At 46.5% G+C, this 225,249-nt stretch overlaps 5 protein-coding genes across 17 annotated transcripts; all 5 read left to right on the top strand.

The window, feature by feature from the left end:
* Nucleotides 1–4,451: 4,451 nt before the first annotated feature.
* TRAP1 (TNF receptor associated protein 1) lies at nt 4,452–69,288 on the top strand. The gene is made up of 18 exons (XM_050968197.1): nt 4,452–4,554; nt 15,458–15,625; nt 17,371–17,453; nt 18,398–18,538; nt 39,545–39,616; nt 40,520–40,680; nt 42,250–42,359; nt 46,641–46,714; nt 48,270–48,425; nt 48,885–49,005; nt 49,229–49,298; nt 58,958–59,105; nt 62,688–62,873; nt 64,377–64,515; nt 65,439–65,524; nt 67,156–67,301; nt 67,719–67,791; nt 68,410–69,288. Exons 1-18 carry the CDS (start codon nt 4,467–4,469, stop codon nt 68,509–68,511), a joined length of 2,124 nt encoding a protein of 707 aa, XP_050824154.1. The 5' UTR covers nt 4,452–4,466; the 3' UTR covers nt 68,512–69,288.
* Nucleotides 69,289–79,619: 10,331 nt separating this feature from the next.
* Nucleotides 79,620–121,430, top strand: SLX4 (SLX4 structure-specific endonuclease subunit). 8 transcript variants are annotated; one of them, XM_050968032.1, is made up of 16 exons: nt 79,682–79,767; nt 90,738–90,867; nt 92,015–92,754; nt 93,648–93,896; nt 95,732–95,909; nt 97,566–97,781; nt 100,224–100,441; nt 101,518–101,831; nt 104,194–104,413; nt 105,814–105,902; nt 109,653–109,799; nt 111,662–111,831; nt 113,479–115,988; nt 117,482–117,584; nt 117,881–118,381; nt 119,011–121,430. In XM_050968032.1, the coding sequence occupies exons 3-16, from the start codon at nt 92,385–92,387 to the stop codon at nt 119,342–119,344; spliced, it is 5,619 nt and encodes a 1,872-aa protein (XP_050823989.1). In that variant the 5' UTR covers nt 79,682–79,767; nt 90,738–90,867; nt 92,015–92,384; the 3' UTR covers nt 119,345–121,430. The 8 variants fall into 8 exon arrangements, with proteins under 8 accessions (XP_050823992.1, XP_050823989.1, XP_050823988.1 ...); XM_050968031.1 differs by having other exon boundaries at nt 104,191–104,413; XM_050968028.1 differs by having other exon boundaries at nt 104,140–104,413.
* Nucleotides 121,431–123,669: 2,239 nt separating this feature from the next.
* Nucleotides 123,670–154,920, top strand: LOC127058373 (zinc finger protein 883-like). 4 transcript variants are annotated; one of them, XM_050968361.1, is made up of 4 exons: nt 126,434–126,622; nt 129,015–129,240; nt 137,443–138,599; nt 153,132–154,920. In XM_050968361.1, the coding sequence occupies exons 2-4, from the start codon at nt 129,159–129,161 to the stop codon at nt 153,987–153,989; spliced, it is 2,097 nt and encodes a 698-aa protein (XP_050824318.1). In that variant the 5' UTR covers nt 126,434–126,622; nt 129,015–129,158; the 3' UTR covers nt 153,990–154,920. The 4 variants fall into 4 exon arrangements, with proteins under 4 accessions (XP_050824316.1, XP_050824315.1, XP_050824317.1 ...); XM_050968359.1 differs by lacking the exons at nt 126,434–126,622; nt 153,132–154,920 and adding an exon at nt 123,670–123,729 and having other exon boundaries at nt 137,443–141,466; XM_050968358.1 differs by lacking the exon at nt 153,132–154,920 and having other exon boundaries at nt 126,425–126,622; nt 129,136–129,240; nt 137,443–141,466.
* A 9,155-nt stretch (nt 154,921–164,075) lies between these two features.
* LOC127058377 (zinc finger protein 501-like) lies at nt 164,076–172,064 on the top strand. 3 transcript variants are annotated; one of them, XM_050968375.1, is made up of 3 exons: nt 164,076–164,176; nt 166,177–166,383; nt 167,128–172,064. In XM_050968375.1, the coding sequence occupies exons 2-3, from the start codon at nt 166,362–166,364 to the stop codon at nt 168,321–168,323; spliced, it is 1,218 nt and encodes a 405-aa protein (XP_050824332.1). In that variant the 5' UTR covers nt 164,076–164,176; nt 166,177–166,361; the 3' UTR covers nt 168,324–172,064. The 3 variants fall into 3 exon arrangements, with proteins under 3 accessions (XP_050824332.1, XP_050824335.1, XP_050824334.1); XM_050968378.1 differs by having other exon boundaries at nt 164,084–164,176; nt 166,265–166,383; XM_050968377.1 differs by lacking the exon at nt 164,076–164,176 and adding an exon at nt 165,123–165,404.
* Nucleotides 172,065–185,973: 13,909 nt separating this feature from the next.
* Nucleotides 185,974–217,324, top strand: HMOX2 (heme oxygenase 2). Its single transcript, XM_050968427.1, has 6 exons — nt 185,974–186,068; nt 204,960–205,095; nt 209,687–209,804; nt 211,342–211,833; nt 216,193–216,313; nt 216,398–217,324. Exons 2-6 carry the CDS (start codon nt 205,007–205,009, stop codon nt 216,520–216,522), a joined length of 945 nt encoding a protein of 314 aa, XP_050824384.1. The 5' UTR covers nt 185,974–186,068; nt 204,960–205,006; the 3' UTR covers nt 216,523–217,324.
* Nucleotides 217,325–225,249: the final 7,925 nt, after the last annotated feature.

The following is a 225,249-nucleotide window of genomic DNA, read 5'->3' as shown; positions in this document are numbered from 1 at the left end:
CTGCATATAAACGTCAAGGAACTCAGGGCAGTCTGGCTGGCGTGCATGGCCTTCCGCTCGCACCTGGAAGGCAGAGTCAGGGGCGGCTCCAGGCCCCAGCACACCAAGCACATGCTTGGGGTGGCATGCCGCGGGGGGCGCTCTGCCGGTGCCACAAGGGCGGCAGGCAGGCTGCCTTCGGCGGCTTGCCTGTAGAGTGTCCGCTGGTCCCGCGGCTTCAGTGGACCTCCCGCAGGCACACCTGTAGGAGGTCTGCCGAAGCCGCGGGACCAGCGGACCCTCCACAGGCAAACCGCTGGAGGCAGCCTGCCTGCCGTGCTTGGGGCGGCAAAATCCCTAGAGCCGCCCTTGGGCAGAGTGGTCAGGGTTCTCTCAGACAACATGGCCTCAATGTTTTACATCAACAGGCAAGGCGGGGCCCACTCTTCTGCCAGGAAGGCCTCAGGCTGTGGGACTTCTGTATAGCTCATGACATTTGTCTACAGGCCTACCACCTACCTGGCGCCTGGAATTCACGGGCGGATCGCTTGAGCCAAGACTTCTCCTCTCAGCATGAGTGGTCTCTACACCTAGATGTGGTGCACGGACTTTTCCAAGAGTGGGGAACTCCCCAGGTGGACCTGTTCACAATTCGGAAGAACTGCTGGTGTCCCCAGTTCTGCTCTGGGGGGCTGGGCAGGGGCGCTATCTCCGATGCCTTCCTCCTATCCTGGTCAGGCCAGTTTCTCTATGCCTTCCGCTCTATCCCACTGATCGGCAATGTCCTGGAAAAGATAAAGACAGACAGGGCCCAGGTCCTGCTGATTGCCCCAGGCAACATTGATATGGGACCCTCACGATCCTAGCGGTCTCCCCCGCATGGCCGTTGCCATCCCACCCAGACCTGCTCTCCCAGGACCAGGGCCACCTCCCCCACACTTTCCACAGGATTTCATCATTATGGAAGATATCTGGCTGCTGAGGGTGAGCATGGAATCAAGGGTCTTCTCCAAGACTGCGGCTTCTGCCCTGGCCCCTATGCAGCTCGCCTGTGTGCAGCAATGGTCCCCCCTAGTCCCTCGTGACAGCACAGTGGCATGGGAAAGTTACCATTAATGGGGCAAGAAACAAAGCAGGTCTGCCGAAGACCCTGTGGCAGCAGATTGCCCAGTATCTCCATGAGAGTTTCCTAGAGATCTCTGAGGGAGATTCCAGTGAAGTGAGAGAGTCAATCAAACCCTGTTCTGCCTCTCAGACTAGGCGTAAGGTGGGAGACAAGCCTGCTTTCTGCAACCCTCCTGCCCCCAACAGCTAGCTTCAGCGATTCCCAAAATCATATCCACTTACCAGGGGCCTCCTCTTCTGTTTGCATTTCACCAACATTCGACAGCTGCGACTGGCTAGGCTCCTCTGGGATAGAAAAGATCTCCTGGCTGCATGCATCCTCTGAGCCTGTGCGGTCCAGCCCTGAGCGAAGCTTTCACCCTTTCCATCACAAATATTATGGAGTGTACAGCACATGGCTATAAGCATAGGAATATTGTCATTGGCCAGGTCCAGCTTCCCAGACAGGCAGCACCAGTGGGCCGTTAAACGGCCAAAAGCACATTCAACAGTCATTCTGCACTTGTTTAGCCTGTTGTTGAACTGCTCCTTGCTGTTGTCAAGTTGCCCCATGTATGGTTTCATAAGCCATGACATTAAGGGGTTGACAGGGTCTCCCAGGATCACAATAGGCATTTTGACTTCCCCTACAATGATCTTCTGGTCCGGGAAGAAAGTCCCTGCTTGCAGCTTCCTGAACAGGCCAGTGTTCCAAAAGATGCGTGCATCATGCACCTTTCTGGCCCAGCCTGCATTAATGTCTGTGAAATGCCCATGATGATCCACAAGTACCTGGAGAACCATTGAGAAATACCCTTGTGATTAATGTACTTGGTGGCTAAGTGGTTTGGTGCCAGAATTGGAATATGTGTGCCATCTATTGCCCCTCCGCACTTAGGGAAGCCCATTTCATAGAAGGTCAGGATTGGAAGAGATCTCAGGAGGTCATCTAATCCAACCCCCTGCTCAAAGTCATCCACATTGTCACATACATTGCCCGGAATCACAGGTCTTTTGGAGCAGGATGCAATTAATGGCCCTGTACACTTCTGTCAACACAAGTCCAACAGTAGATTTTTCCCACTCCACTCTGGTTAATGACCAATTGGTAGCAGTCTGGAGTAGCCAGCTTCCACAGTGCAATTGCCACATGCTTCTCCAATGTCAGGGCAGCTCTCATTCTCGTGTCCTTGCACTGCAGGGCTGGGGCGAGCTCATCACACGGTCCCATGAATGTGGCTTTTCTCATGCGAAAAGTTCTGAAGCCACTGCTCATCATCCCAGACGTGTATCACGATGTGATCCCACCACTCACTGCTTGTTTCGTGGCATCAGGAGGTGCTGGAAGGAGGAGCGAGGGCACAGCATGCTCAGGGGAGGAGGCGGAACTGGGTGGGGAAGGGGAAGGGCAGGAAGAGGCAGGGTGGGAAGAAGCAGGGCGGGGTGGGGCCTTAGGGGAAGGGGTGGAATGGAGTGGGGGTCAGGCCTGTGGGGAGCACCCTCCCCCCCAGTAGATTAGAAACTTGGTGCCTATGGTTCCTGTACTCTCAAAAAGGCTTATTTAAAATACAGATGGCTCTCCTGGACTACTTTCCCCCTCATATTAGCCTCCCAGGGGATCCTGCCCATCAGTTCCCTGAGGGAGTCAAAGTCCGTTTTTCTGAAGTGCAGGGTCCGTATTCTGCTACTCTCCTTTCTTCCTTTTGTCAGGATCCTGAACTTGACCATCTCATGATCACTGCTGCCCAGGTTGCCACCCACTTCTACTTTCCCTACCAATTCTTCCCTGTTTGTGAGCAGTAGGTCAAGAGGAGCATGGGCCCTGATTGGTTCATCCAGCACTTGCACCAGGAAGTTGTCCTCAACGCTCTCAAAAACTTCCTGTAAATCATCAGCATTGTTACCTTTATCAACCAATCCTGTAATCTCATAAAAAAATCTATCAAGTTACTTTGAGAGGTTCTGTTTTCCATAAACCCCTATTGATTGGTATTAATTATATTACCATCCTTCACTTATTAGTTCCGTATCAGCTGTTCCATTATCTTGCCCAGGATCGATGTCAGACTCACAGGCCTATAATTAGCCAAGTTATCCTGTTAACTCTTTTAAAATACCCATCCAATATGAAGTTTCTTCCAGTCTTCTAGAACTTCCCTGATGTTCCAAGATTTATTGAAAATCAGCATTACCAGTCCAGTGAACTCCTCATCCAGCCCTTTTAAAAATATTGGAGGTAAGTTATCTGGACCTGCTGATTTAAGTGTTTAACTTTAGTAGGTGCTGTTAAACATCCTCTGAAATACTAGTATATGCTATATGATATGACTGCTTCATTGGTTTCCTTCCCAAATATAGAACAGAAATATTTATTGAATGCTTCTGCCTTTTCTGTATTATTATTAATTCTACCGTTTCCATCTAGTAATGGAGAACTATCGTTTCAAATATTTTTCTCAATATGCTAAAAAAACTTGTAACTTTGCCAACCATAGATTTTTGTCCCCTTGTATCTCTTTGGTGCTCTGATCAGCTTTCTATAATTTATAGCTTCTGATTTATATTAATCACTATCAACTTCTTCTTTCTTCCATTTGTTTTTGATTTATATAAAATATTGTTTAATGCTCGCTGCAGACTCAGGCAGACACCTCTACATCAGTTACACGTGATTCACGGTATGAAAGTTTTCTTTGCAACTTTGACAGAAAATTAATTCTTATATCGAAAGCTGAGGTTCTAGATTACGAGAGGGCAGCTTCAGTCACAGAACTGGATTTTTGACCGGGCATGACCCAGACCAATCTGAGTCCTGCCTCCTGCTCTGTCTTCTAATGAACAAGCAGGAGCGTGATGACAGGGGCTCAAGCTCCTGCTTGGCAGGCTGGTGTGCAGTGTGAATTGTCTGGTTAGGTGGAGCGGCACACGACCTGGGGTCAGTGCAAGGCACCTCAGGACAAGGGGCTCTGATGTCCCCGCATCCCCTTGGCCTGCTGCTGTGGGACTTGAAGCAGGAAGACGGGGCAATAGGGCGTGTGCGGTGGATAAACATCTGCTAAGTGGGAGGGCACCAGGGCGCGGGGGGATGAGCACCCGCGGGGGGGAAAGGGGCAACCAGGCCGGGGGGTGGGCACCCGCTGGGGGAAGGGGGCTTTGTAAGCTGCGGGCGCTGCCCTTGAAACCCGTCTCGAAAGCAGCGAGCCGAGACCCTCCCGCAAGCCTGGGCCGCCTCTCCGCGCCTTCCCGGGGAGGGGGGCGGTTCCTGTCAGGCGCGCCTGGGTCGCCCAGGCAACGTGACATCATCAGTTTGCGCCGTGTCAGACGGCGAGAGTCCCGCTCCCCTCACACTCGCCGCGTGCGCCCCGCGGAGCGATCGGCCCGGCATGGCTCGGGAGATGCTGTTGCGCGGAAGCCGCCTGGGGGCCCTGCTGCGAGCGGGGAGCCCCGCGCGGCTGCGGGCGCCGGCGGCAGGTGAGGGCGGGGCCGTCCCGGCGCCGCGCGGCTCGGGGGCTGGTTGGTGGGGGAGCCGGGAGGATCGAGGCCTGGCGGGCCGGGCTCGGACCTGCCGGGGGCCGCTGCCGCCTTGGCCTGGCGCCCAGGGCTAGCGCGCGCGGGCTACGGCTGTAGGGCCTCAGCCCGCCGCTCGAGCCCGAGGGTCACGCCGGGCTAGCAGAGGAGCTGGGCGGCCCTTGCCGGGAGCACGTGGGAGCAGGACCTGTGGGCTGCAGCCGGCGCTGCGAATCTGCGTTAACTGCCTTAACTCAGTGGTTTGAGCATTGGCCTGTTAAACCCAGGGTTGTGAGTTCAATCCTGGAGGGGGCCGCTTAGGGATCTGGGGCAAAAATCAGTACTTGGTCCTGCTAGTGAAGGCAGGGGGCTGGACTTGATGACCTTTCAAGGTCACTTCCAGTTCTAGGAGATAGGTACAGCTCCAATTATTATTTAATCCGCTGCCTGCTGCTGGGGCAGTTGTGTGGCTCTCATGCTGTGTCTGGCTGTGGTAGAAGACATAGGCGTGTCCAGGTGCAGCCTGTCAGCCAGGGTAGCGATTGGAACAGCCAAAAGCAGAGGAACAAACCTGAATGAACTCAGTGATACAAGCAGGAGGGGAAACTTTTCTGTTTCTTAGGAGTTCTAAAGTGTAGCTTGACCTAAACCTGGTTTACATTCTGGTATAAGTCATTGCAGTAGAAATAAGAGAACAGAATCCAAACTTATCTTCAGCCTTTTCTGTTTGAAAATGGTTATACTGGAATGTCCCTAATTCACATCTACCTGGAGACCCGTCGCACATTCCTCCCATATACTGTGAGTAAGAAAGTGAACAAACACAATTTGAAAATAAAGTTGTGTCATGGAGTGTACCCGAGTTCATTTATTTTGAGAAGGGTAACTTAGGGTACCATGAAGTATTCTACATAATTTAAACTAATAAATATCCTGTGGTATATTTTCTGAAGTTAATTATGTCTTGGTGATTTATACAATTTCATTATAGCTCTTGGCTATTTAATCTTTGCTGGGACATGGAGAAAATAGCTGAAATTCTTGTGAGGATGTATGTATCTGGTGAAGTGAGATGGTCTCTACATGTAGAAGGTAGTTTGACACTTAATTCTAAAGAACAGGAGACATGAAAAGGGAGCTAGGGGAATGACCAATCTTCTTGTTAAAATAATAAATAAAAATGAACCTTCTTTGGACAAATGACCTTTAGAGGCCTTCCTTCCTCTGATTTGACTCCTTTTTAAAAAATGCCTTTGAGGAAACCAAGAACTTAGATACAGTCTGCTTAGCTGAGTAGGATTCAGTCTTTTTACTGGCAAGGTTCCAGCATTTAAACACAGGCTGAACAATCAGGTGTGTTAGAAAAAACAACTTTATGATTTCACTTGAGGTCACTGTTTGGAACTGCATTGGAAGAAATTTGCAGTACAGGTACCCGACCAGTGGCTCCATTGCTGCATGCCAGTCCCTTAATCTTCAGAAGCATAAATATTCTCATTAAACTGAAAGGAACGAACTCTGAGCCAGTCAACACACAGTGTCTGTCAAGTGGCAGGGTATTGTGGGACCTGCCCATCACGATGCATCAGAGCTTAATTTGTAGTCTAAAAATTGCCTCTTGCCAACCCTGTAGAATGAAAGACTATAACAGGGTTCAAAAAAGAGCTAGATAAGTTCATGGAGGATAGGTCCATCAATGACTATTAGCCAGGATGGACAGGGGTGGTGTCCCTAGCCTCTGTTTGTTAGAAGCTGGGAATGGGTTTCAGGGGATGGATCACTGGGTAATTACCTGTTCTGTTCATTCTCTCTTGGGCACTGTTGGAAGACAGGGTACTGGGCTAAATGGATCTTGGTCTGACCTAGTGTGGACATAGGAAATCAACCTTTTGGTATGAAGGCCTTTCTTTCCTTCAAGCTCTTAGTACTGAACTCGCCAGCATGGGGAATTTTTAACTTTCTTTAGAGAAATGATTTTTAAAAGTTTTCATACAGGCATGTTCTCCTTCACTGCATAGCTCTGAACTCTTGCCTTTTCTGCTGTCCCTGCTGGACTGCTTGCTGAACACACAGAAAAGGTGTCTCAGAACTTTAATCCTGTCACTCAGGGATCATGTATTCATGAGTATTTGTACTGTGCCTAGTACAATCATAGAAAAGTAGGGCTGGAAGGAACCTCAGGAGTACATCTAGTCCAGCACCCTGTGCCAAGAGAGGGCTAATCCATAGACCATCCCTGCCAGGTATTTGTCTACTTGTTTTTAAATACCTCCAGTGGCTCCACAACCTCCCTAGGTAAGCTAGTGCTTATTAATCCTTATCGTTAGACAGTTTTTCCTAATATCCAATCTAAACCTCCTTTGCTGTAAACTAAGTTGAGTACTTCTTGTCCTAGGCTACTTTTTATCCTACCCTCAGTGGACATGGACAGTAATTGATCACTGTCCTCTTCATCACAATCTTTTTGTTACTATTGTGCCCTTTCAGCCTTCATGTCCAATTCTTTCAACATTTCCTTTAAACCTCTTCATTTTTATTACTGTCCTCTGGACTCCATTTGGTCCACAACTTTCTTGGAGTGTTCTGTCCAAGATTGGACACAGTGCTCCAGCTGATGCCTCACCAGTGTCAAGTAGAATGGAACAATTACTTCCCGTGTCTTAAGTGTGACACTCCCATTAATACATCCCAGAATTACATTTGCCTTATTCTCAACAGCATCACATTGTTGACTCATTCAGTGGGGCCCCAATTCTGAGTGGGAACTTTGGGTGGCCCTTGCAATAGAAATAAAGTTTGTGTGATCTAATTTAAATTAGACTGGTGTAGAGATCCTTCTTATATATTAAGAGTAAGTGATTTCTCTTCTGTGAACATTTATTCTCACTTGGGAGGTGAGAGTCCTGGATGACTCTGGGCTGTTTTGGTGCTCTGAAGACAATGACTCAGCTGGCCCAGTGCTCTGACAGCAGTGCCTCACCCTGGCATCTCTCAGTCCCTGGTTTTGCAAAGTTTGAGCACTGCAGGGGAAGTGTGCTGAGTCCCATGCAGGAGAAGGAGTGGCATTCATTGGCTCCAGAGGCATCTATGTCTCTCCCCTATCTGGAGGGCAGTCGCAATGGCGTAGGGCATAGGAGGGCAAATTACGGCCTGTGGGCCAGATCTGGCCCATCAGGGCTTTCAATCAATTGTTACAATTTACTTGTTGCTATGTGTTTACGTTAGAGAAGGCAACGCTAAAGAAATGCATGTTGCACTGGGAGCAGCAAGTGATGGGGAGGTTTGTGGTGGTCCTTAATTCTTGGTAGAGTTCATTCTGTATTTCTGGACCATCTCCCCATAGAAAGTTCTGTGTCCAGCGCAGACAAGCTTTACTCTTATTGTAGAAAGTTTGGTTGTGCCAGAGCAGTGTAGGCGACAACAATGATCTTCGTCCTAGGCTTTAGACAATCTTTTAGATATGTTGGGTCCAGGCCATGGAACATTTTGAAGATAAGGGCTGAGACCTTGACTTGATTTGAAATTCTGTGGGAAGCCAGTGTAGACAGCAGAGGACAGGTGTGCTGTGCTCATGTTAGTTTTTGTTGGTGAGGAGTTGTGATTAGCTTTTTTATTTTTTTTTTTATCTTTAAAGCCATGTGTATGAGGTGTTGGGATATTTGTGTGAATTTGCTGGCCTGCACTGCTCTGGAATAGGAGAGAGATCCTCGTTCTGGTCAGCTGAGAGCCTTTATTTGGTAGCTGTCCCTATACAGCAAAGCACTTGAACACATTTTTAACGTTGGGCAAATGTTAATCCTTTAGACTACAACCTGCTTGCTTGCATATATATATATATATATATATATATCTTTTCTTATAATTTAAGTGTTTGGTTTATTGCAATAGGTTTATATAGATTAATATAAAAGTAAGGTTGCCTGTAATGCAAGGAACCTACAGGCCATATCTTGTATGTTAAGCTAAGGCAAAGTTAGTATATCTATATCTGGGACCTTTCACCCAGATAGCAAAGTTGGCCTATATTGAGACCTTTTTCCTAGACAGATAGATGATGGAAGAATGATAGGTTTTTTTTCAAGTTTTTACCCACAGACTTAAAAGGTACATCACAAGGAAAGAATTGAAATAACTAAAAAGAACAAAAATAACATATGTGCATAGGTACATGTCATCAATACACACATACATACTAGCCTATGAAGTAAGGGTACCCTAACATTTTTGTGGGTGCAGAATGAAATTTGGGCATAGAAGGAAGGATTTCTGGCACTTGTACCCTATAAAAGAGGTGACCCACCTGGCTAGACTATCTATCCTTCTCTAGCCACGACACTACTAACTATTAGTTGGCTGTACTCATTCTTTTCAAACTTTAAGTTCCAAGGGGAGTAGGCTAAGCTTGGTTTTCCCAAAGCTTTTGTTCTTAATTTTGTTTGTTTGTTAGTTAAGTAAACTCTAAGTTAGCTTTGGTAGCTCTTAGCATTAGCTTCTTTTAAGCTCTGCATCTCTCACTCAAGAATTGAGAAACCTAAACCGCCAGAGGGTCCTGTGTCTCTTACCACCAGGTTATCAAGAAAGAGTGTGAGTATTTTAACCAAAGCTTTGTAGCATATAATACCGTAATACCATATGTACCTTTTGAATAGAAGTAAAGCAATTGTAACTTTGTAACTCTGATTATTTTACCATTTACTTACTATTTCATTGATTTTAATAAAAAGTCTTTATGGCTATATCTGTCTCAGTGTGGGCTTCCTGTCATACCCCCGAGGGTCCTTTGTAAATTCTGTGGAGCCTGATTCAGGACAAGAACTTTTATCTTCTGATCAAACAGGTTGGCGAGCCTAAAACCCATACTATCCAAATTAATATTAACACCCTAAATCAGGCAACAATGTTAAGTCAGATTAACTTCAATAGACTTGACGCACATGCTTAATCTTAAGAAAGTGCACAGATGTTTTGCTGAACTGGGGCTTGTTAGAGCAGGCGGGGGCTGTGAAAGTTTGCCTCTGCTAATGCACCCCATCTCCCATCTGCAGCATCCCCTGGGATGTGAATTTTGGGTCTTCTAGAGTCGTGACAAAGCCCTTGCAAGCTCTTTTGTTTCTCTCAAGGGCTGCTGGTTATGTTAGTCTCTCTTAACATATGGTGACAATTACTAGGTTCTATACTTACACCAACAAATGTATTTCACTTTTAACTTGACTCTAGTATACTCAGTTCTCCAGAGTTAAAAGGCTGTAGTAATACATTCTTTCCAATCAGAAGAACTGGACTCCAAGTTGCTTTACAGTCTGTACGTATTACTCATTGGCCAGTTACCAGAAACTACACAGCCGTAGCTGACTAGATTACTCTTTGGGAGTGAGGCTGTGTTGTGGCTTTTACAGGTTTGAGCACATTGTCAATGATTAACAAATAGTAATACATAAAGAGCTGGGAAAGGAAATAGAACAGGGAGGTCATAGTCCCTCCATATGTCCATGAAACCATTGCACCTAGGCCATTGCACTCTCTGTCTGGGCACTTCTGTTCCAGGTAGATTACAGATTATGGCAGACTGTAGAGCATTCAGAGAACAACATAAATGTTTAGGGCCTGAAGGAGCTGACTGAGACATTTAGCTCTTACTGGATGTAGCTTGGCTCAGCAGCACATATGTGAAGAGTGTAAATGCCAAGGAGGAAAAGTATTTATTTAGTGTGGTACACAAGAGTAACTGAGGCACACAGTTTAGGAATACAGTATACTCCCATATATCCAAAACCCTATTATTTGAACCTCCACATTATTCAAATCCCTCCCTTGCCTCCCAGCAGGAATCTCGTGCTGGGGGACAAGGAAAAGAATCGGATAATGTTGAGGTTCACATAACAGAGCAGAGACACCCCCTCACCCCTCCAAGCCCATACTGTGAGGAGGAGGAGCCACTGGCTGTGCAGGAGGTCACCCTGCTACTGAATAGCTCCTATGGGAGCCCTCTGCAGGCCTCCTGTGACAGGAGTGAACAAGTGGGCCTATGACAGCGGAGTTGCAGAGGGCTCCCTGTGCTGCCGCTGGGCTGATGACATCTGATCCCTGCAGGCACTGGGTGGGGGCGAGGCTGTGGTTCTGGTGGGGCAGAGCAGAGACCCTTGGCCAGGACTCTGAGGATGATGAGCATCTGGCCATAGGCAAGGCCACCCCGTTGCTGAATAGCTCCTGCCCTCTTCATTATTCAAACTCTCAATTATCCAAATAAAATCTGTGTCTCCCTTGCTAGTCTGATAATCAGGACTATACTATAATGGGATGGCCAGAACTGGGATAATGGAGAAGCAGACAACCCACCTGAAAATTTGTAGTATGAAATGGGATTGGGGGCAGGGTGATAGAATGGATTACCGACTGTTTTTTTCCATGTATAATTCGTGTCACTTTGTGGAAGAATAAACTATGCCATTGAAACTTCAAGGCGATCTTAGTTAGGTTAGAAAGTAACCCAGTTTAACTTGAGCATGAAGTTGGAGTTACCGCTCCTGTGCTTTCAAAAATGCCACAGTTTTTTTTTAAATAACTAGAGATGATCAGGATTTGAATTTCACATCTCATCCAAAATACAGCACTGCTGGCAAGCACCATGCTGTGGCAGTGACCACTGTGAGGGGAACTTCCAAGGAACTGTCTTTGGTCCTAAAGGCCTTGGAAATTTCCTAGGCGAATACTGACCATGCTTAAGAGATCTGACAAGATGACAGGCTAAGGGAATCTGAAAGCTCATATACTGTGAGACCAGTTGCTGCTTCCCTTGCTTTCTTACAGCTGCATTGTCAAACCTACGAATGGTATCAGAGTTCATGAGAATGTGCTGGTGAGTTTCAAGTGCAGTAAAATGCAAGGAGTAGTGGGTTTTGGCAGCTTCCTCCCTAAATCTCCCTGTATGCTGGGCTCTTAGCAGCATCTGCTCATCATGGTTTCCTTGGAGTTTGGCTCCTAATCACCAAATGGCTTGATGCTGCTGCTTTGTAAGCTGTCCCTGTGGTCTGTGGATTCCCTTTGTGGTATGAGGAAGAGATGTGACACAGGAAACCCTAGTACAGATAAGGCCAATATCAGACTAAAGTCATTAGATTTATTGCACTGCTGAGTGGCTTCAACATTTCTGGGCAGTTTATCTCAAGATGGCTTGTTTGCAGTCATATCTGAGGAGAAAGCTGTGTGTCTGGGATTGGGTAGTTTGGTCTTCATCCCGCTCAAGCACTATCTGTATGTCATCTTTTAAAAATATCCTTGAGGTCTGTTGGAAAGAGCCAGGAGTGTGCCCTGTTCTGTGAGGTAGGAAATGAGGACAGAGATTTTGGCCTCATCTACACTAGAATATTAGGTCAGCATAGCTATGTTGCTCAGGCAAGTGAAAAATCCACCCCCCTGAGCAGCGTAGTTAAGCTTCCCTAAGTCCCTATGTAGACCATGTTCTTCAACTGACCTAGCTACCACCTCAAGGATGTGGATTACCTATGCTGACAGGAGAACCCTTCCAGTCAGTGTGGGTAGTGTCCACACTGAAGTGCTGCAGTGGTACCACTGTGCCACTGCAGTGTTTTAAGTATACACAAGCTTATAGGCTGAATTAAAACGATGCAAGAGAGACGACTGCCCTGCTTAGAAAAGCTGTCACCTCTTCTCTTCATCCACACCAGGCTCGGCTGCAGTCTTGTCAGATCTCGTCAGTTAAGCAGGTTGAGGCCTGCGCAGTACTTGAATGGGAGACTTCTCAGGATTGCTTTAGAGCAGTGCTTTTCAAACTGAGGTATGTGTCCCTTAAGAGTATGTGAGCTCTCGTCAGGGGGTATTCAAGAAAAATCCTGTAATGGCGGACAATACATTTTATTTAGTAAGAGTTGGCAGTCTAATCATAGGTATATTATGAGCTTATCTCAGAAGGGGATACATAGTAGACTATGTAAAAGCAGCAAAGAATCCTGTGGCACCTTATAGACTAACTATACTAGTCTGTTAGTCTATAAGGTGCCACAGGATTCTTTGCTGCTTTTACAGATCCAGACTAACACGGCTACCCTCTGATAGTAGACTACATTATATGGAAAGGGGTACACAGCCTAAAAAGTTTGAAAACCACTGCTTTAGGGCTTGTCTACACTTAAAATGCTACAGCAGCACAGCTGCGGAGCTGTAGTTCTTCTGTGTAGATGCTTCCTATGCTGACTGGAAGGGTTTTTCTTTTAGCCTAGATAATCCACTTCCTTGAGAGGCAATAGCTAAATTGAGAGAACAATTCTTCCATTGACCAAGTGCTGTCTACATGGGACTTTTATCAGCTTAACAGCATTGCTTGGTGGCGTGGGGGTGGATTTTTCCCCCAGTAATTAAACCAACCTAATTTTTAAATGTGGACCAGTCCTTAGTATTGGCAATTAAGTAGGTGGCACTTTTCTCTCAGCATGGCAGGAGACCCTGTCCTATTGGAGACCCCTTTCTTCAGATGAGATGCAAACGGATTTCTTGAGTACTCATCAGGAAAGATCCTGTGGGACTTCCTTAAAAAAAAAAAAAAAAAAAAAGTCTCAGGAGGGTAGCCTGGCCATGTTGCAGTAGAGTCATTGTGGCAACTTCTGCTGATTTAAACTCCCTTCATTTTCAGTTGTACACTGTATCACTCTATTTCCTGTCCTGACCTTCTGGATAGTGTTGCTGTGCACCGCTAAACAGCTGCCATGTTTTACTTCCATGGAGGCTGCAATCCAGAAATGGGGGAAGTGATTCTTTTGAGTTTGCAAAGTGCTGTGGGCTCCTGCACAGTTTGGGATGAAAGATGCTGTGTGAGTGTGAGAGATGTGTTTGTTTCAGTTTTGGGTTTATGAGCCTAGACATTCCCTTTGGTGTATTCCCCATCTAAGTGGAGAGCCTATGCACCTGGGATCATAGGTGAAGGTGACTTGGAAGTCACTGAAAAATACCGGTTTGAAAGCGATGCATCTGTTTCCCCTTCAAGTGTAGTGGAAGTGGGGTAGTGGTGACACCCCTTGGAAGCTTCCTGACCACCCAAAAGCCCCATCCCTAATACATCATGATCTAATATGGCACAGCTTGGGGCTGATCTCCAAAGCTAGACAAGGCATGTGAGTTAATTCCACTTTGTCTCTGGGTGTTAGAAGCTTTGCTTCCCAAGCTGTTTTTGTGTGTGTGGCTTTTCCTTGCTAGTTCAGAAAGCACTTTCTCACTTACTCTGCATATATAAATGGCCATGGTTCTGTGTCTTGAAATTGCCAGGAGTCTCTCCTCTGCTGGCCAAGTAGGGCATTCACAGGAGGCAAATAATCTGAAAAAGCTGCAGCTTGAATTTAACAATTTTCATCTTTGGCTGACACAATGCCAGCTATTAATTAATGCTGTTAAGACCAAATGTTATACAGATCCAAACATAATCTTGGAACTGATTGATGATTTATTCATTGTGCTTTGGAGAGACAGAGGCAGAAGATGTGACTAGGCCAAGAATTATAAGTATTTGGGGTTTCCAGAGAGATCCAGTACTGGTGGGGAGGGTGGTCAGCATTCTGTTCGTGTATATTGGGTGAATAGACTCTCAGGACTTGCTGTTTGTAAACCTGATGACAGAAGCTGACTTGAGAATGGGAGGGAAATGCCAGTGGATTGTTTTTCCTTTTGGGTCACTGGAGGCAGTGACTGGGCAAAGCTCCTCTCATATCCCCTGATTCCTGAGTGTGGTGTATTTGCAGATTTTTCTTTTTGTTCTGCACCACAGGGTTAAAGTGTCAGATTGTAAAGCCCAGGCTGGCTCAGGCATTGCCCGTGTCCGAGCTGACTCTTCTCTTAGTGTGATGCTGTTTCACTCTCCAGTTCTTAGATCCTCATTTATGTGGGCTTTTTCTTCATTTTCTTGGATCAGTCCAGCAAATGCATTGGAATGAAGGCTACAGACTTTTGCTTGAACAATGAGGCAGAACTGTGATATACAGCAGAACAGTTAGAGGTGTAGGAGGCATTCAAATGCATAAGAGCTATTCACAGGCTCTTTAAGGACAGAACTATTGAGAAATAATTGGAGGTTCTGGCTGGAAAAGTGGAGCAGGACTTGGAACTGTTTTTTGAATGGGAGACATGGCAAGGGACTATTTGGGGTTGATAACCTGCTCAGCCTAGGGTCTGAGGGGTAAAGGGTGGTAAGTTGTGTCAGGTACTGTGACAAGTTAAAAGCAACACCCTGGAAAGGGTTAAGAGATCTCTGCCTATCACATAGATGGAAGAGGAAGCTGGATCCAGAGGAGTACCAGGTTAGGGGGATGTGGTGGCCACATGTGTGCACTGGCTGGTAGAGGCAGCAAGGTTCTTGGGATTCTAATCAGTATTTTTGGTTGGATATTTTTATTTTGTTTGTATCGGTTGTTGTAAACAATAAATAATGAATGGGGCCCAGAGGTAAAGGCCTTTATAACAGACTTGGGCCTGGAGTTTGCTTCCCTTCCTCGGCTGACGAAACAGCCTACGGGGAAAAAAATTTTTTTTGTAAAAGCCCAGTATTGCCAGCTGCGGCCTGCTCCTGGCTTTTGTGGCTTGACCAGGTTCTCTCCCTCTCCCCACCTGGCCCCAAGGAGGCTCTGCCCCTCACAATGTGGGGCAAGCTGCAGCTTAATGCTGGGCTAGAGTGGTGAAGGGTGGAAAACCACCCATCCACTTGCCAGAGCATTCCTGTTCCATTTTATATCCATTGCATAGGACAATGTACCTTAGGGAGCAATCCTGCATTAGCCCTTGAGAAAGGGAATTGTGACCTTGATAGAATTTTACCATCTCTAATATGTGTGATTTAGATGAAAACCGCTTGAATTGCATCTTCTAGGAAGAGGAACTGCATGTCTTCAGAGAGCAGCCTTCCATTTCCCAGTCCCGCGGCACAACTTAGCTGCCTTCAGTGTTCTTGCTGGGCAGAAGTACAGTACTCAGGCAGCTGAGAACAAGGAAGAGGAGCCCCTGCACACCATCATCAGCAATACAGAGAATGTGAAAGGTGAGCAGAGGCCGGGGATATCACAGGAAGGAAGTCTCTTGGGGTGCGTTGAAAACCCAGCGTTGGCAAAATAATGCCTAACTGGGAGGGCAGGAGTGTGGGTACCTTCCCCACCTTTGGAGGGGGAGAGGTGCAGGTGTTTGTCATCCCATCAGTTAGAATGGCTTTTGGGATGGACTTTCAAGACTTGTGGAAGGAAGTTGTCATTGATTCTTCAGTAACAGTAAATTCTTGAAGTCTCATAGTCAAGGACTTGTAGGTATCCTAGCAAAAATAAAATCACCAGAATGAACAGAACAAGGCAAACATCCCTCTACCAAAGTAGTAAATACAGAGTGAAAAATAAAACAGGAGGAACAGGTTCACCCCTGTACCCTCTCAATATCTCTCAGGAAGCATGAACCTGTTGAGAAATAAAATTACTTAAGAGTGAAAGAGAGACACCTGTCCAGTTGCAACCTGGCAGAAGCCTGCAGTGTCCTCTGGTAGATGTAACTTCTGTGTGTGTCGTTAGGGGGTTCCAAAGGACCTGTCTTTTGCCTGCAGTTACATTTATTGTTACATAAATGAACTGTGTCTGCCCGGCTCATTACTTTTGGTGATGGAGATCTCTGATTAAAATCATGCTGTCATCTCTTTAGTTAGAACTAATTGCTTTGCCTACCTCCAAGCAGCGCTGCTTTGAAACAAACTCGTGAGTTATCTGAACACAGAAATAGCATTTTAAACTCAATATTCGAAGGCCTTTTTCATACACCTTGTATTTTTGAAGATCCAGGGCTATGAGGCCCTTAAATGAACTTGGTCCCCCTGAACCCATTGCTTGTCCACTGCCCCTTGCACCCATCATATTGCCCTCTGGAATCAGAGAATCTGGTGTTTTGTCCACAAGCAGCTGTACACGTGACAGGTCACGGGTAACTTTGACTGTACTTCTTAGGGTCTTAAGTGTGTCTAGCATAGGAAATGACAAAGATCGGGCCTTTTAAAAAGAGCGTGAAAGGGAGCCTCTTGAGAGAAGCATTTTGTAAAGTGTTATTCTCTTTGAGATGCTGTTGTCATTCAGTAGGATTAAGCATATTAATTAGCGGGGTGTGTGCAGTGTCGAGGGTGCTTCAGCAGAGAGGTGCCAGATTAACACAATGGTTTCTTCTGTTTTACTCAGAGTATGCTTTTTATGTTGGGAGCTTAGAGTGCTTGTTGAAGCTCCATGAGTGCGGTGTTTGCAGATACCTCCTTCACATGTAGGAGCTCCCTTTCCCCACCAGCCTCTTTTGGAACAACAGTGATGGATCACGTCTGGCAGTGCGTGGTGCTCTAACAGTGAGACGGTGGAGGTTTGGCTATGAAGCAGGGAAGGGCATTTTTAGAGATGAAGATTTGGGGACTGGATGGCTCCATGGATTGGGAATGGAGTGTAATTTTTCACTTCTGGTCACTGGTTCAGCTTGAGCCCAGACATGTAGTGACCTAAACTCACATATAATATCATCTAATGGCCCTTCTGCAGTCTGTGTGTTGTCTCAGCTGACAGGGTGCCCACATGGTAAGAAACATTCTCACATTTGGAAATAATAGCGCCTTTGTTGGCAGTCTCTGTGGAGGCCATAGATGCCCATATCCCCTGCCACTCCTAGCCAGGGCCCTGAGAGGCTGAGGCACGTTGATGAGGCTGTGTGTGCTTTTCCAGTATGAGAGAACTGTGTGAAATGCCCTTGGGGGTGTGTGTGTGTGGTTAATTCTAGGAGAAGCCTCCAAACATGAGTTCCAGGCAGAGACGAAGAAGCTGTTGGACATAGTTGCACGTTCCTTATACTCGGAGAAGGAGGTAGGTCACCTACTAATCATACCAATGCTGATGAAGTTTCTGTTGGCAGAGCCATGTATATATGTCTGTGGCAAAGCCAGACACTGCCCTTGCCCTGGGAATGCCTGCTTGACTTCCCAGTAGACCTTGGGCTGGTCATGCTCCAAGCTTCCATTGAAACCTTTAGAGTATGTTTTTATTTCATGTGTAAATACATCCAGATGACTCAATGGGCCTGTTCTGGCTCTGGCAGTTGGCTGTGTTTTAGCATCAAATTTAAACAAACCAGCCCCCACACCACTAAATGGAGAAATACAGTCGGCTCTGTGCTGCACTGCATGTAGAGTTCCAGTATAATGGAGCTAACGGAGTCAAGACAGTGCTGTGCTAACATGCTGCCTCACTGGAACTATCCCCTTCCTTTTACTAGCCATTTTTCTCCCTTAGCTGTTTAGTGCAGCATTTTAAATGCAGGGATTGATGGAAGGCTGCCCTGTTCTCGCTGGCAGATATATGTCTTTGTGCCCTGGCGAGAATGGGGTGTGCTCCAGATTTTTGACTAAAGCCTTGCCTATAAACACCATCCAGCCATGTTTGGGAAAGGAAGCTTCACTCTGGGACTTCTGGCTCCATTGGCAAGGATGCACTCTGGGGTTCTGGCATCAGTATCGCTCAAAAGTGCCAAAAACCCACATGTTCTTTCCATAGGAGTCAACAGTGCCAGCATAAAGAATGCTGTAGTCAAACCCCTCCTCTTCTGGTACCCCATTTAGGGGCTGTGACATGGCCGCACCTAGAGTGTTGCAGTCTGTGTATCTGTGTCTCCTGACAAGTCCCTCTGTTGGGATAAAAACCTGCATACGAGCCAGCAGCGTCCTCTGACCACTGTGAGGGTGCCATGCAGCTGTCTGGGAGTAGCGCTGGCTAGACAGAGGCTGCAGTACGTAACAATGTTCCTTCCCCAGGTGTTTATCCGGGAGCTGATCTCCAATGGCAGCGATGCCCTGGAAAAGCTGCGTCATAAGTTGATGTCTGAAGGGAAGGTCTTACCGGAGATGGAGATTCACCTGCAGACAGACAGCGAGAAGGGAACCATCACCATCCAGGTATCTCCCTTTGCTGGCACGAGCAATAGGAAGTCACTTTGCTGCACGGCTTGTCCTAGCTGAAATCCAGTAGAAGCTGAGCTGGAGTGTAGCCCCCATCAGTGTCCACAGCCTTCCTGTGCCCCTGGCCTGTCACAGCTGGGTGTCTGCAAGGCTGGTCAGTGCTCGATAGTGATGCTAGATTGTGTCTGTAACTCAAAGCTTTGATGAAAAGCCAGCAAGTTTGTGCCCCCACCCCCTACTCATACCATGCCCGTGTGAGGAAGTTCTCTGCTCCAGCCCTTTCCTGGAAACAACCTGTGGCTTCTCCCATAGTGCCTGTTACCGTGTTGGGACTAAAGCACTTTCCACGTTCTGTGCGTGTATCCCCACTAAAAAGCAGCCACCTGTGTGGGAGGAGGGCAGCCAGGTGCACAGCATGCTGCCATACAGTGTGTGAATGCCCGGGTCTTCTTCACTGAGACCCTGCCCTTCTCTAGGTCTGAGACCTCATGTGCTGACAGCAGGCAGAGCTCCCCTCCTAACTCGCTCTGCAGGAGGTGCTGGTGCGGTGAGGGCAACCCTTCCCTGGTTTGTTGTGCCCCTCTCCCAGTCACACCTGCTCTGTCAGGATGAGAGAGTTCCCTAACTCTGGTCCCTGGTATTGAGCTATAAAATATTTCACCATAAAGCTGCACTTCAGGGATGACTAAAACTCTCTGGCAGGCAGATCTCTGGTGCCTTGTCTTTCAAATGCTCTTGCTTCCTGCTGCCTGAGTCGAGGTTGAAGTTTGAGGGGTTCTTACTGCTGGCAGGGGGTCGTGGAATTTACTCAGTATCCAAATTTATGTGACATTTCTTTCTTATACAGCATGCTCCAGAGGAAAGGGGGTGCATCTCTGGCCTCATCTCTCTTGTGGCAGGGGGCAAACACGCTGTTCCTCCTGCAGAGGCAGAGAAAGGATGACAGAGATGCTTTCACTTTTCCTAGGAGCAAAAGAGAGGCAGTTTTTAGGGTAGGGCGAACACTCCCAAGCTGTGGCCCGCAGAGCACTAGCTAGGCACATGGAGCTCGCTCTTCTCCCTGTTTCTAGTTGCTTCTATTGTTGGCTGGACTCTTCCTTATAAAAGAACAACAACTTGGAATGAGCTTAGGTGCCTATACTGGGGTCACTGCTATATAAGTGGAGATGGAGAGGAAGCAGGAACTTTCCTCATTGGCCAGAGTGACCAGTGAGACTAGAGCTTTGGGCCACCAGCAGGCCCTTGAGAAGTGCCAAGGGGACCAGGGAATGAGGTAGCTGGGCAGCATGCTGAGGGGAGAAGGGGGACAGGGATAGGAATGCCTAGGGAGAGGGGAGCAGAATGGAGGGGACAGGGAGATGAGATGAAGTCCAAAGGACACAGCGTAAGTTATCTTCGTCACAAAGGACAAAGCACTTATGTCTTTGGAAACTGTTAAAATATACTAGATACTTTCACTTTTCCATGTAAGGGCCTGCTTTAGTTGCCATAGGGATGATAAATGATCATGAGTGGGGAGACGGGGGCGGGGCAATACAATGTGTGTTGTGTTCCACAGTAGGGATTGTTTCAGAATCCTTGGGTTAGTGAATTGTGTTTGTTACTTTCTGAGTTTCACAGTGCTGTTATAGTTCCTTGGCCATTGTCTATGCAAGTGATTTCTCCATTAGAGACCTAGACACAGCTGTAATCCCAGCACTGGGATGCAGTTCCTGTCTAGCCCATATCTGCTCTTCCTGGGATTTGCAGGGCATGCCCTGGGTTTTGGGTATGGCATTGGGTTCCCCACCCCAGAGCCCGCACCCCCAGCCGGAGCCCTGACCCCCTCTCACACCCCAACCCCAAATTTCATGAGCATTCATGGCCCGTCATACAATTTCCATACCCAGATGTGGCCCTTGGGCCAAAAAGTTTGCCTACCCCCTAGTTAGACCCTGAGCGTGTGGGAAAGACACACCAAGATACCTGGGATAGAATTATCTCTAGTAACTCAGAGCCCTCCCCATCTAGTGTCCTGTTTCTGCAGTTTCATATTTGAGTTCCTTCAGAACTCTTGGGTGATACCATCTGGTTCTGATGACTAATTACTGTTTAATTTATCAGTTTGTTCCAAAACCTCCTCTAATGACACCTCAATCTGAGACAGTACCTCAGATTTGTCACCTAAAAAAAATTACTTAGGTGGTGGAATTTCCTCACATCCTCTGCAGTGAGGACCAATTCAGAGAATTCATTTAGCTTCTCTATAACAGCCTTTTCTTCTTTGAGTGCTCCTTTAGCACCTTGGTTGTCCAGTAGCCCCATTGATTGTTTAGCAGGCTTTCTGCTTCTGATGTACTTACAAAAAAATTACTGTTAGTTTTTGTGTCTTTTGGTATTGCTCTTCAAAGTCTTTTTAGGCCTACCTGATTATACTTTTACGCTTGCCAGAGTCTATGCTCCTTTGTATTTTCCTCAGTAGGATTTAACCTCTACTTTTTAGAAAATGTCTTTTTGTCTCTAGCTGCCTCTTTTGCTCTGTTGTTTAGCCATGGTGGCATTTTTTTGACCCTCTTACTACTTTTGTTTATGTGAAGTATACATATAATTTAAGACTCTATTATGGTGTTTTTTAAAATTTTCCATGAAGCTTACAGGAATTTCACTCTTGTAACTGTTGCTTTTGATTTCTGTTTAACTAGCCTCCTCATTTTTGTTTAGTTCCCCTTTTTGAAGTTAAATGCTGCTGTGGTGGGTTTCTTTGGTATTTTCCCTCCTGCAAGGATGTTAAATTTAATTACATTATTGTTGCTGTTACTGAGCGGTTCAGCTATATTCGTCTCTTAAACCAGATCCTGTGCTCCACTTAGCACTAAATCCAGAATGCCTTCAAGAAGCAGTCATTAATGGTGTCTTGAAATTTTATGTCTGCATCATATCTTGAGGTAACATGTTCCCTGTCAATATGGGGATAGTTGAAATCCCCCATTATTATTGGGTTCTTCTTTGAGTGCTTGCTCATATCAATTCCAGTTAGGTGAGCGTACGCGCAGATGTCAGAAACTTTTCCCTAGCAGCTACCCGTCGGCCTGGCTGTGGAGCCCCCTGGAGTGGCGCCGATATGGTGCTCAATATATAACCCTGCCGGCCCGACCCTCCTTCAGTTCCTTGTTACCGCCAGTGACGGTTGTTTGAACAGTGGTCTCTTGTTCTCAAGTGCTCCACTACTCCCTACCTATTCTACTTATCTTTGTATATCATTACCCATTGTTAGTTAATTGTTAAGTATAGTTGTTAAGTATAGTCTTTAGCAATTGGCTTTTTTTCCCCTTCAACGAGTGCCCTGCGGGGCTCCAGGGCATGCCGTCCCAGGACTTCAAACCTTGTAGCTCCTGCGGCAAGCCTATGCCCACGGGCGACCCCCATTACTCCTGTGTTCAGTATCTGAGTGAGGCCCGTCAGGTGGATAAGTGCAAAATTTGCAAGGCGTTTAAACCTCGCACTAGAAAGGAGAGGGACATTAGACTAAAACAACTCCTCAAGGAGTCTGCTCTCCGTCCGCCACAAGACTTGGCCCTGAGTGCCTCGGTGCTGAGCGCTCCTCCAGTGGTGCCATTTACGGCACCGAAAAAGGACTCGGCACATCCTCCTAGGGGCTGGCAGTCTCCCGGGGCCCCAAAGTGCTCTCTCCAGCATCACTCCCACTCCCTGGCCACCCATAAAAAGCAGGCCATGGAAAAGCCTCCACAAAGGCCTGAGATTGTCACCGCAACCCCGGCAGGGCACGGTGCAGACCAGGGACATAAGGCCGACAGACCCTCCAGTAGACCTCAACCCGGATGGGGTCCCCCCTCCCCGGGAAGCCCCACACCGCCAGACTCCTTGCAACTGCAGGTGGAGGAGGTCACGCTACCCTCCACGCCAGATACTTTTGAGGCCGCTAGTGGGCTCATTGAAATGACAGCGCCCAAGGCCCCATCTTGAGCCCTGGTACTGTCAAGAGGCAAACTGGCAATCTTTGGGTTGTCTGCCCCCAGACCAGCATCCCTGTGCAGTTCCGAGTCCCAGCACCGCACGTATGCTCTGTGCCGGTCTGACTCGTGGCACCGATCCTCGGAGCCACTCCCGCTTGAGGTGGTCATTGGCTGATAGGTCGTGGTCCCCCTCGCGGTCTAGGTCACAATCTGAGACCTCGCAGCATCACTCAGACCAACTCCATTCCGCGCAGCGGCACCGCCCCTTTCCGTGACACCGATCACAGCACCACTCCCCATTGTGGAACTGCTCTCCGTTCTCTGGCACATCACCCATTGCATTCGCACTCCACACTGTGGCAAAGCCCAACTTCTCGGTGCTGGTTGATTTCCCGGTACCCCTCTCCACAACGGCACTGCTGATCACTGTCTGGATCTCGCCATTTCTCGCGGTACCCATTCTGCCTGTAGAGGGATGCGGAACCTTCCATGGCACCATGCGCTGCCCCTCTTTGGCCATCCCGCTCTCAGTCACCCTCCCTTAGGTCGGGTAAGGCATTGGGTCCATCGGAGGTACCCTGCTCAGGCCTGGGCAGTTTCGGGCAGGACTCTTCAGTGCCCCACTGGCAGCCCCAGTGGCAGTTTTGGACCCCCTGGGTGAACCACCAGCCCCAGGGCGCCACTCCCAGCGTTCCTCCACCATCATGTTTGGGGTCCTGTATCCCCAAGGCAACCTTCAGTCATCGTCCTCTGGACCCTGCACAAACTCTGGACCCAACCCCACCCCTAGTGAGGCTACACCCGGTGCTTAGGAGGAACCAGTCCCAGTAGACCAAGGGGCTGTCTCAGACCCGGTTCTGCCTGTAATGTCCTCCTCATCTTCTCCTGATGAGGCGGTGTCGGGTACGTCCTCATCCGGCCCATCACCCATGGACTACAGGGCTGTGCAGGAACTCCTATGGCGGGTGGCCCTGAACATGAACCTCCAGGTGGAGGAGGTGGTAGAAGAAGAGGATCCCATAGTGGACATTCTGACACCAGAAGGGCCCTCTAGGGTGGCCCTGCCTATTATAAAGACCATCCAGTCAAATGCCAAGACAGTCTGGCAAACTCCGACCTCCATTCCCTCCACGGCCAAAGGAGCAGAGAGAAAGTACTTTGTCCCCACTAAGGGGTCCGAATATCTTTGCCCATCCCCTCCTCCATGCTCTCTGGTGGTGGAGGTGGTAAATGAAAAAGAACGACGGGGTCAGCAAGGGCCTGCCCCTAAATCAAGAGATGAGAAAAACCTGGATCTCTTTGGGAGAAAGGCCACCCGTAGAATAACCCTTTCTTTCCGTATCGCTAATCAGCTCGCGATCCTTAGAAGATATGGCTATAATTCATGGTCTGCTATTCAGAAGTTCAAGGAGCTCCTCCCATCTGATTCTCGGCTGGAGCTGGGAGCCATTGCTGAGAAGGGCAGACTAGTGGCCTGGACTTCTCTTCAAGGTTCCTGGATGCTGCAGACGCGGCAGCGCATACACTGGCATCTGGCATTGCATGCGGCGTAATGCCTGGCTTCAGTCCTCATATCTCCCGCTGGAAGTTCAGCAAACAATCCAGGACCTCCTGTTCGACGGTCAGGGCCTGTTCGCTGAACAAACCAACTCTAGGTTGCATATTCTGAAAGAGTCATGAAACACCGTTAAGTGTCTCGGCATGCTTACCCCGGCGACTCAAAGAAAGCTGTTTAAGCCCCAGCCTACCCAGCAACGGTCTTTTCCTACTAGACCCAGGCAGGACTTCTCCCACAAGAGGAGCAGATACGCTAGGCGTAGGCCACCGCATCCTCCTCCTGGGCAGTGCCAAGGACAGTCCAAGCCCCCTCAGGGTCCTAAGCGCCCATTTTGAAGATGCGCACAAGGACGGATTATCAGTCCACATCCCAGCCGGCTATCCTCCCTTTCTGAACCGTCTATCCCGCTTCTACCATGCATGGTCCCTTATTACATCGGACCGGTGGGTCCTCTGCATGGTAGAGGCTGGCTATTCTATCTACTTGTGCCCTTTCCCGCCCTCCCACCCCCCTTGCCTGTCCCTCTTCAGGGACCCTTCTCACGAGCAACTTCTTATCCAGGAGGTCCAGTCCCTCCTCACTCTAGGAGCCGTGGAAGGAGTACCTCGGGAGCTCAGAGGCAAAAGCTTCTACTCGCGCTACTTCCTCGTCCCCAAGGCGAAAGGGGGCCTACAGCCCATTCTGGACCTCAAGGAACTCAACAAGTACATCGTCAACTTGAAGTTCCACATGATCTCCTTGAGCACAATCATCCCCTCCTTGGATCTGGGAGACTGGTACGCTGCCCTCGATATGAAGGATGCTTATTTTCACATTTCAGTCACCCTGTCTCACAGACGTTTTCACTGTTTTGTGGTGAACAAGATGCACTATCAGTTCATGGCTCTCCCATTCAGCCTATGCACGGCTCCCCACATCCTCCCTAAATGCATGGCAGTCATGGCAGCTTTTCTTCGTCACCATCACATGCATGTCTACCCATACGTAGATGACTGGCTCATATGAGGCCGGTCTCGCCAGCAGGTAGAATCACAGGTATGAATGATCAGACACATGTTCAAGCACTTGGGCATCATTCTGAATGTCAGCAAGTCTGTTCTCACCCCAACCCAAACAATAGAGGTTATTGTGGCAGTTCTGGATGCAAACCAAGCGAGAGCCTTCCTCCCAGAGGCCCGACGTTTAGCCCTCGCACACATAATCACCGGCCTTTGCAGCTTTACCACCACCATGGTGAGGCACTGCCTCAAGCTGCTGGGCCACATGGCGTCCTGCACTTATGTGGTGCAGCATGCCAGGTTACGGCTCAGGCCCCTGCAGGCGTGGCTTGTGTCAGTGTACTGTCCAGGCAGCGACAGTCTGGCCATGGTGCTGACTGTTCCGGGGCATACCCTCGATTCCCTGCGTTGGTGGCTGGACCCCCATGTGGTGAGCGCCGGGGTCCCGTTCCACCCTCCCCAGCCCACTCTGACCCTTGTAACGGATGCATCTGTGCTCGTCTGGGGAGCACATCTTGGGAGCCTGACGTCTCGGGGCCTATGGCAAGTAGAGGAACTGGCTCTGTATATCAACATCAAAGAGCTCAGGACGATCTGCCCCGCATGCCAAGTATTCCTGTCCCGCTTGCAGAGCCACTGCGTAGCAGTGCTGATGGACAGTACCACAGCCATGTGGTATTGTCGTCACCTCTCTGTCAGGAAGCACTCCTTCTATGGGAATTCTGTCTAGCCCACTCCATCCTTCTCCAAGCTTCATACCTACTGGGCGTTCAGAACATACTGGTGGACAGCTTGAGCAGATGGTTCCTTACACATGAATGGCCGATTCAGCCAGACGTTATCCACTCCATCTTCCATAGCTGGGGGTTACCCTGACTCAATCTGTTCACCATGTGGGCCGACAGGAAGTGCCCAACCTTCTGCTCCTTCTGGGGGTCACAGCCTGGGCTCAATTGAAGATGTCTTCCTGATTCCACGGTCAATTGTTATATGCCTTCCCACCATTCCCACTCATAAACAAGGTGCTTCTCAAGGTTCGCAGGGACAAGGCGGACGTCATCCTGGTGGTCCCAGCTTGGCCTCACCCGTGCTGGTACCCCACCCTCATGTACCTGTTGATCTGGTCACCGATCCACCTACCTCTCACTTCCGACCTCATCTTGCAGAATCATGGTTGTCTCCTTCACCCGGACCTCCAGTCACTCCACCTCATAGCCTGGAGGATCCGTGGTTGAACCAAGCAGAACTAGCCTTTTCAGACCTGGTGAGGCAGGTGCTCCTGGAAAGCCGCAAGCCTTCTGCCAGAACTGCTTACAAAGCAAAGTGGAAAAGCTTTTCTATCTGGTGTGCCCAATGGCAGGTGCTCCCACTCCAGGCTTCAATCCTGTGCATCCTGGGCTATCTGGTGCACCTGAAAGGTCAGCGCCTGTCATTTGGTTCTGTTAAGGTCCACCTCGTAACTATCTCGGCATTTCACTCAGTGTTTCCAGGCACTCAGTGTTTGCACATCCCATAGTGAGACGCTTCTAAAAGGACTGGAAAAGATCCATCCCCCGATGAAGCCCCCTGTCCTGGCCTGGGACCTCCATTTAGTCCTATCTCATCTCATGATTCCTCCCTTTGAGCCGCTAGCTTGCTGCTTGCTTCTCTACCTCTCCTGGAAGGTTGCCTTCCTAGTGTTCATCACCTCGGCACGACGTGTTTCTGGACTGCGGGCCCTCACATGTGAGCCCCCATATACCATTTTTCATAAGGACAAGGTGCAGCTTAGGCTTCACCCAGCATTACTACCAAAAGTCATGTCCCGCTTCCATGTCAGCCAGGATATTTTCCTGCAGTTTTTTTATCCAAAGCCGCACACCACCCTCCACAAGCAACAGCTACATTCTTTGGATGTTAGAAGGGCACTCGCTTTCTACATAGACCGAACGAAGCTGTTCCACAAAACAACCTAGTTGTTGGTCGCTCTAGCAGAACGAATGAAAGGTTTGCCGGTCTCTTTCCAGCGGATATCCTCCTGGATCACGGCGTGTATTCCCGCTTGTTATGACTTAGCCAAGGTCTGTCGGCCTGTTGTCAAGGTTCACTCCATGAGGGCTTTCTGGCACATATACCCCTCCAGGAAATCTGCAGAGCTGCCACATGGGCTTCAGTGCACACCTTCACGTCACACTACACCATTGTTCACCAATCATGTGATAATGCGGCCTTCGGCAGGGTGATTCTTAAGTCTGCAATACTTTAACTCCAACCCCACCTCCGAGGTAAGCCTGGGGAGTCACCTAGCTGGAATTAATATGAGCAAGCACTCAAAAAAGAAAAAACGGTTGCTCACCTTTTTTGTAACTGTTGTTCTTTGAGATGTGTTGCTCATATCTATTCCATTCCCCCCACCACCTTCCCCTCTATCAGAGTAGCCAGCAAGAAGGAACTGAAGGGGAGTCGGTCCGGCAGGGTCATATATTGAGCACCATATCGGCACCGCTCCAGGGGGCTCCACAGCTGGCCCAACGGGTAGCTGCTAGGGAAAAGTTTCTGACATCCGTACACACGGCACATGTGCACATCTAACTGGAATAGATATGAGCAAGGGTGAAGGAGTTGGGGACGCAGGTTGTATTCTTGTGAATCCTCTTAGTTGAGGGTAAGGTCCCAGGCAGGCACATGTGCATCCTGCAGATGAATGCATGGCTGTATAGATCGTGTTGACAGGAAGGCTTCAGCTTCCTCAACCATAGAATGCTGTTCCGGGAACAACTTTATTGGGAACAGATGGTGTCCACTTCACCAAGAAGGGGAAGAGAATCGTCTTGCACCATCTTGCCAACCTAATGAGAAAGGCTTTAAATTATTTTCAAAGAGGACAAATGACAAAAGCACACAGGAAAGCATAAAAAAATGCAATGTTAACAGAGGGGTAGAAGTTGTTACGGGAGACATGGAAAATGACAAAAGGTCATAGCAACGAGGGAAATCAGTGAGGGAATCAATTCAACGTCTTAGATGTCTATATACAAATCCAAAGAGTATGGGGAATGAGCTGTAAGAACTGGATGTATTAGTACATAAGCTAAACTGTAACTTAATTAGTGTTACAAAGACTTGATGAGAAGTCTCACAACTGGAATATTGGTACAGAAGGGTATAGCTTGTTCAGAAAGGATAAAAAGGGAGGAGGGTTGCATAATAGATCAAGGTTCTGAGGTCCAGAAGGAGGTGAGAGGCAAACTAGTTGAAAGTCTCCAGCTAGGGTTCTACTGCTGACCCCCAAATCAGGAAGAGAAGGTGAATGAGGCATTTCCGGAACAAATAGCTGAAATATCCAAAACACAAAACCTGGTAGTAATGAGGGACTTGAACTACCCAGGCATCTGTTGGAAAAGTAATACAGTAACTCCGCACTTAACGACATCCCGGTTAATGTTGTTTCATTGTTACGTCGCTGATGAGTTAGAGAACATGCTTGTTTAAAGTTGCACAATGCTCCCTTGCAGTGTTGTTTGGGAGCCTCCTGCTTCATCCACTGCTCGCAGAAAGAGCAGCCCGTTGGTGGGGCCTTGGAACCAGGGTGGGCCGGGCAATTCAGGTGTCCTTCTCCCCAGTGCCGTGTGCTGCTCCTGCCCTCTGCCTTGGAGCTGCTCCAGGGAGCCTCCGACTTGCTATGCAGGGGGTGTGGGGAAAGAGGGATGCTGATGTCAGAGTGTCCCCCTTCTCCAGCTCCTGTACCCCAGCTCTACAGAGCCAGGGGAGGGCACGCATTGATCAGGATGTAGGAAATTTGCTGGCAGAAGCTGCTTTCTCAACTTGCTGATCTATTTAAAAAGGCAATGTACTTAGAGTGGGGTCAGTGTACTTACAGGGGCACTGCTCATCTGTCTCTCTCTCTCTCTCTCTCACTCACTCACTCTCACACACACACACACACACACACACACACACACACACACACACATCCCTCTGGCACTTTGGAAAGTGGAGAGAGTGGTGTGCTTCAGTGAGATAGCGTAGGTTCATCATCACATTCAGTTTCCGCAGGAAATGTTTGCACCCCCTGCCATGCGTCTATTGTCTCCTCCCTCCATTTGTGCTGCCTTGTAGAGTGTGAGGCTACATAACAACAATGTGTTAACCCTTGAGGCGTGTAAACTCATCATTTAGCAGCAAGGCATTCCCTGGGAAATAGCCTACCCTCTTCTACCCTCTGACTCCACCACCTCAACCAAGCTTCACAGTCTTCACTGCTGTGTACGGTATTTAATTGTTTGTTTAAAACTTATGCGCTGTGTGTGTGTGTAATCTTTTGTCTGGTGAAAAAAATTTCCCTGGAACCTAACCACCCCTATTTGCATTAATTCTTATGGGGAAATTCGATTTACTTAACATCATTTTGCTTAAATTAGCATTTTTCAGGAACATAATTACAATGTTAAGGGAGGAGTTACTGTACAGTAAAACAGAAAATTTCCAGTACATTCTTGGAATGTACCAAGGATTTTCAGACAGTGGGAAGTAGGAAGTAGGAGGAAGTAACCGCAGGATAGCCATTTTAGACTTCATTTGGATCAACAGAAAGGAATTGGTAGTGAATCTGAAGGTGAAAGTGCAATTTGAGTGAAAATGATCATGAAATGACAGATTTCATGATTCTAAAGAAAGGAAGGCATGAGAACAGCAGAATAAGGACAATGAACTTCAAAAAAGCAGCCTTTAACAAACTTGGAGAACTGATAGGTAAGGTCCCATGGGAAGAAAATCTAAAGAAAAAGCAGCTCAAGAGAGCTGGCAGTTTCCCAAGTAGCCCATATTAAAGGCACAACTGCGAACTATCCTGATGCGAAGGAAAGAGGGAGAATAGTAAGAGGCCAATATAGCTCCGTCAGGAGATCTTTAACAACCTGAAAGTAAAAAAGGAATCTTACAAAAAGTGGAAACATGGATGAATTGTTAAGGATGAGTACAAAAGAGTAACACAAGCATCTGGGGTCAAAATGAGTTACACCTGGCAAGGTACATAAAAGGCAATAAGAAGAGATTCTTCAAAGACATAAGGAGCAAGAGAAGGATGAAGGAAAGTGTAGGTCTTCTGCTTAGCAGGGCAGGAGTGCTAATAACTGATGACATCAAGAGAAGCCTGAGAAATTTCATCCTATTTTGCTTCAGTCTTCTGTCAAAAGGTTAATGGTGACCAGATATTCAACACAATTAATATTAACAACAAGGAGGAAGGACCTCAAGCCAAAATAGGGAAAGAACAGGATAAAGAAAATATTAAGATGTACTCAAATCAGCAGGACTTGATGAAATTCATCATTAAGGAACGAGCTGGAGCAGTCTCAGGACCATTAGTGATTGTCCTGGAGAACTCATGGAAGACAAGAGAGGTCCCAGAGGATTGGTGAAAAGCAAACATAGTACTATTTTCAGAAAGAGAACAAAGAGGACCCAGGGAATTATAGAACACTCAGCCTAAAGTCAATACCTGGAAAAATACTGGACTAAATTACTAAAAAATATATTTGTAAGCACTTGAAGGTTACTAGGGTCAAGAACAAATCTTTCCAAACCAACCTGATTTCCTTCCTTGAGAGGGTTACTGGTCTAGTAGATGGGGGGCAGTAAACATGATATATCTTGATTTTAATAGAACTTTTGACACAGTCCCACATGACATTCTCATAAGCAAGCTAGAGAAATGTGGTCTAGATGAAATTGCCATATGGTGGATGCACAACTGGTTGAAGGGACATACTCAAGGAATAGTTTGCAATAACTGTCAAACTGGGAGGGCGTAATCTATAGTGGAGTCCCACAGGGGTGGGTCCTGTACTGTTCAATATTTTCAATAGTGACTTGGATAATGAAGTGGAGATTATGCATATAAACTTTGAAGATGACACCAAACTGGAAGTTGTTGAAGGCACATTGGAGGACAGGATTAGAATTTAAAATGACCTTGACAACTTAGAATTTTGGTCTGAACTCAACAAGATGAACTTCAATAAAGTTAACTGTGAAATACTTCACTTAGGAAGGACAAACAAAATGCATAACTACTAAATGGAGAATAACTGACTAGGTGGTAGTACTGCTTCAAAGGATCCTGGGGGTTCACAGGTTGAATATGAGTTAAGAATGTGTTGCAGTTGTGGAAAAGGCTAATATCATTCTGGGGTGTTGAATGTGAGACATGGGAGTATAAGTATCTCACTCTACTCGACTTCTAGAAACCCCGATCCTCTACCCCATTGTGCTAGGCTCTGTCCCTCTCCTCAGTCAAGTCTGTCCTAAAGACGCATTTCTGTGAGGCCTCCAAATGGAAAAATTGTGAAGAGGGAGAATAAGAACAGTTAACTAAAGGAATTCCTTTGTCTGGATCTCCTAGTGCATCCTTCCTGTCCGGTGGATTGTGAGCTCTTTGTTGCAGGGACAGGATGGACCGGAGGCTAATATTTTGAGCAGGACTGAACGCCTTGTTAGCTCTTAACAGTTAATAAATGCTTTCAGAAATCTTCCAGGAAAAGTCCAGGTTACAGGCGTGCAACAGTGGCTGGAGGGTGTGTTACCATTCAAAAGTATTACAGCTTCTCACAAACAAGTTAGAAACCCAAGGAGTATAAAAATATATAAAATAATACATGGTATGCAGAAGGTGGTTTGGGAGCTTCTGGGCTCAGTCTCGTAATAGAAGAACAAGGGGTCATTCAATGAAGTTTAAAAGGTGGGAGATTCAGGACTGATAAAAAGAAATACTTTTTCACACAACATGTAGATAGATTGTAGAACTCACTCGCACAAGAAGTTGTTGAGGCCAAGAACTTAGTAAGATTCAGAATTGTTATGGTTAATAATGCCAAAAAGAGTTTTGGGAGGGAGATAAAACATCAGGGTACAGGGTTTAAGCCAATCTCTAAATATTAGGATGAGACCTTCCTGGGGGGAAATCACCTCACATCTTCCCCCTGCAGTGTCTCATGCACCGTCCTCTGAAGCATCGGACACAGGTCACTGCTGGAGGCGGGGCACAAGACTAGATGGACCACAAGTCTGATCCAGCCTGGTAATGCCTGTGTTCCTGTGGATTTCATTTACCCTCCTTAAGCAGAGCGCCCAAACTACCTTAAATCTGACCCCATTGAGAGAATGAGAAAGTGAGCCTTCCTGCTGCTATACCTCATTGATCCATAACAAATAGCTTCATTTTGGCAGTGGCCACAAAAACTAGATTGTAATTCTATAGTGGTTGGGCTGCTTTACATTCAAGAATAGTACACATACAAGAATTTTACGAAGTCCTGATTAGCAAGCTATTAGCAAATTCAATATTAGCACAGAGCAAGCTGAAGGCATTGATTGACTTTTCATCATTAAGTGGTCCAGGGTCCTGAGTCATGGAGAAGGTGCTTAGTACCTCCTGGTGCTAACCCCAAGATTCCAGCCAGTTATCCAAGTTACGAGACATACAATGTAGGCAAATTTCCTGTGCCTGGATCACAATGTTAGGGCTTGTCTATGTGGTGGGGTAATGTGCTCTCTGGAGGTGTTTGCCAGAAGCTGGGAATGGACCATATGGGAAGGATCATTTAATGATTACCTATTCTGTTCCTTCCCTCTGAAGCTTCTGGCATTAGCCACTGTTGGCAGACAGGATACTGGGCTAGATGGACCTTTGGTCTGACCCAGTATGGCCATTCTTATGTTCTAAAGCAGTGGTTCTCAAACTTTTGTACTGGTGACCCCTTTCACACAGCAAGCCTCTGAGTGTGACCCGCCCCCCCCCATTAAAAACACATGTTTTTATATTTAACATCCTTATAAATTCTGGAGGTGAAGCAGGATTTGCGAGTGGAGGCTGATGGCCCACGACCCGCCATGTAATAACCTTGCGACCTCCTGAGAGGTCACGATTCCCAGTTTGAGACCCCCTGTTATAAAGTGTGCCAGTGTGTTGTGTAATAACTGGTCCGTATAGACCAGTGGTTCTCAACCGGAGATCTGTGGCCCACTGGGGGTCCCCAAGCCCTTTCAGGGGGGCCATGGAGCCCCATGGCTAGCCCCGAGCCCCAGGGCTGATGCCGGGAGCAGCACAGAGCTAAAGGCAGCAGCCCTCCACCCCGAAGCTTGGAGCGGTGCAGGGCTAAAGCTGGCAGCCCTGAAGTCAGGAGTCCCCTCACCCAACCAGAGCAGCACAGGGCTCCTCCACCCCAGCTGGGAGCGGTGCAGAACTAAAGCCAGCGCTCTGCCACTCCCAGCTGGAAGCAGTGTGGGGCTGAAGCTGGTGGTCCCCCGCCCCAGCCAGATGCAGCATGGGGCTAAAGGTGGCAGCCCCCTCCCTTTCAAACCAGGAGCAGTGCAAGGGCTGAAGATGGGAACCTTTGCACCCCCTGCCCCAAAGCTGGGAGCAGCACTGGGAGCCCCCACCACCACCTGTACACAGCCCTAGCTACTCCCCTGCCTGCACCCTGGGCTAATCATCTCACTTCACATAGCCCCTAGCTATCTCCTCCCTGCACCCTGAGTAGTTTTCAAATTTTTTGAACTGAGTCCCTCCCTGGACCCCACTGTGCAGAACTGGCTTGAGCCCCACCAGCTCTTGCCCACCCTAAATAGAAGTAAAACTATGCCTTGGCTCAAGTGTCCCCCTCGGCCCCAAGTGGTCCCCCGCTGCCACTCCCTCTGTGCCCTGGCATTTTTATAGCATGTTGAGGGGGGCCACTGCAAGAAAAAGGTTGAGAACCCCGATATAGACCATGTTGGTGCATATTGAAAGTTCCCGAGTGCGCTTCTATGTTAAAGCACACTAGAGAGTTATCCTTGGGGACCCAGCCTACCCCTTAATGCCATAGTTCATGAAGCCGTACACAGGCACCCTGGACAGTAGTAAGGAGCAGTTCAACTATAGGCTGAGCAAGTACGGAATGGTGGTAGAATGTGCTTTTGGATGTTTGAAAGCGCACTGGCGCAGTTTACTGACTCGGTTAGATCTCAGCACAACCAATATTCCAATTGTAGTTGCTGCTTGTTGTGTGTTCCACAATATCTGTGAGAGTAAGGAGGAGACATTTATGGTGGGATGAGAGGTTGAGGCAACTCACCTGATGGCCAATTTCACACAGCCAGACAATAGGGTGATTAGAAGAGCGCAGCAGGGTGCGCTGCGCATCAGAGAAGCTTTGAAAGCCAGTTTCATGACTGACCAGGGTACAGTGTAACAGTTGTTTTGTTTCTCTTGAAGTTACCTGCCCCCTATATATATGAACGGAAATAAAGTCACAGTTTAAAAACTGTTCTTTATTATTTGTTGCACAACACCTTGAGAGAAATCGGAAAGTAGACCTGAGGTTGGGGGTGTATTGGGTTGGGGGGTGGAGGAGGAGGAGGGAGGACAAGTCTGGAAACCAAATCAAAAGTTTGCCTATGCCAACTTTCTGCTGCTTGGGCGATCTTCTGGGGTTGAGTGTGTGGGTCCCCGTAGCCTCCCCCCTCGTGTTCTTGGGCGTCTGGGTGAGGAGGCTATGGAACTTGGGGAGGAGGGATGGCTGTTATACAGGGGCTGCAGCAGCCTTTCCCGCATTAGATCAGTGGTCTTGCGGTCTTTCCCACATTAGATCCACCATACAGCGGAGCATGTCAGTTTATTCCCCCATGAGCTTGACCATAGCATCCTGCCTGCTTTCATCGCACGCGTTCTTTCTCTCTTTGTATTCCTATAATGCTTTACAGGATTCCGCAATTGTTTGCCTCCATGCATTCAGCCGGACCCTATCAGTGCGGGATCCTCTGGGGTTGAGTGTGTGGGTCCCCGTAGTCTCCTCACTCGTGTTCTTGGGCGTCTGGGTGAGGAGGCTATGGAACTTGGGGAGGAGGGAGGGCGTTTATACAGGGGCTGCAGCGGCCTTTCTCATATTAGATCTGTGGTCTTGGGGCCTTTCCCGCATTAGATCGACCATACAGTGGAGCATGTCAGTTTGTTCCCCCATGAGTTTGACCATAGCATCCTGCCTGCTCTCATCGCGCGCGTTCCTTCTCTCTTCGTGTTCCTGTAATGCTTTACAGGACTCCACAATTGTTTGCCTCCTCGCATTCAGCTGGGCCCTGTCAGTGCAGGAGGACTGCATGAGCTCGGTGAACATGTCGTCCCGAGTTCATTTTTTCTGCCTTCTAATCTGGACCAGCCTCTGGAACGGAGTAGATGGGTGCCGCGTTGAAACATTTGCTCCTGCGGGAGGAGAAAAAGGGAGGGTAGTATTTTAGAAGATACATTTCAGAGAACAAAGGGGACACTCTTTCTCAGTGAAACAGGCAATTCATAGTACACAGCACATGTTCTTTCTGTACAAGTTAGCATTTTGCCTCTTATACTGAAGTGCCTGCCACTTTGGTGTGAGTAAGCCATCACAAACGGCGTGCAACAGAACTCAGCTTGCAGGCAGCCATGGTAAGCCCTAGGGGCACAGGGGGTTCTGCTTATTCAGCATTCATTTCAATGCTTTCAAACACTGGGCCCCCTTTCCCATAGCAAGCAATGCCTGGTGAGTTTGCCATATAAAAGGAGGGCCTGTGGGCTCTCTGGGATAATTGCTTCATACAACATCCCCCTCTGCCCCCCACACCTTGTGGCTCTGATGAGGCTCTGAACAGGGATGAGCCCTTTAAACTAAATGCAAACAGCCCAGCATGGCTGGGTTTCCCCTCCCCGCCCCCCACCACATGGCTCCGATCAGGCTTTCACTCACCAAAAGTACCTTCTCCAGGGTCATGGTCCGGGAGCTCACCTTGGGAGTAGGGGAGGCTATTGGCTCCACCATTAAGCATAGTTCCTGGCTAGGGGGGGAAATGGATTCCCCACTTGCAGCCTGTGCACTGTCCTCCTCCTCCTCCTCTTCGTCCTCCAATAACTCATCCTCCTCACTCCGTGCTACTCCCCCTTTGCAGGTGTCCACGGACAGTGGTGGGGTAGTGGTAGCATCACACCCCATAACTGTATGCAGCTCATGGTAGAAGTGTAATGTATGGGGCTGTGACCCAGAGCGCCTGTTCACCTTGCTGGCTTTTTGGTACGCTTGCCTGAGCTCCCTGATTTTTGTATGACACTGCTCTGTGTCCCTGGAGTAGCCTCTTTCCGTCATGGCCCTGGAGACTTTAGCATACGTATTTGTGTTCCTTTTTTTGGAATGTAGTTCTGCTATAACAGATTTGTCTCCCCAACATGCGATGAGATCCAGTACCTCCTGCTCGGACCATGCTGGAGCTCGTCTGCGAATCCGGGACTGTGTGATCTCTTATGATGGTTGACTCTGCATGGTCGCCTGTGATGGTAGACCGTGCTGATGGTCACCTGTGCTGATGGTGACCAAACAGGAAATGAAATTCAAAAGTTCCTGGGGCTTTTCATGCCCACCTGGCTATGCATCGGAGTTGAGAGTATTGTCCAGAGCGGTCACAAGGGAGCATTTTGGGATCGCTCCCGGAGGCCAAGGTCAAATTGCGTCCGCAATACCTTTAACCTGGGATTGCAATCTCGATTTAAATGCTACTCCACTTGCCGAGATGGAGTACAGAAATCGGATTAAAGAGCTCTTTAAATCAAAAAAAGACGGTTTGGTCATGTGGACGGAATCTTTTTTTTTTTTTTCGAATTAACTTGGCTAATTCCAAAATAACCGACTAGTGTAGACCAGGCCAAAGACTTTCCTAGAAATGCACACTGCTGACTTGTTGAAGAATGCAGACTTCACTGTAAACTGCTGGGTGATGAGAATAGAAACTCCAGTAGTTCTTGTCTTTGGTTTTAGTGGAGCCTGCATTGTTGGCTCTTTGCCCTTTCTGCGCTCCTCCCTCCTCCCCCTATCTCTCCATTCCTTGGAGTTTTATTTACCTTCCAAACCAGTAGAGGGCCTGCTTTGCATAAGTATGACTGTGGTCTTTGCTGCAGGACATCATTCCCCAGAATGCTGCTTATTGATTAGAGAGCTTGCTGGCTGGCTGGGAGCAGTGTCATCTGGTCACAAAAGCGCTGCAGCTGTCAGAGAGCCTGTGCACTGAAAGAGAGAAGTTTGTAAGCTGATCACTTTTATCTCGGACAGTCCAGGTATTTTCCTGCAACATGGCACGTCGTTTTGCTGGGATTCTTGGCCAGCCATGTACAAGTATCGTTCCCATTTCCCTATAGCAGCTGGGTTCAGAACTGTTTTGGGAGCAGTCAGTTTGAACTATAAACTGTCTTCACTGCAGTTGTGTTTCATTCCATTCAAACCAGTTTCCAGAAATTTTCCTTAAGCATTTTGCAGTACGTTTGGCAAAGGTTCGATAATGGCCAATTACATTCAGAGAGCAGGGATTATTTTTTTTAAGGTACAGAAATTTGGGAATGACGTGCTATGCTATAAATAGGAGTGGATCAGAGGAGCTCAGAGCTTTGCTCAGGGGTCTGGAATGAACAAAACTTGAACCAGATGCTGAAAACTTTTCTTTCTGGCCTGGGGGCAGGGACGTTCTTGTCAGATTCCTGAGGTTTTGCCATTCACTGTTTGTTTTTTCTGGCTGTACAAACCCCACTATTGAGACCGTACCTGGCAGTCTCAATTCACTTCACATCCTTAAGGTGACTGATTGGGCTGCCATCTTTAATCAGATGAAAGGTGTCACTTTTCTGTGTCAAAAGGGACACAGAGGAAACACCTCACCAGTAACCAAGACATATACTTGAGCCAATATCTTGCACGCGCTTGAAGATATTTTGATCATCCATTGGAAATAAGCACTGATCTAAAAGAAGTAATTGTGCATTGTTGGCATTAATTATGACATTTTGTTTTACTAGTTAAGAAGAAGCCCACATGGTGAGGAAATACTCCCCTCCCCGCCCACTTCGCTAGCAGACATCAAAGGGGCTGGATTTCAGTGAGATCCCTGCTCATACAATTCGGTTCCACTCAGATTCATTCTGCTGAAATTTGGGGGCCTGCACCCCAACTCCCCAGAAGATGTGCTCCAAGCATGTGAAATCAGACCCTATTCCGCTTCTGGTTTTGCAAGGCATGTAGTGATTTGTTCTCGGTGATAGTAGATGACTCAAAACCCTCCTTTGGATGAAAATGCCACAGTAAAATGAGGCATTGGTTACAGTTCATGTGCCATCATGCATAATCAGAGAGACTCAGAGACTTCTGTTGGAGTGACTTCACTTGACCCTTTGTAATGCAGCTGGTGATGCTGTGCTGTGGGAAGTTTGAGTTTGAAAAGTGACACCAAGCCCATTTTCTCACCGTTCTGATGTGATTAGTTTGTGCTTTGTTTCTGTGGAAGGTATGAAGGGAACAGAGTTCAAAAGCAGCAACTTAAAAGAGAAGCCCAACGTAGGAGAGTTCAGGGAAGCTCTTGCAAGGCAGGAAGTAAGAACTGGTGTATTCGCAGTGGACTGGACCCCTATGTTATGGGTTGGCCATTTCTGAGTTGTGATTTTTGCCATGCTGCCACAGAATTGTCCAAAGGAGCAGCAGGGAAAACTAAAGCTGAATCAAAGCAAACCAGAGCCCATTCTTACTGCTAATGTCCAAGGATCGGAGAGATGGATATGCAAGGACGGCCAGGAGTCAGTTATTTATTGTGATAAATGGGAGTGTAAATTCAGACTGAAATGGATTAAAATAACTCACAATAAACCAACAAACTTCATGCTACCAGAGGCCAGTGTTCAAAGCCTGGGCTACATGGCAGGTAACAGTCAGTGTAATAGCCAATTCCTGGCCCACCCAACACAAATGGCAGCCTCTTTGGGAGAAGCCAGGATGAGAGTACTCTCACACACATTCGTGCCCAGTTCTCCAGCCTGGATGCCAGAGTTCTGCCAGCATACTCAGCAGTGGAGTTTTGCAGAGGGTAGCATTGGGCTAGTGAAGGTGACAAGGAGAATAAAGAAGAGTTTGTTCACGGTAGCACCCACAATGAGGATGGACGGTCTTATGGTCAAGGTACTGAACTGACTGAGGCTTGGGAGATCTGGGTTCGATTCACTGCCCTGTCACAGACTCCCTGCGGGACCTTGAGGATTAGCCTTCCTTTCTCCCACACTTGGTCTGTCTGATCTCTTTAGGGACAGGGACTGTTTTTCACTAAATGTCTGTACAGCATCTACCACAGTAGGGCCCTCTTGGTTGGGGCCAGTGGGCACTGCTGTGATGAGAGTATTCTGTTATGAGGGTATAGAGGTCAGTTGGTCTCTTAGTGCGTTTTTGTGTCTGCCCTGCATTCTGCTAACATCTGGTTTGTAGCCACTGGGAAGTCATTTCTGCACCTTATAACTGTGCATTTCCCTGATTCCTATGTCCTGGCCTGGGGAAGGGGAACCAAAATCTACTCTTTCATTTTATTAGCTAAAGGTCCCCGATGATAGTGGTGTCTGATTTTAGGAATTTACTGGGACGCTCTGTGTCCTGTCTGCTGCAGAAGTGCACGTGCCCTGGTACATCAAGTTCTATCATTGTATTCCCTGCAGGATACTGGCATTGGAATGACCCAGGAGGAGCTTGTTTCTAATCTCGGCACCATTGCCCGATCTGGCTCGAAGGTAAGAGAGATGCCTCCTTTATGTTGTGTCCTCGTGACCATTTTCATCCCCGAGGCTCCTCCATCCTGCATCTCCTGAGGCCCTATCGTGAAGGGGACCCCTGTTGGAAGGTGAAACCAGCCCAAGGCTCCATTGTCGTTCCTGACCCCTGAAGTGTGTGGTCATTGGTACCAGGACAACACTAAAGAACCATTTTCCTCTCATTGGGGAGCAGGGTCCCATTAGCTGGGTGTCCCTTATGTGTCCTGTATTTTGTAGATCCAGGCTCTTTATATAGTCATGGTGCACTTAGCTGTGCCACTTTGTAAAAGCAAACTTCTTTCCCCCAAGGCATCGTGATCCAGATCCACAAGGTCTCTACCTACCTTCCTGTTCTCTAAGTGCTGACTGGGCCGCAAGTGGCAACATAGTTACTGGCAGGCCAGGGTGGACACAGTGTTTGCTGGTGCATGTGTCAGCTGGGTTTTTCCATCTCTGAGATCCCCATTCAGTTCCTGCAACTGAGCAATCACACCCCATTTTCTTTCCTCTCTCCCACCTGTGCAGCAGGTACTGCCCTAGGCAATGCTTTCCTGTTCCAGAGCTGCAGTCTCTGCTCCTTCCGTGCTATGCTGCTCTGTAGGAGCAAGTCACTGGAGCTCCTTCTGCTTGTGCTGTCCCCAGGAGGGTGAGCTCAGCCCCACAGAGTGTTGACTGCTACACAGCAGTTGAAGGGGAGGGATCCCCTTGGAGAGGAATGTTCTGGGGTGCCAGGCTCACACGGAGCAAACATAGCAACAGGCTGAGTCAGGGAGCATGGGGAGAGCAGCTATGGGGGTTTGGGAGGAGGTTGCAGCCTCCCAGCTGTAGCCTAGGGTCAGTGGACCTGCAGTCCAGTATACCTGCTACTCATTGTCCCTACAGGCATTTCTGGATGCACTGCAGAGCCAGGCGGAAGCCAGTAGTAAGATCATTGGCCAGTTTGGAGTGGGCTTCTACTCTGCCTTCATGGTGGCTGATAAAGTGGAGGTGTACTCGCAATCTGCAGAATCCGGGAGCCCAGGCTACCACTGGTCTTCAGATGGGTAAGAGTCTGCAAAACTGGAATTATTGGAGGCCAGCGTCTTAGAGAGAATGAGTGAGTGTTGTGACATTGTCTGTAGCTCCACTTGGGTGGGGACTGGAAGCGGTGCAGGGAGGCACAAGGTGAGGCAGGGCACTGGTCTTTTGCAGCTAGACACCTCGGTTAAAATCCTGCTTAGGTTACAAATGAAAGTCTTCATTACAGAACCACCACCGCATGTAACTCAGTAGCTTGGCCGTGCTGGCACAGAGCTCAGGTTTGAATAGCCAAGGCTACTATAAGGCAAGAGAATGGTGCATTAGGAGAGCTATGTGGTGCCCCTCACTGCAGCCTGAGCTGTCAGCTCCTCGCTGCTATGGGCTTGTTAAACAAGAAGACCACACGTTAATTCAGTCCTGCTAAGGGTGCCAGATTGACAGCCCTAGAAACTGACTGCAGTTTGCCCACAGAGCAGGCATGGCACAGGAAGCATAAACTTCCCCTTCTCCAACCCACCAATGGGCCTCAGTCCTGTCTTGAAGGGATACTGAAGGCGTGAGAAGGAAGTCCAGTCTCTGTGGGCTGGTCGTTTTGCTGAGAATGCTACCGAGGAGGCCTGTTGTGGTGTGGGTTATAACAAGGGCACACTTCTTCTGTGAGCTGGGCTTCCATATAGATCATCCACTCATTTCACACAGACCGCAGAATGTCCATCAGATGGCAGAAGCTTTGAGCTACTGTAGACTTGGGCCAGATTTGGACCAGAGCCCTGTATGTGAAAAGCACCACCTCCTATTAAAAGCCAGTGGGTGAAAGAATTTGCTGAATTTATAAATCCCTGAAAACTTTTTTACAATTGAAACTTCAGATCCTGTTGTGTTCCAGATAGTAATCTGCTTTATTGTGCTAAATGTTACAGTCCTCCTGCTTGCAACCTGTCAGGGTCACTGGAGGATCACCTGTCATTCCTGCACCTTTCACAGTATGGGTTTTCCACCCTTGCATCGGTGCTGCTCCCTAGGGTGTTTGACCCTCAGACAGATGGGGCAGTTACTCTGAACTAGAAAGAGTGGAGATGACCACTGGTAGCAAAGGGGACCCTTTAGCTCAGTGCAGCAGCCTTTCATCAGAGGATGTCGCTGCACTCCAGTGGAAATAATCATAGACTAGGACACACGTGCCGGACCAACAAAGAGCCATGCAGTCTGCTTGTCTGGAGCCTGGAGGGCTGCAAGTATCTGTATAAAGGTAGAAGATTTCAGTTGCTACCATGCAGTTTTAGCCCAGGCAGATAACATCAACCAGTGTGCAGTGCTGTTGTCAGTAGAGGCTGCTGGTATTGTGAAACATTGTCTGCTGGGACCTGTAGTCTCCACAGGCTGCATCACCATATTATATATCTGGGTGACAACATGTAAAACTCCACAGTGCCTGACTTCCATTGACTTCAGTGGGAGCTGGGTGCTGTAGTGTCATTTGTGCTTTGAAAATCGTCTCCTTAGTTAATGAAATGTTCCCTTTTTATTCTACCTTGTTAATAAACATCCCCCAAGGAAAAGGTTTCTATGCGATGCTGTGCTTCTGTTCCTAGCTCGGGAATGTTTGAGATCGCCGAAGCCTCTGGCGTCAGACCTGGGACCAAAATAATTATCCATCTCAAAGAGGAGTGCAAAGAATTTGCGAATGAGGACCGTGTCAAAAGTGAGCGGAGTGGGGAAATGAAATGGTATTCTTTGGACTCCTGTAGCCCCCTCCCCTTGAGGTTTGCTGTCCCCATCTTACAGAGGCCTGGAGAGTGGTGACATGATGGCAGAGCTTAGATTAGACCCCAGCGTCCTGACTCCTAGGGTGTGTCTACACTACGGGATTATTCCGATTTTACATAAACCGGTTTTGTAAAACAGATTGTATAAAGTCGAGTGCACGTGGCCACACTAAGCACATTAATTCGGCAGTGTGTGTCCATGTACCGAGGCTAGCATCAATTTCCGGAGCGTTGCACTGTGGGTAGCTATCTCGTAGCTGTCCCATAGTTCCTGCAGTCTCCCCCGCCCATTGGAATTCTGGGTTGAGATCCCAATGCAAAAACAGTGTCGTGGGTGGTTCTGGGTAAATGTCATCACTCAATCCTTCCTCCGTGAAAGCAACAGCAGACAATCATTTCGCGCCCTTTTTCCCTGGACTGCCCTGGCAGACGCCATAGCATGGCAACCATGGAGCCCGTTTTGCCTTGTCACTGTCACCGTATGTGTACTGGATGCAGCTGACAGAGGCGGTACTGCAGTGCTACACAGCAGCATTCATTTGCCTTTGCAAGGTAGCCAGAGACGGTTACCATCCGTATTGCACTGTCTGCCATTGTAAATTGGTGATGAGATGACGGTTATCAGTCGTTTTGTACTGTGGCTGCTGTCATGGGTGCTCCTGGCTGGCCTCGCTGAGGTCGGCAGGGGGTGCATGGACAAAATGGGAATGACTCCCGAGTCAGTTCTGCCTAGAATATGGGACAAGTGTACTAGAGAACCAGAGAGCACAGCCGCTCCATGTCAGAGCCCCAGAGATCCCACAGAAATGATGAGCTGCATGTCATTCTAGGGGGTGCCCCTGCTCCTTGCTTTCCTCCTCCCCCAACCCTTCTGGGCTACCGTGGCAGTGTCCCCCCATTTGTATGATTCAGTAATAAAGAATGCAGGAATAAGAAACACTGACTTTTTAGTGAGAGAAAATGAGAGGGAGGAAGCCTCCAGCTGCTATGATAGTCCGAAACACTGACTTTTTAGTGAGAGAAAATGAGAGGGAGGAAGCCTCCAGCTGCTATGATAGTCCAGGCAGGACATTAAAGGGTTGGGGGCGGGAGGAGCACAGGCTCCCATTGCTATGATAGTCCAGGCAGTACAGAATCTTTTCTTTAGACATGAAAGGGAGAGGTGGAGGGGTTGATGGAGCTCAGCCTCCAGTTGCTATGATGAGGATGGTTACCAGCCGTTTTGTACCATCTGCTGGGAATGACCGGGAGTCATTCCGATTTTTACCCAGGCGCCCCCAGCCGACCTCACCGAGGCCAGCCAGGAGCACTCACGGGCTGATGATGACGATGGATATCAGTCATATTGCACCATCTGCCTCCGGGAAGGGGATACTGGTGTTCAGCGCTGCAGCACCCCGTCTACCAGCAGCATGCAGTAGACATAGGGTGACGTTGAAAAAAGGCCCCTCCCTCCCTCCATGAGCGTCTATTTGATTCTTTGGCTTTCCATTACGCTTGTCACACAGCACTGTGCTGTGGACTCTGTATCATAGCCTGGAGATTTTTTCAAATGCTTTGGCATTTCGTCTTCTGTAACAGGGCTCTGATAAAACAGATTTGTCTCCCCCTACAGCGATCAGATCCAGTATCTCCCATACAGTCCATGCTGGAGCTCTTTTTGGATTTGGGACTGCATCGCCACCTGTGCTGATCAGAGCTCCACGCTGGGCAAACAGAAAATGAAATTCAAAAGTTCACGGGGCTTTTCCTGTCTACCTGGCCAGTGCATCCGAGTTCAGATTGCTTTCCAGAGCGGTCACAATGGTGCACTGCGGGATACCACCCAGAGGCCAATACCGTCAATTTGTAGCCACACTAACTCTAATCCGACATGACAATACTGATTTTAGCGCTACTCCCCTAGTCGGGGAGGAGTACAGAAATCGATTTAAAGAGCCTTTTATATCAATATAAAGGGTTTCGTTGTGTGGAAGCGTGCAGTGTTAAATAAGTTTAACGCTGCTAAATTCGGTTTAAACGCGTAGTGTAGACCAGACCTAAGTCTCCTGCACGGGCTGGACACCCAGCCTTTGATGCTTAAACACTTGTAAATTGCCTGTCAGTTGATACTGTTTCCCCTCGCTGCCCCACACAGAGAGGATTGACATTTCATTGCCAGAGCCCCATGGGTCTACCCACTTTATATTCCTGCCCTTGTGGGGCTCTACATCAATGCTTATTCTCTTGTGAAGATCGACTGGGCTTCTGGAGCCCTGTGGATCAGTGTAAGGGTTGCAGTGATGGGGTGAGGCACTGTGGGCTGGTCCCTTCTGTAGCTCTTCTACCACTGTGCTTTCTCTTTCTTTGAGCAATCCCAGGCAAACCCTAATCCTCCTAGGTTAGCCTGGAGCTGTGGAAAGTGTCATGGCCAGTATTAGAAAGCTGGAAGGATCCCACACCTCAGAAGTTCTCTCTTACTTGGGTGTTCTTCCAATGGGGTTGCTAATGTTTGTAAGGTGTTCTGAGCTCCTCTGCTGAAGGGGCCTGGGAAGAGCAAAGGATGATGAGTTTCTAAGAGTGAGCTTGGGCAGATGGGGTGAATGCAGAGAATGCCTGTCCTTTGCTCACCACAGGTGCTGCTCACCAAAGTAGAACGTGTCTCATATTTATATAATCCAGAAGCAGCTTGCCAGCCCCAAAGGCCATTACTCCACCGCCTTCTACCTCTGTTCTAATTGAGGAATGTACCGGGTGCTGCTAGTTTAACTCATTGACTTCTCCCAAAGAAATGGGAAAATCTGATTGAATTGGCATGCCTGCTTTTTGTATAGACATGTCTGGGAGCTTAGACCCCTTGTCTTTTAACCCTGACTTAATTCCTTGTATTTCACAGGGCAGAGGAAAAACTGTTAAAAGAAACAGTGAGATTTCAAAATGTAGTTAACAAATGAGAAGGTTATGGCAGGCTGCTAACCTTAACTTTGCCCACTTCCACATAGGCATTGCAATTCAGTGTCTAATTACATGATCTCCTGCTGCTATTTCCATGGACCCCTGTCTGTTTTGTGTGCACAGTGAATGGTGTATTGTTTAAAATATTTTACCACACATGCACTTGTGTGAATTGCATTTTAAAATGGTTCTAACATGGCCAAATTTAAACCAGTTTTTCTTAGGATCCTGAAAGTCACCTCTCTTCCCTAGGAATCATATTCCTGCCAGTTTCCAACTCTCCACTTCACACTGCATAGATGCTAGAGCTGGGTTGTTTTTTGTTTTGTTTTGTTTTTTAAAGCAAGAATTCCATATCTAATGGGAAAATGTCACCTTCCCTCTCTGCTCTCACATAGCTGAATAATTTTTGCTCAAACTTTTCAAAGAAACTCATTTACCTCTGGACAGAAACCAAGCCTCTTTAATTCCATCCTGACAAGTGAAAGATTCAGAAGATTGTGAGCCACGGTAAAAGCTGGGTAACCATGGAAACACTTGAACCCCCCCACCCTTTAACTGTGGATGTCCCTGTGTTCTCCTTGTACCATAATGTTTTGAGATCCTGTATTGAGGAGTGTTAAGTATATGGTCACTGTAGAATCAGCTGTGACATACCAAAGTTGTAACTGTTGAAGTAATAGAGAGAAAAGTCCTTTCACATCGTCCCCACCTCTCCCTGGGGCCAGTACAGGATTATTTGCTAGAGGGTTTTTTTCCGGCATTTTGATGAGTCTAGTTTTATATGCCCTGACCAATCCACCGCTTCCTTCAAGAGACGATTCTACAGTTTGATGGCTCTCACTGATATTCAGCCAAAATGTTCCCTTCCTTCTGTCCCATTACTCCTACTTGTACCTCAGAGTGCTACATTAAATACTCCTCTCCCACTTTGGTATTCACGCAGTTCAAATGTCTGTAAACTGTTCTCACCGCCACTACCTCCAGTCACCATCCTTTTGCTAAGCTAAACATTCAGTCTCTCTAGACCTCCAAAGTTCTTTGTTGCTCTTTTCTGAGCTCCTCCAGTCCATGAATTTTTTGTGATTACCTGATGGGCTGTGGTAAAATGCTGTGGGGGGCAGGAACAGTCTGCAGTGGAGAGCAGGGACACTTCAAAGGGGCTAATCTGTGCTGATATGACAGGTTCTCACAGCTCACCTTGGTCACAACAATATGGTGGTTGAAACTGATAAGACCAGGGTTCTGGGTTTTTTTGTTGAAAATGTTTCTCTCTGTTCCAGATGTGGTAACAAAATACAGTAACTTCATCAGCTTTCCCCTCTTCCTCAACGGAAGACGCCTCAACACGTTACAGGTTAGACTGAGAGCCATGGGCAGGGCAGTGATTGAGGGGGAAACTTATAACCCTGCAGTGGGCTCAGGAAATGAGTGAATGGGTCCAAAAAGGACCAAAGACTGCGAATGGATGAGGTGGTGGCGATTGTCCAGGGCAGGGGATCACAGAGCCTTTCTGAGGTGAGGAGTTATTCAAGATGAACATTCTTTCCGAAACCATTGACCTAGTGAGTTGAAATGTCTGGTTGCGGTGAAGCTGGTTGGTTAGCTTCAGCTGTACACTCTTGTGCCTCACAGGGTCATAGTCTGATAAGTTGATAAAAAGCTGCGGCTGTTTTAAGCTTCTGCTGGAGCTTGTGTATGTGTAGACAGTGAAAGCAACTTTTCCCTGCACTGAAAAATGCCTGTTCTGGGGGATTGTGGTCTCCAGGATGGGGATCAGCCTCGCCAGGATCACCCACTCCAGTAATTTGTATCTTGTTCAGAGGAGAGATAGGGCAGTAGCTGTGGAGGTTGTTGGGCAGCTTTCCAGGTTATAAAATCGCAATAACTTCTGATCCTTTCCAAGTTATTGGGAGTTTGCTGGTGGTGATGACTTTCATCAATAGTGCTGCAATCCAATCGCACCCTCTTGGCCCAGTATAGTTAAGGAAATCTGGATGGATGCTGCCTGTGCCAGCTTCTTTGGTAGCAGAGAAGAGAGCTTCGATCTCCGCTCTTGTGAAGGTTTGACAGTGACTTGATGGAGGGGCACTTAGTGCACAGCCCCGCAGAGTCCCGGGCTTGGTGGGGCTGCAGTTGGGGTCGTGTGCCCCCCTTGTGGCTTCCAAGGGTCGTTTGCCCCCTCCCACTGCCGCCGAGGCTTGGCGGGGGCTGCAGTCAGGCCAAGAGCTCCTGTCCTGCAGGTGGGCCATCTCTGGAACAAGGGCTGTGTCGTATCGTTCGCCCCTGGCGCCCCCCCTGGAGTTAAGGCTGTGTCCCCTGCCATGGTGAGGGGCTTCGCCTGTCAGTGTCTTGTCCCCCCCATGGGACTCCATTCCTCCCCCCTACGTAGCTCTGCCCCCGGTTATTTTTAGTAAGGTAATGGACAAGTCACAGGAATTTTTGTTTATTGCCCGTGATCTGTTTGTGACTTTTACTAAAAATAACCATAAAAAAATCTTAGCCTTTAGTATGATATGCTGTTTGGGCACAAGTGAAGACCTGCTGACTTTTTAATGGACTGCAGTCTGAACTCTGGGGAGCAGCACAAAACTCTGGTCCTAGCAACAGGTGCTGTAAAGCATCTGAACTGCCCACTGAATCCCAGTTACACCTTGGATCCTGGAAACCCTCCAGTACCTTTGTAACTTCTGGTCTTATTAAGGGGCTGTTTAGGAATGACCCTTTTAAAAAAGGAAACTTGCTCAGCATGTTGCCTGAGCTGCAAGAACAGTGGGCCTATTGGACTTGCTATTAAAAGGCAGAAGATATGACTTGGGGGCCTGTCTTAGTATGTGGCTGTGGGAGGTGTGTGTGTGTGTGTGACTGTTACCAGATGGGTGGGGATTTTAAGCCTCCCTCCTCCCCCACAGGCACTCTGGATGATGGACTCCAAGGAAATTGGTGAATGGCAGCACGAGGAGTTCTACCGTTTCATAGCCCAGGCTTACGACAAGCCTCGCTACACCCTGCACTACAAGACAGATGCCCCCCTCAATATCCGCAGTATCTTTTATGTGCCTGAGATGGTGAGACTCTGGCATTCTCTTGGGGGTGTGGGAAATCCTCAGTGAAGGGAAGGATCACAGAATAGACATCCTTTCCAACTTGAAGAGCTGCAGCCTTATGTGCACAGCACTTCAAATTGCTTTTGGAGTAGCCAAAAGGGAATTCCCAGTACCTAAAAGAGATGGAAGCATCTCTCCAATGAGGGTAGTGTGTCACAGGATAATTGGGGTGCATTGAACTGTGTCTATTTGTCATGAGCAGAATCTGGCTTAGGTGGGAGAAACCCTCACAGATTCACATGCTCCTGTAGTTCCGTTCTGGTGAGGAGGATAAAAATGTGATTTGCTCTGATCTCCTCAGACCTGTGAAACCCATAGTGAACATCAGCAGAGTGTGGGGCTTTTGTATGAGCCACACTTGGGGCCCCAAGCAATGCCCCATGGGTTTTGATGGTATAACTTCTTCTCTTGCTTCTGCAGAAACCATCCATGTTTGACGTCAGCAGGGAGCTGGGCTCCAGTGTTGCCCTTTACAGCCGCAAAATCCTCATCCAAACCAAAGCCGCTGACATCCTGCCAAAATGGCTGCGGTTCGTCCGAGGTAGGCTGGTCAGGGAGCGAGCGGGAGAATGCAATGGTCTGCAGCAGTGCCTTCCTTGAGTGTCACTTAGGGCAGTTGACGCAGATTTCTGAAGGCAGCCAGGATGGTGACATGAGACATCTGCTGGAGATTTGTGGGAAGGGAAGATTTAGCAAAGGGCTTAGTCCTCTGAGTCCAGTTGTATCCTAGTCTTGAGCCACTTCATTGCCACTGTTTGTTCCAGGTGTTGTCGATAGTGAGGACATTCCCCTGAATCTCAGCAGGGAGCTGCTGCAGGAGAGCACCCTCATCAGGTGAGCAGACAGAGAGGCTGGTTCCCAGGGGATTGTGATGAGTGCTAACCCGTCTCTGGGTGGGTGGTGATAAGCTATAGGATGTCATTTCAGATCAAGACCTAGCAGGTGAGTCGTGCAGTTCCCATTAACAAGATTTTCTGTGTATAATCTGATACTATGTAGCCTGAGAAGCTCCAAACGCTCTCATCCACGAGATGTTTCTCAACTAGACATGGTAGACAGTGTGTTAACTTGCTCTGCGCCATCCAGCTTCTTCTTCGTGTAGTGTCCCTGTGAGTGCTTCACTTCTGGTGTGCCTGCGCCTTTGAGCGAAGATTTTGGTAGCAGTGCCTGTTCAGCCTATGCATGCACCCCGCTCATCCTCATGCCCTGCACTGAGGACATATAGGGCTGTGCAGACAAACCACCCTCAGTTCCTTGTCTACCACAAAGTTCCACAAGGGAAACTGAGTCAGAGTAGAAGGAAGGCAGGTAATGGAACACCCACAGGGTACATTATGAAGAGCTCCAGTTTTTTGAGTGGTTCTCATGTGTATTCCACTATGGGGTATGCATGTGCCCAGAGATGGAGAATTTTGCAAGCAACGTCTTTTGGTCTGCACATGCACCCTGGTTCACCTCATGCCCCTGACTGAGCAGTTAAAGGACGGTGCAGACTGACCACCTCTTCAGTTCCTTCTCACTGCCTCGTTGTATGTGTCAGAACCTCCAGTGTCCAAAACTTTGGCTTTCTCATTTCTCTGTGACTATATTTAGCTATCTGTAAAGAATTTTTATCATTCAGGTGTTTTCAAGTTTTTATCTTATAGTTATAGTGTTTTGTAATTAGTCTTCCTGGCCTGGAAAGCCACTCCTCTTTCACCCCTCATTCTATACCCTGTTTCGATACTAGACTATGCCCACTAGTCCAGGCTTCAAAATTTGTGCTTTCTTCCCACAAACCCTGCTGGTCAACTATGATCACCAATGCTGCTTGCACTCTCAGGGAAGCCCACATTGCAGCAAGTTGCAGTTTCTGCTGCACATTCTCCAGCCATACTCAGGAAGGGTGGGAACTTCACCTTCAGCTCCACCTAATGAAAAAGGGCATGATGCTGCAATCGAACCCTGGCCAGAGGACTTCCCTCCCTCCACTGTACACTGGCCTGACTCAACAAGGAGTGTGTCGCCCACCATGAGGTCCAACTTGGGAGCAAAGGAATTGAGCCCCACAGATCCCTCGTCGGAATCTTGTCAGGAGAGCAGAGAGCATTCTCATAAGTTTGAGACTAAGACTTGAAAAAGTTGGATTCAGCCCTGCCTAAACCGAACAAGTCTATAAGCTTAGCTGAAGAGAACCTAGGATGTCCCAAGTCCTCAGAAGCATGACAAGAAAGCCCACACAAGTTTGGTGGCACTAGTGCCTCTGGTACCTCACAAACAGAAACCCCAGGATCCACCAGCACTGACGAAGAGCGATCATTGAGAGCATCAATTACCCATGGTGCAGTCTTTGTCTTCAGTGGCTGTGGCACTGACTGTCTCTGCCACAGCTCTGGTGGACTGGACCCCTCTAGCTCTGGGAAGAGCCAAGACCTAGGCTCCTCTTGTGGACATCTTCACTGCCCCATACCCAAAGTCTCCCTCTCTTTTGGGTCCCTCCCTTTTCAGAAGGGTTATAACTCCATGAGGGGCGCCAGCCTTCGGGAGGAGTCTGTGTCTCATTCCATTTTCAGGCTATGACTTCCCTCCAACAGCTTCATTGGTACTGCCGTTGGAACTGGAATCCGCTTTCTTTCCATCAGGAGATTCTAAACCATTTGATGAATCATTATTCCCTACTCCAAGACCCAACTTCTTGGTCAGAAGACTTGGGCAAGATTGGGACCAACCTCCACCTCGTCACCAATCTCTGAGCCCATGCTACCCCTTGCCGTGGAGACTTCTGGAATCTCCTTTCAACCCATCCAGTTGTCCTTAGAGGGGCTGTTGGTCCAGCCTGCTAGGGAGTTGCCCTTTCCCTCCCCTGTGAGAGGACAACTGGAGCTGTAGAGGAGACCTTTGAAGAACAGGAGGCAAGGGCTGACAAGGTGGCACCTCACACAGATATGTCCTCATCATTGCCGGATGAGGCTGTAATGCCTCTACTACCTTCCATGGTGGATGACTTTAGACAGTTCCAAAAGCTGATGAACCGTGTCACAGATGTACTTCAAATTCCTCTTGTGCAAGTCCAGGACTCCTATAATAAACTCTTGGACCTTTTATGAAGGACATAAATCCACACCGTGTAGAAGTCAAGCATAGGAGTTTATTACACACAGCGGTAGTGGAGTGTCACCTTTCTAATTAGGCTCAGAGACACTGTCAATCAATTGATTACAATAGGATATATAGATTTTACATGGGTGGGAGAAAGTGATGGGACAGGCAGTTCCACACTCCAGGATAGCTTTTGCAGCAAAACAAGATAGCACATTAGTCAATGGTTAAAAGGTTACATAATGTCTCCGCCCATGGTCTTAAGTTAGCAAGTTAACATTTAATTAATACTTTGATAAAATGTTATTAGTATAAAATATATATGTTGAATTCTGATTTGGGGTCCATAGGAATAGAGCAACTCCTTTGATTGTCCAGCAGGTACATTTGTAGGGATTAAAGCAAAGAAACAGTGAAAGTATATGGCAATAAAGATTTTCCCCTTTATATCTTAAGGCAGGCATTGGTCCCTGGGAAGGGAGGTGGAAGGATGCCATATCTTATACTGACATGTGCCAACTTTTCATAAACTCGAGGTTGGATCTGTGGGAAAAACATTCCCTACAGAAGAGACTGACACAGTAGGAACAGGGATTCTTTGTTTAATTTGCAACTCTGAATAAGACACAATTATTTAGTTCTTAGCTCCAACACCTGGCAATTTGCTGACCAGGCCTATTTTAGCAAAAACAAGATTATCTGTTTACCCCAGCTTTCTTTTAGCTGATCACTATTTGCTAGGCCTCTGGTCTCTTGACCAGACTCAGGACTTTGGGTCTAAAAAAAGAGCTGGCACAATCCATATACCAGTGGAGTGGTTGTTACATAAAATGCACATGGATTTTAACCCTTCGTTTTACATACCTCTGCTGTAAAATGTGTGGCACTTCCAATTAATGAGACCCTTCTACAGCCAGCCAGGATGGTCTGTCAGACTCCTGCCCTGGCACCCGCTACATGCAGATAGGTCAACAAACAATACTACGTCCCATCCAAGGGTTCAGAATTTTTATTTTCACATTCAACACTGGATTCCTTGTTTGTAGATGCAGTTAGTGAATGTGGGAGGCAGCACAACACCGAGGCTACCCTATATAACAAGAAGCAGAAGCATCTTGATCTTTTCAGTCACAGAGTAGATTTTGTGACATTATAATTCAAGATAGTGAATCACCAGGTGCTCGTGTCAAACCGTGACTATCTGCCTTACAATAAATTGAATACCTTTAATGAATATTTCACCATCAATAATTTAAGGCCATCATAAATGGAGGTCAGCTCTTGGCAAAGATGCCATTACAGGCTGCATTAGGGTATGTCTATACTGCTCGCTGGATTGGTGGGCAGCGATCGATCCAGCGGGGATCAATTTATCTCGTCTAGTTTAGACACAATAAATCGACCCCCGAGCGCTCTCCCATCGACTCCAGTACTCCACTGCCACAAGAGGCACAGATGGAGTCGACGGGGGAGCGTCAGCAGTTGACTCATCACAGTGAAGATACCATCGTGAGTAGATCTAAGTGCATTGACTTCAGCTATGTTATTCGTGTAGCTGAAGTTGCATAACTTAGATCACTCCCCCCACCCCCCCGCCCAGTGTAGACCAGGCCTTAGATGCAGCCAGTACTGCAGCCAACTCCATTTCCAACACTATCATAATACAGTGAGCATCTGGGTCCAGCAATCTGGCTTCCCTAGTGAGTTACAAATCTACTATAGAAGACCTTCCTTTCATCGGTCACAAGTTGTCTTCTGAATCTAAGGACAACTCCCTCTTCTCTTCCCACTTTGAAGGACTTGAGGGACACACTTAGATCCCTTGGGATCTCTACCCTTGCAAATAATAATTTATGCAGGTCTCAGCGCAGAGGTCTCACTCAGCTCATTTTTCTAGCTTCTGTCAGCCACCCGAACCAGTGACCAAGAGGCCACAGCTACTTCACCCCAGCCATCTGGATTGTCCGAGTGCCAGTTGTGATGGCTTGGTCAAGAGTGTGAACCACTCACTCCACAGAGATTTACTTCTGCACCATTCTATCCACATCCCCCCACTTTTGGATACCGCATCTCCCAATTTCAACCTGCGCAGAAGAGCTTAACACCAACAAATGTGTTTTGGAGACCATAATATCTAATTATTCCATCCATTTCACTTCTATCCCTCCCTCCCCACCTACCCCATTTCCCTGTCCCTTTTCAGGGGCTCATCTTGCATTCAGTTGCTGAGACAGGAGGTTGCCTCGCTTCCATGCTTAGGAGATATAGAACCCGTCCCAGTTCAGCACAAGGGAAAGGGGTTTTATACCAAGTACTTTCTGGTTCCCAAAAAGAACGGAGGATGGAGACCAAGATTAGATCTCAGACATCTGAACAATGATGTGAACAGCAGAAAATCAGGGCAGTGACCCTTGCTGTTATAATTACCCCCTAAATTGCAGGGATTGGTTTGCAACTCTCGACCTTCAAGATGCTTATTTTTATGTTGTGATTCACCACTCTCATAAGAGATTTCTTTGCTTCATAGTCAACTTCGACCACTACCAGCCCCTCTTGCTCCCTTTTGGCCTCTCCTCTGCCCCAAAGGTATTCTCAAAGACCATGGCAGTCATACCCACCTACCTACTAGGGATGTAAAAGGTTAACTGGTAAGCATTAGGCTTATCGGTTAACCAAAGTTTACCATTAACCTCAGCAGCCCTGCATCAGGCTGCCAGGAGGGACCCCAGTCCTGCCATGCCAGCGAGGTCCCTGCTGCACCATGCCAGGTGAGCCGGTGGGACCCCAGTCCGGGCCGGAGTGGGCCCCAAGCCCTGGCTGCACTGGCTGGCTCATCCTCCCATGTGTCAATGATTGGTTGCTCAGCAGACTGATATTATCAAGTGGTGTGGTCAGCAGTACAAACAGCAAGATTGGTATTCCATGGTTTAGGCCTCTGACTCAATCTCAAGAAGTCTGCTTTTACACCAGCACGTCGGATAGATTTCGTAGGAGCTTCTCTGGATGTGGTGACAGCCAGGGTTTACCTACATATGAACAGATTTGTTGCCCTAAAGAATGACATAAAAACAGCCATACTGGATTAGACCGGTGGTTCACCTGAGCCCAGTATCCTATCTTCTAACAGCAACCAGTGTCGGATGCTTGAGAGATAATGAACAAAACAGAGCAATTTTGAGTGATCCATCCCTTGTCATCTTGTCCCAGCTTCTCAAGGATTCAGCTCAGTCCTCAAACCTTAGCAAGAAGTTGCCTCAAACTGTTAGGGCAGATGGCAGCTTGCATTTTTGTAACACAACACACCAGTTTACATCTTCGATGCCTCCAGGGATGGCTCAAGACAGTCTGTATGCCCAGCAAGCATATGTCTCTCCCTTGCTTGGTTCTACAGTCACTCAGCTGATTCAAGAGCCCTTCAAAGGTTTCTGCAAAAGTCCCATTTAGTCAAGATCCTCTTACCATCGTCATATCATCAGACACATCCCTCTTGGGATGGAGGATGCGCATCTGGAGTCACACACAATCCAAGGCAAATGGTCGTCCCAAAAGCAGCTTCTCCACATCAACCATCTACAGTTGAGAGCAGTCAGAAATTCTTGCATTCATTTCCTTCCTCTGATCAAGGCCCAGTCCATCAAGATCATGACAGACGACATGGTCTGCATGATCTACGTCAATCTCAGGGTGGGATGCATTCTTTCTCACTTTGTGCTGAAGTACTAAAACTCTGGAATTGGTGCATAGTCAACCAGGTAATCATCTGAGCTTCTTACCTCCCGAGTATGCAAAACACTAAGGCAGATCACCTCAGGAGGCATTTTCCTCAGAATTACTAATGGGAGTTGGACATGCAAGTCTTCAATGGCATATTTCTAACCTGGAGTTGGCAGAAGTGGGCCTCTTTGCAACCACCATCAGCACAAGAAATTTTGCAACACAAGTGCAAGAAATTTTGCTCGAGAGGGGGACTAGACCCTCAATCACTGGGGGATGTCTTCCTCCTCTCATGGACAAGAGGTCTTCTTCATGCGTGTCCACCACCACCATTAGTTTTGAAAGTATTCAACAAGATCAAGCAAGACAAGGCTAGATTCACTGTAATTGCACTCACCTGGCTGAGACAAGTTTGATATCATTACCTCATTCAACTTGCAAATTCTGCAACTTCAGGCATGGCTCCTAGATGGCTTTTGGGGATAGAGACCCCCTGTTCAACGGAAGTACAACAGATATTATTAAACAGCAGGACGACATTTTTGAGAATTGTTTACCTTCAGAAACAGAAGAGATTTCATCACTGGTGTATCCTTCAATAATTTTCTCCAGATCACTCTTCTCTATCCACTATCCTTAACTACCTGTTTGAGTTCAAAGATCTGGTCTTGATATGAGCTTGATCACTTGCAGCTGTCACAGCCTTTCACTCCTTGATAAAAGGTTTTTTCTTTTTTGTTTGTTTTTCTCACCTCACAATCGCAAGGTTTCTCAGAAGCCTAATGAACCCATTTCCACAGATTAGAGAACCTGCTCCTATATGGAACTTGATCTTTGTTCTTACAAAGGACCACTTTGAGCCATTAGCTACATGTTCATTGGTTCACTTATCAATGAAAACAACTTTCTTAGTAGCCATCACTTTTGCCTAGAGAGTTGGAGAATTAGGCGCTTTAATAACAGATCCTTCTTTCATTGTACTTTTAAGGATAAGGTATTATTGCAACCACATCCCTAGTTTTTACCCAGTGTGTCCTTTGAATTTTATATAGATGAGACTATTCACTTACCAGTTTTCCTCCTGAAACCACATCAGACTAGGCAGGATTCTGCCTTCGATAATTTAGATGTCAGAAAGACATTGCCCTTCTATCTGGACAGAACGAAACCTTTCTGAAAGTCTCCTAGATTGTTTGTTTCAGTTGTGACAAGATGCAAGGGATCCACAGTCTCCACCCAGAGAGTCTCAAGATGGATCTTGGGGTGTATTATTTCATATTATGTGTCTGCTGACATTTAACCTCTTTCTAGAGCAGTGGTTCTCAACCTTCCCAGACTACTGTACCCCTTTCAGAAGTCTGATTTGTTTTGCATATCCCAAGTTTCACCTCACTTAAAAAGTACTTGCTTACAAAATCAGACATAAAAATAAAGAAGTGTTACCGCACAGTATTACTGAAAAAGTGCTTACTTTCTCATTTTTGCCATATAATTATAAAAGATTGATTGGAATATAAATATTGTACTTACGTTTCAGTGTGATACTTGACCTGTTCTTCACTTGTGAGCATTGTCTGAAACCAGAGCCCCATCGTCCAGAGCTGAAGCATGTAACTTAGCTTTGTGGGGCTTCCTGTGGCGTGGGTTCCTGGGCTATTGTCCTGCTTGCCACCCCTAGTGCCGACCCCACATTTGCAACCCCTCAAAAGCCATCCAAAACCGCGACCCCCAGGTTGGGAAATTCTGATGTAGATGAATTGAGTACCCCTGCAAAACCTCTGTAGACCCGTAGGGGTACGTGTACCCCAGGTTGAGAACCACTGTTTTAGAGTGTTAGCTCATTCTGCAACATCACAGTCTACATCTGTGGCGTTACTCAAAGACGTTCCAGTGAGTGAAATCTGCAGAGCTGCAACGTGGAGCTCTGCGCGTACGTTCTCCAACTATTATACTCTGGTTCTTGCCTCTGGATCAGATGCTGCAGTTGGCAGTGCAGTTTTGTTCTCGGTATTGGATGTTGTTCTGATGCTCCCCCCTCCTTGTGAGGATACTGCTTTGGAGTCATCTGAAGTGGAACACCCATAGGAACATTACTTGAAGAAGAAGGATGGGTTGCTCACCTTGTGCAGTAACCGGCGTTCTTCCAGATATATTTTCCTGTGGGTGCTCCACTATTTGTCCTCCTTCCCCTCTGCTTTGAAGTTTTACCTTATGGTATGTTATGATAGAGAAGCAGTTGCAGGTGGTTCGCCTGCACAGACCTATATATCCTCAGTGCAGGGTGCAAAGATGTGAGGAGGCACATGCATGGGCCGAACAAGCACTGCTACCAAAAATCTCAGATCAAGGGTGCAGAGACACATGCACCGGAAATGGAGCTCTCACTGGGGGACACATCTCAAAGAACTCCAGTTAATGCACAAAGTGAGTAACGCTCCTTTCCTGTAGTGAGTTCACTCACTTTGAACAAGGAAGGGTGCTTAAAAGCAATTCTAGGAGCAAACTTTTCAGCAGTCACATTTCATGGTTGCTGGGGCAATGTTCCATATCAGAATCTGCTGGATGTTCTGAATACCTGCCGGGCTCCCTCTTGTGTCCTATATAATGAATGGTACAGACTGACTTGGCTGGAAATTGGGAGACTGAATTTAGTATTTAGGGCCCTCTGACTTTCCCAACAGGTCCATTGATTGGAAAGTAAAAGGTTATAAAACACATCCAAAAGTCAGCTACAGACACTGGGAGGCTGGGTCCATGCTAAAGTAACACCATTTATTATGCATACATCTTTGAAATAGGCCCTTCATAGCATCCTCCTAATAGTGGACAGTGTTCCGGGCCTCTTTTCAGACATGCTGCAATGTTAAGCTACACACAAAACACCCCTACCATTATCCCTTTATCAAAGGTCTGACCAAACAGATCAGCTTTTACACCATGCCCTAAGGGTCAAAAGAGCCAAGCACTGTAAGGCCAGCCTCCTCTGAAAGTGCCCTTGAATTTGGAATTCGCTCCTCCTTACAGTGTGTCCTGAAGGACAACAGACCAAGGCTCCTGTGCTGAGTGTTCAGAGAGAGAGGTCAGGGTGTTATTTTGTATTCTATTGCGTGAGGTGGGGTTGTTGCCTTTGGGGTTGCATCTGCATCATGTATTCTGCTGTTGTTGAAGTACTTTGAGATTTAGAATAGGTACTTTCTTACAATAATCAAAATAATTCTCCTTAATTGGAAAATAAAAAGCCTCCATCATTATATATGTTCTTAATTAGTCAAGAACACTGCACCCCCCAAAAATGACAGCATTATAGCCACCTCCTCACTGCATTTGATTTTGGCAGGTGTGGAGTGAGCTGCTTATCGGAAGAGTGCACTAAACCCCTTGTGCAGTGCAGAATGGTGGAGTCTCCTAAGTCAGGAGGAGCCAGGCTCCAGCAGTGGGTTTGGAATACTGCCTTACCCTGTCCCTAGCACCAAGAGCTGCCCCTGCCTGAGATGAGAGTAGAAACCAATTTCAGATCGCGTGTGAAGATGGGGTGAGGGCAAGAAGGCTGTGGGTTGGTGTTTCTCCTTTGTTCTTTCCAAGCTATCCCTTGTGTAGGAAATCTGTGACTGAAGCTGTATACAGGGAAAGGGACATTAACCTAAAACCATTGAACATCTTGGCCTATCAGCTGATTTTAACAATACTTGTTCTCACTGCAGGAAACTCCGGGATGTTTTGCAGAAGAGGCTGATCAAGTTTTTCATTGACCAAAGCAAGAAGGACCCAGAGAAATATGCCAGGTTCTTTGAAGACTATGGGCTGTTCATGAGAGAGGGGATTGTGACCATAGCAGAACAGGACGTCAAGGTATATCTCATACTAAGTGTCTGGCTGGTGTGAAAGAGCACAGACTGCTGCCCGGACTTGAGATAAGGCAGTGGTGCGGGAAGGTGATTCTCTTCTGGGGATCCTACCATTTGCTCATGTGGCCTTTTGTGCCTGGCCCTTTGGAGATTTACAGATCCTTCAAAATATTCTAACCTCCATAGTGTCCTACAAGCTTTCAGAAAGGGGGTTGTGGACAGGTGCCATTCCCCATCCCTTCTCAGACACAGCCCACACACTATACAGTGTAAACCTGCCCTCCCTTTGGCACTTGGTTTTATTAATACAAATATTAATACTCCCACTTCCCTAATTATAGGCCTGTCAGTCTAACATTGATCCTGGGCAAGATAACAGAGCAGCTGATACGGGACCCGATTAATCAAGAATTAAAGGAGAGTGATATAATCAATGCCAATCAACATGGGTTTATGGAAAATAGATCCTGTCAAACTAACTTGTTATCTTTTTTTTGGTGAGATTACAGGTTTGGCTGATAACAGTGATGATGTAATAGACTCCGTAAGGCATTTGACTTGGTGCTGAATGACATTTTGATTAAAAAACTAGAAAGATATAAAATTAATGTGGCACATGATTAAAAGCTGGCTGACAGGACTCAAAATGTAGTTGTAAATAGGAATCATCATCGAGTGGGTGTGTCCCTAATAGAGTTCCATAGAGATTGGTTCTTGGCCCTATGTTGTTTAACATTTTTACCAATGACTTGGAAGAAAACATGAATCATCACTGATAAAATTTGTAGATGACACAAAAATTGGGGGACTGGTAAATAATGAAGAGAACAGGTCACTGGCACAGAGCAATCTGGATGGGTTGGTAAACTGGGCTCAAGCAAACAATATGTGTAGAGCCTTGTGTGGATACAAAATTTGTATCTGCATCCAATCTGCAAAGATGGTCCATGGATGCGGATATCCATGAATATAAAGCAGATTTCCACCGATTTGCAGGGCTCTAAATATGTGTTGTTTATATGGTTAAATGTATACATCTAGGAACAAAGAATGGAGGCCCTACTTCCATCCTGGGAAGCAGCGACTCTGAAAAAGATTTGGGGGTCGTGGCGGATAATCAGTTGTATATGGGCTTCCAGTGCAAAGCTGTAGCCCAGGGTAGGCAACCTATGGCACGTGTGCCGAAGGCGGCACAGGAGCTGATTTTAAGTGGCACTCAGACTGCCCGAGTCCTGGCCACCGGTCCAGGGGCTCTGCATTTTAATTTAATTTTAAATGAAGTTTCTTAAACATTTTAAAAACCTTATTTATTTTACATACAATAGTTTAGTTATATAATATAGACTTAGAGAGAGCTTCTAAAAACGTTTAAATGTATTACTGGCACGCGAAACCTTAAATGAGAGTGAATAAATGAAGTCTCGGCACACCACTCCTGAAAGGCTGCCGACCCCTGCTGTAGCCTAAAGGGCTAATGCGATCTTTGGATTTATAAGCAGGAAAATCTTGAGTAAAACAGAGAGGTGATTTTACCCTTTATATTTGGCACTGGTGTGAATGCTGCTGGAATTCTGTGTCCAGTTCTGGTGTCCAGAATTCAAGAAGGATGTTGATAAATTGGAGCGAGTTCAGAGAAGAGCCACAAGAATGATTAAAAGATTAGAAAACCTGCCTTGCAGTGATAGAGTTGGAGTTCAATCTAGTTAGCTTAGCAAAGAGAAGGTTATGGCATAATTTGATTACAGTCGATAAGTACCTACATGGGGAACAAATATTTACTAATGGGCTCTTCAGTCTAGCATAGAAGGGTCTAAAACGGGTGGGAAAACTTTTTGTCCCTAGGGCCACATCTGGGTATGGAAATTGTATGATGGGCCATGAATGCTCACGAAATTGGGGGTTGGGGTGCAAGAGGGGGTGAGGGCTCCGACGGGGGGTGTGGGCTCTGGGGTGGGGTTGGGGGTGCAGGAGGGTGCTCTGGGCTGGGACTGAAGGGTTCCGAGGGCAGGAGGGGGATCAGGGCTGGGGCAGGGGGTTGGAGGGCAGGGGTGCCTGCAGCGCTTACCTCAAGCAGCTCCCAGAAGCAGTGGCATGTCCCTCCTTCAGCTCCTGCGCAGAGGCGCAGCCTCATCTGTGCACTGCCCCATCTGCAGGTGCTGCTCCTGCAGCTCCCATTGGCTGCAGTTCCCGACCAGTGGGAGCTGCAGGGCAGCACTTGGGGCGGGGGCACCATGCAGAGCCTCCTGGCTGCCCCTATGTGTAGGAGCTGGAGGGGACATGCCGCTGCTTCCAGGAGCCGCACGGAGCGGGGCAAGCCCCTGACCCTGCTCCCTGGCTGGAGCGCCAGAGTAGGGCAAGCTGCAGACCTGCTCCCTCATGGGAGCTCGAGGACCAGATTAAAACTTCTGGAGGGCCAGATCCAGCCCCCGGGCCATAGTTTGCCCACCCCTTGTCTAAGACGATCCAATACCTGGAAGTTGAAGCTAGACAAATATAGACTGGAAATGAAGCATACATTTTTAATAGTGAGAATAGAGAACCATTGGAACAGTTTACCAAGGGTCATGGTGGATTCTCCATCGGTGACAATTTTAAATCGAGGTTGGATGTTTTTCTAAAAGCTCTACTCTAGGAATTATTGTGGGGCAGGTTTCTGGCCTGTGTTACACAGGTGGTCAGACTTCATTATCACAGTGGTCCCTTCTTGCCTTGGAATCTATATGTAAACAAGAACAGAACATAATGTTCAGCTCAGCCTTTCTGCCCAGGCTTCGCTTCTCCCAGGATTCCTCTCTCAGGACTGCTTAGTCCACACTCTAGATCCAGTCTAGGGCCACTCCCACCTCCTTTGTATCTAGGAGGGAAAGTGAGTTAGCAGAACCCACTTAACCCTTTGGTAGCAGGATCAGTGCCTGCTAACATGGCTGGGTGTTTATGACAAATATTGCCAGTCCTTTGCTGACATATATATGCCATATTAGAAGCTATAGTTACCCACACACCCACCTGGTATAGTGACTAAGGCAGTTGCTCATGTTAGGCTTCTTTGGTCCCTGTGGGTTACAGTATGAGACGGCTGGGCGTAGCCTCCACCTGCAGTAATCACTTGGATTTGTAAAGTGCAGAGGAGAGTTTCCTCCTCGGTCCTTGGACTGAGCTCCCTTCTGTCTGCTCATGGGAGGGCTGAAAGCCCTATGGCATGGTGGATTATCTTGGTGTCCTGACCACCCCTCTCTCCCACATTGATAAAACAGCTACTGACAGCCTATGCTTGTTCTGAGTGCAGAGTGGCTGCACTGCCCTAGCCTGGCCTGCTGGCTAAGGTAGTTCAGAGATCTGTGCGGAACCCTGAGGTGCTCAGCTACCGCCAGGACAAGTGCCATAAAAATACCCTCTAAAGAAACCACATTCCCCTCTGTCTGTGCTGTGGGGGAGAAGCTCCTCCAGCTTCTCTGATGACCCTGCTGCCCCAGGGAGCTGTTCTGTACTGTCTGGCACTGCAGGAGACCTGAGCAGAAACCAGAGCAGGTTTCCAGCCTCTTGCAAGGGAGATCACACCTCTAACAAGGTGAATCTCCTCTCCCAGGAGGACATAGCGAAGCTGCTGCGTTACGAATCCTCGGCGCTGCCTGCAGGCCAGCTGACCAGCCTGACCGAGTACGCCAGCCGCATGCAGGCAGGGAGCCGAAATATCTACTACTTGTGTGCGCCCAATCGGCACCTGGCTGAGCATTCGCCATACTTCGAGGCCATGAAGAAAAAAGATATGGAGGTGGGTGAGCAATGCAGTGTCTCAGCAAGATGCAGCAGTGTGCTGCCCTCTGCTGCTGCCAGTCGGCTTCAGCACAACAGAGTTCTGTCTCTGCTGCCAGGCGGAGCTTCCTCTCTGTGGGGTCCCCTGTGTCTGGTATATTTTATGGGCTTGCGGGATACAGCAGAGATGCTGCAAAGGAGACACAACCTTTGAGACATATTGTTCCCTGCTCTCTGCATATGTTACTTCTTCAGTCATTCTGTAGGGCCAGTGCAGCCTCACAGCCCTCTGCCTCCTCTTGGGTTCGGATATTCACCTTGCAGGGGGGAGGGGATTATTAGCTCTGTCTCTTTATTCAGAAGCAAAGGGCAATGGGAGCCTCACAAACGTATGAGTTAGTATTAGTCTGTACAGGCGAAAATCCATGAGCTCTTGCACTTCTCTCGGCTTAACACTGCAGGAGTAAAGCCGCTCTGCCTCAGAGCCCAGCTGTTGGTTTGCAATGCTTGTACCAGGGTGATGAGTGAGGAGCAGGTCAGTGTCTGGGCTCATGGTCTTTTCCAGGGGTCCTCGGATGTTCCTCCTCACCTTTCATAGTTCCTCCCCAGGACAGCAAGATTTCTCTATCTCCAGGCTACTTTGGGATCCACCAAATTTGGGGCAGGAGGGAATTTCCCCTTGCGCGTATTAGCAGAGCCCTGTGGGATGTTCAGTTTCTCCTGGGCACTGAGCAGAGATTGGATAGGATCAGGTGGGCATATTCCACACAGTCCATTTCCTAGGACTGCTAGGAATCTGTGGTAGAGGGTAGGGATGAAATCTGGAGGACAATGAAGTACAAGAAGTTGTGTCTATAATCAGCAGTTTCTTGACTCAGCACTGCCCCTGCAAAGAGGAGATCTTTTCACAGAAGGCTGTGCATGCTGAGACATTGTACGTCGTGGCAGGGTGGATATTGCATGGCAGGGATTCCCATGTTTTTTGCTGGCATGACCCCATTTTAATGAACCATTTCCTCCGGGGGCCGCAGATAGCATGGAGGGTGCCGCTTTGTAAAGCAAAATGGCATCCTTTCTCTCCTTTCATAACTGCACACACACCGTACATGTGAGGTCTAACCACACAGAGGATGCCATTTTGTTTGCAAGCTCCATAGATGTGAGGTCACACTGTGCGGAGCAGAATGGTGCCCTCTGCACACTAGGGACAGCCATGGTCTGCTCGTGGCACAACCCCATTTGGGAACTGCTGCTGCAAGGGGAGGGGTTTGCACAGAGCTCAGCAATGTCAGTCAGCAAACCTGTTGGCCTGTTCAGTTGCTGTATGTGTCTGGGGAGCAGGGTGTTGAGGGGGGGCGGGCAGTGATGGATCTGCCAGCATTCACTTGTGATGCTCTTGCTGGCTAGCACTGCTCTGCTCCCTGGGAAAGGGAAGGGGCTATTGTCCCTGCAGCTTTGATGAGCTGCCCACAATCCTGTTCATCACTGGACACCACGTTGCTTACTGTCCTTTCCAATACAGGTGCTGTTCTGCTATGAGCAGTTTGATGAGCTGACACTCTTGCACCTTCGGGAGTTTGATAAGAAGAAGCTGATCTCAGTAGAGACTGACATCGTTGTTGACCACTATAAGGAAGAGAAGTTTGAGGAGAGTCGCCCAGGTAGAGCCTCTCTTCCCCCAGCATGTCCTGTGCATGGCCTTGGGCTCAGCATCTACATTCTCCACCTCAGCAGCCAGATAGTGCTGAGCCTCCCACATGGCAGCCAACTTGGTAGCCAGTGAGAATCCCTGATTTTCATGCCCTCCCTCAAGAAAGCATTGCCTTTGCCGGGCATGTGAGCAAACTCTCTCTAGTTAGCATCCTGCCTCTGCAGTGCTGAGAGGCACCCATCACCGTCCCTGAAGAAGAAGGGGTTGGGGATGCAGCCTCCCTTCCCCAACCAGTGCTGCAGGCCCAGTCTGGGAGGCTTTTAACCAGCCTGCCTGTCCTGTGGAGCTCACTGGGTCACTGAGGATTCACAAGGCCAGTGGCTGTAAAGGCCTACGAAGTGTTGATTATATTCTCAGTAATAACACCGAGAACCATGAAGCAGGAGCTGTATAGTATAGATGTAAATTCCTCTCTTTAAAATAAATCTAACATTGTCCTGTCTGTGCTGGGGTCAAAACCCTGTCTGGTAAGAGAGCAGGCCCTGCTGTGGACAGGACTCAAGCAGTTTCCTAGTTTAAAACAATGATTAAAATATTGCACAGCGAGTTCATGGGCATCTCTAGCCTATCTTGGTTTTAAAGCCAGCTTCATTTTAAAAGCAGACACTCTTGATCCCAAGGGTGATATTGCAGAGTGAGGGGATTGGGATGGAATAAGTTGGCCCTCTTTATGTATGATGTGGTCTCTGGACTGATGCGGGTTGAGCTTGTGCATTTGACATGGTGCCATATGTCTGCATCTCTGTTGGTAAGAGACCAGACGGATGGATATGTGGAATGGATAAAGCTGCTTTTCAGGAGCAAAGCACACATTCCCTAGTGCTCCCCAGTGACAGACAGTACTGCAATGTAACCCATCCTCCTCCCCCCAAGCTGCAGAACGCCTGACGGAGAAAGAGGCTGAGGAGCTGATGGCCTGGATGAGGAATGCATTGGGCTCTCGCGTCACCAATGTTAAGGTACATGTGCTATAGGATTCTAGTAGCTAAAGGTGGAAAAGACCTATATAGATCATAACCTCTGAAAAGAGGAAGGATGGTCTTGTGATCAAGGCACTGAACTAGGGCCCAGAAGATGTGGGTTCAGCCACAGATTTTCTGTGTGACCTTGGGCGAATCATTTAATCTCTTCGTGCCTTAATTCCCCACCTGTAACATGGGTGTAAGAACCCTTCCTTTGTCTGGCTTGTCTAGTTAGCCTGTAGGTGCCTCAGGGCAAAGACAGTCTCTTACTTTTATGTGTAGCCCCTGCCACAATGGGGCCCTGACCTCAGGTAGGCCCATAAATGCCATGGTAGTATAAATAATAAGTGTCCTCCCCACTTCCCTTCTGCCAGGGCAGGATGTAAATAGCGTATCTGATGGTCCCGTGCTTATCAAGGGATAGAGTTGGAACTACATGGCCCTTTCAGTAATATTCCTTTATAAATCCAGCTCTCGTCTTTCCCCCTGTATCTCAGTTTCAGTATTGCTTTCTTGGACTCTGTCTATACACCCCAGGCTGGTTTGGCATCCAAAGGGCTAACGCAGACTGTCTCTCTGCTCATCCTAAGCTGGCTGGCAGCCCCACGGCAGCTGGGAGTATTAAAGGGCTGTATGGCAGGAGGGCAGGGTGGCTGCTAGAGAGACAGAGAGACTGTGGAGAGAAGCTACTGACAGCAAACTAGTAAGAAGAGAAGCCAACACTCCAGAGAGAGAGAAGCAGAACAAGAGGCTGTAAAGCCCACAGAGGTAGGAAGCAGCTTAGGGAACAGCAGTGGTCTTCAGAAGGGTTAACTCTGCCTGCTCCGAACAAGGGCCCTGAGCTGGAGCCCAGTAGAGTGGGTCGGCCTGGGTCCTCCTACCTCTTACCCAGACTAAGAAGGGAGATGGAAAATGGTCAAGGACAGTGAGTGTTAGACATAGGCCAGAGGAGCGAGTCCGAGACTGCTGGGCTTAGAGTTTCTTATATTTGGACCTTTCTGCTAGCTACAAAAAGAGATAGACTGAGCAGTGACTTAGCTAGAGAACTAGGCTGCATAAGATGACAAACTCTTTTGACACCAGAAAGGCTGGAGGGTTTGTTAGATTGAAAGGACACCACTCCAGGACACAGGAAAGCGTTCTAGAGACCAGGGTGTGCTCCAGTTCTTTGGCTTGGCTCAGAGGCGTGATTGCAGTCGGATTGTTCAGGTACACTTGGCTTAATTGGTCTTCCACCTCTGTACAGTGTGGGTAGGTGACTGGCTTGAGGTCAGAGAAAGGAGTCAGTGGAGCACTTCCATACTGCGGGGACGGCCGCTGTAGCAAACTCTCAGGTAGGTAGATAATGGCAGAGGCAGGATTAGACCCATATCATCCAAGCTCCCTGCCCTGTGCTCAATGTCTATCTGTCTCACTCACTCACTCGCACACTCAAAAAGGTACTGGTCAGGCCATGGACTTTTACCCAATTGTAAGCAGTTTCTTGAGTGTGGGTGTTAGTTCTCTAGGAACTTTGTAGCTTCTGCACTGAGGGGACATCCTCCTCCTTGGCTGAAAACCAGCCTTTGAGCCCTTCATTCTCCCCCACCTCTGAGCCGCCTGCATGTTCCATCCTGTTCCTCTGACAGGTGACTCCACGACTGGACACCCACCCGGCCATGATCACTGTGCTTGAGATGGGGGCTGCCCGCCACTTTCTGCGCATGCAACAGCTGGCCAAAACCAACGAGGAGCGTGCCCAGATCCTGCAGCCCACACTGGAGATAAACACAGGGTGAGGTGGGACAGAGCCAGAGCACTTCAGCTTGGATGTTGTGCCAAGGCAGACACTGGCTAGCATGGCGAACTTGAACCTTCTTGGATCCTGCATTCTCTAAGTGCTGAGTTTGTGCTTTTGTGTCTTGGCCTGTGGAGCTGTGCACAGTGATGGATGCAAGCTCACCTGATGTCCAGCCTCATGGGGGTCTCCCAGCAGCAGCCATCTGCATTATCTACCCCACAGGTTATGGGGCTGGGATGTAGAAGGAGGGAGGGAGAAGCTCACAGGTAAAGAGGCAGAGAAGGGAACTTTTGGCCATTAGGGAGGCATTTCGCTGTTCCTCCATAGCTCATTGCTTCTCCTGGGACCAGTGGCTTTTTCATGTGTCCAAGGAGCACTGTGACGCTGTGCTGATCTCTCATTCCGTTGCAGGCATGCTCTGATCAAGAAACTCAATCAGCTGAGGGTCAGCCAGCCTGACCTGGCCCAGCTGCTGCTCGATCAGGTGAGAGCCATGTCTGCACCACTATGCTCCCTGGGCAGGCTGCCATATCTGTGAGCAGTAAGGAAGTGGGCCATGGCTGTCCTTGTGGCCAGCAGGAAGCATACACCCAGTGGTCCCCACTCTAGGTATTTTTAGTCCTGAATGGCCCAGGGTCCATTTCCCTAGAATGTTGTGATGCCGTCCAGGAACGGGGCTTGGTGTTACCCACTCTGACCCTGCTCATGTTTGGTGCAGAGCTAGGAGCTATGCTGTTCTCACAGGGGTGGACTGCACTTGGGAAAGAGGGGCAGGGAGGGAAAAAGCAGAGAGAATTCATAGACTTGTCCACTGGAAGCACCTGGTATTTAAGATGGCTCCTTTGAAGTGGGGAGGGGATGGTAAGGCTGTCTGAAACTGACCAAGGCTCCAAGTGGCACATCACACTCAAATGCACTCTGGAGCATGGGGTGCTAGAGAGAATCCCTGGGCAGCACCTCTTCCTATCATATGATCCCCCCCAGATGTGCCTTGATGTGTATCCCATGATCTTCTACAGAGGAGCAGCACTTCTCTATTTAATACCAAGGTGGCTTCTGCTGCTAATAACTCTCCTCTTCTCTGTGCCCTTGTCTTACTCAGATTTATGAGAACGCCATGATAGCAGCAGGACTGAATGATGATCCCAGACCTATGGTGAGCCGTCTGAATGAACTCCTTACCAAAGCCCTGGAAAAACACTGAGTCCAAACGTATTAAAAGGGCAAGCTCTGTGCCAGATGCCAGTCTCTGTTCTCTCCGGCACAACTGCTTCTGTTGTTGATTGTTGGAACATCCGTCTGTTCCAAGACTCTGCTGCATGGATAGAATATCTGCAGCTCTGCATCATACCTAAATGTGCTTCCAAGTTTCACTTTATAGGGAGGTTACAGCTGTAATTACTGGACTGTGTATTACCCACACAGAGTCCCATCGTCCTGCTGAGACAAAACCTGGAGATTACTGCTAAAATGATTTGCCAGGATTTCTAAGTTTGGCCCAAAAGTCCTAATTTCATATCGATTCTAGAAACAGCCTTTCCCAGCAGAGCAATTGACATCAGGAGTCCAGACTAGCTCCATGGACTAGAACTCCATATACCCACCCAAGAATTATCCCTTATACACCAGTGGGCTCAGAACACCAGCCTTCCACACTAGCAAAATTCATTAGCTTGTCAGGAAACCTCCACCTCTGCCTGGCACCTAGGGCTTAGCAGGCACAGGATAGATTTTTCCCATTAGCAAACACAGGTATTACTGATGGAACAATGATTTGTCAACAGAGTAGTGTGGCAGATAAGGTAGCTCAGCTGCTGGATAACTGAACTTATCCCTGTATCTGGGGAAATGTTTAACAAGCTCACTTGGCTTTTTGGACAGTTTCCAGGGTTTTTGCCTCTCTTGCAGTATAATTTGCATGCCCCAGGTAATCTCTGTTTTGTTTATTTATATTAAATAAATTCCTCTTCATTTCAAGATACCTTCATCATGGGATTTTGCCTTATTTTGTTTTGTGTTATGTCCCAGGTCTGCTAGCATGACAGTTCGCATCCTTCAGACAGTACCCAATTCTGAGAGATAGCAAGGTCCTAGAATGGTGGGGAGGCTTCCCTCTGCTGGCGGGAACATGAGAGGGCTGGGGGAGGAAGTATGGAAGGAAGATAGGAGGCAAGTCCCTCAACTATGTATCCTCATTCTTGTCCTTAAGGTTATAAGATCTGAACTCCAGGTTTCTAACATGTGCTTGCTACCCAACAGAAAGGGCCTGAGATAGATGAGTCATCATGGTCCTCCAAGTTTGTTTCTCAATTACACCTGGACAAATCAGTGTACAAATTTTTTTTTAATAACTGGCAACTCTGCAAATTCAGCATGGACTCTGAGAGTCAGGCCAGCCTCTTTCTGATTCATCCTTAAATCTCCAGTAATAAGATTCTGTAAGTAGAACTTGGGTAATGATTCTGGTGCTATGTGAGCCAGAATAGATATCCAGCTCTCTCCCAGAGCTATGTGAGCTTGGCAGGTGAACACAAATAAGTAGTAAAAACTTGTCACTAAATCAGCATTTCTGAGGCTGACCAGACAAGATCCAAGAGATATGTAGTGTCACTTTTGCATACCATAAACTTACCTTAGCCTTCAGTTTTACTCAGATGAGGAAGAGTAGTAACTAATGGCTGATTGGTCTGGGGGCCGATAATGAGAGTAGAACCTTTCCCCTCTACATTTCCAGGATTAACCCAGACCAGATAAATGATGACCAGTGTCATCACTGACTGAAGTCTGTTCAGTGGCTTATATGAAATGAGTGATGGGTCACGATCCAGCTCCCAGTAAGATACATGTGGCATCTTGTCGCTGTTTGTGCTGGAATTCCTTAGTCATTTAAATGAGAGGTACCCAGTAAACTGTTTTTACACCTAATCTGCGTTATATTGTGTATAACAGTAAGCGTGCAAATGAGCTGGCATATATAGGCCACTACATTTGCAGCCAGTAATTAATCTGTCATTAAACGCCTCCTTCCATGAAGTGAACCAAGACTGCACAGTTGTTTAAAATATATTCCTTAGAGAAGCGACCTTCTATGCAGAGTCCTTTAATAGATATATTGGATCATTCTGCCAACAAATCAGTGCAAGTATATAGGAATGACAAGTTATTACTAGATGCTACATGTATATCCGGGGCTTATTAGAACCCTGTATGATCACTGGAGAAATAGTATGCTGTCCTGTACTGCTGGAGAAATAGTATGCGTCCATGGAAGTAGACTGTATTGTAATGTGTTGCTATAGCTTTTTATGGAAACAGAGTAAAGAAATGGAAACTTCTGGTGAATTCCTGATAAGTATTCACCTGCACTCTGGCCATTCAGAGTTTGCTGACAGTGATGTCTGTTCACTGTCGGGGGAGATGTTGCATGGTGGAATGGAATCCTTTTGGCTGAGTTGAGGTTTAGTGTTGGTTTATAAAACCTGTGTGTTCTATTAGGAAGTAAATCCTCCCCTGGCAGGGGCATGAACTCTATCTAACAGGCTATGATCCCATGAATCCTGTGCACCAACCAACCCTTAGGGCCCTAACTTTGGGGTTGAGAGGTGACTGACTAAAAGATCAAACAAAGTAACACTTGTTCATGTGAAAACCTGCCCCCTAGCCTATTGTGTCAGTATGAAAAGGGGTAATAAACAGTGTATGAAGGAGGCAGCAGCATGCAGAGGGTCAAACTTAGGTCAAAAAGTCACATTTGTGCTCATGCTATATCAAAGCAGGAGAAGCATCACTGATTCCTTATTTTTGATCCATCCCATCCTTCTGTATTAATGATGGCTGATACCAGAGCCCTGATGAAGGGGAACAGTGACTGCACATGCAGCAAGAGAATGGAAACAATTGAGTCATGATGTGAGAGAATTAAAATGATCTGTTGGCATATCCTTTTGATGCAGGACCCATATATTCACAAAGGTAAAGCTGTGCATGACAGGAGAGGCAGTGACCAGCAGAGGTAGGCAGGCTGTGAACGTTTTACGCATCACTAGCACTACAGAGCACACATGGAAAAATGAGATGTAGCACCATTAGGGGATGAACAAAAACTACTGACACCTTGGCAGTGCCATGCTATGGATGCAAAGGATTTGCTTGACAGTCGGTCTGCACATGGCTTTGAGTCTGAGGGGAGCTCTTCATAGCGCACAATGGAGGCCCCTTCGTTAACAAAAATGGTGTAAACGATGAGCTGCTCCAAACATATAGGTAAAAAGGAGAACCTTGAGCTGGGAATAGGCAGCCTAGTTTCTCACTTCCACTCCATATGGGAGCACTTTGTGCAGAAAGAAGAGCACAGTATGGAACATGCACATCACTGCAGAATTTCAATACAGAGGGTGGCAGCAAACCAGTGTTGTCAATTGTAGTCTTCTGACCACATTTCTTTCATGCAGAGATACTAAATTACTCATCCTCATTTGCATTTGCACCAGCAAACTCTTTCCATCTCACCAGATACTTTTTCTGGACTTTTGCAAACAGAACAGAGCAGACTTTGTGATTCCTCTAGCAAGCAAAAATCAAACCTCTCAATAACATTTAACAGCCTGCAATGTTGGTGTGTTGTTTTGTTGGATGGGCCACTTATTCCTCCTCCCAGATGTATTCTGCTTTCAACCGTGATGCTTACTTCCATGCCCGATTTCACCAGGACCCAAGTTGGGACAACATAGGGGTCCTCTAAAGAACTCAGGCCCCATCCATGTTGCTTTGATTCATGGCTACAACGGTAGTAAGTCCGGGCCTACACACCGTTGTATCGATAAGATGTGATTTTATTCCGAGTTAGTTAAACCACTGCAACTTTTGTGTGTGGGCAATCTGTTGGTTCAAAACCGGTTAAGATTGTTAGGTTGTGCTTCAAGCTACACTGATCTAAGTACTGGTTTAACTAAATTGGAATAAGTTTAAACCAGTTTAAATTCTGTGTACAAACAAGCCCTAAGTGTTTATGTCGTTTGCAGGGGTAATAAATTGGGCTCTCAAGCCGCCTCCTTTTTCTGAGGCTGGTCAACTGACCCACAGGCGGTACTGCGGAGTCACATACATCTTCAACATAGGAGACGCAAAATGTTTATAGGCAGTAAAATCCAGTTTGGAAGGACGTGTCTGAGACCCTGTTCTTTGAGACTTGGACAGAATCCCTTGCAGGTCTGTCTGGGACCTTGAAATCGGACCAGCTCATAAAGTAGTTCACTGGGCCACATAACTGAGAACAGAGCTTTCTTCATCCAGACTTCCTGCTGAAACATTCAAGGGAGAGTCTTGGGTGGAGTCCAGTTTTGTGATTTACAGACAAACCACAAGCCAGGAATCTGCAGTCTAAGCTCCTCCACCATCAACTGTTTAAAACATTAAGGGAAGAAATGCCCATTGTTTCCAAAAGCAGAGAACTCAGGAGACATTAATAATACTTAGCACTTCTATCTTGCTTTACAAACACTAATTCTCCCAACCCCTTGTGAAGTAGGTCAGTATTGTCTGCAGCTTACAAGTGGCAAAGCTGGCACAGCGGGTAAGTGAGCTGTCCGAGGGCACACAGTGAATCTGAGTTGGGGATAGATCCCAGAAGTCCTAAATCCTAGTCCTCTGCAGCTTATAATTTCAACAAAAAGTGGAACCAAGCCATTTCAGAGATCTAAAACTATCCAGAGTTTCTGGCCTAGGTTGGGATAGACAGCAGCTCAGGAGCCTGTTTTCGAAGAGAATTCCTGCCCATTCTCCAGTTCAGTTTAACGTTCAAAAACTGTCTTTAGGGGCAATTCTGAGGTCTGCTATGCAATCGTCAACCCAGAGGGGCTGTGTGTGCTTTCTGAGGAAACAGGTTTTGTTTAATAGGAATGTCTTAAGGTTGCCAGAATGCCTGGCACTCTGAAGTGTTGTTGTAGCCATGATGGTACCAGGTTATGAGAGAGACAAGGTGGGTGAGGTAATAGTTTTTATTGGACCAACCTCTGTTGGTGAAAGAGACAAACTTTTGAGCTACACAGAGCTCTGTCTACTTCAGGTCTGAAAGGTAATCAGTGTGTCCCAGCTAAATACAAGAGATAACACATTGTTAAGCATAAGGAGTTAACATGTAAGACAAGAGACCATTCAAGATGAAGTGGGCAATTAACACCTCTGCAGTTGTTACCCGGGGTTTTCTGAATTGGAAACTTTGTTAACTAGTCTGTGTTTTCCAGGCGCTGTCAGGACATAAATCAGTAGGGACACGGCTCCTCTGTCTGATGAATGATTGGTATGCATGAATGCTTTTACCTCAAAATCCTTGTTTTTATTGAGTCTACAGCACACATCTAAAATAGCAATAATCTAGAACCCCCTATATACACTTACCCAAAGTCTGAGATGGTGTCAAATGCTCAGCATCAGGGTTCCAGCCTTCCTCCTAGCCGCCGGGGAGTTAGATGTCAGTCTAATAGCTTGTAGAAATCCTCTTCGAACTTCTCCCAACTATCTCCAAATTGCACACACTTAACTAATCTTTATAGGTTGCTCAAAACAAAGCCCACAACTCATAGTAACCCCTAATGGGCTAACAGTTTCCCTAGTAACAACAAAGAACTCAACATTTCTACTTATCAGCAAAAGCAACTCCCAGCAAGAAACTGTCTTAAATTTTTTCTAGTATTTTCTCCAGACTTGGGAAGTGCTGCTGCATCTTATCCTTTGACTGGGAGGACCACATGTGACATTACACTCCATATGTTTTATGGAAATATGCTTGTGAGTGTAAATATGATGTAACTGTAATATAGCTTATGCAAAAGGTCTCTTGTAAGATATCATAACAAAGATTATAACCTACTGAATATATTCCTCCTATTTGTATGTATATATCATTCTTGTATCTGAAGCTAGAAATAGGAAGTATAACTCTGAGGTCCTATTGTAATTACACATGTGGGCTATTAATGGTGGTTTAGAATCTTGATAGCTCCCATTAACAAGGACAACTGGTTGTAAATGGCTCTGTTCCTGTGTACTTCCTGTGTACTTGTGGGCCTGCCCAGAAAAGATGGAGTCTGGAGTCTCACAGGGCATGTGATCATGTCACCTGATACTGGAATCCATCTGAAATCTGGTTCTTTTCCATTTAGAAGGAGGGGGGGGCACACAGAGAGAGAAAAGATTCCCGTCTTGTGCCAAAGCTATAAAAGGGGGTGGAACAGAACAGAGAGGGTTCCAGTCATGAGAAAAACCCTGCTTTCCACCTAAGATGTCTGCTGGAACTAACAAAGACTGTACCAGGGGAAAGGATTGGGCCCAGACTAGGAAGGAGTCTAGTCTGTGAAAGAAGCTTATTGGAACATCTCTGAGGGTGAGATATTACCTGTAAACAGTTTCTTAATGTACTAGGCTTAGACTTGTGTGGTTTTGCTTTATTTTGCTTGGTGACTTACTTTGTTCTGTCTGTTACTTGAAATGACTTAAATCCTACTTTTTATAATTAATAAAATCACTTTTGTTTATTAACAAACCCAGAGTAAGTGATTAATACCTGGGGGAGCAAACAGCTGTGCATATCTCTCTATCAGTGTTATGGAGGGCGGCGTTTACCCTGTATAAACTTTATACAGAGTAAAACGGATTTATTTGGGGTCTGGATCCCATTGGGAGCTGGGTGTCTGGGTGCTGGAGACAGGTAAACCTGCTGAGCTGTTTTCAGTTTAGTCTGCAGATATGGGGACATGGCCAAGACCCTGGGTCTGTGTTGCAGGCTAGCATGTCTGGCTCAAAAAGACAGGGCTCTGGAGTCCCAAGCTGGCAGGGAAAATGGACTCAGAGGTAATCTAAGCATGTCAGGTGACAGTCCCAAGGGGTTTCTGTGACGGAACCCATCACACCACAGACCCAGTTTCAATTTGAATGCATTCACCATATTGATCATATGTGATAAGTCTCTGTCCTTTCCCAGCAGTTTGCTGTTCAGCTCATTCAATTTGGACATTATGTCAGTAAGGAGGAACCTGAAGTCTAGCAGCCATGCATTGTCTAACAGCTCATTGCACACTTCGTTCCTTGATTTTAGAAAAGTGATGATTTTTGGAATTAGATCCAAAAATCTTTGCAGGACTTTCTCCTTGCTTAACCAAGTCACATCCACGTGGGGGAGCAGCTCACCATAAGCAGAATCCACTTCATCAAGTAAAAACAACGAGAAGTCCAGTGGCACCTTAAAGACTAATTTAAGACTTATTTGGGCATAAGCTTTCATGGGTAAAAAACCCACTTCTTCAGATGCATGGAGTGAAAATTACAGATGCTGGCATAAATATACTGACACGGTCATCCCCTCTTTTAAATACTCCTCCATCTGTAAACGATTGCTTGTGTTTTGCCAGCAGATGGCAAACATGTAACGATGCTTCAGTAGAGACCCTCCCTTTTGCTGATGGTTTAGTAAAAAATGACTGTTGAGCTTTCAAAACGGCCTTCAATTCATTAACTTTCTTTGTATGGAGTGCGCTATTGAAGGGGAAACTGTCCTTGAATTTGCTATGCATTGTTTTGTGGTGTTTTTCTAAATTCCCCGTTTTACTTATTGATATACTTGTGTGACAGAACAGACATGCACACTTATCTTTCACTGTTGCAAATAGAAATTCACTTTCCTGTTCCGAATGGAAGTTGTAGGTTTTCGGTTTTTTTAGATGGCTCCGGTTCATCACCCTTTGTTAATGCCAGCTAGCTAGCTAGGTATGTATTTTTTATTATAAAAAGAGAAAATGGGAGAGCACTAGCTATGACTGAAGTCTATGGGAAATACTTCTGAGCGGTAGACATGCGTGCCACACACGATAAGCCTTTTTCCTTTTCTTTTTTTCAGTTCTGCATTTGCAACTAATAATAAGTACTGTTTTAAATGTAGTTATGAAGCTGTTTCAAATTTATAAGCTGTTACGTTGAGGGGGTCAACTCATCATAGAATCATAGAATATTAGGGTTGGAAGAGACCTCGAGAGGTCATATAGTCCAACCTCCTGCTTTGTCAAGCTGGGCCTTAAAAACCTCTAAGGATGGAGATGGAGATTCCACCACTTCCCGAGGTAACCCATTCCAGTGCTTCACCACCCTCCTAGTGAAATCGTTTTTCCTAATATCCAACCTAGACCTCCTCCCTTGCAACTTGAGACCATTGCTTCTTGTTCTGTCATCTGTCACCACTATCATGTCTAGCTAGCAACCATGGGCAGTAGGTAAAGCTTCCCAGGAGGGAATCTAGCTCCTTGTCCAACCTTTTCTGTGCATGGCCCGCCTACACTCAATCCTGGCCCCACCACTGGCCCCACTCACTGCATCCTGCCACAAGACCCCTCCACCCAGCCCCTCCTCATCCCCTGCCTGCCGCGAGATCCCCCCTCCCCGTGACCAGACCCCCCCCCACCAATGCTAGCCTGCTCACCCACAAGACACCTTCACCCCCATCTACTGCTTGCCTCCTCACCCCCCGGCCTGCTCCCAGATCCCTCTCACCTGCCTGCCATGAGAAACTTCCCCCCTGCCTGCCACTTGCCTCCTCACCTCCTCGGCCCACCGTGATCTGCTGCCACTGGCCTGCTGCTTGCCTCCTCGACTGCCAGCCACAGGACCCCCTGCCACCTGCTGCTTGCCTCTTTACACACACCCCCAGCCTGCCACCAGATCCCCCTCACCAGCTGGTCACCCATCTGCTGCTTGCCTCCTCACCCGCCCACCACAAGACACACACACCCCCTGCCTACCGCTTGCCTCCTCACCCCCCCCTGCCCACAGCCAGATCCCTGCCGCCTGCCACTTGCCTGCTCAGCCCCAGGCCTGCTGCCATATCCCCCACGGCCCCACCACCTGCCGCTCATCTCCTCTCCCCCCCAGCCCACCGCTAGAGCCTCCCCACCTGCTACTCACCTCCTCATCCCCTGGCCCACCACCAGATCCCCTCGCCTGCCACTTGCTTCTTCACGCACCCACTACAAAACACGTCCCCAAGCCGCTTATTGCATGCCTCCTTACCTGCCCACCACAAGACCCCTCCCCCACCTGCCTCTCGCCGCTTCCTCCCCTGGCCAGCCACCAGATCCCCACTGCCTGCCACTCATCTCCTCACCCATCTGCCCCAGGACCCCTCCCCCACCTGCCACTTGCCTCCTCACCTGTGGCCTGCCACCAGATCCTCCCCGCCTGCTGCTCACCTAGTCACCCACCTGCCGCTTGCCTCCTCACCTGCCTGCCATAAGACCCCCCGTCTGACGCTTGCCTCCCCACCCCTAGCCCACTGCCAGTCCCCTGTCTGCTGCTCGCCTCCTCACCCTCCGGCCCGCTGCCAGATCCCCCCTGCCTGCCACTCACCTGCCGCTTGCCTCCTTATCCGCCCACCACAAGACACCCCCACCTGCCACTCACCTCTTCACCAACCTCCCCCACGAGACCCTCACCCGCCCACGGCTTTCCTCCTGACCCCCCACTTGCTGTGTCTCTCGTCACCCTCACCAACCCTGCGGGGGTGGAGAAGAAGAGGGACCTGGTGAATGGCACGGACCTCTGGAGCGGGTGTGGAATGGAGGAGAAAAAAAACAAGATGGAGGACTGAGGCTGAAATCGACTGTCAGAGGTTCCACGATCAACCAGTCAATCACGATCTACGAGTTGGTGACCAGTTATAGCGAGTGAGACATGAAGCAAAGAACTGAAAAGCCGTCCTGCCTTTGGTATGAGATTCAGAGAATGAGTTTTGCACGCCGACATTCAGTATCTCTATTGAGTCCGTGGTTTTTAGTGTCTAACAAAGTTATGAATTTAAGACAGGCTCATCTTTTGAAGGTGTGCAGATTTTCTTTGAGAATAAGGACTCAAAGGTCAGATATGCAGTTATTGTTTTGTGAAAAGTGTTCACCCAGAGGAGATAGAATGTTCCTGTCTTTTATTATTTTTCTGTGTGAGTTCATTTGAGAGTGCAGTGATTGTCTAGTTTCAGCTTGAGGTTAGGGCATTTGATGCAGTGGATGAGCTACAGCATGTGTAGGACCTATGGATCATGAAAGGTGGAAACTTGGCTGCTTATTTGAATCCCAGGAACCATCACCCAATAAAGCCCCAACACAACACCAAGCTATGCATATGTGAAATAAGGGCCATTAGGGATTTTTATTTCAGATAGTCTTGCCAGAAGGCCCAACATAGAGTTTTCTCAATGCTTAAAATAAAAAATTGCAGGAGCCTGAAATACTGAGAAGCATTCAATGGCTACGTTTGGTATGAGATTTAGAGAATGAGTTTTGCAGGCTTACATTCAGCAAAGCCACTCAGGCCCAGATCTTCAAAGATATTTAGGCTCCTAACGTCCATTGAAAGATTACCCTTGTTTTAACATGCATAATTATCATTGGTTAAAATAATCCTCCTCTGTCCTCCTGTGGCAGTAAATTATCCAGCTGCTGAGAATACAAGGGGTATTCCTTTTCTTTTCATTGAAGTTATTGTGCTAGTACTGAGACTCCTTATTGTCATATCACAGGACTTGGCCAAGGAAGTGATTGATCCATTTTCAGTGCACTGGTAACTACAGGTAGGGCAAGGTTCTGATGGCTGCGTCTACACTATGTACCTGGTGTAACTGCTCTTTGCTGGCAAGAGACAGCTCTCCTGCTGACATAATTAAACCACCTCCAACCAGCAGCGCTTCCTGTCCACACCAGCACTTTCGTTGGAAAAACTTATGTCCATCAGGGGGCTGTTTTTTTCACACCCCGACCAAGAAAACTGGTAGCGCAGGCAAAGCCAAACTTCTCTCCTTTCCAGACCCAGGGCCAGCTCCTGCTGAGGCTGCTCCAGCTGCCCAGAGCACGAGGGACACATGCGCCGCCGGGCAGCTGATCGCTCGAGCACCAGCCGCACCCTCCAGCTGTCGGGCTGGCGATCTGACAGTGCCCGCTCCCGGGAGCGCCTCTGTCCCCCCCCCCCCCCCCAGGGAGTGACGAGCGTGGGGGCTGGCGAGGACCGAGCGCAGAGCGCAGCCTCTCCCGCGTAAATCGCGGCTCAGCGCCCCGCCCCTCAACCAGGCCCGCTCTCCCAACCGCGCTGCCCAGGCCGATCAACTTCCCACGTGACTGACGTGCGACACCCCCCCGCCCCCCGCCACCATTAGGGCCCCGCCCCTGCATGCCCAGCAGGGCACCCGGGCTGGTTTTGCGCATGCGTACAGAAACACGTTTGGGAAGTGGGCCTTGCACAGTGATGCTTTACGCATGCGCGAAGGGACAAGGCGACGGAAAGCGCTCTAGTGTTCACGGGCAACGGCCGCCGCTTGTTCTACGCATGCGCGCCAAATCATGCGCTCATGCGCCTCGAACGGAATTTGCTACCGCCTGGCTGTTAGCGCCCAGGGGCGCGGAGCGGATGGAGCGTGCCTCTCCCAGCAGAGGTCAGAGGGGCCCGGGAGAACCGGTGCATCGGGAGGGGGGTCCTGCCTGCCTGCAGCTTGGGGGTGGGGGTAGGTTCCGTGTTGCCCTGACCCCCTGACAGCCCTGGTGCCTCTGCTTGTTCCTATGGAGACGGGGCCGGGCAGCACTCCTGTCACCGTGACATCAGCAGCGCATCCATGAAATCAGCACATACAGGTGATGTCACTACTGTGCCGCTATCCATGGTCAGGTCAGGCTGCACTGCTCTGGTGTCATCGTACCATCATCACTGTGTCACAGAGCAGCATGATGTCTCCCAAACAACAGCAGCGGCTTGTGGCTTGCAGGGCCCTGCTGGGAAATGGGGCGAGCCCAGCGGCCACTCGACGGGCAGCCCCTGGCCACCAGCAGACTAGGGCTTGACACGGCACTGCGCTGGTTGAGATTTCCTAATGTGCGTTCCATGCCTACCAATATTACCTCCGTCCTCCTTGCTGTAGCTAGTAAGTGCAGGAAGTCGAGTTGGCCTTATCACCTTAAACCTTTCCAATCTCCCATGGCCTAGAAGGGGACAAACCTTGATTCAGGGGAGCATAAACAATACTAGATCATTTTTTTTTTAAGCATAGGTAAAAAGCTTTCTGTAACATGTCTAGGACAATGGGAAACATTGTTGCTATACAATTCAGTCTGATTAAAAAGTGGCAAAACATTTAACTGGAATTGTGGAGAAAACATATTACAGTATGGGATTTGCTGAATAAATGCCCTTTAAAAGGAAGAGTAAAGCCACAGTTAAATTATCCTCTTTTTATTATAACTTTTAAAATTATCGTCTTTTTTCTAAGTAGACTGTGATAGTACATGATAAAAATCTATGATATAGAGAATGTACATCAGGAGTTTCTGTTTTCCCTGCTTTACAACACAGGAACAAGGTGATATCAATGGAATTAAATTATGGCAAATTTTTAAAAAATTCACAGGTGTAATTATACTGTGGAACTCATTGCCACAGGAGGCCATAACATTAGCAAAATTCGAAGAGAGATTGAACATTTGTATGGATAACAAGAACATTCAAAGTTACAATAGAATGGGGGTAGGCAGCCTATGGCACGCATGCCAAAGGCAGCATGCAAGCTGATTTTCGGTGACACTCACACTGCCTGGGTCCTGGCCACCAGTTCAGGGGGCTCTGCATTTTAATTTAATTTTAAATGAAGTTTCTTAAACATTTTAAAAACCTTATTTACTTTACATACAACAATAGTTTAGTTATATATTATAGACTTATAGAAAGAGACCTTTTAAAAATGTTAAAATATATTACTGGCATGCAAAACCTTAAATTAGAGTGAATAAATGAAGACAGGGCACACCACTTCTGAAAGGTTGCCGACTCTTGCAATAGATAATGGTAACAAATTTTGAAAGAGAGGTTAAAACCTCATGTTTCAGTGCTCAAACCAACCTCTAACTATTAGGTATTATGATGAGGTCTTCATAGGGGCATATAATCCCATATCTTCATACTGAGGGGTTTCATGCATCTTCCTCTGAAGCATCTGGTACTAGCCATTGTTAGAGACAGCATATCAGACTAGATGGATCTCAGGTCCAATCCAGGTGGCAATTCTTATATTCTATAGTAATTGTTCTGTGAATTGAAGATTTCAGTATCCAGTGTGGCATCTATCCCTAGAATTAAATTCACTAAAAGTTAAATTTATATTAATAAAGTAAAGCCAAAACAATTGTCATGTCTAGGGCCTGCTTCTCCTCTCATGTCAACGTATATCAGAAATAACTCCGTTGACTTCAGTAGAATTAAATGGGCAAGAGAGGTGAATCAGTCACTTCATGCAAATTCTACACATAACCAAGCAGTGCGGAGATGAAATAATAAATGCCATTAGGAATTTGCAGTAAAAATCAAAATGTGGGCTATGTTTAAAAATTGCATAGATTTTCCGCTTGGACTATTGCAACGCTGTCTTATGGTTACAGATATTTGTAGTCATCAAATTCATGGTTAGCTGCTTCACTCACTTGTGCTGTTGCTTAAAAATAGCTAATGCATGTTCACTGAGGCCATGTTACCTGGGGATTCAGCAGTTGAGGACTCTCTCTGCAGCTTCTTCAAGGCAGCAAAGTGGGAATCTACCTTTCACTTTCAAGGTCAGACGGGACTGGGTACAGAAAGAGCTCATCCTGGGTGGAAAACCAGGGGGTGTAGTGGTTTAAGACAAAATGTTGGCCCTGAGCCTGCAAACATTCACATGCTTAGCTTTATTCCCAGCACTGCCACTGGTCTGTGCGTGACCTTGGGCAAGTCACCTTTATGCCTCAGTTTCCCCATCTGTAAAATGGGGTTAATGATACTGACATCTTTTGTAAAGTGCTTCAAGATCTATTGATGAAAAACGCTATATAAAAGCTAGGTCTTTTTATGATTTATTACTTATTACTATCACAGGTAGTTGAATTGATTTCAGTGAGCTACTCATAGTAGTAAAGTTAAGCACAAGTGTAAGTGTTTGATTAGATCCTTTATTATTATCATCAGTAAATACATATATTATGGTAATACTCAAAGGCCCCAGTCCTAATTGGGGCCCCATTGTGCTGGACATTGTACAGATGTTAGAAAATGTCATATCTCCAGGTGGGTGCAGTCATTGCTTTAGCACTGAAAAAGTCCCAAGTGGGATTGCAGTTCCCATCTCATTGAGATCCGTGGGATGGGGATCCTTTGCTGCCTGCTGCTGTTGCTATTTGGCTGGAGGTAGTTTTTTGCATGCTGTTTATTAGGAAACAGTGTATCACTTTACAGAGATGTATCTTTGTTATTGAAACAGCTAGAAACTTTCTAAATATCATCTTTAGAAAAGTAGACCATAGGTCCTTTTATATATGATTCCCCCCTACCCTGCCCTATCTGTATATGATCATAGGAATATCCAGTGAAAGTGCCTAGTGATATGGTACAGCTACATAAACAGGGTGCTGTGATTAAATACTTGGTTCTAGACCAGTCAATCTCAAACTACCAGTATGTTTCAGAAGTGTACAAAGCCCTTGTGTATGGTTTGTAGAATTAATCTTTTTGAGAAGTGGGCATCAGAGGATTTCAAATGTGGGTCTGTGAGATAGTCTCTTGTTCTTATGCAGTAATCTGCAGAATGGAAATAAGTGGGAATTCATGTTCTAAACTGAAATTGATGTCAAGTATCAGAGGGGAAGCCGTGTTAGTCTGGATCTGTAAAAGCAGCAAAGAATTGTGTGGCACCTTATAGACTAACAGACGTTTTGGAGCATGAGTATTCACCCACGAAAGCTCATGCTCCAAAACGTCCATTAGTCTATAAGGTGCCACAGGATTCTTTGCTGCTTAAACTGAAATTGTTTGTATGATAGCAGAGCTCAACAATAGCATTCAGATGGAGTGTATAACAGTGGTCAGTAACATTGCAACGGGATACTGAGTGGTCAGGAACTTAAACTTCTTTTTCTCTTACTAACTTACTGGACAGAATTGTAAAAATATGTTTTGGGAGCAATGAACCAAACCACAAAGTCTATTTTCAATAGACTTGGTCAGCTGGATGAGCAGGTGGGGTTATTAGGAAGACTTCTTAAAGCTATTTGCCTAGAATGTGGTATTGATGGTATTTTGTGGTTGCACTTGTACATGGATTCATAAGAATGGCTATGCTGGGTCAGACTAATGAATGGTCCATCTATCCCTGTATTCTGTCTTCCAACAGTGGCCAGTGCCAGATGTTTCAGAGGGAATGAACAGAACAGGGCAATTATCAAGTGATTCATTTCCTGTCATCCAGTCCCAGCTTCTAGCAGTCAGAGGTTAATGACACCTCTGACCCTCTGAGCTAGTAGCCTTTGATGGACCTATCCTCCATGATCTTTTTTGAAGCCATTTGTAGTTTTGGCCTTCACGATATCCCCTGGCAATGAGTTCCACATGTTGACTGTGCATTGTGTTAAAAAGTACTTACTGAAATTAAGGGACCCCTAATTCTTGTGTTATGAGAAGGGGTAAATAACCCTTCCCTATTTACTTTCTTCACACTATTAATTATTTTGTAGACCTTTATCATATCCTGCCTTAGTCATCTCTTTTCTAAGATGAACAGTCCTAATTTTTGTTGCTCTTCTTTGTACCTTTTCCAGTTCTAATATATCTTTTTGGGGGATGGGATGACAAATCTGCATGCTGTATCCAAGATGTGGGCATATTATGGATTTCTTTAGTGGCATTATGATATTTTCTTATCTATCCCTTTCCTAATGGTTCCTAACATTGGTTTAGGTTTTTTGATTGCCATTGCACATTGAGATGTTTTCTGCACACCCAGGGCCATAGAGAAGCCATACCTTGTGGACAGTCCAACAATATAGTGATTCTTCCATACTGTGCTTACAGATAAGTGCATGTGTTGGAGATACTACTGTGATGAGCATCGTATAAGAACCTGTGTAGAACTGAATAGAGAGAGACTGCATAAGGGAAGGTCTGTGAGAGGCATAGAGGTCTCTGCTCCTCAGGAAAGTCTGCTTTGTATCTGTGGATTTCTCTCCAACAGCAATGGGAGGTACTGAGAACTGTAGGAACATTTGTAGTTGCAAGAATCGGGTTGGAAATATTCCAGGGGGTCTCTTTCTGATGTGGTTTTCAGCACAAACACCAATTCTTTCCCCATACTGTGTTTTGACTGGCTTGATTGAAGACTCTGCTACCAACCTTCCAAATCTTTTGTAACTAGCCATCAGGGGAGGAGAAGTAATATTTATGGTGCCTGCACAGCAGCATTGAGCTATTCTCCATCGGGAACTTTCTGTAATTAGAAACCTAGGTGGATATGGAAAAAGAAACATTTCATTTAATTTTTGAAGAATGAGGCGCCTCCAACCTTCCTACTACTTTGACCCTATCCCTTGAGACCTCCTTAAGTTATGGCCATCCTTGAGGGACCATCAGTGCAGATACTTCACTGATCTGCTGTTGAGTGAGGTGATGTACTCCTCCAGACATGGGTGTGCTGCTTTTTTAGCAGTCCAAGCTATGGCTGGCATGCAGACTGTGATTTGAGTCCAGGTCTCCTGCTCTTCAGTGTCAGGCAGTGCAAATGTATCAGTTCCTTCCAGTTCTCTGCATCCCACATCAGAATACGCACTCTCCCTAAAGGCTGTGCCACTGATGGAGCGGTGGGAATATAGAACCAGCAGGGGTCTCTGTAGGATGGTGTAATCTGCACTGTCTCCTCAAGGAAACAACAAATAATGGTGTCAGAATCAGACCCTTAATTTTTAAAGGGTCTGATTTTGCCACTCTTACTGATGTTTAGTGCCTTATTCCTCAGGTAATCCTGTTCAAATTGAGGGAATAATCACAGAGTAAGATATTATTTATCAGTAAGGGTGGCAGAATCAGGATCTTTGAGAATGAGGCCTTCATAAATAATGGACATGGAAGTGTATTTCGCAGCAAGGTAGAAAATAGATGTCTACGTAATACAGAGGAGGTTTCAGGACGATATCTACCCCAGACCTGCACTTTTCAGGTGATAAAGATGAGATACTCTCTGAGATTGAGTGACAGAAGAAGAGATCCTGGAACAAATTGATGATTTAAAAACAGTAAGTCATCAGGCCCAGATGGTTCATCAAAGAGTCCTGAAGGAGCCGAGCTGCTAGCAAAAAATGTGCAGTCTCATTAAAAACAGCCACTGCACCAGAGGATTAGAGAGTAGGAAATGTTTTACATTATTTAAAAGATCATAGGGGTGAGCTGGGGAGTTACAGACCAGTAAGCCTTGCATTTGTACTTTGTAAATTGTTTGAAATGATATTTAAACTATAATGATAAAACATTTGGAAAATCATAATGTGAGAGGATCAGATCAGCATGCTTTCTGCAAGGGAAAGTCATATCTCACTAACCTATTGAATACTTTGAACATGTCAGGAAGTAGTGGATAAAGGAAAACCAGTCAACATAGTTTATTTAGACTTTCAAAGGGCTTTTGACAAGGTCTATCACAGGAAGCTGCTAAAGAAGCTAAGCAGGTGGATAAAAATATTTTTTGTATTTAAATTGGAATTTTAAAATTTAAGTTAAATACAAGTTTATTTATTTTTAAATAAACATATTTAAATTTGAAATTGATAACTTATATTAAGGCCTAAACTTATAAACTATTAAAATCAATTTAAAATAAAAAAATAATGGTAAGCAGTACATGTTTGCTTTTAAGTTTTAAAGAAAGTCAGACCCCTGAATTGGTGGTACTCACTGGTTGAGCATCTGGAACTAGAGTTTACTGAAGTGCTAAACCAATCTTTGACAGCAGTAGCCGCCTCTTCTGCAGGTGCAGTGATAATATTTTCTTCATATCAGTATATTCAGTTAGTTTAGGTCAATGACTAATTAATTCATAATTGAGAAACTGAATGGAAGTTGAAAAAGCAGGAAAGCTTATTTTCCTCTTCCAACCTATGAGCAAAAACTAGGTGGGAGAGGACCAGCTCTACTAGTTCTAAAATCTTGATGGATTGTGTGACTAGAAACAATCAGTTCAGTTCACAAACTACAAATAATACTTCTTTGCTTAGTAAATCAGTTAATTTTAAATGTAAAATATGTTAATTTTTTTCCTTATGTGTCTAGCACATTTAAAATAATTTTATTATTTTTTAAATACTGTTTTGGTGCATTTTTAATTGAATTTCAATTGCCATCCAAAGAGAACTTGACACAAATCACAAGTAAAAAATTAATCATCTAGTAAGTAAGAAATCCATCATTCACCATTTTCTAACGTAATAGGAAATATAAAACCTAAGGATCTGAATAAATGTGAATTGAGCTGTATAATTTAAATTAATGTGTATAGATATAGTGTATCCACCTGGTTATCAAAAAGAAGGACTAAATTTAGTGTAGAGGCTATATTTAGTTGCAAATCAACATGCAATAATGGTTACCAACCAGTGAGAATCAACCTTTCTTTAGGAAAATAACTAAAAAGTACAAAAGCAAAACAAGATTAAAAATCAATGAGTTAAATCAAGGTTTCCTGATCGCTGATTTAAATACTGATTAAAATTGGTGGTTTAGATCACTTTGATTTAAATCAATCCACTCTGAAATTAAGTAGTTACAGGGTGAGAAGTGAAGTATTGTCATAGATCAGATACTGACTAGGAGACTGGATACAAAGAGTAGAAATAAATTATCAATTTTCATCGTGGCAAAAAGTTAACAGTGGGACTCAGGGTTCAGTACTAGGTCCAGTGTATGTATATTAATGATCCAGACAAAGAGGTGAGCAGTGAGGTAATAAGATTTTCCAGATGACACAGCGTTATTCTATGATTCTGTATAGGTTAGTCAGGACCAGACAGGCCTGTAAGGAAATTCAGAAAGACCTAACCCAGCTGGGTTAATGGGCAACACAATGGCACATGAAGTTAAGGGATGATAAATGTAAAGGAATGCACATAGGAGGGGAAAATGTAAACTACTTGTACATAGACAGGCCATTTGTCTGATTTTTAAGCTTCTGGTTTTATGTTTTTGTGTGGTTTATTCTCTGTCTGGTACTAATATAAAACCTTTGTCCAGTATCACACGTGGAATAAGCAATTTTGAAGAAAGTGTCGCTCAACCCCCACTGACATGATCTCCTCATGCACCAGTACCAGAATACTAGGTATTCTTGGATGTGTTGGTGACCTAAGTTCCCTGTAAGCTGCGCAGCCGCACAGCAGCCTATTAAGCACCACGCAGGCGCTCAGGGAACCTGCCTGGCTGGGACCTGCCAGAGGAGGGACACCCCTCCCCCGACCCAAACCCAGCCTCTGCCTGGAAGAGCCAGGGTAGGGGCGCCCCTCCCTCAGCCTGAACCAGCCTCAGCCCGAACCTGCTGTTGACAGGGCACCCCTTCCCTGGCCCCAACTCAGCCCTGACCTGCCACGGCCAGGGGAAATGCACCGTCCTTCCCCCCACCCCCCGGTGCTGCTGCAGGGAGAGAGACCTAGGGGGAGTCCTCTCTCCCCACTGTGGCCCTGGGACAGCCTGTACCTCAAGTCCTTCATCCTCAGCGTCACCCCAGAGCCCTCACCCCCAACAAGAGCCCTCACCCCCCACCCCAACCTTCTGCTCCAGTCCTGAACCATTAATTCCCTGCCCCATCCCAGAGCCCGCACCCCAAGCCTCTGCCCAGCCTGAGCCCCTCATCCCAGGCCTCACCCCAGAGCCCACACCCCTAGCCAGAGGCCTCACAGCCCTGCACCTCTCCCCTGGCCCTGAGCCCCCTCCCACACTCTGAGCCCCTCAGCCCCACCCCCACCACACATCACCTCCGTATTGGTGCACATAAAAAAATTTATTCCGCACTGGTGTAGAAAAAATTAGACAGAACACTGTTGGTGACTACCCTACTTCAGCATCTTACAGGGTTTTAAATTAAAACCTGGTGAAGTCAGAACTGATAAAAAGAAATACTTTTTCACACAGCAGCTATTTAAACTGGGGAACTCATTGCCACAGGATGTCAGCGAGTCCAAAAATTTAGCAAGATTCAAGTTGGATATTATATAGATAACTAGAATATCCAGAGTTGTTATTACAGCTAACACATTTTGGAAGGGATATTAAATTTCACGGTTCTGGGTTTAAGATAATCATTAGGGATTAGGATGAGATTTAATGTGGGGTGCAGATTATTCCACATCTGCCTACTGCATGGTTTCATGTACCATCCTTTGAAGTGCCTGGCCCACTGTTGGAGACAGAATCCTGGACTAGATCCAATGTCACAATTGCTATGTTCCAATGAGACAAAAAGTCATCCATTTCAGGAGTAACTAGGGAAATAAAGTATTTTTATTAATAATAATAATAATTATTTTGTGGTGCTTAGTTTTCTTTCTCTTCCAGTAGATTTTCTCACTCACTTTTTCATGCTTTCCCTCTTGAGAAGGGCTCATGGTTCACTTTATTTTTGTAGTCATCATTTCCACAGAGTATGTCACTAATTGGAAAAAAAGAAAGCTGAACCTTGCAGTCCCTGAGACCCTTATAGTTGATCTCACAGCCAATTTTAAATAAGTTACACTATTTAAAGGAAATGGAAATTCCTTGAAAAATTTAGTACCTTGGGAGGAGGGATAGCTCAGTGGTTTGAGCATTGGCTTGCTAAACCCAGGGTTGTGAGCTCAATCCGGGGGTGGGGGGAGGGGTGCATTTAGGGATCTGGGGCAAAAATCTGTCAGGATTGGTCCTGCTTTGAGCAGGGGATTGGACTAGATAACCTCCTGAGGTCCCTTCCAACCCTGACATTCTATGATTTAGAGTTCCCTGTCTGTCAAATAACCTAGGTAAGAGAGGCACTCAGAACATAATTAACTCTTACCTTCCCCACCCTATTTTTCCAGGTCCCAACATCCATTTGTATTGGTCACATTCTGTGTGATATCCCAGCATGCACTACCCTAGCGATGGGAGATCAGTCACAGGCCCCACCTGGATTATGGAGTTGGCATTTAGGTGGTTTAAGTGCTGTTGTTTTTATTTTATTTTGCTCTTTTTGGTGGCTTTGAAAGATTTTTTGATCCCATAGGAGAAGAGCATATGAAATTTAAAAGAAGCACTTTGCAAACCCATGAAGTGTTGTGAAGAAGCAATACTTCCCTTCCCTTTTAAGCCAATGTCCAAGGATTTCTAAGGGTTTGTCTACATGGGAATACTCAGGAAAGGTAATCCGAATTATGTTTTAAAAGTGGATTAGTTAAACTGCATTGGATCCCTATGTGGACACTCTTATTTAGGTTTAAAGCAGCATTAATTTTATTTATCTTAATTCACTTTGGAAGTGAATCAAAAAACACGCAGGGATTTAATGTGGTTTAACTAATCCACTTTAAATTCACACCTTTAGTTTAATTTGGATTAATTTTCTTGTATGTTCTTGTGAAGACAAGCCCCAAGTTTCATGTGATACTGTCAGCACAGTGCATGACCAAGCGCCTGCAAATCCAGACTTTGATACCTGAAAAAGAAGGAATATAAGAAGTAAGTTCTATGTCAGTTTTGTGCTTTGTCCATCTCACCTACCCTGCTTGAGGCATTGAGCACATATAGTAAACAAAGAAGTGCTGGATTTGTTTCAAAGGACAGTACTTGGAAGTCACCATTAAGTAATGTGACACCACTAGTTTGTCTGTGAGGACTGTATAGAAACTCAGAGGCTGAAGATTCAGTTTCTCTCTCTATGCTGTCTTCTACTTAGAAGAACGTGGTCAGTTTGTAGGGATAATTGCCTCAAGACTCTGTCCTGGAAAATATATGTATGAACTAGCTACAAAAAAAAATCTGTTTCTCTCTAATAAGAAATTGCTCCAAGATTCACAGCAAAGTCTCTACAGGTTTGGGAGATTATGTTGAAAGAAAAATATCCATTAACATCTGTCATTGCTTATAGGAGAGGCTGACCCATAAAGTGTGTAACCAGCATTCCTTCGCCTTATGTGTCTGAAGCCAAGCCATTTGAAAAAACAATCCATCTTGTGTTTTTCCTGCATTTTGACTCTTTTGGTGCCTAGAGTTTTGCTGGAGAAACTGAACAGCGACTGCTGCCATTCTAAATGAAACGCTCAGTTTCAGGACTGAAAGCAATAGGAACTGGGAGCAATATATAACCTCTTGTAAATGAGTCATGACCATACCAAATTCTGGGACAAGGAAGAAGGCAGTCTAAGAATAGAGATCTAGTTGTAATATCACTTGGTGTTTGATCAGTTTCCATCTGGACATGTCTATCCAGGTAACACCTAAATAGTTTGTTATGTTTACTATAACTCAGAGAGATTAAAGATATTTTTTAAGTATCAGAGGAGTAGCCATGTTAGTCTGTATCCACAAAAACAACATATTTGTTGATATTTTTGTTCTCTGATTGTTTAGTCTCTGTACTTTGATAGAACTTTGTGTAGAGTGGCCAGTGTCCTGGTTTGCTGAGTGTCCTTCCTCGGGCCCTGCAAGGCAGTGTTTACCAGCAATGACAGCAGCAAACATTGAAAGTGATCAGGCAGCAGTAAGTATCTGTGTACAGAGACAGCGGGAAGGGAAGGGATGTGGGCTTGATTGTGTATAGTTGAGTTGCTCCCAGACACAGACCAGGAGCAGAAAAAGCCTTATACGTGTCAGGCCATCCTATTAAAAGGTGCTCTGACAAAAAACTGAATTTCACACTATGATGGCATAGGTGTTCAATCTGAAGTGTGTGTATGGTTTTAGTTCCACTGTTACCCGGGCTTCTTTCAACCCAAAGCTCTTGGTAACTTTTACTCTGTGCGGGAGAGTGAAATAGCGGCAGGCTTCCAGTGGCCAAATCTTCCGTCTGCCGGTGGGGACCGCAAGATATATCCAGAGGGAGAGTCCAAAAAGAGTCCCCAAACGAGTCCAAGTATCTCAAGCTTTTTTCCCCTTATTTATACATTAGTAATAGAATGACATGTCCCTTAAAGAAACCTTGTTAAGCAAGCAGTTCCAATGGGCAAGCAAGAGGCTCCTTCTGATTATTGATTAACCAGGTGTGGGTTTTTCCAGAGTTTGCAGCCTTGAGACCCCAATAGACATGCCTGAGGCACATCCTGCTCTTTTAAAATGCATGTATCAGCAACTTCAACACAGTTCTTATCAGGAAGGAAGCAGGGGCAAGCTGCCCTTTCTGTGGCACCCCAAGCCCCCTCCCCTCCTGTCTTGGTTAAGCTGAAACTGCTGAATGGCCAATTTACAGCTTGCTGACTAAGCTGCCTTTAACAATAAGCCATAGTGGTTTCAGGCACTTTACTGGTTTGCCAAAGTCTCCCCATACACCACTCCCTGACACTCACTTCCAGAACCTTTTTTTTTTTTTTTTTTAAAGTCACTCTTAAGTCCTGAGCGCCAGCCCATTCATAAATTAGGAAACATGCTTCTGTGTATGTGATAGTTGTGCCTAATGTCAGGAACCTATTTTGAAATGCTTGTGTCTCACCTCCTAACACGCTCTGTGTCTGTTGGTAGTTCAGTGATAGATAATACTTTGTGTCAATTATGTGCCTTATCTAGTCAGGATTTTCCTGCACTGATCCTCAAAGCTCCACCCTATTCCAGAATATGCCTATATAGACCGTCTTTCATTTTACACTCTTGTTTCTCTCTTTTGTTTAGATGCTATGATAAAGCTCCTCGCAAAGCCTTCTAGCACACCATGAAGATCCTGGGGCATCCTCTAAACAGAGTGCATTGTCCATCTGCTGTCGAACTCATCAAAGAGCAAGGAAGTCCCCTAAATATGAATGATATCAAATGGACTCCTTGAAGATTGTACTAGACTTGATGGCTAAGCTATAAATATAGAGAGTGATATATTGGACCAGCCAGAAAGGTGTCCACTGTTGATCTTGTTGGAATCCAGAGCGTGCAGATCTCCGGGATGGTGGAAGGCACAATGGGGACTAGGTCATCAAAGGAGGCAGAGCTGCACTGACCCTGCTATCCCAGTCCATTACTCCCACGCGCTCCATCGCACTGAAGCCAAGCTGAGTGTCTTGAGGCTGGTGGCTAATGGATGAGCTGGACAATGATTTTAAAGAACTCTGTGCTAACCTATTGAGCAGGGTCAAGAAAAAGGCTGGAGATGCCGAGGGAGGGAGGAAGGTTCAGAGCGGGACAAGGAGCACTGCAACAAAAAGCAAATTAAAAAAGAGCAAGTCAACTGCTAAGAGCAAAAGCCAGCATAACTCCTCTGTTGGAAAGAGAGTGGGCTGGCCAGGGTGCACGGACCCCAATGAGCAGGCTTTGGAGCATGAACTAGAAGGTGAAGCTACAGCCTGTGGAAATGATGGGCCTCCACTGGAAGATGAAAATGGAGACCCTCCTTCTGCCATTCAGTTGGATGCTATGGCACCAAACTGTAATCGGAACAGCCTGGCAGGTAATATCTCCAACCTCTGTCTCCTTCCCTCACTCTGAAATATTTCTAATGGAAAAAAGCCTGGGACTGGAAGGACTCTCACGTTCAGTGGAACTTTTCTAAACTTCACCCAGAGAGGGGTACGAGGCAGTTAGGATGGCACAGGGAGTGCATTTTGCTCACCCATACCATTAGACAGTGCATTATTAGACAGTATTCGACTTGTTAGACTGACACCTTTGACTGTCCCTAATAACTGTTCTTCAACAGTGCAGTCAGATAGGAGAGGTCTCCCTCGGTCAGGTGAAGCACAGAGAAGGGAGGGTTCCCCAAAGCAGCCAAGGCTGCAGTGAGGTATTGCCCTGGCAACTCCTTCTGCCTGCTCCTCCCGATTTCTCCTCTCCAGAAACCCTTCACTCCTACTGCTCAGCATCTCTCAGGCCCCATCATTGGTAGAGGTTGATAGTCAGATCCTAGAGTGCTGGTTGGGAATTGGTGTGGCCCAATGGATAGCTCATGGACTGGAATTCAGGAGATCTGGTCCTATTCCTGGCTCTGCAACTGACCTGCTGTATGGCTTGGGGCCAGACATGTCACTACTCAGTGCCTCAGTTTCCCCATTGGTAAAATGAGGTTGATGACACTGACCTCCTTTGTAAAGCACTTTGAGATCTACTGATAAGTGCTGTAGAAGAGCTAGTGTGATTATTATTTGGGGGTGAAACTCACTAGCTAAGCAAACTGTGTAACCAGTCCACTCAGAATCAGCGTACTCCAAAATCAAGAATGGCTTAGGCTGCTGTAGGAGGAGGCATCTCTGAAACTCTCATCTGGCCTGTTAGCTGGGTGTTTGATGCATATTCGCAAAGCCCCAGATGGGACAGTTACTAGAACTGGGCTTTTTTCCCCACCAGGCAGTGACAAGCACAGATCATCCTTTGCTGCTGCTGCAGAGCCAGCAACCTCCACCTCATCCCCTGCAAAGACGCTCCAGATCTCAGGAACCAGGCTGCGGGTGGCAGAGCTGGTGCTGGAGAGGATGCAGCAGTTTAAGAGAGTGGAACCGAAACAGCTGAAACACACCCGGCTCAGCAGCTTGCCAGAGACAGTAACAGATGGAAACATCCCTGAGGTGATTCTGGAGAAGAACCAGCAGGGGAATGGTATATGTCTCTTGCAAGTTATCCTAAGTATACAAGGAGTGCTGTCTAGTGCTTAGAGTGCCAGACTGGGAGTCAGCTTCAGGTTTCCATTCCTAGCTCTGCCACTGGCTCATTGTGTGGCCGTGGATAAATCCCTTCATCCCTCGTGTGTCTCACTTTTCTCATCTGTAAAATGAGGCTAACAATACCTGCCTCACAGGGCTGTTGTGTGGCTTAATTAATGTCTGTAACAGGCTTTTAAATCCTGGAGGGCATGGTGATCTAAGCATCCTGTTTGAAATAGATTTCTTGGAAGCCCCGGTTTAAATCCCAGCGGGGTCAGGTCACTCTTTCGTCCTTCTAGTGTAACAATAATGATAATAACTAACTCTTATATAGCGCTTTCATCGGTAGATCTCTAAGCACTTTATCAAGGAGGTCAGTATCATTGTAGATAAACTGAATCTTTAAAAACTAAAATCATTTTGGCTCTGTGTGGACATTAAAAATCTCTTTGGCCTTTATATAAGAGCCATAGTTTGCACTAGTGACCCTAGCCAAAGTTCCCTGTCTCCTCCTGTGGTGCGAATAGAATTCGTTTCTTACCAGTACGTTGCACCAGCTAAAGAGGGGGACATGTGACCTCTCCACATGACCCATCCCCAGCCCAGGGCCCCGGGCTCTCCGTCTCTCCTCTCCTCCCCATGATTCGTCCAATGTTACCTGGGGGAGGGGAGGGTGGAGCTCTGTCCTCCTCCTGCTGCACCACAGACTTCTGAACTGCAGAGCTCTCCAGAACCACAACACTGAAAGGAGCAGAACGTGGGGCCACTTGGCAGCCCCCCGCCAGCAGTTCCTCCACCATGGTTGAACCACCCCAAGCCCTTTTCCTAGCCCTTCCACACAGCAATTCCTCCTGAGCCTCTCTGGTGTCTGTACAGCAGCCCTGCCGGAGGATAAGGCTGTGGGGGTGAAGCTAGGGGCAGTACAGCCATGCCAGAGGAGCTGCTGGCATGGGGTTCTGCTCTTTTCGCCACTGCTGTTCCCAGGAGAGCCCTAAACCACTGGGCTGTCCTGGGAACCGCAGCGGCAAAAGGAGCCCTGGCAGCCCCAAGCCGGCAGCAATTCTGGTGTGGCTGTACGCCCCCAGCCCTGTCCTCCGGCAGGGCTGCTGTACAGATCCCGGACAGGAGACACAGGCCTGTAGTTACGTGGAAGGGCTGGGGGCGGTACAGCCATGCCAGAGGAGGTGCACGTTCTGCTCCTTTCATCACTGACCTTCCTGAGAGAACCTTGCAGTTCAGGGCTCTCCCGGGAACCGCAACGGCGAAAGAAACAGAGCGTGGGCCCCACTCTGGCAGGTCCTCCGGCATGGCTGTACCGGTACCACCCCAGCCCTGCCCTCTGGCAGGGTTGCCTACAGATCCCAGACAGGAGACGCTAGACAAAAGTGTGTGGAGTAGGGTGGTGTTACAGGTGGGGATGGTACAGCCACACTAGAGGAGCTGCCCCACTTTCTGCTCCTTCTCTTCCTTTCTGATACAGTGTACCAGGTATAAATATCTTACTTGCAGGCCGGACCGGACCACCTGACTTGCACCACTGCGCTTCTCTCCTGTATTGTATGGAGGTGTGCTGATTGCCACTGTCCACCCCAGAAATGGCTGCATTTCAGTGATGCTGTGTGTATAGTTTGCAATGCACTTCGAGACCGTTTCGAATGAAAGGTTCTAGAGAAATTTCACATTTTATTTTTAAGTATCCAGTTCAATAAAATAATAACTGAAGATAACAGGTTCAAGCCTTTTATAAAAGTGCTTAGCACTATCTCTGAGAAGATCTTTCCTTCACCCTAGTGACCACTCCGGATCTGCCTGCGAAAGAGCCAGATGTTGCTCTGGCCGTGGCCCTCCAGCAGGAGCTCAGAGAAGAAGTACCTGGAAGTCTGGAAGAGGCAGGCTTATTTTTTTGTCAGATCTGTCAGAAGGACCTCTCAGCCATGAATGCAACACGACGGGAGCAGCATGTTAACAGGTGAATTGCCTTTTCGCCCTGGCCTCCTAGACTAAAAACTCAGCCATCCTAGCTACTGTAGGAAAGGTAAAAGCTGAGGCTGTGTCATGGTAATTTTAACATTGAAGATGTAAGTAAATATAACCTGTTGTGGGGGGTCACAGCAGGGACTGGATTCTTTGTCCTGTGGCTCTCCCTGGAGTGTGTGGTGAGAGCGAGTTTTCTGCTCCTCTCCCAGCGTAAGCCTCACTGGGGTGCGTAAATGAAGACAGCATGGCTCGTAAGTAAGTGATGATCTATGAAAGCATGTGTTTGACAATCCAAGTTTGAGTGCTGCCAGTCCCAGCCCACAAAGTAGTCTTCGTCCTACAGCTTTCCAAGCTGTCACTCTCATAGGCCCTTGGACTCAGCAGGCTGGGTCGAACAGCACCTTCAAGCTGTCGCCCTCATATGCCATGGGCACCGCACCAGAGTAGAGTATGCCTGAGCGGGCTGGGTCAAGCAGCACTTCCAAGCTGCCACCCTCGTATGTCCCAGGGTCAGCACGTCCCTGTCCCCACTTTCAAATGACAGTTGTTCTGGTAGTAATCCACTTGATGAGCAAACCCCACAGGATTTTTGGGTGCTGCAGGGATCTTTAGCTTAGGTATGAGGAGCATTGCTGCAGAGCAAATGGGGAAGCCAAAAAACACCCACGAAGAGGGGGAGGGAGAAAAAGAGAGAGAGAGAGAAGCAACCAGTTTAACCATGAAGGTTATTTATTGCCAGGTAATAACTGTACAAGGGGAGCCAAACAAACAGAATAGTTATACTATTACTATTCAGTGTAACTTACGTTTGATTAGAAAAGGCAAGTTTGATAAGCTTTAACCTATCACACAAGTCAGGGTCAGAAGGCTTTATCGAGAGAGAGCTCACCACTCCGTGAAGCTTGAATCGATAGGGTCCCAGGTGGTGGTGGTAGCTGCGGGTCCGGAGTGCTGGGGACAGGAAGAGCCCCCAGCACAATCAGTCAGGAGAAGATGAAGTCCCAATGGAACTGATGCAGATTTTGAATCCTGGCATCAGAGCACTTATTTGAGTAGGGGTAGGGAGTTTTGTAGGGAAACAACGATGGTTCAAGGGAGAACACTGGATTTGTTTGTGGGTAAACTGATGGCTCAAGGGAGCATACCAAAGTTGTTTTGTTCGGGCTAGAGAATAGGAACTGATCATTCCTGGCTATGGACTGTGTTCCTTTGAGGGAGGTCACAATGCAGCTAGGCAGGTTCAGTATTTTGGATACCAATAAAGGATTCATTACTAGAATTGGTCTGATAACTACTGAGCTGGGTGTGTGCAGGCATGGGTTCATTAACACCTGGAGCAGAGATTCCCCATCATGCAGTGCTTCCTGCTTTCTTCTGATTGGCTTTGGTTCAAGCAGAGGCTGGAGGGCTGTGGGGGAGGTCTTTTGAGAGTCAGATAGGCTGGATACTGTGCCCTGGTTCCCCAAGAACACAGAGCTGATAGGTAACAGCATATAAAATGTAACACACACTTCTTTAGGGAAAGTTACTTTGGTTGTTTCAGGCATTAGAGCTGATCACTCCAGTTCTTCTTTAATGTGGGTTAAAAGTGTTAGTGTGAGCAGAGTTTAAAACACTTTTAAGAGCAAACCCTGCTGTTTTCCCGCAGGTGTCTGGATGAAATGGAGAAGTCACAGGCGTCCTCTTCCAGCAACCCACAGATCCCTGAGTGCCCCATCTGTGGGAAGCAGTTCCATACGCCAAAAAGCCGAGCCAGTCACTTGAAAAGCTGCGCAGTCAAGATGGAGGTCCCTCCGCAGTTGCTTCTCCAGGCAGTGCAATCGCAGGCATTGGCCCTGGGTGATGGGTTCCCTGTAGCACCCAGGTGAGCTGGACCAAATCAGCAATGTTAGTAGCATCCTTGGAGCCAGGGTAAGCGCACATACTGTCTGGGCTCTGAAACTAGGAGGAATCGAGTAGGAGCCAGCTTCAGCACCTTAGTTGAAGAAAGCTGCAGTTCAGTTGGAGAGAGCACAGTAGGGCAACCAAGATGATCAGTAGGGTGGAGGGGCTAATATCTGAGCAGAGAGGGGCAAAACAAGGATTAGTCTTGCATTGACTTGGCTGAGGTGTTTATACTAGCTGAGGTAATTATAAAAATTAATCTGAATGATCCATTGGAGTTTATTAGACAGATTGGAGCTAAGGAACTTTTTGTACCTGGACACGAAGAGGGAATACACATAAGAATCGGATGTATAAATATTTATTCTGAGAATGGGGTCTAGGTGGAATGGACTTTTAGCTGAGCTGGTGGCCTCAAGTGGTGTCTATATCAAGGGTGGGCAAAGTACAGCCCCCGTGGGCCACATCCGGCCCACGGGACCATCCTGCCCGGCTCTTGAGCTCCTGACCAGAGAGGCTAGCCCCTAGCCCCTCCCATGCTTTCCTCCCTCCCCCACAGCCTCAGCTCGCCATGCCGCCAGCGTTCTGGGTGGCGGTTTGTCTGGCTCCGGCCGGGTGGTGCAGCTGCCAGTCCTGGTGCTCTGAGCAGCATGGTATGGGGGTGGGGAGCGGGAGGGCTTGGATAAGGGGCAGAGGGTCCCGGGGAGCAGTCAGTGGACAGGGAGCAGTGGGCGGTTGGATAGGCATGGGAGTCCCAGGGGGTCTGTCGGGGGGAGGATCTGGATAGGAGTTGGGGCAGTCAGGGGACAGGGAGCAGGTGGGGTCCCAGGAGGGGACAGTCAGGGGACAAGGACCGGGGGGTTGGATGGGGCGGAGGTGTCATAAACAGATAGCTAAGGGTTAATGTCTCTTTCACCTATAAAAGGGTTAACAAACTGTAACCTGAAACACCTGACCAGAGGACCAATCAGGAAACAAGACTTTTTAAATCTGGGTGGAGGGAAGTTTTGGGTGTGGGTTTGTTGTTCTTTGTCTTGGGTCTGTGCCCTCTCGGCTCTGAGAGTGATTTTTCTATCTCCAGGTTTTCTAATCTTCTGTTTCCAAGTTGTAAGTACAAGGATAGTAAGACAATAGGTTTATATTGTTTTTTTTGTATTTACATGTGTATAGTTGCTGGAATGTGTTTAATGGTATTCTTTTTGGATAAGGCTGTTTATTCATTTTTCTTTTAAGCAATTGATCCTGTATTTTGTCACCTTAATACAGAGACCATTTTATGTCCTTTTTCTTTCTTTTTGTATAAAGCTTTCTTTTTAAGACCTGTTGGAGTTTTTCTTTAGTGGGGACTCCAGGGAATTGAGTCTGCAGCTCACCAGGGAATTGGTGGGAGGAAGAAGTCGGGGGAAACTCTCTTTGTGTTAGATTTACTAAGCCTGACTTTGCATACCCAGTGGGTGAGGGGAGAGGGAGATTTGATCTCTCAGTATTTGTGTTTCAAGGACTTGAAGCAGGGAATCTCCTAGGGTCGTCCAGGGAGGGGAGCCTGGGAGGAAGTAACAAGGAAACAAGGGGAGGGGGTTATTTCCCTTTGTTGTAAGACTCAAGGCATCTGAGTCTGGGGGTCCCCCAGGGAAGGTTTTGGGGAGACCACAGTGAGCTAGGCACTGTATAATTCCTGGCTGGTGGCAGCGATATCAGATCTAAGCTGTTAGTTAAGCTTGGAGGTTTTCATGCTAACACCCATATTTTGGACGCTAAGGTCCAGATCTGGGAAGAAATGTTATGACAGGAGGTTCTGAGGGCTGTTTGGGGAGGCACAGCCTTCCCTACCCAGCCCTCCATACAGTTTTGGAACCCTGATGTGGCCCTCGGGCCAAAAAGTTTGCCCACCCCTGGTCTATATAGTAAAGCAAACTCTGGCTGACTACTAAGTTCAATACATGGAAAGTCCGTTAGTTGGTGAGGAGCTGATTCCGTTCCCCCCAGCCACATGGGAAATGGCAGAATAGTTTTTGGTGTTCCGGCTTTTTGCCCTACATTGACTTGTTTTTTGCTGTTCTCCGGCACCAAGTTTTAAGGGACGTGGGACTGAAAAGGCAGAGTTGCAAACAAAAGATTCCAGAAGCAGCTGTGAAGCACTTACAGCCAGCTTCTGGTACTGTGTAACACACTTCTATGTTTTGCTTTGGTGACGTCCTTCCTGCCTTTCTGTTGACCTCCTAGATAGTGAAATTGATGAATCAATTAAAATAATTAATGCTTCCCTCTGTTCAGGAGTAGTTTACTGTGAATGGTTTCCCCTTATCGTGGAAATGGGAATCTACCTAAGTGATTAGAACCGCTGATGTGGAGGGTGAAGTGCTCCTCATCTCTGATCCGGTTGCAGTTAACTTGTGTGTCATGCTGCATTCTTACATTTCAGCAATCAGCTCAGTAGGTCAAAGCGAAAAGGCTCCTCCGAAGAGAAGGAGTCAAAGAAAAAGCGGAAGACATCCAAGGTGGAGACCAAAGATGAGGATCTTCTGGTTGCCATGGCAATGTCACGATCTCTGCTGGAGCAAATAAGGCAGGAGCAAGCAAAATCGGTAACAAGCATTAAACTGGAGAGTGCTTTGCCAATCAAGTGGAAGCCTGGAGCAGGTACATATTGAAGTGTCTTAGTGTCAGTGGCTGGCAGTGTTGTAGGAGCAATGTAACACAGTATATCCTGGATTAAAACCTGAGTGGTGTGTGTGTATGACAGCCCTGCCTGTATTTCGTGTCAGTTTCTAACACAATATATAATTCCTACACAAAATTTAGTTAAAAGGGATTTCTGGTCATCAGTGACTGTCAGTGGAGTCCCCTTGTAGTCTTACACTTTCTTTCTGTTGTTGGGAGTTTTGAAATTGTAGATTTTTTTTTTGTACAGTGTAGAAATGAACAGCTAAGGGGTCATTCCATTTTTCCACTGCCATGGACTCTGCATTACTCCTTATTATCCAACCTGATTCACACTGCTCCCCCAACCTTACCTGTACCCCATGTAACAGCTGTGATGGACATGTGGTGGAGAATGGATAGTGGTGGTTTCATGCCTTGCTTATGCAGTACTCAATGAAGATTTTGAAAGAAAGCCAGTTGGCTGTGAAATGTTACGGTGGGTGAACATACTCTTCAGGAGTGTGCTCAAATTCTCCTTAGCATCCTCCTGCCAAGGCTCCAGTTACTGAGCTCACAGCTGCATTGGGGAATGGAGAAGAGCCTTGCAGTGGCGAAAGTGAGCCAGTAAGGCACAGAGATTGCTGAATGGCATCTGTGTGGAGTTGGGGACCTACTGTTGGTTGGGCATCAGAAGTCACAAAGAGACAGTGATAATTGCTACAAGGTGCTGCGCTGCTTTCCTGTAGCAGGGACAGGCAACCAAAAGCTGCATTGCACTGCCATGAACTTGGGAGATGCCCGTAACTTCAGTAAAATAGAGAGATTGCATATGATGAAAGTGAAACTCAAAGTTTACAGCTCTCATCATGGAGCAGTGCATAGTGGGAGCTGTAGTTTCAGGGGGTTGTTTCACTGTATTAAAAATTATGGCAGCTGCAGGTGTTGTTGTGGAGCTCTGAGAGTCCTGTCTGGCCTATCAGCTGCACTTCAGGTACCTGTCTTCAGCTCTCAGAGGAGCTTGCATGTTGTGCTCCTGCACCCTATATGTTCTATTATATACTTTTTTTTAATAGAGAAAAAAAGGCGCAAGAACACCCCCCGCACACCTCCTCCATTGTTACTTCAAGATCCAGAGACAGCCCATAAACGGATTCAAAGCCGGATGGCCATGCTACTAACAGAGGAGGTGGAGTTCCCTAGCACCCCACCGCTTCCTGCCAGCAGGATTTTGGAGGAGGAGCCCAGGAAGGCAGCCTGGCTTCTATCTTTGCCCAAAGACCAGCACTGCATTTTGTGGGAGTATAGTACTTTGACAGGACCCTGTGTCCCAGAGTCCTTCTATGCAGCAGGATTAACCCCTCCTATTTTACCTTGGAAACCTGTGCAGGTGAGGAATCCTTCTGTTCTTTCCTCTACTACTTATTGTCACCAGTGGCTTGATCCCGCCACCTTCTTGCTTTCACGTTTTCAGTGGTGCTCCTTTGCTCTTTGGTCCTGCTGCCCTCCGGAGTCTTTACCCTTCCGGTTTCCACCACTGCCCTCATGTGGTCTGACTGTGTACATCTGCTTTTAGAACTGAAGGCAAAGGCACCTGCTGGTCTGTTTAGAGTTTTTTTTCTTTTACATTTCAGAAAAAGAAGCTGTGTAGCAACAGAGGGTAATTAAATAAGGAAATCTTACCCAGTCATTTTGACCCCAGTTTAGGTGTATACTTGCCTCTTGCATTGCCAAGGCCCAGAGAGTTCCTGGTTCTTTGATTGGCTTTGGCGTGCTCACCACCTTCTATATCTGTTTCCTAGTCCATATACAGTACTTGACTAGCTAGGAATTAAGTTGCACCTGTGTTTTGAGGACATTTTTTAGTATTCCATACAAAGAGTATGGTCCAAGTAAATTGAGGTTGCAAAGTGAAGCACTCAAACATCAGGCTTTGCCAAATCTGAGGTTGCTCATGCAACCTTAACTCTGCCCCCTCGTGCATATGCTTTATGGTACACTCTTTAATTACACAATCACAAACTATTTTTTTCACAGATCTCCCGCCTCTTTCATTGCACTTCATTCAGTTTAAACATTGATAGGACTCTTTCAGAGTTCTGTCTTTTTTCACACGTACCCTCCAAGAGGGAAAATTTCACTTTGCTTCCTTCCTTATCCATGGACACCGGAAGAATAGTTCTCTTTTAGAACAAGAAATGTGCATATGCAAGTACCTTGTTTAAACTCTTATAACTTGGTTAAATCCCAGTAGATTTTCAGTTGGTCACTCAAAGGCACACATCTGACCTAGGAGCTACTTGTGTGCCAGATTTCAAGTTTCTAATGATGAGGCACTAGAGCTGTTTAAAAACAGGTTGCAAAACATTTTAAATAATGGCAGGAGTGTATTTTTCCCTCATAATTTTCATTCTCAGAAATGGCTGAGCCATTTTTATTGAAATGGGGGGAACCCAAACACCATTAAAATCTAAAGGAGAGACCAAACCTGGAAAATTTCAGCCCAGAAGGTAAAAATTCTAAGTTATAAGTAACTGCAAAAAGACCCTTCAGAGTGGAACTGTTGGCTGCCTTAGCCATAGCTGTTGCAGTGAGCTCCAGCCATAATGAAATGTTCACCTGTTAGAGTCCATCCTCCCTGCTTGGCAGCTGCTGTCACACAAATACACTCCCAGGGAAACCCCTTGTCTCAAATTGTCTGTTGCAGTCAGCTTGCTTCCGATGGTGGTTTGAGCTCTCTTATCTCCATAGACCTCTCCATATACAAAGGAGATTTGTCTCAGCAGGTAGCAATGGCATCTGTTGACTGTTCTGGAGACCCTGTAACTTTCACGCTAGGACATTAAAGCTGTGAACTAGAGTGTAGTCCAGTGGTTCCCAAACGGGGGTTCGTGAACCCTGGGGGTTCATGAAATGTTACCGGGGGTTCTTGGGGAAAAAATTCCCTAATGGCAGACAGAGCTGTCCCTAGCGACCCTGGGCAGCACAAGGCCAGCAGCCTGGAGCCCCTGGACTTCCAAGAGTGAAGCAGATCAAAGCAAGCATATCTATCACACTGTGGAGATTTAAACTTCAAGACTCCTTATATGAAATGGAAAGGGAGGTAGATGCTTTTTGCTGTTTTTAAAATTAAATAGGCAGCTAGTATTGTTTTTAAAATTATTATGAAGAACAAGTTTAAGCTTTGTTGTAACATGCGTTGTTTGCTTGGACGGCTCAAGACCTGAATGCTTGTGTAGGAGGAACTCTTTGAGTTGGCTTCTTAAATACCTTCCTGCTGTTTCACATCTGGTACTCCTTGATGAAACGTAGGAGCCTTGTCTTATAACAGGCTTATTTAAAATGATACAAGCTACGAAAGTGAGATCTTGGAAAAGTTTTCATAATATAATAAAAATATTGTAATGATACATAATAATTAATCATAAATAATGTGTAATAAGCATGTCATAAAAACAAATTTTATATTTCTAAGATCACTGCTTTTTATAATTTATACTCAGATAAAGGAGAAAACAGCTGGAAATATTCATTTTTAGGAGGGGGTTCGTGAGACTTGACATTTTAGTGAAAGGGGTTCATGGTTTTTTAAAGTTTGGGAACCATTGGTGTAGTCCAACCACTGAGTGATTCCCAAGCTGCATGAACACACAAGACAGGAACCAATTCTTTCTGTCTGTCTGTCTTTCTGTCATAAGTCAGGGACTATTTTGCCATCAGCGAGATCTGACCAACCACAGCTATCTCAGCAGTTACAGACCAGCAGCAATCATCTTGATCACACTTCTGTGGGGCTTGGAAACAGAACTACTGATGATCCCCAGGCAGACCCTGATGGAGAGCAGCAGTTTCTATCTTGCAGCCAGAAGGATGTTCAGACTCTGCAGGACCTGGTGGAGCTGGCTGGGGAAGGACTTACTCTCACGCAGTGGAACATTGATGTTGACCACACCAGCGAAGTGAAGCCACTGAGTAAGTTCTGGTAGCCCTTTGAACTGATCCCATCAAATCACATCAGCTAAGCAGAACTGGGCCTGGCAATACTTGGATAGCAGAGGCTTGACCAGAGGCTGCAGGAAATAATAAAGGTGATTCAGTCGATGGCACTTTTTTCACAGAATCATGAATGTGCCAAGCATTGTGTATGGGGCACTGTTCTGCAGCAGTGCCAGCCTGGGAGACTGTCACCTTGACACTTTTAAAACTGACTAATTTTTCATACATCCTGGTTTGGACGGAGTCCTTTTTAAACAGCATGTCCTAAATTTTATTTTTACAGTTCCTTTAAAAACTCTATCAGCATTTTTCTGCTCTTCAGCTGATGCCCAGGAGAGTCTTTTGGACACATCCAAGAGCAATGCTAAAAATATCTGGCCCAGGCCAGTTCACTTTCCCCTTTTCTTTCCATGCACACCCCTCCTTGCTCCTTGTTCATGTCTGTTGGCGGTCACTGGTAGCACACTCTTCCAGAGTCCAGGGAAGGCCATGATGTGTGTAAGCTTCTCCCAAAACAGAGCACAATAGTAATGTCATGCTGGAAGATGAACCAGGAATTGCAACTAACCATCAGCAAAATAGAGAGACTGACCATGCACAAGAGTTGCCAAATGCACAAAGAACTCTGTGTAATCAGAAAACAGAATATTTATTTCTCTCTAATCACACAGTTATAGTCCCCTAAGGATTTACTTAGAACGACAACAGGTGCCAGATTTTTCAGAGGATGACGTGATTTTCAAGTTGACAGTGGCCCTTTAAAACTGAGGATCTGGCCACTTGTCAAGGGTGGGTATATTATGTATTTCCTGTGTCCTTATAAAGGAGAACTCAGTTCATAAATTGTGCCATCTCTCTGCCTTTTCAATTGGGTGTAGTATTCTTCACTTCCTGTTGTGTAGTGCTGCTGGGTGTGTTAAACTGCAGCCATGATCCATTTTGGAGGGGACTTCGCTTTGCTAGTGATTGAAGTAATTCTCATGAATATATGTATTTTGGTTTGAGCCCTCTGAGATGAAAGGCTCTAAGTAGATGCTAATGCAATTGTACCAGTTTCAGGTTTCTTCCGCCACTCCCCATTGAGTTGTTCTGCATACCACACTTTGAAACCCCAGTCTCAGATTCACTCAGGATCCGTGGTAGGAGGGTGCTGCCCTCAGCTGAATGGGATTCAGACATCAGCAGCGCAGCCCAGAGGATCACTGTTAAGTAAGAGAGAGGGAGGCTGACATGTCAGGATTAGTTCACATGTGAGTGGGGGGAGTCACAAGTTTGGGCTATCTGTCAAAACACAGGTGCCATTAGGATTGTTTACTTTGCAGCTTGTCTCGTACAGAGGTTGTGTTTGAGTTTCGATTTGTATTTTCTTCCTTGAGGAGGAGAATCAGTGGCCAGTGACATTCCACGTAGTGGCTTCGTCCCTCCATCCAAGGTGAAGATGTGCCAGAGCAGCAACCTTCACACAGTAAGGGCAGAGCCTTGTTTAGTTCTTATTTTTTTGCACTTTTATTGCCGTGTATCTCAGGGGTTGAAGGGGGCATATTGATTCATGTAAGAGCAGAAATACCTAGAAAGTGGCACAAAATACCTTCCATCCCTGTCTGTAGAAAAGGAAGAGGTGCCCTGAGGTCCCATCCTTCTGTGGTAGGGATCATCAGAAAAGGCAGCTGATGTCAACACACCCAGTGTCTCATTAATGCCCACAAAGAGACCTGTGTATGTGACGAAGAACTTTATCATACAGTGAAATGGATAGATCTAAACTAAGAGAACATTAGGCAAATACCCAGGTGATTTGTGTAAAGACAAGTGGCTTGTGTACAGGAGTAATGCTCTTAGTCCTGGTCTACACTGGAGGGGATCAATCTAAGTTACACAATTTCAGCTATGTGAATCCGTGAGATGTACTCACGATGGTGTCTTCACTGCAGTGAGTCGACTGCTGACGTTCCCCCGTCGCCTGCGCCTCTCAGCCTGGTGGAGTACAGAAGTCGACGGGAGAGCGCTTGGGGTCGATTTATCAAGTCTAGACTAGATGCAATAAATGGACCCCCACTGGATTGATCACTGCCTGCTGATCTGGCTGGTAGTATAGACATACCCTTAGTTTCTAAGCATTTCAGGGCAGGAAACCATGTTTTCCTATCTGTCTATCCAGTACCTAGTTATATAAATAAAAATAAAGAGATGGGTTCCTACAGAGTCAGGCTGATTTACACTGAACTCACGCCATCTGGGATAAGAAGCTTGCAGATGAGATGGAATGCTGGGACATCTATGGATGAGAAGCACTTTGTAAGAGCTCAGCACTATTATTACTCGCCAAGAAAATCTTTCCGTGGTACCCTCAGTCCATAGGTGAAATTTCGAAGAAGGTAGCTGGATAGGTCAAAGTGTCCTTTGAGAGCTGCAGCCTGCCAGATTCTGCACTCCCACATGGTGAGCAGTGCAATGCCATGTGGTATGCATCCCCAGAGGGTCTCCCATCAAGCCTGTAATACTTCATCAGTCACATTTAACCCCAGATGCAGGGACCTTGCCCTGCAGAATCATACTCCAGTTCCCACACTTGCAGTATATGTATAATTTTGTAGAGGTTTCTAATTCTTATCTTTGTTTTCAAGATCATCCACTTTATGTAGCAGAAATTTGTTATCCTCTATTTATCTGGTGCACATGTCATGGCGCCTTGTGGATTTTCAGGCTAGATATATTTTGAATACTTGAGAATGGAGACTGTTGTTTTTGACTGATAGTATTAAGAGACTTCTGAAAGGAATCCAATCTCTTAGGGGTCAGTGGTAAGCTCTGGCATGTAATCTGTTGGGATATGGGAGCCCCACTTTGCAGCCTGAGGTACTCTCTGGAGAAACTCCAGCAGAAGTTCCAGTCTCAGATTGTGACCCTTTGGGGCGATCAAAAAATCCTTGAAGATTCAGTTCTCTATGTGACCAGAACTAGAGCAAAGATAGAGGAGCGCAGGCTTCTTCACACTGCTCAGCCTTTGTGTCTCACACCGGAGCCTTGTCTGTTTTATGGGAAGTTCTGTGTCACATTGCAGAACTTGGCCTTGCTGCTGAAGTTGCCAGGAGCAGTGCTTGGATTCTGTGATGTGAACCGCTGTCCACTCAGAACTGGATTGAGACCCAGCCACTCACCTTTCCCAGGCTACTGTACAGCCAGAAGAAGGTTTCTAGCTTGAATTCATTTTCCTTTTCCTCATTCATGATTTTAGCTACAGCAGGAAAGCCGATCTTGGCTCCCTGCCTGGAATGTGGCGCCAGTGTGTTTGGTTCAATGGCATTGTAAGGGAATGTCTTGCCAAGAATAAGACAGCGAGAAGTATCTGATTGGTTTCCAGACTTAGCTTCCTGTCTTCCCCTTGGAGAATGACTCCACTTTGCTGCCCAGACCCATGAAGCCTTCTCCAGCCCATCTACCAAATCCAGGAAGACTGTTCAGATGTACACTGATAGTTCAGTACTACGTAGTGTCGGCCACCCATGAGCACGTACTGTGTAGAATCAAATGTTGATTTCCACAGTCCATTGCAGAATACAGAAACCTACTAAAATAAATTAGGACTGTGTTGTTCCAGATGGAGCTGTATTTTGCGCAGAGGAATAACATTGGCAGTTCCTCAAGCTACTGAAGGTTAAAAATGTACCAGGTCTGTGACCAGTGCTTCAAGTATAAGCTGCTTCCCAGCTGGATGGGGGAAGCCCCTCCAGTCTACAACTGGCAAGATGAGTATTTTCACTTTCCTTCAAATACTAGGTCATGTCTGGTGGCCAGATATCAGACTAGATGGATCCAGTTGTCTTAAAGATCGAACTATCTGGGGCAGCTCCAAAACTCCTAAAGAAGAAATGGACCGTACGCTGTTTTCTTTTCCTCTGAATTTCATGCTGGTGAAAAGCACTAGTTTGGTTTCAATTGGTACTGAAATTCTCTAGCCTCAGAACAGGTACAGACCAGGAGGTGGCAGGGCAAGTTTCCCTCGCATGATGCCCTGGCAATGTGCCCCAGTCCTGACCCAGGGGCACCATCACTAGCCATGTGAGGGAATTCAGTCTCCATGGCTCTCATCTTCAGCCTGCTGGCTAGGGACCCTATTTTTGCTAATAGTAGGGGAGGGGGTAAGACGAGTGAGTAAGATTTTCAAAAAGATTTTTTGAACGCCTAAGGTCACTTAAGCAAAATCCCACCCAGTGCACCTGTCCATGGGAAAATGGAATGAGAACACAAGCCATGGATCAGCCAGTTAGATGGTGACATTTCTCAGCTATTATCAGTGTGAGCCAGACTACAGTGAGCTGGAGAAGAAAAGGCTCTGTATCCCATGATGCAGTCCCTGAGTCTTCCACTGTCCTTTGCACCCTTTCCCATTATTATGCATTCAGTTAAAATAATTCCAGGTAGACATTGCAACCAGAGAGGTGCTATAGATTAGCATTCTGATGTCACTTTGGAGGGCCCTGTGTTGATGTGCTTGTTGCATTGCTTGGGGATAGGGTGCCCAGATGTCCCGATTTTATAGGGACAGTCCCAATTTTGGGGTCTTTTTCTTGTATAGGCTCCTATTACCCCCCCATCCCCGTCCCGATTTTTCACACTTGCTGTCTGATCATCCTAGCTGGGGATAGGTGCACCTCATGGCATGACTTTGCTCCTAACCTTGCAGTGTTTCTAGCTGCAGTACCAATCAGAACAATTTCAGAAGTCTGCTCCAGCCTCATCTCCCAAGTTTGGCTTAGATGCTGGGTACATCCCAGTGAGGACTGCTTACTCACACTGCAGTCAGCCTGTGGGTCTAATTCTCTGCTGGAGTAAGTGGAGCTGTTTGCAGCTACGCCTGCAAAGAATTTGGCCCAGTGTGTTTAAGGCCAGTTAAACTGAAGTCTCACTAAAACTGTCCTATCTGCCAGAACAGGCAGGGTAACAGAGCTCAGCAGAGAAGCATGACTCCAGCTGCAGGGTAGTAACTCCGAAGGGGAAACCTTGATACAAGTTGCTTCTCAAATTCATTATTGTTGGCTTAGAAGTGAAATTTAATCAAGGACATGAACCATCACAAAGGGGAAAGTTAAATCCATCCAAACCTGGGCCCAGAGTAGAGCAGCACTGACAAACTGGGTTATCCCCTCTGCCTTTGTCAGGGAAATGAATTACAGCTGCACCAGCGTTTTTCTCTCTCTTTCCTTCTTTGTTCTAGTCTTCACTCAGGTCACTGGCTGCCGATTTCAGTGGAATGGTCAACAACCCCCATCTAAGTGACGTCCAATTCCAGGTAGACAGTGGGGAAGTCCTTTATGCCCATATGTTTGTGCTTTATGCACGGTGCCCACAGCTGACTGAAGTCGTAAGTATGGTTGGATGTGTTTGCTTTTGTATTTGTTTGCTGTGCTGCCTTCCTCTTCCTTTTGGTAGTGCTGATGTCTCTGGGCACAGCTGCCATGCGGTACTCTCCTCCTAACTAGGAGATTGGTTCCAGTCTCTACAGGCAGTACTGCTTCAGAGTCAGGAGCATGTGCTAAAGCCTGGTGCAGAGGGCATGAAATCTAGGGACTAGGCTATGGAGAGTCTAGCTATGCCTGTGCGTGACCTTTATGAGGGTCTGTCTCCACCCCTTCCCCCAGAGTAGAAATCATTTTCCTGTACAAGGCCTCTCCTCCCACAGTTGCTGTTGAGCTGACAGTGCTGAACAGAGCTTCTCATGAAGGACAGTGAAATGCTCCTTACACTCCCCAGCAGGGTGTGCAGTCGAGCAGCCCACAGTACATCCTCAATAGTATCCCGCCAACACAACGCGACAGGCCCTGAATCTAGGATCTGATCCCTGGTCATAGCACAAAGAGTTGCCACCGGCATCTGAATACATTTTGAGTTTCCTTAAATGCTGTTAACTCAGAGGTACCTGTACACCCTGAGACCCTTTTGTAAATGGAGTTAGGAGGCTGAGGTCATGGTTTAGCCCCATGCACAGTAGTTTAGTTACACTCCTAGCATTACTGACACATAGCCCAACCCTACAACCCTTTCTTACCTGAGTAGTCCTCATTGACTACTTGCATGCATAGGAACTACCTGTATGTGTAATGGTTATCGGATCCGGTCCCTACATGATATGTTTAATCCCTTTTGTGTGGATCTTTTTTCTTTTCTGCAGTGTGGTGTTTTCCATTTAGTCTCTCTTTTGGCCAAGGGAGTGTTGTTAGAGCCAGGTCTTGCCATTTTCAGAGACCTTGAGCCACTAGAAGTTAACAGAGGAATCAGAAGCAACTGGGAGCCTGTGTTTTCTGTTTGGCTATGTCTACACTTGGAGTTGGGGGATTGATTCCCAGCTTGCGTAGGCATACTCATGCTAGCTATTGTGGAGCGGTGGTGAGTGGCAGCATGGCTAGCGACCAAGGGTACGTGCCTGTGGAGTCTAGGTGAGTTTGTACTCGGGCAGCTAGCCCATGCTGCCACTCTCTGCTGCCCTTGCTGCTTCAGCTACACCACTATTTTAGCATGCTAGCTCAATAAGAGCTAGCTTGAGTATTTCTACACAAGCTGGGAATCACAGCCCTAGCTCTCCAGAATTAGATGTAGCCTTTGTGTGACATTCAGTACCATAAGAGAGAATCTCAGATACTGCAGTGGATGCTGTGGGTGGATAGGGATGGAAGCATGCCAGCAAGAGACGGGAGCAGGGTCGATCCATGCGGGTGCAGCGGGTATGATTCAGGCTGCAACGGATATGGGAAAAGCTGATCAGTCCCTCCTTTCTATGCTGTCCCATAACAGAAGGCAAGAGGTCACTCAATACAATCCATTATTGGTAAATTCAGAACCAATCCAAGGAAACTTTTCTTTACCCAGCGTATAGTCAGCCTGTGCTGTTCACTGCTCTAGAAGGTACTGGATTTAGAAAGGGGCTGGATAAGGTTATGACTGATGTGTGGCAGTTATACAGAGGGATCAGACATCATACTTCCGGGTGTAAGGTGATGGCTGTAGAGGTCAGGAGGAACACTCCCCCACCCCCATAAAGAACATTGCATATTTGACCTTTTTAGCTTTCCCCTGAAGCCTTGGGTACTGGCTACTGCCAGAGTCCAAATGAGGATTTAGTGGATGAAAGGTCTCATCTGGTGTGGGCATTCTGGGCCTGATCCCCGTGCACCCCTCTCTTGCTGACAAATGACCCTGCTTTGGCTGTTTGTTTCTTTTCACTCTCAGGTTCACAATGAAGGTTTCTTAGTGGAAGAGGATGGAAATTTGCGGACCCGTCGAGTGTTGCTGAGTGAAGTGACGGTCGAGGCAGCCCGTGCGTTTCTGCAGTACCTCTATGCAGCTGATATCAGTATCCCTGCCCAGGTGCTCTCTGATGTGGGAGCTCTTGCAGTCAGGTGTGTACACTGCTGTCTAGTCACTTACACGGTGACATTTATTTGGGGTCCCAGCCTGGGAATTTACAGCCAAGTTTCTGCAGAGGTGACTCCCCCAGGCTGCACTGGTTTAGGTGAAGTCCTTTCAGTTCAGATGTCCAGTGGTGATCAGTGTTTTGCAGTTTTCCTGCGCATATCTAGCCTGACATCTTCATTCCTGGCCTGAGTGGCTACAGCAAACTTTTTAATTCTCAGTGTATGTTTCCAGTGTGACCATTGTCACAGAAGTGTCACTCCCCTCATCTTCTCACTGGGTGTATCTACCGAGTTACACCTATCAACACAGGCCCATTATAGCCTGAGGGAAAACAGGCCATTCCATTCTGCCCCTAGTGTCCTCAGCAGCATTTGATTCCATGGTCTCTGTTGTTGCTGCTGGCGGTGATGTAATAATAATTAGTATGTCTTTTATCTGAGGTTCTCTAAGCACTTCACTCACTATAGTCAGTTCATCCCCAGAAGACCTGCTGAGAGAAGATCAATACTGTGTATAACACTAACTTGCGGTATCAACTTTACTGTCATTTCGTGACTCTAAGTGCTCTTCATGAATAATCCTTAAAAAAATGGACAGATTCAAGGAATTCTGTCAACTTAAAAAATCACCCCTCCCTCTGAAAATGTGGACCTGTTAGTTTTACAAGTAACACCTAATAACTCAGAGTGAAAGAAAAACGTATTCTATATTTTCTGTGCATTCACAGTACTTTTGTCTGTACCAACAACCAGTCAGTTTCCCCTGATGTTTGTATATTCCTTCACAGTAGTGAGACAGAAACAGATTTTTAAAAACAGGGAAAAAAGTATGATTGTGAAACCACAAAAATGGACACAAGGACTCGGGGAAGGTGTAAAACTTGCCTTTTGACTGAGTAGATTTCAGATTGATTGTGTCGCTTTACGGAAACTGCATCTAATTTGTGAGGGCAATTCACAAACCAGGCCCTAGTTCTTATGCCTAGTGAGCGGCAGGAGAGTTAGGTAGAAACAGAACAGACTGTGGGTTGGAGTCACAATGTAGCTACAGCAAGGCTGATGAGTTTGCATGGATGTTGTATGTCTGATCGATGGTATGTATCATGTATATTTTCTAAGCCTATCAGTTTGACTGAGGCTCTGTCCTTGATACCTGACCTTCTGCCCCTTTTTGCAGTGTGGCAAATTTAGACTCTTGAGAGCATTAAATGTTCTCTGCTTTGGGAGGGTCTATATTGAGCCTACTAGCTTCATTTCAGGGAGAGGCTGCTCAGACATCAGAGCCGCCTTAGCAAAAGAATCCATGATGGAGGCAGAAACAGAAGAAGTGTAAACATGATCATCCTGCTCTTTGGGAGGGCTGTGATTTGCTCTTGATTTTGTCTGCGGTGCCAGGAATTTTAATTCCAGCCATGTAAAGTCTTTTACCTTAAAATATAAGCTTTAAGGAGTGGGACTAGTGCTTTTGGGTATTGGCTGAGAAAGGGGATTCTGAATAATAGAGTTAGATTTGAGCTGATGCACGTAATGGAAATGAAGCATGTGATTCTTGTAAGGAAATCGGCATGAGGATGCTGGTGGCCCAGCCAACTGGTGGAGGGAGAACAATAACCTTCCATTGTATCATTGCAGGTTTGGTGTGAATGAACTGATCTCTGTATGTGGAAACAGCTCTGGGGAGAAGGAGCAGCATGCTGTGGTTGACTCAGGAGATGAACTTTTCTCTGTGGGGGAAGAAGAGAATTGTGAGAACAGAGCTGAGAACTTCCAGGAGCTCTTGAGGTCAATGTGGGTAGATGAAGACGAGGAAGAAGTAGCTTTGCTGAAACCTGAAGACCAGGAAGAGGAAGACAATGAGAAAGTGGATGAGCAGGAACTGGAGGAAATTTATGAGTTTGTTGCCACTCAGCGAAAGATTGTTCAAGATGAAGCAGAGGTGGAAGAAGGCACAGGCAGCTGCACTTACAGTGAAACAGAGAAGGCCCAAAATGTGAACCGACTGACTGAGGATGAAGAGGTTGAGGTGTGTGAATCTCCCTCAACAAGCAGCAAGATTAAAGAATGGAAGGAAAACTTTTGTGTGGGAAAATCCAGCTGTGAATCGCCTGGGCAAGAAAAGAAAATCCCAGGTATAAGTAGGAGTGAGAGCATGAGTGTTACACGAATCGCTCCTGTGCACTTGCAGGATACGCCTTGTGAGTGCGGTGATGTTGCGGCTTCCCATGGTAGAGCCTCTGATGAAGGAGAGGGCTCTCAGAGAATGCCCAAAGTTGTGAAGGTTTCTAGATTCTCTCAGGATTCACAAGGTGAAGAAAAGAATGATGCCTGGGAAAAACTGTTCCCTAGTTGTCGACACAATGGTGCTGACCTCAGTAAAAGTTACGATCCCGTGTTTTCTGCAACCCAAGGGGAACATTGTGAGCCTTCTCCACTAAACGAAGACAACAAAGAGTCAGGAGAGATTTTCGGTGAAACACACGTTGAGGTTAATAAACCACCTGTTCACCATCACTCACAGAAAGACCTTCTGTCAGTTAGGAGTGATTTGTGTAGCAGTCCTCTTATCAACCCTTGCTCACCGGTTTTGCCAGCTGTTGGTTCATCACCTATGTCTCCAGAATCAAATAGGACATTTTCCAAAGTATCCACAGAAATGTCTCCCATATCAGCACCAAAGCAAAATAAAAATAAAGGACTCTTTCAGTCTGATGATGCATCCTTCCAAAAAGCCAGTGAACAGAATGAAGCTTCAGGACTTGAGAAGATCATAAAGAACACACTTTCTCCAGCAAAGTCTCCTCATGTTGATTTAAAAAAGCAAAAACATGTCCCAACTTGCTCATCGTTGGTCCTCACAACTCAAAATACTGCTTCTCATGTGAACCAAGAGGCTGAAGTTATTCTTTTGCTGGATTCTGATGAAGAAATGGAGTTAGAACAAATGAAGAAGAAATCAGATTCTGAATCTTCCCTGAGGGAAATGGAAATCTCCGAGCGATTGGATTGTAACTATAAGAAAGTGGAGCAAGAGCACGAGGTACCAAAATCTGGGCCTGTTTCAGTTGCTGACATTGAAATACACCAGAGACAATTTCAAGTGTCACTAGGAAGTCAAGACAAGATGCAGAGTGAGAATGCTGTAAAGCTGTCAGGAGAGATGCCTCTTAACAACCAGGTTGGGACCTGTATTGATAGCAGACTGAATCTGAGCCATGAGGAGAGCTCTAGCGTGGACACCTCATGGTTGGTGCCAGACACACCTCTTCTTACCAGAAGCAGGAACTGCTCCACACAGACCCAGGCAACAAGTATGTGTTGTTTGAGGAGTCAAGGATCTAAGCACAGGACTAAGGCTTTATCGGTAAATATTAGTGACCGCAGACAAGCTGGGGAAACTATGAAGATTCCAGAGATAACTTCAGATCTGTTACTTGCAACTTCCTCACAAAAACATTTGCTTACAGAGAACTCATCAGTCAGCAAAAAAACCTCTCCTGGCAGCCCTTTAGGTCAGTCTTGGAAGGATTCTCTGCAGGTTTCTCCAGCTTCACTCTCGCCTGCCTGTGTTCGTTTGAAAGAGAAGTCTTCAGAAAACCCGTCTTCACTCATACGAGGCCTTCCATGCTGTGAGCTGTCTCTGGAGAAGAAAACAGACATTAGTGTGGTTGAGGTAGAGGACAGTGAGGAGGAAAAGGAGATGGCTCCACTCCCTTCGAGTAGCAGCTTCCTGCTCGGTGATGAACCACCAATCCCAGTTGATGACGACTGCTGGAGTGTCGAACGTCTATCACCAATCAAAGATAACAACAGGGTGCTTGAGAGGTTGAACTGTGCAAATACCAGCAGTCCCATCCGCGGAAAAAGTGGCTCTCATCATGACCAATGGAAGAGTCCAATCAGAGCCCTGGAAATTGCAGGTAGCACTCCTCTTAGAGGAAATCCTGTTGACGGTAGAAAGACCTTGGTTTGTCATGAAGAGAGTCCTGTTGAGAAAAATTCTTCAGTGAGCAATAAGCTAAGTTTTCTGAACTCTAAAGTCTGGGATGATTGGGATGAAGATGAACTCCCAGAGATTCTTCCTCTCACACAGAGGGTGTCAGCTGCAGCAGCTGCCCAGAATACCCAGCCCCTAAAGACTCCTGGTAAGTACTTGTATGCATCCCAGAATCACTGCAAGGGATTGTGCTGTGTTCATTTGAACTGGTCACTCTGTCTGTAGTTCACCTTGTTGTGTTGGGGTGGTTCACCTGCTGGTCTGACATGATTTTCAAGACCAGGGGGCAGAGAGGTAGTGTTAGCTTCACAGTTCCTAGTTGCTAGGTAAAGGATTCCGCTTGGCACTCGGTGTTGTTGGAATACAGTGTTTTTGTGTTTCATTCACATTGTTTGTTTCATGAGTCCCATTCCCCAGGGAAGTTTCTGCAGTGAACAATATCAAGATCACAATACAAGTGTGGTTTTTTTTTTTAATCTAAATCCTACTGGATGCTTGGCTGCTGTGGGTATGGTTTGGTATCAGTATGATCCTTACTATTCAAACACTATGTGTGACCTTTCTGTTAACAGCACATGAGGCCTTCAGACCAGCTACTTTGTCAGAAGAACAGTTGCAGTTGTCTTTTTTTTTTTTACGTATATGAATGTGGCAAGCAAATTGGGAGACTTATAGCGCTGGAAAGCACTAGGCAGGCTGCAGATGGACGTCATGCAAGATTTCCTTTAAAGCTCAGACAGTGCCCCTCAGTCCTGACCTGCAGCCCCAGTTCTGGACCCCTTCCCAGAGGCTCTCGTAATACACTCAAATCTTGACCTATGAAGAGGGAAATAGTGTGACCTAGTGATATGAGTGGGAGGTTGGGCTCTTCTCATCTCTGACACTGACTCACTGTATGATTTGGGCAGTAACTTAACATCTCTGTGCTTCAGCTTAAATATCGATACATTTGACCTGACACTTACCTCTCTGCAGAGCTGGAGAGCTTATTTGATTACAGTTTTTAAATCTCTGTAGACTGATACAGCTCCTTCTATCCAAGATCTCGTAGTGTTAATTAATTACGCCACTTTGGGTGATAGTTTCACAGTAAGGGTTTTGGAAGTGGCCAACAAACTAATTTTGCTTTAGACCCAGCACAGTGTTCTAACGTGGCTCTCCAGAGAGTTAAGACCCATTCGTTTACCTCTGGAACAACAGCCCCGCTCCTCTGAATTTCACCCTCCTGTGCTACAGGCATGGCTCATGCCAGCAGTGGCCCCTTTACAAAGTTCAAGAACACAGCCTTTTTCTTCACTGGCAAAAGGTGCCTGTCCTTACAGCATAGGGACTTTGGGTCCAAAACTTGTCATTTCTTTTAAATTAAACTGTTTTCTTAGTTAAAGTGAGTAAAAACAAAACAATAAAAGGCTGACTTGAGTCCACCCAACCCCCCATCCAAAGTTTTCACAGCTCTGTCTAAAATGAACATGAGATAGTTGGTAAAGGGCTGTGAGATCCTTTGTGGGAAAATGATGCTCTAGATATTACTAGTATGTGTCCTTGTAGTATCTCTCACAAAGACTAGAAATCATCAGCCAGTCCCAGGTCCTTCCATGTCGATATATTTATTCTCATTGTAATAATTTCATTTTGCTGCAGACCCTAAGTGTCATGAGAGAAACCAGCCCCCTAGAGTTCCCATAACACCAGTACCAGCTTACTCCATCATGGAGACCCCAGAGCTGAAGAAGGAACTGAACAGGTTAGTGTTGCCTCCATGAGCACTTTGGAGAACGAGGCCAGTTTCTTAATGTGCAGGTATCTGCAGGGAAGTAGCTTGACAGAGAAACCCCTTTGCAGCAAGAGAGAAACATTTGATGGCATTCCAGTAAATGTTGCTTGAGACCCAGTTAGTAGTGATGGCTGGACTGCAGACTTCATGTGGGACTGGAGCCTTAAATTCCTCCACCCATGCTGCGACGCCACAAAGATGGGGCATCACCACATCAGCCTAAACTTACCATATTGCTTAACTGAAGTGCCACCTTTGTATTTTAGATTTGGAGTCCGTCCTCTCCCAAAACGGCAGATGGTGTTAAAGCTGAAGGAGATATTCCAGTATACTCATCAGATCATGTCCTCTGACTCGGAGGATGAGATCCCATCCTCCCAACCACCCCTACAGAAAGCCACTGCCAAGTACCCCAGCCAACCCCAAGCAGACTCGATTGAACTGAGAGAAGAGAGTTTCAAAGCCTCCAGGGTAGGGTGCAAGCAAAAGCTGGGGGTTTCAGTCCCTTCCCTGCCAGTTCTGGGCAGTGGTGATGCTGACAGCTCAGCGGGCCCCTCTACAACAGGCTGTCTGAGGACTAAGAAAACAGCTGAAACTAAAAGCCACCCAGGAGGAGCCAGAGGGCTAAAGGGAGATGTTTTGTCTCCAGCTACATCTCCAGTTAAAGGTTCTCTGGTGGGCAGTGCTGATGGAGAGGTGCTCTCAGCATCTCAAGAGTCTGCGGCTTCTTCAGTGGCTGGAAGTGACAACTCCTTTGGGTCACAGAGGTAAGGGACTGAAACAGCAGGGAAAACCTCATTTACTGGTGTGGGTCTGGTCAAGGAGGGGAGACACCTCCGCTCTCCCTCAAAGTAGAGAAGCCCTGCCCTTTGTCCCGGGCATAGCTCTCCCACATATCCTTTTTGGGGGGGTTTCAGTCTAATTCCTAGTGATCTCTTGTCAGATCACAAAACCGTAGTTTGGCATATCTGGTATTCTGAGCTTGGTAAATGCCCAGAACTGGAATAGCCGGGGTCTCTGCTGGTCACAGGAGGTGCAATAACAGAGCTGTACATAGGGAGTCCAAGAGTAGAATAGAAGCAGGCAGTGCTGGTCAGGATTGAGGCACACCAGCGCATGTATGAGGGGCCCAAGACTGGAATAGCGGGAGATGCTGCCAATAAAGTGGTTGGGGCATTGGCAGAGCTGAGAATGGAAGTTCACTCAACACATGCCAACGCTGTCTGTCCCGTCAGACAGTTATTTTCATGAGACCTAAAATGTCAGAGAATTCATAGCACTAGGGTGAGCCACACAAGGGTATTTAATCAATAACTCCACCATGTTCCCTGTCGGTCCATGATCATTTCCTTGGTAATAGGGCATTTCATTGATCTCTCCTCTCTCTCATTTTCAGCTCTTCTTCCAATGAGTTTGAGACAGGTGCCCTTACATCTGAAGAGGACGAGGGGATCCCAGCATCTCAGGCTGCAGCCCGGGAGGCAGATAAGCTGGAGGCAGTGAGACGCTACATCCATTCAAATCCAGTCCTGCACCGGAAGATCCTCCTTTACCAGCCCTTTGAGCTGACCGGGCTGCAGGCAGAGCTGAAGCAGAATGGCATTAAGATTGCACTGGGGAAATTGCTGGACTTTTTGGATGCTCACTGTATCACCTTTACCACGGCCGGGGCACGGAAAGAGAAGCAGCAGCAATGCAGGGGCAAGAAAAAGGGATGCAAACGATACTGACTGGAGCCTCCTCTCCCTTTCCTGCTGCCTTGGTGCATTCACACTTCCCCACTGCAGGCTATAAAACTCTCCCCATTGTTCCCATGTCAGAGCTTCTTCAAGAATTGCTCCTCAGTTTTGCTACTAAACATTCTCCCGGCCCCAGTAGAATCTGCTGTACGTGTGCTTATGCTGCTGACTTTTCAGTCAGTTAGAACATTGCTCCCCGGTGTGCTTGAATGGCTTGGAACTGTGAGAGACGCATCTGTTCCCAGTCACGCTGCTTTAGAGGTGCAGAGACCCCGCATGCTTTCAGTACCATCCACCCCACTCTCTGCTGAAACAGTGCCTGCTGGATCTCTAGGACACCAAGGCCAATACTAGTACTGCTGAAGCTTCAGCATACAGCTAATATGGTCCCTCTGTTTTCCTAGTTCTTTAGCCATCAGTTTCCTTTTGCCTTTTCTGTCATCTTTTCCCCTTCCACTCCACTTTCTTTTATCTGTCCTCTGCCTTTTCCTCTTCAGTTGTTTTCTGTCCTCTTGTCCTCCCCACTTGCCTTCCTCCTTTCTAATAGGTTTGATTTCAGCCTTGCTTCTGACTGCTGCTTCTAGAGGTAGAGCGTCTTCCAAGTGCCTGACAGAGGGTGCTACTTCCGAGTTCCTCACTGAGTGCATCAGTGTTGGAACATAAGGTCCTACCTGACTGGTAAGAGTGCCGTAGGCAGTGCTGGCCGTGGAAGGAAGCAGGTCAAATCCCCCTGAATTGTTCTCTCCTAGAATAGAAACACACCTGCCTAACCCACCACACTAGCAAGAAACAACTCGCTTTGCCCTGATGTATAAAGCAGTGAGAACAGCCAGATGTTCAGGTTTGTCTTTGGGACCCCAGCAGTTTTTCAGTCTGTTTATTCAGTTTGAGATTTTATAGATCGAAGGGTAGGGAATGTTGTGGTGGCAGCATTGTCTAGTGGGTAGTTCAGGAGACCTCGCTTCTGTTCCTGGCTCACTCTATGGTCTTTGGCAAGAGGACTCAAATTTTGGATGCTTCACTTGTTGTGTGCCTAACAGTGGACACTTAGGGCTTGATTTTCAGCAAGTACCGAGCACCTGCAGAGCCCAGTGACTTCAGTTGATGGTACTGGGTATTGAGCACCTCTGAAATTGTCCACAGGTGTTTGAGGTTGGGCACCCAAAATGAATGGCTGCTTTGAAAGTCTGAGCCTTAATTTCTCTGTGCTTCACCTGTAAAAGAGGGGAATGAGAGCTGCCCACCTTTGGAAAGGGTTTTGAATGGCTCAGACTGGAAGACGGTGTTATTGAAGTGCAGAATGTTACTTGCTGTATTGAAAGGGTAACTTATTGATAACAGCTGTGTTGTGGAGAATGCAGGGAAGCGATACTGTTTGCATACAATCTACAAGCACTCGTATTCTATAGATTTGTGACGGGTACCAGGAGTCCTTCAGCCTCTTATATTTAATACAGTGATAAGGACCTCAGAGGCTACAGGTCCCAAGATGCAATGGTGTGTTTTGACTGTTTGGACTGAGGTAGAGCATTGCATGCTGGGATCTGCAGGGCTAGACCTCTTTGTTAAAGATACTGTCAGCTCCATTTTCTGAGAACTGCAAATAGTACTAGAACTCCTGTCAAGTTGCCATGTGGCCTGGGCTTGGACAATTGTGTTTCCACTGCGCCTCCCCTCTCTTTTTTTAAAAAGGAGACACCATATTTATGTTGCAGTGACCATTGGACACCTTCAGCGCCTTGTACTCATTCCTCACCTAACCACACCTTGCTGCATAATCTAGTTTCCAAACTGGACTGCTTCCAGGTCCTTTGTAAGTCTGCAACAGGGAAGTCTTGGATCCTAGAGAATTGACTTCTATTTATTTAATCTTCAGAGATGTGCTGATTCTTTCCAGCCTTGGGAGTTGTGAATCGATGATGGCCTCACTTTGTAAAAAAAAAAAAAGAAGCCAAGCTCCTCAAAACCAATGTTTATATTTTTGTAGCATAAGAATGTCTGTTTTTTTAATTTTGATACAGTATAGTGTGGTTTTTATTGGATGTACATTATGTGCAAATAAAATTGTAAGAACCTTCAGCTGTAAACTTTGTTAACAGGCAGCATCAAGTAAAAGGCTTGTAGGCAATGTATTGTTTAAAATCTTGGGCCCAGCCTTGGAGCTGCAGAGGCATCCCAGCAACTAGTTGGCCTCTCATGCTGGCTAAAGACCCTGACAAGGAGTTGGAGGAGTCAGGTTACTGTGGGGAGCAGGAGGCTGGAGAGAGCTGCTGCAGCAACAAATGGGAGTCTGGCCGTGAGGAATGCTAGCTCTGTTATATGGAGAGGACTGAGGAAGGCAAGCAAATCCATGTGATACAGGGATCTAAGGCAGGGCTGGGGAAGGAGTCCCCATCTGCCAGGATCAGAGGCAATGTTAGGAAGAACTGCAGGAGGAATCTGATCTGCTGGGCCCTGGGAGTGGGTTGTTGTAGGTGGAACTGGAGGAGGGGAGGCTGGAGGTGGAGAGCCCAGCTGCTGGACGCTCATGAACCCCATGTGTTTCTGTGAGTCACGGTGGCTGTGCATCATGTTGGCTGCTGCAGCCAGTTAGAATTAGCCATTCAGATGTGCACATCATTGACTTAGCCCCCACATCAGCTGATTTATTACCCTTTGTTTTGGTCAGCTACTGGGACGGGCTGAGACGCTATTTCTTCATCATGTGAGGCTCACAGGGTCTCCTTCCCCACATGCCTGCTAACTGCTCAGCTCCATGCCAACAAGAAGGGAAAGGCAACTTACCCAGCCTGATGCCTGCCTGCCTTTCCCTTCCTATAGGGTTTGTGGGGAAGGGTGGATGCACATTAGGCCGCCATCCGTGCTGACAGGGGGTGTCGGACCAGTGTAACAACTCAGTAAAGCAAAGCAGTCTCTGTAAATGTTCCCAGAATAAACAACTACAAGAATTGTCCCTCAAGCAGTCACATTAGTATAGCAACTTTGAAGACTGTTCCAGTGACCTCCCTCTGTAAACCACCTCGACATGGCCCACTCTGTGCATAGGGACTTGCTTGCACGGAAGTGTTCACCTGCACACTATACGATGAACGCGAAGTATTTGCAGTCTTCCCACAGTTCTCAGCACTAGCTAATAACCATAGAGGTAGTTTGACTTCTATATTTTGGAGGGCATCTCCAGTCAGGCCAGTGGAGCTGCGCATGGCTGGGGGGACAACAAATTCCATGCCTGCAGGGGCACCATTTCAGATGGGGAGGGAGCCAAACTTTAACACTGTTTCCAGGGGCTACATAGGCAACTGAAAACTCTAGTGTTTTTGCAGATAATAACCTAGAACTACCTGGCAGGCACATTGTATATAATTTCTATATTAAGAAAGACAAATATTAGACCCTCTCAGCTCTAATACTATCATGTTCTAACATCTTGTGGCAAATCACTTAAGGGCCACTGTAGGTTTTAAATTGTATAGTCTTACTCAATACTCTTACTAAAATCAGATGGGACCATCGTGATCATCTTGTCTGACCTCCTGAACGTTGCAGGCCATGGAATCTCACCTGCTCACTCCTGTAATAGACCCTTAATCTCTCGGTAAGTTACTGAAGGCCTCAGATCATGATTTAAAGACTACAAGTTACAGAGAATTCACCATTTGCACTAGTTTAAACCTGCAAGTGACCTGGGCCCCATGCTGCAGAAGGCGGTAAACCTCCCCTCACCCTATAGTCTTTGCCAATCTGACTGGGGGGAAATTCCTTCCCAACTCCTAATATGGCGATCAGTTAGACCCTGAGCATATGGGCAAGACCCACCAGGCAGATACCTGCGAAAGAATTGTCTGTAGTAACTCAGAGCCTCCTCATCTAGTGTCCCGTCTCCAGCCATTGGGGATTTTTGCTACAGGCAGTTGCCAATATGCCACATAGGCAGCCCTGTCATACCATCCCCTCATAAACTTATCAAGCTCAGTCTTGAAGGGGTTTTTTTTGCCCACACTGCTCCAAACTTCACTCCTCTGATGGTTAGAAACCTTGACCTAATTTCAAGCCTAAGCTTGTTGATGGCCAGTTTATATGTATTTGTTCTGAGGGTCACGTTGATGCTTAACTTAAATAACTCCTCTCCCTCCCTAGTATTTAGCCCTCTGGTGTATTCATACAGAGTAATTGTATCTCCCCTTAGCCTTCTGTTGGTTAGACAAAACAAGCCAAGCTGTTGGCATATCTTCTAATAACACAGGTTTTCCTTTCCTCAGATCATCTTCGTAGCCCTTCTCTGCACTTATTGCAGTTTAATTCATCTTTCTTAAACATGGGAGACCAGAACTGCACACACTACTCCAGATGAAGTCTCACTAATGTCTTGTATAATGGTACTAACGCTTCACTGTCTCTACTGGAAATACCTTATCTGATGTATCATAGGACTGCATTAGCCTTTTTCACTACCACATCACATTGATGGCTCATAGTCATCTTGTGATCAACCAATACACCCAGCTCTTTCTCCTCCTCTGTCACTGCTAACTGATAAGTCTCCAGCTTATAGCAAAAATTCGTATTAGTCCCTAAATGCATGACCTTGCACTTTGCATTATTAAATATCCCATTTCTATTACTTCAGTTTAAAAGGTCATTCAGATCTTGTATGATATTCCAGTCCTCCTCAGTATTGTCAATATCCTCCAAGTTTGTGTCATCTGCAAATTTTATTAGCACACTTCCACTTTTTGTGCCACAGTCAGTCATGATTAAATAAGCTTAGTCCCAAGACTGATCCCTGAGGAACTCCACTAGTAATGTCCCTCTAGCCTGAGAGTTCACCTTTCAGTATGATCTCTTGTAGTCTCCTCTTTAACCAGTTCCTTATACACCTTTCTGTTCTCATATAAATCCCCATCTTTTCCAATTTAACAACGTCTCATATGGAACTGTATCAAATGCCTTACTGACATCCAGGTAGATTCATTCTACTGCATTTCGTTTGGCTAAAAAAATCATTCTATCATTTAGGTTATGTCTACACTGTCGCTACAGCCGTACAGCTCTCCCACCAACCAAATAAATCCATCCCCAACGAGCGGTGGTAACTTCTCCCACCAACAAAGTGCTGTCCACACCAGCACTTCTCACGGGTAAAACTTCTGTTGTTTGCAGGGGGTGTTTTTTCACACCCCTAAATAACAAAAGTTTTACCAGTGAAAGTGCAGTGTAGACAAAGCCTTAGGCTACTCACTTTTTGCAGTTCACCAAGCTTGGAACAGATCTTTAACTTTAGGAAAAATCCTATCAGCCCTTTCTTACCTTAATCACCTGTTAATCACTCTGTTTATAAACACAGTTCTGACTCCCTGCCTCAAGACGACAAGCTGGGAGCAGCACGTTGCCTTTCTTCACTGCAGAATTCATTACATTGTAGTTTGGGGGGAACAATGCCTCCCATGCTCCCCCGTCCCAAACTCCACCTATACTAATAATTTAGCGGTGAGGTCTGAAGATTGCTAAAATGTTATTTTTAGAAAAGCTGCATGTGTAAATTAAACAAGTGTCAAAACACTGACAATCTTTTTTTATTATGCAGCTTCATAAGCTGCATTGATTTGCAATGAGACTTCCTGTTCTGAGTGAGAATTAGTGAGTCTCTGATGCAATAAAATTCCAGATGAACCCAGAGAATTATTTACAGATGACAGTCATATGTAGAGGTGAGAATTAACCCCGATACCTATTTGTAACATTACATCATTATACAGCTAACACAGTTTGAAAGGTAGATCATCTGCATCTATAATCTTGTCATCTAAAAGTCCCTGGTCCTTACCAGTGTTCCTCTTGTTCTAATGCTGTGGCAGCATGGCACAACTTTTTCACTAGAGAACTTTCAGTGGGGACCAAAATACTATTATCTACCCAAGAGACTCAGCAATGCGGCCTTTCTGTTCCTGGTCTACACATACAGGTGAGTAGCATTCCGATTTCCCCAACGGATAGGCAGTCTTGGCAGAATTTGGGGGTTTTTTTAAATAATTTTTACTGGCGTTTATTTTTAAGCATTTTTATATTTTTATCAATTTAAATTTTCGCAGTTGTGCAAAATTATGTTAAGCATTTTTAAAACTTTTATCTATTTAAATATTCCCAGCTGTGGGAAATTCTGGGGGAAGGTCAGACAACAGTGGGGGTCTGACTAATTAATGACAGTAAATGTTGAGATTCAAAGAGTTAAAGCTTTATAACCATTAAAACACAAATGATCACCATCATATGCAAAATATATACCGTACCGATCCTTAACTCAAAGTTCTCAAGCAGCATTTTTCTTATTTTGCCTATCAGTAAATTTTGTGTATCAATCGAAATATTTTTTGGTGGATTTGTGTGTGTACGATGAAATTGACATTTACCAACAAAAATCTAATCCATCCAAGCCTATTCATAGGTTATGTATAGAAGGGCTGTTCTGTTGCATGATCTTAAGTGGCTCTCTAAACTTAGATTGTCCTTGTTATACAAATCGGGGCTTGGGAAGGCTGAGAAGAGCCTGGAGTTTGGGATGCTTAGCATCTGTGTACTGTTCCCTTTCATCTGCTTTTGGATTAGCTGTGTCTTGTACATTGTATTATGCTGCACTGTACTGTGACCTTGGCTGCAAACCAGTTTCCCTTGCTTGGGTGTCACATGCCTCTTGGGTTTTCATTCTGAACAAATATAGTTGCATGACCCAGTGTGTTGGCCCCATTGCAGATGTGACAGTAATGACAGGTTAAATAGTTAAGCCGCTGTGAGGATATGTATGCTGTGGCTTTAAATCTGTAACAGGAAGCTAGGCAAGGGAGCAGGGCTGGGAAAGATTCTAGGTAGAAGTTCAGCCGCAAAGCAGAGAGCGAGAATGGCTTTAGGGATAATACCGTTTTCCATGGTCTAATAAAGTTCCTTGTTCAGCACTGGGAGAAAGCAACTCTATCTCTGATTGGTTACCACGGTCACATGCCAGTTCCTTGTTCAGTGTTAGAAGAAAGGACTCTCTCTCTCTCTCTCTCTTCTTTACCACTGTCACATGATGAGGGCTGCTGCTGCAGCTGCCTGTTTTCTTCCCAGGAGCCCTGGCTGAGCAGCTGCTGCTTCCCTCCTCTCCTCTCTACAGTATCTGCCTTATTTAAAGACCCTTCTGTTACTAGCCAAGCTGGAGACTGCCTCAGGCTGTAACTAGCCTCCTGGGGAAGCCCCAGACTCTGCGAACGCTAACTCCTGAGCCGGAGACTCCAGGTAATTGAGAGAACTTGGGGAAAGTGATTCTGTAAAAACGCCCCACCTCTCCCATCTCTGCTCCATGTGTGTCTGTGAGTCCCAGAACTGCTGACTTTATTGACACACAAAAGCTCTTAGCTGATCCAGCTATTGGAGTGAGCATGCAGGCAGAAATGGAACAAAAACCAACTCTCCCAGCTGGAGGGGGAGGAGAAAGAAAGGAAGGAGACGGAAGGGGATAGGAAAAATAAAAAAAGAGGTGACGAGCTCCAAGAATAGTGCTGCCCAGACCTGTTACTGCATCATCACTGGGCAGAATTAGTCTAACAGGAGTGGGACTGAAAGGCAGTGCACTGTCTCTGCCTAATAACAATGCTGCTTCGGGGACACTCCCCACAGTTTTGCTGTTTATTCTTTTCTTTGACAGTGTTTTGTTCCAGGTCTGTTAAAGGGACATGACACACATCTGTGTGTTTAGTGCTGGTGCAAGGTGCTGGGTCTGCACCATAGTAAAGGCACCAAGTGATTCCCACGGCTGAGTGTAAATTTTTATACCCAAGCTGTAAAGCAGAACTCAGAAGTTTGAGTCTGCCACTGCCTTAAAAATTAATGGACCTGTTCCATGAGCTCAAGCAGTAGAAGCTCATGCCCTTAGCTTGAGAGGTCCTGGGCTTGATCTCCCAGCTGTGGTGGTGTTACAAGAAGCAGCCTCATAAATCCTGTGGAAGGGGACAAAGACACCTGGACATACCGGGGGCACAGGATGGAGCTATGAAGTGTGTTTTTCTGTAGCTGCTGCTTCCTTCTGAGTCATTATTGACAGGGAGAGAGCAGCAGTCTGAGTGGGGAGAGGGAATTGGGTCTGGAGTGTGGGCACCCTGGGTACAAAGGCCCAGCTGGAAGTGATGAGTCTAAGCCAGGGTTCATGGGAGCTGTTATTGTTCCAGGGTGCATAAGGTAACGGAATCTGGGCCAAACCTTGGGGCCCCTTCCCTGGCCAGTGGGGTTGAAGCAGGCAGGGAGCTGGGGATACTTACTGTTCCAGCTACCAGCATGTCTTTCTCCTAGGCAGAAAGGGGCCCTAAGCGTGAAACGCAGAGAGCCCTCTGCAGGGACGGTGCAGGAGAGTGACTGGTTTCCTCATGAGTGTTAAGAGCTTTGTGGTCTCTGAAGCTCCCAGGGTTGCTTCTCTGGCCCCTGGCCCTGGCTGCTGGAAACATCCTGTGCATTATCCTTCAAGCAACCCATAAATGCTCGAGTAGTTTCTGGTCTGGGAGGGGTGTCAGCCCCCCTGTGGGGAGTGGGGGCGATTGGGCTCAGAGGAATTCCCACTGCTGCCCCATTCTGAGCAGATGTTCTTCACATACTTGCTGTGCTCTAGTAAATACTGTGTTCACCAGGGAACTCCCTTTCGCTCCTAGTGCTCTCCTCCCATCCTCCCCTTTTCCTTTATTTTGCTCTTTTCCCTCTCTCATGCTGCTGCCTCTCTCCCTCTCCCTTTCCAGCCTCCCTTCCTTCCCTGACCCAGGCGCTTTTCCCCCTCTATTCTTTACTATCACCTTTGGCCCTGGCCAAGAGTTTCTCCACCTCCTTCCCCAGCCCAGTCTCTCACTCAGCCCCCCCAAAATCACCAGTCTCCACTCACAAACCCCCACGTCTGTCACCCCCCTGCAACTCCTATACCAGGCAGTCTGTCACTATAGACCGAGCCACTCACAGACTGGTCATCGGAGCTCTCTGCTCCACGTCTTCCACACAATATTCACCTCCCCATTCACATCCCCCAGTCACACTCCAGCCCAATTCCCTTCCTGGCCAGCAGCAGCTTCCTCTGAGGTTGTTCCCAGCCTCCCCACCACATGGAAGAACTGGAGTAGCAGAGATAGTCTACTATGTGGGGAGTGGGAGCTGGCCTCTCTCCCTTCCCATGTTGAAGGGGAACTCAGAGTCCCAGATCATTGTCTTTCTCCCTGTGGTGGGGTAAGGGTGGAGGCAGTCCTGCTGGACAGATAAGTGAGAGCAAGCCGTGCTAGCAGAGAGCAATCACTGCTCCTGCTCTGCTGCAGCCCCAGCCAAGGGACCACCTGTTGGGTTTCCAACCATGCTTTCAGCCTTGATGGCCCTAACACCTTTGTCACCTCCCATACCTTCCCTCTGGGAAGGAGGTTGAGAGACATTGCACTGCTGCTGATCTCCCTCTGTCCAGGGCTTCCAAGGGGGACAGAACTGTGATATTGTCCTGTCTGGAGTCCCCTCCACCCCAAGGGCTGGTTCTGGTCTCTAACTGATCTGGTTAGAGATGTGAAAGTGGCTTGTTTTTGCTTTTTGTCAAGTCCCACAGTGTGTGAAGATCCCTGAATTTCGTAAGCAGCACAACACATTTCCCAGGAGGTATTTCCTTTCTGTGCAGATGAAATGTCCCCTCAGCAAAGAGAGGGGCTGAGTTTTAAACCTTTGGAGAGATCTGCATAGCAAATCCTTGGTGAAGATGTGACAACCCCAGTCTTGCCCATTTCTCCTCCTCTGAGCAGGATTTCCCATTCCCAAACAAGACATGATCTCCAGCCAGGAACGAGAGGAAGAGCCTAATCTCCAGAGCTGCGATGAAAAGGAGATGCTGAGTGGCACCTGTGCAGGTGAGGAATAAATTAAACCAATTGAGAACTGTTAGTGAATGACGTGAAAATCTGGATTTGCCGAAGTGCTGCTGTGAGCCCCCACCATCCAGGTGAACAGGAATAGTAAACGGGTGATTCCCAGGGCGTAGCTATGGACTCTGTATTTGGGTGTAGCGCAGTGGCTCTCAAACTTTTTTACTGGTGATCCCTTTCACATAGCAAACCTCTGAGTGTGACCCCGCCCCTTATAAATTATATATTTAACACTATTATAAATGCTGGAGGCAAAGCGGGGTTTGAGGTAGAGGTTGACAGCTTGTGACCCCCCCATGTAATAAGCTCGCAACCCCCTGAGGGGTCCTGACCCCCCGTTTGAGAACCCCTGGTGTAGTGGGACTAGATGAATGGTGCATTGAGTCTGTTTCTGCAAGGATTGTGTGGCTGGGCCTTGAGGCGATGAATAGGCCAGATGAGTCTGGGATGCTTGTGCCTCAGTGAGAGCTATGTGGCTGGGACCTCTAGGTCTGTGATCAGCCTCAGTGGTTGAAGTCTCTGTGGGGTGAATATGTCACTGGTACTGACAGCTGGGCAGTGAGGCTTAGCCGATAAGTCAGATGCTGGGGGGTGTGGGAGGATGGGGTGGGACTTCTGAGCTGATGAACTGAAGCAGCAGACGGGTGTTTTGGAGGCACAAAAATAAAACAGTCAGGCAGCCCTCAGGCAGTTGTGCCCCCTTCTCTACAGGGCTGTCTTTATGAAAACATAGGGTGTCCAAACAGAGCAAAACCTGCTACAGCAAAACAAAGACAGAAACTGCAACCAGTGGTCTCCCCATGTAGACCCCAAGGTGGGACTCCAGTTCATACCCAGCTGTTCCCCCATCACCCAGGCAGCCCTTTATATTTCGCTTGCTCCCGCTAAGCAGCAGGGTTAATTGGCTGTTGCATTAACCTGTTAGGGTCTGGGCTAGGGAGTGCCTTTTTACCCTGTCATGCACCCCTGCGAGTGTGGCAAAGGGCACGCTCTGTGGAAACATCACCTGCCCCTTCCGGGGGAAAAAAATCGGTGTTTCCATGTGCTGTGATGCACCGAAAAGTAAATGGCTGCAGGGTGAGTCTGGGGTTGTCATCTTTCATAACCTGCAGGGTGAAGGATGCTTCCAGGACATAGTATCATAATGATTTCACTGCCCATTTCACTGCAAGACTTTCCTTTCCTATACTGGAATAGTTCTTCTGTGGGAGAAGCTTCCTACTGAGATGTAGGATGGGGTGTTTTCCATCCTCGACCACCTGCAATACAACCATCCCAGGTCTCACCTCAGAGGCATCACTTTGTAGTATGAATCCTTTTTGTAAAATCTGGACTCAGAAGCTCCAGTTTACTGCACAAGATGCGCTTGACTGCACCAAAGGCACCTGCATAAGCCGGCGTCCATTGGACGTTTTAAGGGGCTTGTTCTTTAGGGGGTCTGGGAGGGGTGCTGTTTGTGGAAAACCTGGAGACAGAGCACCTATGCTACCCTGATAACCCCAGGAATGTCTTCACCTGGCTTTTGGTGGGCAGGGATTGGACACTCTAGCAGGACTCTAGCAGAGGAGAGGGACAACTCAGTGGTTTGAGCATTGTTCTGCTAAAGCCAGCACTGAGCTCAATCCTTGAGGGGGCCATTTAGGGATCTGGGGAAAAAATCTGTCTGGGGATTGGTTCTGCTTTGAGCAGGGGGTTGGACTAGCTGACCTCCTGAGGTCCCTTCCGACCCTGATATTCTATGACTTTCACTTAGCTGGCCAAAGGTCAGATTAAGTCAGGGGCAGGCAAATTTTTGGCCTGAGCACCACATCGGATTTCTGAAATTGTATGAAGGGCCAGTTAGGGGAGACTGTGCCTCCCCAAACAGCCAGGCATGGCCCAACCTCACCCCCTGACAGCCACCAGGACCCCTTTCCCATCCACCCCTGACTGCCCCCGCCGCCCCATCCAACCCCTCCTCTCATTCCTGACTGCTGCCCCAGGACCCCTGCCCCCATTCAACCCCCGTTTCCCACCCTCTGACTGCCGCAACCACTATCCACATCCCCGCCCCCTGACCACCATCCCGAACTCCCCTGCCCCCTTGCCGCACTGCCTGGAGCACCTGTGGCTGGTGGCACTACAGCTGCGCCACCCAGAGCACCAGGACAGGCAGTCACGCCGCCCAGCTGGAGCCAGCCACGCCACCACACAGCACAGAGCACCAGGTCAGGCCGCAGCTCTGCAGCTGCATTACCCAGCAAGAGCTCGCAGCCCTGCCGCCCAGAGCATTGCGCTGCCAGCACAGTGAGCTGAGGCTGCGGGGGAGGGGGAACAGCGGGGGAGGAGCTGGGGGCTAGCTGCCAGGGGCTCGGGGGCTGGGCAGGAGGGTCCTGTGCGCCAGGTGTGGCCCATGGGCCATAGTTTGCCCACCTCTGGTCTAAGTGTTTCATTTTGGTACTACTCACCTTGCACTTAGGCCTGCTTCCCTTAGTAACTGCAACAATCCTCTGGAGATGCTCTCCCCAGGGGCTAGACTAGAGTACAGCATTGTTGAGATAGGTAGCAGCATACTGCCAATGGGGCTGAAATACCCTGTCCATTAGACACTGGAAGGTGTCAGGCACCTCCCAGAATCTAAATGGGAGGGTTTGAAACTGACATCGGCCAAAAGGGGTAGCAAAGGTCAGATTTTCTTTGGATTCTGGTGCCAGAGGAATTTGCCAGTAGCTTTAGTACAGTTGAATGTGGTCATAAACTGGGCGCTACCCAGCAACTTGTCTACTGCAGCCTGGAATTTGAAATGAACTTTGCCATGGCATTAGAACATGAGAATGTAAGAACGGCCATGCTGGGTCAGACCAATGGTCCATCTAGCTCAGTGTCCTGTCTACCAACAGTGGTCATGGCCAGGTGCTTCAGAGGCAATGAACAGAACAGGTAATCATCAAGTGATCCATCCCCTGTTGCCCGTTCCCAGCTTCTGGGAAACAGAGGCTAGGGACACCATCCCTGCCCATCCTGGCTAATAGTCATTGATGGACCTATCCTCCATAAATGTATCTAGTTCTTTTTTAAACTCTGTTATAATCTTGGCCTTCACAACATCCTCTGGCAAGCAGGGGCGGCTCCAGATCCGAGCACGCCACGCGCGTGCTTGGGGTGGCAAGCCGTGGGGGTCGCTCTGCCAGCGCCGCGAGGGCGGCAGGCAGGCTGCCTCCGGCGGTTTGCCTGTGGAGGGTCCGCTGAAGCCGCGGGACCAGTGGACCCTCTGCAGGCAAACCGGCGGAGGCAGCCTGCCTGCCGTGCTGGGGGCAGCAAAATCCCTAGAGCCGCCCCTGCTGGCAAGGAGTTACACAGGTTAACTCTGCATTGTTTGAAAAAATATTTCCTTTTATTTGTTTTAAACCTGCTACCTATTAATTTCATTTGGTGACCCCTAGTTCTTGTGTTATGAGAAGGAGTAAATACTTCTTGATTTACTTTCTCCACACCAGTCATAATTTTATAGATTTTATCATATCCCCCCTTAATCCTCTCTTTTCCAAGCTGAAAAGTCCAGTCTTAATATCTGCTCATACAGAAGCTGTTCAATACCCCTAATCATTTTTGCTGCCCTTTTCTGACCCTTTTCCAATTTCAATATATCTTTTTTGAGATGCGGCAACCACATCTGCATGCAGTATTCAAGATGTGGGCATATCATAGATTTATATGGAGGCAATATGATATTCTCTGTCTTATTTATCTATCCCTTTCTTAATGATCCCCAACATCCTGTTCGCTTTTTTGACTGCCATTGCACATTGACTGAATGTTTTCAGAGAACTATCCACAATGACTCCAAGATCTCTTTCCTGAGTGGTAACAGCTAATTTAGACCCCATCATTGTATATTAACAGTTCTAACATCAACACAAACATGAATGCTGTTGTCTGATTTGGGAACTAGAACAATTGGGCTGCACCATTCACTTTGCAACTTCTTGCTTCTACGGGCACAGCATATCCTGACGTCTGTCCAGGAAATCTTCATATTTTCTTATGCAATGCAGGGTTGATACTTGTTTCTCCAGACCTTGAACCTTCTCTTCCAATATGGAGACCAGCTTGCACTTTGTACAAAGTTGCTTCTGTCCTGTGGAAGAAAGACAAACATGGCACATCCTGTGCAAGTCACAGCAGTTGGTTGTTCACCATCCATATTACCTTCTTTCTAAGAGCTTCCTCAGCCGTTGGAACCTGCAAGTTGAAAGCCTCAGTGGGCTCTCCCCTGGCGAACTCCCAGTCAAACTCCCTCTGTTATCCTCTCCTCTAGTTGGCAGCTGGCTGCCTTTTCATAACAGTCAGGCCCACTCAAGGCCCACCTGGAACAAAGCACTCCCAATTCACACTTTTCAGACAATCAGGCACGCAGTCAAACTGACAAATTGTCCTCGCAACAGACACTCAGATACTCACCAACACAGCCCCCCAGTGCAGCATTTAGCATACCTTCTCTCGGACAGATCCCAGTCAAACTCCCTCTGTTAGCCTCTCCACTGTTCACTGCTCCCATTGGGTATGACAGTTCTTTTGTTACGGTCATCTGCAAACTTGCTGAGGGTGCAATTCATTAATAAAGATGTTGAACAAAACCGGCCCCAGGACCGACCCCTAGGGCACTCCGCTTGATACCAGCTACCAACTAGCCATTGAGCCATTGATCACGACCTGTTGAGCCTGACAATCTAGCCAGATTTCTATCCACCTTATAGTCCATTCATCCAGTCCATACTTTTTTAACTTGCTGGCAAGAATACTGTGGGAGACTGTATCAAAAGCTTTGCTAAAGTCAAGATATATCACGTCCACTGCTTTCCCCATATCCACAGAGCCAGTTATCTCATCATAGAAGGCAATCAGGTTGGTCAGGCATGACTTGCCCTTGGTGCACCCATGCTGATTGTTCCTGATCACTTTCCTCTCCTCCAAGTGCTTCAAAATGGATTTCTTGAGGACCTGCTCCATGATTTTGCCGGGGACTGAAGTGACGATGACCGGTCTGTAGTTCCCCAGGTTCTCTTTCTTTCCTTTTTTAGATATGGGCACTATAGTTGCCTTTTTCCAATCATCTGGGACCTCCCCTAGTCGCCACGAATTTTCAGAGATAATGGCCAATGGCTCTGCAATCACATCAGCCAACTCCCTCAGCACTGTTGGATGCATTAGATCTGGACCCATGGACTTGTGCATGTCCAGCTTTTCTAAATAGTCCTTAACCTGTTCTTTCACCACTGAGGGCTGTTCACCTACTTCCCATACTGTGTTGCCCAGTGCAGCAGTCTGGGAGCTGACTTTGTCTGTGAAGACTGAAGCAAAAAAAGCATTGAGTACTTCAGCTTTTTCCACATCCTCTGTCACTATGCTGCCTCCCCCATTCAGTAAGGGTCCCACTCTTTCCCTGACCACCTTCTTGTTGCTAACATACCTGTAGAAACCCTTCTGGTCAGAGTCATATTAGTTGGCAGCAGATTTTTTTGGGCCCATCTCCCTGGCCTTAACATGTCAGTAGAGCTTGTTTCCAGGCAAGGTGATGCTCTTCACTTGTTTTCTGGGTCAGAGTAGTAGGGCTGCAGAGTTCAGGGAAAGATCTTTCCCAGCAGTACATCCACCCTGTCCCTCTCCCCCAGGCAAGTTAGCATCTTGGCATGACTGGTTTGCCTTTTGTAGCAGGCCAGTTACCAGGCCCCAGTAGCGGCCCAGCACCATTAGGTCTGACAATTCTTTTGTCATGGTCACTATCAACTTTGTAGACCTCCTGTTTACAGATAGCTTAAGCCTGGTAATGGGAGAGGGTGGGAAATCCCTGTGGGTACACGCTATAAAAAACATTTCCTCAATCAGCGGGAAATTTGGGCCCAGTAGCTGCTCACATATGAACATCTAGAGTCAGCCAGTCCCTGGAAACTCCACCCCCTTGACTATAACGAGAACAACAAGAGCATTGGGATTCCCAAGGAGTGCTGAGGGCATGGGGGAGCAGGCTATGGCATAGTCACAGCCATAGTCACAGTCCCTTCCGGCCCCTTGGGTTGTACTAGTCCCTGCTAGTAAGATTTCTGCATCTCCTGTCAGCCTCCCTTCCAATCTGTTCACAGCAAGACAAAACAGAAAATGTCACTGCTTTTGTGCCAGGGAAAGTCTGAGTCATGGCTCAGTCAGGGGTGTGTTTCTGCTTCCTTTGATTTGAGCCTCTCTCTGCATTCTCCCCAGTCCTACTGCTACCCAGTTTCTTCAAGAAGCTGAGGAATGCACATGCCAGGCTGAGTCCTATAGTCCCAGCATGCTTGAGACAGCCCTGGCTGTCAGACCTCCAGATTCTCTCGATACAGCCTCCAATGGCGCTACCATTGTTCAGGCCCCACTAACATTGAACCATGACCAAAGTTCTCCCACTGACACTGAACAATGACCAACCCTCATGGTCTCCACCTCACAGCAAGGGAGTTGAGTGGCTGAACCCAGGGGAAAGAGCCTGTTCTCAAGAAGTTCAAAACATTCTTATCAGTAGCAGAAAGGTTTCCACCAGGACAACTAATCTTGCAAAGTGGAAGAGATTTTCCATCTGACCGCTAGATACTCTCTCTCGCCATCTAAAATGCAGGAATACCCACTGCAATTGAAGGAGTTGGACCTCTTGATGAGCTCAGTAAAAGTTCATTTAGCATACAACTCAGCAATCCACTCTCCCAATTAAGAACATTTGGTTTTCTCACATTCCATGGTTGGGAGATTTCTGAAGGAAAACTAATTAGGATTTGTCCTCCCATTCATGAACCCATCCCTCCCTAGGCCCTCGTTATGGTATTTTTGCCACTGGCCTCCTGCTCTTTTTCTCTTATGTCTAAAAAGACAGCCGCCTTGGTAGTGATCATGTCAGAGTGGAAAAGCTACCGTGTCTGATAGTGGGGTCTTTTATAAAGATAAAGCTTCTTTAAGACTTTACCCCAAATTCCTAAATAAAGTGGTATCAGACTTTCACCTGAATCAAATGATTCATCTTCTGATGTTCTTTCCAAAGCCTCATAGCCACAAAGACAAAGAGAGACTCCACACATTAGATGTGCTGTGAGTTCTCTCTTTCTATACTGACAGTAGCAAACAAATTAGATCCTTGCTGAGACTGATGTTCAGAAAGGATGGGAGATCAGCATCTTCTACACAGAGAATTTTGAACTGGATAGCTTTCTGCATCAGGGCTTAGACTCAGACTTTAAGACCAGAAGGGCCATCATGATCATCTAGTCTGACCTACTGCACATCACAGGTTGCAGAACCTCATGCCCCACTCTTGTAATAGCTCATAACCTCTGGCTGAGTTACTGAAGTCCTCAAGTTACAGAGAATCTGCCATTTACTTTAGTTTAGACCAACAAGTGACCCAGGTCCCACACGTCAGGCAAAGGCAAAAAATCCCCAGGTCTCTGCCAGTCTGATCTGGGGGGGGGGGAAATTCCTTTTCAACCCCAAATATGGTGATTAGTTAAACTCTGAGTATGTGGGCAAGACCCATCAGCCAGATACTTGGTAAAGAATTCACTGTAGTAACTCAGAACCCTCCCCATCTAGTGTCCCATCTTCACTGGTTTGAAATATTTACTAATTGCTGTTGCAGATTGGCCATATGCCATTGTAGGCAACCTCTTCATACCATCCCCTGCATAAATTTATCAAGCTCAGTCTTGAAACAAATTAGGATTTTTTTTGGTCCCCACTACTCCCCTTGGAAGGCTGTTCCAGAACTTCGTTCCTCTGAGGGTTAGATACGTTTGTCTAATATCAAGCCTAACCTTGTTGATGGCCAAAAATGTCTGCTCAGTGTGTAGCAGAAGCCAAAAAAAGCTAACAGAATGTTAGGAACCATTAGAGAGACATGGTGGGTAAGGTGATACCTTTCACTGGATTTCAAGGGACAGAATCAACTTGATTATTTTTATTGACTAATATAAATAAGTAAATCTCTGTCAGGGCTCCCTTTAAATAGTCTGCTCTGATTTTTTTTAAATGCCCTCTAAAATGTGTTGCTGGCATGTTTTTGCTCTGTTTGTTTAGAAGGCTGTTTTCGGTGAGTCTGAGAGCAGCAGCAGCAATTAGGGGTCACCTGTAATGATGGTAGGTATCATATGTTCGTATGGAAATAAGATTTTCAAATTGTATCCCTTTCAGATTCCCTTCCTAAGGTGTCCTTTCTCTCCAATGACTCATCTGTGGATTCTCATTTCAATGCACCAGGTGATGGGATTATGAGTGAGAATGAGGAGTATGCCTACCAGGAAGGTCCTGAGTTAATGGAACCATGTGGCACATTATCAGGAATATCCCAAAGGAATATTTCCCAGAGCCCTGAGCAGAGCAAAGCCTGTGAGGTTCAGCACAGATCAGAAAGGCATCAGACAACTGCTCCAGAGAAGAGACAAGGTAAATCAACTGCTTGTGAAAGAGGTTTCAGGAAACTGCCAAACATTGACCAGCTGGGAAACCCCACTATGGGGAGATCAGCAATATGTGATGACTGTGGGAAAAGCTTCAGGGTGAGCTCAAACCTCAGACAGCATCAGAGAATCCACACTGGAGAGAAACCCTTTGGATGTGCCGAGTGTGGGGAAAGCTTCCGGCAGCGCTCGCACCTTATTCAGCATCAGACAAAACACACAGGGGAGAGACCTTATGAATGTACCGAGTGTGGGAAAAGCTTCACAGTGAGCTCAAACCTTATTCGTCATCAGATAATCCACACTGGAGAAAAACCATATAAATGTGCCGAGTGTAGGAAGAGCTTTAGTGGGAACTCACAGCTTATCCAGCACCAGAGAATCCACACAGGTGAGAAACCCTATGAATGTGGTGACTGTGGGAAGAGCTTCAGTGTGAGCTCAGCCCTTACTCGTCATCAGCGAACCCACACTGGAGAGAAACCTTATGAATGCACCGTGTGTGGGAAAAGCTTCAGTCAGAGTTCAGACCTTATGAAACATCAGAGAATTCACACAGGAGAGAGGCCCTACGAATGCACTAACTGTGGGAAGAGCTTCTGTGTGAGCTCTCATCTTATTCAACACCAGAGAATCCACACAGGAGAACGCCCCTATGAGTGTGCCGATTGTGGGAAAAGCTTCAGTCAGAGCTCAGACCTTATGAAACATCAGAGGATCCACACAAGGGAGAGACCATATGAATGTGTTGAGTGTGGAAAGAGCTTTAGTTGGAGCTCAGCACTTATCAAACATAGCAGAATCCACACAGGGGAGAGACCCTATGAATGCGCAGGGTGTGGGAAAAGCTTCAGTCAGAGCTCGCACCTCGTTCAGCATCAGAGAATCCACATGGGAGGGAATCCCTGAGACTGGGATGAGAATGGGGAAGGCTTTGTGTCAGATATCCCTCCCAACGGATAGAAGCCAAGTGTGTTTCTTTGGGCCTGTAAGGCTCTGACCTGTTCATAGAGAACGAGAAGCGGATTGTTGAGGATGGAGTGTAGTTAGACAAAGAGGAAAGGTTGGTGCAGTGAGATGAGTCATATAGAGGAATGTGTGATGGGAGCCAGAGGAGTAACCAGGAGATGCTGGAGGGAGTGGATCATTTGGGGAGGGAGGGGGACCTGGTAGTGTAATTAGGTGGAAGTCACTTTGACAGGGTATTAATAAATGAATTTAGAAGGAAAGGTAAAATTACCCATTTCTCTGTGCACAGGGTGGGCTTCAGACAAGTTATAGTGGGAATTTCACAGTCAAGTGGGGACTTTATAGGGACTGCATGGCATATTGCTGTGGGATGGAATGAAACCTACTCCTGGCTCCAGTAGGGAGTTGTCTTCTGGAGGGAAGAGTGGGGTGCAAAGATTCTTTCCCAGCTCTGCCACTTACTTGTTCTACGACTTTAGGTAACTCACTCCACTTCTCCATGCCTTTGTTTTCCTATTTGTAAAACTGGGATAAGAATCCTCGCCTCACATACTATTTAATATAGACTTACAGAGTCATAAGAATTGGGGCCACATTAAATTCTGCACAAAAAGGAACAGAATTGTCCCTGCCCAGAGGAATTTATATAGTCTAAGAAACTAGATTCTTTTTCTAGGATTCTCTTCTCTTTGTTTATAGATGTTGGGGGGGAGGGGGAGGGTTGAGACCTTTTTCGCTTGTTTTTTTTTTAAACTTAGTTTGACCTCAGTCTTGTTACTTAGGTTTTCATACTTGCCGTACAGCAAACCTATGCTGAGTTCATTAGACTCAAGCAAATGGAGTGACTATAGGACATACCACACATTTAAAATTACACATCAAACCTCTTTTATATACAAGTACACATTACATTACATTTACTATACGTTGCATTACATGTTTTGAGATTGGCTTGGTTACTTTGTAGGAACCTATCCCTGTGCAGGGCCAGCTTTATGCTGATTCCACTGATTCCCTGGAATCGGGCTCCATGCTGAAGAGGGCCCTGCACCCATGCCTAAACGGGCCCCGTTCCGGGGGTCTTCGGCGGCATTTTGGTGGTGGGGAGTCCTTCAGTGCCGCGGAAGACTCGGAGTGGACCCCCCACCACCGAAATGCTGCTGAAGCCCCGGACTGCCGCCGAGTATTCCAGTCGAGCGCCGTGGGTCATAAAGCCGGACCTGCAGGGAAAGGCAAACTTTTTGGTCCGAGGGCCACATCTGGGTATAGAAATTGTATGGCGGGCCATGAACGCTCACAAAATTGGGGTTGGGGTGCGGGAAGGGGTCAGGGGCTCTGGCTGGGGGTGCGGGCTCCAGGGTGGGACCAGAAATAAAGAGTTCAGGATGCGGGAGGGGGCTCTGGGCTGGGGTAGATAGAGGGTTCAGAGGAGTGAGGGCTCTGGCTGGGGGTGCAGGGCTGAGGATGAGGAGTTTGGGGTGTAGGAGGGTGTTCTGGGCTGGGACCGAAGTGTTCAGAGGGTGGGAGGGGGATCGGGGCTGAGGCAGGGGGTTGGTGCACCTTAGGGGGGAGACAAGGGCTCTGGCTGGGGGTGCAGGCTCTGGGGTGGGTCTGGAGATGAGGGGTTTTGGGTGCAGGAGGGTTCTCCAGGCTTGGATCGAGGGGTTTGGAGGATGGGAGGGGGATCAGGGCTGAGGGGTGGCTCAGGGGTGCAGGCTCTTGTTGGCGCTTACCTCAAGCGGCTTCCTGAAGCAGTGGCATGTCCCCCCTCTGGCTACTACACAGAGGCAAGGCCAGGGTGCTCTGCCGCGCACTGTCCTGTCTGTAGGCGCTGCCCCTGCAGCTCCCATTGGCTTTGGGGGCGGTGCTTGGGCCAGTGGCAATGTGCAGAGCGGAGCCGCCTGGTTGCCCCTATGGGTAGGAGCCGGAGGGGGGACATGCCGCTGCTTCTGGGAGCTGCATGAAAGAAGGAAAACAAACTTTTTTCTTTTTCTCTTTTTTTTTTTTTTTTTTTTTTACACTGTATGGGTTGCAGTGCTTTTGCATTTAATTTTATGGTATTGGACTCTTGTTAATTTTTTTTATTTTGCACTAACTGGAGTTACCTTTTTGTACTACATGTTTAATTTTTTTGTGGTGATAAGAGGACAAGTGGGTTTTTTTGTTTTGTTTTTGCTTTGTATTACTTAAGGCTGCTTTTACTTTGTATATTATGTATTTTTTTAAAATAATACGTGTTATTATTAGAATATATTCACTTAATTTTATATTTTAAAGCAATTACAACATTAGTGAATGGTTCCCATGGGTGTTCCCCTTTATCTTTGCTAGTACATTCTGTTTCCAGCCTGTTAATTCATTCCTCCCTAATCCTGTCTTCCCAAAAATAAGACCCCATGAATGTCTAATTACTCATGTTAGGCCAGGCCTACAGTAAGGTGAGTCTCAGCTTCCTTATTACTGAGATTTTTCTTGGAGCTTTGAGATTGGGACTAGACTTCTTTTCCTTTTTCTCTAGGCTGAGGTGAACTTTCTGAAAATGTGGCTTTAGAGAGCATCAGAGTTTAACTCTAGCTTCATAAAACAGTATTTAACCTTTATTAAAATTCCTAATAAAAACTTGTTTTAAAAACTCCTTTGTGTCCTCCAGTTTCCTGGAAATGGTTTTCAGTACCTGAGATGTTTGCGACAGGTTCTTGAGGTGACAAATTTCCCCCATACTCATTTATCTCTCCACCATCAGGAATCAGGGGTATGTGTGCACTAAACAGCTTGCTCAGACCCTGGCTACTTGAAGGAAATTTGCACCAGTATAATGAATGTACACTGATGCCAACCCCTGATGCAGACATGCTGAATGGCACAAAGTGAGGCTTTGATTGGGTTGCTCAATTTGGTAACACTAATGTAGGGATACATGTATGAGTTTTCTTAATGTAGATAGGGCATTAGAGCTGGAAAGGCTACTTCCTGAGAGCCTGGACATATGAGCTCTTCCAGCTGGGGCATAACTTGTCTCCTCCCTGGCAGCAACATCTGCACCTGTCTCCCCTCTGTTGATTCCATTTCTCTTTAGGAATTTAATTAACTGTTTTTATTTAAACAGAAGAGCCAGAGCTCCTTTCAGAGGTTCTGGCCTGACACCCTCCCAGACTTCTGGTATTCATCAGCTATACACCTCCTGTCCCAATTTTCTGGTACTTTTTGGAATACTCAATTCCTTGGTGTGTTTCCCTGGTACTCCTCTGGCCCATCTTCTGTGTCAAAGTTGCACCTTGGAGGTTCTGGCTATGTAGATGGGACCACTGAATTTCAACAGCTGGTCTCTGATTGCACATCAGTCTACTTGTCTTTGCACAGGTCGGCAAACAACTGACATCACTGGACAAAACATGTGACTTGTTTACAATCTAAAATTATTAGTTAAATCATCTTAGTCTGGCATTTTAAAATAGGTTCATATGTCATCTAAAGAGGAGAGAAACAAAACCATTCTGACCAGGGAATTTCTCCAGGATCTCTTGGAGAAAAAGTGAGATCTCATTCCTGGACTAGGTAAATGAGGTTGGAAGGACTGTTGATGACAGAGAAATAATCCAAAGGAGCCTAGAGAGAATGGAAATGTGGGCAGGAAATTACAATATGGGAATGAATTTCAGGGGAAATTTGAAATCTTAATGATGAATTGGAAACACATAGTGGGAGGATGAAAACTGGAAAGCACTAATGGGAGAAAGGGAGGGGATGGAGGGAGCAGCAATCTTGCTATATTTGTGTTATGATACAAGGACCATGTACGCAGAGGCCTCATAGCATGAAACAAGGAAGGGAAATGAGGTACCCCTTTCTTCATCCTCATCAAGAGACTGGGAGGGGGCAGACAATAGCAGTGCGAGAGCTGGGGGATGGGGAGGGAACTCACCGCAGGAGGAATGGCTTTTCTTCTTTTTGAAATCAGTGCATGTGGGGAGGAGTTCCTGGGGCAGTCAGAGGTTGAAATTGGGGGGTAAGCAGGGTCTTTCCAGATGCTTAGCAGTGGGCCTATTTTAACTGCTTGCCTTGATGGCATAGGAGGAGGCATGTTGCCCTGAATCAAGCATCATAGTCCTTGACATCCCCAGCACAGATTATTTGTGGTGAGTGAGGAGAGGGATGGTCTGGAGGAGGTAAATGTAGCTTGAACCATGTGGAGAGCCAGTGAGCAAGCTGGCACATAGATAAAATCACCTGTTGGTGAAGCAGGATGTGTGCGCTTGCTTCTCTGTGCTCATCTGACTACAGCATATTTTACCAGCAGTCAGTCAAATGGGGTTCAGGCCTGGAGCAGGGTTAGAGGGAACAATGTGATGGGTCTGACCTTCCTGGTATGACGTATCTCCCCAAACAATGGTGTTGGCTCAGCAGTGTTGGTCCCATGGTCACCAAGGCGGGTGAGCTACTGGACCTGGAGCTAGGAGGGGTCAGTAAAATGGGAGTAAGGGCTGGAGCAGGATTGGAGGATGGAATCTATTCAGTCTGATGCCCCCATTGTCCTTCCTAACAAGAAATGTGTCACAAGTAACATTACAGTATCAAAAATTATTCAAAGCTTTAAGACCCAGCTTCTTTTATACTCCTCTCTGGAACAATTTAATTATCTTTACTAAAACATCCCTATCTTATGCTTCTTTGCTCTTTGCGGAGTGCTGTAGTCCTAGGTTTGTAAATGTTGTGAATCCTGCAGATCTGGGCAGTTTTATTTCTCCCCTCTCACGGAAATAAGGTTTCATTTGGAATGCGTCACTGAATATATAAATAAACACCTGCTGTCCACCCGTCTTCACTATAGAAAGTCTCATTTGTGTATGTTGGTAACAGAGACTATTGAAAGGGCTTTAACTTCTCTGCAAGAGAATCCCGTTGTTTAACTATGGATAGCAGTTCGTGTATTTTTCCCTGCTCAGTGACCACCCAGAGCTTCTCCTTCGTGTGCTCCGCAGCTGCTCTGCTGGGCTCGCTTGTGAGTTACAAGTCACGGGAGTGGAGCGTGTTTGTACTGTAACAGTCCCGGCCCCTTCTGCAGCCCTGGGAGCACTGTCCCTCTCTGTGATTGGTTAGCACGGTCACGTGACAGTCCCTGGCTCAGCAGGGGAGAACCTTGGTCTGTGATTCCTTAGCCATGTCACATGACCAGGGCTGGGGTCCGGGTCCTGCTGCTGCTTTCTTTGCAGGGCCCCAGCTGGTCCTGGCCGTCGGCTCTCCGCGGCTTCTGTCCCTAGCCCAGCCAGGCTGGATCTAGCTTCCTGGGACGCGCCCAACGCCAAGTCCTGAGCCGGAGACTAAAGGTAACTGAGGTCTCGGGTAAAGTGCGTCTGTAAAAACACCCCCCTGCTGCCCCATCGCCGCTCCCTGCGAGTCCCAGACCGGCTGGCTTTGCTGACATCCCCTTGGCGCTCACAGGGGCTGACCCAGTTCCAGGACAGCAAGTACACCCGGAAATGGGGCGCTGACCAAGTCCCCCAGCCGGAGAGGGAAGGGGGTAGAAGGAAAGAGAGGGGAAGGGAAAGGGAAAATAAGAAAAGGGGGCGATAAACTCCAAGAAAAGGGCTGCCCAGAGCTGGTACTGTGTCATCGAGAAGGATTAATCTAAAAGGAAGCAGACTGAAAGGCTGCACTCCCAGACACTGTCAGGGAAACCACCCAAAGTGTAGCCTGTTAGTCTGCTCTCTTGCAGGGTTTTGTTCAGGCTCTGTTAAAGGGAGGTTACACAAATGTCTTGGTTCATTTAGTGCTGTGGAAGATGCAGGGTAGCAGAGGGACCAAGCAAGTGGTATGTGTGCAGAAGAGCCTGAGGGGACTTCAGCTTCAAAATGGACTGAAACCCTTTATAAAAATCTCCCCAGTTGCCGTGATCTGAACAACATCCATGTGTTACTCTGCCCCATCTCCCCAGGGACCTGGCGGAAGTGAAACGACTGCAGGGGAGCTGGCGCAGGGAACTGTTAATGGAGATATCAGGAAAAGGATGAGAAAGCAGTAAATTGAGGAAGGCAGGAGGGATATATTAACCCAGTGTTGTCAACTCTTGTGATAATTGGTGTTTCTCTTAAAGCTCCAGCTTTGTGATTATGTGAGGATCTGTTGTCATTTAAAACATGACCCTGAAAGGCTCAAAAACCAGAAGGCAAATAAATTTGTTTTTAAAAATTACATGATATTTGAACACTTGGGGTAGCAGTGCTTTAATTAAGAGGGACAGGCAGCTCTTCAGGACAGGTGGGTGGGAGCAGACAGTGACAGGTGACTGCTTCTGCCCTGCAGCAGCCCAGCAAGGACACACAGCAAATGTCTGTGCCTGTGGGGAAAGATTGTCACCTTCTATTTCTTCCCTTTGGGAAGGAGGGTCAGAGATGCCACATCTCCTTCTGCTCAGGGCTTCCTAGGGGGAGAGAACAGTGACATTGACCTATCTGGTTACTCACACACATAGTCACTGTCCCCTCCACACCCCAGGCTTGTTCTGTTTTCTGATGGGCCCAGGTCTCTGCCAGTAAGATCTCTGCAAGTTGCTTAGTATTGTTCTCTTTCTAAATCCCCCCGTTTATAAAGAGTTGATTCTCCTGCTGGGGACACAACACACGTCCTAGCACACATCTGACTTTAGCACAAGGTATTTCCCTTCCATGCAACTGAAATGTCCCCTGGTAAAGAGAGTCCTGATCTTGCCCATTTCTCCTCCCTTGAGCAGGATTTCCAATTATCAAACCGGAGATGATCTCCCGCATGGAACAGAAGGAAGAGCCGTTGATCCCCTCTCTCCAGGGCTACGAGGAAACAATGATACCAAATGGCACAGGTGAGAATAGTCAGTGAGCGTAATGAAAATCTGGAATTCCCTCAGCCCTGTTGTGAGTTCCCACCACTTTGTCTTGTCTAACTCAGACCACTGCTGTAACCAGTCTTTGAGTCTTTGTACATGTGCCTCATGCATGTGAGATCAGAATTTTTCACCAGTCCATTGGGGCTGCCCCTGCATATCCTTGTGTCCTTCATCTGAGTTCATAAAGGGCAGAGTGGCCACAGCTGTTCCCAACTTCCCCCTTACTGCCCTTGGGAGCAAGATGGAACTCGGTGGTGTCCGCCTTCTACCATGCATCATTTTTTCTCTCTAACTCTTAATAATTGGTTAGTTCTTTTTGTTAATTAAAAAAGATTTCTTTGTTATCTCTTTCTTTGTGTCTTTGTCACTACCACCTTGAATAGGGGATTCAAAGCCCTTGGGCTTTAAGCCTTATCCATTTTGTAGTGAACTTATTCCCCTGGCTGATGGCCACTGCTGTTGCTTATTTGTTTGTGTGAGAACCGTGTGCCTGATAGGTGTTTGATCTGCTAGCCCTTCTCTTCAGGAACCTGTCAGTCGAGCGATACTCATCTGAAGCTGTTTCTCCTGGAACAGTCAAGGAGGGGAACATCTCATTCAGAAGAATGCACCTCTGACACTAAAAAAGGACCTGCAGCCTTGAAATCATATCCAGCCAGTGCTCCTGTGAGTGGAGACCCAACACCTAAGACCAATATCAATACTGGTCTTAGGTGTTGGGCCATTCCTGGATTCCTAATCCACACTTGGCATCACTGGGGGTGTCAAAGACCAACCCTGCCTCCTCCACACTATGGCAAGGCAGGTCAGAGCATCAGTCAAAGGACTTCCAGCACCTATCTGCCTCCCCGCAAAAGGAAAAATCTAATAGGCCTAAGAAGAGTCATATCCCTTCTGCCTCCTCCCAGGAGCCAAACATTAAGCCAACTCCTACAGCAGGGTCTAGTGAGGCAAGAATGCCTGCATGCTCAGTACCAAGCAAAGTCAAATCAACCCTGGTGTCAGAGTCCAAAACCAGGCAGTCTTACTAGACACTGAAGTCCTTGGTACCAGAACAAGCACTAGTGGTTGAGTCAATCACGGTGCCAGCAGACATCCTGTTGGCTGCAATCACCATATCACTGGTAGTTTCTGTCACCATCAAGATCACTACTTATAGCATATTCCTTCTCCTCTCTTGACCATGCTTTTTCTCCCTGCTCTAGCTAGAATCCATCTTCAGTTTCTTCTCCCTGTGCAACTGGGTTAGGTGGTGGGTCACCTACTCAATATATGGCCCCTCATCCTAGGGCCCCATCTCACCCTTCACATTCTGTTTGGCCCTCATCTTGGCGTACTCAACCCTATCAGTTTTTTCCATTTAATATTCCCTCTTGGCAACAATTTAGATATTGAAGCCCTCCCTCCAAAGCAGGGTGGATTTGATTTAAATCACTAGTCAGGAAGACTTGATTTAATCATGGATTTCTACATAAAAGTGCATTCTTGTTGGTTGTTATTACCTTAAACTATATTCTTCACAACTCAGAGTTAGATGTAGGTTTCATTTTTAGAAGGTACACACTATACATTTTAAAGTGATTTATTTTGAAAACTTTTCAGATTAGTTTTACAGCTATATCAGAAAATGAGTGATTGGTTGGTTGTTTCATTTACCAAAGGTAATTGAAGCAGATAGTTCACCTCCCAATGACTTCATAAATATCTCCAATTCAACAGGTTAATCATTAATATTTGGAGGAGAACGTCACGAGACAGACATTTAAATCGTTTTATTTAACTAAAACAACAACATTAATGTATTCTGGAATAGCTCAGTGGTTTGAGCATTGGCCTGCTAAACCCAGGGTTGTGAGTTCAATATTTGAGAGGGCCACTTAGGGATCTGGGACAAAAATCAGTACTTGGTCCTGCTAGTGAAGGCAGGGGGCTGGACTCAATGACCTTTCAAGGTCTCTTCCAGTTCTAGGAGATATATTATAATAATAATTGGAGATACAACTATAATATTTTAACAAAACAAGCATATGAATTTTTGAATTTAGCTAAACATTCAAGTTTTTTAAAATCAGGTTTGTTTTTGTTAAAATTGTTTTAAACTAAAATAGTTAAATGAAATATTTAAAAAAAAACAAAAATTAAATTGACTGTTAGCCAGGTCAACATGAGAAACTTAAAATATTGGCTTCTGCAGCTAAATCAGTCATCTTCACCTTCATTTTCCTGTTTGTTTTAATCTGGAAAAGAAAAACAAGCTTTCGTGCTTTTTCAGGTCCCACGTGATTTCTCAATTTGGAATGAATTAGTCCAAAGGAAGAAAATGTTCTTTCTACACCAGCAGAAGAATTTACTGCTGTTAAAAGTGAGACTGTCACTTCAACAGTCTCTGAATCCAAGTGCTTAAGTGACTTCCACCAGTTCACTGGTGTGACTTTCTTTAAATCATCATCAGCAAACATATATTTCTTGGAAGTTTCACCCTTAGCTCTGAAGTTTATTATCGTTGGCATTATGGAGGGATGATTGCTGGATGTCCATGTCATAGCCAACTCCTCTTCTTCAGCAGTTAAGGTTTGACCCTGGTACCGAGTATTGAGAATATTTGCAAGAAAACGAGCTGGAGATAATGCTTGTCCCATTTGTTTTTTTAATGCTTGTAATTTAACTCTGTCATTGCGTATTTCTCTTTTAAGATCTCACTCAGTTCCTTCCAAATTTCAACAGCATCAGCAATGAAACAGCTATTTCCCTGCATTTGTTGAAGGCTACAGAAATAGGCTTCAGGGTATTCAGCATGTGTTCAACATTTCTCTTAAGCTCAATGTTGAAAACTTTGGCTGTGACAATGCCATCTATTTCTTTCACGATTTTGTTCACAAACTGTCATCAGATTAGGCCAGTTCTTGATATAGGGTTCAAAACAATCCACTATTGAGTTTCATCGCATGTCTTGTGGGAGAGTTAGCTTGGTTCCTCCCACTTTTTTCAGAGCAGCTGCTGCAAAACGGTTGTTTTGGAAGTATTTTGCAATTTCAACAACATTAGCCTTTATTTCTGGAACACTGAAGTCTTTGGCTAGGAGGTGCATCAAATGAGCACTGCAGCCGTATGTTATTTGCTTGGGACTCTCTTCTAAATTTCTACTCATCTTGGATACATTTGCAGCATTGTCTGTGACCAATTTGCATACTAGACATTTTTTTTCACAGTTTGTTATAGCTTATACTGCTACTTCTTGTAAGTATTCTGCTGTGTGTGCATTTCCTGATGTATCAATTGTTTCGGTAAGGAAGACATTCCCTTCTTCTGTTGTCACACAAGCACATACAACAGGATCATTGTGGATATTGCTCCACCCATCAAGATTCAGGTTAACAATTTTACCCTCTAGACTTTTTGCACACTGCTCAATTTCTCTGTCATACATTTTATCCAGCAATTTGCCTGTGACATTTGCTCTGTTGGGTGGACTGTATCCTGGTCTAAATGGCTGAACCATGTTAATGAAATGTGGGTTCTTAATCATATGGAAAGGAGAGTTCATTGCATAAACAAACCGGGCAATTTTTTCATCAATTACCTCTTTTTGTAATCTGCTGGTTCTTATCACAAACTTATCTCTGGTTGTTTCTAGATGATGAAGATATTTTTTTTCTTTTTGCTACAGGTGATATACCGTGGCTATGTGACATACATGATGTGACTGAAACACTGTCATTGGCAGATAATTCCGAAACTATAGAAAATGATGGTGATCTTGAAGGTGGATAGTCTTCCAAATCTTGTATGTTGAGGATGGATTCTCCTAAACAAAATAACTCAATGCAGTTATTTAATTATTATTACCATACTGCTCATTTTACTCATTGCATTCACTGACACTCAGATCTACTTTAAAGGTGAAATTGTAAAAGGAAGATCTGCCTATTTCAGCTATTTATTTTTTATCACAACTAAAATGATAGTACCATAGAGTAACAACTATATTTTTTGTTCAAACATGAGAATTCAAGAATAGTCCAGAAGGAAGACAGGCAGTCCTTAAGAAAGAAATATGAAATAAAGTTTACCAATCTGAAGATCCTTCATGTTCAGACATGTTCCTTTCATAATCTTCAACACAGCTTCCTCCTGAGAAGGAACACTTCTCATGATGATGTTTCATTTGGGCAATCAGGCCTTGCATTTCTTTGTTGCACTGTTTGCATTTTGCACACATGCCTGTCTTACCCACAGGTAGAGGAACTTCATTAAAATATTCCCAAATTGGGTCTCTTTTATGGCTTGCTGTTATTAGAGGTTTTCCCTTCTAGTGAGAGAATGTTATGGTAGATCTCAAATCAATGAAGGCTACACTCAGAAAGACCTCAAGACTTCTGGAATATGCTGCTCAAACAGTTTCATTTTTGGTTCTACTGCCTGTCCCTCCCTTCTCACATTTATCTCCAGACGTCTCCTTGTCCAGTTCTATTCTGCCCCCAACAATCTTCTATTCACTGAACTTTTTGAAACTTTGCACTTTTAGAGAGAGGTACGGGATTGAGTCTGTGTACACAAATTTGCAGAGGGACAGTAGGGTTGAGATCTGTTATTTCTCACCTCTATGTATTATTTGTTGATTGATTTATTTTAAAACATTTTTGGTGTTAACAAGCATGTTATTTCTGGAGACACAAATCCACAGTTTGAGAACTACAAAACTAAGCATCTCTGATGGTATCTTCTAGACAGAGCACTGAGTTCCGTTGGGTAGATACAGTACAACCCGTTTACACACAAATCCGCTTAACGCATGGTAGCACCATGCCTCCCAGCGCTACCTATTTAACATGCAAGACTTGTTAACATGCGGTACAGGAACTTGCTATGTAGAGCTACAGATTTGCTCACTAACTCAGTGACCTAGAAATCGACAGGAAGTGCAGAGCAGAAACATGTTGTACGTCTTTATCGCTGCCGGGGGGGGCGGCGGGGAGGAGAAAGGGGCAGCAATGTTAAAGCACTGCCGCAGCAGCAGCACTTTAAGGATGGTCCTTTGCTGCAGCAGCGCTTTAAGGATCCTCAAAGTGCTGCCGCGGCAAAGGACCATCCTTAAAGTGCTGCTGCGGCAGTGCTTTAACGTTGCTGCCCCTTCCCCACCCTGCCGTCATTAGCCCTGCTGGTAGGGACTCTACCAGCAGGGCCGCCGATGGGGGAGGCAAAAAGAGCGGGGACATTAAGCGCTTTAAGAATGGTCCTTTGCTGCGGCAGCACTGGGCTGCTGACAGGGGCGGGGGGCACGCAGCAACGTTAAAGTGCTGCAGCAGCAAAGGACCCTGCTGTGCTTTACAGTCCCTACCCCTTTTCCCCCCCCTTGGCCACCGACGGTAGTGGGCAAAGTGAGCAGCTGCCCCAGGGTCAGCGATTTAAAAGGGCCCAAGGCTCTGGACACTGCTACCACAGCAGCGGCATCTGGAGCCCCAGGCCCTTTAAATCACCATGGGAATCCCAGATGGCCTGGCTCCCAGGCCTGGCGACCTGGAAGGGCTGGATGGGGGCGTGCTGACCCTAGCCCCGCCCCTTCCACCCGAGGCCCCTCCCCTTCCAGGGGCCAGAGCTGCCCCCACCCCGTACCTGTAAGTGTCCTGAGTTACAGATAGGCCTACAGTATTTAGGACGTTGTGAATACATATGTAATCCTAGATAATTATACATGTGTGTATATATAGATATCTTAAGATATTTCAGCATGGCCCTCTTAACCTGCAGTCTGTTAACACACGGTCGTGATGGCTTGACTCCAGACATCTCTGCGTAAACGGGTCTGTACTGTAGAAAGATTAACTTAAATAAATTTATACAGAAGCCCCTGGAACTCCATAAGATTGGGTCCCTAATCCATGAACTATTGGAACTCATTTACAAAACTTTTCTCAAACATTACATGACTATATTGTCTCATACTATAGAATTAGAATTTATAATTCCTATTTCATGATGAGATATCTTTGAGCTATAATGTGTCCTAATTAAAACTCTCTTTAGATATAGTTTTTTGGGAAAAATCCTTTTTTCAAAAAAATCTTTTTTTTTTAATTCGTTAATTTTTTTCCTCCTACTCCAAAACTTGCCCCTCTCATTCATCTGTGCCACAGTGAAGATCTTGTTCCCCTGCTGCTTCCATTTTGACTTCCCACACTGTGATGTGCCTACCTACACCTTCTTCAGTTGCTAGGGAACAGATAGAAGAATGCATGGATAAGGAAGACCATGATCAGCAGTCTCTAGATCCAGCCTCTACAGTGGACCTCTCATTTTCCTCTCCTGAGGCAGCAGTATCTTCAGCACGATTACTGGCCTCAGATGTCTTTAAAGCTTTTCAGGATCTGCTAGTCAGAATCACTGAGACACTGGAGATTGAGACTTCAGTGGTTTAACAGGAAGGCCCACAAATTATTTGATACCCTCTGTCTAGAAATGCCCATTAACAAAGGCATATTAAAACCAGCCGAAGACCTCTGGCAAACCCCAGCTAGCCAGCCCAAACTGATGAATATGCAGCACTGGCTGGATTGAGTTAAATCATTGGAAGAGATGTCAGGAGGTCATCCAGTCCAACCCCTTGCTCACAGCAGGACCAACCCCCAGCTAAATCATCCCAGCCAGGGCTTTTCAAAGTCATTTAAATCTCTGATTTAAATCATTTGTTAAATAAGCAAGCAGGAAACCTTGATTTAAATAGTTAATTTTAATTTTGTTTGCATTTGTACTTTTTAGTTGCTTTCCTAAGGAAATGTTAAATCTTGTGGTTGGTATAACTATTAAAAACATAGTGCTTTTCAACCAAATATAGCCTTTACACTAAATTTGGTACTTTTTACTAACCAGGAGTATACACTATGTATAGACATTTATTTAAACAAAAAATAAAATGTAGCCATGGTAGGACAAGTGACTAGAGAGAGCCACCTGGTGCGTTTGTCTGTCCAAGACCATAGACATGCACTCAGAGTGGCTAGTGGCAGCCCATCCTGCTGCTTGCACGGCTGGGGCAGTATTCTGTTTTTAGTGTGCTAAGTTAGATGAGAACTAGTATGAATATGGCTCCACAAGCTGGGAATCACACCCCCAGGCTCGAAGTGTAGACATATCCTGTCACATGTAACAAGTGCAGGTATCATATGTTCATATGTAAATAAGATTTTCAAGATGAGTCCTTGTTCTAAGGTTTCCTTTCTCTCCTGTGACTCATCTCTGGATTCTCATTTTATTGACTAGGTGATGGGATTGTGAGTGAGAATGAGGAGGAGAATCTGCACCAAGGAGGTCCTGAGTCAATGGAACCACAAGGCAAATTATCACGAATACCCCAAAGGAATATTTCCCAGAGACCTGAGCAGGGCAAAGCCTGTGAGGGTCAACGCAGATTGGAAAGGCATCTGCGAACTCCTCCAGGGAAGAGACAAAGTAAATCAACTGCATGTGAAAGAGCTTTCAGGAAACTGCCAGACATTGTCCAACAGGGAAATCCTATGAGGAGGAAATCAGTAATGTGTGATGACTGTGGGAAAAGCTTCAGGGTGAGCTCAAACCTCAGGCAGCATCAGAGAATCCACACTGGAGAGAAACCCTTTGGATGTGCCGAGTGTGGGGAAAATTTCCGGCAACGCTCGCACCTTATTCAGCATCAGAGAATCCACACAGGGGAGAGACCCTATGAATGTGCTGAATGTGGGAAAAGCTTCAGTATGAGCTCAAAACTCATTCGGCATCAGATAATCCACACAGGAGAAAAACCCTATAAATGTGCCGAGTGTGGCAAGAGCTTTAATGGGAACTGGCAGCTAATCCAGCATCAGAGAATCCACACAGGAGAGAGACCCTACGAATGTGGTGACTGTGGGAAGACTTTCAGTGTGAGCTCAGCCCTTACTCGTCATCAGCGAACGCACACTGGAGAGAAACCTTATGAATGTGCCGAGTGCAGGAAAACTTTCAGTCAGAGCTCAGAGCTTATGAAACATCAGAGAGTCCACACAGGTGAGAGGCCCTATGAGTGTGCTGAGTGTGGGAAGAGCTTCAGTGTGAGCTCTGCCCTCATTCAGCATCGGAGATTCCACATGGGGGAAAGACCTTATGAATGTGCCGAATGTGGGAAAAGCTTCACAGTGAGCTCACACCTCATTCAGCACCGGCGATTCCACACAGGGGAAAGGCCCTACGAATGTGCTGACTGTGGGAAAAGCTTCCTTTGGAGATCAGCCCTTCTTCGACATCAGAGAATCCACACAGGAGAGAGACCCTATGAATGCACTGAGTGTGGGGAAAGCTTTCGTCAGAGCGCGCATCTTATCCAGCATCGCCGAATCCACACTGGGGAGAAACCCTATGGATGTGTCAACTGTGGGAAAGGCTTCACTGTGAGCTCTGCCCTCATTCGACATCAGAGAATCCACATCGGGGGGGATCCCTAAGAGTGGTCTGAAAGCGGAGAAAGTTTCGTATCCAATATCCTTCCAGGGTCTCCCAGTCGTGTTTCCACTTTGGGATCACAGGGTTCTTCCCTGTTCATAGTGAATGAAAAATGCCTCGCTGAGGATGGAGTGTCGGTGGTCGAGTTAGAAAAAGAGACAGTGTTGGTGCTCGAAGAAGAGTCATGTAAGGCCTTGGGGTGTTGAGAGGAATGCATGGTGGGAGCCAAAGGAAGGGACCAGGAGGTATTGGGGCGTGGGTTATTTGGGTGATGGAAGGAGAGTAGGTAGTGTAATTAAGGGGAAATCATTTTAGTCATTTTTAATAAATATATTTAAGAGGAATGAAAAAATAAGCACAGGGAGGGCCTCAGAGAACTTATAGTGGGAAATAAATGGAGCATCTTCTAGCAGATAGAGGAGGTGGAAAGTCAGCATTCTTGGGTTCTATTCCCAATTCTGTCACAGACTTTGTTGGTAACTCTGGGCAGCTCACTTCACCTCACCTTCGTGAGGTGTCTTCATTCCCCCATCTGTAAAACAGAGACAATAATAATGATAATCACTCTTACAGGAGGATTTTACTATTAATGACTTTATTAAAGTAGTGCCCAGAGGTCTCATCAGGAATTGGGGCTGTATTATACTAGGTGGTGCCCAACAAGGTTTGCGCAATTCCTGTCTCGAACTGTTTACAATGTAAGAAACCAGTTTCCTTCTCTGGGATTCTGTAGCCCTTGTTACTGACAAGAATTTTTCTTGAAGTTATGAGCTTTGAGGATTCTTTTTGTGAGTGCAGGGAGCATGGTTGTGTGTTTCTGTTTGTGTGTGTGAGTGTTTGAAATATGGTTTTCAAAGGTATGAGTTTTATTTAGTTTCAAAAAACATGATCTTTATTTTTTTTAAAGTTCCAATAAAAAGTTGTTTAAAATGATCCGTGTCTCCTCCAGTTTCTTGGAAACTTTCTCACTGTCAAGTAGTGTGTCAAAAAGATCCACAGCTCCACTCAATGGAAATCACTTATTTCTGTGTCCAGCCCATTCGTGAATGCTTGTGATCAAGAATCGGGTACATGTGAGCTCACGAGATTATTCAGGCTCTGACTGCATTAAAGAAATATCATCAGTGTAATTAATGTAGTTACACCAGTGCCACCACTGGATATAGACATGTTGCACAGCATAATATGGGCTATCATCAGGGCAGTTCAATCCAGTACCAACTATGTAGTGACAACAGGGCAAATTTCCTTAAAGTAGATAAAGCCTTCCAGCTGGGATGGCTCCTTCCTGAGAAGCTGTTATCTGCCGGGAGAACCTGACAGTGTCTTCAGCACCTATCTTCTCTCTGTGGTTTCCACTTATATTTAAGAGTTCAGCAAACTTTTCTTTAAATAAGAGCTCCTTTAAGACATTCTGGCCGGACTCCACCTCAGGCTTGTGGTTTCCATTGGATGCCCAGCTCCTGCCCCAATTTTCTGGTGCTTTTTAGAATACCCTAGTTTCCTGCTGTGTCAAGAGTTCTACAGCCTCTTTCCTTGATACTCAGCTAGTCTATCTCAAAGACCCCCTTGGAGGTTCTGGCTCTATAGATGGAGCTTAAAGTTGCATCTCAACAGCTGGGCTCTGATTACATTCACCCACTTGTCTTTGTACAGGTCGGCAAACAACTGAGATTATTGGAGAAAAAGTCTTGACACTTGTGTTAAAATCATTAGACAAATCAGTTTAGATTTTTTTTTTTATACTAGCCTCATCCACTTAGTCTGAACAGGAGCAAATGGCATTGCCACCTTCTTCTACCCAAAAAAATGCGTTCATCCCCTGCCATCTGGCATCCCTCCCAGGAATATCAAAACAAAAAACCAAAACCTGAAACCAGTCAATCTAAAATGTGTTAATTAAAAAAAACACTCTCTAAGCTTATTTTCATTCTGAATAGGAGTAGTGACAGACTCCATAAAGGCTGTTAGGGACTAATGTTATTGATTTCACATAGAAGGTGCTTAGATAGTAGCATGATGGGTGGCAGTATAAACCCTTAAGGAGGTGTCTAAATGGAGGTGTTAGTCCTCAATAACTCAAGTTAGTCCAGAATGAAAATGTCTGTATATACATAATGCAATTCATCACAGCGCATGAATGCCACATTTATCGCAAGCTCTGGAATTCTCTTTCAAAGTGTATTGTTTGATGTAAATCGAGTTAGTTAGGTCCATTGTTTGTCTACATGCAATGCTGCGATGCACTGTATTGGCAGTCCTCCAACTTCTATCCCACACTGCTTTGCAGGTGTCCAGTACTGACCTGTCTGCTTACCTGTGTGCCCTCCACTGCTCTGGGGTCAAGTTGACCAGATGTCCCTTCCTGCATTTGAAAACTGGCACAGGCTCAGAAGTTTCCCATTTGCTCCTGGATTGACTATAGCAGCACTGCTGCAATGCTATTCCAGAAACTTTGCAACATGCCTCGTGGAGTGCTGAGACCCTAAATCTCCTAGCCATCTGGGAAGAAGTGTTAGTGCAGCAATCTCGTGGCAAGTCACTGGAATAAATATCTTTTTGTGGATGTGGCTAAGAAGATGTCTGCAAGGGGTTACAACTGGATGCCTACCCAATGCTGAGCAAACAGCTCGGGTATTTACACTAAAACCAAGGTTAGACATTCTATACCTTGGGGGAGCATCCTGGAACTCCCATAGTCCTCATTTTTATATAATCATGATCTTACCTTACAAGGCATGCTTTATATGTATCAGGGGAAAGGTTATGATCTGCTGAAAGTCATTTCTCTATCCATATATATATATCATTAATGCATATGAAGTTATGAGAATTATGTTGTATGGTGGTCACTAATACATGCTGTATGTTGGGGAATCAGCCAGACACTAGTTCCCCAGAAGCAACAGCAAGGAAAGTAGCCAACACGTGAGTGTGGTGTCAATCAACTCAACAACCATTGTCCAGCAAGGGATCTACAAGGCAATGACTCACCTGTATGAGGCCACACCAGGGGAATTGCTCAACCTTGCCAGGAGACTCAGCAATGCGCCCAGACAAGCCTGGACTTGTGTTTTCCAAGCATGTGGACTGAGGGTATAAAACAAACACAGTGGCCACGTGTTTGCAAGCCCGTGCCACGGAGAGCACAAACCCATCTACCTATTTTTCTTTCCCTTCCTGCCCCTGTCTGCCCAGTGAACCATCCCCTACCCCACTCCCCAACCCTGTTTGTTTGCTCAAAATGGCAGCCAGCAGCATAGTGCAGCCACAACCTCTACCTCACCCCCGCTCCTCTCCCACAGCATAGTTTAATAATGAAAATGTGATAATGAAAAATTCTGGGAAGTTCAACTGTTTGAGACAGTGGTTACAGGAAAAGAAGTTCATTTAGTATTCTCAGTTTACGTGAAGTAGACATGGGCATTGCATAGTCATACCGGCACTAAGACTACAGCTCCCTTAGCGATAGCAATGCTCTTAACGGCTTTTCACAGACATGCAAAAAAGACTGAAAACAGCGAATGCTTCAGTCAGTAAATGCAAAACCTCCATTTTTTTTCTGCACTTTCATCATGTCTGCAGGGGAAATAAAGCAAAATCTGAGACTGAGAAATTGCTGGTTATGAGGGATAGCTGCATGAACATGCTTCCCAGTATAACCCGCAATTTCCTTCCACTCCTGCAGCACCTCTGGATTGGGGGGGGGCGGGCGGGGGCAAACTGTAATGGGGTGTACTGACAGGAGGAAGGAGAGTCTCTCCTGTTTACAAGCAAGCAGCTTGTTCACAACCCTTTATGATATGAGGCACTGCAGGTTGGGATACTGCAGGTTGGTACACTCCCACTGCAGCTCTGGAGCTAATTCAACGCATATTTCCAAAAAATCACTTTTGTCATCCCGAAATTCTCTTGTCGCTGTTGGTCATCCTAGGTCTGCGGAGCAATCCTTTCCCACCAATCAATACTGTTTTCCCAAGCCCAGAAACAGCACTGTATCATGTGAAACTGCCCCAGGAACTGCTCTTATAGTAGCAGTTGCTTGGTATTACCCCCTTCTTCATCATCCTTGTCCTACTTCCTCCACCACCATTGAAGCTGTTGCTGATGGAGGATCTGCTGCTGCTACCACATCATCTGCTTGGTGGTGTGGTGGGTAAAGTCCAAAGCTTAAGCCACGTGACTTTGAGAGCTGAAATACACCCCAAGCAGCCTCTGTGTATTTTTGGTTGCCAGCATAGTGGTGTGAAACATTGTTGGGTCCATGCTGGCAATTAGAAAATGGTGCTAGCATGCCCAGAAAGAGGAAGCATTGGACAGAGAGTGTGGAATCATGGGATTTTAAAAATTTGACCCTAAATCCCATAATGCCACTGGCTTCTGCTTTGCTTCCTCTATATGCATCCCACAATGTGCAGTGAGAAAAATCCCAGTATGCACACAGCTCAGCAGTAAAGCAAAGGATCAGGGGATATCCTCCAAGAGACTCATGCCACATGCTTAGTATGCAGCAGATCCCCACCGTGTGCACACCGTAATGTGAACTGAAGTGAGTTATACGTGACAGCTAGTGGTGTTCTATTATTTTCTTTCTTGGGCCTGTCCTGTAGTAGATTGCTTCTGGCTACCTACAGCCCCCAACTAAAACCTCTCCAGTGCATCATCAAAGATCTACAACCTATCCTTAAAGATGATCCCTCACTCTCACAGATCTTGGGAGACAGGCCAGTCCTCGCTTATAGACAGCCTCCCAACCTGAAGCAAATACTCACTGGCAACCGCACACCGTACAACATAAACACTAACCCAGGAACCTATCCTTGCAACAAAGCCCGATGCCAGCTCTGTCCACATATCTATTCAAGTGACACCATCATAGGACCTAATCACATCAGCCACGCCATCAGACGCTCGTTCACCTGCACATCTACCAATGTGATATATGCCATCATGTGCCAGCAATGCCCCTCTGCCATGTACATTGGCCAAACCGGACAGTCTCTATGCAAAAGAATAAATGGACACAAATCTGACATCAGGAATCATAACATTCAAAAACCAGTGGGAGAACACTTCAACCTTTCTAACCACTCAGTGACAGACTTGAAGGTGGCAATTTTGCAACAAAAAAACTTCAAAAATGGACTCCAAAGAGAGACTGCTGAACTCGAATTAATATGCAAATTAGATACAATTAACTTAGGTTTAAACAGAGACTGGGAATGATTGGGTCATTACACCAAATGAATCTATTTCCCTATGTTAAGTTCTCCTCACACCTTCTATGGGTCATCTCAATTATCACTTCAAAAGTTTTTTTTTCTCCTGCTGACGAGAGGTCATCTCAATTGATTAGACTCCTCCTGTTGGTATGCATATTTCCACCTTTTCATGTTCTCTGTATGTATAAATGTCTCCTGTCTGTATGTTCCATTCTATGCATCTGAAAAAGTGAGCTGTAGGTCATGAAAGCTTATGCTGAAATAAATTTATTAGTCTCTAAGGTGCCACAAGTACTCCTGTTCTTTTTTTGCGGATACAGACTAACACGGCTGCTACTCTGAAAGGAATAAAAAAGTACATCAAGTAGACACTACGGTGGTGGGGACACATACGTTCCTGGATCAATAAGAGGAGGTTGTTCTTGGGGCTGGAAGTGCATAATTAATTGCTGGAGTGGGGGAAAGGCTGAGGTGGGATGCAGAATTAATTAAATAGAATATGCGTTTGGGGAGAAGCTGTGAATTCTCTGTGCCATCAGGCAGCGTTTTAGACAAAACTGTTATGATTTGATCTCAGCTGGGTCGTGTAGCGAGAGCTCCTACAACATGGGCCAAAATCCCCTTGTTCAATACCAGTGATACTCAGACTGCGGCTCACGAGTGGAAAGTGGTTCTTTAATGTGCCTCCTTTGGCTCTTTGCAGCACATGATATTAAAACACTGTGTGATTTAATTACAGTAGAACCTCAGCATTATGAACACCAGAGTTACAAACTGACCGGTCAACCACAGACCTCCTTTGGAAGCAGAAGTACGCAGTCAGGCAGCAGAGATGAAATAAAAAAGCAAATACTGTACAGCACAGTATTGCGTTAATGAAAACTAAAGGGAAAAGCTAAAAAAAGGATTGACAAAGTAGGGAAACAGTTTCTGTGCTTATTTCATTTAACTTAAGATGGTTAAAAATCATCATTTTTCTTCTGCATAGTAACGTTTCAAAGCTGTAGTAAGTCAATATTCAGTTGCAAATGTTTGAAAGAACCAACATAACATTTTGTTCAAAGTTACAAAGATTTCAGAGCTACAAACAACCTTCATTCCCAAGGTATTCGTCCCGCTGAGGTTCTACAGTATTAACCAATTAAGTTATCAACTTGTACTGTTATTAATTTATTTGCTGTGAATATAATATATATAAACTAAATAGTTCCCTGAGCATGCTGTTTTTAAAGATGAATAGTAGCATAGTGAATGAAACAATGAATTCACACTACTGAGGTCTGAGTATCACTGTTCTGTACATTTGGGAGAAGGGGCAGCTCTGAAATTGTTGCACACACTGGGGATGGGCAGGAGGAATCCAAACATCAAAAGATAGTCCAAAACCATGATATAATATATTTTTAAATCTCTCGATTTTGTGGGGGGTCTGACTCATGATTTTGAACTTTTGAGGTTGGCAATACTGTGGTTACTCCCTCGGCCTTCCTATGTTGGGCCCACTGCACAGCCAGTGTTGCCTATTCAGTGAATGAAATAGTGGCCTCTGGTGACTAACAGGGTACCTGCTGGCACTTGAAAAATTTTGACTGTAGCTGATCATATCACTAAGCTACATTTAGAAATGCCCCCAAAATAGGAGCGCTTGGGATAATATCACAGGTACTGGCATAGAATCATAGGACTAGAAGGGACCTTGAGAGGTCATCTAGTCCAGTTCCCTACACTCGTGGAAGGACTATGTATTATCTAGACCATTCCTGACAGGTGTTAGTCTAACCTGCTCTTAAAAATCCCCGAAGCTGGGGATTCCACAACCTCCCTAGGCAATTTATTCCAGTGCTTAACCACCCTGACAGTTAGGAAGTTTCTCCTAATGTCCAGCCTAACCCTCATTGCTGCAATTTAAGCCCGTTGCTTCTTATCCTACCTCAGAGGTTAAGAAGAACAATTCTTATCCCTCCCCCCAACAACCTTTTATGTATTTGAAAACTGTTATCATGTCCCCTCTCAATCTTTTCTTTTCCAGACTAAGCAAACCCATTTTTTTTCAATCTTCCCTCATAGGTCATGTTTTCTAGACCTTTAATCATTCTTTTGTTGCTCTTCTCTGGGCTTTCTCCAGTTTGTTCACAGCTTTCCTTAAATGTGGTGCCCAGAACTGGACACAATACTCCAGTTGAGGCCTGATCAGCCTGGAGTAGAGCAGAAGAATTACTTCTCGTGTCTTGCTTACAACAGTCCTGCTAATACTTCCCAGAATGATGGTCACTGTTTTGCAACAGTGTTACACTGTTGACTCATATTTAGCTTGTGGTCCACTATGACCCCCCAGATCCCTTTCTGCAGTACTCCTTCCTAGGCAGTCATTTCCCATTTACTGAAGTATTACCTTAAATCTCGTCTGTCTCTACCATTGCTTCACTGGAGAGCTTTACCTAGAATTCTCCCCAGCTTCCTAAGACAGATTTAAAGAACAGAACTTATATTTAACAAATTACAACAAAAAGATCCAGATGAGAAAGCAGTTTCAGCACTCATCCAGATCTGGTCTTGAGAGGTGAGCTTTGTTTGGTGATTTCATCTAGATTATCAAATCCCAAAGGTGTCGCCTTCTTTTCAGTTAGTTCAGGATTTATTCACAACAGCATTTGCTCCTGTCACTAAAATTGTGATGGGAGTCCCATTGCTATCAGGGTCCCACAGTAATTCAGCTGGGTTTGGAATGAGCTGAAGATGCTGCCATTTCTTTTGCGCTTAGTGCCTTGATCCCTGTAGGATCTTAGAGTACACGTTTTCCGTCCACTAACAACAGCTGGTGATGTCAATAGTTTTCCTCATTCATTTTTTTCAGAACTGATCTCCTGGTTTTCTTAAACTTGGACATGCTTTGTTCTGCATTCTAAACATCCCTCCCTTTTGGGGTCTGGTGCTATCTTGTGTTATCTCTGCCATTTTAGATCTATACAAGTGGCATATTATTGCCCTTTGCTGAAGTCCCCAGGTGTGTGGAGAGCCCTGAATTTTCTACAGGAGGCACAACACATTTCCAAGCACATCTGACTTTTCCAAGAGCTATTTCCCTCCCGTGTACATGAAATGTCCTCCCAATATATAGGAGACACAAGGTGGCTGAAGTAATACTTTTTAGTGGAGCAACTTCTGTTGGTGAAAGAGACCTCCCTATATATGGACAGGAGTTGGGTTTAAAATCATGAAGAGTTCTTAATAGCAAATAATAAGTGAAGCTATGACAAAATCGTGCTCTTGCTCATTTCTCCTCCTCTAAACAGGATTTCCTACTCCCAAAACTGACAAGATCTCCTACATGCAATAAGCGAACAAGTAAAGCCATGGCTTTACAGGGCTATGAGGAAGGGTCATTCCTGACTGGCACCTAAAAATTAAGGGCTGAAAGTTAGAATATGCCAGATAGAAAGTTGCCCCTGCAGTCTCAGTTTGGTCTCCTTCTGTGTACGCATTATAACGCAGTCTTTAATTCCATGATAACATGCTTTTTCTTCAGGACCCCTGCCTCATGCAGTGCACAGCAGGGACTCACACAGAAGCAGAATTAAAGAATTAAATCTGGAATTTTCCAACTTTGGCGTGCTTGAATTTACAACCTAATTTTTAACATTTTTATATGTAATATGATTTGAGCACTGTCTTTACTCTAGCTTTTTTTGTTTTCTGATATAAAATAGATATTGTATGTTGCAGGCTTTTACAGTTGTATTTGCTACTTGTATGGGGGAACTTGAAACATGAAAACAATACCATTATATTATTAGTTTATTCTATTTTCCTGAGTCTTTGTCCAGATTGCTCATAGCCTTACGTTGGTGAGGAGAAGGGAGAAAACAAGGAGCCACTCCTGAGCTTTTCATCATGTCTTTTTGCAAAGACAAGAATGTCATCATTGTATTTCAGCACAGTATTCAGAGGACTCATTGTCTCCAAATCTCTTGCAGTTTCCGCAGCCAACAGTATTCCAAATGACAATTTTTGATAGATCCAGAGGCCAATGTGAGTATAACATGTGGTGATGTGGCTAGGGTGTAGTTCTCAGATGGTAACTCTTAACATTGTCCAGTTTTGAGAAGAATGCAGCTCCATTATAGTCATATTAATACACTGTCCAGAGTGGGTCTAATATGGCATTCGCATTGAACTGCAACATTCAGCCAATGCATGGCATACTGTAGCTTTCGTTTGTCTTCTGGGGATTACTTCTTTTGGAGATATTAATGGGAAAGTTCTTTCTCTTTCTGATCTTCCCAGTTACCTTAATTTCTTCTCAGTTACATTTTCTGACATGAAAGAGAACGCTCAGGTAGTCTTGATTTAGAGATCTGATGTATCTCTATGTAAATGAACCTGGAAATCCTTTGTTTTACCAAAGCCATAAAATAGACTCTTGTCCTCTAATAGTCTACAAATGTTGTATTTTATTGTTATCAGAATTTTGACCAATCGTATTTACAACATTTTTTATTTTAGTGTATAAGCAAATAAACATACATGTGATCCTCGAATGACACAGAACTCATTGCTTCTGTGACCAGTGCAACCCTTTTTCACTGTTTTGTTGAATGAACCCATCAAACGTAGCGATTTCTAACTTCCATACGATAAAATCATTCTTTTTGTTGGCACTAATTTAGTCTTGTTCAGAGCAGGGAGCGGTTACGCTTTTGCCTATTATTTAACATTAAAAGAACAACAAAATGAGCCTGTGGTTGCAGCTAGACACATCCCTGGTTCGGTTCTGGGAGAAAGGGAGTCTGCGAGTTGCTGCTATTGTCACATGACAATTCCTGGTTCCTTAGCGTTACGGCTGTCACGTGAGAAAGGCTAGTGCTGCTGCAGCTGCTGAGACTGATGTGTGCTGTGCTGCCGCTGCCTCGTTTTTCCCAGGAGCCGGAGCACGCTAGCTGCTGTTCACTCTCTTCCTGTTTTGCATGGTAAGATTTTTCTGTTCCAAGCAAGGTGGGGGACAGTCACTAGCTTCCTTCGGAGCTGAAGACTCCAGGTAACCGAAAGAACTTGGGGAACGTGACTGTAGAACTGCCCCTTCCACCTCCATGTGTGACTGTACGTCTCAGGTCTGCTGACTTTACTGGCACACACAGGTTTTTGGCCCTGTTAGCACTTGCAGGAACCAATCCAGGTGCGGGAGAGCCAATGCCCCCGGAAATGGGAGTCACCAAATCTCCCAGCAGAGTGGGAGGAGATAGAAAGGAAGAGAGACTGAAAGAGACAGGAAAAATAATGAGAAGTGAGGAGCTCCCAGTGCTGCCCAGTCCTGTTACTGCATCATCACTGTGCAGATTGAGAGGAGCAGAGTAAAAAGGCAGTGCCCTATCTCTGCCTGGTAACCATGCTGCAAAGGAAATGTACTGCTCTTAGGGACATTATCAGGGAAACTCCCCACAGTGTAGCGTTTTATTCTGCTCCTCTACAGACATTTGTTCAGTCTGTTAAAGGGAGGTTACAGAAATGTCTTGGTTCATTCAGTCCCAGAGAAGATGCTAGGTCTGCATTGTAGTAAAGGGACCAAGCAGTTTTCAATATCAGAGTTTAGAATATCTGCGCCCAAGGAAAGCCTGAGACTTTAACTTTAAAATGGACCAAAACCCTTTATCACCCTAACAGGTTGTAGATCAGCTTCCTGTGTGTCACTCCAGATCACCTGTTATATTAATTTAGATGGAATATATGTTAAGATAACCCAGTCTCTAAACAGTAAGAAGGTCTGAGGTTTGGTATACAGAGACCTCAGCCTGCTTAGTACAATGGCAAATGCACCTTTTTAACCTTTTATTAAAGATACAAAAAAGGAAAATCAATTAAAGTGTTGAAATGTAAATATTAAGTAAGGCTTTCATTTTAACAACATATCTTCTTCCCTTTCTCTCTAGCTGGAGAGAGCTTTAGAAGCAACCCCCCCCCCTTGTTTGACAGTCTCGTAGATAGTATCAAAGATGATAATAACTATCCTTTGGGGAAAAGACAAGAAGTTAATTGAGGCAGGCTAGAGCTATTGTGTTAAAGATCCATCCCATTTCATCTCAGGTAGTATTTTGGATTCAGCTAGAGCTGGTAGGGAAGGTGATGTCATTTGGATCCCTCTTGCTGGCCTGGTCTGGTCAGGACATCTCTCAGGATGACAAAAACCCAGCGTCCCAAAAGGTGTGTGGGGGTGTGTGTGTGTGGCAGCCATGATGGTGAAGCTTGCTTCAGTGGTCTCTCTCTGTTCTTCTATCTATTCTAGTCCTCCCAAAGTCTCTTTCTTTAAGGACCGAAAAAGAGAGTGATCAGTGACGTGAGGAAGCAGCCATGTGTTTAACCTAGGCAGGGCAGGGCCTTTAAGGTGAAAGGGAAGGGGCCCTCTGCAAAGACATTGTACAGGAGAATGACCATATTCTGCTATCAGTGGTGAAGGATTTGTTTGTCCATATTTAGTAGGAGCTTTGTGGTCTCTGGTGTTCCCAGGGTGACTTCAGCTCTGGGTTCTTCTCTGGTTCCTGGAAGGTGGAAACATTCTATGCAATATCTTTCAAGCAGCCCACAAATAACTGAGTAATTTGTGTTTGAATTTCTCTCTCCTTTGGTTTTCTTTCTCGCTTGCTTGCTTGCTTGCTTGCTTGCGGCATTTAGAAGGGAGGGGGGAGGAGCCAGGACACAGCATGCAAAGTAAAGGGGAAGGAGGTGGTGGGGGAGAAGAGGTGGGTCAAGGGTGGAGGCTTGGGGGAAGGGGTGGAGTGGGCAGGCTGAGGGTTGAGCCCCCCGCCCCTGGTGCTTGCAGAGTAGGGGAAGCTGCCCTGGAACGTAGTCCGCCCCATTTACATTAATTCTTATGGGGAAATTGGATTCGCTTAACATCATTTCACTTGAAGTCATATTTTTCAGGAACATAACTACAACGTTAAGTGAGGATTTACTGTATTTCCTTTCCATGCAGATAAAATGTCCCCTCCAGCAAAGAGAGGGGCAGGATTTTTTGTAGCAAGATGTGACAAATCCTGGTCTTGCTCATTTTTCCTACCCAGAGCAGAATTTCCAATTCAAAAACTGGACATAATCTCCCTCATAGAACGAGAGGAAGAGCCGTGAAGTCCTGATCTCCAGGGTTACGAGGAAAAGGATATGCTGAGTGGCACCTGTGCAGGTGAGGAATAAGCTAAACTGTCTGGAGAACTGTCAGTGAGTTGAATGAAACTCTGGAATTCCCCCAGAAATGCTGTGAGCTCACACCATTTTGTCCCACTATTGTAACCAATACTCAAGTTCTCAAGACAGATATCTCTGAGGGCTTCCCAGCTATACTGATTGACTTCAGGTGGGAGTCTGTGACCTCATTTTTTTTCTTCTGAGAGTTCAGAAGGAATGTGAAAGGAGAATAGGGCCTCTCCCTCTCTTTTGTGGAAGAATCTGCTCTCAGTTCATGATTTTAGTCCTGTTTGAAACCTGGAACCCTTCTAGTCCTGAAACCCTCTTTCAAGCTAGACGGTGAGCGCTCTGGGACAGGGACTCTACTTATTGGTTGTTTGTACAGTGCCTAGGGCAGTGGAACCCTGATCCTTGATTGTGTGTCCCTGGAGCTGCGGTCAACTTGATTTCATTTAATTAACTAAATTTTAAAAAATCAATTCTCTCTTTAAACAATATAACTTAATTTATAACATTTCCTATACATTTGTTAATGGTGCTTTTCTGCTCTACTGTATATTCAGAAGGTTCTTTTCAGTAGGCTTGAGGGCAGGACCACTCTTTTACTATCTTATGGGTTACCTGTAAAAACAGTAGGTACCACATGTTCATATGGAAATATGATATTCCCTGTCTGTTCCCTTTCCCAAGGTTTTCTTTCTCTCCAATGACTCATCTCTAGAGTCTCATTTTATTCTAACAGGTGATGGGATTGTGAATGAGAATGGGGAGGAGAATCTGCACCAGGACAGTCATGAGTCAGTGGAACCACATGACACATTATCAGGAGCATCCCAAAGGAATATTTCCCAGAGTCCTGAGCAGGATAAAGCCTGTGAGGGTCAGCACAGATCAGAAAGGCATCAAAGAACTCCTCCAGGGAAGAGACGATGTAAATCAACTGCATGTGAAATAGATTTTAGGAAACTGCCAGACATTATCCAGCTGGGAAATCCCAAGATGGAGAAACCAGTAATATGTGATGACTGTGGGAAAAGCTTCCGGCTGAGATCAAACCTCAGACAGCATCAAAGGATTCACACCGGAGAGAAACCTTTTGGATGTGCCGAGTGTGGGGAAAGTTTCCGGCAGCGCTCACACCTTATTCAGCATAAGACAAAGCACACGGGGGACAGACCCTATGAATGTACCGAGTGTGGGAAAAGCTTCAGTATGAGCTCAAAACTTATTCGGCATCAGATAATCCACACAGGAGAAAAACCCTATAAATGTGGTGAGTGTGGCAAGAGCTTCATTGGGAACTCACAGCTTATCCTGCACCAGAGAGTGCACACAGGTGAGAGACCCTACAAATGTGGTGACTGTGGGAAGAGCTTCAGTGTGAGCTCAGCTCTTACTCAACATCAGAGAACGCACACTGGAGAGAAACCTTATGAATGTGCCGAGTGTGGGGAAAGCTTCCGGCAGCGCTCACATCTTATTCAGCACCAGAGAATCCATACGGGTGAGAGACCCTATGAGTGTTCCAAGTGTGGGAAGAGCTTCAGTGTGAGCTCTGCCCTCATTCAGCATCAGAGATTCCACAAAGGGGAAAGACCTTATGAATGTGCTGAGTGTGGGAAAAGCTTCACAGTGAGCTCACACCTGATTCAGCACCGGAGAGTCCACACAGGGGAAAAGCCCTATGAATGTGCTGACTGTGGGAAAGGCTTCCTTTGGAGATCAGCCCTTCTTCGACATCAGAGAATCCACACAGGACAGAAGCCCTATGAGTGTACCGAGTGTGGGGAAAGCTTCCGTCAGAGCGCACACCTTATTCAGCATCAGAGAATCCACACTGGGGAGAAACCCTATGAATGTGCCAACTGTGGGAAGGGCTTCACTGTGAGCTCTGCTCTCATTCGACATCAGAGAATCCACATGGGAGGGAAACCCTAAAAACGGGGGCTGAAAGCTTCATGTCAGATATCCCTCCAGAGTCTCCCAATAGATAGTAGCCAGGCATGTTTCTTGCTTTGAGTCCATAAGGCTTTTCTCTTTTCACAGAGAATGAAAAATGCCTTGCTGAGGATGGTCAAGTTAAACAAAGAGGAAATGTTGGTGCAGGGAGATGAGTCATGTAGGGGCCTGAGGTGTGGAGAGGAATGTATGCTGGGAGCCAGAGCCAGAGACCAGGAGGCACTGTGGGCAGCGGGAGGATGGAGCATTTGGAGAGAAAAGAGAAGCTGTTAGTATAATTGGAGAGAAGTACCCCATGAGAACCAGGGCTGGAACTAACAAGGACTGTGCCAGGGGAAAGGACTGGTCCCAGCATCATTGGTTCCCCGTGTGGAGAAGCAGGAAGGGGTAGTGATCCAAGGGCTTGATGAGTCTTGGCAGTCTCCCCATCATATCATGAATCCTAGCTCCAGACAAGCAGCACCCTTCTCGGTTTTCCTGGTCAGGATGGCAGATAGATGACTCTATCCCGCTTAGGATCTTGGGATCTTGGTAGGATTTATCAAATGAAGATCTCAATCCCTTTTGTTTCAGTGACTGAATTCCCAGATTTTTGGTTATCTGTTATAAATTTCAACTTTGCCAGTATTCCAAGACTATTTCCAAATAGTTTTGGTGGAAGCAGGTGCTATTCCTGTACACAGATGCTCAGATTTCCTCCCAATAAATGCTGTCATACTGTCAATGACAGACAGTATATAAGTTTTTTGCCTTCAGAGGTGAAAGTAAGCTGGTCCCGTACGGTACGGTTTACTGGCAAGAGCCAGTACACAGCCGACCATACTGGCAGGGGGCAGCTTCCCCAGGCAGGCAATTTAAAAGGGCCCTGGGCTCCCAGCAGTGGCTGGAGCCCCTGGCCCTTTAAATTGCCACCAGAGCCCCAGGGCTTCCAGCTGCTGTTGCAGCTACAGCTACTATGGGGCTCCAGCAGTGATTTAAAGGTCCCCTTTTAGTTCTGCCACGCCTGCCCACATTATGAATAAAATACTATATGAATGGGACTGACTTTCTCCTATATGGAATGTGCTATAAACTAGGAAACCATGAGTTCTAGTCCCAGCTGTTCTGTTAATATATCTGCGTATTTCACAATTGTTTTGAGGAAAGACAACTATTATGTATCTGTTTCATTGTGATGATAACTGAGAGCTTGCACAATTTCACTTCAGGCAGAGATGGGAATAAAAACCAGGTCTCTGTTGTGAGAGACTCAGATATTTCCACTTTGCCACAATGCCTGTCAGAATGAGCGTGCCAAAACTGTGCTTGGCTATCTCTAACCACTAGACTGTAGTTTTCATATATTAATAAATGAAGGCCTGAAGGGACATCATGATCATCTAAGTCTGACTTCTTGCATAACACGGGCCAAAGAACCTCATCTAGTAATCTTTGCATCAAACCTATAACTTGTGTTTGAGCTAGAGCTGATGTTTTAGAAAGAATCCACCATGTCCCTAGGTAAGTTATGCCAATAGTTAATTAACCTCATGTTAAAAAGGTGCACCCTACTTCTAGTCTGAATTTGTCTAGTTTCAGCTTCAGAATGGATCTCATTCTGCCATTTTCTGACAGATTGTGTGGTGTATTGAAAATTGTGTTAAAATTATAACATATCACTTTAAATTCTTAGGGGTTTTCCTGGTCCTGCTTGCAGGTTAGTAGTGGTTGTGATGTTGCACTCCATATGTTTATGGAAATATGCTTATGAGTGTGAATGTAATGTAACTGGAATATGCTTTACGCAAAAGGTCTCTTGTAAGGTATCGTTACAAAGCTTATAATCTACTAAGTGTGTTCTTCCTATTTGTATGAATGTGTCATTCTTGTATCTGAAGCTGGAAATATGAAGTATTACTCTGAAATCCTGTTGTAATTATGCAAAGTGTGGGCCCCTAATGGTGGTTTGGACTCTTAATGGCTCCCATTAACCAGGACAATTGGTTGTAAATGGCTCTGTTTACTTGTAAGCCTTCCTGTGTTCCCGTGAGTCAGGCTGGAAAGAATGGAGGCTTAGGGTCTCACAGGACATGTGACTATGTCACCTGGTATTGGAATCCATCTTAAACCTGGTGTTTTTCCATTTAGAAGGACGGGTGGGGACCCAGAGAGTCAAAATATTCACGTCTTGTACCAAAGCCATAAAAAGGGGGTGGAACAGAACAAAGGGGGCTGCCAGTCATGAGAAATCTCCTACCTGAGAAATTACCACCTGATCTGGAACTCACAAGGACTGTGCCAGGGGAAAGGACTGGGCCCAGATTAGAAAGGAGTCTGGTCTGTGAAAGAAGCTTATTGGAACATCTCTGAGGGTGAGATTTACCTGTATTCAATTTCTTAAATGTATCAGGCTTAGACTTGGGTGTTTTATTTTGCTTGGTAACTTACTTTGTTCTGTCTGGTATTACTTGAAACCACTTAAATCCTACTTTTTATACTTAATAAAATCACTTTTGTTTATCAGTAAACCCAGAGTAAGTGATTAATATCTAGGAGACCAAATAGCTATGCATATCTCTGGATCAGTGTTACGGACAGTTTGAGTTTACCCTGTATAAGCTTTATACAGAGTAAATGGATTTATTTGGTGTTTGGATCTCATTGGGAACTGGGTATCTGTGTAGTGGAGATAGGTAACCTGCTGAGTGGTTTTCGGTTAAAGCCTACAGCTTTGGGGGCATGGTTCATATCTGCGTCTGTGTTGCAGCAGACTAGTGTGTCTGGCTCAACAAGGCAGGGTTCTGGAGTCCCAAGCCATCAGGAAAAATGGGCTCAGAGGTAATTTCAGCACATCAGGTGACAGTCCCAAGGGCTCTCTGTGACCAAACGCATCACAGTGGCCCTCTAGGGGAGTATGCTATCTGGGTCTTTCAGCAGTCAGTCTGCAAAGAGCCAACTAAGAGCAGGGGTTCTCAAACTTCATTGACCCCCTTCTGACAACAAAAATTACTACACGACCCCAGGAAGGGAGGCCAAAACCTGAGACCACCTGAGCCTTGCCACCACAGGTTGGGGAGCTAAAGACGAAGCCCAAGGGCTTCACCCCTGGGCAGGGGGTCTGTAGCCTTAGCCCCACTGCCCAAGGTGGTGCAGCTTGGGCTTTGGCCCCGGTCACAGACCCCAGCAAGTCTAATGCCAGCCATGGTGACCCCATTAAAACGGAGTCTCGACCCACTTTGGGGTCCCATCCCACAGTTTGAGAACCGCTGACTTAGAGCAAGGTGGGAGGAGTTGGGCCTCTCTGCCTTAGGGAGCAGCCAGGTTTTGGTTCTGGTTTGTGAAAGTTCTGGATCTTAAGAGATAAAGTAGTGTTACATTGCAACCTTCCAGAAGGATAAAAACATAAAATACTTCAGCTTCTCTATTTGTTTATTGTGAACGTAACAGATTAAAGAGCCAGCTATCAGAAATCTCTTCCCCATGTAAATATCTATAGACTGTGATTCAGTCAGCTCTTAACCCTCTCTTGGATAGACTAAATAGATTGATCTTCTTAGTTTCTCACTATATGGCATGTTTTCCAGAGCTCAGATAAGTCTTGTATGATTTTTCAACAATCCTTTCTGAAGTGTGGAAGACAGAAATGTATGCAGAATTCCAGTATCGGTCTCACCATTGCAGTATACAGAGGTAAAATCACCTCCCTTCTCCTTTTCCCTCCACCTTCATGCACAGAACATCCTCTCTCTTCAGGCATGAAATGGAACATGACATCTCTTGCCTATCCAGAGCCAGTAATAGAATCCAGGAATCCTGATCTCCAGCATTCCAATGCTGTCTCACAAATAACTGCTTACCCCACGAACAAGGTGTGTCATGGCCTTTTCTAGTGCATGGTCCACATGATGTCTAATAGCATGTTAAACCTATCATCATCATCGGCAATCCCTTGATTCCAGGATGATCTCTACTACAGATTTATATATGGGTCCTCCTGAAATGACTCAGGAGTCCGATCCTGGAACCACAGATCTGCTCGCAGTAGGTACAGACATTTCCTGGCAGGTCAGCTGTCTGTGGGAGAAAGTTCCTTTTTCCTTCCTTCTCTCTCTATTTTCAGCTTTGAAGGCAAGGCACTTCTCTTCGAAGCAGGCCACTGCCTGATGGAGGGTGTGGTGCCATTGAGGTTGGTTGGTGGCTCGCTTCTCCCAGCATGTGATGTCTACATTATTTTTCTTGAGATACTGTGATAAATGAAAGGAGATGGGGGGGCTCCCTTTTATTGACACCCAGCCAGCCAGTTAACTATAAAACCCCTCTTAGCAGTTGTTCTCTACTTGCTTTACCTGTAAAGGGTTAAAAAGTCTCCCTGCATAGGTAAAAGGAAGAGAGTGGGCCCCTGACCAAAAGAGCCAATGAGAAGGCTAAAACTTTTTAAAATGCGGGGGGAGGGAACTTCCCCTTTGTCTGTCTGTGGTGTTCTCCTGGAGAGAAGGGACACTGCAGCTATGCAGTAAGAGCTTGGGCCAGGTATGAAAAATCAACAGATCATACCTAGAAACTACTCATTTAAAACCCCAGATATGTAAGTAGATCAGGAAATGTCTAGGAAGATGGAATGAGGTTTATTTCTTTTATTTCTTATGGATTCCTCTGTGCTAACCCCATGTGCTTTTGTTTTGCTTGTAACCTTTAAGCTGACCATCAAGAAAGCTATTCTTGATTCTTAATTTTTGTATTTGCTCTTTTAAAATCTATCAATAGCCTGAGTTTTCAGATGTATTTTTTTCTTCTTTTTTTTAAATAAAATTTACCCTTTTTAAGAACAAGATTGGAGTTCTGTGTCTTAAGAGGTTTGTGCACATGTTGTTTAATTAGCTGATGGCACCAGCTGATTTCCTTTGTTTTCTTTTTCAGCTCTTCCCGGAGGGGTGCGGGGCTTGAGAGTACCCCACAAGAAGGAATTCCCAAGTGCACCTTCCTGGGTTCTCAAAGGGGTTTTTGCACTTGGGTGGTGGCAGCATCTACCCATCCAAGGTCATAGAAAAGCTGTAATGTTAGGAGTTTAATACAAGCCTGGAGTGGCCAGTATTAATTTTTTAAATCCTTGCAGGCCCCCAACTTCTGCACTCAAAGTGCCAGAGTGGAGAATCAGCCTTGACAGATACGCTTTCAGTGTGTCTTTTTTAGCATTTCCTCTGACCACCATGGAATCTCTGACCATGGGTGAACTGAGAGCAGAAGACTTGTTTTTGGAGGTGAGAGTCTGGCATCCGTACACAATGTCCATCCAGTTAACCGCTCTAGAACAAGTGGAAGGAGTGTGTGTTGTGGTTCTGAAGAACCTCAGTTCAAACATGTTGGGAAAAAATATGTGAGCATGTATTTAAAGACTATCCCCTGAGGCATGAACAAGGAAGCCACACTGAGGTGTTATAGCTAAAACTATATTTAAAAGAAACGGGATGGGGGGTGGCTTGTGGTTAAGGTTCTGTGAGCTACAATTCAGGAGATGTATGTTCAGCTCTATGATGGGCTATGACATTGGTATTAATTATACTGTATCTTAATTCCCCATCTACAAATAAGGGACGATAATGCTTTCACCAGCACTAAATCTTCGGGATTTTGTTAAGATTAGTTTAGTTATAGGCAAATGAGTTTGATATTTACCAGATATCTCATGAAATTGTTTGCCTCAAATGCTACACATGGAGCTTCACAAAACATGGACACTCTACTATTCCTGTAATGAGTCTAAAATGAAAGGCCTGGGTAGGATGTGGCACATCAGAAGATTTGAACATTCCTTCAGTTTTGGTGGGAAAGAAATTCTCTCTCCTCATTATTCAACTGCAAGTGTACCTGCACACTAGTACTTTTGCGAATTGTAGCTGCAAAAGGGAGGCTGCTATTTAGAAAATTTGGGTCTAAGTGTAATTAGAGTTGCACTGATTAAAACACTAAGTGAGAGAACTCAGATAACATCCCATGGTTACTTCATGAGTTAACAGTGAAAATATCCCTATCCTCTGTTCATTTGCGGTTTAAAGGTGGTGCAGTGGATTTCCTATGGCTACCAGCGGCTACTCAAATCTGAATCAGTTTGTCCAAAGTGGCTTTATGCCTGGCACTGCAGGTAAAGTCCAAGGTTTGTAATGTGATCCTTCAGCTGCATAAATCCACGAAAGGACAGTTTGTTCAACAGCTAAAGCGCCATTGATTTTCTGTGCCAGGGCCCTGCTCCTGCTCCACTGACTTCAGCAGAAGTAGGACTAGACCAAAGGTGGGCAAACTTTTTGGCCTGAGGGCCACATCTGGGTATGGAAATTATATGGCAGGCCATGAATGCTCATGAAATTGGGGTTGAGGTGCAGGAGGGAGTGAGGGCTCTGGCTGGGGGTGTGGGCTCTGGGGTGGGGCCAGAAATGAGGAGTTCAGGGTGTGTGAGAAGGCTCTAGGCTGGGACTGAGGGGTTTGGAGGGCGGGAGGAGGAATCAAGGCTGGGGCAGGGAGTTGGGGCATGGGTGCGATGAGGGCTGTGGCTGAGGGTGTGGGCTCTAGGTTGGGGCCAGAAATGAGGAGGGGTGTAGGAGGGTGCTCCAGGCTGGGACCGAGGGGTTAGGAGGAGAATCAGGGCTGGGGCGGGGGGTTGGGGCATGGGGAGAGTCGGGTGCAGGCTCCGGGTGGTGCTTACCTCAAGCATGGGTGGGCAAACTATGGTCCACAGTCCACATCCAGCCCAACACCTGAGTTAATATGGCCCTCGAGCTCTTGCAGCTCCCGGAAGCAGCAGCATGTCCCCCCTCTGGCTCCTATGTTTAGGAGCAGCCAGGGGGCTCCGTGCGCTACCCCCACCCCAAGCACCACCCCCACAGCTCCCACTGGCTGGGAACTGTGGCCAATGGGAGCTGCAGGGGTGGTGTCTGCAGACGGGGCAGTGTGCAGAGTTGCCTGACTGTCTACCCCACGCAGGAGCCAGAGGGAGGATATGCTGCTGCTTCCGGGAGCTGCAGGCGCTCGAGGGCCATATTAACTCAGGTGGTGGGCTGGATGTGGACTGTGGACCATAGTTTGCCCACCCCTGGACTAGACCCTAACAGGATAGGGGCTTGTGCTCTCCTGTGGACTCACCTTGTAAACAGGCTGTGGCCCTACTAGATGATGCTGTAGTAACTCCACTCTGTATATAAGGGTGGGCAGTGGCTTTCTGGAGGAAGACATCCTCAGGGAGGAACCCTGGGAAAAGGCTTTGGGGCGGAAATTAGTGCTGTTTCATCATGAGTTGCTTTGATAGCTCAGCCCCAGGAAGGGGCCCTCTGTAGTGCAGGCTGTGGTTTGGGGGAGGGTAGGAAAGCCACGTGCTTTATTTTTATTAGGTGCTACAGAAATGCAAATAAGAGCTCTATTCATGGGCCAGGACCCCATTGAACTAGGTGCTGTACAAATACAGAACAAAGAAAAGATGTTCTATGCCCCATAAAGCTTGCAATCTAAGTTATTGTTAATTACATGCTCTCAGTGGACCCATCACCTTAACCTGAGCTCCAGAATCTAAGATTCCTACTTTATTCTGGACCCTAGACCTCAGATATTCTATGCCATGGGCAAAAGTCCTGTACAATCCCCATGGTAGCGCTCTGAAAAGCTAATTCTATGGAGTACAATAGTACACTGGCAGCAGCCTGGAAAAATGGTCAAGAACATTGACAAGCTAGGCGAAAATCTACCAGTCTGTTTTTACCATAAACACCAATTGGCACAAGCCTCGCCCTACAGACAACACCTGCTGCATATCTACATATACGTACATACAAACAGATGTAAGCCAGGGTCAAAAGGAGCTTTCTCCTCCCATCTGTAACAGGTAAGATAGACTAGAGAGCCCAAAGGGACTGTCTGTGACTCCATGGTAAGATTGTTACAGTGATCTAGGAGTTCACACGTGTTACTGGGTTGATGAACTCTAATTATAGAACACAGCACCAGTTTGGGGTGTCTGCTAGGGTTACCAACTCTCTAATCCCACAAAACCAAAGACCCTAGCCCCACCCCTTCCCCAAGGCCCCGTCCCACCATTCTCTACATTCCCCCTCCCTCGGGGGTTTGCTCTCCCCAACCCTAACTCACTTTCACTGGGCTGGAGCAGCGGCTTGGAGTGCGGGCTCTAAAGGGGGTGCAGGCTCTGAGGTGGGGCCAGAAATGAGAGGTTTAGGGTGTAGGAGGGGGCTCCAGACAGGGAGTTGGGGTGCAGGAGGGGATGAGGGCTCCAGCTGGGGATGAAGGGTTTGGGATATAGGAGGGGGTTTCAGGCTGGGGGGTGAGGCCAAGGGATTTGAAATGTGGGAGGGGGCTGGCTGTGGGTTGAGGCCCGGGATTGAGGTGCAGGAGGAGGTGAGGGCTCTGGGCTGGGGGTGTGCACTCTGGGGTTGTGCACTCTGGGGTGCAGGAGGAGGCTCTGGGTTTGAGGGGCTCAGGGGTGGGGTGGGGCTGGGGATGAGGGGTTTGGGATGCAGGAGGTGTCTCTGGGTTTGGGGGGGCTCAGGGTTGGGGCACAGGTGTACTTTGGGGGGCTCCTGATCAGCAGCGCAGTGGGGCTAAGGTGGGCTCCCTGCTGTCCTGGCTCTGTGCTGCACCCCAGAGGCAGCCAGTAGGTCCAGCTCCTGGGCAGCTGGGTTGAGGGAGGAAGGCTCCACAGCTCAGATTGCTCAGTATAAGGCCAGAAGGAATGAAGTCAGGAGGATGTCTGGTTCAAAGAATAACTGATGAGATAAGGAGCGGTTACTGAAAAAAAAAGGCCTCTCACTGACAGGGATGGTTGCAGATGGTTGTAAAATGAGCCAACATGACCCTTCCTATGTGAACCCAGGTGCAATGGAAAAACTTTTGGTTAGCATGAAGCAGGGGAGGAAGGGCCTTGGAGAGGAAGGAGATTGTAAATCTTATCTGGATTAAAACTGGAATGAAGGGTAAACTACCTCAAACTGATTTTCAGCTGAAGTCAGTACTTGGTAGTGACATTACTTATTTGTTGAAGGGTATAAAACAATAAACTCTTTAGGGGTTAATTGCTAATACCTGCCTGACCACATCGGAGCGGAACAATATGGGTCTAAGCACCACTAGATTATGCCTGTTTGTAAGTTTCTTGATCACATACTTATAAATGTTTTGTGACTGTTTGAGTGTAGAGGTGACTTACTTTTAGGCTGTTAGGCATGTTTAGAGCAATTGTATAAAAGTCCATTTGGCTTTTGGACTCCATAAAGGAATTTAATATTAAGTTAGTGTCTGGTGGTTTCCCATATTAATAATTTCTAATATTATTAATAATTGCAACAGGGGGCATCCTATATTAAACTTCACTCACAAAGCAGGGAGTAGTGATGCCAAATTCAAGTAAAAGTGTTGCCTGATTTAAGGAGGTTAATATTATTGTTTTAGATAATATGGGTTATAGACTCACCAGTTAATCTGATCAGAAGATAATAATGTTCTCCCAGAATCAGACTACACAGAGTTTACAGGGACCCTCGGTATGTCTGACAAGGATGCTAACACTGAGACAAATGCAGCTTTAAAGACTGTTATTGAGCTAAGTGGAATAGTAATCAAACAGTAATCAAATGGTAAAATAATCAGAGTTACAAAGGAAATAATATTGTTTTAGAGATACATGTGATATTATATAGTATAAAGCTTTGGATTAATATACTCACACCCTTCCTTGATAACCTGGGGGTAAGAGACAAAATATCAGCCTCGCCTCTGACATGCCAAGAAAGTTCAGGTCCAGGTTCCTCAATTCTTGGCTGGGAGGTGTAGTGTTTAGGAGAAGCTAAAAAGCTAAGAGCTATGATGACTAAAGAAGCTAACAGAGTTTTACTTAACTCACTGACTTAAAATTTACAATTAAGACCTAACAGACTAATAGGCTAATAGACAAAATGATAATAAACAAAGAACTAAGAATGAAGAAGCCTCCGTGACATGATGGTTCACCCCTCTTACAGAGCTTGATCCTCCTATGTCCAAACTTAGTTTCCTCACCCACAGAAATGTTGGGGTATACTTACTCTATAGGCTGGTATGTTTGTACATACCTATGACATATACATACATATTAATAGACCTTAGCTCATTCCCACATCTGTTATTTCTGGTTTAACTGGTTATTTTGGTTCTTTCCAAGTTCTTTGTGGTGTATCTGGTAAGTTTAAAGAGGTCATGAATTTAGGAAGTTCCCTTATACCAACCTGCTTCAATGCATCCTTTATCTATTGTGACAGACCCTGGCCAGTGGGGTACAGGAGTCTGGTCCTATTGGTATCCAGGAGGTGGGTGGGCAAAGCCCGTCCACTTCTAAAGGACCTCCCCCCAGCCTAAGGGGAGGATCCACAGGTCTGTGACACCAACTAAATCCGCGGGACAACTAATGAAAAAAAACAGGATCAGGAGTGAGGTCACAGGGCTAAACGAAGGGAACCTGATGGGGACACCAAGCAGAGAACCCTGGACAACGCCCACTGCTCCTCGAAGGCATCAAGGGAACCAGTGGACGCCGCCCAGAGGAACTCTGCCAGGATGCGTGAACGGACGGAGGAGCAGAAATAGGTCCCACAGTCGCAGGAAATCCCGTCGGCCAACCTTCTCTCCCTGGTTTTGTAGATAGCTAGTTTGGCCGGGGCCAAGAGGAGGTTGACAAGGAGATCCCACGACTTGGTGGGGCCACGGACGGGGAGTGCGTACATACAGGAGTCTGGTAGAGGGCAAATATACTGGTCACTGGCTGAGTAGTTTTCTGTTCCCTGAGTGACCAGAGCAGGGGCTTGCACTACAGTAATTAGGAACCTGCTAGAACCAATTCAGGCAGACAAGCTGATTAGAACACCTGCAGCCAATCAAGGCAGGCTAATCAGGGCACCTGGATTTAAAAAAGAGCTCACTCGAGTCAGGTGGGGAGGAGCCAGAGGAGAAGAAATGTGTGTGAGGAGCTGGGAGCAAGAGGTGCAAGGAGCTGAGAGTGAGAGGGTGTGCTGCTGGAGGACTAAGGAGTACAAGCGTTATCAGACACCAGGAGGAAGATCCTGTGGTGACGATAAAGAAGGTGTTTGGAGGAGACCATGGGGAAGTAGCCCAGGGAGCTGTAGCTGTCATCCAGCTGTTACAGGAGGTACTATAGACAGCTGCAATCCACAGGGCCCTGAGCTGGAACCCAGAGTAGAGGGTGGGCCTGGGTTCCCCCCAAACCTCCCAACTCCTGATCAGACACAATAGGAGTTGACCCAGACTGTGGGGAAGATCACTGAGGTGTGCAAATCTGCCAATAAGTGCAGGACCCACCAAGGTAGAGGAGGAATTTTGTCACGCTATCTATGTTATAGGCTGCAGCCATATATGGACCTTAGGCTTTAGTTCACCACCACCTATCTGGGTGAAAGGTCCCATGCGTATGTACGCTAACTTTGCCTTAGTTCAATATACAAGATGTGGCCTGTAGGTCCCTTGCATTACATCCAAAAATATTCTAATATAAACCTATAATAACCTATTATAATAAAACAGCTAAACCCATAAGAAAAGAGATATATACAGTAACCCCTCACTTAACGTCTCACACACACTCTCTCTCTCTCTCCCACATGCTGTGTCTCCTTCCTCATTTTTATTGCCTTGCAGAGTGAGGCTACATTAACAGCAGTGCATTAACCCTTGAGGGCTCAGCTGAGTGCTATTTCATCATTTAGCACAGTGGGTCTCAAACTTTTTTACTGGTGACTCCTTTCACATTGCATGCCTCTGAGTGCAACTCCCCCCCCCCCCCCAATACATGAAACACACTTTTTAATATATTTAACACCATTATAAATGCTGGAGGCAAGTGGGGTTTGGAGTGGAGGTTGGTAGCTTGTGAGCCTCCATGTAATGACCTTGTGACCCCCTGACAGGTCCTGACCCCCAGTTTGAGAATCTCTGACTTAGCAGTAAGGCATTCCCTGGGAAGTAGCCCACACTCTTCCACCCTCTGACTCTGTTAAGGTATTATTCCCACTTTGAACTTTAGCGTCCAGAAAGTGGGGACCTGCATGTACCCCTCTAAACTTAATTCCTAGCTTAGATCTGATAGCGCTGCCACCAACCAGAAATTCCAGTGTCTGGTACACTCCCTGTCCCCCCAAAACCTTCCCTGGGGAGCCCAAGACCCAAACCCCTTGGGTCTTAAAACAAAGAGGAATAAACCATTCCCCCTCCTTTCCCCCTCCCAGATTTTCCCCTCCCTGGGTTACCCTGAGACATCATTATGATTCAACTCCTTGAATCTTAAAACAGAGAGGAATTAACCTTCCTCCCACCTCCTTTTCCCCCTCCCAGACTTTCCCTGAGAGAGACACTGATCCAGCTCCTTGGATCCTAAAACAGAGCGGAATTAACCTTTCCCCCCCCCTTCTCTCCCCCCATCACTCCCTGGTGAGTTCAGAACCAATCCCCTTGGGTCTTACACAAGAAACAAAAAATCAGTCAGGTTCTTAAAAAGGAAAGCTTTTAATTTTTGTTTTTTCTTTCTTTAATTATCTCTGTAAAATCAAGATGGAAAATATTTACAGGGTCTAAGCTTATACATAGACTAGAGGGACTCCATCTCCCCTAGCCCAAGTTACAGCAAATAGAGGTAAAATATCCTTCCAGCAAAATACACATTTGCAGATTAAGAAAACAAACATAAAAGTAAGTCACCTTTTCTAGCCAGTACTTACTATTTTGAACATGAGAGACTGTTTGAAATAATGGAGACAGATCTGGTTGCATGTCTGGTCCCTCTTAGTCCCAAGAGAGAACAAAACAAACAGCACAAAACAAAGACTTCCCTCCACCAAGATTTGAAAGTATCTTGTCCCCCGATTGGTCCTTTGGTCAAGTGTCAGCCAGGTTCACTGAGCTTGTTAACCCTTTACAGGTAAAAGAGACATTAACCCTTAACTATCTGTTTATGACAGACTCCATCACCTCAACCAAGCTTCCCAATCATCATTGCTGTGTACAATATTAAACTGTTTGTTTAAAACTTATACTGTGTATATAATAAAATATAGTTTTGTCTAGTGAAAAAAAATTCCCTGGAACCTAACCCCCCCTTTACATTAATTCTTAGGGGGAATTGAATTAGCTTAACATCGTTTCGCTTAAAGTAGCATTTTTCAGGAACATAACTGCAACATTAAGCAAGGTGTTACTGTATAGGCAAGCAAGCCACATCAGAGAGGATGGGAACAGGTGATCCTATGTGGTAGTGTGGCTGCTGTTTAAAGAGTCCTAGATATCTTTTGATCTTTTTTCTCCAGTGTTTAAAGACAGAGTTGATTAGACTCAGTTTGTAGTCCTTGTTTCTGCTTACCAATCACTGGTGCTGAAAACAGTGATCTAGAGGGATGAAACTTAAACCAGTGTTGTGATGAAAGGCAATATAGTGAGGGAAGCAGCGTGAGGTCCCCCATTATCCAGAGCTGACCTCATGGGCAGTGAGTGAACCATGTGCTCGGGGAAGCTGGCCCTCAGCCCACCCCTCCCACCCCCTGGCTCACCTGAAGGCCCAGAGTATCCCCCTCCCACCCCGTGGCTGCCAGCCCCCTCCTCCCAGGTCCGAGTCACCTGAGCGTCTCCAGAGTGCTGGGTGGGAAGCAGGCGATCTCCCCCAGCCCCGGAGCACTGAGCAGGCAGGTGGTGCACAGTTTCCCCTCCCCCACAGCCCTGGAGTACTGGGCAGCACAGCCCCAGCCTTCCTAAGAAGTCCCAACCACCCTAGCTCCAGCCCTAGCCCCAGCCAGCTTCCCAGGACAGAATCAGCATGAAGCAGCCTGCCTGGGCTGGGGCCTTATTTTTCAGTCTGAATATGTCTTGCTGTTTGAATAGTGGCAGGGAGGCAGAACATTACTCCATGTGTTCCTATTACACACTGATTGTCAGTGCCTCCAAACTGAGCTGGAAAATGAGAACTAGCCTCTTGCATCTGGTTAGGGTGACCATATTTCCCTATGCTGAATAAGGGACACCTGGTAAAATTACTCATCTTCAAGGGAGTTCAATGGCAATCAATCAGAACTATGCAGTACAAACATTCAAATTAACATCAAGTTGACTGAGCTCCTGTTAAAAAGAAATACTGAGTAGTTGGAATCTTTATATTTACCTTCTTATCTTTAAGGCTTTAGGGTTCAGACTGGGAGGGGTGACACATACACACTCCTGTACACCTCTCTTACACAGGGGGTGGGGGACTGACCGACTGACTGACCCAACCCTCCCTATCCAGGGCTTTCCACCCTCCATGCCTGGCTGGGCCCCTGGGACTGACCTGCCTCTCCTGGTACCCAGTGCCACATCTTTTCAAGGCAACACGTGGGGGAGGGCACTCAGGGTAACATGCCCCCCCTTGCAGATTTCTGCCAGAGTTCACACCAGAATGTAGCCAGCAGCAGCCTTTTGGCACTTTGCAGGAGGAAAGGGATGGGAGCTGCTTCCAGCCACAGGGAAGCAGGAGGTGGGGAAAGGATGACCTGGCCCATATCTTTGCAGAGCTCATCTCTCCTTCCTCCCACCTCATATGGCTGGAAGCTTATCCCTTCCTGCCAAAGGCAGCTAACACCTCCAGGCTGCTGCTGGCCACTGACATAACCCAGCCACCTCCTGTCCCCCAGCTACAGTGCAGCCAGGAAGGCATTAAGCCCTCAGGATGCATGGTGAACCACAGCCCAGGGAACCTGACTGCAGGGGCTTCAGCAAACCTGGCCAGAGAGGTGGCTCAGCAGGGGTTGAGTGCCCAGGGGACGGGGCAGCCCCGCACTTCTTGGGGGCAGGACCCCGGGGCAGGGAGGGGGAAGCACGGGTGCAGAGGATGCTAAACCCCTGCCCCAGGGGCTGCTGTGGAGCCTGCAGGTTCAGGTCATGAAGAGGCTAGAAATTGCTGCTTTTCCCCACCACTCCACAGCTTAGCTGAGGGGCAGAGGTTTCTCTGTGCCTGCGCTGTGCAGGGCTCCGGCTTCTCCTGGCCAGTGCCACAGGCCAAAGGGTTTGGGGTTTTCCTGGGGTGCTGGCCCAGCCAGAGGCTGTGGGAGAAGGAAGGAGCCTGCTGGCCAGAGTGTTGGTGAGCTGAGCACTCCCACCAGGGGCTAGTTCTCCACACACCGTTGGGAACAGGATGCTCCCCACGGGAGGGGATATGGAGGAGCAGCGGGGCTGGAGGAGGGACAAAGGGGCAAAGCACAGAGAGGACAGGGAAAGGTATAGCACGTAAGGACCAATGGGTGGGCAGCAGAAGTGACACGTAACCGTCTGCCACTTGGCGCCTGCCTGCACTCACCAGCTACCGTAGTTTGCAGTGCACAGCCAATGCCGGCTGGAAATGGGACGGGGTCCTGCTGGCCGACAGCTGGCATGCTGCGGGGGCTGCGCTGACGGACGAGTGTGGGAGCGGCTAGCCCCACACACTGCATCTTCACCACACCACCAGCCTTGCATACCCACTCCCATCATTGGCCACTGGACCGTCCCACTCACCGCTGGTGAACGGGTGGCTGGCAAGCAGGGATCCGGATAACAGCCAGTACTGATGGGGGGAGACAGAAAATATGGAACAATTTGACCGTTTTAAAGAAAAAGTTAGGACACTTGCAGGAGGGCTTAAATACAGGACTGTCCCTTTAAAAATAGGGCATCTGGTCACCCTACTTCTGGTTCCTTATAAACAGCAGGAGAAATGGATTTGCCCTGCCCAGCTCTCTGTTTGATGAATTCCTCCTCTGAGTCTCCTTGGCCAGCTGGACACTGAACTGCACTTGGGGAAGGCAACAGGGTCAGTGCTGCATTCTGGGGTTGTCTGCCATTTGGTGGCATTTACAGGGAAACTAAGGCAGGAATCAGTGTTTGTTCTCAGGCTGAGGTTGGGTGCCCCAGTTAGTCTATGTAGCCAGAATTTATTTAGTGCAGCTCAGATCAGAGCAACAGCTTGTCCATGAGAGAGGGACATGTAACCTGGATACAGAACAAGGGATGGCTGGTGTCACTGAGTAAACTGAGCATCAGGGAGAGTAAAACAGCAAATCCTGGTCTGTATCTAATTCAGGTGTTTGCAACCTTCACCACAGTGGGCACCACCCCTTAATAAAGAGTTTCTTGTGGGCATTTCTCCCCAGTCACAATTGCCCACCTCCCATGCACAATTGTCTGTCCCTCTCCTTTCCCTCATCCCCCTGTATTTGCTAGAAAACAGACTGATTTCCTTGTCATTCAAAATCATATATAATCTCCAGGGCAACTAACAAAATTTCTTACAAATCACCCTCAGTGTTTGTTTATTTTTAGTTTCCTCTAATGGAATATAAGAGCTGACAAAAAGAAGAACCAGCAGCATGTGATCAGCCAACTCTGTGTGGGTGCCCTGCAAGAACCACAGTTTGTGAACTACTGTTTTAATATGTTTAAAATCAGCGGGGGAAGGGAAAGGATTTTCCCTGGGAGGCTGATGAGGAGCTTGAGAGAGAAAGCATTCTTCCAGGGAGCAGAGAACCATGGGGCCAAGACATTCACCAAGGGCAGAGGCTTCCAGAAATATCCAAAACAAAAAACGTAGTAACAATTGGGGATTTTGACTACCCAGAAATCTGCTGGAAATGTAATATGGGAAAACACAACATTTCCAGCAAGTTCTTGGAATCTATTGTGGATAACATTTTGTTCCAGAAAGTGGAGGGAGTAACCAGGGAGGACAGTCATTTTAGACTTGATTCTGAGGAACAGGGAGAGAAATTGGTAGCGAATCTGTGAGTGGAAGGCAATTTGAGTTAAAGTGACCCTGAAATTATAGATTTCATGATTCTAAGGAAAGGAAGGAGTGAGAGCAGCAGAATAAAACTGATGGATTTCAAAAAAGCTTCCTTTAATGAATTCATTCAAAGAACTAGTAGATAAAGTCCCACAGAGAGGACATCTAAAGGAGAAAGGAGTACAGGACAGCTAGCTGATTCTCAAGGAGACAATGGTAAAGGCACAACTGCAAACTATCCTGCTGGGAAGAAAAGACAGGAAGACTATTAAGAGGCCAATATGGTTCCATCAGGAGCACTTTAATGACCTGAAAATCAAAAAGGAATCCTACAAAAAGTGGAAACCTGGACAAATTGCTATGGAGATATAGAAAAGAATAGCATAAGCCTGTAGGAACAAAATCAGAAAGGCTAAGGCACTAAATGAGTTAACTTAGCAAAGACCATAAAAAGCAATAAGAAGTTCTTTAAATACATTAGGAGCAAGAGAAAGACAAAAATAAGGAAAGTGTAGGTTCCTCTACTTAAAAGGGAAGGAGTGCTAACAATGGACGAATCAGGAAAGCTGAGGTGTTTAATGCCTAACTTGCTTCAGTTTTCACAAATGGTGACAATCAGGGACAGCGTGTTGGCTGGGGCAAGGGAGCACGTGGGAGTGTCGGGGACCATCCAGCAGCCCCAAACCCAGAGACAATCAGTAGAACGCACCCCGTCTACGAGCTGTAGGCGGGGCCAGATAAGGGGCGGGGCCTCTGCAAAGAGGTGGGGACTGTTACGTCAGGGCTCTAGTCACGTCAGCCTGGCCTGAATTACGTGTAAACACGCCGCAGCGCCGCCTGGTCATGAATAATTAATTACACGGATAGGCCTTTGTCCCGCCTTTTCCAGCAGGCCGAGGCGGCTGCGGCGTTGAGAGGAGCTGCTGCGGGTGAGTGCGGCGCGGGCGCGGGATTAGCCCAGCGGGGACGCGGGCTCGGGGTCAGGAGGTGCCGCTGTGTCGCCCCAGGGCCCGCTCGGAGCGGCTCCCGGCTGGATCGGCGCCGCGGGGTGAGGCTGGTGTCCTGCCTGCCGGTACCTGCCGCGCGGCCCCAGCTGGGCGCGCGGGGAGCGCGGGGTCCCTGGCAGGCGGGCGCGCGGGGAGCGCGGGGTCCCTGGCAGGCGGGCGCGCGGGCGGCGCGGGGTCCCTGGCAGGCGGGGGCGGCGCGGGGTCCCTGGCAGGCGCGGGCTGTGCGGGGAGCGCGGGGTCCCTGGCAGGCGCGGGCTGTGCGGGGAGCGCGGGGTCCCTGGCAGGCGGGCGGCGCGGGGAGCAGTGTTCAAAGCGCCCCGCCACTGATCTGTGCCCGCGGGTCTCTCGGGCTCACTGCCCGGAGCTGCCTCTGGCTGGGGCGTGATCTAGGGCTGGCGTCCCTCAGAGCCCAGCGGGAACAGGCGGGGCCCCGGGGGGTTGGCTCCGCCGAGCCGTGCCCAGCCAACCGGCGTTCAGCCTGGAGCGCGCGAGGTGACCCGCTGAGCGGCCTGGGTAACCGCGCCGGCTTGGAACCGCGTCTCCTCAGCCCCGGGGGGAAGGTGGAGACCTGACGGGCGGGACAGACGTGCCCGTGTGAGCCCATCCCGTCAGTCTGTCCCGGGGTCCCCGGGCACGTGCCTGGGGCCGGACAGCACCGCCTGCGTGGGCTCGAGCGCCCTGTGTCCTTTGTCACGGGCCAGTGGCTGCTGTCTCCTGTCTCCCAGGGCTAGGCGCAGCTTTTCCTGCCCGCTGAATGGAAAGGGCGGTGCCATTTCTGGGAGTTTGAGGAAACGCTTCTCTTGCACTCCTCTTTTTGGGGTGCTTCAGCGTCCATCTCCTGCCACACTGGTTGTCCAGTTGTTGGTCTCTGGGAGTGGACCGTTTTTCTCTTCCTCCTCTGGCTTTTGGTCACTGACTCTATGATGAGCCTCCCTGGGTCGCTGGCACTGCCCTTCTCCTTATCATTATTGCTTAAATCGTTCCCATAAAACACACAATAGGGCATATGCATAATCTGAAATTAAAAACAGAAAAAATTTAATTTTACTTTAGTCCCAGAGTTTTAGTCACACATCTCACTGTTACATGTCTGGATCTGGGTGCAAGAGGAGCTGATATACTCATTGCTGCTGCTGTGTGCAATAAAGTTTTGATAGCATTCAGTTTCCTGGGAACTAAAGAATTGTCAGTGGTGGAGCGGGGGAGGTGGGGGAACCGGACTTTGACTTCAGTAAAATGAAATGTCTATTGCGTACATGTCTATGTGCATGTCACATCTTAAAAGTTCCAACACTCATCACTATGTTTACATGGGACCTCACAATTTAGCACTGAGTTAAATGGATTTTATTGAATGTTAAGTTTGTGTTTCTAGGTGATATACAGGTTTTGTACTGCAAAACTGACAAGTTAGGGGAGGATGTTCATGGAAATAAAAAAAATGTAAATATGGAAAATACTGAGTCCTTGTACTGTCATTTCTCTTCATGTCCATGGGCATGAAGGAAGGTGATACTGTTTTGCTCTCTTCTGGCTGAGCGCATTACAGCTTTGAAAGCAGGGCTGCATGTTTGTGGCTTTTCTCCTCCCAAACCTTCATTGGCACATTTGTCCTGAGATTCATGTCTGTTTTATAAAGTCAGGCTAAAATCTCTTCATGTAACAGGAGAGCATTGCTTGCTCCGAATGAGCAAACATTTGACAAGTATCATGCATGGAAGAGAGGGTGCACTTTTATAGAAGCATAGAATTGTAGGACTGGAAGGGACCTCAGGAGGTCATCTAGTCCTATCCCCTGCACTCATGGCAGGACTACGTATTATCTATTCTAGACCATCCCTACAAGTGTTTGTCTAACCTGCTCTTAAAAATCTCCAACAAGGGAGATTTCACAACCTCCCTAGGTAATTTAATCTAGTGCTTACTCACCCCAATAACAAGTTTTTCCTAATGTCCAACCTAAATCGCCCTTGCTGCAGTTTAAGCCCAAGGCTTCTTGTCCTATCCTCAGAGGTTGAGGAGAACAATACTACTTGTAGCAACCTTTTATGTACTTGAAAACTGTGATCACATCCGTCCATAGTCTTGTCTTCTTCTCCAGACTAAACAAACCCAATTTTTTTCAATCTCCCCTCATAGGTCATTGTAGTAGAGTGCGGCAGGGCCCCTTGACTGCTAGGTTCACAAAGTCACACTGAGACCCTTGGTTTAGTAGCCACTGATGCACTTTGTTTTCAGGCTTGTTCCCACCACTGTTTCACCATGTGCAAGTAACCCTTCACCATCTGCAGGAGGAAGTGCTGCCTCCTACCTTCCATTTTCTGCCTTTCCTTTTTTCCTGCTCTCCCCTGGCTTCCCTCCCTGAAGGCTTTTATGCAGCCCCAGGCTAATTAGGTAGCAGCTGTCTGTCTCTAATTAGGGCCAGGTTATCTCTAGTCTGCTCTAATTTGTTCCCTTAACAAGGAGCGGGCGTGACAGAGGGCTGGATCTGCAACCCTTTGCCCAGCATCCTGTCACAGTCATGTTTTCTAGACCTTCAATCATTTTTTGTTGCTCTTCTCTGCTTTCTCCAATTTCTCCACATCTTTCTTGATATGTGGTGCCTGGAACTGTACACAGTGCTCCAGCTGAGGCCTAATCAGCGCACAGTAGAGCGTAAGAATTACTTTGCGTGTCTTGCTTACAACACTCCTGCTAATACATCCCAGAATGTGGTTGGTTTGTTTGTTTGTTTGTTTTTATTTTAGTGCAACAGTGTTACACTGTTCACTCATATTTAGCTTGTGGTCCACTATGATCCCCACATCCCTTTCTGCAGTACTTCTTCCTGGATACTTGTTTCCCATTTTGTATGTATACAATCGATTGTTCCTTCCTAAACAGAGTACTTCATCACTGTGGTGAGTGGGTCAGGAGTATGGGTGAAGCACTGCCTGCTGCCAGAAGTAACCAGCAGCCAGTGTCCTCCCTGTGACAGAGCCGTATCCTCCCCACACAGTGGCATGACTCCAGTGGATTTCAGCTTTGACTTTAGCATTGCCTTGTACTGAAGGCTCTATTTTCTGTCTAGGGTGGCTAAGTGCTTCTGTAACTTCAGATTTGTCTCTTAGCAAAGTTTGGATGTCAATGTTCTATGTAAGAGGCTCATTAACATTTTGTCAGGACTCCTTATTTCAGACCTGGAGCTGACTGCATCTGCCCTCATTTTTTAATCTGAAGGCCCAATCTGGATGGTATATTAAAGACATGGACAGGATTAGTGGTGTTGCATCAAAGTGGTTTGAAAGTTCCTCTACATGGAGTTCTGATGGACTCCATTATTATTTATAATTTGTATTACCGCAGCATCTAAGGTCCATAGTCATGGACCAGAACCCCATTGTGATACAGTGGCTCTCAACCTTTCCGGACTATTGTATGCCCTTTCATAAGTCTGATTTGTCTTGCATACCCCCAAGTTTCACCTCACTTTAAAACTACTTGCTCACAAAATCAGACCTAAAACTAAAGTGTCACAGCACACTGTTGCTGAAAAATTGCTTACTTTCTCATTTTATAATTGTATAATGAGAAAGTAAGTCCATTGGAATATAAATATTGTAATTACATTTCAGTGAATAGTATATAAAGCAGTGTAAAGTCATAGTCCTGAATGAAATTTTAGTTTGTACTGACTTCACTAATGCTTTTTATGTAGCCTGTTGTAAAACTAGGCAGATACCTAGATTAGTTGATGTATCCCCTGGAAGACCTCTGCATACCCCCAGGGCAGGGCCGGTGCAACCATTTAGGCGGACTAGGCGGTTGCCTAGGGTGCCGAGATTTGGGGGTGCCAAAAAGCGCCCCCAATTTTTTTTTTAAATGGTTGAGCAGCCGCTGCTGCTGGGACAGAGAGAGAGTCTGAGCTGCCGGCGGCAGCCGGCAGCCCAGGGGGTCCCCCCCCCGGGTCAGGGCGCCGCCGCGGCAGCCGGCAGCCCAGGGGGTCCCCCCCCCGGGTCAGGGCGCCGCCGCGGCAGCCGGCAGCCCAGGGGGTCCCCCCCCCGGGTCAGGGCGCCGCCGCGGCAGCCGGCAGCCCAGGGGGTCCCCCCCCCGGGTCAGGGCGCCGCCGCGGCAGCCGGCAGCCCAGGGGGTCCCCCCCCGGGTCAGGGAAACCCCGGGCTGCCGGCTGCCGCGGTGGCACACTGACCTCGGGTCAGCGTGCGCCGCCGCGGCAGCCCAGGGGGGTCCCCCGGGTCAGCGTGCGCCGCTGCGACTGCCCAGAGGTTCAGGCTGCTGGCGGCGCGCTGACCCAGGGGAATCCCTGGGCTGCTAGCAGAGGCTCAGAAATCAGAATCCCTCTCCCTCCCAGAGCAGGGGCTCCAGCCTATGCAATTTTTCTCATTGCCAGCGGGGTGAAGGTGGCTGGGCAGAGCTGCGCAGCTCTGCTTAGCGCACGTGGTAGGAGCCCTGCGACGGTGCGACACAAGGGCTTCTGGAGGAAAGCGGGGGCTGCCCCCTGGCTCAGCCTCCACATCAGCCCCAGCGAGGGGCAGGAGAAGAAAAGAGCCTCAGCGGTGGTCTGGTGGAGTGGAGGAAGAAAGAAGACCCTGACGCTCATGTGCTGGGCAAGGTAAGCAAATGCTTCTCGGCAGCTCGGCCTCAGGCGCCTGTGCTCCTGCCCCATTGGTCCTTGGCTGGTCCCTGCTCCTGCTCCCCTTGTGTGTGGGTGGCTGGAGAGAACAGCAGCCTGCAGAGCTGAGCTGCCCCAGTGCCCCCAGGCACCCCCCTCGACCCCATCCCCCCCACAGCCCTGACACCCAGCTCTGAGCCCAGCCCCTCTGAGCTGGACACCACCCTGACCTCATCTCCCCACATCCCTGAGCCCAGTCCCTGTGAGCTGAGCACCCCTGAACCCAGAGCCCAGCTCCCCACTCAGCCCTGGGCAACAGCAGCACCACCTCCAGGCAGCGACAGCCCATTGGTACCAACCATCACAATCACCCATCATCTGCCCATTATGTAATTGCAAATGTATACAGCCCATTACAGCTTTTAATGTTTTTAAATAATGTATTTAGTGTATTTTCAAATTATTACAAGTTAATTTTTTTTTGAATGTATTTCACTAGTTATTTTTTACATTTCCTAATACATGTTACTATAGTATTGCAAATGTTTTATGGAAGGGGCCCCCAATTTTGCTTTGCCCAAGGCCCCCTGAATCTTCTGGGCAGCCCTGTCTGAGTTTTAAGCCCTGCTGCTGTGTTTTGCCTGCAACAGGCAGGCCTAAGCCTGTGAGTGACCCCCATAGCAGCTACCTGAAGAAGTGCTTGGGGGAATCATGCAGAAGGAGCGTGATATTTATTTGAGTTCTCTCCTCATGGAGGCTGTGCTCCACTTGGTGCAGGACAGCAGTCTCAGCAGGACTCTAGGCCCAGCACCTTGCCTCAGTTTGTGGACTTGTACTGCACCCATCACTGGGCTCAGTCTGGCACCGTTACCCCTCACCAGTGCCCAAGAAGCAGTCAAAAAAGTTGGATGGACTGGTTAGGTTAGTTGTTGTGCTGTTGCTTGGCCAGTGTAGAGACCACTGAATGCATAGTATTCCTCTATGATATTCTGTCCTGAGCACAATTGGCATGTTATGAGGTAGTGCCTGTGAGGGACAGGTGTCTGTTTATGTTATCCAGCCATCATGTCTTAGGTCTTCTAGGGGGGAGCTTTTCCATCCTGCTTTCATTGGATCAAAGTCAAAGATTATTTTCACAGGGAAGTTAGTAGGCATTTAGAGCAGATGAACATACCACCACAGAGAGCACTTGGCAACCATTTGAGTGCGTGTGACCTATTTAGTTAGAAAATGGAATTTTTCATTCAAATTGAGTTTGTACCATTTGATGTTTTTAATCATTTGAAAGTGCATGGCTAGTTAGGCAGAATGGGTTCCGCAGCACTCCCAGTCAGATTTTGATATGAAGGAAGGACGTATACATGATTAAAAAAGGTGTATTTCTGATTACAGTCAACATTGCTTAATTTTAAGGGAAAGTCATCTTGATCTCTTAATCAATATTTACGTCAAACAGTTGATGAAATTCAAATAGTTAATTATAGTAAGTGACATGCATTCTCTATCCTTTACTTTTTAATAGTGAACAAGAAAAATGACTGATAGGAATAAAATTTCATTTTTTTTTCGTTTACAGTTGATGCAGCCTCATGGCAGATTAAAAAAAAAAAAAGGTCTGGGGCACAATTTCGTGACCGTGTATTGTGTATAATGTATGTGATTGGGGGGGGAGGGGCACAAGATGGAAGTTTCGCCTAGGGCACAAAATATCCTTGTACCCTGGGGCGGGGCAGGGCCGGTGCATGTACCTCTGGTTGAGAGCATTGCTGTACAGTCTCTTGCATATCCAGGGTCTTCTCTCCTCTTTAAAGCAAATCACTTTTTTAAAATATGGGCTTAAGTCATCAATAAGTGGACAGATCCTTTCTGTTGCCTTGACATCAGTACTAGATACCACCTTCAATTCTAAGTGCTTGGCTGAGATCTGCAGCTGGCTGAAGCTAATTCTTGGAAAGACTGAGGTGAAGCTAATGGATAGAAGAAAATATTTATGAAGAACTCCTCCACTTCTATAACATGATCTTCTTTTGAGGGTGTTTACCCTCTGATTGTTACTCTGCAGCTGCCAAGAACTCCACTCACTCCTGTTGAAATCAACTCGGTCACACCTCCAGGTCTGATATCATACAGAAAATCGACAATTTCATACCTAAACGTTGCAATCTAAAAAATATAACAATGAGGTTTCTCAACAATGCAAGTTGCCAAGAGCATGAAAATCCTTGCTGTTTTCTGCACTTGCTTCCCTGTTAACTTAGATTTGGCTCAGCATTTTTCAGTTCTCATCTTAAGTCCTCCAGGAAATTGACCCATATCAGTACAGGGACCACTTACTGCTGCAAAATCAGGCACTCCCATGATAGCCAAGTTGCACTGGAACTGTTAGTTTGAAGATCTGAACCCTTGTATGTAGAAGGCTGAGCTTTCTTATTGAACAGCCTATGAGTTTGGGATTGAATGTCAGCATTTTCTGATCGAACTGCAAAACCCACTTCAACCAAGCCTTCCCATAATAACTCAGCTCGCACATCTGGTCCCAGTTGACTACAGGAAAGAGTTAAATATCTTTGTATACTCTAATTTTTGTGAAACATTTGGATTCCACTGTGGTGGGTGCCATGTAAGAATCAAGATTTGGGCAACTGTGGGCAATATGATGATGTCGTCCAAGGATAACATTTTGCGCCCCTCCTCCCCTAGTCTTAAAATTCCTCACTTTCTATTAGAGCCAGTGTTTCCAGTCCTAGAGGACGGTGGAGAGTGCTTAGCTGACTCTGTTAATGTCTGCCATGATATGGTTCCAAACAGTAAATTGACCTTCAGTGCGCATGTCCTGAAACATCGCTCATAACTTCCCTTCAGTTCTAAGCCTTTGTCTCTCAGTGAGAAGCAACAGCTGCTAATAGGACTGCAGCTTTTTAAATAATGGCTTGAACAGAGGGCCAGGAATCAGCAGCATAGGAATTGGAACTCTGGAGCTGACACAAACTTCCTGTGTGCCCTTTGGCAAATACTAATCTCTCTTATAAGATGAGGATAATTCTTGCTTACGTCATAGGGGTGTTGAGAAGACAGATTAGTTGACTTTGTAAAGTGCCATATCATTGCAAGCAGAAATGCCCAGAAAACACACTGCCTGCTTTCTTATTGCATAAATGACTCAAGTGATTTGATATTTTTATCTTAACTGTAAACAGGTATAAAAATGTACTACTCAAGAAACAGAGGCTAGCAGAGGGAACGGAGCACTAGAAATGTAGTTAATCTGCTAACCATGGTAATCCATTAACGAAATACAAATAGTGCATTGCTCTTTTCTACATGCCTTATTTCTGGAAATCATTCAGGGCCTAGCAACAGCAGTCTTCTTACTGCAATGAAATTGGTTGGTACAACAAACATTGCTAGTCCTGGTTAAATTTCTAATATACTAATGCATCAGTGATAATGAGAACTGCTTGAGCAGTGGTTAACTAATCCAGAATAAACTATAATTTGTGGCCTAGCAGCAACAGAGATTTTCCTACGGTAAATGGCAAAAAACTGCGCTGGGAATTTAGTTTTCTCAATGGGATTATCCTTCTGGTGTCTAGTCAAACCACAGGATGTACTTGAACAACTTCAGAATAAACCAATAATGATGGTGACTTTTTTCAAATGTTGCAGGATTTCCAACTTTCCCCTTTGTCAGCATTTCAGCATGCAGTCACAATTCATAGATGTCTTCCTCTTTGCACAATCACTGCTGGTCAGAGGAGACCTCTGCAGTTTAACTCCAGCTGACTCCTGGAGAAACTGGCTGCTGTACTAGAAATGTTGTCTTTGAAATATTTTTATTCTGAAATCAGTTGTAGACATACATTCAGAGATGTATCCAGTTGGCCTGTTTTTGCTTAATGTTGGCCTTACTAAGTATCTAGTCCAACCACATGGTTAACAGTTTACTCCTCTACCATTTAGAAATTAAAGATCAGCTTTTGTTTGTACTGAGACAAGGAAGCCTCCATCCCAGATGTGTTCCTTCCCAGGATCTTGAACAGAGGATGGGAAGATCCACAAATATCTACCCTTAGTAATCATAGGAAACCTTCCACCTGTTCCCAACAAATGAGAGCAATAAAAGGTCAGGTCACTGCTTCATCACATCCAGTTTCATATTTCTGGCTGTGGTTGTCTTTTATGTTTTTATGGGAAGTGTCATACCCCTATAATGTACCTGGCCAGCTGTATACGTGGGCTTGGAGGAGACACAATTGTGAGGAAACAAAGTTCTAGCTGCCATACTGGAGTGACAGTAACACCTTCCCATGATATCATGGAAAGCCTCGTCACATCCATTTTTTTTCTTCCATTAAAAAGCTCTTCTGTCCATCTTGTATCCTGTGTTTTCAAAAGAGATGGTGGATCTGATCTTCTATGGAAAGTCTTGTAACTGTAAATTATATTGTCAAATAGGTAATCATGTACAGGTTTCCATGGGTAACTGGACTCCCCAGGCCACTGCTTGCTTGTTTTGCTAGCTTTTCTCAGAGAACTGGAGTAGCTTCATTCAGAATGTTGCAGCCTCACTACTTACCTGCATGTGCAAATTTTATCCATTCACCTCTGTTGTGGAGGAACCTACACTGGTTTCCTATCTTCAACAAAATTGCTATCTTTGTGGTCTCTTCCCATTTCAGTTTTTTCACATCTGGCCTGCTTTCCACTGTCAGAGGTTAGCTCTAATCTGGTGTGGCATCAGCTAAATGAGGAGGAATCTTTTTCTTTCAAACCCAACATAACCTTCTGTGCTGCCCACAGCTACCTCACCTTGTGCTGCAACTGGATATTTTGCACACTATTCAGGGTTGTGCTAATTGGCACTTGGAAGTAGTACACTGTTTGTTTTATTCGTCTGTGTGTGTCAGGAAGTGGTATTGGTGCTTTTCTTCCAGAGTTAGTACTGAACCAATGCCCCTATATTATACTTTGGGAGCACTGTGTTGCTGGAAATGCTCACTTTTTGGATAAGATATAAATCAAGGTACTGACTAGTAAATAATTCTGTGAACCTTTTCATAAGAGTAATATGGCTATTAGCGTAGTGTTCTGACTGAATTGCAACACTGGTAATTATTCTACCATCCTAAATTTAGCCTTCAGTTTCCTTTGGCTAGCATTCCCCATCATACTACACTATTGTGTAGTGTGGTTAGATGATTGCATGTTCCATCTCAGAGATGGCTGCAGTTAACGAGTAGATGGAAGATATCCTTGTGTTTACTGTAATTGTTAGTAAAGGATTTTTAAGGTCCTTCAGTATGGAAGTATTTATAGTATTTTACGATCTCTTATAATCAGCATGCTGTTAACAGTACACACAAGTGTGAAGAACTGGCATCAGCCACTTCTACCGCTAACTCCCCGTCCAAATTTAATTCTGTAAAGAGCTTTGAAAATGGCATTTCTCTGAGACCTCTTACAATCCCCCACTTCATTGTAATGCTTCCATTGTGAGATACATGAATAACACATTTGTCATAACTGCTATGTATTGAGACTTGTTACCAACATAGTTGAATTGTTTAGTGCATTGTAACTGTCTGTTACTGGCCCCACTTGGTATCTCTTGGGCACATCTGGCATGATGGAAGCTTCCTGTTGTAAGAACAGTGGAGGATTTAATTTGATGTAATATGTATGAAAAGCATTAGAAAGCAGGCCTTGCCTCAACACTCATTGGTGCCTCTCATGTGTGGGGTGTTTTTTTTTATGACCAGGGTTAATTTTGCTGTTCTAGCTGTGTGTTTTGTTTGTTTGTGGTCACTGAATCACTGGGCAAAACTGACTAAGGAAAATATACATAATCTTGTTACAGTGCTCATGACTGAAACACTGCAAAGTAAGGCCGTTCTTAGCCCAGCAGCCTCGTCTCTGACCTGAACAGAGAGCCTGTAACAAGGGCTGCCTCACTTCACTCCGTAGGCAACTTGGCAGGGGACATTGCTATTGCACTCTGAAGAGAATACTGCTCAATCCTGTCTGGCCAGTGGCATGTGGCTGTGACTTAGAGTTAGAAAACTTCCCTGAAGTATAATACTCTTTTTTTTTTTTTTTTTTTTTGTTTTTTTTTTTTTTAAGGGGGGTGGCAGGGGGAAGTGTGTGGAAACACCCATTCTTTATTCCGCACATTACCTAAAACTACTTTGGGTTAGAAGCTGCAATTTGGGGTTGGAGTGCTACCATTTCATGCCTCTGTGCAGAAATATTCTATACTGGTTCCCATAGGAACTTGCATGCTGGTACAGGCCAAAGATCTGCCTAGGCAGGCATCCCAGTTGGGCATCCTGTCTCAGTGACCAATTCCAGATACTAGAAAGGAATGTGTAGAGTTCTCATAATGCAATTCTGCATCAGGGATTTTCTTTCCTGACTTCAGCTGTTGATTAGACTGTACCCGGAAGCATGTGGCTTGACAATCCTGGCTGGTAGCTTTTGCCCTAGCTGGAGAAGTAGATGTTCTTGTTTACAGGTGTCTAATTTTTCTCTAGTCTTGCTCTAGTTGCTGCTTAAAATCTTGTAGTATTAAATAGCATTTTTTGGTCAGAGTATTATACTCGTTTAGTATTAATATGAGCATCTATAGCACTATAGAGAAATAACTACACCAGACTGCTCAGTTTTTGCTCTGCTCATACCAGACAATACCTGGACAAACTTGGGGTTTGTATCTTGCAGTCTTAATCCCCTCACTACTTTAACTGCTCAGAAGCTGGTCATCTCTAGCCTCTCTGGAGTGAGGCATTATGATAATATTGTCTTTAATAAGTTCCATAGAATGAATGGGATATGACACACAAATGCTCATGGTTCTTTGGGAGTCAGTAAAGTAGGACAGTTATTACCTTAACACAAAACAGAAATGATAGAGACAAGACAGTACAAATATTGGGCACAAGCACTTTTAATCAATGGATCTCAAAGAGCTTTACAAGCCTCAGATTCATGAATCGGGTATCGTTTGCTTTTTTATGGATGGGGAAACTGAGGTACAGTCCATAAATGACTGCCCAAGTCACATGGCATCAGAGATCGAGTCAGGAACAGAACTTTATAGACCCATACTCTAACAACTAAACCTAAGTATTTGTTTTGGTAACTTCACTGGGAATTTGTAAAGTAAACCTGATAAGTACTCAAATTGGAGTGAAATTAGAGATACCTGTAATTTTGGATGGATTGTTCAGAAAGGGTTTACACTTATTCCAGATGTATACAGCTTTTGTCCTGGAAAAGACTGTTTTCAGAAGCATAGAATTTTCAACTTCCTTTTTTCCACAGGATCTCTCTTGATTGTCAATCCCCTCTGTGTGAATGGTACAGAGGTGTACGATAATGATGTAGTGCAGGGAAGCATTAGATGTGGTATATTTTTGACTTTAGTAAGACTTCTGATATTGTCTTGCATGACCTTCTCATAAACAAACTAGGGAAATATAGCCTAGATGGAGCTACTATAAGGTGGGTACATAACTTGTTGGAAAACCATTCCCAGAGAGTAGTTGTCAATGGTTCACAGTCAAGCTGGAAGGGCATATCGAGCACCACAAAGTACAGTTCTGGGTTCAGTTTTGTTCAATATCCTCATCAATGATTTAGATAATGGCATAGAGAATACACTTATAAAGTTTGCAGATGATACCAAGACAGGAAGGGTTGCAAGTGCTTTGGAGAACAGGATTAAAACTTAAAATGATCTGGACAAACTGAATTTCATCCCGTTTACTTCAGATCATTTCTCCAATGAGGATAAATGCAAAGTATTTGACTTAGGAAGGAACAATTAATTGCACACATACAAAATGGGAAATGACTGCCTAGGAGTACTGCAAAAAGAGATCTGGGGGTCATAGTGAATCACAAGCTAAATATGAGTCAACAGTGTAACACTGATGCAAAAAAAGCGAACATCATTCTGGGATGTATTAGTATGAGTGTTGTAAGCAAGACATGAAGTAATGCTTCCATTCTATTCTGTGCAGATAAGGCCTCAGCTGGAGTGTTGTGTTCAGTTCTGGGTGCCACATTTCAGGAAAGACATGGACAAATTGGAGACAGTCCAGAAGAGAGCAACAGGAATAATTAAAGGTTTAGAAAACATGACTTATGAGGGAAGATTGGGGAAAAAATGTTTGTTTAGTCTGGAGAAGAGAAGACCAAGGGGGAAACATGATAGTATATAAAAGGTTGTTACAAGAAGGAGGGTGAAAAATTGTTCTTCTTAAGTTCTGAGGATAGGACAAGAAGCAATGGGGTTAAATTGCAGCAAGGGACATTTAGGTTAGACATTAGGAAAAACTTCCTAACCGTCAGGGTAGTTAAGCACTGGAACAGATTGTATAGGGAGGCTGTGGAATCTCCGTCGCTGGAGGTTTTTAAGAACAAATTAGACACCTGTCAGGAATGGACTAGCTGTTACTTAAACCTGCCTGGAGTGCTGATGATTGAACTAGATGACCTATTGAGGACCCTTCCAGTTCTGATTCTCTGTTTACAGCCATGAGTGACTGCCTGAGAATCTGGCTACTGCCTACAGGGAAATCAGGAGGATAGGCATTTATTCTAGATCTTGGCCAGGTCCTTTGGGAGAGTATCGTTACTAAGGGCTGGTCCACAATGGGAACATACATCGGCAGAGCTATGCCTCTCGGGTCTGAAAAATCCACACCCCTGAGCAACATAGTTAAGCTGACCTAAACCCCTGTGTAGGCAGCGCTAGATTGATGGAAGAAGTCTTCCATCAACCTAGCTGTTGCCTCAGAGGAGGGAGATTACATATGCTGTCGGTGTAGGTAGTGACTACATTGAAGCATTGCCTTTGCTTATCTAGGAGGCATATCTCTTAAAGACAGGCAGAGCTATCCTGAGAGCCTACTAATACTGTGACTCGAGGGAAGTGGTTCTCAAACTGCAGGTCGCAACCCAGTACTGGGTAACAGACTGTAAGGCACTGGGTCGGAGCAGCTCTGGTCAGCACCACCAACCAGCCGTTAAAAGTCCTGGCAATGGTGTTGCCTAGCTAAGGCAGGTTAGTTCCTACCTGTTCTGATACCATGCTGCGCCCCAGAAGCAGCCAGCAGCAAGTTCGGCTCCTAGGTGGGGTAGCCATGGGGCTCCATGCGTTACCTCTGTCCTGAGCGCCGGCTCCGCATTCTCATTGGCTGATTCCCTGCCAATGGGAGCTGGGAGGGGGCAGTGCCTGTGGGCAAGAGCTGTGTGGAGCTGCTTGCACACCTCCACCTAGGAGCTGGACCTGCTGCTGGCCACTTCCGGGGTGCAGCGTGGTCCGTAGTGCCAGGACAGAGAGAGAGCCTACCTTAGCGCTCCCGCTGCGCCACTAACCGGGAGCCATCCAAGGTAAGCCCATGCCCCAATTCCTTGCCCCAGCCTGAAGTCCTGCCCAATCCAGAGCCCCTTCCTGCACCGCAAACCCCTCCTCCCTGGGCTCACTTTAGAGGTGGCACCCTCAGTCCAGAGCCCTGACCCCCTCCCACATCTGAACCCTCTGCCCCAGCCCTGAGCCCCTCCAACATCCCAAACCCATCATCCCCCAGCTCCATTGGGTCTTGACTTGTGAGCATCAAGAATTTTCTCCAGCTGGGTCACCAGAAAAAAAGTTTGAAAACCACTGCTCTAGGGAATGGGAATCTAGTCTGTTCCGTTCACTCAGCAGCTGGTCTAGAAACGATGGTATGAGGGTAAATATGCCAAGTTAGTATGACTCCTTATTTTCAAGGTCCCATGAATGAATTCAAGCCTTGGAGAGGCTTGGCCTCCTTCCTAGGCTGTGCTGGGCTGGGACTTTGACAAACACTATGGAGGAGTTTCAGTCTTTTAAAATTATCAGTTTACCCTTTGGAAGCTTAGTGTTTTGAGAGAGGTTTTCTCTAGCACATGTCCCTACATCGTATGCAGGTCTACAGGAACTAGTGCCCTTTTTAAAGGATAAATTACATGAAAATGGAGCTAGAAGAGCCCTGTTTTAATCAATAACATGAAAATGTAAAATGAAGGTGCTTTTTTGGGACTTATCTTTCAAGATCTGTTTGCCTCTACAACACTATTTCCTGCACATGCTATATGCTTCATAACTAACAGTGCTATGCTATACCATTTTTTATCTCTCCCGCACAAAAGCTATGGGAAAGTGCTTGTGTTAATTAAAGAAAATCTGATACATGTATGGAGAGGAGACTATAGAATTTTGTAGCAGCAAGTACTTGAAAGCATCTAAACCGTCTTGTGAATTCGCCAAGGAAAATGCTGGTCTTAGAAAATCTGTGAGAGAGGAGTCCAAAGGCTACTTGGTGGGATTATTTATTTACAAAATAGGCCTAAAGAGTCAGTGTTGTATAAAGAACCTTTATCAGACCATGTTACTGTGGCTTATCTCATGCAGTTCCTCTTGCCTGTCTTTTTCAGCTATTCTCATTCAATTTGCTTCCTTTTATACTAAGGATTTTGCTTGGGGTTTTTTTGTTTTGTTTTTGACCTCTATATCGTTGAGTGAGTGGAAGTGGTGCCAGAGCAGCTCTCTGAACACTGCCCCTGCCTTTGTGAAGAGTACTGTGCAATCTCTTTCCTACCAGATGTGCTGCATTGCAGGGGGAAAGGCTTTACTCCCTTGCCAAGCTGCCTGCTGAAATGGCTTAACTGGTGTAACTTGCTGCAGTGTCAGAGACGCACTGCTTCCATATTTGTAGTGGTTCTAGATCTGCATACGGAGGTGACATACCATTTATCCAGAAGTTTGGTTTATTTTCTGGGGAACGTAAGACTGAACTCTTTGAACAATTGGGCTTGGATGCACATTTCTGACTTTAAAATCTGAATTTTGAAATATTGGAGCAGGGACTAGAGCAAGTTAAACTGTTAAATCAAATGCTGTCTGAGATCTCAGCTCTAAGGAAGCAGTGTGCAGACAAGGTTGACCTGCCGCTGTCTCTATGCATGTGTCTAGAGCAGGAGACATATTTCCATCCCCATTTTGGCCAGACTTCCTTGCGTGAGCTTGGGCAAGTCACTTAACCTCTCTGCCTCAGTTCGTCCTTGTAAAGTGAGATTAATGCCATCTCACAGGGGCATTAAGCAAAATTAAATATCTGTGTAACACTTGTAGAACACAGCTACCTGATAAGCAAACAGTATGTTAGAGCAGGTATGTTTGCTGTTGGAACTGGGGAGGTAATCAAAGAAAGGGAATGAGGAAAATAAGGACATAGTTGCAGAGACAAAGCTTGGAAGGCTTTGTAACTCTGACAGGCTTACCATGTTCAACAGAAACCTGTAAAGTAGGCCGGTTTCCCAGGAGGAGTGAAGATTGGGGGCACTGCCTGGCTTGTGGGGGGGATTGATAATAGAGATACAAGGCTGTGACCTCTAAGTCAGAAATTTGAATCGGCTCAGTTTGACATTGACAAAATTACCATATGATGAGTGTTGGCAACCTGTATGAAATGAGATGAGTTGCTGGGTCTTAATCCAGTTCCCAGTTGGTAAGTGTCTTCAGCATAATAGCTATCACAATTTAGGGCAGTTGGTATTCTTAGGAGAGGCCAAAGATTGCATGAATCCTAATTTTGGTCACTGTAGGTATGTCTACACTGTCATTAGACCCCTGCAACTGGTCTGTGCCAGCTGACTTGAGCTCCCAGGGCTTGGGTAGACCAGGGGTCGGCAACCTTTCAGAAGTTGTGTGCGACGTCCTCACTGATTCATTGTAATTTAAGGTTTTGCATGCCAGTAATACATTTTACATTTACAGGGGCCAGCGGATGGAACCCCAGACTGGCAGCAGGCTGAGCTGGGCTGGTGGCCAGGACCCGGGCTGGTGGACGGAAAGCCAGACTGACAGTGGGCTGAACATTTCAGCTCGCTGCTGGCCTGGGTTCAGGCTCCTGGCCCTGCTCAGCCCGCTGCTGGCCTGGATAGACGGAACCCCGGGCCGGCAGCGGGCTGAGTGGGGCCAGCAGCAGGGACGCAAGCAGCGGGGACCTCAGCTGGCAGGGGCCGGCGAACAGAACCCCAGACCGGTGGTAGAGTACCAATGACTATCAGCTTGTGTGCTGCCTTTGGCACACGTGCCATAGGTTGCTGACCCTTGGGCTAGTCCCTCCCATCTCACAGGGTCCTGGAGCCCAAATATCTATACTGCATTTAACAGCCCCTTACTGCAAGCCTGAGTCAGCTGGCACAGGCCAGCCATGGGTTTTTAATTGCAGTGTAGACATATCTTGTGAGTGATGGTGCCTTCAGGTTTGGGCAAGGCACATTGTGCAGGCCTGGCTTGTCTGGCTGTTGCTTGTGCTGTACGTGTTTTGTATCGCTTAAGGCTTCAGTCTTCAGGACATTCCAGCTGGAACCTCTTGCTTTGAAAATTTTTTAGTAAAAGTTAGAAAGTGGTGGGGGAGGTAGGAGGCAGTTACTGGAAGGCTGAAGGAGAAAGTTAGGAATCCAGAGGTCATTAACTGGAAGGGCAGTTTATCAGTTTATAATTGATCCATCCTTTGTGTGTGTTTGTGCTTCAGACTGGGAGCTAGGGACAGAGCTGCCAATTCTGGCTTCACATTAACTTGATTGGCCTGCTCTGCACAGTCTTATCTCATTTACTGTTTTTCCAGCCTCAGAACATAGACATGTAGGATTAAAACAAGCTTTCTTAAGGTGAGCGGTGACCTACATATCTGGCTCATACTGAGGTGATTGGGAGACACAGTATAAGAGGATGAAATGTGTTTGGTCAGACAGTGTTTAGCACAGATGATTTCTAAATAATAAGCAGTGGGCTTGGTCTGTGCCCAGCTGCCTTCTGGCATTATCTGTCAGCTTTGCCATCTTCTATTCTTAACTTAGTGGTGATTAGTGACTGTCAGCTAATTGTTTTATTTCCCCTTTTACAGGTTAGGGGTGGTGGTGGGGAAACAGAGGCTGAGTGGTTTACCCAAGGTATCAGTGAGTCAAAGCTGGTAATAAAAGTCAGATGGTTTGGCTTCTAGTCCTTAATATTGCATCTGTTGCACCACATACTACTTTATCTCAAGCTTTTTCAAATAGTCCGTTTTTTAAGCCTATTGAATAATTGGGATCTATTATTTCGGAGAGTCCATGCTGGAACAGAACAATTTAAGGGGAACCAAATAAAAATGCTTCAGCTGCATAGGAGTTTTGCTTTCTCATGCTCTTTGGACAGGTGTGGAGGCTATTCCAGAAAGCCAGGCTAGTGAACTCTGCCCCTCCCTTTGTGAAAAGAACTGTGCAATCTGGAAGCCTGTTTTTGCTAGCATTGTTTTGTGATCCGATGACCCATTTCTCTTCCCTTCCAGATGTGTTACGTTGCAGAGGGAGAGGCTTTGTTAATTCCCTGCCAAGCTGCCTGCCTTTGTGGCTTAGCACTGCAGTAAGTTATACCAGCTAATAGGAAAGAGGACAGGCTGCATGTTGCTGATGAAACCTCTGTAAGCGAGCAGATTGCAGCTCAAATCCCAGTAACTAAAGCTGAAAGATCTAGGGAGGAGGGTTGTTCCCCTTCCTTCCCCAGGTCAGTCATTCTGCTCTAAATCTTGCCTTTCTGCAGATAGCCTAGGGATTTTTTTTTTTTTTTTTTTTTTTTTTTTTTTTTTTTAAATCCTGGTGGAAAAGTGGTGTTTTGCTCAGAAGTATCATCATGCAGGCTGGTGAAATATAGGTCTTCTAGTCTGCTCAGCTGATCCACCGAACCCTGACTGGGACGCCTAACTTGGATTGCTTGCTGAGTCACGGGTGTCTTTCTTGCACAAGATTATGGTTTATTAGTATGTGAGCTGCTTTGTTATGCACTATATGTAAATCTGAGCTGAGGTTGTCAGTGCCTTTGCTTAGAGTTGCAAGAGGGGACACAAGATTCTGTGTTTTCTAAGGCAGTGTTGGACCATAAACAGGTAAGCTCATATTATGCAGTATATCCTTGAGCCCACTGAGGGGGAATGTCAAGTGCACAGCTGTCGACTGACCATACATGTGTTTGAGTGAGTTGAGGCTTTCGCAGCTTTGCAGCGTTTGGTGCTTCCCTTCACCCCCACTCCTCATTCAGGAATCTTCTGCTTTATTAAAGTCAAATTTTTGCTCTTCAGTCACTTTAAAGTGTTGCTGATATAACTGGATGATGAACTCTGGCTGTTTCCAAACAGGACTGGAAAAGTGAAGAGAACCTTAGAAAGATCAGGTCTCTGGAGAGATGCCGTCTGATGTAACAGAAGCCTCTGAGGGGGTAGACGAGGCAGAGAATGTCCGCTATGAGGAAACAGAAGAGGATGACAATGTCAGGTGAGTCCTGTTGGGCCCTCCTGGCTAGTGAGAGTGGGGCTTTGTTACCGGGTTAGAACAACTTGTTTTCTAGAAGGGTATCCCTGCATGTGGGTCCCAGGCAGGAATGTGGTGCTTGCCTCTCTTTCTCTCTTCCCCCACCCCTGCAGCCCCCTCACTTTCAGTAATGTGGGAACACTTTAATATTCATTCCACCCCCATTCAGGAGAGAAGGATGTCTGCAAATGGCTGAAGTGAAGAGCTAGTGATGAGGATCTATTGGGATGTGAATACATAATCCAGCTCATCTCCCTGGGGCCAGCACATTCATTTCCTTACAGTAAACTTTGTAGTGTGTTCTCCCATCCAGTTTCAAATGACAAGAGTTAATAGGGTTTCTTCCACTTACTGTAAGATTCTTCCACAGCCCAATTGCTCTTTGCCAAGAAATAATTCCTTCTATTCCGATTGAGATTTTCCTTTTCTTGTATATTTTGGAGTGCAATAATCTAGCCCTCCTGAATAACTGAGCAGTTCAAAAGTCTTCTCTTGTGCCGTCCTCGGGTGAAGCAGCTGCAAAGATCCACCAGGAGATGCTGTGGCTTGATAAAGTGCATCTATTCACTTTACTAAAAACCAAAAACCCTCTAGTGAGATGAAAATGCAGCACATGTCTATAACGAGTATATTAACTCTTCTTGTTATGCACCAACAGTGTTCTCAGTAGGTACAACACCCACAGTCCCTGCCCCAGAGAGTTTAATCTAAAAGATGTAGATAAAATCAGATGCACTAGGAGATCCAGAAAGAGCCTTTCAGTCTCTCCCTTATTGGAGGTTGGGGTGGAGCGTGCATTTGAGTAATATTTGTGGGGTTATGTGGAGGAAATGCACCTTAAACTGGGATTTGAATGAGACTTGGGGCATGGCATGGCATGGCACACTGGGATCGGGAGGCTGGTCCGTGCATTGGAAGCATGGAAGACTTAGAAAGAAGTGAATGTGGTGGTGAGGCTGGAATCATTGCTGGACTGAAGGGTGGGAGTGTTTTAAACTGCTCTATAGGAGATATTAGAGTGGATCAAAACTGACCAAAAATCAAATTTTTAGACTTAATTTAAATTTACTTTTCATTTGAAAAGTAAATCCATTTAACATTGGCAACCAGTTTTAAGGCTTAAATAGACTATAGTCTAATTTATTTGATTTTAATAAATACAAAGACAATATTCAAGCAATACATATTTGCTGCTGAGCTTTTGAAGAAAGTCAAGTTATAGAACTGGTGGAAGTCACTGGCTAAGCACCTAGAACCAGGTTTCTGCAGTGTGGTTGCAGCCATCTTGGTCCCAGGGTATTAGAGACACAAGATGGATGAGGTAATAACTTTTATTGGACCAGCGTCTGTTGGTGAAAGAGACAAGCTGACACAGAGCTCTGTTTACTTTCCTCAACAGAAGTTGGGCCAATAAAAGATACTACCTCACCCAACTTGTCTCTGTAAATGAGCTTTTGATGGCAGTAGGCTATTCTGCAGATGCAAAGAATATTTTCTTAATTTCAGTTTATCCAACTAATTCATTCATTTTCAGAAAGCCTTTGACAGGGCCCCTCACCAAAGCTCTTTAGCAAAGTAAGCTGTCATGGGATAAGAGGGAAGGTCCTGTCATGGACTGGTAACTGGTTAAAAGATAGGAAACAAAGGGTAGAAATAAATGGTCAGTTTTCAGAATGGAGAGCAGTAAGTAGTGGTGTCCACGAGGGGTCTGTACTGGAACCAGTCCTAGTCAACATAATCATAAATGATCTGGAAAAGCGAGGTGGCAAAATTTGCAGATGATGCAGAATTACTCAAGATAGTTATGTCCCAGGCAGATTGTGAAGAGCTACAAAAAGGATCTCTCAAAACTGGGTGACTGGGCAACAACATGGCAAGTGAAATTCAGTGTTGATAAATGCAAAGTAATGCACATTAGCAAACTTAATCCCAACTCTACATATAAAATGATGAGGTCTAAATTAGCTGTTACAACTCAAAAAAGAGATTTTTTGGAGTCATTGTGGATAGTTCTCTGAAACATCCATTCAATGTGCAGCAGCAGTTAAGCGAACAGAATGCTGATAATCGTTAAGACAGGGATAAAAAATAAAACAGAAAATAGATTGCCTCTGTATAAATCAATGGTATGCCCACATCTTGAATACTGTGTGCAAATGTGGTTGACCCACCTCAAAAAGATATATTAGAATTGGAAAAGGTACAGAAAAGGGTAACAAAAATGATTAGGACATTAGAGCAGCTGATATGAGGAAAGATTAATAAGACTGGGACTTTTCAGCTTGAAAAAGGGATGACTATGGGGGGATATGATAGAAGTGTATTAACGTCATGACTGGTATGGAGAAAGTAAATAAGGAAGTGTTGTTTACTCCTTCTCATAATGTAAGAATTAGGGGTCACCAAATGAAATTAATAGGCATCACTTTTAAAAAAAACAAAAGGAAGTTTGTGTTTTTTGTTTTGTTTTGGTTTTTTTTTGTTTTTGTTTTCCCCTCATACAATGCACAGTCAGCCTGTGGAACTCCTTGCCAGAGAATGTTGTGAAGGCCAAGACTATAACAGGGTTCAAAATATAACTAGATAAATTCATGGAGGATAGGTCCATCAATGGCTATTGGCCAGGATAGGCAGGGATGGTGTCTCTAGTCTCTGTTTGCCAGAAGCTGGGAATGGGTGACAGAGGATGGATCACTTGATTACCTGTTCTGTTCATTCCCTCTGAAGCATCTGACATTAGCCACTGTCAGAAGACAGGAACTAAAGCTATTTGTCGTAGTAAATTATTAAAATCTGCCATCTCAAGACACTAGTACCAGAAACAAAAGTCCTGTGTCATTGGGAAGGAGGAGTTCCTGTTTTCTGTGGTGAGTCATAAGCTGAGCGATCTTCGAGTTGGCACTAGTTCAGTCCAACCCTGCATCATAGGCTAACTGTGACAATTCCACAACTGGGAGTATGGAAAGCATTGAGGGCAGGTTGTTTTTAACTGAAGCCGCTCAGAGGTTTGGAATGTTAATAGTCAGGAGTGAGATTAGATTAATGGGCAGAGTGCAGTTGAGGCTGTCAAAGGTGCACCACTAATATAGTGATTACAGGGAGATCACCCATGTTTTGAAGGGCTGGGTTACTATTCTGAGATTACATTAGAAGCTTGGGAATGGAGATTGTTTGTAACTCTGAACAAAACATTGTGGTTCTTTCAAAAGTTTACAACTGAACATTGACAGCTTTGAGACTTTACTATGCAGAAGAAAAGTGCTGCTTTTAACCATCATAATTTAAATGAAACCAGCTCAGAAACAGTTTGCTTACCTGGTCAAATCTTTTTTTTTAAACCCTTTCTCTTTATTTTTATTATATTTATTTATTTTTAGTGGTTTACATTTAACACAGCACTGTACTGTATTTGCTTTTTTCCCCCCTCTCCACCTCTGCTGCTGCTGCCTGATTGCGTACTTCTGGTTCCAAATGAGGTGTGTGTTTGACCGGTCAGTTTGTAACTCTGGGGTTCTACTATACTCTAAAAATTCATAGTAGGGGAATTTGTGCCAAAAAGTCAGTTTTAATGACTCATTATTTGGGTGTTTGAATGTGGTGAATGGACCATACCTGTTAGCCTCTCTAAAATGAATGAGACTCCTGCCAGTATTGCTACCTGTCACACACTCAAGGCACAACCAGACTGTGCTGGAATGTGGATTCACACTACCCTAGCTCAGTAGTATATTCAACATCTCTTATAAGCTGCTGTCACCGTTGTGCTTGACCCTATTCTCTTAGCATTGTCAGCAGGGTTTCTGTTGCATCTGAGGTAATCACTGATGATGATGACTTTGTGGAACAGTCCTGGGTTTGATGAGACTACCCGTTTCAGAGGCTAACATACTGACACTGGATGTTAAAACCAACCCAAAATATCAACAGGACAAGTATAATGTCATCACGCTGTGGTGATTGTTCAGCATGTTTTGTATGGTGGTGTTTGTACTTCCATGCTGACAGTCTGATGTGATGGCACAATCCTATTCCCAGAGACGCATTTTAAGAGACCATGCTAGTGGTGTCCAAAACCTCACTTATAGTGGGACCTTGCAACATAGGTTTATGTAGTATATTTCATGTAAACTGTATCCCTGAAGCTTAGGGGTGTGCACAAGAATAAAAATTTGGCTGATTTTTTGGAGGGGCACTTCCTGTGTCCCCCATGGCCAGAGGAGCTGTCTCTCCTCCCATCCCCTCTTCTCCTCCCCACCCCCACATTTTGAGCGAGAGAATAATTCTGTCTTGAGTTGGATGTCAGTTAGCACTAATTGACAGATGCAGATGGCATATTCTTGGAGCTTGCCATCAGTAAATATGAATTCAGTTTCTATCCAGTCTAATGCAGGACTGGTCTGAAGCACAAATAGCTGTCTTGGTCCAGTGTATGGGCCTGGCCCTGGCCCTGGCCCTGTGTGGTTTAAAAGTTGCTCTTAAGACCTACAGAATCTTCCTGGGATCCTTTGGGCATGTTCCCCATCTCATGCCCTTTTCGAATTTCTGTTCTTCACAGTCCCACTGACCTCTCAGAGATGCTCAAGGAGGGGACCAAAGAGTCTCATGATCGTGCAGAGAACACTCAGTTTGTCAAAGACTTCCTGAAAGGACGGATCAAGAAGGAGCTCTTTAAGGTTTGCGCTTTCTAGCTCTGTTTCCTTTACCGCATATGAGATGAGATCTTGAGCTGTGGAGTTGGAAGCTCTATCCCAAATTGGAGACGCAGCATGTCACAATGAGAGGATGGCCCAGTGGTTAGGGCACTAACCTGGGACTCTGGAGACTTGGGTTCAATTCCCTGTTCTTTCAGAAACTAAACTGCTGGAAGCTTGTCTTGCCTAGTAATGACACTGTGTGTAACATGTCAGGGAATCCAGCATGGTGTCTCGCTCCCAGAGTTAGCAGTACCTTGTAGTGCTACAGAATTGGCATAGTTAGCAATTTGGGTTGGAAGTCAGCTTAATGTTGCTCAGCAGCACCTTCTGCTGGCTGGTCTGGAGAACAGTTAATGGAGAGCTAAAGCAATGTTTTCTAAAACTGGGTCCCAACAGACCAGGGTGACCTGACAGCAAGTGTGAAAAATTGGGACGGGGGGGTAATAGGAGCCTACAGGGGCGGCTCCAGGCCCCAGCAAGCTGCGGGGGGCGCTCTGCCGGTCACCGCAAGGGCGGCAGGCAGGCTGCCTTCGGCGGCTTGCCTGTGGAGGGTCTGCTGGTCCTTCAGCTTCAGAGGACCTCCCGCAGGTATGCCGCCGAATCTGCTGGATTGGAGACCTCCCACAGGCAAGCTGCCGAAGACAACCTGCCTGCCGTGCTTGGGGCGGCAAAATGCCTAGAGCCGCCCCGGGAGCCTACATAAGAAAAAGACTCAAAAATTGGGACTGTCCCTATAAAATCAGGACATCTGGTCACACTACAACAGACCAGTGGGTTGCAAGAAGGTTCTAGATGGGTTGTAGGCCTGGTGTGGAGGAGGGCGGGGCCGGGAAGAGATTTTAAAGGTGAGCTCACCTCACATGCATCATCCAGCAGCAGCTCATGTCCCACAGGGCTGGACCTGCATCCCTGCTCTTGGTGTTTGTGACCTGGTGCACAGCATCGTAACTCCACTTGTGTTTGGCACAGCCACCCCTCCATTGTCATGACTCTCATCTGGAAGCCCCTTAATGTCATGCCTCAGGTCTATAAATGCCAGTGCAGTTGAAATTGTCAGGAAGTATTGGAAATTATGTTAGCTATTTAAACCAAGATGTTTTAATTGCCAGTCCTTTGTGGGCAGATCAGAGCATTCAGCATAGACGTATGAACATCATCTTTTGATCATAATGGTCTGCAAATCTAAATAGTGCCTTCCCTTAGAGGAGCTTAAAGCAGTAATGAATTCCCTACACCTTTTTTGAAGTAGGATATATTGTCCCCATTTTACAGATAGGTACTGAGGCATAGGGGTTCAGTGACTTTGCTTGGGACACATCCAGACATCACTGTAGACAAGGGACTTCACCATTTTCCTTTTAAGAGTCCTTCACAGCCTAACAGATAATATGCTGGGAAAGGTGTGGTCTGTATAGAGTGCGGTTTATTGGGAGGAATGCATGGGTCTGTACATAAACTAAATACATCATTCTTTCTGACAAGTGGTCTCTCACATACATTGTGCTTTTGTTCCTAGTTGGCTACTGTGGCACTTTACTATACGTACTCTGCCCTGGAAGAGGAAATGGACTGCAACAAGGACCATCCTGCATTTGCCCCTTTGTACTTCCCTCTAGAGCTTCATCGGAAAGAGGCATTGGCTAAAGACATGGAGTATTTCTACGGGGAAAACTGGAAAGAGAAGATTCAGTGTTCAGAGGCAACTAGGTGTTACATAGACAGAATCCATTATATTGGGCAATATGAACCGGAGCTGCTGGTAGCTCATGCCTACACACGGTACATGGGGGACCTGTCTGGGGGCCAGATACTCAAGAAAGTAGCCCAGAGGGCCTTGAAGCTGCCCAGTACTGGGGAAGGGATCCAGTTCTATGTATTTGACAATATTTCCAATGCACAGCAGTTCAAGCAGTTCTACAGGGCCAGGATAAATGCCCTGGACTTGGACAAGAAAGCCAAGGAGAGGATTGTGGAGGAAGCCAATAAGGCATTTGAATTCAACATGCAGGTACCATGCACCCCCAAACTCTTGTAACTGCCTGTACTTAAGTAAGCTACACTGCTTTAATCTTCTGCCTGGTTTAGACGGAGTGTTAATGTTCCTGATAATGCAGGACTGATCACGTTAGCTATATCCAGGGGAAGGAGGAAAGAGTAGAGCTATTATAAGCCTTTTAAACAGGAAATGCAAACTGCATCTGATGTCTCTACTAAGGACCCGTAGAGCACACTACTATGCTAGGGCCCAAATCTTTGTTGAGGCCTCCAGGAGTACTTGTAATGCCAATAATTTAATACATGCTTAAGTAGTTGGTAAGATAAGGGGAAGAAACCAGGCCGCCTCCCATGGGGAAAACCCCACAAACTTATCTGAATCTACTCCTAACCTTTGACGTGCCAAGGAAGCACTTAATTAGCCGAATGCATCATACACTCGGGCTTCCACACTCTGGCCATCTAAAGGGTGACTTGATGATTTAGCAGGATCCTGAGGGCTGCTCTGTTTTATATAAAAACAGAGCAGACTGCTGCTATTTTACCTCTTTAACCTGAAGGTGTAACCCAGAGACTAAACATTCCAGTATGCAGTGTGTCATCAGGACCACGCAACCTCTCTATCAGTCAGATGGTAGAGTACAAGAGTTTTGATATACAGGTTCTACCTGATTTGGTCTCTATGCACTTAAGTATTGTTGTATTAATTTAGATGGAATATAAGGGCCAAAGGGGTTAACATGACCTAGTCACTGTCCACCATTAAATAGCATTAAACAAGGTGCGGGGTTTGACATACAGAGATCTCTGCCTACTTAGTACTATGGCAAACAGCCCACTAAATATCCTTTTAATTAAGATTAAAGAAAAGAAGGGAAAATGGCTAAAGCATTTGAAATGTAAAGTATTAATTAAGGCTTTCATTTTAACAGCATCTCTTGTTCCCTTTCCCTTTGACTGGAGAGAGTTCTTAGAGGGGAAAAACCCTTGTTTGACAGTCTCTTGGGCAGTAATAACTGTCCTGTTTGGGGGTGGGGGAGAAGGGGAAGAGAAGAAGTAAGGCTGAAGCTGCTGCTGTTCAGCTGTCACTAGTCCAGTCCAGATGGTATTTGGGATTCAGCGGGAGCTGGTGGCAATGTTCTCTAGGTTCCTCTCTGGCCTAGTCTGGTCAGGACATCTCGGGATTGGGATGACAAAGACTCAGGGTCCCAGAAGATAGTGGGTGTGGCAGCATGATGATGAAGCTTGCTCAAGTAGCCAGCTCTTTTTCTCCCTCCAAATCTTTCTTTAAAGACCCACAAAGGGCCTATCCCCTACTCGTTTTGTCCACCAGTTTAGGCCTAGTCTTTAACACATCTGTTTTGTTTCACTGATTTTTCTGATTCCATGCTTGTTTACCAGGCATGCTCTTAACACAGGCTTGATTTACATCATTTAGGTCTTTTCATTTGGAGTAATTCAGTCTGCCCCCTCCCTTTCCCCTGCCTTTCATATCTTTTCTTGTCAACACTCATTTCCTCCAGTTGAACTCATAATCAGGGTAAATTTGTAGGCCCAATTATCCCAACAGTGCCCACCTACCCTGTTGAGCATGCTGGGTGTACAAAGTTAAATGCAAGCTATTTGAGCTGCCTCTCCAAGCTTCACACCAAGCAGCAGGATGCGTTTGCAGTAGTCTTGCCCTATTCGATTGTGTTCTTCCATGTCATATTGAGACCTTGGCTAAGTCTGTGTGAATCCCTACCTGACGCTTTCCCCGGTTGACTGGAGTGTGAGAGCACAGAGGAGCACCAGTTATGATTTCATTCATTCTCAGTTCAGTTCTATCAAAAGTAGTTCCCCCTTAAAAAAAACCCAAACCAAAACAAAACACATGCCCCCCCACAAACAAAAAAACAAAAAACCCCACCCTGGAATATAACTATCCAAGTGATCTCTTGCCTTTGTCAAGCTCTGATGGCTGGGTTCAGAACCTAGAGGACGCAGGTTCCAGGAAATGGTGTTGTAGTTCTCCTTAACTTTTGTTTTAGACTAAAATTCCCTCACACTCCAAGTTGTGAGGAGCTCTCTGCCAGCAGAAAAATCAAGGGAAATGATGAAGCTCAGCACTCTATTTTGGGGGGAAGAGGGGGTATGCAGGGCAGGGGGAAAACAGAAAACGTGTTCAGAGTTCAGCAGGAATGTCTGTGGAGAGAATGGATTGGGCAAGGGGTTTTTCAGCCCAGAGTCTAAAGAGAGAGAAACAGCAAAATCTGGTGGCCTCAACCCTTCTACAATACTCAAGGCTGTTTTGAGTTGCTAATACACTTCACTGACTTTTCCGCTAGACACTTGGGAGAGGCCTGGGAACACTGCTGGTGAAAGCAGTATTGTCATCTGTGCAGAGTAGAATTCCACCTTGCCCTGCAGTGTCTTACCTGGGACTCTAGCTTGTTAGATTCCTGTAATAGTAGCTCCCAGAACATGCTTGGTGCTGTGCAGGCATTTCACCTTCAGTGAAACACTGTAAGATGAACACGAAAGTTCTCTTGAATCTCTTACTTGCAATCAGGGCAGAGTTCCAGGCTGTAACATTCCCATGGCCCAGCCAGCTCTGGAGAAATAGGTTTTAAGCAGGGCTGTAAATGGAGCTGACCCCTCCAAACTGACATTTGCCCTCCTTGGGAGTACACAGGACTGGAGATACCATGAATCTTGTTGCATATGTGGATTTCACGTGATGCACTAGAGAACAATCAGTGCTGTTTGTGACAGTCAGATGTTGGCACTTCTCCTATGTTTGTTTGTTTTTTTGTTTTTTTTCACGGGCCTGTAGGCACAGATGGTCCCCAGTAGGCATTTCAAGTTTTTTGTTTTTTAGGACTGCCCTGTACGTAAACACAATGGGGTGGAGGGGGAGAAAAGCCAAGGTCTCTACATAATAACGCTGTGAACTGACCGTGTGGGATGTACCCTCTTGCTGGTGATCCCTGCTTGATGTTTCAGAAGGCAGGGAAATAACCCTAGATACTTGTTATATCTCTGGTGGGAGAGCAGAGGGTGGGATTTCTTCACAACCTCTAGGATTTAAGGATCCACTCGTTTCAGTACAAGAGAGCCAGGACCCTGTCCCTCCAGTTTCACAGGGCTCACTGAAAGCTCTGTTACCTCTGTTGCTGGAGGGAGTGCTGTGTCACGTAAAGGCCACACAAACCATAAGATTCACCTGCAACCTAGATAGCTGTTGCAGGTGCCAGCAAGTAACAGGGCCCATCCTATTTTACAGTGCTGCGTGAAGCTGTTCTGTTTAATGAGGAACATTGCTGGAGCAAACTGCACAGTAGCATTTCAACAGAGAACTCATGTTGTTAGCCTCAGAGTGCTTGGAGTTGCACACTTCATTTACTAAATATTGAATTAAAAATAAACCCTAGTACTCTGTTCAAGGGTTTTGTTTTCGTCTGAAAAGTTAACTGAAAATGGCACCCACTTGCCAAGTACATCAGAGGTGGAAGAGAGAATTTAATTGTATCCTTAGCCTTGCAGACTAACCCTGCCCTGGGGGAGTGAGCTAGAGCAGTGGTTCTCAGCCTGGGGCCCCCTGGGAGGCCGTGAGCAGATTTCAGGGGGACCACCAAGCAGGGCCAGCATTAGACTTGCTGGGGCCCAGGGCAGAAAGCTGAAGCTCCACTGCATGGTGCTGAAGCCTGGGGCCGTGAGCCCCACCACCCAGGGCTGAAGCTAAAGACTGAGCCACTTAGCTTTGTGGGCCCTTTGTGGCAGAGGGCCCGGGCAGTTGTGCTACTTGCTACCCCCTAGCGCTGGCCCTGCCTTTTACATGCAGAAAAACAGTTGTTGCCCAGGTGAGCCAAGGAATTTTTATAGCATGTTGAGAGGGCCTCAGCAAAAAAGGCTGAGAACCTCTGAGCTAGAGTTACTGGTTTGGTTCTCTAACAAAATTCATAATTCAGCTGATGTATTCAAGGCAGGAGCCCAGCTTTAATACTTGAGCCTCAGACTGAGTTTGCAGGGCTGGCAGCTAAGAAAAAACAGCAAAGACTTTCAAAAGTGACTGTGGGTTGTGGGGTGTGCGTTTTTATTTTTGTTTGGTTTTTTTTGGGTGGGGGATGTCCAATCTGAGAAGATGGGTGATCAGCATATTCTGAAGACCCAGGCCCCATTAAAATGTCAAGTTGGGCACCCAAATTACCAGTCCCTTATGAAAACCTTGGCTAGTAGCTCTTCTTAGCTGAGCTAATTTGATCTGGAAACTGAAAATAAATGTGAGATGACACTTCAGATTCAAATTGCATGTAAGTGAAATGTACAAGAATGGCTGTGAAATGCTGTTTGCTCTTGGTGACTCTCATTGAATCTTCACTTTCCCTGGCAGGTATTTGATGAACTGGACAAAATTGGTGCATTGTTAACGGAAGAAGCCCAGGATGGAGGGCTGCCAGTACATGATGGAAAAGGAGACCTGCGCAAGTGCCCATACTATGCCACAAAACTAGGTAGTTTTTTTCTTTTAATACAAGTACATTAATCTGCATCTCTGGGGTAATACAGCTAACAGTGCTCTCTGCCCTTCCCTGCAGGCAAGGGGGACCCTGGCTGCCCCTATCACATTGGCATGGCCATGCTGAAGCAGCCCACCATGCAGTTTGTCCTTGCAGCTTGCATTGCCTTGGCTGCAGGCATTGCAACCTGGTATGTGATGTGATGGATACTAGATGGCGTTATCTCATGGTGACTCAAGATGAACACACCCTTTTTGGGACTGCTCCTCTGTTGGTGGAGGTTTTTAAATGCAAGAGTTAAGTAAACAATAAACCAGAATCTGCAGTGAATACCTAGGACTATTTGCATACAAATAACCCAAATACTGCATGGTACCACACCTAGTAATCTATACAATTACCCAGCAGGGTTCTGAGCTAGTAACTTAATGCAGGAATTGTAGTCTAGCTCCACAACTGCCACTTGGAGCCAAAACCTATAGTGACCTGGTGCGGATCTTAAATCAGGGAATGGCTTTAGCCAGCTATTGTCAAATGATCAGCTGTTCATATCCCTGACCAGGCTGGGGTTTTCTCCCCAGCTGTCTGATGGAGTGTTCTTTTCCTCTTCCAACATAGTATTGCTCCTCACATGCTGATCAAGCACTTCGCTCTGTCCATGTCACAAGCTTTCAGAGCTGGTTCAAATCAGGAAGTGCACTTTGTCCTGGAGAAGGTGGTGGGGAATTCAAACTGCTCCGAAACAGCTCTTATCTCTGATGCTGTGGCACAGCGTCAGTTGTCCCAAAGGCAGAATAACTTGCTGCTCTTGTTGCAAGGGCCATAGGCTCAAAACCAGTTTTATAAATTAGGGCCCTTTTGCCCTGGCATGTAGCAGTTGCTGAGCAAATAGTTTCCCATGGGCTGGGGGAGCAAGTCCTTGTATATATTAAAGTTAACGGTTTACTTTTTCATGTAACTTATATTGTGATAGAGCCTTTGACCCAATAAAGTTTATACTCTGAAGTCCTCATAAGGGAGTCTTTCTTCATAGAGAGAGGAGTCCAGCCCCTGAGAACTTCATTGCAACTGGCCTTTACAGTCAGTTCCTCTTTGCAAGGCTGGATGCAAGGTCATACAGGCAGCATGTATTCACAGCATGGAATTAATTTAGAAGGCTCCGTTTGGGACTGGTAACCACTATGTGCAGTGTTGTGAAACCTCGACTTTCCACTCACACCTTTCAACTGGATCGCCAACCAGCATGTTCTTCTGGGCACTCTAGCCAGCCTAGCTTTGATTTTTTGCCTCCAAAACTATTCTCTGTCTGATGGTATTTAAAGTGACTGGAAGAGCTGGACTTGCTGACCTACATCAGAGCTGTATGTAAATCTCCAACATTCTTTCCTGCCTGAGACCCTCAAAGGAAGTAGTTTGCCTTCTGCTCCTTGTGCCCAATAGGCAGCTGGTCATTCAAAAGTGAGGGCTGCTTTCATCACGAAGGAACAAATCTTCCCCCTAAATTGCAGTGTAGATGGTCTTGGAGGAGCCCTGTCCAAGGGCTGGGTACAGTTTTGGAGGATTCTTCCAACACATGAATTGTAACTGGTTAACTAAACAAACCAAGCTTCCTCATGCTGCACAGGCTGCAGATGAATATAGATTTTTTTTCTTCCTCAGTAGCTTTCAGAGGCAATTTCTATCATTGTTCAGCTGAGATTGTGTGATGTATTATCCTCCAAAGCCATGGGGCATAGCTGGATCAGTCCTGGACCTTCACAGCAGGGGGTTGTGCTATCAAACAAACACACCATAGTAAAGGCTATGCTATTGTACCTTTACACCAAGCCCATGCCTTTTGAGGAGTGGTGTCCAAGTACAGCCAGGTCAGTGCCGTAAGGCAGAGGTCTTTCCCTGCAAACAGACTGATTCAAGATGAGCTGAGGGGAACACACTTGAGTCTAGGGCTAGGGGAGCAGAGGTCTCCCCTGCTGACAAAGCACTAAAGACTACCTAGTGTGCGGAGCGGGGAGCACAGGGGCTGTGAGAAGCTAGGCTGTGGGCACAGCAACTACCCCCTGCTGCGTGGACTGGACCCAGAACCTGTGTGAAATTGTGGATTTCTTCTGCCCAGGCTAACAAATCTTGCTGTCTATGGGGACAAAGTAACTGTAGTGCTGACAAGGTGGGTTAATGCTTACTGCCTTTGCTGTAAGCTGCTGGCCTGAACTTCAGAATTTAGCCAGCATAGGTGACTGCACAGCCCACTCAAATCTATGTCTTCCCTTTATAAGGGCTGCACTCTCATTTGTGCTGGGAGTGCTGATGGCTGGATTCCAGGAGGGGAGCTGGCTTTTACACTTCAGGCTCATCAGCCCCTTTAAAACAAGGCAGAGCTGTGGTGGTAACCTGCAGCTGCGTGTAGCCATACCTCTGCAGGAGGGCAACACTGTCACAGTACCAAGTGTACCAAGGCTCCAAAGAGGCCCCAGCCTGCTCTGCTTGCATTATGCCCCAGACTCCCCTTGCCCACCACTTGCTGTTCTTGGCCTGTCTGCCAGCTGGCCCCACCCCCTGGCTGGGAGCAGTCTCTGCTTCCCCCCCACCTGTCTCTCCAGAGCTGAGGTGCCTGGCCAGTCTCAGCCAGGGGTGGGGGTGAGGTGGGGGGGAAACAGGATGTAGGCCTTGGCTGGGCCCCTCCATGCAAGTGCATCTTGAGGGACCACACGGGCTGGATCAGTGCAGAAGCCAGAGTCATCTCCCAGCAAGCCTGGTGAGTGCAGTTGGGAGGCAGGGCTTGGGGAAAGGGAGTTGGGGGCGGGGGTGGTGGTGCGGGGCTGTGAAGGGACAGGGAAGATCTGTGTGTGTTGGTGCACTAGGGAGTGGGGGTTCTGTGGGTGGGGCTATGGGCAGGAGTGGTGGTGGGCAGAGTGCTGTTGGTGGGTCAGGGGTGTGTGTGCTGGGAATAGTGGCTCCAGAGGGCCTCCGGCCCTAGGGAGTTGGGCAGGGGAGGCTGTGTGGTGTCGCATAGGCCTGCCCCTGAGAAGAAGGGGCATGCTGGGAGCATAGGGCGAGGCAAGCTACTGTGCATCTGCAACTGTCAGTTTGTAAATAGTGTCCTTGCACTGGGCAAAGCAGGGCTGCCCCTGCCATGCCCCACTGCTTCCAACTGGCCGCTCACTCCAGAGATAGCCTCCCCCACCATGCTCCATTGCCTTCATGGAGGCTTACAATGATGTTTGGCATCAGGCCCACAAATGGTTAATCCAGCCCTGACAACATACCCCAATTTAAGCACCAGAATCTGTTTGTCCCAAATGCCATGTGAGCTGCAGCAGTCCTGGATCTAAGCCCTTATCATCCCTTTAGCAGCTGTGCTCCCTGATGCTTAACTGCTTGTTTCTCCCTTCCAACAGCTGTAGACCCCTGGGGGGGAGGGATAACTCAGTGGTTTGAGCATTGAGCTGCTAAACCCCCAGGGTTGTGAGCTCAATCGTTGAGGGGCCATTTGGGGATTGATCCTGCTTTGAGCAGGGGGTTAGACTAGATCTCCTGAGGTCCCTTCCAACCCTAATAATCTATGATCCTCCAAGTCCAGCCCTGTGCAGTCACTGTTGAGACAACAGTGGCTGCTTGCATTTTTTGTGTAGACACTCTCCTAGTGCCCATTACTGCTGACAGAAGACTGAGGGGGCTGGGTATATATTACCACTCACCAAGTGCAGTTTGTACAAAATGGGGACTCTACTCTCAGGAGGAAACCACCTTTGCATAGGCTATTGCAGCTTAGACAAGGGGATGGTTGGGACTAGCAACCCAAGTCTCCTCTCCTTCTTTGAATATCTGTGAAGTGGCTTTCCCCATCCCCCTCCCCCTCCCTCCTGGAATGCTTGTATGATGAATGGGCTGCTTGAACAGCTGGAAGATCAGAAGAGCTTCCACATAGTAGACAAGGTGTTTGGGACTCTAATTAGGCAGCACTTACACACCTTGTGCATGGACACTGTCCAAGGTGGAGTGTGACCAACCAGATGCAGCCACATTATCTCTAGTTGCATGTGCTCAGCAGTGCACTCAAGCGTGCATCTCCCCTGAGGGCCCTTTGCCCAGACTACCTGGCAAGTGGTTCTCTGTGTTGTATTCCATCATGCCTTGGGAAGACTTACCTTCATCGCACCATCCATCACTGCCTGTGAGGCACCTTAAGGAATCCTGACCTCTCCAGTGCTGTGCCTGTCCTGGGAGCATGAGTATATGAGTGTGACACCACCTCCTTCCCCCACCCCCGGCCCTTTGAGCCTAGCTATCAGTACAAGAAACATGCTGCTTTCCACTAAACTCAGTGCAGGGGTCCGCAACCTTTCTGAAGTGCTGTGCTGAGTCTTCATTCAGTCACTCTGATTTAAGGTTTCGTGTGCCGGTAATACATTTTAAAGTTTTTTTAGACGCTCTCTCTCTATGTCTATATATTATATAACTAAACTAGTGTTGTATTGTAAAATAAACAAGGTTTTCAAAATATTTAAGAAGCTTCATTTAAAATTAAAATGTTGATCTTATGCCACCGCTCCACTCAGCCCGGTGCTGGTCTGGGGTTCTGTTCACCTAGGCCAGCAGTGGGCTGAGTAGGACCTGCGGCCAGGACCCCAGTTGGGAAGGGTCTGGCAACCGAAACCCCAGACCAGCAGCAGGATGTGCAGGGTCAGCAGCCGGGAACCCAGACCCTGCCGCTCAGGGGTTCCAGCTGCTGGCTCCTGCCAGCCAGCATCCCAGCTGCTGGACCCGCTCAGCTGGCTGCCGCTCTGGGGTCCTGACCCTACCCACATACAGTGGGTACCTACCTTCTCTCTGGTTCTGGCCCATTGTCTTCCTCTCTCTGCACTGAGCAGAGGGTGGAAGTGGACCGAGCACAGGGCTGGGGATGAAGGGTCTGGCCAGGAGCTAGAATGAGGAAGGGGGCTCAGGGTTGGGCCAGGAGGTTTGCATGTGGGGGCACCTACCTGGTCAGCTCCCATTTGGTGTGAGGGGTGCAGGTGGGAATGTGAGTGGCTGTGGAGAAGCTCCCATTTGGTGCTCAGGGTGGGGCTGGGGATGTGGGGGGTGCAAGAATCAGGGAAGAGGGTATGTGAGCAGGTACAGGTGTCAGGGTAGGGGGGCTGGGTATGTATGGGAGTGCCAGAGTCAGGGCTAGGGTCATGGGGGGGTGTGTGTGAAGGAGTCAGAGGGCTGGGTGGTTCAGGGCTGGGTGTCTGTGTGTGTGTGTGGGGGGGGGGGGGGAGTCAGGGCAGAAGGCTGAGTGATTTCCCCCCCCAACCCCCGCTCCTTGTCTCAACTACCCCCTCCTGGGACCCCACCCCCTACCTAAGCCTCCCTGCCCCTTGTCCCCTGACTGCCCCCCCAGGACCCTACCCCTTATCTGTTCCCTGACTGCCCCAACCCTTATCCACACCCCCACACCCAGACAGAACCCCCTGGCCTCCCATGCCTATCTAACTGCTCCCTGCCCCGACAGGACCCCCAGAACTCTGGACCCATACAACCCCTCTCTACACCCCTGCCTCCTGACAGCCCCCCCGGAACTCCCGACTCATCCAACCCCCTCCAGAGACCCTCCCACCCTGACTCCCAGGACCTTCCTTGCTCCCTATCCACACCCTGTCCCCTAACAGACCCCGGAAGTCCTATACCTCATCCACCCCCCCTGCTCCTTAACTGCCCCCTCCAGAGACCCCTGCCCCAACCCCCCCCCCCCAGGGATCCCACCCTCCCCATCCAACCCACCCTGCGCCCTGTCCCTTGACTGCCTCCACCCCTTATCCAACCCCCTCCAGCCCTGAACTCCTTACCGTGAGGCTCCCCGCTCATCCGGAGTTTTGTCGCCACGCGCACGCAGCCCCACCCCTCAGAGCGCTGTGCGCATGGCAGCAGGGCTCTGGGGGAAGGCAAGGGAGGGGCCGGCAGCTTGCTGCGCTCAGCCAGCGCTCCAGCCAGGGAGCGCGGACCCTGCAGCTTGCCGCATCTGCAGGATTTTTAATGGCACACTGGGTCCCAGCAGGCTCCAGCATGCCATTTAAAAAAAAAAAAAAAAAAAAAAAAAAAAAATAAATCGGCTCACATGCTATCTTTGGCACATGTGCCATAGGTTGCCAACCCCTGCTCTAGTGGGTCATTAGTCCTCCCTAAGCTTACTAGCTGGCCTAATTTCAGGTAACAGTAAGCCTCAATGGCCCTGTACTAAAGCAGCCATTGCATGCTGAAGTCAGCTGTCTGTTTTCCAGCATCACAACTGACACTACCCCAGCTGTTAAATGTTTGAGTGGTGGAAGAAGGCAGAGAGGATTGGCAGTTTCTCCATGCCTGTAGTAGGGAGGGTGCTGTCCAGGCTAGCAGGTGAAGCACATAGCAGTCTAGCCTAGTCCCATCCAGCCTAGGGAACAGCTAATTCTTCAGTATTTGGTCATGTGCCAGCAGTGGCAAATGTTCACCTCCCAAAATTGGACACCACTATGTGCAGAAGCTCATTCAGGTTCTCTAGCGATAACAGTGGAAGAGGTCTTCATTCCTGTAGCAGAAGGGGTGCTGGTTCAGGTCATGCTGCCAGGGACAGTGCTCTTCCACTAACATACAGCATTTAACCTCAGTCTCAGGGGAAGCTACAGCCTTCAAAGACAGACAGCCATCATTGAGCTACAGCATTTTCCACAACATCATATAGCCATGACGTATTGCCCAGCCTGTGCCTGACACCATGCTTGCCCATGGCAGAGGCTGGAGTATTTCCCAGTGAAAGAACTGCTTTCTTTGTTAGGCACACTTCCTGCAAGCCCCACTGTAAGTCAGAGTATTAGATTAAATGAGTAATATATTGAATCAGTTCCCAACTTCTAGGATTTAGTCCAGTCTGTGCAGGATTGGGCTCAGCAGGGCTCAGGCATAATCTCCTTGTTCAAGAAGAGTTTCAGAGGTCAGGTCTATGAATTTGGGCACACAGGACTCACTACAGAACTAACACTAGCTATGTAGAGATTTGTGCTCAGTCTAGCACTTCAGCTCTGAAGTTTAGGGAGTGGGGTAGGTTCCATGCCCCTGCTACTTACTTCTCAGTCATGGAGAAGTGGGTAATACACAGGCATTCAGTAAGTTTTATTAGATTCTCTTTACAGTCCAGCATGCAGATGATCCACACCACATAATTCACTGCTGCCAGACTTTCCACATAAATACTCACCCACTTATGTTTATTCTTGACAAGGTCTTCAGTGCATCTCAATCCTAGGTGCTGAATTTTTTTTTTTTATTCTTGCTAATCTCCAATAGCAGTGCTGTAGCTCATCTGTTCTCCACATATTAAATGTCACTCCCCTCATTTATTAGTGATTCTACTTTTCCCTTAGGTAGGATTTTATTTGCCCCTTCCACTTTAGGAGGGTGGAAGGACTAGATTTAAAATCTCCTATGCAGCAGTCAGTATTTGTCAATTCCTCCCTCCAACCAATATGCAACTTTCTCTGACATTTCAATTACTGGTTGCCCCTGTGTCACTTAAGAAAGATTGATACTTCATAATGATTTGATGTCAGAATATGTAACCAATCTGTATTTCCATATTCATTTGAGTGAGTTAGTGAGAGGTTTTCAAAATGATCCCTGATAATGATCACACCCATCAAAACTCATACAGAAAAACTCCCCTTCCCAGCCTGCTCGCGTGGGCTCTGTTCTCACCAGGAAAGTTTCCTACCCTCTTCCCCTTCCCCAGAGTTCTGGTGAAAGCCCCTTGCCTTCTAATGAAGTCACTTTCACCTTTTCATGTTTTTATCAGTTTTAACTTTTACTCACACTTCCATGTGGGAAGGGGTCCAAATCTGCACATACGTGTGTGCCACATTACAACAATTATTGATGCCCTAAAGGGAAGTCTTTCTTTTAACCCCAGACAGCACTGGAAGCTTCCCCAGTGCCAGTGTGCCTCAGGCATGACTTGGCAAGGCAAGGCAGGAATTTTCAGTCCTTGGTCTCCAACCAAGAAACTGCTGGCTTTGACCATGGAAATCCGTCTGCCAAGGCCTGGGCTGAAACTCACTGAACAGCCATCAGGTCAATGCTGCCCTGGCCTGGAAACACTGTCACTACCATTCCCTTGAGTCAGCCAAATCTCAGAGGGCTTAAAGAAGAGCAGCACAGTGAGAGCAGGGTCTGTCTTTTATTTATATACAAACATGTAAAAGCGCCAACAGTTTGCTTTTCTAAGCACAGAATAATTCACTCCTGACATCAAACAAAGCTGACACCTGAACCACAAGTCAGAACTCAACCCCAAAGGAGTTCATTTTAAGACTTCCAGTTGGTTTAAAATGTTTACTCGAATATACAGAGTACAAATACCCTTGCACTGGAGCAGTTTAAAATCAGGGCCTCGCTTTGGGCTGTGTGTTTCTCTAACCAATCAGCTTAAAGAACAAAATCAATCATTTCACATTCATGATCCGGAAGGCCAGAGCCCCCGCGTGCATACATCTGACCCAGTTTAATGAGGGGGGTGACAGACAACCAGAGAAAGAGCAGATGTTCACTGTGTTTTGATGGCATGCACTCAAGACACACAAACCAGAAAGGATTACATCAACTGAAATAAACTGAAGTACAGAGCCACTGAAAAATGGAGATTCAGCAAAGGCTCCCTGAATAGCCTTGGGCTCAGCATCTCAACAACATCAGCAGCTAGTTTTAACCCTCAAAATCTACATTTCCTCTTCCTAGTATAAAAAAGGAACCAGAACAGAATCGCGTGCATAGAATAATTCAGACCATACCCATTAGTGATGGATGTCTGGGCAGTGACTCTTCGTTTTCATGCAAAAACTGATTGGGCTTGAAGGGTAGAGGATTCACATTTCCGGTAAGTTAGTTATAACCTGGTGGCTATTTAATAATAATATAGTTAAATTAAG

This window comes from Gopherus flavomarginatus, chromosome 9, assembly GCF_025201925.1.
Source record: "Gopherus flavomarginatus isolate rGopFla2 chromosome 9, rGopFla2.mat.asm, whole genome shotgun sequence".
Taxonomy (NCBI): Eukaryota; Metazoa; Chordata; order Testudines; family Testudinidae; genus Gopherus; species Gopherus flavomarginatus.
The sequence above is the reverse complement of the archived record's forward strand: the minus strand, read 5'-3'. Positions and strand labels throughout refer to the sequence as shown.

Bases quoted from the DNA above. Each gene is read 5' to 3' on its own strand.
- TRAP1 (XM_050968197.1), top strand. From the start codon at position 4,467: ATGGCTCGGGAGATGCTGTTGCGCGGAAGCCGCCTGGGGGCCCTGCTG. The intron at 49,006-49,228 runs GTAGGCTGGTCA...TGTTTGTTCCAG, and splicing joins ATGGCTGCGGTTCGTCCGAG to GTGTTGTCGATAGTGAGGAC. The intron at 62,874-64,376 runs GTGGGTGAGCAA...TTTCCAATACAG, and splicing joins TGAAGAAAAAAGATATGGAG to GTGCTGTTCTGCTATGAGCA.
- SLX4 (XM_050968028.1), top strand. From the start codon at position 92,385: ATGGATGAGCTGGACAATGATTTTAAAGAACTCTGTGCTAACCTATTG. The intron at 104,414-105,813 runs GTAAGTTCTGGT...TTCTTCCTTGAG, and splicing joins CAGCGAAGTGAAGCCACTGA to GAGGAGAATCAGTGGCCAGT. The intron at 118,382-119,010 runs GTAAGGGACTGA...TCTCATTTTCAG, and splicing joins AACTCCTTTGGGTCACAGAG to CTCTTCTTCCAATGAGTTTG.
- LOC127058373 (XM_050968361.1), top strand. From the start codon at position 129,159: ATGATCTCCAGCCAGGAACGAGAGGAAGAGCCTAATCTCCAGAGCTGC. The intron at 129,241-137,442 runs GTGAGGAATAAA...TATCCCTTTCAG, and splicing joins GCTGAGTGGCACCTGTGCAG to ATTCCCTTCCTAAGGTGTCC. The intron at 138,600-153,131 runs ATGGGAGGGAAT...CAGAGAATCCAC, and splicing joins TTCAGCATCAGAGAATCCAC to ACTGGAGAGAAACCCTTTGG.
- LOC127058377 (XM_050968375.1), top strand. From the start codon at position 166,362: ATGCTGAGTGGCACCTGTGCAG. The intron at 166,384-167,127 runs GTGAGGAATAAG...TTATTCTAACAG, and splicing joins GCTGAGTGGCACCTGTGCAG to GTGATGGGATTGTGAATGAG.
- HMOX2 (XM_050968427.1), top strand. From the start codon at position 205,007: ATGCCGTCTGATGTAACAGAAGCCTCTGAGGGGGTAGACGAGGCAGAG. The intron at 209,805-211,341 runs GTTTGCGCTTTC...TTTTGTTCCTAG, and splicing joins TCAAGAAGGAGCTCTTTAAG to TTGGCTACTGTGGCACTTTA. The intron at 216,314-216,397 runs GTAGTTTTTTTC...CCTTCCCTGCAG, and splicing joins ATACTATGCCACAAAACTAG to GCAAGGGGGACCCTGGCTGC.